At 44.5% G+C, this 288,358-nt stretch overlaps 2 protein-coding genes across 2 annotated transcripts; one reads left to right on the top strand and one right to left on the bottom strand.

Annotated features, from left to right (window-relative positions):
• Positions 1 to 47,879: 47,879 nt before the first annotated feature.
• Col6a6 (collagen type VI alpha 6 chain) lies at positions 47,880 to 150,757 on the top strand. The gene is made up of 36 exons (XM_075964792.1): positions 47,880 to 47,941; positions 50,338 to 50,934; positions 52,323 to 52,943; positions 54,000 to 54,560; positions 55,266 to 55,823; positions 58,071 to 58,646; positions 62,102 to 62,671; positions 69,279 to 69,622; positions 69,713 to 69,791; positions 74,236 to 74,390; positions 76,193 to 76,285; positions 77,519 to 77,572; positions 78,924 to 78,995; positions 79,081 to 79,107; positions 81,623 to 81,667; positions 81,759 to 81,812; positions 83,007 to 83,069; positions 86,324 to 86,389; positions 87,866 to 87,919; positions 95,453 to 95,488; positions 96,400 to 96,462; positions 98,191 to 98,253; positions 102,219 to 102,281; positions 106,150 to 106,212; positions 107,212 to 107,262; positions 111,803 to 111,838; positions 112,704 to 112,766; positions 121,785 to 121,847; positions 123,022 to 123,057; positions 123,169 to 123,205; positions 126,595 to 126,609; positions 129,385 to 129,878; positions 132,657 to 132,753; positions 135,606 to 136,277; positions 138,991 to 139,084; positions 147,767 to 150,757. Exons 1-36 carry the CDS (start codon positions 47,881 to 47,883, stop codon positions 147,960 to 147,962), a joined length of 6,792 nt encoding a protein of 2,263 aa, XP_075820907.1. The 5' UTR covers position 47,880; the 3' UTR covers positions 147,963 to 150,757.
• Positions 150,758 to 150,811: 54 nt separating this feature from the next.
• Pik3r4 (phosphoinositide-3-kinase regulatory subunit 4) lies at positions 150,812 to 212,625 on the bottom strand. Its single transcript, XM_075964791.1, has 20 exons — positions 212,208 to 212,625; positions 210,359 to 211,132; positions 205,944 to 206,077; positions 202,215 to 202,797; positions 199,248 to 199,382; positions 197,344 to 197,565; positions 191,779 to 191,952; positions 187,494 to 187,639; positions 185,727 to 185,930; positions 182,901 to 183,102; positions 181,679 to 181,866; positions 180,922 to 181,132; positions 170,229 to 170,394; positions 163,909 to 164,073; positions 160,600 to 160,811; positions 156,378 to 156,509; positions 153,468 to 153,568; positions 152,377 to 152,465; positions 152,037 to 152,145; positions 150,812 to 151,345 (listed from the first exon to the last, which is right to left on the bottom strand). The coding sequence occupies exons 2-20, from the start codon at positions 211,089 to 211,091 to the stop codon at positions 151,175 to 151,177; spliced, it is 4,077 nt and encodes a 1,358-aa protein (XP_075820906.1). The 5' UTR covers positions 211,092 to 211,132; positions 212,208 to 212,625; the 3' UTR covers positions 150,812 to 151,174.
• Between the last annotated feature and the right edge of the window lie 75,733 nt (positions 212,626 to 288,358).

Below are 288,358 nucleotides of genomic sequence, written 5' to 3' on the forward strand. Positions count from 1 at the left end.
AAAATGAGGAAACTGCAGTGGCGCACGCCTTTAATCTCAGCACTTGGGAGGCAGGGGCAGGTGGATCTCTGGGGTTTGAGACCACACTGGTCTACATAGGTAGCCAGGGCGATGCAGAGAAAGCTTGTTTAAAAAAAGAAAATGAGGTAGAAACTAAAATGGGCTCATCAGGATGAGGTCTAATCCAGCAGTCCCTTTAGAAGAGGAAATGGAGGCACCGGCAGGAGTGCAAAGGAAAGGCCTGTGAGCCCTGCAGAAAGGGAAGGCCACGTATAAACCAAGGTGCAAGAACCGCAAAGAGATAGGCACATGAGTTAACTTTGAAAAGTCAATTTCTTCCGTTTAAATGTTAGGAAAACTAGCCGGGCGGTGGTGGCGCACGCCTGTAATCCCAGCACTTGGGAGGCAGAGACAGGCGGATCTTTGTGAGTTCGAGGCCAGCCTGGTCTACCAAGGGAGTTCCAGGACAGGCTCCAAATCTACAGAGAAACCCTGTCTCGAAAAACCAAAAAAAAAAAAATGTTAGGAAAACTTGGAAAAATGCTGTCTACCAGATTAACCTGCCTCTTTCTTTGTGAAAAGAAAATATGTCCGACTAAAGCACTCACATTAGAGTTTAAACTTTTCTCATAGGTTTTATGTAACTCCTGAGTCAGAGGGACTTGTAATCAAGATATCAAATCATTGAAGATTTATCCAGAAAAACAGCACTTGTCAGATTAAGGTTAATCACATTCTAAACCAGCTTTTGATGTATTTTTTCAATACGTTTTAATTAAACTCATTGACAGCTCACGTTTGCTTTTTGTTTTAACACAATTAACTCTTTCCCAGCCCCACGCACATGGCTCAACTTCTCTGACCAGCAGAGAGATACTTCTGCCCACTTCCCTCAAATATAAGGGTGGGTAAATGTTGACCTACCTCCGCCATGAATACCGGAGGACCAGTAGGGTCACCACCACTGCGTGAGACACAGTTTGGGACAGGCCAAGACCCTGTGAGGAGAACAGCAGTGGGCCAAGCTCCAAGCTTTCCAGCACACAACCGCAGGAGGAGCTTGCATTCTGCGAGGTCCAGGTAACATAACCCTCAATTGGGTCATTATTTCCCGTGCTGCTTTGCTGTTCCATAGTCCCAGGGGCTTGCCCAGGCACACAGACTGAAACAACATCTCCAGCAGATGTTGTCACTGTGCCCCTTTCCCGCCTCTTCTCTCAGAACTGTGCTGCCGGCTCTCAGGGCTGGCTACACCGAGTGCCAGAGAGCGAGCGCAACCTTCCCAGCTCTCAGCCAACAACACACCAGGAGTTGGCAGAAAAGCGGAACTGAGGAGTGCGCTGCAGTTTCCCAGCATCCCCCAGGGGGACTGAGCTCCAGCTGTCCACTGGCCGGTGGTCTCTTGGTCACACATCCTGCGCTGGCTGCCCTGCCTTTACTATCTGACTTCTCTCCCCGAGGGGTACCGAATGCCTGCACACAAATCCTTGACTTGGGTTCTGCTTTTGGGTGGGAGTTAGGGGGAAATGAGACAGTCTCTGGCCGAGCACACGGGAAACAGTAAAATTGTTTAGTTGTACAAAACGAGAGAGACTGAGCGACCGCAACTCTTTGGAAGTACAACCCGCCCCGTATGCCTTACAAGCTTGGTTGTCTCTTACAGCCTTGTCCGCTTCCTGCTTCATTTTCTGAGTTTCAATTATGACTTCAAGTTAGTAGCTGTGTGGCAGCTTGGATGGCCTTCTCCCTGTAGGTTTGTGCACATGCGCACACATGTACACGCTCCTGCTTATTTTATTATTAAAATTTAGCTGCGTCATGGAGGCAACTCATTATTTTTCTATTATTATGCTGCGTCTTCTCACAGGGCTTTCTAGCACTTGGTTATGACTCAGAAATCAAGGGAAAGTTTTTGAGTCACCTCTTGAGGTCAAATGGTTAAGGTGATGTATCTGAGACCAAGAGCAGCATCCACAAGGGAAAGCTGCCATGAACGAATGAATCCAGGGGTCAGTGGTCAGATTCACAAAGTCCACTTCCCTCCCTTATCCATTCGTGGGAGTTAAAGTCTGGTTGACTACAGGGAGGTTCTGTGATGGAAGGTCTGAGAAAGCCTACCCTCTCCTGGGTTGTGTTTGCTGTCTGGTCCTTTGAGTGTGGAGTATTGGCCATTCAGCCTTAAGAAGGGAATTTAGAAATTTCCCATTGAACCTAATTACTCCCTAAAGGCCTATGAAAGCGAACTGACCACTCATATATTATACAAATGGAACAGATCACACACTGAGGGGATTTGGCTCAGCATCTCTAGCTTCTTGCCATTATGAGTGAACAGGGAAGCAACCCAGGGCTCCTCTTGTTTCCCAGTTGACCTTTGCAGCCTTCCTGCACCCAGTAGGAACTCGAGCCTGTGGGTGTTAGTTCCTCTTCCTGTTGCTGAGACGTCATATCTGACCAAAGCAGCCCAAGGGGGGGGGGGAGGTTGTTGTGGTTGGTGGTGACGGCATGGTGGCAGGGGGATGAGGTGGCTGGTCACATTGCATCCAGCCAGGAGTGGAGAGGAACAAAAAATTGGTTGGTGTTCAGCTTGCTTTCCCTTTTTTTCCAGTCTGGAACTTGAGTCTATTCAGGGTAGGTCTTCCTGCTCGGTTAAACCTTTCTGGGAACTCACTTTGGACATATCCACAGGTGTTTCCAGGGTGACCCTAAATCCGGTCAAGTGGAGAGCCATGAAGTATCATGCCGCCTCTAACCTAAATGAGGGTTGGTGGCAGGTGGCAGTCTGTCTCCTGTGGTGAGCGGTCCAAATCCACCTAACCTTGGGCTTTCCTGGACCACTTGAGCATCCCATGTGTAGTCAACATGAGACTACACGAGAACTCCCCGTTTCTGAAGCATTGCTGTAAGACTCTTCCTACAAGCATTGATGGCGGCCTCTGGGTTCTCTCTCCCTCCCTGGCCATTCCTTCACCAGCAGTAGTCACATGCTGCAGTCTTAAGTTCGAAGGTCATCCTTGAGATGACCTGTATTTGACCTCCACCAACCTCCCTACAGCCCTCTTCCTCTCTTAAATGTCACATATTCCTGGGACTCTGTTATCTTTGTCTTAAAAGCATCACCATCACCAGAGGTTACACCATGCCACTCTGTTTCCATTTCTTGCCTCAACCTACCTCCTCTCATCTGTCACCTGGGCGATGTCATGTCCTCCTATCTGCGTCATCACTCTCCTGCTTTAGCCACATTGGCCTTTTCTTTTTGCCCCAGTGCACAGAGATGTTCCTGCCACTCACAGGGTCTTTGCATGGACTGTTTTCCCTGCCTGCACCTCTTCTGCCGCCTCTGAAACTTACTTCCTATGTCTATTTAAGGCTCTCCAGAGCCATGGGGGCTCAATCCCTAGCTCTACAACAAAACAAAAGAAAAACAAAAACAAAAACCAGTCATGTCCCCTGCCTTCCAGTAAGGTATTACTAGTCCCTCCCCCAAGAACTCCCAAAGAGTGATTTTCTTTACTTTATTCTCAGGTGTGTATCATTAGGGTTTGGAGCAGTGTCTCCCACAGACTGGGTCTCAGTGTATTTCTTCAATGAACGACTGAATGCTGAGGGGACGAATGCTTCCTGTACCCCTGCACACACCTGTGACATTATTTACCCATTTCATCACAAACCCAATTCATGTCTCCAGTTCAGGACTTACACCAAGCCTGGACCTATTCCTGTCCACCTGACTGCTCAGTACGGTCACTTGAGCAGCTCCCAGACATGGGAGAGTCACAATGTCCTAGATAGAATTCCTGTCTCCCACCTTCTTCCTCAAACCTCTCCCTCCTCCCGTGTTCATTGTCCTACATAGAGCCATGACCTCTACCCCTCTAACCTCATTGGATATCATATCTGTTCTGTCACCACCAGCTTCTGTCATTGTGTCTCATTCTGTCTTATTGTCCCTTCCCTCTCTACTTTTCTCATTCAGCTCCAGGTCAAGTGTTTATTCCAAGCACCATGTTCTTACAAGCGCCTCCTATAATGATCTGTTCTGTCTCTTTAAGAGACAAGCCATGCCCACTCCCCCCCCCTCCACTGAGGCAGGCAGATCTTCCTTCCTACTTGCAGCCTGAGTCTCTTAACTTTTCTGCCTCCCTCTCAAAGAGCTTCTGCCTCTCTCCACTTCTCCCCTTCCCCCCCTCTACCTCTCTCCCCCTCTCTCTCTGCCTCTCTGCTCTTCTCCCCTTCTTCATTTTCCCTCTATAACCCACTGAATAAATATCCAACCTCACTCTGCATGGCATGCCTATTCATCTGTCTCTTGCCAGTTGCCTGGGGCCAGCCGCCTTCAGAGACCTGTGGCCTGGTCTCGTGCACATGGCCCTTTATTAAACTGAGGATTAGCTGGTTTATCCATCTCCAACACTAGCCCTTAGGTCCCAAAGACAGAATCTATGTCTGATTGTGTGCCTTTATCTTCCACATGGGATCCTAGTATTTACCACATCGTAGGCATTTAGCAAATCAATAGATTCTAAGAATCTAATAAGATAAACTACTTCAGTGTAGTATTTTTTTTAAGCTTTAAACTCACTATGCAGCTAAGTGTGACTTTGAACTTCTGTTCTTCCTGTTTCCTTTTCCTAAATGCTGAGATTACAGGCAAGTGCAATCTGTGGAGGTCCAAAATTATGAGCCTGTTTCCAGGTTGACCAAAGGTCTTAGAGTTTGTAACTTCCCTCCAATTCCTTCAAGGTTACTGTGCTTCACCCTCAAACAAAGGCCCCACCTAGGTGTGGAGCAGAGAGTTCTGCTCTCTCAAGGTTATTGTCAGCAGGTGTGGCTAATGGCCAGACCTTGTGCTCCAGGAATAGAGAAGATCTGTTCCTACCTCAAACAAAATTCTAAGGATCCAACTAAGCTCCCTTTATGGGGATAACTTGGGATTCCACCTAAGGAGTGGTTTGCCTACTGAATGTTTTGGTTTAGGGCGTGAGCACGACTTGGTGACTTTGTTTTGTTCTAGCAACAGAATGTTTGTTTAACTACAGCCTGCAACTTTCAATTGGTCTGTTCATTTCCTTGTATCCTGTTAAGGCAGTCTTTCGTCTTATTCCTACCTTTTGAGGTCAGGGGTATTTTAAGCAGTTGGAAATTAAATGTGGGCAAATTTTCAGTACTCACATAAATTCCCTCCCGATACTATCCTGTATGTTTCTCTGTTTTATTATTTTCATTTCATATTCTTTACTATTTTTCCAAATTCCCATGCTCTTAACCTGGCGAGAGGTATTTTTGTCAAGACTAGTCCCTGACATCAATCAAGTCTTGCTTTAGGTAAGTGTGTGTGTGTGTGTGTGTGTGTGTGTGTGTGTGTAAAGGATTCATTACCTCAGATTCAACAATGAATCATTACTCATAATATGAAAAGGATAAACAACAAATGAAAAAAGAGGTAATTGTTCCTCCTCAAATTGAAAACCTGCTGCAAAGGACACTATCGTGAAAGTAGAAGAGCACATAATGAGAGAAACACAGATGTACCATGAATGTAAAGGAGTGGAAACACGGATGTACCATGAATGTAAAGGAGTGGAGACACGGATGTAGCATGAATGTAAAGGAGTGGAGACTGTGGGAAGCACTAAGACCTTGATAATACAAAATCTCCTTCTCCCTTCCCTTCCATAACCACTAAATAAATATCCAACCCCACTCTGCATGGTGTGCCTCCATCTGTCTCTCACCTGCTGCCGCCACATGGCTCGCCACCAGGGACCAGCCACCTTCGGAGACCTTCCTGGGACTGGCTGCTCTCAGGACCCCCTGCCCACTGCCTGCTGCCATCACTGGGGATCTGCAGCAATTTTTATTAATCCATTACACCTAGAATAGGCAAATCTTGAAAGGACTGAAGGCAGGGAGGGTTCCCTTTGACAGGAGGTGTTGCAGTGTTTCTAATAGTCCCATGCTAAATGCATTGAAATTGGTGGATCCCATATGAATTATAGCTTATGAAGACCAATACATGTACATATGCAGACTGCAGGTAGATTATTACTGTAAAATGATTCCATTCGTCACATTGCTTGGCCTGTAGGAATTTTATATTTAATTTAATATACAACATTTAATGTACAAATAGTTTATGATGGTCAACCCAGCATTTTCTTTTGACTTGAACTTTGATATGCAAAATTTATGTTTGTTTGATAGATACTTTATTTTGAAATTTAGATTTAGGGTTTTCCTGGGCTATTAGTTCTGTCTTGCCATGCTAGGCAGTGGCAGTGAGCCACAGCTCACAGTTTAGATCATTAAAGCCAGCAGAGTGATTAATCAGGGGGATGGCTTATGAAGATGTTTGCCAGAATGAAGGATGACTTGGCAGGGTTTGCAAAGGATGAAGGGGATCCAGGAGAAGGTGAACTGGGTTTAAAGGGGCAGATCCAGCTGGGTTGAGGTTTGAAGACAGTTCAAAAGCCAGTATGGCTCTTCCCAGGCTAACAGTAGCTGACTTTCCCACAGCCTTGATTTATGAACCAACTGGGTGGTTCTTGAGTCCCACACTGTCAACAATAGAGCAGCTTGTCTTCTGATCTAATCTATCTCTAGTTGACTGAGGTTGTCAAAGACTTCAAAGGTGCCCCCAAACATGTATGGCACTCACACTTAGCCTTAAGTCACAGATGTTTCCGAAAAGGCCCGGATGCACAGCAGAGAAACACTGGCTATTGTCCCCTTGTGTCCAGAAATCATGAGCTGCATAATGATGAAAGCTTGGGGCCAGTTTAGGCAGCTTCTTCCCTCTCAAAACCCAAGAACCTCTTTTCTTCCTGTCATTTTCATCCGGGATGGGCACGAGGAAGCTCAGTTCTTTAGATGCTGGTCTCAGCTGACTCAGGTGTGAAATCAGTTTGGACAGCCCAAGACCCAAGGCATCAGCTCTGACATCAGGACACTTCAAAACAACACGCCGAAGAGCTCCACATGCCTTCCTGTGGAACAGGCAATGAGTTACAGGTTCTTGACTCCCATGAGCCCTCTTGTCAAACTGGACTTTTTATGAGGGAACTACAGAATGGTTGATGTTCTAGTGTGTAGAACACTTTTGCAAGTGACTTTGGGTGGGCTGGCGATTGGTGAGAAACCCTGCCCTGCCATTCAGAAACCTCGAACCTTCCTCTTTCAATACCAACCTTGGAGTCAGGGGAGCGTGCTCGGGTCCTAAGTGTGCTGTGACCAATAATAACTATAGAAGAATATGAAGACGGGGACTGCTTGATTTTAACTACGTAAGGCACAAGCAATCACTTGGGACCCACTAATGCTGACTCCCGTTGTGACTCTTGTGACCCCTGAAGTCCTCTCAGCTGCCCTCTCTCCAAACCATAGGAGGTAAAGAACCACCTGTCCTGATGAGGAGTCTCTGAAACAGAACTCAAAGCCTAAGGCCCAGGACACGCAGTGAGGGACATTAGTATATGTCTTTATGCTACATTAAGAAAAGGCCTAAGGGCATGGCCAAAGGGCACAGCGGATTAAGCCATGTGCTGTCAAGCCTGGCGAACTGAGTTCAATTTCCTGGGACCCATACATAAGTTGTGCCCCCATACATAAGTGCCCTATACATAACTTTAACTAAAAAAAGGGGGGGGGGAAGGAAGAAAAGAGAAAGAAAGAAAAAAAGAAAGAAAGAAGAAAGAAGGAAGGAAGAAGAAAGAAAAAAGGAAAAAAGGAAGGAAGGAAGAAAAAGAAAAAAAAGAAAAGAAAGAAAGAAAGTGAGGTGGAGGGTGTCGCCGAAGTGCAGCTGGTGACAGCTGGCAAATGGCCTGGCAGAGACTTAAGTTAATTCTCTGTGGCAAACCACTGCTGTCTTGAACTTGCCCTCTGCAAAGTTAAGGCTGTGCAGCAGGGAGATTAGCAGGTGGAACACAAAGCAGATTCCGGCTGTGTGTCTTCTGTTCCAGTTATCCCCCACACAAGCTTACCATCTCTTCATGCCGTTTTTTCTTCCCACATAAGATGACCACACAACACATTCCGAGAAGCAAATTTCTGGTCATCCCCAAAGCACCCTTTGTCCTTCCAGCTGCTGGTCAGGTGTTTGGAGCCCTCCCCCCCTAGCTTAGTCTTCAGAATTTGGCGGGGAGGGGGGATTGGAAGAGAGAGAGAGAGAGAGAAGAGAGAGGAGAGAGAGAGAGAGAGAGAGAGAGAGAGAGAGAGAGAGAGAGAGAGAGAGAGAGAGAGAGAGAGAGAGAGAATGTTCTGGTGCGCCCTGGCCCTGGCGCAGAGAATGAAGGCAAGCCCCAAGCACGCCCCAACTTCCCCCGCCCTCCCCTTTCCTCTAGGGTCTGCAGGCAAGGGGGGCGGGTCACATCCTAGAGAAGCGGGAGGGAAAGTGTCAGCCTCCAAGATCTCCCCCACTTGTACTTCTGTCAACTTCCCCAAGACTGGAGACCCACGCCGGACCCTGGGGGCCACCAGGGTGGGGAAAGCAACATTCATAAACAGAGCCAGGGACGTGGGAGCTACACCCTGCGGGACCCCGAGGCCAGAGGCTTCCCTGTCCCTGGAGAGTCACTTCCAGGTTCCAGCGGCTATCCTGCAGGGGACTGTGCGCTCTGGTTGTGCGCTCCGCAAATCTGCTTCAGGCTGGGTAGAAGTTTCCCCGAGGTAAGTCCAGGAGTCCTTTGGGAAAGCAAGAGACAGAACAGAGTTAACAAATGACCAGTGGTGGGAGGCAGGGGATCAGCCAGATGAGAGAGGTTGTGGAGGGCTGCGGTGAAGGAAAACCTTGTATTTAAACAAAGAAAACATTGCATTTAAACGACTTGTCACCTCCAGGCAGAGTGAGAGCAGACGCACTCTCTGGGCTCAGTTAGTTTTTTCTGCCTCAGGCTGTTGGAGACTCAGCAGCAGGCACAAGTCATTTATCTGCCTTGGGTTGGGAGTTCCCCACTACACACCCGAGGTTCTCCAGGGGTGAGAGGTGCCTCACCCAGTACTGTGTCCCCACAGCCAGCTCAGGGCCTGGCACGTGGCAGGCACATAGGGCCACTTAACTAGGGAAAGTCACTGCCAACCCAGCTTCTAAATGTCCCTGTCCCATGCATGTCACACAGATCTATTAAAGACAACACTGGGATTTTATTGTTGGTGTAGGGGCCGAGGCAGGCAGAAAAAGTGTGTCGTTTTTAAAACCAATTCAAAGTCACACAGACTGCTTGGCTCATAATCAACCTTGCAAGTAATTCTGACCGGAGGAGGCCAGAGGAAGAAGGGAAATCCTGGAACTAGGAATGTTCTTGTCTATGTGGCCTCTTGTGATGCAGCTTCTTGTGGCTCCTTTAAAGAAATCTCTAGTATGGAGATGTTTCAAGAGGACTTTTGAAAATGCCAGGAGTTAGTAGGGAGACCCCCACCCACCCACCCCGTAGTGTTGAAGAGTTGCTGAATACCTAAGACTCAGGGTAGATCTGTAGAAGGATTTTCTTAATGGTTTTTGTTGCTACAGAGTACAGAAGCCATACTGCCCATTTAATTTTTAAAGATTTATTTATTTTTAATTGTGTGTGCACGTGTGTGTGTACATGCGCGCGTGTGTGTGCATGTGTGTGCATGTATGTGCGTGTGTGTGCATGTGGTGTGTGTGCGTGTGCGTGTGTGTGTGTGTGTGTGTGAGTGCACTCTCGGGGGAATCTGCTGCCCCTAAGTAACAGTGCTGGTGACTGGGAACTCCAGAAGAGGGCTTCTAATCCCCTGCAGCAGGACAAGTGGTTGTGAACCACTCCAAGCAGGTCCTGGGGAACCTCCTCAGTCCTGAGGAAGAGCAGTGCACTCCCTTAGTGGCTGAGCCATCTCTCTGGCTGTGTGTTGCCCTCTTTAAGCTATCCGATGAGCATCACTTTTTGTTTTATTTCTTTCTTTCTTTGCATTTCTTCCCATGCTTAAGGTTTTGCCTCAGCAGTTTCTCCTGGAACATCTTTCCCTTCAACGCAGCCTCCTCTTCTGGTGTAGGCACAGTTTGTTCCCCAGGAGAGAGTCTCACCTCCACAGGGCAGGGCGCACTAAGGTGTGGGCTAGTTCTGCTCTTAGCTCTGTGGGTGTGACAGGGCCTCTCTGGTGCTCTGTTCACCTGGAGATGCTGCATGACCCAAGAGCCCACATCCAGCTCCTCAATTCTCAGACAATTCTCAATTTCAAGCAAGTTTGCCCACTTGTTGGGACACCTTGAATCTTGCCGTGCGGCTGGCATCTGCCTATTCGTGCGTTTGTTCTGTTAGAATGGAACACAGGCTCTTATTTTTCTTAAATTAATTGTGTATATACTTGTGTGTCTTTGGGTACTGAGGATGTGCCCTCAGGTCCTTGTCCAAAGATTTTACTCTTTGAGGCAGTTCTTCACAGTTTTAGGGCCATGCTCACAAAGATCCAGAGACTTAAAATAATGGTTTGAAATAGCCTTAAATGTTCTCATTGTTCTGAGAAAAACTGTTCTTTCCTTCCACCCTTCCATAATATTAGAAACGCAGAGGAGGAACCAGCGAGATGGCTCAGTGGGTAGACACTTGTCTCAAGCTCAGAGACTCGAGTCCCATCCCTGAGACCTACAAGACAGAAGAAAACCTACCTCTCAACTTGTCCTCTGACCTCTGCATTTGTATCTATATCATGGCATGTTCACATAGCACACAGACAGACACATGCATTTACGCACGCATGCGCGCGCGCACACACACACACACACACACACACACACACACACACACACACGGAATGTAAAAGGAAGGAGGAGGTGGATAACGGCTCCCTCCAACCCATAAGTTTGGTATACTTAATTGCTCTGTGGTAAGAAGTCAAATTTTATGATATTCACAAAGATTTGTTAAGCATTCTTTAGGAAATGAATTTTTACTTCAGGAACAAAATCCTTTGGTTTTTGCTAAGTTTCCTAGTGACACAAATTTGACAAGAATATTGTTGTTAAATGTACAATACCATTTGTCTCAGTCCCTTCAGAGAGTCTCAGTGTTATAAGTTTCAGTATTTTCAATATTCTGGTAGAGAATGTTTATTTATTCATGTAATCAGTACTGACGTGAGCTAATTAAGTCACTAAGTAAGGGCTGGGCTATAAGAGCTATGGCTAGCAATGGGTCTCGATCTATTCATCTGGATACACGCTTTGCTACATAGTCCTGCTAATATAAAGCTCCTAAAAATGACAGCTGAACCCTTCATAAATATGCCCTGCCTCAGAATTTCTCAAAAGCTAAAATTGATGTTGTTGGCGATATTCTAAGGTAAATAAATAGGATCCAGGCTCACGATTTTTGCATTTGAAAGCAATGATTGCTCACTCTGGCAGCCCCAAGAAACAAGTATGACGAATCGAACATTTTCCATGCTTTTACTTTTTTTTTCTTTTCAATTTGAATTTTTTTGTGGGGTTGGAGACAGTCTTACTGTAGCCCTGGCCTGGTTGCAGGGTGGTGGTGATGCATACCTTTAATCCCAGCACTCGGGAGACAGCACGGTCTACAAAGCTAGTTCTAGGACCACCAGAGCTGTTACACAGAGAAACCTTGTCTCAAAAAACCATAACCAAAACAAAAACCACGTAACCCTGGCTAATCCGAAACTTACTAAATAGACTGGGCTGGCCTTGAACTCATAGAAATCCTCCTGACTCTGAATCCTGGGCTGAAAGGTGTGTTCCACCACTTACTTATTCTTTTATATGTGACACGAATATGATTTTTCCTTGGTGATTTCATGTTGGATAAAGTACTTTTAAGTTTGTAATTACATTTTATTTCTTTTAGATGTTTGTGTGTGGGTGCGGGCAGTGGCCGGGGGAACAACACACAAGCCAGAGCATGTAGGTAGAGGTCAGAAGAGAACCACCTGAAGTGGGTCCTCTCCTTCCAGTGTCTGTCTGGGGACGGCACGCAGGTTGCCAGGCTTGCCTGGTGACTAAACCAGGTCTCTGGTTTCCAAAGTGTTTTTTTTCTCTCCTTCTCTGACTCTCGGTTCTTGTAGTAGGGGTGGCCTAAGTTTGCCCTTCAACAGGCTTAGTTTTGTGTGACAGATGAGCCTGATGAAGCCGTTTGACCTCTTGGAGCCTTGCTTTGCTCCCCTTGCCCACGGAACAGTGAGCGAGCGAGAAAACGGGAGAAAATGTGGAACACAGGTGCCCCTCCAGCAGGAGGGTGGCGGGAAGAGAACCAGGCAGACACAGCTGTTTGGGACAGCCCTGTCAATGTTGAACCCAATGTTGTTCAGTGTTGCCACCTCAGAGGATGGCTTGTTTCTGAGGAGTATTACACACGATGAGCGGGAACTTGTGGAGTGCAATCTTTCTTTTGTTCCTTGATGTGTTCTGGTTCATAAAGAAAAGGCCTGCCACTTAGGCCTGCAGATGTCCTGGAAGATGTTGCTCAGAGGGAGGGTGGGGGATGGGTGTCTGGGCTGAACTCATCATACATGTCCCCAGAGCTTAAGCTTTATGGTTTGAGGAAACTGCCCATAGGTAGGTGACTATAGAAAGCACACTTGAGAGGCGGGAGAGATGGCTCAGTGGTTAAGATCACAGGCTGCCCTACCAAAGGACCTGGGTTCAATTCTCAGCACCCACATTCTAGCTCACAACTGTCTGTCCCTCCAGTTTCAGAGGATCTGACACCTCGCGTGGCCTCTGCTGACACCAGGCAAACTTGTGGTGCACAGACTTCCACGCGTGTGAAACACCCATCCATATAAAAGGGTAAAACAATAAGGTATGTTTGTTGCTTTTGAGTCTATGGATCACGGTCTGTGATGCTGGAAACATCTTTTGAGTCCACCCCCTCCACTCCCGTGTAGTTTGATGTCAGGTATCTTCCCTCAACCCCTATATAGTTTTGAGACAAGTCTCTCACTGAACCTGAGTTCTGACTGACCAACAAGGCTCAGGGAGCCCCATCTCTGTCTCCCCAGCACTGAGACTACAGTCACATGTCCCAGCACCCAGCTTTTTAGACAAAGGCCAGGTGTCCAAACTGAGGTCTTCATGCTAGCCCTGCAGGCACATTAGCCCCTAAGACCCTTTCCCCAACCCCTGCTCCGACCGTCAGAAGAAGGTTATAAACCTCTGACTTGATGTGGTAATACATACCTGAAATCCCTTCCTTTGGAAGTCAGAGGCAGGAGGATCGGGAGTTCAAGGCTAACCTGAACTACATACTGAGGTTGAGGCCAACTAGGGCTACACTGGCTAGATAGATGATAGATAGATAGATAGATAGATAGATAGATAGATAGATAGATGATAGATAGATAGATAGATGATAGATAGATAGATGATAGATAGATGATAGATAGATGATAGATAGATAGATAGATGATAGATAGATAGATGATAGATAGATAGATGATAGATAGATGATAGATAGATGATAGATAGATAGATAGATAGATAGATAGATAGATAGATAGATAGATAGATAGATAAAATTCTCCCCTAAGTATGAAGTATAACAGCGACATTCAGAATATCTATTGAGGGGCAAAGTGTTAGAGTACATTAAAAAAAAATAACGTTCACCTGCCTTTTCAAGATTTTAAAGCACTCTTCCATGGGAACCTGAGCTTTTCAAGGGGAAGAGAACAGCGCTGCAGAGATCCTTTGCCACATAGTGGCTAGTTAAGAGGCTATCAAGAAATAATAGTCTCTGCCTCCCTCGGTCGCTCTCCTGATTCTCACCCTGCTTCCAAATCTGGTCTTGGAATGAGCTCACAGTCCTGGCATGGGAATTTGGAAGAGATACCCCAGGGCAGAAATGGACACTGTTTAGCCAACACGAACCATATGCCAAAGGAAAATATGTCCTGTGCTTTCCGTATCCCTAACTTTTCCCATGGGACCTGTCACTTAATAGGTAGCCAATAAATATGTAGTAAAGAAATGACTGTTAGGGTTTCAAAGTTCTGGCTGGGACGTGTGTTTCCTTGAAAGCTGGGACCGATGCTGTTAGACAATTCAGTAATGAGGCTCTGGAAATCTTTAAGCTGTACAATCGAAAAACCTATCAGCGTGACGAATCTTATGCAGGATAAAGGAAGCCATTTCAACACCATTCATAGCCCAAGCAAGCAGCAGCTGGTCTACCATACTCTGAACCCCACCTTTGCGTATTATCTTGATCAGCTAAGATGATGCTCAGAGTTAAGTTTCTTTCCCCCCGGTTCCAACTAATAAGTTTGTGGAAATTTTCTGCTTTATTTTTGGCACAGAGAACACAGTTTTTCTCCAAATGCCTGAATGGTAAAGGAAAGAGAAGAAAAATACAACATGAAAATGAATTTAGTGTAATGGACGCGGACCTCAAAATTCTCCTTGGTTTACGAGGTGTTAAATATACACTCAGTTATTTAACCATTTATGGCTAAGGTTCTGGATTCCGCTGTTAGTTAGTATTATATGCGCTCTAACTTTAGACGGGAGACAGTTTTGCCAGGATTAGTTGACAAAGCCATTTGTGTTGGCTTGAAGAATCATAAGCTAATCAAACAGCTTGATTAATGTTTGGCAAGCAATTCTGACCCAAAGTCTCCATCATGTGGATCCAAATACAACTGAACTTTGAAGCTCATAGCAAGCCATCATATCAGATCATTAATGCCTAGTGAGGACAAAAATCATTTGGAGCATCAAATGGTACACGAACAACTTTTCGTACTTCCGCCTCACCCCAAGCTAGCATGTACAAGTGAGCGTGTGATCCATTTCCTTCTGCATTCTCTCTGGGGCGGTTAGGATTTAAAATGCTAAGACAGAAAACTTTCAAGCAGGGTCCAGACCTCAGGGTCCATGGAACTCTGCTCTGCTGGCTAGCAGATGATATCAGAGTCCCAACCATGTTCTCTCTTCGTTCACGTCCAACACCTTCTGCAGCCTTCTTATCTGTAGCTCTGTGGTTCTGCCTGAGAGCTGTCTCAGTCTTGGGGATCTCTCTGACTCATATGGGGTACTGTTGGGGACTTAAGAGCCCTGGGAGTAAAGCAGTACTTACATCAGGTTAAAGTTGATGAGGAAATACCCCATCTTTATGAACAACTCCTGAGGTCTGACCTATCCATTTTTCTCAGGTGGCCAAGGAACAAGTTCCAGGTGCACAGTGGCAGATTACTTGTACATTAACATTGGTTTCCTTCTTCCTCTGTCTCTTTCCCAGCTTTCATGCTTCTAAGAGTCACTTTCCAAATAACCCAGTATCCTGGCTCATTTTTATTGTCAATGTGAACACAATCTAGAATGACCTCAGCTGAAGAATTGTCTTAATTGGATTGGCCTTAGGCTGTCTCTCTGAGAGATTATCTTGACTTATGAGTGATGTGGAAGGACCCAGTCCACTGGAGGCGTCCCAATCCCTAGGCAGGTGGGCTTGGACTGTATAAGGAAAGCTGTCTGAGCAAAAGTCAGGGACCGAACCAGTAAGCAGTGTTCCTCCGTGGTTCTTTCTATGGTGCCTTCCCTGACTTCCTTCAATGATGAACTGTGATGTGGAAGTGTAAACCAAATCAACCCCATCAGTCTCTAAGTTGCTTCTGATCAGAGTGTTTTATCACAGAAACAGAAAGCAAAGCTTTCTTGTCCAGGGTCTGCTTTTGAGGAAACTGTTGCTTCTATTTCAGTGCACAGAGCAGATGATGTAATTTAGCTAGCTTAAATATACTTATCTATGATCATAGTTTCAATGGCATTGGAGCCAAATATTAAGAATGGAACTCTTGCTTTTCACACTAGAGAACAGAATTCTGTGCCTAGCTAAAGCTCTTGTACTTGTGCCTGACATGGTTGGTTTCTGAGTTCTGATTTGCTCCTAAATTACCATCGGTGTTTCAGAAACTGTGTTTTGGAACATGGATGGAAGCAGTGAGGATTCAGCGTGATCTCAGAGCAGAGGGGTCTTTTCTGCAAGCCCATAGTCAGAGAAACAGCACAAAACACTGTACTGATTATGGAATGGCTTGGGGGTGCTCCTGAAGGCGAGGCTGGCCCTGCATGTGCTCCCAAGGTGTTCCAGGCACCTCTGTGGGTATTCGATGTTTGCTAAGCAACGACTTCCCAGTCTTCACCCTCAGGCCAGACTCCCCAGCACTCAGCTCCAGTTCCCTGACTGCCCACAAGGAGCTTGAACCACACACGCTACAAGCCCAACAAGCCCCATACAGTATCCAACTCCTTCCCCACTTCTATGAATGGCACAACCCAGGGGCCTCCCAGAAAGTCTCGGAGTAGCCTTGCAGCCCTGCCCTCTCCCCCAGCCCTCAAAAACCATCCCACTCGATCAGTTTCCAATCCCTAACAGTTTAATTTGATCCCAGTGATCTTTACAAGCCCTCCCTTGTCCCTTGTATAGTGGCTTCCAGTTCCAACAGCGCCCTCTGTCTTGCTTGCCTAAACCTGGTCAACCTCCCCACCATTCTCGACTCTGCTTCTCTAACTCCAGCCTCCGAATTTCAAGTCAGGGGATCTTCCTAAAATCACCTGCATACACTTCCTCTGCTTAGAATGTCCCAGTGGCTTTGGATAAAACCTGTCCCAGTTCTGGCTAAAATTCTTCCCACCATCTAACCCAGTGGTCAAACCTGTAGGTCCTTGACCCCTTTGGGGGCTGAACAACCCTTTCACAGGGGTCACCTAAGAGCATCGGAAAACACGGATATTTACATTATGCCTTAACAGTAGCAAGATTACAGCTATGAAGTATCAAGAAAAATAATTTTACAGTTTTGGGGTCACCACAACATGAGGCTCATGTTAAAGGGTCCCAGTGTTAGGAATGTTGAGAACCACTCAACTGACTTGAATTCACCCTTCCACCAGGTTTGTAGGGATACTTTACTCTCTCTAGCTTCCTGCATTTGCACCTGAAATGTCCTCTCCCTAGTACAGAGTTGTTCTCTAGGCTCTAAGGCCTGGCTAACTGCTTCCATCCATGTGGAGTCTAAGTACTAGCTATGCTCGTTCCTGGACTCCCTCTACTGGGAATCAGTACAGTGCTCTAGTCCTTCTTAATCAGATTGCTCTCCTATAAACGGATTTCTTTGACGTGTGTGTGTGTGTGTGTGTGTGTGTGTGTGTTTCCTCCAGGCCAGTGCCTGTCACTTAGTAAATGCTCAGCCAACATCTGTGGATAAATAAACAAGTTATATTTGGTTCTTTAAGAGATGACAAGTACTGGAGACTAAGAGATGCTCTTTGAACTTTGACTTTCCCATTGACGAATGGAAACAATACCCAAGCCAGGAAGACTGAGAGGATATGATGAAATTATGGGTTGTGGGTTCGGCACACATTTGGTGCTTAATAATAGTTCCTTTGGAGTCAGCAAGGTAGAAGTATGCTTGAGTTGGTCCTGTGACATTTTGAGATGGGGTGGGCCATGTTCCTGGAGGTGAAAGCTGAAGCCCCATGTTGATAGAGTTAGTACTTTTGGATGACGCCCAGAGACAGAAAGGCGTTGATAACCCAGCTAAAATACATGTTTTTTTCTGATGTCTTTTTGAGCCCAGCGTGGGCTTTTAGGAAAGCCAGGCCTCCCATAACTCTTCCCCAGTTTCCTCTAAATGAGCCTTCCCCTCAGCTGTCAGCTTCTGCGTTCCCTGACTCAGAGCCAGGAACAGAGCTTTTTCTGAGTTTTTGCCTCACTAAACTCCTCCCCCTGAGAACACTGCCTGGCCCTCCCCCTTCTCCCAGATTACTGTCAGCATCCTGAGGTGGGGCCATTAAGTATCTAACTGTTGGGCCTCCAGGGAACTGTTACCAGGGGGCTCCTACAATGTTAGGTATTTTTGCAGGTGATTTCACTGCCTGGGGACACATAGTGAATGGATTCCAAGACTTGTACCACTGGGCGAGGAAGGAAAAAAGAACACATCTCAGATCTGTGTAGTAGGCAGCCTAGTACATAATTGTGGAAATTGAGATAATGGCCCTGAAGGGAGGTGTCAGGCTCTGGGGACTTTTAGGTATATCCAGCAAGTTGCTGCCTTGGTTCACTTACGTAGGAGCCATAACAGGACTGTATTCAAACTGGACACACCAACTTTGCAAGTTCCCCATGGTCATATCCCAATAATTATGGGACACAAATCACTTGTAATGAACAGTTATTAAAATAGGTAAATTAGCTGGGTGGTGGTGGCACACGCCTTTAATCCCAGCACTCGGGAGGCAGAGGCAGGCGGATCTCTGTGAGTTCGAGGCCAGCCTGGTCTACAAGAGCTAGTTCCAGGACAGGAACCAAAAGCTACGGAGAAACCCTGCCTCGAAAAATCCAATAAATAAATAAATAAATAAATAAAATAGGTAAATTAATGATTAATGATGTTTATATTAGGTTCTCACACCATTTTCTCAGATAGACCTGACTAGATAAATCCACAAATATTCATTCTGTGGTACAAAATACTTTAAATGATTGCTCCCTCACTCCCCAAGCCTGAAGGCTCCATTTATCTGTTAACTGACTTCTTCCTTGGGGCTTCAACAGACCAGTCATTTTCCTTTTCTTTTTTTTTGCATGTGTATATGTGTGGTTGTGTATAGGTATGTGTGCTTGTGTGTATATAGACACATGGATGTATGAGTATACATGTACATGTGTGTAGAGGCCCGAAGTTGACATTGAGTGTCCTCCTCAATTTTTCTCCTCTTTATTTATTAAGATGGGGAGGGGGGAGGCTTCTTCTTAAACCAAAGCTCACCTCTTTGTCTAGTCTCAGCTAGCCAGTTTATATCAGGGATCCCTTGTCGTCTCTGTTCCCTGAGCTCTGGGGTTACAGCTATGCTATTGCCTGCTCGGCTTTTACATGGGTGCCAGGGGCTCTAAACCTCACTCCTGTTTGCATGGCGAGCATCTTCTCCACGGGCCCATCTTCTCAGTCGCTGTGCCTTTCCTAGGATAAAGCCGCTGTAGATGGAGTTGCTCTGCAGCCACGTTGGTCAGCTGAAGCAGCAGGGAGGGGCGCTGAGCTGGGCAGTGCACCAGGTAGGTGTGGAGAGGACACCTGTGCTGCTCCGGCCCCTGTACCTGCTGACCTCCCCACTAGAAAGACAGTTTGCTGAGATGTAGCGTTTCAGGGAGAGCGGTGACCCGGGCTGGCCCTAGGAGAGGAGGGTCTTTAGATCTTCACAAAGGGGATCTTGGAGTCTTTAACCCGTGGAGTTTCTGTCAGTGAACTCAGAGCCTATAAGGAAACTACATGTACCAACATTAGCCCTCGCTTCCAATTAAAAAAAACCAGGTTAACTGATGATTAATGACATGTATGTTAGGGTCTCAAGGAACATCTTTTCTCAAGAGCACAGCTGGTCATGGGGAAGATCTGAATTCAGGAGGCAGCCAGACACCAGCCTTGACCACTGCTTGTCTACCCTGAAGGGAACAAGCCTCAGAAGCCTGGAAGCTTTATGCTGACAGGAGTCACATTCTGGCACGAGCGAAAGAGTAGCTCAGACAGACCTCATTTTTTCATGGTAAGGGGAAGCTTTCAATCAGTGGGGTTTGTTGTTGTTGTTTCATTTTTAATTTGCTTGTTTTTTAGAAGAGGAAAGAAAGAGAGAATGATCGACTTAGTCAACCAGTTTAGAACTGGTTGGTGTTGAATGAGAAGCCACAGAACTCGGCAGCACAGGGCTGGGGATGTGGCTCAGTGGTAGAGCACTTGCTTAGAGTGTGCAAGGGCCTGGGTTTGATTCCCCAGCTCTGGGGGTGAAAGCCTTGGTGGCTTGAGTCTCTGCCACTGAAACTGACTATGGGTAATATTTTCTCATTTTACTGTATGGCTTAAAACAGGCACTTAACAAATCTTTTCGAATATTTTTAGTAAGTAAAAATGATTGGTTATTTCCCTAATGCTCCCAAGTTAAAATCCTTTCATAGCCTAGGAATAAAGACCCAAATCATGAATGGGTCCTGTACAGCCATGAGCAGTCTGGCCACTTCCTTGTATCCGGTTTCATTCAGGGCTGTGCTGGCCAATTTTGTGTCAACTTGACCCACATAGAGTCATTCTCGAAGAAGGAACCCCATGTGAGAAAATGCTGGCACCTGATTGGCCTGCAGTTTTTCTTGATTGCTGATTGATGGGTGGGGGGCATCTCAGTGAGTAGTGCCGCGGCTGGGCTAGTTGTCTGAGGGTCGTAAGAACGGCTGAGCAATCCATGAGGAGCAAGCCAGAGAAGAGCATCGCTCCAGAGTCCCTGCATCAGTTCCTGCCCTCAGGTTCCTGCCCTGACTTCTCTCAGTGATGGAGTATTAACTGGAAGTTAAAACAAAACAAAGCCTTTCTTCCCTACGTTGTTTTTGGTCATGGTGTTTCATCACAGCAATAAAAAGTCTGGCACCTTTCTCTATGTTCTGCTCATGTTGATGATCTTTTTAGACCCCCCACCCTCGTGTGTGTGTGTGTGTGTGTGTGTGTGTGTGTGTGTGTGTGTGTATGAATGTGTGTTCAGCTGTACCGAGGGTATGCATGTGTGTACGGAGGCCAATGGCATCCTTGAGTATTGCCTTAGGATCTATGCATCATTCTTTGTTTTTCTATGGAACCATCTATCTTTGGCTTACAGTTTGGCAAGAAGGCTAGACTGGCTGTCCAGCAAGCCCCAGGGATCTTCCCATCTTTTTCCTAGCCCTGCAATTACAAGTGCAGGCCACGCTGCCCAGGTCTTTTGTTTGTTTGTTTTATTTTTGCAAGGTCTCTGAGAATCGAACTCAGTTTCCAACGCTCACACAGAAACACTTTACCCACTGAGTAATCTCCCCTGCTCATCTTCCAACTTCTTGACTCTCCAACTTTCCTTCCCACTCCAGAGCCTTCATTTGAGCAATCTCTGCTTCCCAGCCAATACCACACTCCTCTTGGCCCTGGGAAGCTCCAACCATTGTGTTCTCCTCCAAGCAAGCCTTCCCAGATCTCCCTGGAATAAGTAATTCTTATCGTGTCAGGACTTACATCATCCCAGTTTAGAATAAACAGTAAATTAAACATTATTCAGCATCCTTTCATGTCCAATGTCCTTTAAAGATGTTTGAAAAGGATATGAACCAAGTCCCACTTCCAGATAAGAAACAAATGGCAGAGACGTCAATCACTAACTCCCAAGGGGAATTAAACACCCCCTTAGGTAAAGGATGAATTAAGGGGCCGGCAACTGATTGGGGTTGGGGGGGGTGATTCTAGGTGAGCAGGAAGGACTCTCTGGAAAGGTGACATTTGACAGAGATCAAAGTCTCTGGGTATCAATATCGCAACATCTCTGAGAGAATATGGGAGCAAATGAAGCTAGCTGGGGCCATACCCAGGTGCATTTGTGTGTGGGGGTCCCTTCAAGATCATGACTGGGAGGGAAATGATCTTGGTGAGGTAAGAATGAAACTTGGTTCAACCCAACTTAGTGCTGGGCCAAAATTCCGGAGTCTGACACCGGGTGGTTTACTTTAGCCATATTTAAGCACAGAACAATTTTGGAAAAAAAGTTTCCTCTTGGCAATTAACTTAGGCCAGTGTATACAACAAAGCTTAAGATGTGTTTACATTGAAACTTTACAAAGTGCATATGGCTTCTTCCATAAGAAGGGGTGTTTGGACTCAAAACCAGTGCTCAAGAGCAGGGGCTAGGGAGAATTACCGAGGCAAACATAACACCCGTGGGGGTCAGGACTGGCCTGGCCCTAAGATAGCTTAGACGTCAGGCTGCTGTAAGGTACAGGTGACATCTGTCATAAAGATGGGTTTATGGACTGAGAAGTGATGCTCAAAATTACGGGGAAGGGGGTCTGGGATTAAAAAGAAAACCACAATATTCTGGAAGATTCGGGTGAAGCCAGGCCCTACAGAAAGCAAAGGATTACCAGGTTATAAACTCCATCCTTTCCCGGCGTTCTGGTGGAAGATAGGCCAACATTTCCTTCCTGTGAAGAGACAAGCCTGTGTGTCTAACTTTCCTGGGTTCTCCAGTGCTTACCTGTGTGCACCAGGACCTCTGACTCACTACACATTGGCGCACTCAGGGAGCACGGAGGTCCGAGTGGCTAGAGTGGAGGGCTGGAAGGAAAGTTCCGGCAGATGGAATCAGGGCCCACGGGGCCTGCACCATGCAGATATCCTGAGCCTTCCGAAACTGTGCTTAGTCTAAGCGTGACGGAAAGTCACCAGAAACTTCTGCGTGGCACTTATGGATCTGATTTAGAGTCTTCAAGAATTGATGCCTCTGTGAAGAACAGATTAGGTCGGGGCAGAGCTGGTGCCGTAATCCAGCTAGAAGCATCGGTGGCATGGACGTAGTTGGGAACTGGCATTTGGAATGCATTTTGAAGATATGGATTACAAGACTTATTGATGAGTTAACTGGGGGATGTCAGAGGGACCCTTTCTCTATGGTATGACCATAACTGTACCGTCATATTTAGTGACCCTCTCCACAAGCACAAACACCTCGTTTCCTCAGTTGCTTGCTAGGCTTCATGAGGACAGAGTGCACGCATGATTTTGCCTTCATTGTATGTCTTCTGCCTAGCACCTTCCTGCCATTCAGTATGTAAATAACTCCCTTGAATGAGAGAGCAAATGCTAAGGGATTGGATAAAGATGTGAACTAACATTTATTTCACTTTACAGGTGGGGGAAAATGAGTCCCTGAGGGTTTAAGTGACAGTGGTAACTTAGGGCCTCTCGGCGTAGACTCTGGAGTGTAGACGGTGGAGACTCCACTCTGCAATCTCTCAGTGTAGACCGGAGCCTGAACCTCCACACTCTGCTTTCAGGTCTTTCTCTCCTCTCATTCGAGTTTTTTAAGGCTCATTCTCCTGTATCTGCAGGAGGGAGGGGTTTACTAAAATGCACACTGAAAATTCCCCTTGGATAATCAGTTTGTTTAGCATGAAGATAGCAACATTATTCCAATTACTTTGAAAAAAGCTTTCACTGTGTGTATGTGTGTGCATGTATGTGTGTGCGCATGTGTATGTGCATGTGAGTAAATGTGTGCAAGCACGTGTGCGCGCGTGCATGTGTGTGTGTGTGAATGCACATATCTGTGTTGTGTGTACGCATGTATGAAGGCCAGATGTCCGTATTGGGTTGTCTTCCTCAGTGACTCCCCCTTGCTTTTTGAGACATGGTCTCTTGTTGAACTAGACCCCACCCATTTGGACAGCCAGGTTGGCCAGGGAACTCCAGGGAACCTCCTGTCTCCACCTGCCCAGTGTTGAGATTGTAGCTGAGTCCAACTTCTCCGCTCCATGGTCCTGGGGTTCAGAACTTAGGTTCTCAACGCTTCTGTGTCAAGCACTTAACCTACCGATCCATCTCCCCAGCCGTATCTTCTCGAAGCTTGTTTTCTTCTGAGAAAAGGCCATCAGTGTTAGCTCTCCATGGGTAAATGTGAACCAAGGACCTCAGCTAAGTCAGCCGAAACCATCTGACATGAATCCTGTTTTGAAAGACACTACAGATCTCTTGCCAGGAGCTGCTGGTCCTTCATCTCCACATAATAAGTTAGTCATTCAAAATTGCCAGACCCACAAAGTCAGTTAGGAGGGCTCTCCTCAAGAGGGAGAGGAGCATAGAATTCAGTCAGGGCTCCCTCTGGTCTCTGGGGGACAAAGCAGCTGCCTGCAATGTAACTTTCTCAGGCAGGATCACATTCTGGGCTTTCTAATTAAATTCCTGCTATAGATGCTATTTCATGTAGCGAACAGCTGGTGAAATTGGATCCTTGCTCTGCAGAGGCTTCACAAAGCACTTGAAATTTTCTGTGTGATTGAATAGTAATGTTTAGCCCTAGAATGCAGAGGGAGGGGATTAAAGCTAACCTACCGGCTCATCATCCCACTTGGCTTCATCAGCTTCCCAAGGACTTTTCACAGCCCTGGAGACTTGGGCTGCTTTTCCCTATCACTGTGGAACCTTCTGGAAGGCAGGGGTGGCCTTGAAAGAGAAGGAAATCATTTGAGCTCAAATCCTGCTGCTTTTCTACTTTGACTCAGAGAGCGGAACCCTTTGTAAGTTTTGGTGTTCGCATCCCCAGGAGGGGTGTGGAGGGTGTGCTTTATAGGCCAGTACTGGGGTCAGGATGCAGAGCGTGGTCTTCCCATACAGACACTAGCCCCTGTGAGAGTGTGCGCTTATAGAAATGTCACCTTCAGAAATGTGCCAAATGAAAGAATTTACATGTTATATTTTGCCTTTACTTTGTTTGAATCACATTTGAAATAATGTGTAGACTCTTACCTGTGCCCTCCTGAGATTAACCCATGATTTACCCAATGGAACTGTGGCCAAGGCAAAGCAGTTTGCTTAGTTGTTGATTTCAAGTCAAGAACTCATAACTATCCTCCCTGTCCCCAGTTGTCTAGGTCTTTATTCCCTCATGAGCACCCGTGTTTGACACGACTCAGGCGCAACTATATCATGGAAATAGAATTCCTGCATCCTCCCCAGCTCTCCCTCTGAGGCAGTGCTTCTGAACCTTCCTAAGGCTGTCACCCATTAATACAGTTCCTTGTGCTGTGGTGACTCCTAACCTTAAAACTATTTTTGTTGCTATTTCATAATAATTTTGCTACTGTTATGAATCACAGTGTAAATATCTGAAATGCGACCCATAGGTTGAGAACCCGTTTTGAAGCATTGAGTCCCTTCAGTTCTGATCTACAGCTCCTCCCCACCCAGCTGCATCAAATCGTGCCAGGTCCACGTGCTTCACCTTGTGAGTTCCTTAGGTTCAGGGCTGTATTCACTGGGCTTGCGTTTTCAGGGGCTGGTGGACCAGAGCAGCCAATCACATTCATACAAACGATGGTGACTCACTAAATTCCAGTACTGCAGCTGCCTACTGCTTCTGGGATGCCTCAAAGAACCAGACTTGGGATTCTTCTCTGTGTACCAGTTACCTGCATTTATAGAACAATACATTTCAAAACCCAGTGACTCAAAGTATCAGGTCTTCCTTATGGTTTGGTGGCTGGGCTAGGTGCTGGCTAGAGTCTTGTGTGGGGTCTTGGTCAATTGTCAAGGCTGTAGCCATTGAGATCTTTTCCAGTTCTGAGCCCAGCCATTCCCAGTTTGGGGCAATGCCTCTCTCCTGAGCTCTCTACATGGAGTTGGCCTGTTTTTCTTCAGGATGCTGCACTCAGGAGCATCTTCCATGATAGCTAGCTCTGGCCAGCATAGGTGATCCTAGAGCCTGGTGTATTATAACACATATCTTCCATAACCGGTAAGGGTGGGACCTGTCCATGCCTACCAGCCATTTATATTACCCTCTCCTGTGAATTTTATGCTCATAACCACTGTCTGTTTGTCTATCCAGATTGGTGGTTTCTATGGGTTTGTCAAAATACTCCATATATTTCGCTTCTTCTGTTTGGTATATTTGTGACTGTTTCTTTGAGAATTTCTTCCAAAGATAAGATGGTTTTGGTTTGCTGTTTAGCATGTGGCCCTTGGAATTTCTCTCCTGTGACATGTACAGTTTAGTCTTAGCATCTAGACATCCCTTAAATAATACACAAATCCCAAAGCTGTTTTTTTCTATTGTTCCTACATTCCATTTTTTTTTCTGACTGGTTTTAATTTTCTTCTTACTCAAATACATCCTTTAGCAGTGTTTTAGGTAAGGATCTCTTTTTTTGTGTTTTTTTTCTGGTTTTTTTTTTATTTTTCCGTTTAAAAATTTCCACTTCCCCCCTCCTCCCATTCCCCTCGCACTCCCCCATTCACCCTTCTCCCTCCCTCTCCAGTCTTAAGAGAGGACAGGGTACCCTGCCCTGTGGGAAGTCCAAGGCCCTTCCCCCTCCATCCAGGCCTAGGAAGCTGTGCATCCAAATAGACTAGGGTCCCAAAAAGCCAGTACAAGCAGTAGAAACAAGTCCCAGTGCCTTTATCAATGGCTTCTCAGTCAGCCCCCATTGTCAGCCACATTCAGAGAGTCCAGTTTAATCACATGCTCGATCAGTCCCAGTCCAACTGGATTTGCTGATCTCCCATTAGATCAGGCACACTGTCTCAGTGGGTGGACCAACCCCTCATGGTCCTGACTTCCTTGCTCATCTTCTCCCTCCTTCTGCTCTTCAACTGGACCTTGGGAGCTCAGTCCAGTGCTCTGATGTGGGTCTCTATCTCCATCCATCGCTGGATGAAGATTCTATGGTGATATTTGAAATAATCATCAGTGTGATTATGGGGCAAGGACAGTTCAGGCACCCTCTCCTCTGCTGCCCAAGGACATCCCCGTGGACACCTGGGATCCCCTCTAGATCCAAGACTCTTGCCAACCCTAAAATGGCTCCCTTAATGTAGATATCTTCTTCCCTGCTCCTATATCCCCCAAGCTCTCAACAGTCTTTCCCTTCTCTCTCCCCCTCTCTCCTTTCCCCAATCTCACCCCACCCTTACTCCCTTCCCCATGCTCCCAACTTTTGTCTGGTGTTCTTGTCTGCTTCCAATTTCCAGGAGGATCTACATATGCTTTTCTTTGGGTTCACCTTGTTATTTGGTTTCTCCAGGCTTGTGAACTATAGGCTCAATGTCCTTTGTTTATGGCTAGAGTCCACTAATGAGTGAGTACATACCATATTCATCTTTTTGGGTCTGAGTTATCTCACTCAGGATAATGTTTTCTATTTCCATCCATTTGCATGCAAAATTCAAGATGTCATTGTTTTTTACCGCAGAGTAGTACTCTAATGTGTATATATTCCACACTTTCTTTATCCATTCTTCCATTGAGGGGCATCTAGATTGTTTCCAGGTTCTGGCTATTACACACAATGCTGCTATGAACATAGTTGAACAAATGTTTTTGTAGTATGATTGGGCATCTCTTGGGTATATGCCCAAGAGTGGTATTGCTGGATCCTGAGGTAGGTTGATTCCCAATTTCCTGAGAAACCACCACTCTGATTTCCAAAGTGGTTGCACAAGTTTGCATTCCCACCAGCAATGGATGAGTGTTCCCCTTACTCCACATCCTCTCCAGCATAGGCTATCATTGGTGTTTTTGATTTTAGCCATTCTGACAGGTGTAAGATCATATCTCAAAGTTGTTTTCATTTGCATTTCCCTGATCGCTAAAGAAGTTGGATGTGACCTTAAGTATTTTTTGGCCATTTGAACTTCTTCCATTGAGAATTCTCTGTTTAGCTTAGTACCCCATTTTTTAATCGGATTATTTAGAATTTTAATGTCTAGTTTCTTGAGTTCATTTCTTGATAGTGATTTTTTCTTTTATTATTAATTAAACTTTTTTGAGAGTTAATTAGATATTTTTCTTAATTAATTTATTTATTAAAGATTTCTGCCTCCTCCCCGCCACCACCTCCAATTTCCCTCCCCCTCCCCCAATCAAGTCCCTCTCCCTTATCAGCCCAAAGAGCAATCAGGGTTCCCTGCCCTGTGGGAAATCCAAGGACCACCCACCTCCATCCAGGTCTAGTAAGGTGAGCATCCAAACTGCCTAGGCTCCCACAAAGCCAGTACATGCAGTAGGATCAAAACCCAGTGCCATTGTTCTTGAGTTCTCAGTAGTCCTCATTGTCTGCTATGTTCAGCGAGTCCGGTTTTATCCCAGGCTTTTTCAGACCCAGGCCAGCTGGCCTTGGTGAGTTCCCGATAGAACATCCCCATTGTCTCAGTGTGTGGGTGCACCCCTTGAGGTCCTGAGTTCCTTGCTTGTGCTCTTTCTCCTTCTGCTCCTGATTTGGACCTTGGGATTTCAGTCCGGTGCTCCAATGTGGGACTCTGTCTCTGTCTCCTTTCATCGCCTGGTGAAGGTTAATATCCAGGAGGATGACTATATGTTTTTCTTTGGGTTCACCTTCTTATTTAGCTTCTCTAGGATCACGAATGATAGGCTCAATGTCCTTTATTTTATGGCTAAAAACCAATTATAAGTGAGTATATATCCCATGTTCCTCTTTTTGGGTCTGGCTTACCTCACTCAGGATAGTGTTTTCTATTTCCATCCATTTGCATGCAAAGTTCAAGAAGTCATTGTTTTTTACTGCTGAGTAGTACTCTAATATGTATATATTCCATACTTTCTTCATTCATTCTTCCGTTGAAGGGCATCTAGATTGTTTCCAGGTTCTGGCTATTACACAGAATGCTGCTATGAACATAGTTGAGCATATACTTTTGTTCTATGATAGGGCATCTCTTGGGTATATTCCCAAGAGTGGTATTGCTGAGTCCAGGGGTAGGTTGATCCCGAATTTCCTGAGAAACCGCCACACTGCTTTCCAAAGTGGTTGCACAAGTTTGCATTCCCACCAGCAATGGATGAGTGTCCCCCTTACTCCACAACCTCTCCAGCACAGGCTATCATTGGTGTTTCTGATTTTAGCCTTTCTGACAGGTGTAAGATGGTATCTTAAAGTTGTCTTGATTTGCATTTCCCTGATCACTAAGGAAATTGAGCATGACCTTAAGTGTCTTTTGGCCAATTGAACTTCTTCTGTTGAGAATTCTCTGTTCAGCTCAGTGCCCCATTTTATAATTGGGTTGATTAGCCTTTTACGGTCTAGTTTCTTGAGTTCTTTATATATTTTGGAGATCAGACCTTTGTCAGTTGCAGGGTTGGTGAAGATCTTCTCCCAGTCAGTGGGTTGCCTTTTTGTCTTAGTGACAGTGTCCTTTGCTTTACAGAAGCTTCTCAGTTTCAGGAGGTCCCATTTATTCATTGTTGCTCTCATTGTCTGTGCTACTGGGTTTATATATAGGAAGTGGTCTCCTGTGCTCATGTGTTGCAGTCTACTTCCCATTTTCTCTTCTATCAGGTTCAGTGTGGTAGAATTTATATTGAGGTCTTTAATCCATTTGCACTTGAGTTTTGTGCTTGGTGATAGATATAGATCTATGTTTATTCTTCTACAGGTTGACATCCAGTTATGCCAGCACCATTTGCTGAAGATGCTTGCTTTCTTCCATTGTATACTTTTAGCTCCTTTGTGGAAAATCAGGTGTTTATAGGTTTGTGGGTTAATATCTGGGTCTTCGGTTCGATTCCATTGGTTGGTGTCTTTGTTTTTATGCCAATACCAAGCTGTTTTTACTACTGTAGCTCTGTAAGAGTTTGAAGTCAGGGATGCCTCCGGAAGTTTCTTTATTGTTTAGGATTATTTTGGCAATCTTGGGTTTTTGGGTTTTTCCATATAAAGTTGATTATTGTTCTCTCTCAAGGTTTGTGAAGAATTTTGTTGGGATTTTAATGGGGATTGCATTGAATTTATAGATTGCCTTTGGTAGAATTGCCATTTTTACTATGTTGATCCTCTCAATCCAAGTACATGAGAGATCCTTCCATTTTGTGGTGTCCTCTTCAATTTCTTTCTTCAAAGACTTAAAGTTCTTGTCGAATAGATCTTTCACTTCTTTGGTTAGTGTTACCCCAAGATACTTTATGCTATTTGTGGCTATTGTGAAAGGTGAAGTTCCTCTGATTTCCTTCTCTGCTTCTTCATCCTTTGTGTATAGGAGGGCTACTCATTTTTTTGAGTTGATTTTCATATCCTGCCACATCACTGAAGGTAGCTATCAGCTGTAGGAGTTCTTTGGTAGAGTTTTTGGGGTCACTGATGTACATTATCATATCATCTGCAAATAACGAAAGGTTGACTTCTTCCTTTCCAATTCGAATCCCCTTGACCTCCTTATGTTGTCTTATTGCTATTGCTAGAACTTCAAGCACTATGTTGAAGAGATAATAGGAGAGGGGACAGCCTTGTCTTGTTCCTGATTTTAGTGGACTAGCTTTGAATTTCTCTCCATTTAATTTGATGTTAGCTGTTGGCTTGCTGTATATTGCTTTTGTTATATTTAGATATGATCCTTGTATCCCTAATCTCTCCAAAACCTTTATCATAAAGGGGTGTTGAATTTTGTCAAATGCTTTTTCAACATCTAATTAAATGATCATATGGTTTTTTCTTTCATTTTATTTTATGATGGATTACATTGATAGATTTTTGTATGTTGAACCAGCCCTGCATCTCTGGGATGAAGCCTACTTGATCATAATGAATGACTTTTTTTGATGTGTTCTTGGATTAGGTTTGTCAGTACTTTATTGAGAATTTTTGCATTGTTGTTCATGAGCGAGATTAGTCTATAATTCTCTTTCTTGGTTGGGTCTTTGTGTGTTTTTGGGATCAGAGTAACTGTAGCTTCATAAAAATAGTTTGGTAATGACTCTTCTGTTTCTATATGTGAAACACATTAAGGAATATAGGTATCAGCTCTTCTTGGAAGTTCTGGTAGAATTCTGCATTGAAACCATCTGGACCTGGGCTGTTTTTGGTAGGGAGGTTTTTGATAACAACTTCTAATTCTTCTATTTCCTCATGACTTATAGGTCTATTTAAATTGTTCACTTGGTCTTTATTTAATTTTGGTTTCTTTTACATTTTCCAACTTTGTGGCATAGAGGCTTTTGTAGTAAGACCTGATGATTCTCTGAGTTTCCTCTGTGTCTGTGGTTATGTCCCCCTTTTCATTTCTGATCTTATTTATTTGTGTGTTCTCTCTGTCATTTAATTAGTTTGGATAGGGTTTTGTCGATCTTGTTGATTTTCTCCAAGAACCAGCTCTTTGTTCCATTGATTCTTTGGATTGTTTTCTGTGTTTCTATTTTGTTGATTTCCGCCCTCAGTTTGATTATTTCCAGTGTTCTACTCTTCCTGAGTGAGTCTGCTTCTTTTTTTCTAGAGCTTTCAGCTGTGCTGTGAAGTCTCTAATGTGAGCTTTCTCCATTTTTTTTTTTTTAATGTGGCCACTTAGTGCTATCAACTTTTCTCTTAGCACTGATTTCATAGTGTTCCATAGATTTGGGTATGTTGTGTCTTTATTTTCATTGAATTCAAGGAAGACTTTGATTTCTTTATTTCTTCCCTGACCCAGGGGTGGTTCAGTAGTTGACTGTTCAGTTTCCATGAGTTTGTAGGCTTTCTGGGGGTAGAAGTGTTGATAAATTCTAACTTTATTCCATGGTGATCTAATAAGACACAGGTGGTTACTAAAATTTTTGTTGTATCTATGGATGTTTGCTTTGGTACCGAGTATGTGATCAATTTTCGAGAGGGTTCCATGAGGTGCTGAGAAGAAGGTATATTCTTTCCTGTTTGGGTGGAATGTTCTACATATGTCTGTTAAGTACATTTGATTCATTACCTCTGTTAGTTCCCTTAATTCTCTGTTAGGTTTCTGTCTGGTTGACCTGTCCATTGGTGAGAGAGGAGTGTTGAAATCTCCTATTAGTGTGTGAGGTTTGATGTGTGCTTTGAGTTCTAGTAATGTTTCTTTTACTTATGTGGGTGCTTTTATATTAGGGACATAGATATTCAGATTGAGACTTCATCCTGATGAATTATCTCTGTTATGAGTATAAAGTGTCCATCTCGATCTCTTCTGATTGATTTTAGTTTGAAGTCAATTTTGTTAGATATTAGTATAGCCACACCCACTTGTTTCTTAGGTCTGTTTGATTGAAAAACCTTTCCCAATCCTTTACTCTGAGATGTCTGTCTTTGTGGTTGAAGTGTGTTTCTTGTAAACAACAGAATGTTGGATCCTGTTTTCATATCCATTCTCTTAACCTGTACCTTTTTTATAGTTGAATTGAGTCCATTGATATTAAGTGATATTAATGACCAGTGGTAGTTAACTCAGGTTATTATTTTTTTTTCTTTGGTAGAGTTTGTGTATTTCCCTTCTTTGAGTTATGCTGTTGGAGGGTTATTAGATGTCTGTGTTATTATGGGTGTTGTTGGCTTCCTTTAGTTATGGTTTTCCTTCCAGTACTTTCTGTAAGGCTGGGTTTGTGGCTACTTATTGTTTAAATTTGTTTTTATCCTGGAATATCTTGTTTTCTCCATTGATGGTAAAAGAAAGGTTTGCTGGTTTTAGTAGTCTGGGATTGCATCCATAGTGTCTGCAGCACATCTACCCAAGACCTTCTGGCTTTTATGGTTTCCATAGAAAAGTCAGTGTAATTCTGATAGGTTTACCTTTATATGTTACTTGACCTTTTTCCTTTGCAGCTCTTAATATTCTTTCTTTATTCTGTATGCTTTGTGTTTTGATATATGGCAAGGGGATTTTTTTAATCCAGTCTATTTGGTGTTCTGTATGCTTCTTATACCTTCATAGGAATATCCTTCTTTAGGTTGGGAAAGTTTTTTTCTATAATTTTGTTGAATATATTTTCTGGGCCTTTGTGTAATTCTTCTCCTTTTTCTACCCCTATTATTCTTACGTTTGGTCTTTTCATGGTGTTCCAGATTTCCTGGATGTTTTGTGTTAAGAATTTTTTTGGATTTTCTGTTTTCTTTGATCAATGAGTTTATTTCCTTTATAGTATCTTCAGTGTCTGAGATTCTTTCTTCTATCTCTTGTATTCTGTTGGTTATACTTGTCACTGTAGTTCCTGTTCATTTACCCAGATTTTCCATCTCTAGCCATCCCTCAGTTTGTGTTTTCTTCATTGCCTTCATTTCAGTTTTCAAGTCTTGAACTATTTCCATTACCTGTTTGATTGCTTTTTCTTGGTTTTCTTGGGTATCTTTGAGGGATTTATTCATTTCTTCTAACTTTTTGTTAGTCTTCTCATCCATTTCTTTAAAGGAGTTTTTCTTTTTTTTTTTTTTTTTGGTTTTTTTTATTTTTTTTAAATGTTTTTTTATTGATAAAAGAATAAAGAAAGAAAAAAAATGAATTTCCACCTCCTCCCAGCCTCCCCTTTCCCTCCCCCTCCTCCCACTCTTCTCCCCCTCCTCCCACCCCTCTCCCCTTCCCCCCACTCCTCTCCCCCTCTCTCTCCAGACCAAAGAGCAGTCAGGGTTCCCTGCCCTGTGGTAAGTCCTAGGTCCTCCCCCCTCTGTCCATATCTAGGAAGGTGAACATCCAAACTGGCTAGGCTCCCACCAAGCCAACAGATTGCATAGGATCAAAACTGCGTGCCATTGTCCTTGGCGTCTCATCAGCCCTCATTGTTCGTCATGCTCAGAGAGTCCAGTTTTATCCCATGCTTTTTTGGTACTAGTTCAGCTGGCCTTGGTGAGCTCCCAGTAGATCAGCTCCACTGTCTCAGTGGGTGGGTGCACCCCTCGTGGTCCCGACTTCTTTGCTCATGTTCTCCCTCCTTCTGCTCCTCATTGGGACCTTGGGAGCTCAGTCCATTGCTCCAGTGTGGGTCTCTGTCTCTATCTCCATCCATCGCCAGATGAAAGTTTCGGTTTCTCAGGAAATTCGGGATCAACCTACCCCTGGACCCAGCAATACCACTCTTGGGAATTTACCCAAGAGATGCTCTATCACATGCCAAAAGCATTTGTTCAACTATGTTCATAGCAGTATTATTTGTAATAGCCAGAACCTGGAAACAACCTAGATGCCCTTCAATGGAAGAATGGATGAAGAAAGTATGGAATATATACACACTAGAGTACTACGCTGCGGTAAAAAACAATGACTTCTCGAATTTTGCATGCAAATGGATGGAAATAGAAAACACTATCCTGAGTGAGGTATCCCAGACCCAAAAAGAAGAACATGGGATGTACTCGCTCATAATTGGTTTCTAGCCATAAATAGGGGTCAAGAAGTCTACAATTGGCGAACCTAAAGAAGCTAAGTAAGAAGGGGAACACAAGGAAAAACATATAGTTATCCTCTTGGATAAGGGAAGTAGACAAAATTGCCGGGGAGAAAAGTGGGATCTGGGGGGTGGTGTGGGATGGGGGTAAGGGGAGATGGGGAGAGAAAAGGTAGAAGGGATGGAGGGGGGACGTGGGGAAACAGGAGGATCGGGATAAAGGAAGGTTGGATAGGGGAGCACGGAACCACAATTCGTAGTTAAGGGACCCACTTTAGGGTGGGCAGGAGAATTGACCGTAGAGGGGCTCCCAGGTGCCCAAGCTGAGGTCCCCAGTTAGTTCCTTGGGCAGCCGAGGATAGGGAACCTGAAATGACCCTATCCTAGCGCAATACAGACGAATATCTTGCATATCATCCTAAAGGAGTTTTTCATGTCCTGTTTAATGGTCTCTATCACTTTCATAATGTTACGTTAAAGTCTTCCTGTTGCATGATCGCTGGATTCTGCTGTTATCATGTTGCTTTTCAGGTTGTTGGAAGAATTCTTGCATTGGTGCCTGCCCATCTCTTCCTTCAAATGCAGTCAGGAGAGTCTCGATGGTTTGGTCCGATCTTTGCTGTGGCTTACTGTATACTCGGGTTTTTTTTCTTGTTCTGCCCTTTCTTAGATTCCCTCAGCACTGGAGTTGGCTCTCAGATTCCCTCCTCCCTGAAGTAGGCTATGGTGGTGGATCTAAAGACCTCGCAGATGGAAAAGTGTGCTTGGGGGCAAGTTGGGATAAGTAGAGAAAGCCAGTAGCCAGGGAGAAGCCCGCTGAATGGCCAGAAAGTTTAGGGGATTGGAGGGTCCCTGTACTTGGTTCCCAGGGTGTCCAGCTGGGCGGGCACACACTTACTCCTTGGATGGATGTCCTGATACTGGATCAGGACCACTTGCTGGCCAAGGACCTCACAGACAAAAGGGCGGGCTTGGTAGGTGCCAGCTCGGTGGAACAAAGAAACCCATGCAGCCATTGCACTCACCATTGTGTGCCCAGACCCTCAGCCTGGAAACAGGCTGAGTTGGGGGATCCTAGGACCCTGCAGATGGAAAGGGTGCTGGGGGCAAGCTGAGATGGGATAAGTAGAGAAAGCCAGTAGTCGGGGAGAAGCCCCACTGAATGGCCAGAAAGTTTAGGGGATTGGAGGGTGCCTGTACTTGGTTCCAGGGGTGTCCAACTGGGTGGGCACACACTTACCCCTCCAGATGGATCTCCTGGTCTTTTTTTATTTTGAGACAAGGTTTGCCCATGTAGCTTTGGAGCCTGTCTTGGAACTAGCTCTTGTAGACCAGGCTGGCCTCAAACTCATAGAGATTGGCCCTCCTCTGCCTCCTGAGTGCTGGGATTAAAGGTGTGTGCTTCCACCACCCAGCTAGGTGAGAATCTTGACATAGTTTCTGCTAGAAGTGAGGACAACAGTCAAACTCCAGCCTGGGGACTTCCTTAGCCTTTTAGGAACCCTGGCTCAGACCAGATATGGATTTGTGGCTTTGCCACAGGAAAGAATTTCAGGCCTAGCTGGTGAGAAGTAGAGCTATGATTTTATAGGAAGAAAGGAGCTCGTGAACAATAAAAGCATCATCGAGAACATGGGTGTGAGCTTCCCTAAGATGGAATTGTAGGAAGACACACCCCCGTGTGGGTTTGGGTTGCTCAAAAGAGCCACGATGACTGTCTTAGCACAATCCATAGACAGCATTTGGGGACTTTTAAGTTGTATTTTGAAACCTTGCTGCAGCACTGGCCCTGCTTCCTCTTTTCTTTTGCTTTAGGTGAGACTGCAGGGTGGTTCCACAGATGCCTTGTATGGATTATCTGATCACCTCGAACCAAGATCCAGGAGGGTTCCACATGAGTTTAATTCACATCCTTTCCCCGTAAATAAATGGACTTTCTGGGGTGATTCCTAGACAATGGCAGGTTTATGGCTCCAAAGAGAGAAAGGTTGGAAGCAGTATTTAATTTTCTGAAATTCTTCCTTCATTGCTGGCAAGAATTTGCACCAGGCTCCAGCGTGGGGAATCTGTTTCCTCTCCTGCCATCATCGGTTTCCCGCTCTTTCTGTCTATTCCGCCTCAGTGGAAACACTCTTCACATTTGTCTCTAATTATAAATGGTCTCAATATAAAAATTTGTCTATAACAGAGGTACTTACATTATTTTTCTGACATTTGTTGGCATGAATAAGAAGTCTGTACAGCATACCTCTTCACTGTTGATATATTGAGCACCATAGAACTATTTGTCTTTTCCTGACATTTTGGTTGTGAGCCTAGCCTTTAATGACTAAGCCAAATCTTCAGCCCCAGCAATTTGTATTTCCTATCCATAACCTCTTCACAAAACCACCCCCTCTTCCCCATTTCTTCCCCAGGGTCTCTATTAGACCTGTGCCAGCTCTCTCAGCATGGTGTTCACACCTCGCCATTCACACTGTGCCGTTCACACCATGCTGTTCACTCTTCGTTAGATAATTGTAAAAATCTCCTGTCGTTGCTCCACTCTGGAAACCCAGTTGTTTGCTTTCATCTCCCTATATAAGCAGGATGCTTACCAAACCCACTCTAGTTCCCATGGATACCCTTTGCATGAATGGCGTTTTGATGTTTCTTTCAATCTCTTTTATGCTCTTTGGGGTTCAGTAGCTCTATGTCCTGTGATGATTGTCGTGTGATCCTTGTGCTTTCCATGGTCTCTTTAAGCACCTTTCACATAGTTTACAGCTGCATTTGGATGGTCTTATTGCCTCATGCAAAGAGATAGAACATGGCATATAGCAATTACCTCCGTGTTGCTGCCTGGACGCAGTGCAGAAAGGCAGTCCTGGTCTGCTAGTGCTTGTGACTGTGACAAATTTAGCAGCTGACTGTTGCTGTATTTGCTACAGCTCAGCGTTTGATTGTGGCGTCCTGTTTCCCACCGCACAGGCAAGCAAGGCTGAAGACACTGCTCGCATTTGACCGACTGCCGAAAAATCACTGAGAGCAGCATGGCTTCTGCCAGGCTCCTTAACCTTTGGATTCAGTCTCATCTGTAATACAGTCTGGATGATTTTTAATATTCCACTAGATGGTTGGGAAAATTGTGTGGCCACCTGGAACAATGTCTGTCATATAAGTAAATATTGAGTATGAGCTGGTCTTTTATTTTCTTTGATCTTTTTTTTAGAGACAGGATCTCACACAGGCCAAGTTGGCCTAGAAATCACTAACCAAAAATGACCTTCCACCACTGATCCTCCTTTCTCTACCCCAGTCCCCAAGTTCTGAGATCACAGGTATAATGACACCTGGTTTTGTAGGATCCTGCGGATCACACTCAAGACTGTGCTTTCTAGGAAAACATTGTGCCAGCCTTGCTATCTCCCTAACCTTGTTCTTCCTCATCTCGGGAATGGCCCTTTGTCCCATCCATCAAGCCTCTCAAGTCAAAGATCTTAAACATCATTCCATGCTACTTTTGCTCAATGCAAGGTCAGAATGCATTTTTCTTAGTTCCCCTCTCCCATCTTATTATTGCTGATGTTATTCAGTGTCAACTGATGAAGAAAGCTCATACCAGCCTTGCGAGGCTTCTCTCTGTGTGGTTCTTTCTAGCAAAACCTTGCTTTTCTGAACTTGGGTCTTATGGAGTCAACCATCAGCAGATGTTTGGTGAATATCTATTTTGTGCCCGCTCTGGGCTGTAAATAGAACCAGTTAACCTTGACCGTACTTCCTACCATACTAACCCAGGCATGCTGTTGATTTAATTTTGCTTTAGCTACAGTTAATAAATTCCAGGGACCAATGTCTTTTATTACCTCTCTGGTTCTCCTGGGTTTCATTGGACAGATTTCACTAGCTTATGTCATTGTTGGCTTTTGTGAGTTGTATCGGTTTGGCTTTTGTCTCTTTTGTGAAATACAGAAGACAGTAAGTTGGAGAGAGGGCTCCTCTCTTCAGACTTAGTGGGATCAGCTGTAGTCAGAAGGGAGTGCCCGGACTGGTTTCCCTTCACTGCTGCAAAAGACAACTTCAAGAAATAATTTCAAGTACGATAAAATAATTGTGATTATAGATTATCTTGGGTTTTCAAACATATTAGGTAAGATTCCCTCATCCACGGAGAATGGGGCATTGAACTGAGCTTCGCCTTGAGGGCAGCAATGGCGCAGTGGAGGTCTCTGGAGCTGGAAACACTCAGCCTTGCCAGGCCTCAGACACTCCTCAGTGACAAGGGGAAGGGAATTACTATGAACTTCACACATACGCTATAAAGAGCCAGTGAAACAGTGACCATGGAAAGACCTGGAGAGGCACAAAAACACTGGACTCGGACAAGCCTGGACACGTGATGAGGTTAGGAAGCCTGCAGGGAAAACTCAGGGGGAATACGATTTCTTTCAGGGATGTTCCTCAGACGGTGCCTTTTCTAGATCACTTGCAAAAAGTCCCATTGTAAATAGAGCAATGACAAGAATAAAAACAATGCCATCCAGGGCTGGGGATATGGCTCAGTAAGAGGGCTGGCCACAAAAGCACAAGGACCCAAGTTCGTATCCTCAGCAACCACAGCTAACTTACTTTCTTTCTTTCTTTCTTTCTTTCTTTCTTTCTTTCTTTCTTTCTCTTTCTCTTTCTCTTTTTTTTAAAAAAGTCTTCATATAGTAATATGAGCCAGCCAGCCCAGCACCAAGGAGACAGAGGCCAGAGGATGCCCAGGGCTCACTGGCTAGCTATTCTAGCTGAATTAGTGAGCTCCAGGTTCAGTGAGCTCAAATGGGATGAAAACCAACATGGGAAGACACCCAGCCTCTATGTGTACACACACGCGCGCACACACACACACACACACACACACACACACACACACACACACACACACACACACTGCACACAGAAATAATGCCAACTAGCATTGACTTATAAAGTTAGGTATGTTATTTTCTAATCACAGAGTTAGGAGTTTGGCTAAGAAGCTTCTTGCCAGAACCTCTGGGATTTAACTGCTAAAGTAGCCACATAGCTTCACAGCCAATCTGAGTGCATCTGCAGCCTGACCTGAGCATGGGCTGCTGAAGACGTGTGTTCAGTGGGGCTCACTTCCCTTTCCTCCTACCACAGTAGATCAGGAATTTGTTCTACTCTTTGGACCAGCTCACAATTTCTCTATTTCATGTCATATTTACCGTCGTGGGTGCTGGAGGCTACTTTGGTTTGGGCAGCATTCATTGTACCACATAAGCTCCAAATGCAAGGGTGGTATTCATTGTACCAACTTTGGTGCTTGTGGGTATGTCCTTTCCAGGTTGGCAGAGGGAAAGAACTGGAAGGGAGCCCTATAGGAGACTCCTTTATTTCTGTGGGTGGCAGTTCCCACCCTGTGCCCACAATGGACTAGGACATGTAGTCCCACCTGGAAGCCACCTGTTACCTCACCATGTGCTGTGCTGTGCTGAATGGCTGGCAGTGCCCACACAGGGACCTGGGTTGCTCCTTGATAGTATTTTGTTGTAAAACTTCTCTTTCCTCAAGTTTCTTTAACTGGATCCTGCTTGATGCCATGAAGTACAGACTTCATGGAGAAAGTTGGTATTTTGTTTGGGTCACACTCTGCTCCTGGCATCACTGTTTCCTTTCCAGCTAACACTGCATGGATACACCACAAGTGACAGTCTTGGGGGGTCTTCAAACCCCTTTATGTGCATTTGGTGACCCAGTGGCTTCACTATTGGCCTTTCTCTTTGCTCTAATGGTATCTATTTTTTCAGTGTGTGTATCATATCTACACGTGTTTATTGAGTCTTGGGTATACAGAGAGGATTTATCCTCACTCCCATTCCGCCACCCAGCTCCCACCACCGGCTAGCTTTACCCAAAATAACAACACACAAATTGTATTCATTTAAACACTGCTTGGCCCATTAACTCTAGCCCTTACAGGCTAATTCTCATATCCCGATCAATCCATCTCTAATAATCTGTGTAGCATCAGTCTTACCGGGAAAGATTCAGCATGTCTGACCTGGCAGCTTGCTTCATGGCGTCTGCCCGGGAGAGGGGAGCATGGCCTCTGAGCTCACTTCCTCTTCCTCCCAGCATTCTGTTCTGTTTACTCCTCCCACCTATATTTTAACCTATGAGGGCCAAGCAGTTTCTTTATTATAATTAACCAATGACCTTCCTCCATCACACGGGATAGCACAGGAATCTGCAAAATTCACGCAGCTCGCAGGCTCTTTTCTCTCTCATGATATTGGTGATTCTTTGGACAGTTTTTAGTTTTATTTTGTCAGTCACACACACGTGCAACAGCTGTAATTTTCTCTGGAAATTCTGTTCTTTTCAAATATTTTCCCCTAGGAATCAACAAGGAGCTAATGATTCTCAGATCTCTTATCTGGAATTACTAACTGGTTAGGTCCATCTGAGAAAACAACACTTGGAATACTGACCATGGCTCCCAGGGCTGCAGACAGAGCAGGGCAAAGGCCTCAGGAACGGACATAGTGGCCACTGTTGAGAGTGCGTTCCCTGGACACCAAGCATACAGTCATTGGTAGGATCTGGGATGCTCCAGGAGGGTGGAGAGATCCAGCTTTACCCTACTCAGGAGCTTATATCAGTGGGAGAAGTTCGGTATGGTGAATGGGAAGAGAGCGCCTTATCAAAGTCTACCTTTCGGTCTATCAACCACACTCCAGAGCAGGACTCATGCCCACATGAAACAAACTCAATGGTATTTTTGTGGACTTTTAAATTTCATTTTACTTAATTTTGGCATTTTTTTGTCTTATTGGTCTCTTGCTTGATTGTTTCGATTTACATTTTTGTGTTTCTTGGTTGTTTTTTTTTTTTGAAAGAAAGAGAGAAAGAATATAAAGTTGGGTGGGTAGGGAGGTGGGAGGGATCTGGGAAGAGTTTGGGGAAGGGAAAAATTATCAAAATATACTGTATGAACTTTTTTTTCCAATAAAAAATTATAAAAAAAAAGAGAAAAAAAAAAACAAAGTCTGCCTTTACCGAGAGATGGAGACGCGGACCCTCTGTAGAAAAGGGAACATATAAAAATATATCTAGCAGACATGAAATAATTGTCTGGGTTTGAATACTGTTGTCCTTAGAGGGCTGTGTCCATGTCTATTACTTTTTAACTTTGTAACCGCAAGTAGCTGTCAGCTGACAAAAGCGCTGTGAGAGCAGGATGCGTCTGGCTCGATATTTAGTTAAATCTGCAAAAATGCTGAGCTCTAAGTCTAGAATAAGGTTATGCAGGGGGTGGGAAGGCGAACTGGGAACATATGAAGGGGAACAATGGGGGCTATCATAATGACCACTATGTATCCCTTAAATTGTGATGTATTTAAAGTCAAAACTAGAAACCAGTAGTAAAGGTGTTTATGTAACCCTGATAAGAGAAACTCAGTTTAAGTAGAAATAAAGACGGCCTGAGCTATTCAGGGCCACTTGAGTGTAACCCACTTGGTGGTCAGAAGTTTTCCTTGTGGCGATGCCCCTTCCCCACCTCAGGGCCTGAATGAACCCAAGCAGAAGCTGGACCCTGACACCCACCAACAATGTTTATGGTTTCTTTGATTATCCAACACTTATCTCTTGTTCTGGTAACAGCCACCCTAACAGGCATGAGGAGACATCTCTTTGAGTTTTGATTTACATTTCCCTGAAGATCAGTGATTCCCCCCCCCCCATACCTGATGGCCCTTTTTGTCATCTGGAAAAATTTCTACCCAGTACCTGGGTTCTTTTGACCTGGTTTTTAATCAGGTTGCCCATTCTGCTGTTAACCTCAGTCTTCAGGCTCTCCGAGAGTGCATTGTGAGTTCTTTATTTTTATATTAATCCCTGACAGATATATAGCTGACAGACGCTTCCTCCCCATCTGAAAGCTGCCTTTGTGCCCTGCCGGCTGCTGCTTCAGTTTGATGTACTGCAGTGAATCTGTTTTTGCTTCTGAAGGCTGAACTTTGATGTGACAGCCAAACACCAAGGCCAGGGCCACTGTCAGGATACCCCTGCCCATCCAGCTTTGTGGCTGCAGTTCTGCCAGTCAGATGCACCATTTTGAGTTGATTTCTGTGTGTAGCGTGAGTAAAAGGGCCAGTTTCCTTGTTTATGATGCAAATGCCCTATTTCCCCAAACCACTTATTAGAGAGTAGAACCTTTTCTTGTTCTGTCTTTTTGGTGCATTCTTCTTCACATTTGTGTAGCAAGAAAGGGTTTTAAAGAGATAAGAGTCTCATACTGGCTCAAGCTGGTCATGAAGTCACTGTGTATGTAACCCAGGCTGACCTCAAACTTGTGGCCATTTTTCCGCCTTACCTTCCCACAGTGATGGGATTATAGGTGTGAGCCATTATGCTCTGTTATTTCCTTCCTTTTTTGGTGTGGGGTATATAAATTGTCTGTCTGTCTGTCTGTATGTATGTATGTATGTATGTTCTTGAAAGAGCAATTTATGTGTGCATGGCATATGTACACATGTGTGTGAGGACGCAGCAGAGGCCAAATGAGGACATTGGGTACCCTACTCTCTTACCCTCCACCTAGTCCTTTGAGACAGGGTTTCTCACTGAGCCTGAAACTGTGGTGGTGACTAATAAGCCTCAATTTATCCCAATTCTTGTGTCTTTGCCCATATCTCATACCAGAATTGTAGACACATGGGTGCCATGACTGGCCAGGATAACAGTCATGTGTGTAGCCACAGGCGGCCATGTCCATTTGTTTTATTTGTTTGGTATTGGGGTTTAAACTCAGATCATCATGTTTGTGTGTCAAGAATGTTCAGTACACTGTGCCATCTCTCTGGTCCCCTTTGGTTTTGAAGGACAACTTTGTAGGATGGAGCATCTTCTCGAGATATTTTACTTTCTCTCTTCTTGCTTTAATGATGTTCTGGATATTTTATGTCAAACTGACACAAGCTAGAGTCATCTGAGAGGAGGGAGCTTCAGTTGAGAAAATGCTTCTGTAAGATCAGGCTGTAAGGCATTTTTTTAAAATTAGTGATTGATGGGGGCGGGCCTAGCCTGCTGTGGCTGGTACCACCACTAGGCTGGTGGCCCTGCGTTCTATAAATAAAGCAGGCTGAGAGAGTTAGGGGAAACAAGCCAGTAAGCAACACTCCTCCCTGGTCTCTGCTTCAGCTCCTGCCTCCAGGATCCTGCCTTGCTTGAGTTCCTGTCCTGACTTCCTTTGCTGATCGACTGTGATGGGGAAGCATAAGCTGAATAAAACCTTTTCTCTCCAAATTGTTTTGGTCATGGTGTTACATACATCCCAGCAATAGTAACCCTAACTAAGACCCATGGTTTGTAAGAAAGTTACATGAGTGTTTTAATCTTTCCTCCTCTATGGGTGAAAAAAAATTACCCCTTAGGTTTCTTTCAAGATATCGTCTTTATCTTTGATTTTCCAGATGTTTGAGAAATAACGTTCTAGTGTGCTGTGCGCATTCACTCTGCTTGCTGTCTTCCCTGTTCTTTCTGTGCCTCTTATTTAACATCTGTCACTAACCTGGGGACACCTAACCATTTCTTTAAATATTTTTCTGTTCTTCATTCTTTTGGTATCTTTGTTTCCCCTCTGTAGTCAGGCAGTTCTTGGACCTTCTCTTCTCCTCCTTCCTCCTCTTCCTCCTGTTCCTCCTCCTCTTCCTCTTCTTTATTTTGCTTTTTTCACTTTGGGAGGTTTCTGCTGAGATAACTGTATGTTTGGAGGTTCTTTCTTCTCTTGGGACTAGTCTAAAAAGCTGGTGCAAGGCAAGGCATTCTGTCTTTCTGTTACAGTGTGCTGTTTGCCAGCAGAGACACTTCTGGTCCTTCACTGGAAGTGTTTGACATGTCACTTGGCTTTTCTTGCCTACTGTCTATTCTTTCAAATTCCTGAGCTAACCCCATCATCTCAGTTGTATCTGAGTCTGGTTCAAATGCTTGTTGAGTCTCTTCGAATTGTGGTTTTGACCTGTAATGATCTTGATAGTTGGATATGATACGGGGGTAAAATGAATTTCCATATATAGTTGTTCAGTAACTTGGTGGTCGATGGGGAAGGAGGGATGTTCTGTAGTTCTGTGGTTAACTCTTAAACTTGTAGAGAGCCTGAGCCTCCATATGTCTAATTTACCCATAATCCTCAGACCTACCTCCACAGGGAGGGACTGACTAGCAGGAGTGGGCAAGAACCAGGCCCTTACAGTTTCCTGTGTGGACGGCTAAACACACTGAAGGCTAAAGGGGCTGTGGTTGGACCTGGTTAAATTGTTTCTCTTAAGAGAAGACCTTACAATGTTTTCATTGACTAGTCCTCTGAGATTTGTCTTTTCAAAGTCCAGCTAAATTTTAAAATAATTTTTTTTAGTTTACCTATTTCTGATCTGATCATTTTGTGTCCTTGTTTCTCTCAGACTGTGTCTGTGTTTCCAGGTTCTAAGTGGACAGTTCTAGCTAGTGGATTTGCATTCTGAAGATTCAGTCCCCTGTGCTTCATATAGTTGAGCCTTAAAGGATTTCCCTAAGTTTTTGTTATTACTGCTGTTGTCTGTCTGTGAGTTAGTTCATTGTAGTACTGGCATGTACTAGGCAAACATTCTGTCACAGAGCTAAATCCCTAACCTCCTGCTCTTTAATTTACTTTTTGTTTTTGAGACTTGTTTCTTGTTAAGTTACCCAGGCTGGCCTCAAACTTACCCGGTAGTCTAGGCAAGCTTTGAACTTGGGATCTTCCTGCTTCAGTGTTGAGATTATTGGCCTACACTACTAGGTCTGCCACTATTTTTGACTATATATTTGTTTTTTCTTTATTGGATTATAGGGGTTAGATAGAAGAACAGTAAACTGGGGGCCTTCTGGACATGAGACTACAATCTCTGTGCTTCCTATTAGGTACCTCTGAAAGTGGGGTGGCATTGTGTAGCATCAAGTAACCATTTAAATACGAGCAGAGCCTCAATCACAAAGCTTTGGTTTATATTCTTTCCTCTCTGCCAAACATCTTTTTTTTTTTATTTTTTTTTTCTGCCAAACATCTTAACCCAGAAAAGTGTTGATTTTACAAAGTGACAAGGTTACTTGATGACTTTGTTCAAGTATGATGAACTGATGAGCCTTTGAGAGATTCTGAAGTGTGTGACATTAACAGGTAACTTGTTTGTGTCTTTGCTTTATCATCATGGAGGCCATACTCATTCATATTGTCGCATGCCAAGGACTTGTCCTTCAGCGTCTTCACATAGACCTAAGACCCCCTTAGAGCATTTCCTTTTCTTCCCTTTGAGTTGGCCAGGGGTAGAAGATCCGCTTGAAGGAGGGAAGTGGTGGCACCTCTAAAGGGTTAAGGAGTAAACAGCCATTAACCTTTGACACTATGGCAAAGACCCAATGTTTACCCCAGTGAAGCAGCTGATAACACTTCTGAAGAAAAAGCCAGTGCTTAGAACTGCATTCTGCATGTCCCAATTAAACAGAAATGACATTTATCTTAATGCTGCCAATGTTGAGTCTACAGTCCCCTGGGCTCTAAACTATCTTATTTGGTAGATATGGCCTGGATTATGAGTTGGCTCGTGTAGGACAGAAGTCTCTCTGTGACTGCTGATTTCCAAAACCTCAAGAGAAGGCTTGATCATGTTCTGAACCCTCTGAGCTCAGAGCCAATGCTTGGGTGACCGAGCTAGCTTCTCAGCTGTAGTATAAATTTCTGCACTGCAGAAATTTTACAAAGACAAGATTTTTTTTAAAAAAACTATTTCATAACATGTAGCTTCCAGAAGAGCCACATTAACCTCTGCTTGCTTGATTCTGAATGGATGTAACACAGCAGAATACAGATTAAAGAGACCCGCACTTTGGTTTCTATAATGAGAAGCAATCAGCATTAAGATGATATCATGGTAGGAAGGTGAAGTATGCCGGGAATCCAAACTTTATGCTAATTACCTTAAGTCTCTCTCGTTTGTTCTTCATTTGCCTTTAAGGGATCAGATATTTCTGAAATACTCATGAGAAAATCTGATCATCTGTGGTAGCACACCAACCTTTAAATCATGGGCACTTGTCTATGCTTTGATACAATAAACATAATTTCTGCCTTTCAAGCCTTTTTACTTGGGACTGAAGATAGAGGTGAACCCTTCACCACTGAGCTCCAGCCCAGCGCAACCCTGCTGCCCAAGCTTAGGCTTAAAGATCTCCCTTGCTTGTTTTATTATAGCCCCCTCTTCCTCTCTCTCTTGCCACACACACACACACACACACACACACACACACACACACACACACACGGAGCATTTGTTTATTCTTACATACACTAGTAACTCATGTACTGATGATACTCTTACTGTGGGCATTCTCTTTTAAGGTATCCTTATCCATTTAAAATGAAAAGGTTGGCTTGAAATGACCTCTTAGGAGCCCAGCCCCAGCCCACTCATTTCCACTTGCCTGGAGCTTGATGCTTTGCATAGCTTCCAAAGTGTGAGGTGTCTAGACTCCTGCGAAGGATTGGAACCAAGTCTCAAAGAGGAGAAGGTCAAAGGGACGATGGGGCAGGCAGGGAAATAAGGATAGAGTTCCTCAGTCTAGAGTCCTTTCACTGAACATGTGAGCTGTTGAGCTGGAGGGGCACCCTGAAGTAGAGTGCGGTGACCATAGCTGGAATGGCGAATATACCTTTGGGTAGCAATTAAGCCGTACACTGTAATATTATTCAAGGCTCAGAAATGGATCAGCTCACTTTTTATTTACTGGGGAAATAATTGAAAACGTCCTCCGTGTGCTTATATTGATTTGTAATGTGTTCAATATTCTGTCTAACTCCACGACTGGCATTCCAGGGTGGCTGAAAATGCCTTTTAGGCCAAGCTGGGACTGTGAGCCCCTTGCTCTGTGTGGGTCTAGGCAAATGGGTACAAACTAAGAAGTGGGCCTTCTGTCTTCCATCAAAACACAGCTCGTGTTCCTTTTTCCTCTCTCAGATTTAAGAATAAAGCACAAATCAGTGGAATCCACCTAATTGTCCATCAATAGACAAATGGATAATGAAAATTAAATATATAAGCTACATTTACATATAGAAATGCTACTCAGGTCTACAGAAAAATGAAAGCACAAAATTCATAGGAAAATGGATGGACTTAGAATGTATAATATTAAGCAAGCTCCACAATCTTGGAATAACAACTTCATGCTCTCTTTGTGTACAGAACTAGCCGACGGTGTATGTGTTTGTGTAAACAAATGGACATGTGGGCGAAGTATACCATGAAGGAAACAAGAAAGGCAAATCTAAGGGCTTCAAGATGACTGAACGCAGGTTATGGACACCAGTTATGAGCGGATAGCAGGCTAATTGTTTGCTCAGTTCTAACTCGGTCATGACTTCAGAGTGTAGATAAGTGTTTAAAATGTGTTCAATAGTGAAAGAATAAGATCCATTATAAAGGTACAAAGCTTCTATTCCAAAATAGCTACCTGTCTTGGTTGTATAGTCTTTTGCGGTCTGGTTAATTTTCATACATGATATTTTTATTTATAACTTTTTAAATATATAAGAAAATCTAAAATTAAAAATGAATATAGGAGAGAAAAATAGCTGGGCACGGTGGTACATATAATCCCTGGAGCCAGAGAAAGGGAGAACTCTGAATTCAAGGACAGCCTGGTTTACATAGTAAGACGTTGTTTCAAAAATAAAAATATAAATAAATAAATGGCAATCATAACAGAACTAAGGAGGGAGTGGGGAAAACAGGGTTTTCAGCCCATACCTAGAATACAAACGGTTTAGCATGAAGCACCTACTACATGTTCATATTGGGAGACAACATTAGCCGTTTTAGACCACAGCACAGTGAACTCTGCACTCTCCTGGTGGTGAGCAGACAGGGTGCACTGAGCATGCGGGAGAGACTAACGGGAACACAGTGCGTCTGGCCACCTGCACTGTCTCTGTTCAGGGTCTCATGTTTCCTCCAGGAAGCACACCTCTCAGGGAGTTGCTTCGTTTTCCTTCAAGGCACCTCACAGGTTCGAAGGCCAGTGAACCTTAGCCACCCCTCACCCCTTTTCACACCGAGTTTATTATCTAATGTTGTCTGCTGTCATCTACGTGAGTCTTGATTCACAATAACAGTCAAATGATTTCCTGTATCTTTCTTTTTTAGCTTTAATGTTGGGGGTTGTCAGCCTGTAACACGAAAATGCTGCTGATTTTGATCCTTACAATGGCTTGTTTCCATGTTTGTGTGAGCCAAGATTCTGGTAAGAAGATATGGAATTGTTTCCTCGCATTATTTTGTATACACATATATACTCAATGTTAGTCAATGGGTGGAGGCCGTTTAAGTTATGGTATTAGCTTCACATTGCTTGATTTCAATGGCAGTAAGGATGTGGGGGCCAGGTTTTATCTTTTTTTGGTTCCTCATATCTGGAAATCCCAAGCTGCTGATAAAATATATGAAAGCTGTCATCTGTTCTTAATTCAGTCTACTCTAGATCTTTTTGGAAAACTCAGTCTTTAATTGTCTTGACTGCAAATGCTGCTTTGGCTGAAAGTGTAGATTCTGCAGCAGCTGCAGTGTCTTGGACTGACCGCTGCTTCTAAAGGCATCCATGTGTTTACCCTGGAGAGAGAGCTCCTAGCACTCGATGTCAGGGTTGTGGTCAGGAACTCACGTGAAACAGCCCTGCTTAAGTTGGTGCGTGGGGGCCAGCTCACATCCAGAACCACCTACACCGACTTTATAACTTTCTCTAGGATTGTGACCTTGAAATGAGCTTAGTGGAGATAAGCCAGACTTTGCCCCTTAAAATATCATCATTCGATGTCTCTCTGAGCCTTAAGCTTTGGAGGAAGAGTCCATCTCCACCCCCACCCCACAATTACGTGGCTTAGACATGAAGGACCTGGAACTGTCGCTTTGCTAATCAGCCAAATGCCTTTCCCACACAAAATAGAGGAGCTTCTGCATGAGTAGAAAGGCCACTGATGGTTATACAGCAAGCCACCCTCAACAGGGTTCTCTGGACTGGGTACCCAACCTTCCCTTGAAGAAGGTCCTGACTGGCCCCTCTGCTCATTTTCTCCCAAATGTTGCTGGCTGTGTGGTAAAGGGTAGAATCTCAGATTGCTGGGCGTGAGGTCACTTAAAGGACTAGAAAGGACCGATTGATTTGGTCAGATACTCACAGAGACCGAATGATGGAGGCCAGGGCTAGTTTCCTAGCAGTGGGGAAAAAAAAACAACTCAAAACCCAGGAACTATTATGACTTGTGATAGCCATTTATCTAGTAACCAATTGTGATGAGATCTTAAAGTGAGGAGATAGCCTGGCCATTTGCTAATCAAACCTCCTTATTTTAAAATAGAGGAGATTGCAGCTCCTGCATAGTGTCTGAGTTGATAATGCTCGTAGAAATAGCCGGCAATAGGCAGGCTTCCCTGCCACTCGATCCAACTGCACTGCATTTTCTCAGATAACGTGCACACAAATACGCATGGTTTCTCTATCTGCCTTCATGATAAAGTAGTGCAAGTTCAGGGACCAGACAAGCAGCCATGAGGAAATGAAGCAAGTATGGAATCTCTCATTTTCTGTAAAATAAATATTTAGTTCCAGAGACTATCACAGTGATAGATACATGCCTGTAACTCTTGGGAGGTGCTGGCAGGAAATCAAGATTTCAAAGCCAGTCTGGGATAATGATACTATGTCATTCATGCATATATATATATGTGTGTGTGTGTGTGTGTGTGTGTGTGTGTGTGTGTGTGTATAATATATATGATACACATAATCTACATGCTATTCATATGTATTTAATTATATATTATAATGACAGCACACGATATATATGTGTGTGTACTATATATATGTGCTAAGTTCTATACAACTAGCAAATTGTTAATGGTTCGAAAAGGTTTTTATATTCCAAGATAAGATATGTTTTTAATTGAAACCAAGATTATAGTCTCATTTCTTACCTCAAATTCTTTGCTGCCATTATATTTTGCATATGTGTAAATAAATGTATCAATCATAATGCTCATCCAATGACTTGCTGAATATATTATAGCTAACTTTTCCACAGAGTAAGTTAATCCTGTGTATTTGTGATGTCTTACACTTCATCAATTCAGCACTTTATAGTACAAAAATGTTTACAAATCAAGTAGGTAAGCTAAAGCATTGGTTAAATGCGAATTGGAATGTAAGACTTTAGGTTTCATCGCTCAAACCAATTTGGAGAAATCTGATTTGATGAAAACTTTCAGTGTGTGTGTGTGTCCCAATTCTGTAAAAAGAACAGGGGAAATTGCCCATTAAGACAACACCTCTGCCTTTTTATTTTGCTAAATTTACACATTCCCAATTTGCTAATTCTTTGCAAAATGATGTTTATTGTTGCAAAACTTTGCCATATGAAGTTGTACAAAGCACTCACACCATGAACTAAACCCCTCTTCTTCCTGAGAGATTGTGGGATGTTGATTTGTTCACAAAGGTACTGAAACAAAATTCAAAGATGAAACTAAGTTTCTGTTCACACACACACACACACACACACACACACACACACACACACACACACGAGTTGGCATTAAATATGGAAAACAATTTCTAAAATTTTTGCTGTGTTTCTGACTTTATAGATCCCGAGTATGCAGATGTGGTGTTTCTGGTGGACAGCTCAGATCACCTAGGGATGAAGTCCTTTCTTCTTGTGAGAACTTTCCTTACCAAGCTGATCAGCAGCCTCCCCATAGAGGCCGACAAGTACCGTGTGGCCCTGGCCCAGTACAGCGATGCTCTCCACAACGAGTTCCAGCTGGGCACCTTCAAGAACAGGAACCCCATGCTGAACCACCTGAAGAAGAACTTCCAGTTCATTGGTGGGTCCCTGAAGATAGGGAACGCCCTGCAAGAGGCTCACAGGACCTATTTCTCTGCCCCCACAAATGGAAGAGACAAGAAACTGTTCCCCCCGATCCTGGTGGTGCTGGCTTCATCCGAGTCTGAGGATGATGTGGAAGAGGCTTCAAAGGCCCTGAGGGAAGATGGGGTGAAGATCATCTCAGTGGGGGTGCAGAAGGCTTCTGAGGAAAACCTGAAGGCCATGGCCACATCCCAGTTCCATTTCAACCTCAGGACGGTCAGAGACCTCAGTGCGTTTGCCCCAAACATGACGCAGATCATCAAGGACGTAACTAAGTACAGGGAAGGAATGGCTGATGACATTACCGTAGAAGGTGGGTGTCCTGATTTGCTTTCCGTTGTTGTGATAAAACACTGACCAAAAGCAATGTGGGGAGAAGGGGCTTATTTTAGTTGACAGGCTTGGGGTCCATTGTGGAGGGATGCCAAGATGAATATTCAGTCAAGAACTGAAGCAGAGGCCATAGAGGGACGCTGCTTGCTAGGCCTGCTCTCTTATGTACTCCCACTTGCTTAGGGATGGTGCTGCCCGCAGTGGGTTGAGCCCTCCTACATCACTTATAAATCAAGAAAATGCTTCATAGGCATGCCAACAGGTCAATCTGATAGAGGCGGTTTTTCTTCTAAGTGTGTCAAATTGATAACAAAATTTAATCAAGACAGTGGGTTGAGGCTGTATGCATAGGACCAATGTCAAAATGATTTTTTAAAAAAATCAGTGTAGGAGAAGGATTAAAATTCTGTGAATACCCTTTTCCTCCAATAGGTGGTATTTTCAGGTATTGAATATCTCTGTATGTTCAAGAAGATCTAGTGATTGTGGCTATTTAAAAAAAAAACTAATAAATCTCACAGGGATTGGTTTTCTATGACTTATTTAGCCCCAGACTAGAATTTAAAATGTTTGCAGCACCCTCTCCTTGCCACCTAGATTCCCACTGAGACACCTTCCTAGCTTGTTCTTGCTGTGGTTTTATTGCTGGTTCACTAAAAACAAATTTGCTCCTGGAGAAACCTTCAGCTTCTGGGACCACATAATGAAAAAATGGCAAGGTGCTAAAGCCAGCCTCTGATGATCCAAATCTGTTCTGAAGCAAAGAACTAAAATGATATGGTCTGCCCCAGTGCCAGGCAGTCTGTGTAGCCAGAGCTGGATCAAGTCTCCTGGTTCCAGTCAGGTAGCACACACTCATGCCGCCTATTCTGTTTGATTCTGAATTAGCTTCTGAGCTCTTTACAGTCTGTCCTCTTGGTTAAGTCAGTTTGAGATGACCTATTGATGATCCAGGATGCTTTTTTGTTGGTGGTGACTTATAAAATATGAATCTTTACTACTAGTGCCTTTCCCAAATAATTGACAATGCAAGTGTACCCATTCTCATTTCTTAGACTTGAGCTGTTGAGTATAATGAAGGCGACATTTAAATGTTTTTTATTTAATAGCTAGTCTTCATTAAATGACTTTTCTGTGCCAGTCTCCATGCTGAATATATTATTTCATACCTCAGCCAACTCTCTAAGGTAAACCCTGTATCTCATTTTTAAAGCTGGGACCTGGCCCCTGTCATCTCAGCCTCGCCATCATGTCATGCCTTCTTTGAGTACACAGATGAGTTCTAGTGTATGTTCTGCCTGTCCTGTGATGCTCAGAAGTCCCAACCCTCCTGTATAACTGTACTCATTCATTCCTTTCCCCACACAGCTTGCCAAGGCCCTTCTGTGGCTGATGTCGTGTTCCTGTTGGATATGGCCATTAATGGCAGCCAGGAGAACCTTGACCATCTGAAAGCATTCCTGGAGGAAAGTGTCTCTGCCCTTGACATTAAGGAAAATTGCATGAGGGTAGGCCTGGTGGCCTACAGCAATGAGACGAGGGTGATCAATTCGCTGAGCAAGGGTATCAATAAGACAGAGATCTTGCAGCACATACAGGACCTGTCCCCCCGCACAGGGCAGGCCTACACTGGGAATGCCCTCAGAAAGACCAGGAAGGAAGTCTTCAGCACACAGAGGGGCAGTCGGAAGAACCAGGGGGTGCCTCAGATTGCCGTACTGGTGACCCACAGAGCGTCAGAGGACAACGTGACCAAGGCAGCTGTCAACCTCCGGCGTGAGGGAGTGACCATCTTTACCATGGGCATAGAAGGGGCCAGCCAAGATCAACTGGAGAAGATTGCATCCCACCCTGCAGAGCAGTTCGCCTCCAAACTGAGCAACTTCTCCGAGCTGGCCACCCACAACCAGACGTTCCTGAAGAAGCTGAGGAACCAAATCACACACACGGTCTCTGTCCTCTCAGAGCGGACTGAAACCCTCAAATCTGGTAAAGCCTCACTGAGACAAGGCCGTTCTAGAGGCTTCTTTATTCTCACCTTCTGTGTGTTGTCTGTACAGAAGGGACTTGGGGGCTCTGAGGTGGGTGGGCAAACGCATCTCTAATTTTAAGTTTAGTTGGGTTCTAGGAAGTCCAGCTTGGGGGACACTAAAATCTACTGCAGTGTGACTGTGGGGAAGGGAATGTCCTCTTTGGCATGGCTTTAACTGGGCTGGTTATTTCACTATGTCCTGGATCATCATTTTCTTCTCCATCCCCTTTGCTGATTTGCATTCTTGCCTGACCAGTTCCCTTATCTTTCCTGTACTGCGTTCTTATTTCCTTTCTCTTCCTTTAACCCCAAGGCCAAATTAGAGAATAAATGGTCAACATGACTTATGTGGAAGACAAATTAATAAGTAACAATCTATTGCCTGCAAATTAAGAGAGAGAAGGGACTGTATGTTTGCATGTACATGGTATTTGTTTTATACATATGTACATATGTACTCATGGGTGCTATATAAGTATTTTCATATCTGTGTATATGTAAACATATTTGTATATATTATGCAAGGATTATTTATAGCTTACTTACCGTATCACTGTGTCTCAGACTCAAGGTCATTGACAACATCCCTGTGGGTCTCAGGACTAGGAGAGTGTAGAAAGTAAATAGTTTCTTCTAGATTGTAGGAAAGAGAAGTCATACGCTCACAGTGCTGTGTTACACACCAGCTATTCCACAGTCGATCATTTTCCTGTGAGTGTGACTTACTAATGGGGAAAAGCAACTTGCAGAGAGCAGCTTCTAGTTTTCCTATAGCTATAGCTATCCTTATCCATGGCAGAGAATCAGGGTTATAGTCTCACTGTCTGAAGCAACTCATTTCACCCAAATGATGCTGAGCCCTATCCCAAGCTGGGAAAGCAGGTCTTTGATGCTGAGAAGCTACTCCCGTCTTTCTTCTGTAGGTGTTTATCCTTTCTTTCTGCACTCCTTTCTCTCCTTTCTCTTTTCCGTTTGCCCTGAATGCTACATTCAATGTTTTGGTTCTGTTTTAGCCTGTGTGGACACAGAAGAAGCGGATATCTATCTGCTCATTGATGGTTCAGGGAACACCCAGCCCACAGACTTCCACGAAATGAAGACCTTCCTGTCAGACGTGGTAGCCATGTTCAACATTGCTCCCCACAAGGTACGGGTCGGAGCCGTGCAGTATGCTGACACCTGGGACTTGGAATTTGAGATCAGTAAATACACCAGCAAGCCTGACTTGGGAAAAGCCATCGAGAACATCAGGCAGATGGGCGGGAACACCAACACAGGTGCAGCCCTGAACTTCACCCTGAAGCTGTTGCAGAAAGCCAAGAAGCAGCGAGGAAACAAAGTGCCATGTCACCTTGTCATTCTGACGAATGGCATGTCCCAGGATAGTGTCCTGGAACCTGCGCACAGGCTGAGAGAGGAAAACATCCGAGTCCATGCTATCGGAGTAAAGGAAGCCAACCAAACACAGCTGCGAGAAATAGCAGGAGAGGAAAAGCGAGTTTACTATGTGCATGAGTTCGATGCCCTGAGGGACATAAGGAACGAGGTGGTTCAAGAGATCTGTGCTGAAGAAGGTAGGAGATGATGTGGCTTGGCCTTCAGACAGCAGTTCACAAAGGGACACTGTTAGTCTGGGGCGACATGCATTTTTACGTTGAGATTATTGCCCTGTATGATTATATTTTCTCTCCAGAACAAAGCAAAACCCCATGGTAGTGTAAGTTGGTATCTGATGACTGACAGAGGTATTTGGAGGGATTCTTTCTAGTGAAGCCCTAGCAGGATGTACGAGTAGGTGCCATGTGTTGTATAATACAATCAAAGGCGTTCCGACGTAGAGGGGCACCGGCCGTCTGATTGACATCTCATTTTATAAACGAACTTGTATGAATTTCTTTGAAGCACTGTATCAGTGGCTTCCACTCAGGGTTTTTACTCTCTGAGGCTATTTGGTGACTTGTAGATACATTTTTTGTGTGTCCTAAGTAGGGAGCTTTCTTGGCATCCACAGAATGGATGAAGCAAAGGTATTTGCTAGCCATTTTATAGATCGATATTCAGAGCACTACTACAGCAAATATGACCTGGCCCCAGTGGTGCTGATGTTGAGATACTTCATTACTAAGGAACAGAATAGCCTTGTGATGCTTTGTTTTCCTGTCTTCATGAGGCACACACCAAGCTTAAACATAGAATTATTTGTGACTTGGGTTTTCCTATGCACTCTTAATTTTTTATGTTCAGTGATACAAATAAATATCCCAGTTTCTCCCACACAGCCTGCAGAGACATGAAAGCAGACATCATGTTTCTGGTGGACAGTTCTGGCAGCATAGGACCTGAAAACTTCAGCAAGATGAAGACGTTTATGAAGAACCTGGTGAGCAAATCCCAGATTGGGGCGGACCGGGTGCAAATTGGTGTGGTCCAGTTCAGCCACGAAAACAAGGAGGAGTTCCAGCTCAACACGTTCATGACCCAAAGTGACATTTCCAGTGCCATCGACCAAATGACTCACATTGGAGAAACAACCTTGACAGGCAGTGCCCTGAGCTTTGTGTCCCAGTACTTCAGCCCCAGCAAGGGGGCCCGGCCCAGTGTCAGAAAGTTCCTCATTCTCATCACAGACGGTGAGGCTCAGGACCTAGTAAGGGAACCAGCAGCAGCACTTCGGAGAGACGGCGTGATTATCTACTCAGTGGGTGTATTTGGCTCCAACGTCACCCAGCTCGAGGAGATCAGTGGGAAACAAGAGATGGTTTTCTATGTCGAGAACTTTGACATTCTGCAGCATATTGAAGATGACCTTGTTCTGGGAATCTGCAGTCCCCGTGAAGGTAAGCATGGGCACAGTCACAACAGGCGGGCTAAACAGAGTTGTATTCGAATGCTGTAAGTTTCTTAATTGAAATGTTTGATTTAGTGCCTTTGAGCTTTTGAGTTAAATGATAAAGGCTGGGTATGGTGGTTCATGCCTGTAATCCCAGTATACAAGCTGAGACAGGAAAATGGCCATGAGTTCAAGGCTAGTCTGGAATACAGGGTAAGACCTTGGCTCAATGCTCCACTGCCCCCCAAAGGAAAATAAATCCATAAAGGAATGGTTTTGGCCTACCTAGTTTTCCCATTTGCAGATAAATAATAGTCCTAATGTGACTTACTCCCTTAAGAAAAGTGATGTTACCAGGTCTTATATCAGGGTCCCTGGAAAGAGTGGGTTTGTCAAGAGCTCTTGTGGAAAGGGTCTACTGAGGAATACTTCCAGGACGGATAGAAGGAAAGCAAAAACAGAAGAGGTGGGACCTCTACAAGGCAGTCACTCCCGCTGAGCCTAGTTTCAGCACAAGCCCACGAACAATGTTAGAGCATGAATCCTGAAACAGTTGGCCCAGCTTTCCGATGAGGGGCCCAGTCTTATATGTCTTGTGCCATTAGACCACATGAAGGCTGCTGAGGCAGGGGTAGAGGAACATAACCTCCTGATTAGAAAGACATGTTTAGCTTAGCATCTGTTTGATCAAATGAAATGTTTTTTTAAACTCTCTATGAAACCTTACAAAACGTGGCTGTAGTTAGTGAACCTGAGCAATAGAATCTTCCAGAGAAGTAAATGACAGGCTGCCCACTCTTCTGCAACACTGGAGAATAATGGAAGCCGGCAAACCAAAGCTCCAGGGAAAAGATGCGCTCAGTGGTAGAGCTCTCTCAAGGTCATGGACTGAACCCCAGCCTCTCACCTTCCCCCCAAAACAAATTAACAGAAGACCAGCAAACATGGGCAGTCACATTGTTCTTGACCCCTGGATTTAATGATAGAAACATTCTGAAAATTCACTCTGAAAAATATGTATTTTCATACTTTTAAGGGAGAAAAGACATTGTCTTGTTATTCTAGCAATGGGTATGTTCAGCTCCCATTGTAGGGTTTGGTGGTAGTTATCTGTGTTTGGTAGAAGAGGGACTACATCTGGTTCCTGTTCCCTGGCAATGCCATCCATAATAAGTACAAGTTCTTTGAAGGGCTCCAATGCTGAGCAAACATCCTCCCGAGTTCCTGAGTAAGCCAAGCCATCTTCACAGCCAGCAGACAGCTGGAGGGACCCAGTTTTCCTCAGCGGGGTCAGCCTTTCCTGGGAATTTGATTTTTTGGCTCCGTACACATGGCTCCGGTCAGTGTTGAGTACACTGGCTTTTTTGTTTTCAACAGTCCACCACATGACCCACAAAAGATGGAAATGTGGAAGCCAGCCAGGCACTGGGGGAGTTCTTTCTCCCAGGTCTTTTTCTCGAGAACAGATGAGCTAACATGCGTTTGGACAGCACTTTATCTAAGATTCAGGGAGAACATGTACTCCCAACATAAAGACCAAATGACTGTCTCAGGACTCCACTTCTCCAGAAAGGAGATAACCACTAGAACTCACAGCTGGATGTGCTCCTTTAGATGAATTCGAAATTAAGGTCTTTCCTGATCATCTTTGCTGTAGTGCTGACCTCAGGCTTAACAAGTTCACCAGAGTGTCACGTTAGGACAACGTGCTTGAGCTAAATGAGAACTGGCCTCCTTTTTATGATGCGTCCTAATAGTAGAAATAAATATTTCAAGAAAGTCAAAAAGGAAGAAAATGTGGGCTTAGAAATCAGCCAACATAGAACCATGATAAAAAATGTAGCGCTGTTTAATTCTTTCTGTTGTTGTTTTGTCTTTTCCCCCACAGGATGCCAATAGCTTCTCAAGATCCTTATAACTTAAAAATAAGCTTGTATAAATAAAAGCATATGGGAAAGGGATCATTTATATGGGAAAATCTATACAGAGTTATAATTTTCCATTTTTTAGTCTAATGGTTAGATTCTACTCCTGATACTTTGGGATGGCCACTCGAGCTCCTCCTACTGTGGTATAGGCTTCACTCCACATTCTCCTTGTTCTGAAAGCTCACCTGAGTATCTTTGTTATCCAGAGAGTTGACCATCTGTGTGTTCCTGAAGACAACACCAGCCATGTAAATGGAAATTGGGGGACTTCCCATGGTGAATCTCAAATGGTTTTCTATCTTTCTTTCTTTTTTTTTTCTTTTCAGAATGCAAACGGATTGAAGTTTTGGATGTTGTGTTTGTCATCGATAGCTCTGGTAGCATTGACTATCAAGAATACAACATCATGAAGGACTTTATGATCGGCCTGGTAAAAAAAGCTGACGTGGGCAAAAATCAGGTCCGGTTTGGAGCTCTCAAGTACGCTGATGACCCGGAAGTGCTGTTTTATCTGGATGACCTAGGCACAAAGTTGGAGGTGATTTCAGCGCTCCAGAATGACCAGCCCATGGGGGGTAACACTTACACTGCTGAGGCCCTGGCCTTCTCTGATCACATGTTCACTGAAGCCCGGGGCAGCCGTCTGCACAAGGGGGTCCCCCAAGTCCTTATTGTGATCACCGATGGAGAATCTCATGATGCAGAGAAACTCAATGCCACCGCCAAGGCCCTGAGGGACAAAGGCATTCTCGTCCTGGCAGTGGGGATTGCTGGTGCCAATAGCTGGGAGCTGTTAGCCATGGCAGGCTCAAGTGACAAGTACTACTTCGTAGAGACGTTTGGAGGCCTAAAAGGGATATTTTCCGACGTATCAGCCAGTGTCTGTAACTCTTCAAAAGTCGGTAAGGCCTGTCAATTGAGTTTTTCCCAATTATTAAAAATAGGACCACATGAGTGAGACACCAACCCGTCACACTTGAGAACAAGTTTTCTAGGAGAGAAGGAACCGAAATTATGAAGTGGTTTTCCTACTTTACAGAATCTCAGAGTTTGACAGTGCTTCAAGGTATTTCATTTATCCTCTTCCTCAAGAGAAAACCATTTGAAAACACTGTTTCCTCCCACCTGGGCTCTTCTGACACTGGGAACTCTGCTGTTTTTGAAAAGATTCTCTTTATTAGAACGTAGGTTTACTTAGGTGTCTTTTTTCCCCCTTTAAAATTTTTTTTTTTAAAAAAAAGAAAACAAACTTTTTTCATTTTACATACCTATCCCAATTACCACTCCCTTTCCTCCTCCCATTTCCCACCTTTCCCCCCCAAACCCCACCCCCTGTCCACTCCTCAGAGAGGGTAAGACACATTGCTCTGAGGAAAGACTACTATATCTGGGCTGAGCAAGGTGTCCATCCAAAGAGAATAGGTTCCAACAAAAGCCAGTACAAGCTGTAGGGATAAATCCTGGGGCTTCTGCCAGTGGTCCCTCAGTCTGCCCCAACCATACAACTGTCACCCACATTCAGGGGTCTAGTTTGATTCTATGCTGGTTCCTTCCCTGTCTGACCAGAGGTGATGGGCTCCCATTAGCTGTTTCAGTGGGTGTCCCCATCTTGGTCTTGGCCTCTTTGCTCATATCCTCATTCTTCCCACTCTTCAGCTGGACTTTGGGAGCTCAGTCCAGTGCTCCAGTGTGGGTCTCTGCCTCTGTTTCCATCAGTTGCTGAATGAAGGTTCTATGGTGACATTTAAGGTAGTCATCAATCTGACTACAGGGCAAGGCCAGTTCAGGTACCCTTTAAACTATTGCTTAGGGTCTTAGCTGGGGTCATCCTTGTGGATTCCTGGGTATTTCTCTAGTGCCAGGTTTCTTGCTAGCCCCATAATGACTCCCTCAATCTCTTTTCTTGTTCTCTTCTCTGTCCTTCCCCCATCTTGACTATCCTTTTCCTCAAGGTATTCTCCCCCACCCCTTCTCCCTTCATCCTCCTCTTCTGCCCTCCCTTCTCCCCTGACCACCATACTCCCAATTTTGTCAGGAGTTCTTGTCTATTTTCCCTTCCCAGGGGAATCTATATGTGTTTCTTTTAGGGTTCACCTTGTTACTTAGCTTCTCTAGGGTCATGGACTATAGGCTCGTTATCCTTTGCTTTACAGCTAGTATCTACTTAAGAGTGAGTACATGCCATGTTCATCTTTCTGAGTCTGGGTTACCTCACTCAGGATGGTCTTTTTCTAGGCCAACTCTGCCCTCTTGTAAGGGCAATCATCCATTGCCTGATGTCATTTTTACCTCAGGCCAAATATCCTTGGTTTCTTTTTGGATTTGTTTATGGTCCAAGTTCATTGAAAAAACAGACTTGGGTATTAAACACTTCAGTCCAGGCTCTGAGGGCTCTATGACAGAGAACAGCCGGCTTCCCTTTGCCCATCTTTCCATTCTGGCAGCTAGAGGCCATGTGGCTGTGTGCATGTGTGTGGTGTGTGTATGTGTGTGTGTGCACGCTCATTCGTTGTTCATGCATTCAGCTGACATTTTGCATGTTTCATCTAACTAGACACGGTGCTGCATATCTTTAGTTCTAGTGTTTGGCAGGCCAAGGCAGTTTGAGGCCTTCCTAGGCTACACTCTTGAGTTCCAGGCTAGACCTGCTTTATCATGTAAGCTCATCTTTTCCTTCCCCCACCAAAAAAAAAAAGCGTGAAAGAGAGCCTTAGCCTTTTTTCTAAGGCCTTTCACAGGAAGAGACGGAATTTGCTTTTCACAAAGGAAGACTAGTAGGTGGGAAAACATAAAAGCAATTTTGTGCTCTAAAAAATAAATAATAAAGATGTTTTTATTAGAGGAATTTCTGTTGGTTCACAATTCCAACATGTGGGTACAGTTCTTTTTCAAAATTATTTAACTTTTCTGGTTTTGTTTGTTTGTTATGAGATTTGCCTCCTTAAAATGTAGCCTCTAGCTTTTTCTCTGGAAAACTAGCAATCTTTCTGTTTGTTACTAGAAACGAGGACAAATCTTTATTTCCTTGATAGCAAATGCCTAAAATTTGGTCTGCCCTTTTATTCTCTATGGAAGTTGACAACTGCAATTTCAGACTGAAATGTCCCCGTCAGGAAAGGAAAGGAGAAAGGTGAGAAAGGAGAAAGGAGATTCGAATCTGAAGCAGAATATAATGAGTTCATCCACTCCTGAAGGATCCGTATTCACCGTGCCTTCTTTTCTCTCATCTGTGGCAAAGCCGCCACCTTTTGCCTTTTCTGAGACCATACTGAGAGCTAGGTTGAGGCTGAGGAGAGGGCTGAGAGAACACTTGCTATACAAGCAGGAGAACATGGGTTCAACTCTCCAGCACCCATGTAAAAAGCTGGCTGTGCCTGTCAGCCTCGCTCCGTGGGGGAACTGAGACATGAGGGGGTCACTGGGGCTCACTGGCTGTCAGCCTAGCTCCAGCTTCCCTGAGACCTTGTCTTAACGGATAAAGGTGGGGAGGATAAACCATAACAACTGATTCCCATCTGGCCTTCATGCATGGCTGCACACACCCACATACCCTACACACACTTACACATAATTTAAAAAATTAAGTTGGGTCAGTGTTGATAACCCTGGAAATTCGAGGAAGTGACAGGGCTTAGCAGAAAGCTAGCAGATGCAGACGAGTGTGTGCTGGGCATAGCCTATCTATTAGCAATGGCCTCTCTTGTTCTTTATTTGTGTGTGTCACAATCGTGCAATGGGACAATCTCTGACTATATTACATTATGTGCTCAAAACCATTTTTTCTTAAGTTGATATTTTTGCCTACATACACCAGAGAGAGGAGGCTGATAGAAAAGTCAGACAGAGAGCAGAAAGCATGCTTTTTAAACAATTTGCCCTAATAAACCAGAAAAAAATTTATTGGATCAACTGGACCAGGGAGGCCAAGCTAATAATACTGACCATCTGCTTCTATTTGAATCTCTGTGCGAGCATGTGTTAGTGTTGTTTGCTGTGCTACTACTGTCCCTGGCCTTCTGGGAAAGTGAGGCTGAGATCGCAGATGCGGAGAGAAGTCTTTGTATAGCACTGCTGTCGGTTCTCTGGCATGTCAAAACAGAAAATGGCGCAAGACCAAGCAGACAGAGCCAAGAGAAACACGGAATGGATGGGTTAGCAGTACATGGCTCCTGCTGTCTTTATGAAAGGATCATTTGTATTTATTTATTCTCCAATTAATGTGACCACAGAGTAGCATGAGATAAGGAACCAATATGAAAATACTATTTCTGTAGAGCAGCAGATGTCCAGTTGACTCCTGGCAGGTTAAAGAAAGAAGAGTCTCCTGGTCTTAACTCATTTCCTTTCCTCTCTGTAGATTGTGAAATCGAAAAGGTTGACCTCGTTTTCCTCATGGATGGGTCAAACAGCATCCATCCAAATGACTTCCAGAAGATGAAGGAGTTTCTGGCATCAGTTGTTCAAGACTTTGATGTCAGCCTCAACCGAGTGCGCATAGGAGTGGCCCAGTTCAGCGACAGCTACAGATCGGAGTTTCTACTGGGGGCATTCACGGGGGAGAAGGAGATCTCCTCCCAGATTGAGAGCATTCAGCAGATCTTTGGATACACCCATATCGGAGACGCACTCAGGAAAGTGAAGCACTACTTCCGGCCAGATACGGGCAGCAGGATCAACGCAGGGACCCCTCAGGTGCTGCTGGTCCTCACAGATGGCCGGTCCCAAGACGAGGTGGCTGAGGCCGCTGAGGAGCTGAGACACAAAGGTGTGGACATCTACTCAGTGGGCATTGGTGACGTGGATGACCAGCAGCTGATCCAGATCACAGGGACAGCAGAGAAGAAACTGACGGTGCATAACTTCGACGAGCTGAGGAAGGTGAAGAAGAGGATCGTTCGCAACATCTGTACCTCAGGTGGTGAGAGCAGTAAGTATTGAGTTCTTCATTTTGATTTCCCCCGCAATCTTTGTTGACATTTTCCTCCAACTGTTTACCTCCCCTGGGCCTGCTGGGAGAATTTAGATTTGGGCCTCTGGATTTCAATTTGAACTTTTTCACAGCTATGAAGTATGTGTATTTTGTGAGCCGTGGAATGAGAAGCAGAGTGTTAGAGACCCTGAGTCTTCTATTCACAGTGTCTCCCAGAGGAAACATGACTCCTTTGTGAACAGAGATGCCTGGCTTCGGAAGGTGTGAGGGAGAGGCCATTGTTCACATTGTTCTGCTTTCGGAGGTTGCAGAATGTGTCACAGAGAAAATGAACTGCCTGATGGATTTTCGTTGCCTGGCAATAGGCCCACAGTGCCAGCAAAGCTCCCATGTAGAGAACATCTCTAGGTCTATACCTTTACTAGAAAAATTTACCACAGAGGTCAATAAATCTCTTCTTTGGAATAGTTACATTTGGGGGCTGGAGAGTTGAGTCAGGGGAGTGCTTCTATGCAATAATCATGAGTACTTGAATTTGATCCCCAAGACCCATATAAGACACCCAGATGTGGTGATATATATCTGTAATCCCAGACCTGGAGAGACGGTGACAGGGGGATCCCTGGGACTTGCTGGAAAGTCAACCTAACCTAGTAAATTAGTTCCAGGCATTGTGAGACTCTGTCCCAAAAATAAGTCTGTGGTACCCAAGGGGTTGACACATGAGGTTGACTTCTGGCCTCCAGGTACACATGTAATACACACTCAGGCACACATACAAGCACATGCATACACGCGCACACGCACGCACGCGCACACATACACACACACAGAGAACATTATGACATTTTTATGGTAGGTTGAGTGTCTTGAAAGAATCGCTCTTCTTTTTCTTATGAATGACACCCTATGGATTGGTGATTACTCCATCCCAGTACCCCTGGTGAACATTAACCACAGACTTCAATCAAGGAAAGAAAAGCTACAGGCTCATTTAGAGACAGACACGACTTCAGGTCCCTTCTCCATGCCATCTTTTCTTGGACAAGTTGCTTCATTTTTTAAATGAGTTGAATGTTTTCTTTGTAGAATGTGACTGAGCAACACCAAGCTCATCTCCGTGCGGCTTATGTGAGAAAATGCATATTCACACCTGCCTCTCAACAAGCCTGCCACCTACCATGGAATCATCAAGTTCCTCTATATCAGCCAGGGTTCCCTAGAGGAACAGAACTGCTAGAATGAATCTCTCTTTATATAGAAAGGGAATTCATTTGAGTGGTTTACAGGCTGGGGTCCAGCTAATCCAACAATGACTGTCTACTGGCAAATCCAAGAATCCAGCAGTTGTTCAGTCCACAGGCTGGGTGTCTCAGCTGGTCTCCAGGAGATGGCTTGGCTCCCAAAGAAAAAAGGCTCTAATGCCAGCGGAGGAATGGACTTGCTAGCAAGGGTGAGAACAAGGAGGCTAAGAAAGAGAGCTCCCTTCTTCCCTGTCCCAGAAAGAGGCTGGACCACAGAAGTGTGGCCCAGATTAAAGGTGGTTCTTCCCATCTCAAAAGACTTGGACTAAAAGTAGATCTACCCACTTCAAATGATTTAATTAAGAAATACTCACAGGTGTGTCTAGCAGCTTGGGTTTTAGTGAATTCCAGATGTAGTCACGTGGACAGCCAAGAATGGCCAAAGCACCCTCCATTTTTGCCTACCACTAACCCATTAAATGCATTCATAAGGGCTGGACATTCCCTTTAGTCACCTTATTAAAAGACTGAGTCTCCTCTTAGTGATTAATATGCCTGCCCCACTGTAACTATAGAAACTTTAAGTTCCGGTCAAGGTTTTACTTTTCCAGCATGCTACAGGCTGCTCACCTGACACAAAAGACCAGGCCACACGTGGGCGACATTTCTCCCATTGTTCCTTTCCTTACTTTCCATACCACCCCTTCTGTTAGGCTTTGCCCTGCTACTTCTGCTAGTGTTGGTCTCTGGCCATTCTAGAATGGACTGGAGAGAAAAGAGGAGTGGGAGAAACAGAAGCATTTTGCTCAGAGGCACTTGGCAGGTGGCAGCCACTGGTTTTCTGGCAGCCCACACCTGAAGCTGGGTCCTGGGGTAGGAGCATCCTTGAAGCTCTTCCTTCCTCCTATCACCTGTATCCTTACTAAAGCCCAAAAAAAGTTTAGGGGAATGTCTCAAATAGTGTTCCTTTGAGAAGATGTTGTGGAATAATCTTTTTGTACACTGTGAAGATTTGTCATTCGGACTAGGTTAATAAAAAGCTGAATGGCTAATAGCTAGACAGGATTTTTGGAGCAGGGAGGATTCTGGGAAGAAAAAAAGTAGAGTTACCAGCAGATGCAGAGGAAACAGACATGCAGGAAAAGAGTCATGCAGCAACACATAAATGAATTAAAATGGGTTAACTTAAGTTATAAGAGCTAGTTAGAAACAAGCCTAAGTGTAGGCAGAGACTGCTCATTCGTTTCCCAGTGGCCCGCACCCGAATAATAACATAGAAACTATACTAATTACAATACTGTTTGGCCAGTAGCTTAGGCATACTTCTATCTAACTCTTATATTTTAAATTAACCCATTTCTATTATTCTGTATATCGCCATGAGGCTGTGGCCTACCAGTAAAGTTCTGGCTGGTGACTGGTATCTTTCTCCTTTGGCAGCTACATGGCATCTCTCTGACTCTGCCTACTCTCTCTCTAAAGATCTCTGTTCAGATTTCCTGTCTGGCTTTACTCTACTAAGCCATTGGCCGAAGCCGCTTCTATTACACAAGGAGGTAGCCCTTTGTTTGTCCTTGCCTCCCGGCTAGCTTACACCCGAAATAACCACACAGAAACTATATTCATTAAAACACTGCTTGGCCATTAGCTCTAACTTCTTATTGACTAACTCTTGCATCTTAATTTAACCCATTTCTATTAATCTGTGTATTGCCATGTGACTGTGGCTTACCAGCAAGATTCTAACCAGTGTCTGTCTCAGGCAGGAGATCCATAGCGTCTCTCACTCTGTCCTCCTTCCCAGCATTCAGTTCTGTCTTCTATGCCTACCTAAGTTCTGCCCTATCAGGCCCAAAGCAGTTTCTTTATTCATTAACCAATGAAAGCAAGACATGAACAGAAGAACCTCCTACACCAAGCTTCTTTAATAACCATTGGAAATAAAGCATATTCATCTCATACAGAAGGGATTCCCACATCATCTAAGCTATTGGCTGAGCTTTTATAATTAGTAAGTCTCCATTTGGTCATTTGGGAGCTGGCAGGTAGGACAGAAAAATTTGCATGCATACAAGAAGAGAGAGGTATATCTGGATTCAAGATTGTCCATATCCCTTCCTTAGCCCCTGAACATCCTGAGATGATTCTGGCTCTTTTTTTTTTCTGAGCTCTCCCTGCCCCTCCTCTTGAGTGGAGGGTCTGGGGATCCTGAAACAGTTCCTTTTACTGCTTGCTTCTACCAGTTCCTGAGGCCACAGCAGCAGGTCCAGAATGCACAGTCCTGGAAATGACTGCTCCTTTTTTGCAGGAACCCTCGGGCTTGCTCTTTGAATTTCTAGGCTTAAGTTAATTTGAAACTACTTTTTTGAGCCCCATTCTCAAAATTGCTTCTCCTTGTGTGTGGGAGAAAGCTCAGAGTACATCAACAATTCTCTCCAAAAGTATTTTCCCAAGCCCCAGCCTCATACCTTTTACAAGAACCCAATGGGTAGGTCAAAGGTTGAAGGTCATGAAGTTGGTCAGGGGCCGCTGTCTTCCTGCATTTTGGTTTAGACACTGCTCTGACTTTGGAATGTGTCTGGTTATTTCAGCCAAGTCTTCTCCATTAATTTTCTATTTCACAAGAGATGCTCATTTTAAATTATTAGGTAGAAAATTATCTTCGAACACTCTAGTTTTTACTTGAGTGCATGAGAAAGTTTAAAAATGGGAATCTTAACTCCAAGTAGTGAGTTATTTTTAAAAGAAGCAGTTGCTATGCCAACGAGATGGCTCTGCCAGGAGAGGCACTTGCCCCTAAACTAGCAACCCGAGCTCCATTCTGGAACCCACATGGCTCAAGGAGGGAAATGAGCCCTGCAAGTTGCCCTCTGACCTCACCCCCATGCAGGGCCCCCATAAACAAATATCTTTAAAGTCTTTTTTTTTTTAAGTAAGGAAAAAAGCATGGATATGAAAAGACAAAGTGCTCTTAAGATAAACTTGAAGTCGTTAGCCCAGCAAACAAGAATGCAGGGCTTTGAAGTCATCCCATGAGCTGAGGGCTGATGAGGCTAGCATGGGCCCTGATAAGGCTTCAAAGGCATGTGCAAGGATGTTATGGGATGCCTGCTCTGAAGCTATAAAATCCTCCAACCATAGAGGTCAGTCAGTAGTTTGGTGTGTTTTAAAGTTACCCAGGCTTCAATCTGGACATTTGCTTGGCTTGTTTTGGGGGTTTCAGTTTGGTGCTGGGTGCAGGGGATTGGCTTCATCCATGCGAGGCAAGTACCACTGAGCTACACTCCAGCGTCATGGATCCTCTCCTCCATAAAACATGCTGAACATTGGGACACAATTACTATTTGAGTATTATTTTCCCCTTCATAAATCCTGGGCATGCTTAAGAGTCTCACAGTGCACAATGATTCAAAATGGAAAACAAGGAGCAGCTGGTGGAAATGCCCCACACAAGTAAAGTCTTTCCTCTTTCACCCAACAACTGAGCCCATTTTCTTTAGGACCACTGGTGCCTAATCTTATTAATGTACCTCAGCCTGCAACAGTGTCTTGATTTCCCCCCCCCTGCCAATTTATTTATTGTGTGCATTTGAGGGTGGGGCACGTGTGCCACAGGCATGTGGAGGTCAGAGGACAACTTGGCAGGAGTCAGTTCTCTCCTTCGGCTATGTGGGTTGTGGGAATTGAACTTGGATCATCAGGCTTGGCAGAAGTACCTTTCCCACCTCCTCACTGGCCCCAAAACAGGATTTTTTCATACTAAGAATATGCTACCATCAGCTCTAAATAAAGACCTTGACAAATAAAAGAATCAGATAATTAGAATCAGCTTTGGGGCCGGGCATGGCAGACAGGAGTATGACTATCCCATAAGATCTGCTCTTTTGTATTCTTAGTTGAAACATATAATCTCTTGTTTTTTGTGGTTAAGAAAAGTGACCCTAGTTTAATTCTTCATGACCTTTGAAAATCAACCTTATTCCTGCCTAGTTTACTTCTCAAACTATCTCTGCCTCCCGTGAGTCTAGGTCGCCACTGGCAGATTCCCTTTGAAGCAAGCCTCCTCATGGAAGACTCCAGTTCCCCAAATTTCTCAGGCACAGATCTTTCTGGGCCAATCCATGAAAATTTCCTTGCCAGCTTCTCCTCATTCCCCATTGCACTTAGTCATGTGGCTGCTTGGCCTGGACTTGTTCCGTGAGTTCTGTTCCATTGATTATGATATTATGGAATCATTTGCCAATTTTGATTAAACATGAGGGACTTAGACTGTGTTTTTGGCATACTAGATGCCAGACACACACACACACACACACACACACACACACACACACACACACACACACACAATCTAAAAACTGCTGATTTAAGCAATGTATATAAACATTTTTTTTAGCTTTTTAATTTGTTTTTAACACCAAGCTCCATGTGTTGAGAAGGCAGGAAAAGGTTGGAGCGAGTTAAGCAGCTCAGACATTCTTGAAAAAAAAGCACTTGTGCTGTTAGAATTTTATCCTTTTCAAACTATCTGCCTTTAGGGAGCTCAGCTTAAAATATCAAGCCCATCCAAATGTCTTCAATGCTGAAACTTCCCTGGAGTTAATGAGATAACAACAAGGACCTTTAAATGCAGTACCGCTCCAGGGCTCTAGAATCCCGAATGGCAGTGTCCTGGCTCCCCAGACGGCTGACTCCTAAAGGCATGGACAAGTTGAATAACTGAATTGCCAGGTCTCTTCACCTGGAGGACTTAAGAAAGATCTCAACAGTTTTTCCTTTCTTCCTCCTTCCCTCCTTCCCTCCCTTTTATATTGATTTCTTCTCTGGGTGGATGTTAAAGATGATCAAAATTGACTCAATGCTTCTAGAAAGATAAATGAGCCAAACTTCCCTGTGTGCTTTTTTTTTTTTTTTTGCTTCTGAATGACTTTCTCTGTTCAAATGTTTTTACTTTTCTCTCCCTCCTTTATAATTTAATATTTGTCAATGACCTCAGTTGTTAAGTAGTGCCTTCGGAATGTGTTTTAGATTACTGCCATTTCCACAAGATGCCTTAGAGTTACTTAAGGGATTGAATACATCACAATGTGTTTTTAATGGCTAGAATAGAATCATTTAGCATTTTGGTTGTCGAAGAATCATCCAGATTCAATTCCAACTGAAAAAAAAAGTAGTCTTATTATTCTACAAGTCGTTGAAGAATGAGTTTGTGGTTTTTCCCTGCTCCATGCTTTTCCTTGTTTTCCTACTTTCTACCTAGAATAGAAATTGGACGTCTTAGACCCTAGAATCAGACGTGCGTCAGAATCACATTAGTGTGGTGGTAATCCTAACAGGAGACGCTTCCCCTTGCATCCTAGATTGTTTTGTGGATGTGGTGGTTGGATTTGATATCTCAAGTCAGCAGAGGGGGCAGACTTTGCTCGAAGGTCAGCCTTGGATGGAGGCCTACCTCCAAGACATCTTACGTGCCATCAGCTCCCTCAACGGGGTGAGCTGCGAGGTAGGCACCGAGACTCAGGTGAGCATCGCTTTTCAAGTGACAAACGCTGTGGAAAGATACCCCTCCAAGTTTGAGATCTACAGCGACAACATACTGAGCAGCCTGCAAGGTGTGACAGTGAACGGGCCATCCCTCCTCAACACAAACCTGCTGAGCTCTCTGTGGGACACTTTCCAGAATAAGTCGGCTGCCCGAGGGAAGGTAAGATGGAGTTAGTTCGCATGTTGATCTGCGGTTTGTCAGTAAACATTTTGCTAATTTTTTCCCTCATTTTTCTAAAACCTTCCCTAGGTGGTCCTTCTGTTTTCAGACGGCATGGATGATGATACCGAAAAACTGGAGCAGAAATCCGATGAACTCAGAAAGGAAGGTACTGAACTGGGGGAGGGGTAGGAAAGGGGTGAACTATTTTTACTTATTTTAGATAGGCTTTTATTTTGTAGCCAAGGCTAGCCTGGAGCATCCCATGTAATCCAAGTCGATCTCAAACTCAGGGCAGTCCTCTTCTTAATCACTTGAGTGTTGGGATGACAGGTAAGAACCATTATGCCCGGCTGCTTATTCACTTTGACATTTCAGAACTCAACTCCATTGATTCCAGGTATGTTACTGACCCTGAATTTGGCAATCATGTCCCCTCGGAGCACTTGGATCTCTCATGCCTTTCATGGTCCATGTGTATAAAACAGCACACTGACCAGGGCTCTGCGCTTCACCTTCTTACTGTGTGTGTTCTTCGAGCCTTTCCTGGAGGCAGCTCCTTCCCATCTCCCTGCATGTTGTCGACTTTGCTACTTCTGTCGCATGGCAGTGAACAGGAACAAGTGGCCAAGGAACACAAGTGCTGGATGGCTTCCTCCCGACACTAACCATTTCCAGACTTGCAAGCATTTTTTTTTTTTGGATGAGTTTCCTTGTGTGCTGGGGTTTTGTAATTCTTTCCTTCGGACCGCAGAAGGACCAGCCATGATGGTCATGCAGCCTCAAAGCACAGGAGCCAAGCATTTAGCTTTTAGCACCAACAGCCCTCCTGACTTCTCCATTCAAGATATGGGGCAGTAGAGGCAAAAAGTAACCACATGTTCTGAATCAGGACCAGTTTCCCATAAGTGAGTGCTGCTCTCACACCCACATATTCTTTGTTGGCAGGATCACCCACCTGCCAATCACTCAGAGCTGTGTAGTCTCTGAAGAATTGCCATTGGCCCATGGGAGTTCCATCACCCAGAAAGCCACTTCCCTCTTTCTTGGGCAGTATAAGGAGCTGGGCCTTGGTGTGTGTCAAGTGACATGAAGGCTGTGATCTATGCTTTAGAACTCTCTGAGGTCAAGTCAAAGCTGGGGTATTACTTGGGTACTGCCCTGTCCTTCACATCCTTTCTTCTGGGGACTTTTTAACATATTGTATGTATCCAAACCATACATCAGGGTCTGCTTCCAGGGAGCCTGGTCTAGTACAGGGCCTGCCTATTGGGTTCACTAATGTGGGTTGGCCAGAAACTGTCTTTCTTGCTAAGTTCTCTCCTTAACTTAAATTTCAGAGTTCTCTGGATTTACAGCTATACAGTAAAGGATTTTATTTTACCCTTTATTTATATTTATAAAGCTTTCTTCTCTTTATTCTATCCAATCTTGGTCTTTGTTTCTGAGTTCTAAACAGATTTTAATTAGGATTAAGGATAAGACTTTGGGTCACCTAGTTTGAGAGGACAGTTTTGTTGTAGATGAAGAGAGACAAGTTAAGTTATAAGAGCCAGCTAGAAATGAGCATAGATAAAGCCAGACATTCATAACTAACAATGAGTCCCATCTGGGCAGTGGTGGCATACGCCTTTAATCCCAGCACTCGGGAGGCAGAGGCAGGTGGATCTCTGCGAGTTCGAGGCCAGCCTGGTCTACAAGAGCTAGTCCCAGGACAGGAACCAAAAGCTAAAGAGAAACCCTGTCTCAAAAATAAAAAAAAGAGTCCCCATGTCATGATTTGGGAGCTGATTGGTGGCCCCCCAAAAAGCCTGTTACATGCATCAACTTCAGAAGATATATATTCAGAAATATTTAGACTCTTTGATAAAGGAACAAAGGAATGGTGATGGTAGCATCCTCTTAAGAACATCATAAGGCTCTCAAAATGGGCAAGGAAGACCCTTGTCCCTGGCTTCCCAGATACTTCCACTGATGATACGCTGACCTAGGAGGCCGCTTTAGTTCAAGATCACATATCATACAGACTAGGCAGTCCTCATGCAACAGGAAGAGAGGAGAAAGTAATGACAGTGGGCGTGGCTCTGTAATTTATGCATGTAGACTGGGTTTGAGTTAGTTCATTACGATTTAAAAGTCAAATGCCCTAGAATTTCCTCAGGGGTTCTTTATTCTCACAATGTTTGGAGCTTTCTCTTTCTTGGCTCATAGAAGACGTTGTTAGGGAGGCTGTGGGACTCATTATTGAATGTGTCTGAAGGGAGGAGTACTGAACACTCCAGTTCTGAGAATGCTTGTAAATAATAGTTCTGTGCATATTTCTGACATGTCACTATCCCATGGATCTCGTAATGCTCACATTTTGCATTTCCTGAATGTATAAGGAAAAGCAGATGGGGAAAGACTTTCCTTTTCTGACTAGATCCAGAAGCATGCCCTCCCCTTCACTAATGCCCAGTGAGCTGCACAGCATCGCTGTCCCAGTCTGCCCCACAGACTCCCCCTCGTGCTTAGTCTCGAAGGGTGACCCGTTGCCCTAGTTTGTCTGGGACAGGTCAGGAATTTACAAGGCTGACACCAGAAAAGCCCCAGACAAACTGGAGCAAGCTGGACATCTGACTCGTGAACCTTTCTCCCTGTTACTAACCACTCTAGCTGCCTCTCCTTAAATCCGAGCCACCCCCGCAGGCCCTGGGAGGGCTCCCCTCATCCTCTTCATTCAAACCACAGAATATGGACTTCTCTAAGAAGGGCCCTTGACGCAATGAGGCCCTTGAATATTTCTCTATCTACTCTGGGGTTTCGGTCTCCACATCCCATCCAGATAGAGCCTCACACATCCATCTGCGAATGAGGAAGAGGAGTTACCCTCCACTCCGTGATTCTGTCTTTAGCACATTTTGGGTAAAATGTCCTTGAGTGTAAGGCTTAGGAGTTAGGCCTCATGGAAACCTGTAGTAATATGGAGAGGCGGGGCTGCGTCCCCAACACCCCAAGACGCCTGCTCGGCTAGCTTATGCCCTGAAATAATTACACACAAACTGTATTCATTTAAACACTGCTTTGGCCCATTTCTATGTAGCCTCTTCTAGGCTAATTCTCACATATTAATTTAGCCCATTTCTAATCATCTGTGTAGCGCCCCTAGGTGTGCTTACTGGGAAGATTCTAGCCTAAGTCCATCCTGGGTCGGAGCTTCATAGCGTGCGTCTTCTCTGGAGCAGGTAGCATGGCGTCTCTCTCTGAAGGCGTCTGCTCCCGAGAGGAGAGCTGTCGAGTCTGAGCTCACTTCCTCTTCCTCCCGGCATTCTGTTCTGTTTACTCCACCCACCTAAGGGTGGGCCTATCCAATGGGCCTAGCAGTTTCTTTATTGCTTAGCCAATGAAATCACAGATTGATATATGACACTCCCACATCAGAAACCTGAAGTGTGTAGTAAGTCAAGGATTTAACTTCTCTATGCCTCAGTTTCTTGTCTGTGAAATATGGTTACACTCATATCTGAACACCTACAGGGCATGAATAAGAAGGCATGTGGATCAAGTAACTGTCTTCCTGGTACAAGGCAGCTATTAAATACCACGAACGTAACCATCAGCCAGGATGACTGCCAGAGTTACTTAATTCTCAGTTTTCAAAACCAGTCAATGGCAACCCTACCCTCAACCCTAGAATTCTGTTTGAAATATTCTGATCTATAAAGTTCAAAGGCTTATGAGACCCTGCCTCAGTGATTGTCATTTGCTCCCACCTAAAGTTATAGTTGGAGCGTCAGTTCCTTATGAGGTCATTGGAAGCATCCATTTTACTATCTGTGTGTGTGTTAGTTTGTGTGTATCACATGTGTGCAGGGGTCTTCAGAGACCAGAAGAGGAGCCGGATTGATATGTGGTTTCAAGGCACCATGTGGGTTCCTGGAACCGAACCCAGATCCTCTGCAAGAGCAGCCAGTGATCTTAACTGCTGAGTTGTCTCTCCTGCCCATAAACACCCATTGTGTGTGTGTGTGTGTGTGTGTGTGTGTTTTGTTTTGCTTTTTTTTTAACAGAACTAAGGCTTGAACCTGGCCCATCACACATACTAAGCAAGTTCTCTGCCTGAAGGTTTTGTTTAAATATGGATTCGAGATCAGTAGATATGGATTAAGACCTAAAATCCTATATTTCTCTTTGGAATTGGTCATTTTCCTGTGCAATCTGTATTTTATTGAAAGATACTAGCCATTATGGGTATATATCTCAGGAAAGTCTGTATTTCTGAGATGCTCCTAGGCGATTCTGACATTGTGGCCTTAAGAATCTTATACATAGGATAAAAACTGTAGGGCATTCACTTTTTGGATGCATGATTTCCTCTGTACTGTAGCAAGCTGTGTGGGCCTTTGGCTTACTCAGCGGCTCACTTCAGTAACGTTGTTGTGAAATCCTGTACACCTGCCCCTTCATCTCCAGTTTGAGTCTCTCAACGGTTGTGCTATTATTTGCTGGCATTGTGTCGAGGGGTTGACGGGTGTGGACAACAGAAAGCAGCAGTTTGCCGAGGCTAGTCATTTAAATACGCTGAGTGATTTAAATGACCCCAGTCCACTTCACCTGGAGAATATGTTGAACAGGCCTGAATGCCCTCATAACCATTGCTGTGGACGGAGCTGCCGATACCAGTGACCTGGCTGACCTTCTCTACATTGAATTTGGGAAAGGATTTGAGTACAGAACCCAGTTCACAATTGGTATGAGGAACCTTGGGAGCCAGCTGTCAAAGCAACTAGTAAGTTAACAGAGCAAAAGCTGGAGGGTTTGAGCAAATGTCCCAGTTCTGGGCTGTAGTCTTACCCCTAATAGTTTAAGACTTCGGTTGTCAGTTTAATATTGATGGATAAGGGTGTGAACTAATACTGACCTTTTAAGTAAAGATGCGGTGGGCCTTTATGAATTCAGCCTAAATGAGAGCATGTTTGAAGTGTTCTATAATAGCGTAGCTCAAAGCATGTTCAGCAGATGCACTTGGAACAAAGGAGGTAGCAAGAGGAAGAGCAAAGAGAAAAATCAGGAAATACTTAACCAGCACTGGCCGTACTGGCTGGATCACAACCTACGCGTGCTAGGACACTAAGATGAGCTTGAGTTAAGAACAGGCCCGGGCTGTTCCCTCCACCAGCAGCTTCTCAGGTTCCATGCAGCTCTGAGTGTCACAGTGATGAGTTACGAGCAGACCCCCGGGCCGTTCCTTCCACCAGCAGCTCCTCGGGTTCCGTACAGCTCTGAACATCACAGTGTATGGTGACTCTAATGTTCAAGGTGCACTTTCCCTGCAGCCCAGCCTGTAAGTGACAGCCCACTGCATGTGGAGTTCAAGCAGAGCAAGAGCAGCCTGCGCTGAGTGTGGGGGAAGGGTGAGGGGTGCTGGGCCTCCCAGGTGGACTTTCTGGGTGAGCCATTTCCTTAGGTTGTCTCCACACTGCCAGACCCTTGTGCTCTGCTCAGTTTTTACAACCTCATACCCAGATACGATGCATCCTCGCCACGTTATTTCAGAAATATACAAAGAATCAAGCCCGAGTGTGAGCATTACCAAGTCCAAGTCCTGTAGGACATTGCTGATTTCACTTTAATGAGTGGTTAATGGTTTAGAATTAATTTGTTTATAATTTATGGAATCCTTACTAAGTATATCAGAAAACTTTCCAAAGAAGGGCTGTTCTCCCCCCCCCCCCATGAAAATGAAGTATAGCATTTACTGCAAACTGAATTTTCCTAAATGAATCTGCTGGGCCAATTGTAAAACAAATAAATAAATAAACATTGTGGTAGGTATTCAGGAGATGTCGAAGCAAGTCCAGGGTGAAGTTCCCTCACGTTTTAAATATACAATAAGTTTGCTTTGGCCGTCACACAAAGGGAGCGTTCTTGTACTCACACCCTCTGTAGCAAATGCTTCTAAAATGTTGGCAAGCAGTTGACATTTCCAAAGTCCCATCAAACTCTCCTGGATGTTTCCAAGGGACTCTGTTCCAAGCAGTGTTTCGGAGTACACTGTTCCGCTCCCTGACAAGCTGAGAGTTTACACATGGAGCCAGGAGAAAGCAGCACGCATTCATTTTGCTGATCAAAGCATGTGGGCCAGGATAGGCAGAGTAGTCAACAATGGGCAAAGCCTACGGGAAGGTAGCTGGGGCGATGGCTCAGTAGTTAAGGGCACTGGCTGCTCTTCAAGAGGACTCAAGTTCAATTCCCAGCACCCACATGGCAGCTCACAGTTGTCTATAACTCAAGTTCCAGGGGATCTGACACCCTCACACCAATGCACATAAAAAATTAAATAAATTATTTAAAAAGTTGGGGTAAGGTGTATTGACAAGAAGCAACCCCACTGATCATTTCATGTGCAGTGAACTGGCCAAGGCTGAAATGAGACCATCTGCAGAAGTCAAACACTTTTGAGTTGGTCAGGAATTCCTCACAGGGAAAAGATGTCAGGACTTGAAGAAAAGGTAGAATCAGCCGTCTTAGCCTTGACAAGGGATTGGGGAATTGATGACACTAAACATAATTATCCTTATGTTCCCCAAGATCAATGTTGCAGAAAGGACCTGCTGCTGTTTGCTCTGCAAGTGCACAGGAGGAGACGGCGCCATGGGGGATCCGGGCTCAGCAGGGAGAAAGGTGACTTTACCTCAGACTTGTGGTTCCCATCATTTGGACTGCAGCAACCCTTTCAGATATGAGTTGGGGTAGACACAGAAAGACGTTACCTGCCAGACCGAGCCCCTGGAGGAGGCAGACAATGATGCTACTCCTTCCCCATGTCAGATTAGATAGTTGCCATTTTCCTTGATCTTCTAAATTAGAGTTGTTTGGAAGTTCTTTGGGGGTTTTGGGGAGGCACAGTCGTCAGGATCCTGGACAGGCCCAGTGTTCAAGCAGCAATAGCCATTCAGAAGAACCGAGTCATCCTCAGGCCGAGTGACGAAAGGTTCACACCAGTAACTCACTTCCCTTTTTAACCTTGGCAGTGACATCCAAATCAAGTCTGCTGAAAGTCAAACTCGGGTCACTCTGCCATAGCAAAGGATGTGACAGTATTGACATCCCCAGATGTATATGCTTATGTATCCTTGCATGAACATACTACTTCAGACATTACGATGTGTTCAAATATGTACAAACACACATTTAATGATTTCCATACTGCTACCTTACATCTGGGTTGGATATCTGGCCACCCTGCATAACAGTATGGCTCCCCTATCACCAGAATCATGTTACTGAAGGAAGCTTTGGATTCATTATTTCTAGAATGCTTGGACTTCATAGAAGGAGAACGGCAGAATTTAAAAATGTATCAAAAAGCCAGAATAGAAGGAAATGTGTGTGGTCTGGTTTTCTATGTGGAGCAATAAGTCCTAAAAAGGAGAAAAAAGTTATTTTGCTTAAAAGGATAATTTTGGTCTGTCAAGAACAAGTATATTTGCCTAGAGAGGAAAGCCAGTTCTGTTGGTATTCCTGGAGACAGCGCGAGACAGTGTGCTGGCACAGGTACGCACATGTGACGTGCCCATGTACATACTCATGCATACACATGCGCAGCTACCACCCCGCATATATACATGCACATATTCATATACATGCATATATTCATGCACTTCCATCTACATCCACAGCTCCCCATGTATATATACATGCACAGATATGTACACATCCTTTTGAATATCTGGAGGCTTGTATGGTAATTCTCTTTTTGTTTGTGTAACCAGCACTAGCTTGAGGTGGAAGGCCAGGGACATTTTCAAGCTCTTGCATTGCACATGAAGTCTGCCCTCAGAGTGGTGGATCTGCTCTGATGTCTCCCTGCCCAGTCTGTGGAGTGCTCATGTTTTCTCCTTTCCTTTTTTCCAGGGACCCCCAGGTTTTAAAGGCAGTGATGGCTACCTGGGAGAAGAGGGCATTGCTGTAAGTCACGACCTTTTACAGCTTACGTATTCCTACAAACCTAAAAAGGGAAACAAAGACCAGTCTGAGGGTTCAGATGCAACATCTCGGTCTTTCCCGAGTCTCCTTGTGCTTGGGTGACAAGTCTCCTTGTCGGTTATGACCATACCTCCTTGCTTTGACTTACCCACTTACACTGCACAGTGAATTGGGTGTGACAGGTAACGTCTTCACCATAGGCACCGCATCCCTGCCATATGCCCAAGCCATTTTGTAAGAATTAAACCAACTCACCGCATCATTTATCAGGAGCCCTTCTCCCCTCGCTTCTCTCTCCCTTCTTTCCCTCTCTTTTCTTCCTTCCTTCTCCCCCTCTTTTCCTTCCATGTATCCAATCATTCATTCATCTGACAATACATATTGAAGCTTCTTACTATTTACTTCACTGTTTGCAAAAGACATTGATACACAAATACCTATATATGCGCACCCCATGCGAGCATCCCGGAAATGAGAAAACCCTAGAAAACAAGCACAGATGGTCCTACATTAGGGACCGTTCACATGGTGAGAAGACAAACAAGGTAACTGTCACACTGCTCTACACATGGCTGCGCAGAGGCAGGGGGAGGCAACAGTATTGAGCAAGACCAATAATTTAATGGCTTAAAGACCACCAAGGGGAGGAAAAGGCTTCAAATGGGGGGTAAAAGTTAGGCAGATACTTGAAGGGTGACAGTGAGTTTCTCTGGGTAAAGCATTTGGGAAATTGCATTTCACTGTGAAGGGGAAGGGAGAACCGTGAGTTCAAGGACAACATGGAGTCCAAGGACTGAGAGTGGGCAGACTGGCACCTGGTCAGCATGGCTGAACCCAGGACATGGCAGAAGTCCCCTGGAGAAGACGGACTTGTGTCCAGATGATGGACACTGATGGTAAACATACGAGTGTGAGTGATGGGGCTGGTCTGCTCAGGCAGCATCATCGGTGATGCTCAGACCGAGGTCATAGGTCAAAGTCTTAAAGTCACAGGGACCGGGCAAAGAGTCCTGGAATCTTGGCTGAGGGCAAAATGAACACACATGTGAAGGATGTTAAAAGGGAACAATGTGGTGGCCACCTGGGGAGAGGGAAGCTCCACCCAGGAAATAAGCAGGTGGCATCCAAAGCAAAGGGCTGTCATCATTGTGGTTCTGATTACTTCCATTCTCGAGGCCTGGCTGGAGTCCTGGAATGTAAGTCATGAAGAGCCAGATGTTTTCTTAAAAATAAAACAAAACAAAACAAAAAAATTTGTCAAGTATCCCAGACAGATCCCAGATCATAAAAAGTACACACTCATCTGGATTTGTGCTTTTCCACTTTTCCTCAGGGAGAGAGAGGAGCCTCTGGACCAATGGGAGAACAAGGTACTAAGGGATGCTTTGGCAGCAAGGGGCCTAAGGTGAGGATTCTATAAGATCTTGTGACGTCATCTTGGTGGTTGATTGCATTTCCCATACTTACACTGCTGTCCTTTCTGTTATCAGGGAGCCAGAGGACTCAGTGGAGAAGAGGTACAGTGCCAGGCCCATGTAGTTCCCTCCCTCCCTCCCTCCCTCCCTCCCTCCCTCCCTCCCTCCCTCCCTCCCTCCCTCCCTCCCTCCCTCCCTCCCTCCCTCCTCTCTTTCTTTCTTTCTTTCTTTCTTTCTTTCTTTCTTTCTTTCTTTTGGTACCAACCATTTCATTTAAGTTTTCTTTTTTTAATTTTTGAGATTATAATTCCAATATTTCTATCTTCCCTCTCCTTCCAAACCCTCTCATACCCCTCCTTTTTCCCTTTCAAATTCATGGCCACTTTTTTCCCCACTAACTGTTATTGCATGCATATATGTACATGCATATAAAAGCAACCTGCTCCGTCTATATAATGTTACTCGTACATACGTTTTCAGGCTGGCCATTTGGTGTTGGATAGCTGATCGATCGCTGTGCTCTTCCCTGGGGAAGACTCTTTCTCCTGCTCAGCATCCCTTAGTTGACTGCAGTTCTTTGTGTAGGATTTGGGCCTTTCCCATCCACCTTGACATTTTTATTGTTGCTGCCCTTGTTTAGTTCATGTTTAGGAAGTCATATTGGTGAGGTTTTAGGAGAGTAGCTTCTGGCACTATGAGGAGACAGTCTCACAGCAAACTCCCTGATCTCTTAGCTCTTACAATCTTTCTTCACCCTCTCCCACAATGTTCCCTGGGCCTTGAGGGCAGTGGTGTTTTGTAGATGTATCTATTAGGACTATGCTCAAAAACTCTGCATTTTGATTGATGTGGCTTTCTGTAGTGGCTTCTGTCTGCTGCAGGGAGAAGTTTCCTTGATGTGAGGGAAGGGTTAGGACTACACTTATCTGTGGTATAAGGACAAATGTTTAGATTGTTGTTAGGGAGTATGCTGTTGTAGGTTCCCTTCCAAGATCCATGACTTCACTAGCACTGAGTGGTTGGCTAGGTTTCGAGTACCATGTTTCGCTCTTGCTGAGCAGTTATTACCAGTTAGAGAGTGGTTCGTTACTGCCAAGGTGGACGTGACACACTGTGGTTATTGTGCCATGTTGGTCATTGTGGTTCATAGGCGTCCATAGCTGGGAAGGATGGCCTGCTGCCTCCCTTCTTTGGAAGCTTGCACGATGCCTTCTGATACCATGCACGCTGGTCTTCAGGGAGGAGGCATCCAGGTCAGTTCCGGTTCCGGGGGTCTGGGGTCTGGGTCTGAAGTGCATGGTGTCTTCAGCAATAGGGACTTACCCGCCACCTCTCTGGGGCAGGTAAGTGAACAGGATAAGAACAATAGGCTGTATGTTTTGGGAGTTGTTTAGACAGCCCTGGCCAACAATCCAAAGGAGGGCCTCTCGGGTCTGCTATTGGGTTTTTTTTTCAGGTGGTCTTTGGCTCTTAGAGGAAGCGTTGTCAGCCCAGATAAGAAAAGTTCATTAGAACTGTCTATATGTATTTATATGCTGAATTTACATATATTATAGGGTTTTAAGTAGATAATGACTCATTATAGATTTATCAGACATCCTTATTGCTATTTTACCCACTTCCCTCCTTCAGTCCTTCCTCCTGCCCCCTCCCTAAAGAGCCCCCCTTTTCCATTTCCCCCCTCAGATCACTTGAGTTCTGCTATTCCTCCTCACTCTCCTCCCACCTTCTTCCATATCTTCCTCCTTCTCCTCCCTCCCTCCCTCCCTCCTCCCCCTTTCCTCCTCCTTCCTCCCGTTCCCTGAGGAGCACTTTCCCATGTCCCTAATCAGATGGCTTGTACCTGGCTATCGCCCTCTCTATTGCTCCCCAACCTCCCTATCCTGGCAATGATTCTGTTTCACATTCCTGGTTTCTGCAGTTACTCCAGGCTGTGTGCTCACACGTGAAGATTTGGATGGAGGGCCTCCGGTGAGAGCAAACGCACAGCATTTGCTTTTCCTCACTCAGTGTGACCTCTTCTAGTCCCATCCATTTACCGGCACAGTTCATGACTTCCTTTTTCTTTACAGACAAATAGTATTCCGTAGCGCATCCGCACCACAGTTTCCTAACTAATCCATTGGCTGAGGACATTTAGGTTGCTTCCATTGCCTAGCTATTGTGAAAAGAGCAATCACAGACCTGAGCAAGTATCTGTGGAGGACGATGCTGAGTCCTTTGGGCATAGACTAGGGAGTGGTACAGCTGGGTTATATGGCGGGCTTATTTTTAGCTTTATGATAATTTTCCATGTGGATTTCCATAGTGACTGAACCAGGTTGCAATCCCTCTGGCAGTGGATGAGGCTTCTGTTTTCCCTGCACCCCTTCTAGCATTTGTCATCCACCATTTTGTTGGCATTTGCTGACCCAAGGTTGTCTTGATTTGTGTTTTGTTTCTTCCTTTCTTTGCAGGCTCTGTTTATTAGGACAGTTTTCTGTCACTAAAAGCCACCTTTGACAGTACCCGGCATCCCCTCTGGAGGAGGCCGATGCGTAGCACAGAACCCTTGAGGCTGCTTTTGCTTGGCATCTGACAGATGCACACTATATTCAAACCATATCTGTCTTCGCAGGGAGAAGTCGGGGAGAATGGCATTGCCGGACTGAACGGAGAACAGGTACCATGGTTGCCGTCCACCCCAGGTACCCTCCTCCGCAGGCTCCCGCGGAGAAAATGAGAATTTGAGCTTTTCCTTCTCCATCTTCTAGGGTGACAGTGGGATTCCTGGAAGAAGAGGAGAAAAGGGTGATGAGGGATCTCAGGTAGGGATCGAGACTCAGAAACTAGAACCCTGCACTCTAGGGGAAAGGAGGGTTTATAACGTAAAACTGCCCTAGGCATGTCTACTGGCTCTGGCTCCAGGCTTGTTTAGAGACAAGTAATCATGAAACCTGATCACATATGACAGTAAACATTGATTTCTCATGTGTCTGTTGGCTTTTGCTGTTCATGGTTGAAGGTGACTAACCTTGACTCAGGTCTATATGGCGTATATATGATTCTTAGCACATGGGCTATACCTTTTCTGCAGAGGGCAACAAGAAACAAACAAGGTCTCCTGTGGTGTCTTGAGGTCTTATGTCTCTTATGGCAACATGCCTTCCCTTGCCTTGATGCCTGTGGAGTGAGACAGCACTCACCACTGGGGAAGGGCCAGGCATGGTGGCATATACCTTTGGTCTCAGCACTCAGCACTGGGGAAGGGCCAGGCATGGTGGCATATACCTTTGGTCCCAGCATCCTCAGGAGGCAGAGTCAGGTAGCTGTTTGAGACAAACTTGATCTGCATAGTGAGTTCCAAGCCAGCCAAGGCTACGTAGTGAGCCCCTGTATAATCAATACAACCACCACCCCCAAACACACTGACAGAGAACCTTGCCCACTGTGATTGGATATTAATTCACAGTTATGTGAGAAAGAACCAGATTCAAGGAGGAAAAAAGTATTGGGGTCACGGAAGAAACACATTAAGAACATGGAGGAGATATTGACTGGGGTCTGTGGAGTGAGGCAGCTGAAGAGAGTCAACGGCACTCCTTTCCTTCTGGCACATGGGGACAGCCACCTCCCAGGCTCTGCTGAGTCTTCATGGTGTGAGCAGTTGATCTGAAAGCCCACTTTTCAGCTGGTGCGAGATATCCCTGGGCAACTGACGTGAACTTCGAGTCTCTGCTGCCTCATTAAAACAAAATATTTTTTAAAAATCCTTTGTAGAACAGTGACGAGCAAGGTATTGGGAGCACAGAGTTCACGAGTGCAGTAAATAACGGACGTCAACACTGAATTGCTCATTTGACGCCAAGTTGCTTATTTGTGGTCCGTTTTCCAGATTAAAAACAACCTCAGTGGAAAAATATTTAATTATCCAAACCAGAGAGGATCTAAGTCCTTTATGCTTATTAAGTTTATTAAAAAGCCTCCCATCTTGTTCTTGTTCTGGTCTGTATTAATTCCAGGGAAGTCCAGGCAAGAGAGGGGCTGCTGGTGACCGTGGAGCAAAGGGCCTGCGAGGAGATCCAGTAAGTGTTGGGGCTGTGAGATCTGTATGGGCTGTGAGGGTTGGGTGGGCTGCATGGGCTTCGTACCATAATTAGGGGTCCCTTCCATGAAGGGAAGGTGTTTCATTTTAAGGCACCGTGGACATACTCCTGAGCTTACAGCCTTGAAGTCTTAAGGGGAGATGTTAAATGTTTCTTTGCCTATGTCCTCTTTTTATTTATTTTTGTCCTTAAGAGTAAGGAAAGAGAGCTGGGCAGTGGTGGTGCACGCCTTTAATCCCAGCACTCAGGAGGCAGAGACAGGCGGATCTCTGTGAGTTCGAGGCCAGCCTGGTCTACAAGAGCGAGTTCCAGGACAGGCTCCAAAGCTACAGAGAAACCCTGTCTCAAAAAAAACAAAACAAAACAAACAAAACAAAACCCCAAACCAGAACAACAACAAAAAACAAAAAGAGGAAGGAATTCTAGTCCATCCAGTTATTTTCCTAAACTCCTCAAAATACAGTGCATGGGAGAAACAAAGTCCCCTCTTTTTGTCTACTCCCCAAGACTCTGTCTTTTGAGACTAGCAGCCTCACCTTCTCAATTCCAGGATTCTATCAGGCGATCCTCAGGATGGTAAGGTTTCTGCTCTTGCGAGGTTCCAACCCAGCAGAGCAGGCATACCCCATACCCATGTGTGAGCACACTGTGTCAGTGGAAGTTGGTACCATGGGTTTGCCCTCACCGTGCCCACAGTTTAGCGACTCTCCAGAACCTCCATGAACGAGGACTTTCTCAAGAAATGAAAATGTTTCTGGGGCTTTTTGACGAGCTGTAACATGCAGCCTTACAGTACCCAACTTTAAAAGTGTGGGCTCATTCATGGGAAGATGCTTGTGCAGTCATCACCCACATAAAGAAATAAAACACACCCGAATCCCAGAAGTCCCCTTGTGCATGCTCCAGTCGCCCCACACCCTCCCAGAGTCACCACTGTACTAGCTCAGGGTATCAGTCTGCACTGTCCTTGAGCTTAGCGTGACTAGGATCATTGTGTGTTCACTCTTCTGCATCTGGCTGCTTTAGCTCTGCTCTATGACCATGAGATGCGTTCACGTTGTCTGTAGTAGTGATCACTTGATTCACTACCATGCAGTATTGCGTTGAGTGTGTATCAGGTATTTATCCATATTGATAGATATATGGATCATTTATACTAATATAGTACTGATGTGAAGATTCTTCTGCATGTCCTTTGGTATACACATTATATCAAGTATATAGTTTAGGGACAGAATATCTGGATGGTGACATGTATTATGGATATGAGCATAATCTTTACAGTTCCCACACATTTATCAAAAATCTTATAGTGAGCTCCTCTCCCACCACATGAGCAAGGTCATTATACCATGTATTGATTAGAAAACCCATGGTTTATAAAAACCTGTTTTAAAAGATGCTGAAGAAGGGTATGGAAACCTGGGCATCGATGGGACATTTGCCGGATATCCTCTTGGCAATTTGGTGCACTATGTGTCAAAATTGAATGTGAGGCATGCATCAAAAATAACTATTTATGAAGCAGAAGGGCTGGTAGGAGATGGCTGAGTAGGTAAAGGCCCTTGTCATCAAGTCTGAGCCCCCAAGTTCAGTCCTGGGACACACTGGTAGATGGAGAGAGCTGACTCCAGGGAATTGTCCCCTGACTGCCACACATACGTTATGGCACACAAGTGCCCACAAAGTGTGCAATTCTTTATATGTTATCCTTCAAATTAAGGGCCTCGTGTGCTCAGTGGAATAAAGTTCTAGACTTGAGCAGGGCGTGTTTACATGCCCATTTATTCCCAGCACTGGGAAGGCAGAGGCAGGCAGACTTCAAGGCTATCCTGGTCTACGTAGAGAGTTTCCAGACCATCCAAGGTTATGCCAGAGGACTTGTCTCAAGACAAATAAGTGAATAGATAAATCTCGCCGTGATCTTCCTTCTCCTGATCTTCCTCCCCAGAACACCACTATCCAGTTGTTTGATTTAGGCATGTCCGTGTTTGGTGACTTAAGAGACACGTATTTCAGCTTGAGGAGGAAATGAAAATGTAGAAAGTGATCCTGTTTGGTAGGGTGGGGGATAAAACAAAATGTGCCTGCACATTTTAATAATAGCAATCATGCCATAAATCCAGAGTCCTCTCTTTCTCCCTATTAGCTTATAAGCTACTTACATCCCTGTCTAAACACTACTTTTTAATAGAGGCTTGCTAAGTGTCTGGAACAGTGCCTCATCCCTGTTGGTGATTGCAAATTACTTATTGATTGATTGGAGGTAATCTCGGGCGCAGTCAGCAGAGCAGCCCTGCAGCTGGCCCTCAGCAGGGCTGCATCGTTGCTGTTCCTTCTCGGCTTATTGGAGCATCGATTAACTTGACTGGCTCAATGGATGGTCTCAGCACCAAGCGCTTACAGTTCGACTGTGGTCCCTGCACCCCAAGTTAGAAAACTTTATGGTTTTTGCCTGCTAAGGATGGTGTCTCACAATGGTGCTGTTTCCAGCAAATTGATGCTGGGATGTTGGGATGAATATTGGGTGTTCTGAGACCTTTCCTGAAGCAACACCAACAAACATCTGTCCACCCAGATGACAGATCAAGGAAATGATTGCACCCAAGTCTAGCCTAGTGAGCCAGTGAGTTTATTGGAGTTTCTTATGGGAACATGAGAGGGGTTATTTACAGGAGCATGGGTGACTCGGGAGCAGCTGCATCACTGGAAGGCCACCCTAGCAAAAGAGGGAGACTCAACAAAATCCACATCTCTAGGGTTCCTTGCCAGCTCCTAGGCAGCTCCCCCAGTGTCTCCCTTCCCTGGCAACTGTTACTGCTTATCCAGTGTGGCAGGCGTGTGGTCCTCAGCATGGGTCAGAGTGTGTGTGTGATTGGGATGAACCCATCACAAGGATTTAACTCTCCCAAGAGAAGAAGGTAAGCCTACCAGTTCTCAAGTGCAGATTTGCTTAGGACTCACGGAAAAGCTAAGGGATGGGCTGGTTTCAGCCCTACAGTAGGACACAGCCCTGCCCCCTTGCTTCCCTTGGTCATGCCCTCTGTGCCCAGATCTTGCTTTCTCCCCATGTGTCCACCTTGGGTATCCACTCTGAGTCTGCTCATAGCAAGCCAAGGAGGCAAATCAAATGTTTATAAGCCACTTGTCACTTCTGCCCATTTCTGCTCTCTTCGATGAATTTGCAATTCATTAAAAATCTGTTCATTTTCTCTTTATTTTCTCCTTTGTAGGGGATTCCTGGACTTGATAATGACATACAAGGACCCAAGGGCTTGAAAGGAGACCGTGGAAGACAAGTAATTATGTGGGCATTTGGTAGTCAGCTTGCTGCATGAGGTTCTGCAGAGGCTGAGAGACTTAAGGCTTTAGTCGTAGAATAGAGAACACCTGGGGAGGAGTTGGGACTAAGAGAATATACTTAGTGCAGAAAAAATATTGTAGGAAGAAAAAAAAAACCTTTCACTCCTGCTTATTTCTTGCTGTGATACATTAAAAACATTGTTTGTCAACTTCTAAATTTGGGATGACTGGCCTTCATGAACACCAACATCTAAGCTCCGGCTTAATAGAAAGATTGTTGTTAAAGGTCGAGCAAGGTTGATGGCCTTCCCAGTGTCCACGGGACACACATGCTAGGAAGACTCGCCCCCTTAGCCTGTGATGAAAAGAGCTGGTATGGGTGGCCCCTCCCCAAGGCAAATCTCTAGGGATTATACTGCAGTCTCGCAGATCACAATTTAATCCCTTATCCTATTATTTAGGATTTAAAAAGCAATGTGGCTAATGGGTGTCTGGTTCCTCTTAATGAGCAGGCCCCCTTGAGGAGTCCTAGTAGGGAAGGAGCCTGGTGTGGTAGGAAGGAGTCGATGGTGCTGTCTTTTTTCTCGGGCTCTGTCCATGGTTCACTTTGTACACAGGGCTCCACTCTATGGAAACCTTGATATTTTTTTTTCCTTGCAGAATATAGTAAATATTTGTGTGTTCTTGGTTAACAAATTATTCCATACTTTTGCATGGAGTTGGCATAAGGAACTGTGTGTGTGTGTGGGGGGGGGTGCTTTTGAGGCTTTATTCATGGGAAGATGTTAATCTATTCAGGATAGGCAAAAAAGCAGCCCAAAGGTAGAAATCCCAACTGGGGTCTGGGAAGATGGCTCACTTGGCTAAGTGCTTCATGTGAAAGCAGGAGGACCTGAGTTCAAATCCTCAGCACCCACTTGAAAAGGTGGATGTTGTGGCATACACCTGTAATCCTAGCGCTGGGCAAGAAGATCCTGTGCACTTTGACCAGATGGTACTGCTGAATCTGTGAACTTCAGCTCCAGTTAGAGACCCTGCCTAAAAATAATAAGGTGGAAAGCAATTGAGAAAGACACTCTGTCAACATCTGGACCTCCACACACACCCGAATATATGTACGCACCCCGCATAAATGCACACACCCACACATGCACAAAGACACCAACAAGCAGTGCCTCCCAGCCATATTCATGCCATGCTAGGTGACTGAGTGGGGCGGTATGAGTTGTGTCTCAACATGAATTACTGTCAATGAGCAGTTGGAGCCTGAAACCATGGTGTTGGAGTTGCAGGGCTGTTCCCCATGACACACACAGAGATGAGACTGATGACCAATGGAAGATAGTTTCACACTTCAGGGAAAGATGACCCCGTCCCTGGAATGAGCCCTTCTTGTACATGAGCAGGTGTTAAGTCAGAACCCCATCAGTGATGGGATGCTGTGGTTACACATCCTTTTGTTCCTCTGACAGGGTAGAAGAGGCTGGCCAGGCTCTCCCGGGACACCAGGCTCCAGAAGAAGGACGGTAAGAGCTCCTCAAGGAAAGAAACTTCTAGACCTGGGGTCCCATAGCTTGAGTTGTGATGACAGTGGCTGACTGTGGGGAGTCAGTGGGATGGTCACTGGGTCAGGGATGCTATCTCAGGATGGGGCTGGCCTAGTAAAGTCCCTGAAGTTTGGATAAGAAAGTGCTGGCTACAGGGGAAATTATGCATAGGGAAAGACTGCCACACAAAGAAAACCAATGAGTGTGGCCAATCGGGGGAAAGTGGCCAATGTTTGGCCTACTTGATGAATAACCTGATGTTGCCAGTGATGTTACTTGATGTCCAAGCTCCAGTGTCTGCCAAATTTTATGTCTGTTAAGAAATCTGGGAAGAAAACCCATTCTTCCTTCCTCAGCAGCCATTGATTGACAGCCTGAAGTTCTTCATCTGCTTTGACGGGTCTACTGCTGTTGTCAACATGCAGGACTTGTTTAGACAACAGAATGTTGAGATTTGAAAGGGTGTAACATCCCTGTCATGTCTTGGGGTAAGGGGTGATGGAAGGGTAGGGATTATGTTAAATATAATGTACTCACATGGAATTCTCAAAAATTAAAAAGAATGGAAATAACAAAACAGTTAGCAAAAAAGAAATGAAGAGAGGGATTGGTAACCAAGAGTTAGAGACTAGGTTGTTGGACGGCTTAGGGATTCTGATGCTGAGATAGCACCCCCAAAGCAGCCTGGGGAGGGAGAGGGTGTGTTTCAGCTTGCAACTCTCAGGTCACACTCCATCACCAAGGCAAGTCAGCGCAGGTGCTCAAGGCAGGAATTGAAGCAGAAGTCATGGAGGCATGCAGCTTACTGGCTTGCTCCTCTTGGCTCGCTCAGCCTGCTTTCTTATACAACTGAATATCACCTGTCCAGCGGTAGCGCCACCCACAGTGAGCTGGGCCCTCCTACACCAATCACAAATCAAGACAAAACCCCACAAATGTGCCTGCAGGCCAGTCTTATAGAAGGATTTGCTCAATTAAAATTCCCTCTTCCTGGATTTGTCTAGATTAGTGTCAAGTTGACAAAAGCCAGCCAGCACACTGTGGAACCCTTTGCGGGGGTGGGGAGATATTAATTTGCTTTTAGTTTATTTTATTGGTTTTGTTTAAATCCGCGCTTTAAAATGCTCTATGTATGACTGCTTAGAAAAGTGCACAAAGATTCCAAACAGAAAGCCTCTATCCAATAAGAGATTATTTAATGGAATTCGCTTCCACACCTGCATTAGAGTCTAAATTAGACCAATTTTGTCTCATTTTGCAGCATTTTCTTTCTCATTCTTTGTTTAGCTATCCAGCCTCCTTTGAATTCCCTCACCTGACCCCTCGAAATACATAATGTCTTCAAATTGAGCACAAACAGAACACTGGTTGAGTGGATGGCGCTTATGATGCATTGTGTTTTCTGGGCAGATGCAGTTGATGAAACCAGCTCTTATCCCCCATCAGGAAAGGATTTTTGCCTCTGGAAGCACACCCATGTTCTTCACAAGGCTAGGAAATGAAAGGGCGCAGATTACATTCAGAACATACAGTGTGATTGCTAGCAACCCAATTTGCTAATGCATATGCAGATGAGGGGGTTGGTCCTCCCCGCTTGGCTTTCTGGAAGGGCATCCTTGAAGGTTTCCATCCCCCTGCAAACTATTTTCATTGCTAAGAATATCACCCAGGAAATCCTGGTGTGAGGGGATGTGTATTTACTGTTTTGTGGCCTCCAGAAGCCACACCAAACTGCACAGCTTCTGAGGAGGAGAGCCACCACTTTGGAGATAGATGTCTCTGTGACATGCAGGAGTCAAAGCAGGACTTTTGACAACTGACGAACCAAGGGTGCCTCAACTAGTCCTCTTTTGTGCAACTCAGCAAAATCAAAACACACAAACCGTGACCCCGCCTTCAAGCCAGAGACAAGGACTAATACTGCCCAGCTAGTTCTGCACCTGGACTGTAGGGAGGAAATCCATCCACAGCCACTCAGCTCTGAAGCCAGGGTCAGGTTTCTCTCAAGGTGACAGTCACCACCCAGAAAGAGCTGATGAACACAGCTCTGCAGATTTTCATTGTTGATTCTGAGAGGAGCAGGGAACAGCCCCATACATCCCAGGGAGCAGAGGAGGCAGAAGGGACAAGGAAACCAGAAGCTGAGGCCAGGACGGCTGCAAAGAGCGAGGAGACAGGAAGTCAGTAGAGATTATGACGCAGGCAAACTGCTACCTTTGGGGGCTTCATGTGAGTCTAAGATTTTCCTAAGTGCTTAAAGATAGAGGAAGATGTAAAAGCAAGAATTCCCTTAGCCCCAAAGTCAGTGTCTCCATGACCCACCACATCTCTCTAGGGGGCTTCAGTCCACAGGGGTCCTAAAGATGGCTAATGTTTGATGTCGATGAATCAGATGGCTAATGAAAGGGGGTCACGTCCAAAAGACAAATTAGCCCCTCCCCCATTCCCCTCCCCCATTTGAAGAGGAGTTACTCAAGGGGAAAGTGGAACTCTGGCAAATAGTTCAAGTCTGAAAGAAATGAAACCCACAGTTTTGTTCTGAATAAAAGCTTAAAGAATTGCCAGGAAAGCCAGGGCAGTGGTGGCACACGCCTTTAATTCCAGTACTCGCTTGAGTTCAAGGCCAACATGGTCTACAAAACAAGATCCAGGAGAGCCAGGGCTCTCAGAAAAACTATGTCTCAAAAAAACAAAATACAAAAACAACAAAAAAGAATTGCTAGGACAATAGAGCATGAAAGATGTCCCCTGGAAGAGCTTGGGGAACAAAGCAATAGCAAGAAGGAAGCGGCAAATCTACTGCATAGCAGAAATGTTGTCTTCAGGCTCCAAGTTCTTATTTTCACTTTTCCAGTTAAAGTAGATACAATACTTACATTTTTTTAGATTTATTTTATTGTTCTTGTTGGTTTATTTTTTATGTATACAAGTGTCTGTCTGTATGTGTGCCATTTCATGAAGTGCCTGTGGAGGGCCGCAGAGAGCAGCTAGAAGGAGAGCTGCCCTGTGGGTGCTGGGAACTGAACCTGAGGCCTCTGGGAGAGCAGCCAGTGCTGACTCAACTCTCCAGCTCAATACTGAAATTTTAAAATAGCATAATCACACTGTCCCCTTTTCAATAAAAGTGCCACTGTTGAAGAATTCTGTCAGAAAAATCAGGAATCATGGCTATCAAAAAGCTAATGATTATTTCTCTTCTCTAGGCATTTTAAAAAATGTTTAAAAGTTTTACCTGTAGGAATGTATGTGTACCTTGGCCTGCTGCCCTCAGCGGTGAGAAGAGCGGGTCAGATCATATCCCCTGGAACTGGAGTTATAGAGGGTGGTGAGCTACCATGTGGGTGCTGGGAACCGAATCTGGGTCTCTGTGTGAGCAGCAAATGCTCTCACCTCTGAGTCCTCTCTCTGACCCCTGCTGCATGGGGGATTTGGGGTGATTTTAACATTTTTATTTGATCAGCATTCATAAGGGCTTATTATTTTTATAATTGCAATGAAGTTATTCTTCTTTAAAGAAAAAATCTGTTTATAAAACAATAAAAATATAGGTAGAAACTGGGCGGAGGGTGAAACTCTGTGGCCAAGTGCCTGTCTAATATGGCCAAAGCTTGCAGTTTCATTACTAGTGCTTCATATACCCACAAAATGGGTCTAGATGCATCTAGATGAAGATGGAGAACATTGAAGAACCCTTAGTACAATAAAATCCTGCTGAATTGGCAAGTGATTGGAGGGTGGCCATTATTGGCAGGGGCAGGGTTTGACAAGTAAGTGATGGGCTAGTAGCCGGTAGTGGGGAACATGGCAAGTGATTGGAGGATGGCCAGCAGTGGAGGGTGGGGCAGTGATTGAAGGGTGGCCAGAGGTGGGAAATGCGGCAAGTAAGTGACTGGAGGGTGCCCAGTGATGGGGGTGGGGGTGGCATGCAGGGAAATGGAGGCCTGCTGCTCCAAGGCCATCTCTCTTCACTTGGCAAACATTGAACACCAACAATGAACCGGTAACTCGCTGAGTACTAGAGTTCTCTGCAGGAAATCAGAACCAGGGGGTAAACCATAGCAAAGTCTCTCCACTCCAGCATGCTGGCATTTATTTGAAGCATCGCTTGTGGTGAAGGGCTACATTATACATGGGAAGATGTAAATTTCTCCCTTGACCTGTGTTCCTGGGTGCCAGCAGCACACCCAACAAGAAATGTTCCCCAGACTTTGCTAACTGCTTCTTGGAAAGAAAGAGAGAGAAACCCCTCTTCTACTTGAAGGCCACTGATGGGAAAGGAGGCAGGCCTGTTGGGTGAACAAGATGATATCAGAGCAAGGCAGCCAAGATACTAGCCTGGTCCAAGGGCAGGGAGGGAGGACAGCAGCCAGGAAGCACAGCCCCGGGCACTGGTGGGAAATGGGAGGGGTGGCTGTGTCTGGACCAGACTGCTGAGGAAGAGAACAGATACTCTGCCAGGGGTAATGAGAAGCAACTGTGGCCTCCACCAAAGCAGCCTTTCATTCCAGTTTGGTCCAGATTGCTTTGGTTGTGCTTTCTCCATTCATCCTCCTGGGAACCTCTTTACAGGCCTCCCAGAGTGCTCCAGGGCAGCATCATTGGGGATGAGCCTGCCAGTAAGATTCAGAATTCGTGGGGTGTCTGCCATTAATATGTTGCTTGCTTCTTTGTCCAGACTCTTTGTCCAGAATCAGTCATGCCTATACAGAAAACGGGGTCCTCATAGGTACCCAGAAAGCCAGGCCAAAAGGAACGTAGAATTGGGGACTGTGTCTTGCATCATTTTCTTCTCCGCTGCCCCAAGGGGACTTTCCTCTCTTGATGTGCCCACTCACATTTGCTGTGAAATACAGTCTGGGTTGTGACTGGAACCCAGGCTGTCTTTGTGTGCAACCTTCTGATGGTCTGTGATTGTCTTTCCTATGCAAAGCACTTGAAAATGTAAGGGAAAAGCTGCAAGATCATTCGCCTCAATTCCTTGTCTGCTTTCTATATCTCCTGTTTGCCAAGGTCCCTCTCCCATGATTTTGTAGCTTAAATCAGCGACCATGCTAGGTGGCCATTTCCGGGTTTGTTCCCTTCTCTTTTATGGCTGTTAGATTAAAGTCTGTCTCCTCCATTAGGCCTAAACCCCCATGACCAGGGACAAGGGTCAGTTTTTACTTAGGAGGGACAGGGACACCAGAGAGGCATTTGTGGTATAGTAATTTATGTCACTGAGCCCTTTCAAAAATGAGGTCTTAAAGTCACAGAGGACCAGAGCTGAAGAGATGGCTTAGGGGGCGATGCGCTTGCAGGGAAGCCTGAGAACTGAGACAGAGTCCGCGTAACATAGCCAGGTATGGGGGTGCCCCGTAATCCCAGCACTGAGAAGCCAGGCTAGCAGACTCCTGATACTGGCTGGCTGGCCAGCCCAGCCTCATCAGTGAGCTCCAAGCCAATGGAGAGACCCTTTCTCAAAACACAAGGTAAATGACAGCTAAGGAATGCCACGGGAAGCTGGCCTCTGGCCTCCATGCTCATACTCACACATGTGCATCTACATACACAAGCAAATGAGCACACACAAAAGGCCAACAACTTACTACACAGGCGCAAATGTTGGCGTGTCACACACTGGCAGGAGAGGAACATTCTTCACGTGGAGGGCTGCTCTTAAAACCGACTGGTAACTTGCATTCTTCTCGACATTCTTCTCAGCTCCTCCGCTGCAGCCAGCTATGTTCCCATAAAACCTGCTCCAACCATGGATGATAAATAACTATGCCACACTGAGTAGTAGGGGACAAACCTCGGTCAGACCCCTAGCACGGCAGTCTGCCTCTCAATTTGTCCTTGGGCCTATATCTACCACCCCTCCTGTTTTCCGCCTTGAAGTTGTTACCCAGGCTGTGTACAAATCCCCTGAAACCAATCTTGGAGACATCTCTTCTTCCTCTAGGGAGATTTTCCTACGGGAGTGACTGGATGTGATCTCTGTCTTTGAAACTGTCTTCCCATCCTTAGGCATAAGCTGTATTCTGCCTTGTAAATGCTGATAGTGTCTGTCCCTCCTCCCCCAATACTCAGAGTGAGGGTTTCCTGCGGTCAGAGATTCAGGGCTTGTGTGTGTGCATTGGGGGGGGGGGGCGGAGGCCCAAGCTTGCACGCATGCTTATTCTCTCTTGCGTCCCATCAATTGACCTTCAAAGGGTGGCAGATATCTTCAGAATGAAGTGATCTACTGCTGGATATGTCTCTGAATGACATGGAATCGAATTGAATGGGGGCAATTCATTGTGCTAGAGGGAACAGGTTCTTTTTAAACTTTAAAAACTTTATATATATATATATATATGTGTGTGTGTGTGTGTGTGCGCGCGCGCGTGCCAGCATACATGTGTGCAACCACATGTGTGCAGTTGCTCATCAATGCCAGAGGAGGACTTTTGACCCCCTGGAACTGCCTGCTGTGGGTGCTGGGAACTGAACCAGGGTCCTCTACAAGAGCAACCAGTGCTCTTGAACCCTAGGCCATCATCCAGCCCTTTAAAAAACGACTTCTCTTTCTAATCTAGCAGAGAATTGGGGCCTTGAAGATGACTCATTCTTGTCCGAGAGAAATGGGACAGGTCCCTTTGCACACACCTCTGCCCCTTAGATGCCAGCCTAGTTTGAAACACACTTAGCAACACTGGCCTATCAGAACACGTCACATGAGTTTCCAGTGAGACAATGCTGTCTGGTGGCTGTTGAATTGTGTAACCCTAGATGTGAGTTTTGCTCAGACCTTACTATATGACCAAGTCAGACAGGAAAATGTGATTGTCTCTTGATTTTCCGAATTGTGCACTATGATTGGAAATGCACCTTGAACTTTGACCTTACACAGAGTAAAAATTCCCCTTCCCTTTTTAACAATGTTATTTGGATCGGTGTTTTATTGATACAATGAATCAAGTCACTTTTGAATATTTGAGATGCTTTCTGACAGCTAATCCCATTGCTTGGCTCTAAAAATCAAGCTAGTTTGGCTCTTTGAGTTCTGGTCTTAGAGTGATGTGAACTGCCTGGAGGCAATCCTCAGCTTTTCCTCTGGCGCCCTGCCCTTTGGCTGGTCCTTCCCTGATTCCAGCCTTACTTTGCAATTCTTGGGGGAAAATAAGAAAGAATTTAAAATTCAGGTCGTTGTCGCAGCTCGCAGCTACTGAGAGGCTCTGGTCAAGTTTAGTGGAGGTGGGATTCAGGTCAGTGTTGCAGCTACTAAGCAGCTCTGGTCAAGTTTAGTGGAGGTGGGTTGCTGGCTATGATCAGTTCTCCATGTATCTCTGGGTTCTGGCTGTCTATGATTTCAGTTACCTGCATCGAAATTCAGATTGGCTGTTTTCACAATGCGCCGGGTAATTGAATGAGTTAAGCACAATGTGGAAGTTATTTATGTCCATACCTTGGGGTAGCCACTGCTAATTTAAATCATATACGTGCAGCGTCTTTTCTAAACTAAGAGTATCTATCTTTCCCCTTTCATTTTAGGCAGTTCATGGCCGAAGGGGACATACAGGCCCACAGGTCAGTGATAATTTCTTTCTCTTAACTTCAGATGGTAAGCAACTCACTCACAAAATGGGAGCTAGAATAAAGATGGCAATATCTCCTCCCAACTTCAACTTTTGGTTTTTGATGACACTGGTTGTAGAATAAATTGTTGGAAAATATTAGCTACAATTTTAAGAATTCTAAATGAAAGGAAAATTGGGGTACTTTATTTAAAAATTTCAACAATTAAAAAATGTTTAAACATAAAAATGATCAAAGATGCCATTTAGTCCAATGGTTAAGCTTCATTTTGTTTGGCTTTTGAGCACAAACTCTAAGTAACCTTTCTTGGATTTGTAATAAGGGATCCTCTCCGACTTAGAATTTGTGTGAAAACCCCATAGACACCCAAAGAACACACTGAAAGCTGAATAAAAATGGGATATTCTGAGTGCCCTGGAAACACAAGTGCAGAGCTGTGGCCACCCCTCTGTGCACCCTGGCTGTACACCCTACACTGCTTCCTGAACGCTCACCCTTTAAGAAAGAGCAGCTGTGGCCATCCCTCTGTGCACCCTGGCGGTACACCCTACACTGCTTCCTGAACGCTCACCCTTTAAGAAAGAGCAGCTGTGGCCATCCCTCTGTGCACCCTGGCGGTACACCCTACACTGCTTCCTGAAAGCTCACTCTTTAAGAAAGAGCGGCTGTGGCCTAGAACCTTGCAGGGCACACATGCTCGGATTAAAAGCACAAGGAGGGTAAACAATAAACCCACCCTCCGTCCCATGGTCGCACCAGAAGGAAGCTCCACAATCTGAAGGATGAAAGAAACCTTCAGTGTTTGCAAAGACTCTTTGTTGCCACTGAAAAGAAGTTTCTAATCTTGCACATGAAGAGACAGCATTAATGGATTGATAGCTCAATTCTTTTTTTCACCACAGGGCAATCCAGGCATCACAGGCCCAGATGGACTTGAAGGTTCACCCGGACTTAAGGGCCCTCAGGTATGCATAGAGCAAAAAGAAGCATCTGTGTGTGGAGAACCTATAGCCTGGATCGACCCCTTCATGTAGCCTGCAGAATTACAGAGGCTTGGGAGTATGCTTAGGTCAATAAAACAAATAAGCAATGAGTCTTGATTTGTACAGAACTTTGTCTCTTTTATCCGAGTTCTGTCCCTGTCAAGAAGTGGAAAGAGATGAACATGCTGGGCAGGATCGTTAGGATAATCCAGGAGTCCTTGAGCCAAGGAAAATATTGAGCCTTGAATTTGAAGACTGTGGTCAGTTTAGCACTGTAAGAGCTCAGCGTTGTATCTGGGATAACCATGGTGTTGAAACATTGGCTCAGCTCAAGGAAAAATTTGTTCTAAGTGCAGCTGGAGGTTTCAGCGGGGTGATCTATAGCGTGGCACCCTGCCTGTCCTTTCCAGCTCGCTCCTCTGAGGAGCTATCTCCAGAACTTTCCTTTCTGAGGAGCAAGCCGTAGTTGGCGCTTTGCTTTGGTCGTATGAGCAGGGAGGCACATGTGCCAGAGAGGACAGAGCACGGCCCAAGTCAACAGTGAGACAGGAAGGGAGCACATGCGGAGAAGGAAGAAAGAAGCTGGGCTGGCATGTAACTCAGCGGTGGAACACATGTGTGGCATGCCTGTGTAGCATGTACAGGCCCTGGGTTAAGTCTCCAGCATGGAAGGAAAGAGGTGGGGAGGCAAAGGAGGAGGGAAGGGACCAGAAGTCAGACCATTAGAATAGTATTTTTCCTCTCTCAGCTTGGTTTTGAATGTATGAAAAACAGGTGCACTGTTAGGCAAGACAACCATTGGTTTGATTGTTTGAGGGTTTAAAGCAAGTACACAAAAATAAAGGAATTCTAGGTTGGCAGTTTGTGTGTGGAAGTTGGGCAGAACACATCAAAACATCAGAGAGACACTTTGTGACATGCCGCCATGATTTCGGCATGGTAAACAGCCTTCCCCTCAGACTGTCTCCCCCCCCCCCATTTGATTGCCTTTATTTGCCTTTACATGCCTGCCAAGGAACACTCAATTCTCTTCCTTTAAAGTGAGAAACATTTGCCGTTGGGCTCGCTGGAAAGCATCCCCATAAATTGACTGCCTTTATCTTGTGCTATGCGAGTCACAGCCAGCCTTCCTTCTTTCGGTTTATGAACCTTTTTTATTTACAGCACAATTTAAAATGGAGCAAAATACCAAACACACCATGAAGAAAGTTTCTCTTCAACCTACCGAAGCCATAATACTCAGGCAATAGAATCTTCCAGAAGTAGAAATATCTAAATTTCATCTTGCTATGGAATGTATCTTTTTATGACCCATCTTGGTTGTGGTTATTGAATATGAAATGGATTGAAAGGTTCTGGTTCCTGATTTACATGATTAAGAAAAACACTTTCCACATAAAAAGCATATGGCTTTCAGTTAATTTTGAAGGCCAAGGGCAATTGGCAGGACTAAAAATCTCAGTTTCGGGTGTTTCTTCCATGCCCTAGCTCCTTCAGCTATACAGGCTCCAGAACCTCAATTTCAGACTGTCCTGTGGTGCACCAACGCAGATGAGGAAGAACTCAAGACCCACGCAGTAGCCACAGCATGATTTGGCTTCCTGACCAGTTTCTATGTCACCTTGACTTAGTGTTTGATTTTTAACGTACAAGTTTTCTGTTCAAGTTCTCGCTAAGGGAGAAAATAACACTTTCTTTCTGTGCTTTTAGGGCCTGAGAGGAAAGGCTGGTGAGAAAGGAGAAAGAGGATTTCTGGGAATGAAAGGTCCCCAGGTAGGTAAGGAGGCAGCAGCTGCATCTGGTTTTGACTTTGGCTTTAAGGTGGATGCTTTTAGTAGGGTTCTTCTCTAACAGTGAAATCCACACTGCCTGCAGACCAAGTGTGTTAAGTTTGACCTGGGTGTGAGAAGTGGCAGATGCATCATACCCCGGTCTCTACTTGCCACACAGACTCTTAATAGAGGCAGAAAATCTCCTCTAGGTAGACATCCTTGCCTCTGGTCCTTGGCTGAGGTTAACAATTTCTCCTGGGTGCTATCACTTGCTCACAAGCCACTTGGAGTTCCCTACCCCACCTCCTGGGGGAGCTAGAGAGCTGTTTTGCTGGTTAAGAGGACTTGCTAATTCTTCCAGAGAACCCACATTCATAACCTTCTGTAACTCCAGCTTCAGAGGATCCCAAACCCTCTCCTGGTCCTCAAGGCACCCATACACATATAGCATACATGCACATACCCTCACATGCATACATATAAAAAAGTTTGGGGATTTTTTTTGAAAAATTATCATTTTCCAGGGAGACTAAACCATTTTACTACCTGGAGCTGTACTCAGAACCCTTAGAATTTCTGAAAGTGAAGACATGGCGTTGATAATTCTAAATTCTCCTCAGATAACACCAGAGTTGGGAATGACTACCCAGCACCCACACTTCTATTTCAGCATGCTCTCAGAATCCCCAGGGGAGTGTGTTAGGGTGCAGGTCCACAGAGGGTCTAGACTGAGGCTTGGAGTTCTGTATGTTCGGTGTGTCCCTAGTTGATACTGATGCTGCAGCTCTGGACCACACGTTGAGTAGCAAGGCCCTATGTGGTCGGCTCCTTGTCTATGGCTAGCATAGCATGTATCTATCTTTTGGTCTCTTTCAGCGGGTTGCAAGCTCCATCCATGTTGGTGTCTTGCTTATGCTGCATCCCCAGAGCTTAGGTCCACAGTGCCCGGCACAGCAGAGTTTAATACATTTGTGTAATGAATCAAGCAGGAAATGAATGAACGAGACCTAGTTGGGACCTCCACCCTCCGCTATTAGCAGTATCAAGGGAATGCATTACTTTGCATCCATTAAACTGGGCAGAGGCCCAACGTTTAAGTGACTGTGCTCATCATGAGAATATTTAAGGGGCTATTTGCATAGAGTTGTATGCCGTGACATAGTGGTGTAAAGTACATTAATAACCGCCTGTGACGAGGTTTGTTCCTGGTTTTGATGAAAGTGCTCTTTCCAAATGCATGAAAACTTCCTAATTGGATAGCAGAATTAAACTGGTGATAAAACTCTTCTGCATTCACTTCTTTAATTCATTTCCAACTGGCCAGCACCACAATGGAGATTTTTATTTAAGAAAATAGTAAGGACAAAGGAAGACATATCTCATCTGTTGATATCAAATACTGATGTGGATATGTAAATGAGTTGAAATCCAAAGGCCTTGGTCTTTCTTTTGCGCTAGGATCCAAAATGGTATCCAAGACTGTTAGTTGGAGTAATTCTTTCATTTGCCCCGTGAGACACCTTCATCCGTGGGTCCCTTTAATCTCGCTTTGGCAGGATGTGGCACAGTCATAAATCATCCAGCCTTTGGCACTGCCAGCTGGTCAAAGGCACGTCTCTCTAGTTCACTTCCATTTGTCTGGCTGGAAAACCTCCCTTTCTTCCCCGGCTTGGTTTTTGAGCAATATCCTGCTTGTCAGCCGGTTAAAAGGCAGTTTTGAAGACAAGTGGAATTTTCTGTGTTTGGGACATGATGAATGGGATCTCTAGATTGCTGTTTCCAAAGAAAATTCACAGAGACAAAAACAGTCAGGCGCAGAGGGGAGTGTTGTTCATTATCGGCTCTGCAAACCCATCGCCATAGGTCCCGTATTGTTTTATGGCACAGGAAGAACCCTCCAACAGAACAGTGTTTTCTAGCAGCAGGCTTGAAAGCTTTTCCTGGGACTTGCATCTTGAAAGGGATGTGATTTGGATGGATGGCGTACCGGAGGCTTATTGAGTTACTCAGAACTCGGTGTTCTACATAAGTGAGATGTGCTAGTCCAGCCAATATGTGTCTGCAATTAAGAAGCAAGCCCAAGTACTAAGCCCAGGAAGACATTTTTGAAAGGAATGAAAGAGTCCTTTGTACCTTTTTTGTGTCCCATCTTTTGTTTCTCTAAAATTTCCAAATGCTAGGAAATCCAGTGGGAAACCAGGTCAAAAATATTGATTGTACTTGGAGATGTAACTGTTCCTTGAATATGTGTTCTTAGCTAGTAGCATGCACACCAGCAAGGTTAGAAGTAACCAAGCATTGGGTTCTTCTCTGTAGGACCAGCACCTGAGCGGGAGGTAGGTCGAACCCACCAGGCTCAACTGGATAGTTTCATGTTCACGGTTCTTTTAATGGCCCTGGTTAAACTCAGAGGGTTACAAAACAAAAAGGGACTAAGGAAAAGGGGGCTTGTAAGGAAGAGGAGTTGACTGGGGGGAGGAAGAGGGGCAGGGATGATGAGACTAATCAGACTCTATTTTACACATGTCTGAAATTGTCAAAGACCAATATATGCAAATAAATGCTAGTTTGAAAAAAGCAGAGGCGGAAGGATTAGGAGTTCAAGCTTTAGCTACATGAAACTATATTTTAAAAAAAAAAAAGGTGTGGAGGGAAGGGGAAAAGAGTCTTAGGAGGAAGGATCAGAATTGTTCCATGCAAATGTGGGGAACAATGCGAGATTTCTGTTGTCTTCCCAGATTGTGCCATAGTAGTCACGGACATTGAATCTGGAGCCAGGTTGTCTGGGTCTGGTTCTGGGTTTATGCGTGTCTGTCTCATCTGTGTGACCTTGGATAATTTACTTAACCCTGGACATCTCCTGCAAAAGAATAGTAGTAGCAGTTACTTCATTGGATGTTGTGAAAATTAAATAGTTTGATAGATGTAAATGCTTGCAACCATTACTTGCATAGTAAAGACTGCATAAATATTTTTATTACTATAATATTGTATCTATATTGCTGAATTAAATAAGTGTAGCTTATACTTTTATTTGTTTGTGTGAGAGCGCACACATGTGTACACACCACAGTCCACATGGAAAAGCCAGAGAGCCAGTTGGAGGAACTGGTTCTCTCTTACCACGTGTGTTCCAGGAATTGGACTTGAGTCCTCAGGCTTGTGACAAACACCCTGGCCCACTGAATCACCTCTCCAAGCCAAAAAGAGGTGGGCTATGGCATAGAGTGTGCGTCATATTTTGAAGGAAACCCTGCCAGGCATAGAGCAATATGTAGTCCATGTCATAATAGTCGGGTTTCACCATCCTGCAAGATGTAGGCTGGATGGTCCATGCGCTCGATCCTTGTACCAGTTTGACAAGTGTTTATAGTAAGTGCTGCCTAGTGGTGGCCCTGCTTGAGGACCCCAAGATGGCACTGCTGTCTGCTAGCACTTTCTGAAACCGTTTCAGAAGCTTTAGCCTGTGCCCACAGACACAACTTTTGTCACAGTGCTCTTTGGTTTTAGTGAAACTTTCTGAGCTTTCTAAGGCACATTTCACGGTTTGCAAATGAAGATAAATATGCCTTTAAAAAACAACAAACAAAAATTAGTCCTTGCCTGTTGTAGAAAGCCTTCTTTAAAGACCAACCCTTTGGGAAGCTTTTTTTTTTTTAATGTTAGACACTTCAGCAACATCTGTTCCCTGAGCGAAACAGTGGGAACCTAGACTCTGCTTGGACGCAGACTCACAAGGAAGTGTAATCATTTAGGCCACATCTGGCTGGGGTTACTTATTAATTTTCCTTTATTTACTAGTCTTTATTTGACAGCCGCAATATATTTTTTTTTTTCCAGAGCAGGATCAGCTCAGCCTGTAAGTCTTCTCCCATCTGAACTTCATTTTCTGTAGATGTGTAAAAGTGTTGAGGGAAAGCTGCGCTTTGTCTCACTGTATCTGTATCAATCCTTGTTTCATTCCAGGGGCCTCCAGGACCCGGAGGACAAGCGGGGAATCAAGGCCACTTGGGAAGCCAAGGAAATAAAGTAGGTCACATTCTTTAATTCAACCCCTCCGATGTTCAAGTTTGTGCTACCCGAGAGAGCTGTGGCTGGCTGGCTGAGCCAGAGCCCTTTCAACACAAAGGAAAACACATCTTGTTGCCCCTAAGCTCTGGCTTGATGCTTGGAGAGCCAGAGATCTCTAAGGACCTGGGTGTGGACCAGGATGAGGTCAGGGACTCCAGTGGAGCATAACCGCACGAGGGGCTACACCCCATTCAACTGAGGGCTCTCAGGGGAAGAAGGCTGCTCTCCCGTCCTCTCCGTACCATCCCTTCCTTCCTACCTCTCTTGTTTCTCCCTTCTCATGTGAACCGTAGGCTCAGGCTTCTGTTGTGCTGGAAAACTGGGTACAGGCAAGCAGGGTCATCTGTGTATCTCTAGTGCTCAAAACACAGCCTGGCCTGGACCAAGAACTTAGTATTTATGAATGAATGCAAGTCTAGGAGCAAGATACATGGAGCATGAAATCAGGCCCAAAGAATTTAGAACATCTTGAGGGCAGCCGTCTCTGGCATATGGGAGATAAGGGGAAAGAGGTTGGAAATTGAGGTTTAAACAAAGTGGTTAGGAGTATTTCTGTGCTGGAGAAGGAGACATCAAAGAGGATTCGCGCTTCGAGAGGCCTTGGAAGACAAACACTTTGAAGAGCAGAGAAGGAAAATGGGGAGGGGTAGGAATGGGCAGGAAGACCTGGGGTTTAGAGCATCCTAGGAGAAATTATTTGAAGAAAAATATTTGCCTGAAATTTTTCCTGTCTGGCGGGCACATAAAGAGCAAGGTAGTCTGTGTTTGGATCCTCAGTCTCTGGTACAGGGCTGTCTACTTGTTTCGAAGCAGTTGTACAGACACAGCCCAACCCTTAGGAGATATGAAGTGGACAGCCCAGGGAAGATGGTTTTGGTTTTCTGAAGGGTGAGGGCCTGGAAACAAGGAGACTAGTTGGTCCCTCTCATTGTCCCCAAGAGCAGCAGTGACTGGAGGATTCGACAGGATGAAAACGTGAGGTGTGATGGCTCCATCCAGCTCTTCTCGGAGAGAACTGGTGCGGAGGGAAAGAGCTAGAAAACCTAGGGATCCCAGGGAACAGTGACCCCATCCCACAGGCAGAGGTTGTGAGGAAGAGAGAGAGAGAGAGAAGGAAGGGAATCTTTGGCCCTGGGGCTGGAGGCAGGGCTTAGGTCAGCTTGGAGATGCAGGCTTCTGAATCATACAGAGTAAAGGGACTTTTAAGGGTGCCTGTTTATAAGAAGGAAGAGAGAGAAAGGAAGATGATCTACCAGTACAGGAAACTGGAGGCAGGGAAGCAGGAAAGATACCATCTCATCTGGTGATGAACAGGCTTTGAAGGTTAAGCCCCCAAGCGCAGCCGTGGACAGGAGAGAGGGACGAGTCAGACTGCCAGGCAGTGAACACAGTGTCGATGCAGAGACAGGGATACGGAGCAGATGTCTATGCAGTCCAGGCTTCCTCTTTTAAAGGGGAGAAGAGGCTATCTCTGCTTGAGCCTGATGGTGTCCAGGAAAGCTTGGAGTGTGTTTTCAGTGGGAGGAAGAGAGCAGTGTGTTAATGGGGAGAAGAGAAAGGAGGGGAATGAACGCCTGAGACAGACTAGAGAAGCTTTTCAGAGAGTGGAGGAGTTTCTTGCTAGAGTGAATTTGAGGCACACACAGCTGCCTTTGTATTGGAGAAGTGCCAGGGAGGGCTTGTGACGGAGGAGAGTGGGAAGCAACGTGAAGACAGTTTGCTGGTCTGTGTAATAAGATACGAGGGTAACCAGGACAATCACCTTCGTAAGGAGGAGCTTTGGGGCACGTGGTGTGGCAAGAGTGGTCAGAAAGTGATAGTTTAGAAGAGGAGCCTGTACTGGCTTTGTGTCCTGTGGTGTGCTGCAAGGGAAGTGGTACCCCTGGTGAGAATAAAACTTCCTTTTGGATGAAGCAGTGAGTGTGTGTGTGTGCGCACACACGTGTGTGTACATGTGTGTGTGTGTGTGTGTGCACACATGTGTGTACATGTGTGTGTGTCTGATTTATCCTTGCATGTAGTTCACCATCTTAGCCACTCAGTGCCATGAAAATGTCCCCATCATGATCCAGGAAGGAATCTTACTACTGTTATAAAAAACTAGCAAAATTGTTTCCCAGGATGAGCTATGCAAATACTCAGCCGTGAGGCCAGCAGATGTATCAGCCTAGAGGTCTGAGTGCAAACAGTCAAGGAAGACCTCTGGCAAGCAGGTCATCTACCATGGCTTATAAACCAACCTCAGCCACTTGGGAAAATGTGAATGGGTCATGAAGGAAGATGAGCTTGCTGTCTAAGAAAATAAAACATTTAGTTTGGAACAGTTTTAGATGTGCAGAAAGGCAGCACAGAGAGACCGAGTCTCAGGAGTCCTCAGCACCCCACGCATTTACCCCCCCCACCTGTTAGCTGCGGTCACTCGTGCTGGGCACAAAGGACAACCAATACCGATGCGCTGTATTCACCCAAACCCATTCTTTAGTCCCTTGTTTCCCTAGTATTTGGTCTTGGTTCCAGGTCCCCAGGAGTTCCCCCAAAGTGATGTCTCCATAGATTTTTTCAGACTCTGTTTTTGAGTGACCTTGACGGCTTTGAGGAGCATCGGTCAGGTCCTTTGTGGGATGGCTCCCAATTAGAGTTTGCCTGATAGTTTTGATTAGACCAGGTCTGTGGGCTTTAAGGAAGGAGAACGTAGGGATACAGTGCTGTTCTTGCTGCATCTTATTAAGGCTAGAACACGCAGTGTGGCCTTATTTCTATGGCTGCTGATCCTCACCACCTGGTCGGTGTCGTATTGGTCGAGCTTCCTCTCTGTTAAGGTTGGTGCTTAACTCATCTTGAAGAACAGAAAGGTCACCCCATGGGTGTGAGAACTGTGAACGCAGGTTCTGAAATAGGGGGGTGATGCAGAATAGGAGGGGGCGATGGAGGTCGCCATCCCCAGGACTCGCTTTCTCAGAGTGTCCTCGGGGTCACCTGTGCTCCCACAAGCATCTAGGACGTCTGTGCAACAGCCAATCCCCACCCCCTTTGAATGAATCTCATGCTGGAGTCAACAATACGTGCTTCAAGACCTCCCACCTGACTCAAGTTCAAGAACATCCACTTTAAGGCAGGAAAGCAGGGAAGTCAGATGTCTTCCCCAGGGCCAAATAAATGGTTACTCAGTTACTGGTAGAGCCAGACACAGAGCGCAGGATCGCTGAGTTTAAACGCACTAGAGTATAGCCCAGATAGGAGTTCATCTCGGTCAGTAGTGACACAAGAAATCAGTCTTCTGGGGTTTTGGTTTGCACTGGAGTACTGGCCTTGCTCCTAATTTAGCCACCCGACCTTAAAGTTCCCATTTTTAATAACGATCTTGATGTGCCTGGCTTCCTTCACTCTCCCCTAGCTCTGAGTTCCATCCATTTCTGTGACCCTTTCTTGGTTCCTTTTATCCTACCCTACAGAGTAATTTCATTTCGTATGCATTATACCCACATCCGTGGAAATACACACACATGCACACATGTGATGGATGGAGGAGGCCTCTTTGGCCAGCTACAGCCATTCCTTACCTGTCATTCGTACAGTATGCAACCCTGAATACAAACCCGTTACTGCAGCACATGGGACTTAAACAGTGCCTGGTGCCATGATTTCTGATTTGCCTTTACACAAACAACCTAATGGAAGTTGGGTGTGGGGATTCCTACCTCGGTCCTAGCACTGATGGGCTGGGGTAGGACTGCCACAAATTCAAATCTGACCTGGGACTCAGAATGAGATCCTGTCTCTAACAAAACAACTGACTTAGGACCTGTTTCATTATTCTATTGGACAGGGAGAACCTGGGGACCCAGGGGACAAGGGAGCTGCTGGTTTTCCAGGTCCTCGGGGCCTACAGGTAGGTTGGCTTTCACTACTTTTAACCAGGTCTTTTTAACCTTTTATTTCAGTAGTGAATTAGTTAGTTTCCTAAGAAGGAACAGCAAAGTAAAAGTTTGTTTTGGCTTAGACGTCAAGGGGTCTAGATCCATCATGACTGGGAAGGAAAATAGGCAATGGCCTGGGACCCTGGCCACATGACTTCTGTAGTCAGGAAGCAGAGAGTGAACAGGAAGTGGACTATAAAACCTTGAGGTCTCCTAATGGCTGACTTCCTCCAAGGCTCCACCCATGAAGATTCCACCACCAGCTGAGGTCCAAGTGTTCAAACACAGGACCTCTAGAGGACAACATTCACTCACAGGACGAAGGTGCCTGTGCCATTTCTGAGGGACGCTCAGAGGAGCTTTAGAGACACTGTCTCGGTCTAGCCTTGGAGAGTCCTAGCTGTAACTGAGCTGGGCATCACAGTCATTTCGGATTGGCCAGCTTTTCCAAGGCAGCTTTTCTCAGGAGATGGTAAAGCAGAGTAAGCTTTCCATGTAGCATACTCTCATGACCCCTTCTGACCTTTTGTCTGCAGGACCTCTTTATCAGAAGCCATTCCATCCTCCCCACATGGCCCAGGGCTTCTACAAGCATCAGACAGTAGTCAGTGTGTGGGTGGTTTGCAGTGTTTGTTCTGTTCAGTGACCTGGAAATAGATTTGAGCTGAAGTGTTAAGGTACAGAACTCTCCAAAGAGTTGGCTAAGAAGACTGCCTGGCTTTCCTGGAAGATTCCGGGATGCCCAGAGTATTCTCTTGACATTCACAACTACACGAGTAGCTCTAATTGCTAAGTCTATGGTTCAGGAGCTGTTAGCACCATCTTTAGTGTCCCTGTCACCCACCAGCTAGAGGACCCTGCTGCCTAGTTGTCCCTGATTAAACCCAAAAATCTACCAGCCATGTCCTCCCGTAAGTAAGCCCGCCTCTATTTCTAGTCTGGGTGCGTTTGATTGGCTTCGTTGATTACAGGGTGATGATGGCAGCCCGGGATACGGGAGCATTGGCCGCAAAGGGACAAAGGTAAGTCACACCCACCGAAGCTGGACCTAGTCCATGCACTTGGGGATGCTTGTTTGGCTTGCCATGGTTAGGAGAAAGAAGGCCATCTGTAGTTAGTCTCATACCATAGAAAATCTATTTTGATAGTTCACTCTTGGACATCCTGTGGGCAGTATGGGAGAGAATCATGCCACGGTTCCAAGGGGCAGGTGAAAATTGAAAGTTGAAAATGAGTCTTCTGTGTTTTCCTGTGCTGTGTGGCTGTGGAACACGGCCTGGCATGTTCTGGCTCGAACTGCCTCTAGTCTCAGCAGTTCTGTGTGTGGTTTCACGCAGCAGCCAGTTCACATTTTGTCTTCCTACTGTTATGATTGCTTCAGCTATTAGCGAGAAATCTTGTAGCATTTTCTTAATGCATTTGCCCAAAACAGTAACTTAAAAATGATTATATTGTTAACTGGATATGGAAATACCTGAAAAGAAGGAAGTTGACTAAAGGCAGTGATTTTGATATGCTAATAATAACCTCTTTAAAATTATGATCATAAGTGGTTGGGAGGGTGGTTCACTAAGTAAAGCACGTGCCTTGCAAACATGAGTTCCTGACTTCAGTCCCTAGAACCCATGTAAACAGCTGATGTAGGGGACACCTGAAATCCCAGCGGTGATGGGAGCCAGAGACAGGTGGCCCCCTGGAGGTTGCTGGCCAGTTAGTCTTGCCTACTTGGTAAAGCTCAAGGCCAGCAAGAGACCCTACCTCAAAACAAAGGCATAAGGTACCTGAAGCCTACCCACCATCTGAGGGTCTTTCCCGTCCCTGTCTGCATGCACCTACACACACGTGCATGCACAGACCCCCATACTTATGTGTGTCCACATGTAATCTTCATGAAAAATACCCAATTATTATTACAAAACACTCAGGAAATATAAAGATACCTTTTCTGGAACAAAAAAGTTAGAGATCCATGATAAAGATCTTAGAGATATGAAGTCTAAAATAGTAGATAGGATTAGTGCGCTCCAAGTAAGTCCCAGGGGGATGATGCAATGATGTGGGATGTCCTTCTGAGTATGTGCTGCTGCTGCTGATGATGTGGGATGTCCTTCTGTGTATGTGCTGATGATGTGGGATGTCCTTCCTTCTGTGTGTGTGCTGATGATGATGATGTGGGATGTCCTTCTATGTATGTGCTGATGATGATGATGTGGGATGTCCTTCTGTGTATGTCTGATGATGATGTGGGATGTCCTTCTGTGTATGTGCTGATGATGTGGGATGTCCTCCTGTGTATGTGCTGATGATGTGGGATGTCCTTCCTTCTGTGTGTGTGCTGATGATGTGGGATGTCCTTCCTTCTGTGTGTGTGCTGCTGCTGATGATGTGGGATGTCCTTCTGTTTATGTGCTGCTGCTGATGATGTGGGATGTCCTTCTGTGTATGTGCTGATGATGATGATGTGGGATGTCCTTCTTTCTGTGTATGTGCTGATGATGTGGGATGTCCTTCTGTGTATGTCTGATGATGATGATGTGGGATGTCCTTCTGAGTATGTCTGATGATGATGTGGGATGTCCTTCTGCGTATGTCTGATGATGTGGGATGTCCTTCTGTGTATGTCTGATGATGATGATGTGGGATGTCCTTCTGAGTATGTCTGATGATGATGTGGGATGTCCTTCTGCGTATGTCTGATGATGTGGGATGTCCTTCTGTGTATGTCTGATGATGATGATGTGGGATGTCCTTCTGAGTATGTCTGATGATGTGGGATGTCCTTCCTTCTGTGTGTGTGCTGATGATGTGGGATGTCCTTCCTTCTGTGTGTGTGCTGATGATGTGGGATGTCCTTCCTTCTGTGTGTGCTGATGATGTGGAATGTCCTGTATATGTGGTGCTGATGATGTGGGATGTCCTTCTGTGTGTGTGCTGATGATGTGGGATGTCCTTCTGTGTATGTCTGATGATGATGTGGGATGTCCTTCTGCGTATGTCTGATGATGTGGGATGTCCTGTGTATGTGCTGATGATGATGTGGGATGTCCTTCTGTGTGTGTGCTGATGATGTGGGATGTCCTTCTGTGTATGTCTGATGATGATGATGTGGGATGTCCTTCTGTGTATGTGCTGATGCTGATGATGTGGGATGTCCTTCTGTTTATGTGCTGCTGATGATGATGTGGGATGTCCTTCTGTGTGTGTGCTGATGATGTGGGATGTCCTTCTGTGTGTGTGCTGATGATGTGGGATGTCCTTCTGTATATGTGCTGATGCTGATGATGTGGGATGTCCTTCTGTATATGTGCTGATGCTGATGATGTAGGATGTCCTTCTGTATATGTGCTGATGCTGATGATGTGGGATGTCCTTCTGTTTATATGCTGCTGATGCTGATGATGTGGGATGTCCTTCTGTGTATGTCTGATGATGATGATGTGGGATGTCCTTCTTTCTGTGTATGTGCTGATGATGTGGGATGTCCTTCTGTGTATGTGCTGATGATGATGATGTGGGATGTCCTTCTGTGTGTGTGCTGATGATGTGGGATGTCCTTCTGTGTATGTCTGATGATGATGATGTGGGATGTCCTTCTTTCTGTGTATGTGCTGATGATGTGGGATGTCCTTCTGTGTGTGTGCTGATGATGTGGGATGTCCTTCTGAGTATGTCTGATGATGTGGGATGTCCTTCTGTGTATGTCTGATGATGATGATGTGGGATGTCTTTCTGTGTGTGTGCTGATGATGTGGGATGTCCTTCTGTGTATGTGCTGCTCTTATTGGTTAATGAATAAAGCTGCTTTGACCTATGGCAGGGCAGAATATAGCAAGGCTGGCAGAGATATATAGAGACAATAAGCAAAGTCAGAGAAATGCCATGCAGCTGCCAAAGGAGAAACAAAAGAGGGATCTCCACCCACAATCCAACATGGTGTTGGGAGGAGAAGCCACACTGCTAAAGATTTTTGAAAATTAAAACTCAAAAATGAGAGATTTTAATAATGTTTGTTAGAATATAGAATAACTGAAAACAGTATCCCACAGAAAGGGAAACACTTAATCGCCTGTGACATTGAACATTAGACTCTATAAAATTAATACATATGAAGTTTATTATAAAAATGTGTGGACTTGGGAGAGACAACATGGCCCGCATATGTGAATGTGCAGACCAGAGGTCAGCAGGCGGTGGGGCTGGGTGGATCTTCCTATATACTATACCACCTTATTTTTTGAGACAGGGTCTCTCACTAAACATGGAGCTGTCTGATGGGCTGGACTGACCATTAATTCCCCCAGGATTATCCTGTCTTTATCCACCAGTGCCAGGGTGCCAGAGTGCCAGGGATCAGATTCCCCTTCTTGCAGACTGAGCACTTTACCCACTGAGCCATCTTCCCAGACCTCTATTTAAAATTTGTACATAGAAACTTCAAATAAAGGGTCACAGTATACTGAAAAGAACCCTCATGCTGAAAATGCATTTTTAAAAGCCAGAAGGAGCTAGAACAGGGATATATAACAACTCTGGGTAGGAAGACTCAGGTAGTTTTTCTTCTTTTTGCCTTTTGAATTTTACATGTGTAAGGATTTCTTTTACATCAGAATAAAAGGTTTATGTTTTTGTACATTAGTGATAATTAGAAGTTGGAAGTGGGGAAGAAGATGGGAGGGGCGTTGATGTGTAAACTCCAGCCACTCTGGTACCACTGGCCATAACAGATTTGTCAACAGTTTTAAAGGGCTAAAATAAAATTTAGAGGGTGAGAGATAGCCTTGCGTGTAAGAATGATTTCCATGGAAGCAAGAAGACCTAAGCTCAAATTTCTAGTACCCATGGAAGTGCTGGCCATGGTTGTGATGCTTTTAACCCCAGCATGGCGGGGTGGGGTAGAGATAGCCAGAATCTGGAAGTTTTCTGGCCAGCCTAGCCAGGTTCAGTGAGGGACCCTGTCTCCAAATTCAGATGGCGAGAGTGACAGAGGAAGACACAGGGTAACCTCCTCTGACTCTCCTGGCACACCCATGAGTGTATACCCCTTCACACACACATGGACGTACAAAAGAGAAGCAACTTTATTTTAGGTAAAATACACAAATGAGGGCAGGAAGGCTTTTCAATGAGTCTTTGGTCAAAGTAAGGTAAGTGGGGGACCCCAAGCTGAATGGCATGTTTGGACTCCATTGACTTCCTAAACCTTTCCATTGAAACCCACTTGAGAGAGGTTACTCATCACTTGGAGACATGTGGCCAAGTGACCCCCTCTCCTGTCACATGCCCTTGGAGAAGACTCAGGCTGTTTGTAATTCCCCAGATCACTCTCTCCTCAAATACTTTCTGCCTTTCCTCTTAGCCTTCCATCTTGCTTATGTGCCCATGAGTAGCCGGGTTTGGAAACTGGAACTGGTTTCTCCGATAGTGCTTCCTGGTTCCAGGAGGTCCAGCCCTTCCTTAGCGCACAGACATGTGAACAAAGAAGGTGGCAGAACTAAAGTCAATATAAACAAATCTACTTGGGCCAAGTGTGTATGTATTGACTTCCTCTGTTGTTGATTGCAGGGGCAAGAAGGATTCCCTGGAGAAATTGGACCGAAGGTACGTGTACTTCACAGTCCAAGCCAGGGACTGTGTCTCAGGACAGTTAGTGAGAAATAATATTCTACCACAGGGTGAGGTAGCATAGGAAAGAGACAGGTTGCCCCCGTCAAGTTATAATATGAACTATTTGTTTAGGAACATAAGAACTTTTAAAATATTCCACTTCAAGTTTTTAAATGTATAGGTAAAGGGAGAAAGATGGCCCTTTTGAAAGTTTTCTCAGATATTCTCCTTCCCTAATTTTCTTATTGCTTAAGCAGTGGTTCTCAACCTTTAAAACAGTTCCTCATGTCATACTGAATGACCCCAACCATAAAATGATTTTCATTGTTATTCATAACTGTTAAGGATTGTAAATATACCGAGTTTTCTAATGGTCTTAGGCCATCCCTGTGAAAGGGTCATTCAGTCTCCATAGGGTCAGGACACACAGGTTGAGAACCGCTGGCTTAAGGGGAAGTAAAATGTAGAGAAATAAACCAGATGATGAGATGTTGCCTGGCTTGAGTTTCCCCAGTGTGTTTATAAAAACTGCTGTCACGTGACGAGCCACCTTGATGTTTCCAGTGTCTCTGGAAAGTTGTACTGAACTCTGTAAATGTCAGGCCCTGTGTGCGGTAAGGTCAATAAGGTCAGAAGACCAACAAAAGAAGCCCTTGCTTCTCCAAGGAGCCCGAGTTTGGGTCTGGAAGACTGAACTGTGAGCCAGTGATCAGACGGTGTGCTGTGGAGAGATCACACAAGGCAAAATGTATATATATGGCTTTACATCTGAGTCAGTTTACAAATGTAGATGTGCCCCTGGGACCTTTGTGTTTGATTTCAATGTAATTCTTATTTTCATTTTGATATATTTATTCAGGGTGAGACTGGGGATCCTGGGGATCCAGGACAGGCTGGTCCCAAGGGAGCCAGAGGTAGAATGGTAAGCAATCCATTCAGAGGATAACATCAGATACTGTGTGTGGATGTTTGGGGCAGGGGGAGAGAGAGAGAGATTATGTTCATATGTATGATGAGAGTGTGTATATGCATACATGCCAGGTGCATATTCATGTATGTGTGCATATAGAGACCAGATATCAATCTTAGGTGTCTTTTTCAATTGTTTTTCATGTTTCTTTTAATATTTAAAAAATTATTCTAAGTATATGAGTGTTTGCTTGCATGTATGTAAGCATACTCGTGCATGCCTGTTACCCACAGAGACCAGAAGTGGGCATCAGATCTCCTGGAACTAGAATTACGTGCGGTTATGAGCTGCCAGGTGGGAGCTCAGGAGCCAATTCCAGGACTTAAGCAAGTGCTCTTCACTGCTGGGCCATCTCTCCATCCCCTCCATCTTATTGTTTAAGACGGGGTCTCTCACTGAACCTGATACGTACCAGTTCAGCTACACTTGTTGTATGACGAACGGGCTGCGTCCTGCCACCCGGCTAGCTTAACTCTGAAGTAATCACATGGAAATTGTATTAATTAAATTATTGCCTGGCCCATAGTTCTAGCCTCTTAATGGCTAACTCTAACATATTAATTCAACCCATTTCTAATAATCTGTATGTTACCACGAGGTCGTGGCTTACCTGGAAAGATTCAGCATGTCTGACTCTGGCGACTCCATAGTGGCTCTCTCTGCCTGCCTTCTTTCTCCCAGCATCCAGTTCTGTCTTTCCCGCCTACCTAAGTTTCTGCCCTATCTAAAGGCAATGAAAGCAATACAAATACATAAGGGCCTCCTACACCATACACTGATTGGTCAGCAAGGCCCAGGGAAGGGAGCTTGCCTCTGCCTCCTGATTCTGGGGTTATAGGTACGTACCACTGTGGACGGCTCATATATGGTGTTAGGAGTTAAGTCAGGTCCTCATCTTGGACAGTGAGCACTTCATCAACTGAGCCATCTCTTCAGCCCTCAACTCCCGCTACTTTGGCAGATTCTCTTTCATGTTAATAGTCGTTAGCATTGCTATTCTTAAAACAAAAACAAAACAAATTTGAAAATGTGTGCAATTTTGGCTAAGGTCTACATGTGTAATAAAAAATAGGCCTGGTACTTCTCTCCCAATGCCACCAGGAAGGCAACGAACTGTTTTAGTGAACAAATTTGTCCAGTCTCTGGTCCGTGTATCATTCTTAACCACGGAAAATAAGACGTTTCAAAGGAGTTTCTGTGATCCAAAGGCAGGTTCTTGTACTGAAAAAAATATCAGTTTAATCCAGTCTTCCTGGAAGACCTGATGAAGACTAATACCCATTAACATCTTGCTTTTATTATCAAAGCTTTTGCTGAACTGCTTTTAATACGGTGTCTATTAAAAGGTCCTCTCCTCGCTTCCCGGGTGTTTTCTGAGTTTTGCGATATTTCTGGGTGTCAAACCAAACATGTCTTTATAAGTTTATGGGAGAGTTGAATATTACCTAATACTCTGACAGTAAACACAACTCTCTGGCATGTGCCACAGGAAGTCAGTCTCCTCAGGTTATAGATGGTTAGAAATGGAGGTGGTAGCACGTGCCTTTTATCAGTATTAGGAAGACGCAGACAGAAGGATCTCAAGCTCAAGGCTCTCCTGGGCTAGATAAAAGTGAGACCCCAGCCCTCTGACACCCCTATATCCAAACAGGCTGGAAAGTAATATTGAGTTGGAAGTGTCACCCCAGCCTGGCAAGCACTTGGACTCCAACTCCCAGCCTGCCAAGTGGTGACCCCTCCCCAGGGATGGTCAGGATCATTCCCACAGGGTATTTAAGCTTGCGCTGAAAAAAAGGAACACATGATTTGGGGTTTGCGTGTGCAGCTCCCTCTGTCTTCCCCTGCCATGCTTCAGGCCACCTGGGAATATGCCATTTATTAAACACGAGCATTTAATTTGGTCTAATCTGATTTAATTGGAGTTCTTTGTGTTGGCGGAGCGCCTCGTATTAATATTTTTGTTAACTCCCATGTCTCCAGAGAACAGAAGAAGGGGATATAAAAGAGGATGGAACACTTGCATTCATTGGTTTTAGATCTGTTTAACTGAGATTTTATTGTCATGAGCCACTCTTAGGTCAACTGTTCCTGCGACTTAAATAAAACTCAGGAGTTAAATATCAGGGAAGACAGAGAAATGATCACCTGCTCATTTTCCACATCGCCTGATCAAAAAGGCCCATACATCTCCCTCGCCTCTCCTTATTCCTTCTGTGTGTCCCTCTAGCTACCTCTGAGTCATCCAGAAAACTCTATGGTCCACTCTGGCCAGCTGAATGTGGACTCCACACTCTGAACCAAGGTCAGACTCCAATGGCAGTCTCAGAGCCGAGTAGCTACACAAACAAATTCTCCCCGACAACAAAACTGTCTCTCAAAGTCTTTGCTTCAGCTGGATAGTGGTGGTGCACGCCTTTAGTCCCAGCATTGAGGAGTTCCAGGACAGCCAGGGCTATACAGAGAAAACCTGTCTCAAAAAAGTCTTTGCCTCTTTTCTTTCTGAAGAACCTTGATTGGGAAAAAAAACTTGTCTATGACCCTGTCCATGAGCAAGGTCTTAGAAAAACCCTGATACCAAAACACATACTTGAGATGGTTTTCCAGTTTGTCTTCATGGTCAGTTTTACTGTTGATCTAGTCTTTCTCTACACACTGTAATAGGAACTTTTATGTATAGGGGTCCTGTTTGGAGGCTTTAACGCTTCAAAACAAGGAACTTCCTCTTCCCCCTGCTGCTCCCCAGGGGTGGGGCTGCCTCCAGCTGTAATTCTTTTCCTCCTCTGTTGTTTTCGGATGGCAATCCTTTATCACTTTGCCCTCAGTAATGATGAAGATAATTAGGAAAATAATTAGAAAAGGCTTTCAAATTAAGCCAGATGTCATGTGCATTGAAACATCTCTGGATCATTTCCTTTGGCTTATTAACGGGGTGCTTTAGCCTTGGACACCAGCAGCATGCTAACAAGCTCAGCCATTTGTTGGGGCCCCTCCCTGTGATGGTGCATTCATGGGTTTTTAGTGTGCTTAACCAATGTTAGCCATGCAGGCTCGGTGTCTGGGCCTCTGCAGACACATTTTTGGTTCCTTCCTTGTTCTCCATGTTGAACTGTTGGAACTTACTAGTTTTTCCCTCTCCAGCTGCCTCATCCCTCACCCCTTGACATGAGTAATATTTGGATTTGGAAATTGGAGTTTAAACATTGAAAATGTCCAGGTTTTTCTCCTGGAAGAGCAAATGTTTTCTCTGGAAAGATTTAGCCTTAAATTATGAAAGTCTTTCAGGTCTCTTGGAATTATTCTAAGTTGGAGTTCACAGAATCTTCACCTTGATATTTTTCTTAAAAAAAAAGTCTAAAACCCTGTTTCAGCCAAGTATGTTTGTATGTTTGCATGTGCATTGAAATAAAAAACAAAAGCAAAAAAAAAAAAATCTTCAAGCAGGTTTCAAGCAGGGATCTTGGACCTGGGCACTATCACCAGCTGGGGTTGGATCGCCTTCACTGGGGAGACTGCCCCTGGGCAGTGTGGGCTGTTCAATTGTATCCTTGGAGCCTTCCACTGGACTCCAACCATCATCACCTGACTTCCCTAGTGAGAGCAAGCTGCTATGTCTCCAGAAACTCATCCTCTGAGGTGGCAAAACCTCTCCTGATGGATGTTCCTGCTTAAAGAGTCAGGCAACATCTTAAGTTTCCTAACTTTAAAATGGCTTCCCTCTATCACCTTAAAAAATCAATTTAAAGAGAGGTGGTCCCAGACTGTGACCATGGCTCTCAGGTAGAGTGATTGTCTGCTGTACCCAAGGCCCTAACCTCACCCCTCTCCCCTTAGCACCAGAGAAAATAGCAGTCCCACCCTCTCTCCACCTCCTTCTAGTTCCTGGTCTCCAAAAAATGGTTTTCATCATGAGTGATTGTTTTAGAATTGGCAGTCTGTTTGCATTCCTGCTTTTTGATGTTTGAGTATTAAGGTGAAGGTATTTTCTACTATAAAGTTGGGGGTCCCCTCTGTTAACCTCACATTGATCTTCATACTCTCTGAAGATGTTTGCATGTGCAGAAGGCCTGGTGTCCACTGCTCTGCAGGGGCCCTGCACCAGGTTCTGAGATCCCCTCCACCCCACCCATGTCCGGTCTCTCCCTCTCATTCCCACTGTCACACCCTCCTGGACTTCCACCACAGAAACCTCTGCCAGGAACCTTATCACTGTTCTGGTTCCCAGTATCAGAGGATTCAGTCTGCAGTCATTTGGTTCATGTTTGGCGGCTCATGGGTGGGGAAGAGAGGAAAACAGAGGACTGAGGTCCCAATCTAAGCTTTAAGGCACACTTTTGCCCTTTGCGTGACTTACTGATTTACTTCCTCAGGCGTACCTTTGTGTGACTTACTTCCTCCAGCTAAGCTCTACTTCCCAAATCTTCCAAAACCTCCCCGAATAGGGCCAGCATCTGGACACCAAGAGGTCAGAACATAAGCTGGGGGAGAGGTCATTTCACGTGCAAACATGACACGCTGCTAACAGGAGATGACCGGCAGGAACAGTTGATGATACTACCAGCATCTGAAAATGATTTTTGTTACCTCCAGATGTGTCAATATTTTGGCTAGTGCACAGCTCTGAGCTGGACATACTTCCTTGGAATTTTGAAAACAGTTATGTTTTCTGTTATTTCTGGGCTCTTTTGTTGCTTTGGGAAGTCCAAGGCCATACAGATTCCTATTAGTCAGTGTTTTTTCTCCATAAGATGGCCTCTCGGTCACTAGCGTTTCAATCTGCCATGGGTTTTGCAATCTGGCACATGGCCCATTTTTATCCATTTTTCCTGAGTATTAAATAGGCCCCTTGGCCCTAGAAATGTGTGCCCTTTTTTTCTAGAAAATGCTTGTTCTTTTGTTGGTTTGTATTCACTGGCTCTAGTGTTCTCTATTTTATATTTTTAAATACCTATCATTCAGTGTAATAATATAGTCCTTTAGTTTATTTCTTATTGTATTTATTTTATTTTTTAACATCTCTTTGATGTTTTTCTCTCCTTTCTGAGATGGTTTCTTGATTTTTATTTTTAATATATATCCTATACTTTTACCTTTGTTGCTAAAATCTGTCCCTTTTCGGTATTATACTATTCTTGTTTAATGATTAAGCATTTTTCTCTAATCTCTCTGAGGTTATAAATGAGTATTTTTGGCCTTCTTTGCTCAACACAGTTTGTTTCCTTCAGTTTTTTTCTTCTGTTTTGACTTTTATCTCTCATATGTCTCAAGAATGAGCTGTGCATTCACATTGAGAACTGAGTACAGCAAGTCTGATTGGGAACCTGGAAGACACGATTGGAGTTTGTCAGATATGCATTCACTGTACAATGATCTGATGGACCTCTCTGCTTAGCAACCCTTCAACTTCCTCTACCCCTTTCTGGGGAGCTCGCATCTGGATGCCAGTTTTCTAGAAGACACAAGGGCAATGAGAGGCTCTTTCTCACTCAGTGTGCATATTTTCATTGGTCTCCTGGTTCAGAGTGGTATAACACTGGTTCTCAGCTCTACTGAGAGTCTCACTTCTGTTTTCTTTGGTTTTTGCTGATGGAGAAAGGTGTATCCAACTACCTGTTGAAAACACAGAGTGGAGAATTCATAGAGTGATTTCCCCACTAATCCTCCTTATTTAGCCTCTTCCCCTCTGCTTCTGGAGGCTCCTGCCCCTCCCCCCATGGCTCCCGAAGCTGGGCCTTCTGGGAATGTGGGAAACCAAACATGCTGGTTCTTGACTTCTCTGCTGCCTGCTCAGGATTCACATTCCTCAGGTCTGCCACGCCATCTCAAACACACTTGATTGCTTTCCAGGCTCCCAAACACTAAGGCTTCCTCTTTTTCCTTATCCTGTTGATTTTTACTTAAAATCTATTGTTAAAATATTAGAAATGGACAAAAGTATTCAACTTGCCTCCCTTTTCTCTTGAAGCTAAACATCCCTTTTAAATAAAATGAAGTCACTAAGTTCTGTTTTTTTAATACTGTCAATATTATTTGGACACTGTAGAGACATTAATGATTCTTCTCCACAGGCCATGCTTTTATAAGTTAATTTTTAGATAAATTCACTTATTACTGTAAAGAATATAAATCCTGTAGCAGTAAAATCCTTGTGTGTATGTGTCTACCTGTGGATATGTGCATCTGAGTACAGCCGCATGTAGAGGCCAGAGGCAAGCATTGGGTCCCCTGAAGCTGGAATTACAGGTGTGTGGACCACGACATGGGTGCTGGGAACCAAAGTTGGATCCTCTGGAAAAGTGAGAGGTGATTTTAACCTCTGAGAAGTCTCTGTAGCCTCCTCTCCAGTGGCATTCTGAATGAAGAAAACAATGTTGTTTCTTCTTAAACAAAATCTATTGTTCTTATTAATTTTCCCCTTCACTTTATCCCCTGCCTCCAGTTTACCCAGAAGATCTTATCAATTTCCCCTTCCTAGGGCTATCCATGTGTTCCTCTTAGGGTCTTTCATGTTCCCTAGCTTCTCTGGGACTGTGGATTGTAGCCTGGTTATCCTTTGCTTTGCATCTCATATCCTCGTATGAGTGAATAATACCATGTTTGTCTTTCTTGGTCTGGGTTACCTCACTCAGGATGATGTTTTCTAGTTCCATCCATTTGCCTGCAAGTTTCATGATGTGATTGTTTTTTACAACCGAGTAATACTCCATTGTGTAAATGTACCACATTTTCTCTATCCATTCTTCAGTTGCGGGGCAGCTAGGTTGTTTCCAGGTTCTGACTATTATGAATAATGCTGCTGTGAACATAGTTGAGCACATGTCCTTGTGGTATGATTGAGCATCCTTTGAGTTATTGCCCAAGAGTAGTATTACTGGGTCTTGAGGTAGAGTGATTCCCAGTTTTATGAGAAACCGCCATACTGATTTCCAAAGTGGCTGGATAAGTTTGCATTCCCACCAGCAGTTGGAAGAGTGTTCCCCTTACTCTACATCCTCTCCAACATAAGCTGTCATCAGTGTTTTTTATCTTAGCCATTCTGACATCCCAGAGTCATTTTGAGTTGCATTTCCCTAATGCCTAAGGATATTGAGCAATTCCTTAATTGTCTTTTGGCTATTTGGGATTCTTCTGTTGAGAATTCATTTAGAGAGAGCAATGAAAGAGATATCTTGATAGAGGGAGCCATTATGGGGTTAGAAAGAAACCTGGTGCTAGGGAAACTTCAAGAAATCCACAAGGATGACCCCCAGCTAAGACTCCTAGCAATAGAGGAGAGAGTGCCTAAATGCTCCCATCTTCTCCTGTAATCAGATTGATAACTACCCTAATTGTCATCAAAAGACCTTCATCCCCATGGGATACCAAAAAGAATGGGGCAGAGAAGTGTGCCCTGGTTGTACAGGTGAGGCTCGGGTGTATAAATGGGACACAAGAGCAGATAAAACCAGATTTTAGTTGATAGGTTTCCTTGAGTCAGGAGAGTTGATACCAATGGTGAAGTGCCAGGGGCTGGTGCGGGTGTTGGTGTTGTCTGGAGATCGCTTTGTAAGTTGGTCTTGGCTCAGACAGCAGGAGTGACCTGTAAAATATGCTTGAAAATGGATGGAGTTAAAATAGCCTTTGGAGACTGTTAGTTTTTACCAGACCTGATTTTTGATACAGCAGCAGAACTTTTTCCCAGGAACCTGTAGGTATCTGTAAGACAACTGGAACAGATTTACATCTTGGTGTCATAGCAAAAGGCTATGGCTTTGGGTTAAAAGGTAGGAACATTTTAGAAGATAATTAAAGGGAATTGGAAACTCTGAACCTCTGAAGATAAATTTGAAACCTGTTAGTCCTGGACTATGAAGCCTGTTAAAGAGGCACACCTGTATTTTAGCAGGAAACTTAACAAATGAAGTATTGAGCTACCAGTACCTTAAGTCATCAAATGCTATCAGACAGATCTAAGGGGCATAAATGAGCAGAAACGAAAAAGCGTTTTTAGCTTTGCAGACAGTCCCAAGTCTCTCCATAATCTTTGGAGAACACCAGCCTAGAAGTAGTGTTTGCTGTTGAGTACAAGAGGCTTAAAGATTTTTCTGTAGTTTGACCTTCCCTGGTGAGGGATTACCGTTTGGTGGGCTTTCTCTGAGGTGGAGTTTGGACTGAGGCAACTCCCAGGGGAGAAAGCTTATGCCAGGAGCAGGGGTGAAGCCCCCAGCCAAACACTAGCAAGTGATCACAATTGTGTGTGCATGTATATATCTGTGTGTATGTGTATGTGTGTGTGTTTCAATTTAGTTACCTTCTTATTCTTAAGAAAACCACTTTCTCTTGATCCAACAATTCTAGTCTTAGAAATCTTAACTAATCATCAGAATTGTGTATATAACTTCATAATCATATGCTTATTAACAACATAAAAATTAAATGCCAACAGCAAGGAACCAATTAATTAAATCATGCCTTCTCCACATAATAAAATACATGAAGCCATGAGACCTGATTTTGTGTATAAGAATATTTAGTGACGGAAATATGTATATATGTATGTATGTAAATTTAAAAGGTAGCTGAGAGCCAGGCATGGTAATACATCGCTGTCATTCCAGAGTGCGGGAGACAGAGGCAAGATTAGTAAATTGAAGGCCAGTCTGCTCTATACAGGAAGACCTTATGTCAGAAACAAAGCCAAAATAGAGGCTTTGGGAAAGAGTATGATACAAAACAGACTTTAAAAAGACATCTTAATACCAATAGAACAAGAAAAGTAGCAATGGATTAATAAACTGTGTGAAGAACAGGCTGTTGCTGGGGGTCCCCTTCTGTGTGTTTTAGAAATCTGTCCATTTTCTAAGATGAAAATGGATGGATGTTGTTGCTTTCAGAGTTCTACTTTTAAAATAGTGTCAGGATTTTAAGTTTGCATTTAAACCGTTCACATGTTGTCTAGAACACAATTGTAAAGTGAACCCATTCTGCTTCGAGGTTCCTGCTGGGCGGCCGGGAGATCCAGGATCCCCTGGGGAGCCAGGACCCCCTGGACGGAAGGTGAGTGGGACTACTTCCTGTGAGCTCTTTGTGCCTTAGCGGTCAGAGCATGGGCACACCCCTCTCCAGGTGCACACAGCCTCTTCCTCCACTGTTTGGCCACAACTTCCACTACTTTGTGTAAGGGAGAAAATGGGGTCAATAAGTATATCTCTTGGGAGGGAGGGAGGGAATGGAGGGAGAGCATGAAAAATCAGTCTAAAATGGGGCAAAGTATTTTCTTTTGCATTTATAGATTTATTTAGTTGGGAGGTGGGGCACATGTCATGGCACACTTGTGGAGGTCAGAGAACAACTTTGGGTCGTGGTGATTGAACTCAAGTCATCGGGCATGGCTGCAAGTGCCTTTACCCACTGGGCCATCTCGGTAACCTGAGATTTGTATTCTTCTCAGTGAGCTGGGTTAAGGTCCAGCCACGGCCTCCCTCCTAGATGAGCAAGTGATGAATGAATAAGGCCGGGAGTGTGTGAAAGGACGAGCGGTGAGCAGCGCACGTGGTTAAAGCTGCTGCGGTCCTTCCTGGGGAGCATACCTGGGAGTCTGGGTGGGGCACCCCGCATCTCCCTTTGATGTTTCTGTTTGAGAGAAGTCAGATTCTTCCCGTCCCAGGAAGGGGTTGCAATAAGAAGTTCAGCCAGCTTTGCTCTTCCCACCCTCCACCCGGACATTCACGTGTCTCTCTTCATTTGGGGAAGAAGCTGAGATTAGCTCTTCAGGTGTTTGAAGCTAGCCCCTTTGTGCCTCAGCCGTGGATAGGAATGAGCTCAGCTAGGCTTTGACCACTACTCCACTATTTACGGTGGAGATCCAACATCGGGTAGAAGACTCCAAGACTTGGGCACAGGAGAGGCAGCTGGGAGCAGGTGGCTCGGTCTTTCTGAGTTGTGAGCTGAAACACCCGCTCCGTAGATCTGTGGGCCACCGTTAGGTGGGCAGCTCTGTCAGGTTCTGGGCATCTCTGCCAGGATTTGGGGAACTTAACCTTGGAAGTGTGTGTGTGCTCAGTGTTGTCTTCACGGGGCGGTGAGTGCCCTACCTGTGTTCTCTGCTCCCTTTAACTCCACAGGAGGAAACCCTTTCCTAAGGGCTCCTCGGGGCCGCGTTGGGGCATGGCCTGGCTACTGAGGCATTAGTCTGCAGCCCTAAAACAAGTTTGCTTGTTTCTTTTCCTAGGGTATAAAAGGGGCCCGAGGAATGGCTTCATTTTCTGTAAGTATCTCCTATTCCAACACGGTAACCTGAGCATGCCTTTGGCTTCATGTATACACTTTGTGACCCAGGGACATGGTTAATTCTCCGTGTTTTCTCTTTGAACTACAGACATGCGACCTCATTCAGTACGTGAGGGACCACAGTCGTAAGTACCCTGCTTAAAATGACCCCAGCCCCACCCCCATTCTCGCAGTTCTCTCAGAAGTTAGGAACTGGGTTCTCAGAACAGATGCGGTTGGTCAACCAGTCTCTTCTCATGAGAGATGGCTTGAGTAAATTTTGAGTCCACAGGGAGGGGGTGGAACCTATTATACTAACCCCCTGTCTGGCTGCCAGCCTGTGTGCTGTGTAGTTATGTACACTGGGGGCTTTAAACCCGTAGAAGATGGAGGTCAGAACTTTCCCAATGGTCAAATAAGTCAGGGAGAAGAAGAGTCATACCGAGCTGAGTTTAAGACGATTGATTGTTAGTGTCAGATAGTAATTGACGAGATTGGGTTCGGCAGTATGAAGAGGCAGCTGTGCTGTATCCTGGTGAGAGGGTGGGTGGGGAGAGTGGGTGGGTGAGAGGGTGGGTGAGAGAGTGGGTAGGTAGAGTGGGTGGGTGAGAGGGTGGGTGGGTGAGAGAGTGGGTGGGTGAGAGGGTGGGTGGGTGAGAGAGTGGGTAGGTAGAGTGGGTGGGTGAGAGAGTGGGTGGGTGAGAGAGTGGGTGGGTGAGAGAGTGGGTGGGTGAGAGAGTGGGTGGGTGAGAGAGTGGGTGGGTAGAGTGGGTGGGTGAGAGAGTGGGTGGGTGGGTAGAGTGGGTGGGTGAGAGAGTGGGTGGGTGAGAGGGTGGGTGGGTGAGAGGGTGGGTGGGTAGAGTGGGTGGGTGAGAGGGTGGGTGGGTGAGAGGGTGGGTGGGTGAGAGGGTGGGTGGGTAGAGTGGGTGGGTGAGAGAGTGGGTGGGTGAGAGGGTGGGTGGGTGAGAGGGTGGGTGAGAGAGTGGGTGGGTGAGAGAGTGGGTGGGTGAGAGGGTGGGTGGGGAGAGTGGGTGGGTGAGAGAGTGGGTGGGTGAGAGGGTGGGTGGGTGAGAGAGTGGGTGGGTAGAGTGGGTGGGTGAGAGGGTGGGTGGGTGAGAGGGTGGGTGGGTGAGAGGGTGGGTGGGTAGAGTGGGTGGGTGAGAGGGTGGGTGGGTGAGAGGGTGGGTGGGTAGAGTGGGTGGGTGAGAGGGTGGGTGGGTGAGAGGGTGGGTGGGTGAGAGGGTGGGTAGAGTGGGTGGGTAGTGTGGGTGAGTGGGTGGGTGGGTCGGAGGGTGGAAGCCCCACTTTTGGTTTATGCTCTATTTCTCCTTTCTTGGAAAGGTGAGATTGACTGAAATGATTGATTGGCTTATAAAACTCACAATAATGCTTATTCTGCCAATAATTTTCTCTCTCAAAATTATAAAAAGCAAAAAGGCATTCAGATTTGGCAAAAAGCTCTTTGAATTTGAGGCCCTTGTAACAGGGTATATTCTTATGATTATAAATATCAACTAATGTTATAATTCTGTATTCACACACACCTTCATTGTGTCAGCTGCTCATTGGATTATACATAGTACTTCTTGAGTAAACATGGCAAATGCAAGGAAGAGTTAAAAGTTTCTTCGAGGCCTTTTTTTTTAAAAAAAACACAGATGACGCATAGCCCATTTCTATATAGGGCATTATTCCAAGACACACAGATTTTAAAAAGCAAACATTTGTTTTGTATGTTCATATGTGTGTGTGAGCCCCTGAGTGTCTGCGCAACACATGCATGCAGTGCCCGTGGAAGCCAGAAGAGGGCATCGGATCCCCTAGACTGGAGTTACAGATCAGTCCTCTGCTAGAGCAGCAAGTGCTCTTAACCACTGAGCCATCTCCCCAGGCCCAGAGCCACAGAACTTTAATGGTTCTAGAAGCCGTTCAGTCAAGCTTCTCAGGACTCTGCCTTTCCGAAGCAGAAAGGAACGCTGGTGGGAATCAAAGCTTGTACCCGAGTCCACAAAAATAGGTCATTTTGAGGTTGAATTAGCGCAGTAGGTTTTTTCCTAGCATGGGAACCAAGCGGACAGTAGTCATGAGTGGCAGAGCCAAGAGTAGGGCCTGATCTTTCAAAGTGTGAGAATTCCATCTAGCACATCTGGTCCAAAATTACATCTGGCACACACAATTACTTCAGGAGTATGACTTAGAACATAAAAGCACATGGCCCTGTGGACATAGTCAGGACTCCTTCCAGACTGGGTCTTGCAGAGGAGGAAACCTCTGCAAATGAGTGTCCCGAAGCAGCACTGCCCAGTAGAACAACCTGACGTGGTGGAGGTGCCCCCTGCACCATTCAGCAGCCTCGCTGCCAGTCGCATGTGGCTTTGGACACCAAAATGTAAAGAATGTCACCTAGAAGCTAAATTTTTCACTTGATTATTTGAAATTTAAACAACTATGCATGACTTGTGACCAGACACTGCAGGTCCAGCCAATATTTATTTCTTTCAGAGTATTTGTATTACTTTTAATTGCATGATACCAAACACATCCCTATACAGGGTGACCCTCCCAAACCCCCAAACATTTTGAGTTCTGACACAATGTCACAAGTGGAAAGTTCACACCTGCCCTCGTGTGACAAGCTGTAGTCAAAACATAGCACCCTAAATACAGTGTATAAGGTCACCTTCGTTTTACACAATGTCAGTGTTTATAAAACAGAAGGACTTTTGTCTTGAGACTTGAGTCTGCCTCTAAGAGATCTTACTGGGTTTATGTAAAAATATCCAAAACTGAAAAAAAATCTGAAATCAGTAACACTAGTGGTCCTAGCCTTTCAGATAGAGAAACTCAACTCATGCAGACATATACTATGTGTGCATAGAGACATCAAATTTATATGTACACACATAATTGCATGACATGCATATATGTGTATATATTTGATCTCGGGGTGTAGGTTATTAGTGGAACACTTGCCTAGCTTGGGCAAGAGCCTGGTTCAGTCCCCAGCACTGCAGAAGACACAGTGGTAGAGTCCTTAGCTGGTCATGAGAAAGTGAGAGAAGTCCTGAGCTTTGTCCCCATTATTCCTACACCTCCTTAAAAAAAATAAGAAAGCCCAACAAAAGACACATACATGTATGTGTGTATTCGTGTATTGAATACACACATGCATGTATGCACATATATAGTTGACATCTACAGATTTGTACATGCGAAATTATAAAGAGAGGTTGGGTCCCTCTCACTTCCCAAGTTGAGTTCAGCTCCGTAACATCATGTTCTCACAGGCATGGTTTCCATCTCCGGCATCTGGCTGCAGGGGCTGATTTATGGCTGTGCGTTGTCCTACTTCCCCTAGCTCCTCCCCTCTGGAGGGGATCCTGCTCTACCAGGATCTCTCTAGACTGTCTGCGGCCTTGAGTTTTGAGTTCTATATGCAAGCAGGCAGGACTTCACTGCTCTGGTTTCCCTGCGCACTCTAGAACCCTGTTTGTCCACCGAGGAATAACCTCTCCCTTTTGTTCTTCCTCCCCAGCCGGCGGCGGACGTGGTGAGTGATCGTCATTTACCTTACCGCATGCACTGCTCCAGCTCTAAGGTGCCCCCCCCCCCCCGTCTGGAAGGATGAGGTCAAGCATGGTGCTGCCTGCCAGTTGGTAGAACTTGGACCCAGGCTTCCTTTCCTCAGACTCACAGCAGACCCTTGCCTCTATGACTCATCAGCTGTGCTGAACTTCACCGCTGGGAGGCCCTTTCATTGTCAATAACTTTCTAATGGCATACATCACCATTCACCTCACTATCTGATTTTTTAAAAATTATCTTTCCTCCCTCCTCCCCTCTCTGTCTCATCTTCTCTCTCCCATCCTCTCTTCGTCTCTCTTCCCACTCCACCTCTCCCTTTCCCTTCCCCCTCTCTGTCATGTAGTCTCTGTAGTTCAGTGATTAAGAGGCAGAGGGCAGAAGGAAATCAGGATCAGATAACAAGTGAGCAAGCCATGCGGTGGAGATGACGCCGAGACTTCCCTAGCTCAGGCTTAATGTTAATTGCCAACCTGGCTTGGTATCTTTTAGTCTCATTTTAATGCCAAGGCTTAGTGCACGATATATTTGTGTAACCCCATTATCAGCCTGATATAAATACACAAATATATACATACACGTGAATGTATGTATACATATGTATATATGCATATATATCCCCTTATATAAATTCACCAGCCTTTACCCTCTGCCGATTCATTCCTTCAACATGGATTTATTGAAAGCCTCCTGTAATCTAGTCTCCTGTTTTCTGCTGGGGACAGAGTTGACAGCAGACAAGATTCCCAACCTCACACATTTCCATTCTCAAGGGGAGTCCAGATAAAAAAAACAAAAGAATTCAGAATCTGAGATAAAGCACAGGCTTCACTGCAGCTAAATCATGTCTGGGGGATGGGTATGCTTTGGACCAGTGTTCCTCTCTGAAGCAGTGAACTTGAAGTCAGGACTAAAGGAGCCACAGTTTTCTAAGCTCAGGGCTGGGGAATTCAAATACCAACTCCTTAGAACAAGGCAGACCTAGACATCCCCGGGGAAGCAGCAGAGCCCACTAACCCTGTGGCTCAGTGATGGGGAGGACCAGCACGTTAAATGGAGGCGGAGCCTAGAGGCTACGGCAGGCTGGTTGTCGCCGGCTAATATATGGGGTGGACTAAAAGTCCGCTCTGAAGGAAAATCAGTTTGCAGAAAACAGATGGACTTGCGATGCACGATGTTAAATGAGGTCACATAATCTCGGAAAATCATGTTCTCCCTCATAGCCTGTCATACGTGGGGGTACTGTATGACATGCAGAAAGGAGAACAAGAAATGGCAAGTAGGCGGTGAGAAGGACCGGATGCAGGTAAAGACACGGTTATGGAAGAGGATATAAAGCTAGCTGCTTTTTTAGTTTGAACTGTGTTGTGGATCTTTTAGGTTCTCTTGTGCATAAGTGGATACAAACAGAATCGACCGTGGAAGTGTAAAATCCAATGTGAAGTTCTCGGCTTCAGAGCGGCTAGTCTAACGTATAGAAGCTCACTGGGATGTATAGACTTCGGGTCTGGCTAATCTGTTTATTATAAGGAAGTTTCAAATAAACAGTTTTAATTATTGACAGGGCTAGAGGATGAGTTGGTAGGGTAGTGGGTGTGTAGGCAGAGATGTCGCCTGCTTTGTGGTGGCAGAAGCCATCAGAGCGTGCTCTCCAGAGTCCTTGGGGCTCCTGGAAGCAGTATGTTGGCTTCAAGGCTAGACTTTGAATTAGCCCTTAAGTAATTTTTTTTTTTTTTTTGCCTAGAAAAAGAAAATTTTTTCTGTGCTTTCAGAGGGTGCTGTTAACCTTTACTTCCCTGTACCTCTAAATTATTCCGGCATCATTGCTGGGTTTTGTACCCTGTACAAAACAACCCAAACACAAAGCTAGAAGCACCAAATTCACACTTAGTTAGCATTCACCTTTTAATTGTAAAATTAACATCACTTCGATTTTGAAAAACATGCTCATCCCAGTAATTAGAGTCAGAGGCTAATACATTGTCCCATCTCCCCGAGATGGATTAGTTTGTCCCATCTCCCCCGAGATGGATTAGTTTGGCTTTCAACAGGTGCTATAACTGGTCCTGGAATCATTCCTTTTGTCTGTGAAGCTCTGGAGTTCAGGATGACCTTAAACTTCTGACCCTCCTGGCTCTACCACCCAGGTGTGGGATTACAGGCATAAACTGCTGTATCTGTGTGATGTGGTGTTGGGTCTCAAGCCCAGGGCTATGTACCTGTCAGGTGACACCATACTGACTAAGCTACACCCTAGACCCTTATCCTCCAGGGTTTTTAAAAATTATAGAAGGAGTTTACATAGTTATTTCCTTTAAAATCCTTTTTACCTTGTTTTTACTTTCTCATTAAGTGAAAACAGTTTGTGGTTTCCCATGATTAAAGTGCAGACACAAAAGTCTACGCCTCTGAGCCAGCTCCTGGAGGGTTAAAGGATATTATTTAGAAGGAACTGGAAATGAACTTACAAATTTTATCCCTAATCGTGCTGACTTTAGACTGTTTTTTTTTTCATGTTCATCTCAGGAGAGCAGAGCCAGCTTTTAGAACAGCGATTTTAATGATTCAGGATGTAAAGTTTTAATATTTTATATGTTTTAATATTTGGGTTATTAATTATTTAATGTTTAAATATTTGAATAGTTAGCATTTAAATGATTTTGTTTTCCATGTATTGCTTTTAGGCAAGCGTTCTACATGATAAGAGGCATTTTGTATGTGTGTGTATGTGTGTATCTTTCAGAAAAACCTGAGTGCCCGGTGCATCCAACTGAGTTGGTGTTTGTCCTGGACCAGTCCCGGGATGTCACGGAGCAGGACTTTGAACGGATGAAGGGGATGATGGTTTCCCTAGTTAGGGATGTCAAGGTCAGGGAGACCAGCTGCCCTGTGGGTGCACGTGTTGCCATCCTCTCCTATAACTCCCACACCAGGCACGTCATCCGCTTCTCAGACACCTACAGGAAGGACCAGCTGATCAGGGAAATTGAAGCTCTTCCTTATGAGAGATCCTCTGACAGCAGGGATATTGGCAAAGCCATGAGGTTCATCTCCAGGAATGTCTTCAAGCGAACCCTGCCAGGGGCTCACGTGAGGAAAATCGCCACGTTTTTCAGCAGCGGTCAGTCGGCCGATGCCCAGTCCATCACCACGGCTGCCATGGAGTTCAGTGCCCTGGACATTGTGCCAGTGGTGATTGCATTCAGCAACGTGCCCTCCATCAAGCGTGCCTTTTCGGTAAGCATTGCATAAAACACTGTTCATGGACTTCACCAATATTCAGAAACCTCCTAAGGAAGTGTATGGCTACATTGTCTTGCCTTCAGAACAAGGTCTACTTTCTTATAGAAGCCAGGTCTACCTACCCAGGGGTGGCACCACTCCCTGTGGGATGGAGCCTTCCACATCAGCCATTAATCAAGACAATACCTCACAGGCTCACCGACAGGCCAGTCTTACGCTGCAATTTTTCAAATGCAGTTCGTACTTCTCAGATAACTCTAGCTTGGGTCAAGTTGACATAAAACTAGCTAACACGCTGGCTCCCCGCAACCCTCTCTGTGCATTCTAAAGAATGAAAACTTTTTCATTTCTTTCTCCTGTGCCATCTTACGGGGTTCTGTGGCGCCTGTGAAGGAGAAGCAGTCCAGAACCATCCAGAGAGCGCCTGCACTGTCATCTGCACGCAGTCAGCTGTGCTCTCAGCCGTGCGGCTGAGGCGTTGCGTTTCCCAGGAAAATAAGCAATAAGAGAAAACAAACACAGAAACTTTCATTTTAAACCCCCAGCTCAGTTTAGGGAAGTTTTCTGCCACCACAGTCACTGTCATGGTAAGCAGTGGGATCAGTGGTTCCAAAACCACATCTTCCAGACTTTCTCAAGAGTCTTGCTGGGGTGTTGGGAGCATGCAGGTTACCTGTGGGCCCTCCCTAATAGAACAATTGATCAGCATCTTTGAGGACGACCTGTATTTAGCTTTCTATCATCGGGCAGATGCATGACTAAATGTGAGCATCCATTGTTCAGCGGGGCAGGGCCAGAAACGTGCAAGTTGTTACATTGTAGATACACAGAACAAAGCTAGTTAGCAGATGGCGGTGTTCCCTGGACAATACCCTGAGAAACGTCGTTCTCAATTAAGATCCACGGCTAGGACTCTGAAACGGCTGGAGCGTGGAAGCTGGTTCTTGTTGGGAAAGAGCAGACCTGGCGCTGAAGCCTTCAGGTCCCCACTCCTACCCTGGGCTCACTTTTGTCTGTAAAGCCATGAGGCTGGCTACATGGTTTCTAATTTTTCTTCTGGCTTATTCTGATTAGTCCTTGCAGCCCACTCCTACCCCAGATGGCTGACCCCTACTCCCTGAGCTGACACAACATGGCTTGGTGTCTAGTCATTGTTTACTGACAGCGCTTTCCCCTAAGAATCCATTTGCACAGCCCGCAAGCAAGCGAGGCTGACTTTACTGAAGATAGCAAGAGGAAGCAGAGTATTGCATTCCACTACGCGAGGTCCCCGTTCACGGCATGACAGCTCCTGTCCCCTTCACTGTCCAACCTCCATGCCCACCCCTGTATGACACATCATGCTTGCTTTTGTTGTTTTCTGTTTCTTTGTCTTTCTCTGGTACACTCTGAGCCTTTCTCCATGGATTTGTGTCTAACAGTGTAGCCCAAGTCTCCAGTTCTCACAAGATCTCAGTCTTCCACTCCATCCCAGGAAGAATATCAAGGCAAAGTCCTGGATAGCCAAAGAGGCATCTGGTGAGCACCGGTTCCTCCATCTATGGTGCACAGGACAGAAAATGGGCAGAAACAGCTAAACCTTGGGAAGAGCCCCTTCTTCCTCTCTTCTCCTTCCTCCCCTTCCTCAGCCCACACATGGAATATGCCCCCAGTCCCACGTCTCTGCAGACTCTTGTCTCTAGAACAGCCAAGCAGCCCCCAGGACTCCAGATCTCGGCTCCTGAAAGAACAGTTCAGTCTGGTTCACGTCCTGCTCTGGTCCAGGTGGCTCTGCTCAGAGAAATGGTGTAACCCTGAGTAACCAGGACCTCCATGGTCGCACCTCCATGGATTAAAGGTGGGAGTGAGACTTGCCAAAGAGAGGAGAGCTATTAAGAGTCTAAGAGTTCACTGAGAACATCATCTGACCCATCTCAGTCTCAGGATGGGGCCACTATACTGTCCCTTCATCTACTAATCATCTCACAGCTGACAGGCAAGTCCGTGGTCAGTTGGAGCATCCTTATCCATGCTCTCTGAGCTGGCCCTGGCTCAGACTTCAGTCACTCATCACTGTTCAGGTGGAGCAAAGGTGTGGTTCACCTGAGACACTGTAGCTGTCTCTCAAAAGCACCAACGGTGTGGTATAGGGCCGCTCGTGCCGGGGCACTAGTCAAGACTGCGCCCTCGCGCTCCCGAGGTGGGCTGCTAACGGTACTGCTGCCACGAAAGGGTTGAGATTGTTCAGGGAGGACACCCACCTGGGCCTGGGTCTGAGCATCTCTGCTTCAGTGCCTAGTTTACTAGAAAGGGAAAACAATGGCATGGTTAATTTTGGTTGTCAACTTGAGTACATCGTAAAGAGCATCTCTCAACTTCTTGGTTCTCTGGGACTTTCGGTGAGGCCAGGGGAGGCGGGGTGGGAATGGGAGTTTCATTCTTTTCCATAATGAACTTGAGTGTAGACTGCCTCCTTTGATCAGCTGGTCATTTCTCTGCGCTTCAGTCCCTCTAGATGAAGAATGGAGATGGGGCTATGCCCTGGCTAGCTGGGTGATGGATATTTTGTGCTCCCGGCTGAGCCACAAGGCACCCATTGTGTGCCAGTAACTGCTTCGTAATGGTGAGCTCTCCTGTTTGGCAGCTCAAGGGGAGAGGTTAAAACCAGCTGGGCCACCTCCCAGCAGCCTCGTGGGGTTGCCCTCCCCTGACCTCAGCTCTTGAGCCGCGCTGGAAGGTTCCTACAAGCCCAACCCACTCAGCAATTCTTTCCCTTGCTTCTGCTTCTTCTAGATTGATGACACTGGCACATTCCAAGTCGTCGTGGTTCCCTCCGGGACTGACGCAGCGCCAGCGCTAGAGCAACTCCAGCGGTGTACTTTCTGCTATGGTGAGACCCACGGGAACAAGCGAATTTGATCAGGCCTGCTGAGTGTGTTGAGTCACCCTTGGCAGAAGCAGCTGGAGCTCCGCCAGAGGGAGATGCAGGGCCCGGGGCAGGCCTCGTCGGGCTTGGGGTGCACACTGCATCTTCCACAGATGCAACCTCTCAGTTCAGCCTGCAGGGCCTCTACAATGGATCCCAGGACAAGGGTTACTCTCCTGCCCCCTCTACTTGAGCATAGCTTCCAGGAAACAGCGATAATTTAAAACAATAGCAACAGCAAAACATTAGTCTGTTCCCTTGCCAAGTTTTTCATGCTATTGAGTATTTTATATGTGTTTTCTAAATCTCAAGTGTTCACAACTCCCAAGAAAGGGCTTTAGGGCAACCTGGCAGTTTCCTTTCTGGGTGGTAATTTGGTTTTCAGTGCCGTAGGCGTGGAAGACAGAAAGTCCTACATCCTCACCCAGGAGTCTTCATAGACTCCCCGAGTTAGGCATCAGAGAGGTGTGGAGTACCGGTTGTGGTGTTTTACCCAGCCTGTCGGTCTAGCTGGAAACAGTCTCCCCCTCCTCCATTTGATGCTCCAGTCACCATGTTGAAACCATGGAGTTCCAGGTGGTTGTGACAGCAGGCCGTTCCCACTGTGCTGCTCTAGGCTGGGCACTGTTCTAAGGACGCTGCATGATGCCAGCTACGATGGCGACAGTTGTGACTTAAGCTATTGGGTTTCTTATGCTCCAAGCATGGTTTTAATTGGTTCACATAAATTGCGTCTCTCTAGGCTCGCAGCCACACTGAAATGCTTTAACTATTATTAGTGCCACTGTACAGGTGGGAGAAATCAAACGGAGGGATGCGATATTTTTCTCAGGGCCACACACGCAGATCAAGTCCAGGAAAGCTGGCCCTGAAGGACCTTTCATTTTTGCAGACAGCAAGCCTCACTCTGTGCCCTGAAACTCTCCCTTTGGACCTGGAGAGGATGTCTGAAGCCTTCTCCGTGTGTGTCAGTGGGATGCTGGGGTTTGCTGTGTAGATAAACTTACACAGAGAGTGGAATTCTGCGACGAGGGGGACAGTGTCCAGGTTCCTTCTCTATCTCCCTCTGCAGCCCTGGAATCAAACTCTCTGCTCACATAGCCAGTTCTGTGGATTGCACTGGGATTTTTGGGTCCTGTCGCCCACCCCCACCCCACACCGCTGAAGCACTAAGATTCATCTGCCCTATCCATTCTTCATTGCACCCCTGAACAAGTCAATTCCAGCTGTGTGCTGATGTGCCGCACAGTCAGTAACTGCACACGTGTGACTGGGGAGAGATTTTTGGCTCTATGCCTTGGCTTAAACCCTTGTTTGGTCTCCTACGCATATAATGGAAGATATCTGGCTATCATTTCCTGCAATTAAAAACCCCACAAAGCAGAGAAAATGGGCAGCCTGCTGTCCCTAATTTTAGAAACTGCTCTGCACACAGGTGACGATTCTGTCATCTGACCATTATGCAGAGTCATAAAATTTCACTAAACTTCAGGAAGGGACATAGGCAAAGCTAACGTTATTGAGTCCATGAGCAAGCATGAAATTAGGACGATTGTTACACCCACAGAATCTTCACGTTAGTCACTAAGTTTTCCACTTAATAGCTGATGCTTGTGGTCCATGCTGGTATCTAAGTTCCATCTGCATGCTTGCTATCCCATTTGTCCATTGTCCCTGTGGATTTTCAAGAATGCGTTCTCCCCTCAGACATCACATTTACTGTCAGCCTTGCAAGGGTGTCTGGGTCAGCCTGATCCCAGTCAGGTATAGCTACCTCCTCAGTTGTGCAGAGGAACTGTGCTCAACTGTGGCTTGGCCAAGATGATGCCATGTTTGTCATGTGATAAGAACCTAGGTATCCCAGCTCTCAGGCGAAGGGGCCATCCTGCTACCTCATGTGTCCTGCTTCAGTCAGTTCTGTTAAACTAAATTAAGTGGCTTCTGAAACCATCTAACAATAAAACACTGACTCATGCGGCCTACACGGTAGCTCAGCAGGTAAAGGTGCTTGTCCCCAATTGCTTTCAATCCCCAGAAGCCAGGTGGAAGGAGGGGGCTGACCCCTGAAGGTCGTCCTCTGCCTCCACACATGTGTACACAAATAAGTAAACGTTGACAAGAAACTGCCATAGACTCCATATACGGAAACTTCTAGAAATACGGTGCATCCTTCGTAATGACTTCTCTCCTGCTTCAGCTGGTTCTATGAAAATAGATTAAGTGACTTCTAGAATTCTCCCACTTCCCATTTATCATATTCCTCTGAGCATTCTTTGTGGTCACATTCAATAAAACCGACTCTCTGCTTTTCTCCTGCTATGCATGCATAATGAGAGAGGCGTATATATGAAAATGACTTCACTTTATGGAAGAGCTTTTTTAGAAGGGGCATGAAGTTGTGAACTCTTAGTTAAATTGAAATAAGAGATCCATTGCCTTTTAAAGCTTAATTTTCAAAGCAGAGGAGTTTTTCACAGCTAGTGTAGTGATTAAGGCCTTTGGCTTAGCCTGCATACTGTCAACAGCTAAGGAGTGTGTTCTTACAGTATGTTCTAGAATGTAGGAGATGAATTGCTCACTTAAAACGTTATAGACGGAATACAACTTAAAACAATTGGTGGTATGGAACAGAGTCAGGGGCTCCTGGGCTGGTATCAGATCTGGACCTTTTGGTGGTAAACGCTTACTCTTGGTGTTAAAGACAATTATTTTATGTGCTAAGACTATGTAGTTCCTAGATGCTCAAATAGCCAGAGTGGAATCTTTCCACTTTTTGTCCGTATCTGTTTATTAACTCTAAACGACTTGGTTTGCAGACCCATGCAAGCCGGATGCTGCTTGTGACCAAGGCAAACCACCCCCGGCACAGTCCTACCTGGATGCTGCCATCATGCTGGACGGCTCCCGGCACGTGGGGAGCGCAGAATTCGAAGACATGAGAGACTTCCTGGAAGCACTGCTAGATCACTTCGAGGTCACTCCCGAGCCAGAGACATCTGTCACTGGAGACAGGGTGGCCCTACTGAGCCATGCTCCCCCCAACTTCCTACCCCACAGCCAGAGGAGTCCAGTTAGAAGTGAGTTCAACCTAACCACCTACAGCAGCAAGCGCCTCATGAAGAGGCACGTGGAGCAAGCAGTGCAGCAGCTGAACGGAGACACTTTCCTTGGCCATGCCCTCGGGTGGGCTCTGGACAATGTCTTTTTAAACACACCCAACCTGAGGAGAAACAAAGTCATATTTGTGATATCGGCTGGGGAAACCAGCCACCTGGACGGGGACACCTTAAAGAAAGAGTCCCTACGAGCCAAATGCCAGGGCTATGCCCTCTTTGTGCTTTCCTTGGGCCCTGACTGGAATGACAAGGAACTGGAGGACCTGGCCAGCCACCCTGTGGACCAGCACTTGATTCAGCTTGGCCGGATTCATAAACCTGACCATGGATATGGTGTGAAGTTTGTGAAATCCTTTATAAACTCCGTCAGGCGTAAGTCATTCATACAAAACTCTTCCTGTATATTAGCACTTGCTTAGTATCCTCCAGAAGGGCAATGACCTGGCGCATGCCCTTGGTTTGACACCTCTGGTTTGTCTTCAAGGGCACTGCAGATGAGAGAGGGAAATGTGTGACAATGGAGGGCGGGAGGGATGGCCCTGGTTTCTAAGCATTTAATTTTCTGGCTCATCTTTTTTATGCCGCTGGTTCCTATGGAGAAGCAATCAAAACAAGCAGCTGTCCACACATCTGTCTGCATGGAGAGGTGGAGTCTGGGGATGTGAAGTCACAGCCTGGATTCTGGCTCCAGAGCAGAACCCTTGTCACATGACACTAGCATGCTGCCCTTAGTGAGAGGTTTCCACAGTTAACACAAAGAAGCCAAAGAAAGAATGAAACAATTCTTGGCTTCGCTTTGGCAAGTTCCAGAGTCAGAGCTGGGAGTGGATGCCATTTTGTCGGTTAGAACGAAGGGCGTGGCTTTGCACAACTGTCTCCCAGCCTCATGGCCTCTTAGGCTCCAGTGGTGAGAACCAGTGGCTCCCATAAGGAAACAAACGTGGGCATTCTGAAAACTACGCAATCCATTTTGGATGCAGCAGGATGGCTAAGGAGGAGCCATGGCCGGATACAAGACTGAAGGTGGAAACGCAATGGGCTGATGTCTCAGTCCAGATAGAGAAAAGGGAAAACACAGGCTAAAGGGTGATTGAGTCCCTGCCTGCTAGTTCCCAAACTTGTATTAAACCGCGAAGTGGGAGAGTGCAGGTCAAGAGAGACTATTGATGAGGATGATGCCACATCCTGTCCCGTGTGAATCCAGGATGAGAATGAACAGTCAGAGCTGGTTAGGGATGCGGGGTTCAGGCTCCACCCAGATGTTCTGAACCAGAATGTGCATCTTATCCGAGCTCCCAGGAAATTCACATATATGAGATGGTTTCAGAGACACAGGTATGGGGAGAGTGAGACCCCAGAGTGAAGTTTATTTTGAAATGTTCTGGAACAGAAATTCCCAAAATGAGCTAAGGGCAAGGTGTCACCTTGAAGGGAGCCTTTTACAAGGGATGAGCAAAAGACCACTTGGTAAAAAGAAGTATATTTGATGGCCCATGGAGATTGGAAGACCTGGGAGCTCCTTCCTGGGATCCCTTAATCCTTCCTGATGTTTCATGCTAATGCACCCAATCACATGACCAGATAAGGCAGCACCTTGCCCTGCCCAGGGAAAGGGCAGATAGCTCTCCTGGAAACTACAGAAAGCACTCTCAAACTCTGGCTACAATGTAGCTAGCTATTCTATTTCCAGAGCTTTCTAGACATCTAGAAGGCACCATCTCTAAAAGACAGCTGCAGAACTGCAGGAAGCCACTTCCGCCACAGCCCCCATGGTCACACCCTTTCAGCACAACTGAATTACTGGCCACCTACTTTGAGCCACTATTCAGGTGTCAGGCTTAAGGAGCAGTGTAGTCTGCTTCCCTTCTGAAGTTCTGGAAGCTGTGGGAGTGTTTGATTCATTTGGCACATTGCCATAAAGCAGACAGCAAAGCAGGGGCCACATCAGGGCAGTACATTTCCTTAGGGAAGCAGCTTAACAACTCTCTCCTTAGAGTTCACAGGAGACATGAAAACCCAAAGCCAGACCTGGTGGGTACAGTGCACACAGGTAATTCTTGTTCTTGAGAGGTAGAGGCAGGAGGATTGTTGTAAGCCCAAGGCCAGGCCAAGCCACTCAGAAAGACCCTCCTCAAAAAAAACAACACAACACAACAAAACAAAAAAATACCCTAAAGGTTAGGTACAGTACAGTATTGGGTCATATCACCACATACTGCCTTTCTTGTAATAGCAATTTTGAGGGCAGGCTCTGTTACAGCCCAGGACACGGCTGTTAGCTGGAAGACCTGCGCAGTACCAGGAAGAGGTGTGAGTGAGGAGTGGAGGGAGGGAGACAATGTGCGTGTGAGCCAGAGGACAGCCTCAGTTGTCGTCCTCAGGCAATGTCTACCATGATTTTTGAGACAGGGTTTCTCGGTGGCCTGGAACTTGTCAAGTAGGCTGGCTGGCTAGCCAGTGAGTCCTGAGGATCTAGCTACCTCTAAGGTTGCCTCTCCAGGGCCTGCGTTGTAAGTGCTCAACGCTGGGCCTGGCTTTTCCAGAAAGATATTTGTTTAACAAATCTTTTTTTACTTCATGCCTTCAGGGCATGTATAACACATTTTAAAAATTTTTTCCTGTAAAAAAATAGCTTTTGCATTTTTAAGTGGATTAAGGCATGCTTTAGTGTTATGAAAAATTAATACTCTTCCAAATGAAGTGAGGCGATGAATTAAACCCAAAGGCACTTAGTTTGCTGCTAACATAAAGGCCATAAAGGGACTACCCGGTTCCCTTTGCATTTTCATACTCCACAAAAACAAATAAAATACTCTAATTAGTTCCTATCAGAGACAAGAGGATTATTTGGACTGACTGGCTCATGACGGCTAAATGACTTTAGGAGCGACAGGCATCTCCGTAAAAAGCTGTTTGCCTTTGCCTATATATTCACTAGAGACCTCTCTCTCCAAACTTAGCTTGGGGATGTCCCTGAGACGGTTCTCACGCCTGGTGACCATCTTGATGGACGCTGGGAAATGAAGTGCTACTGCAGGGGACAGACATGGTGACAGCCTTACCCAGGCCTGTTTTCTCTCTCTAGGTGGGATGAACAAGTACCCGCCTGTCAACTTCAAAGCCAAATGCAGCAGACTCAGCCCTCCAGATTCGAAGCTACGCTCACACCAGTTTCAAAGGTACCGTGTGCTTGGTGTGATTTCACAGGTGGATGTGTACCCCTCCTTAGTCTTTATTTTTATCCTCCTTTTCTCCCTCTCCCCTCGCCCATTCTAGCCAGACAGAAATCTGTTCTACATATTATGATTTAAGGGAGCAAGAGATGTTTTTTAAATCCATCAAGTTGATCTGGAAATAACAAAATAGTATTTTTATTATTTTAAATGACAAGTTTAATTATTGAAACAAAGCATTCAGTGGGACATCCCAGTGGCAATGAGCATACCCAGAGGCCAGATCTTGGTTTCCAAACAGCATTGTGCATTCAAGGGAACCAGGGTTTCTTGGTGCCTGAGACATGTCCAGGATCTGGTGAGGAAACTCCAATTCCAGCCTGAGACATTCCAGAGTTATTCCAGAAAGCAAAAACATAGTAAGATAAAAACAAAACAAAACTAACAGTGTCATGTCAAAAGGTTAAGTGAGTTGGTTTGACATGATTCCCATGGGCCTAATCTTGGACAGCTGCATCTTTCTGCAACTCCAGAAAGAATGAAGGCGATGGATTAGAATGCACTGAGTGGCTCAGTTAATGCATTACTGTATGCACGGCATGTGCATGATCAAGGTGCGCGCGCGCGCGCGCGCGCGTGTGTGTGTGTGTGTGTGTGTGTGTGTGTGTGTGTGTGGCGGTCAGAGGACAACTTTGGGGAGCTGTTCTCTAGCATCCACTCTGGGATCCAGCAGTCTAACTTTGGGGAGCTGTTCTCTAGCGTTCACTGTGGGATCCAGCAGTCTAACCTGAGTTATCAGGTTGCACAGCAAGTACTCTCTATCTGCTGAGCCATCTTGCTGGGCCAACACTGCATGGTTTAAATTTATAAATCTATATACATTCTCAAAAAGAAGGATAGAGAAAAACCTTTTCTTTATATAATACTAGATAATCTAGAAAGTTGGATAAGAAAAAAGTCACCAATTTGTAATCATAACGCTACTTACAAGTATGATGACTGGTTATCAGGATACAACAATCATTAGTGGACAGGTGCTGGTGCCGCGTGGTCCCCGCAGTGCTGGTGCCGGGTGGCCCCCGAGGTGCTGGTGCCGGGTGGCCCCCGCAGTGCTGGTGCCGGGTGGCCCCCGCAGTGCTGGTGCCGAGTGGCCCCCGAGGTGCTGGTGTTATGTACATTCTGAGGTGATGGATTGGAACATGCAGTGCATCACCCGCGTGAAGTTCTTGCTGGAAATGTTTGACCTGGGGCTAATGAGGAGGAAATCACTGGGCAACCCCAGGACGTGGAGTTATTAGATCATAGGTCTTATGAATAAAGGGATAAGGATGAAGGGTTCTGGAATGAGAGAACTAAAGCGAGGGCAGCCAACTGTAATTCTGTGAACTTTAATTGGATCCTAGATCAGAGGGAAGAAAAAAAAAGCCTATATAAAAGTGATTTGGAGAACATCAGGGGAAATTTGAGTGTGGACAATTGAAGTGATTGAAACGTTTGGGCGTCCTGGTGTGCAGGAAAGAATGTCTTTACGAGAAGCTTGCTAGAGAACCTGAAAATAACATGTATGACAGTTGCAAACCCAGACTTAGATGCGTCTTTGCTTGTGTGTGTGTTGTATGTGTGTGTGCATGGATGTGTACATGTGCGTATGTATAGAGGCCTGATGTCGACCTCAAATGTCTTCCTTGATCAGCCTGCTTCATTCATATATATGAATATATATAGGCAAATTCCCTCCATGAGGTAGCTTGATATTTTTATTCCCTGTCTTTATCCCCTGCCATGATGGAATTACAGGCAGACTGTTAAACACACCTTCATGGGTTCTGGGGATCTGAATTCCAGTCCTCAAGCTTGTGTAGCAAGGTCTTAACCCACTGAGCCATCAGAGAGATAGCAGCAGTTCTGCGGTAAGCCACAGTGAACCAATACACAATAATACACTGGCCACAATCAAACACCATCACCTGACTCACACTTAGACAGACATCGCTGGCAGTGTGCCTCCCCTGAAGTGTGTGCATTCTAGTCTGTGTGGCTGCCAATCATTCCAGTCTAGGTGCTAAGAATCCCCCGGAAACCCCTGCCTGGAGGCTCCGGCTCCCCTACAGCAGTAAGAGATCCAGGGGAACTGTCCAGCAGCAAAAACTTCCTGAAGTCCAGCCAGAAGCAACCTATGAAGTCCGTACAAGAGTAGGGCTCCCCCTACTGCAAGTGCTTGGAACTGAGGAAGAGGGATCAGCTATGACTGAGGGGTGAGCAGACTGATTTTGGTGTGGAGGAGGAAACCTTATGGCTGGGGTAAAGGGGCTGAGGAAGGAATGGCAGGTGCGAAAGCAGCCTCAAGGCATTCTGGGGGGCTGTGTAAGCGTTGTTCTCTGCAACTGCTCTTAGTTTTGAAATTGGGTTTTCTAAGCGATGGAAAGATGAAGCCCTCGGGATTTAGCCTGTGCTCACTTGCAATCTCCCTACTGCTGCCTCCCCTGGACCAGCCACTGTGGCATCTTCTGGTTTGCTCGGTCTTTCTTCTCCACTCTCTTCATAGGAGGCTTGTGGCCAGGCACTCTGTACTGGGAACCAGTCTGAGCTGGTGACATCCCTACATTTGTCTTTGTTCCTCTCCAATCAGCATTCCTGGCAAGAAGGTGGTGATATTCACGGGCACTGTGTATCCAGGGGCTAGGATAGCGGAGGAAAGGGGCTCGGTTTCTGGCCATCTGTCTAGAGGATGGCAGGCCAAGACGTGGGATGGGGTCACCAGAAGGGTTGTGCTTCCCCGTGCCAGAGCTCATTGTTAAATGACAAATGAAAAATTGCCATGGGCAGGGAGAGGGGACATCCATAGAAGAAAAAGTTTTTATTCTGCCTTTTGACTCAGGCTTGAATTTTTGTTCTTCACTGGGCTTCACAAATATGTAGCCAGCTTAGACCACAAAGGCAGGTGTCAGAGCCAACCTACTACACAGTCAAGAGGCAATTCTAGAAACTGCTTTGTTGGAAGAGCAAGATGAGTGGGGAGAAGAGGATCCACAGGGCTTTTGGACAGGTAATTTCTCCTTCTCCAGTGTCCTAGATACACAAGAGGCTCAGCTTCTCCCCTGAATATAAAATAGTCAAGTGGCTGGGGCATCAAGGAATAGGGATGTGAAATTTATACCAGTCTGTGAACTCCCTGATGGTGTAACCACCCAGAACTCCCCAGGCCTTCTCTAAGTAACCAAAAATTGTGATGAAAGCAGCCATACAGGTGCCTCTGAAGCTCCGTGCCTCGACCTTTCCAGAGGAGGGAGGCAGAAAAAAACACAGGATTGAGGAGGATAGAATGCCTGGGAGACACAAGGGAGACAGCCAGCTGGATGCCCTGACAGTGACCTGCACTGGAGATACCCGCCATCCTGAGAGGGACCCGCACTGGAGATACCCGCCATCCTGAGAGGAACCAGCACTGGAGATACCCGCCATCCTGAGAGGAACCCGCACTGGAGATACCCGCCATCCTGGAGGTGACCCGCACTGGAGATACCCGCCATCCTGAGAGGGACCAGCACTGGAGATACCCGCCATCCTGAGAGGAACCAGCACTGGAGATACCCGCCATCCTGAGAGGAACCCGCACTGGAGATACCCGCCATCCTGAAGGTGACCCGCACTGGAGATACCCGCCATCCTGAGAGGGACCAGCACTGGAGATACCTGCCATCCTGAGGGTGGCCCGCACTGGAACCGTTAGATCAGTCTGCAGCAGAGGTTTTGGGAAAGACACACAGAAGCTGTTCCATAACAGATGGAAAAGAAGGGCCCCTACACTCACCACCAGCAACCACGAAGACAGATGGCCAGAGGGCGAGACTGCAGGACAGCTTTGTGTAAGCACTTAGCTCTGCTCCAAGATAGTAAAAGATACAATGCCACCTACATACTGTGTCAGACTCCCAAACAGGGGCAAGCAGAGCCTGGAGGGGTGGATGGTAAAAATGGACAGCCACCACTGCCGCATGTTTGCCTTCCAAAGTGCACGATTATTACCATCAAAAGAGTTCTAAATAGAAACGGCCTTATCTGCGTCATTCAGCTTGGTGCCTCCAGTCATCAAGTATAGCATAGCTGTCTCCTGTTTATCTGCACAGATGGGGAATCTGTGACCACAGAGAATGGAGATCTACAGTTAGTCCCCGCCTGTCCCCGTTTTTATCTAGAACATGCCACATCTTGCTGTCTACAAGCTTTACTAGGGCTCAAGTTGAAAAATTGAATAATTTCATCCTTATTTCTGCCCAGAACGCCTGTGGTTGGAGTTACCAATCAGCAAAGAATTCCCTTCAACAAGACATAACAGGAAAGACGGAAACAACACTAGGGAGTCAAGTGATCCTTTTCAAATGCTTTAGCAAATATCTACAACATCTATAACATAGTAGAAAAAGGAGACTCGAAGAGAAGGCATGAGCTCAGTATGCAAACACTTGCCTTGTAAACACTGAGGGTCTGAGTTTGAATCTCCAGAACCCACATGAGAGGCAGGTGCAACAGGACCTGGACACCCATAGGCCACTTACTACCAGTCAGTGAGAGACCTTGTCTCAAACAGAAGATAGACGCTGCCTGGGGACCAATTCCAGAGGGTGTGCTCTGACCTGCACATGTGCATCCATGGGTGCACATACACATGCAGGGACACACATACAAATCCACACGTGCATCCACGGGTGCACATACACACATACAAATCCACACGTGCATCCACGGGTGCACATACACACATATAAATCCACACGTGCATCCATGGGTGCACATACATACAAATCCACATGTGCATCCATGGGTGCACATACACAGGAACACACATAAAAATCCACACGTGCATCCGCGGGTGCACATACAGATGCAGGAACACACATATAAATCCACATGTGCGTCCACGGGTGCACATACACACGCTGGAACACACATATAAATCCACACGTGCATCCACGGGTGCACATACACACACAGGAACACACATACAAATCCACACGTGCATCCACGGGTGCACATACACACACAGGGACACACATATAAATCCACATGTGTATCCATGGGTGCACATACACATGCAGGAACACACATACAAATCTACATGTGCATCCATGGTGCACATGCACACGCAGGAACACACATACAAATCCATCAACAACAAAAAGGCTTTTTAATGTGTTTGACCCTTTAGAGAAAAAGGTACCAGGGTCCGGCTTAAAAGTATTGCCAAGCTAATGATTTTTTTAAAAAAAGATTTTTTAATATATGCATACATAGCCAGTGGGTGCCCTCAGAGGCCAAAGGTGTTGGAGCTGGAGTAAGACAGGTGAGCTGCCCTAAGCGGGTGCTTGGGAACAAACTCACTCTAGCTGTTGTTTCTTTAACAAAGCTAAGAGAGGTAAAATAATAAAGGAGGTGGGAGAGGAGGGAGAATGACATACACAGAGAGAACCAAGCCTTGAGAGAACAGTGCACTTGAGACTCAAAAGAAATCCCTTGCAGGGAGGGAGTCACTCTTCCTTAGGGAAGTGACACTGGATGGTGGGGTGCACAGGTCCCATGCAGGGATGGCTACATACCCATGTGCATATAGGCGGTACTATTTGGGCTAAGGATTATTAATAAAAAGGACATTAAGTTGGGAACAAAATGGGATGGGGGTAGTAAAGGAAATTGGAGGGTAGTGGTGGATGAACATGATAAAAACGCATGGTGTAAATACATGGAAAATTTTAAGTCTTTAGAGAATCTCATTCACAAGTACTGCATCTAATGCATCTACATTGCTTCACGCCTCCAACTCCTTCCAAATCCTCCCTCCCAAATCCACGACTTCTTGTTACACAAATTTACACACTGTAGGCATACATACATAAGCAACCTCTGGGTCCACTTAACATTGGCCATATGTATGTGTGCAGGGTAGATCACTCAGGATTGGAGCACCTCTGTGGGAGCTTGTCCCTGGAGGAAGCTCTTTCTCCCACTCTCAGAAGCCATCGGCCCCTGCAGCTCTTCACCCAAGGACGGGAGCTTGTGTAGTTTGCCCATGCACGTGGACATTCAGCTGTTGTCAGAATGCTGGACTTGTTGCTGCAAGCATACTGTTGAGAGATCATAGGTGCATTTCCACTGCCATGTCTAGGGGGCGCTATGTAGGAGCAGGCACCCTGGTCCTCTGGCTCTTAAAATCTCCCCACCCTCTCTTTCACAGTGTTCCCTGAGAGGTACAGGGATTGCATTGCAGATGGATCTGTTGGGGTTGGGTACCCCATTGACTTATTCTCTGCACTTGAAGCATTGTGGATCTTTATAGCAGTCTCTGCTGCAGAAAGCAGCTTCTTTGGTGAGGCTGAGCGATACACTCTTCAATCAGCATAAAAATAAACATTTAGGTTAGGAATTGTATTAGTTTAAGGAAATTTCAGTAGAACATTTTCCTCTGGAATCTATGACCTCTCCAGCCATGGGTAGGTGGCCTGGTCTACAGTAATAAGCGTGAATTCTCTCCCACTGAGCAGGCCTTAAGTTCAGTTAGATAGCTGTTGGTCATCCAACAAAGGGGGCCATTACTGCACCATCCGGGATAGCTTGGTGGCCCAGTCACCGTGGCTCACAGGCAGTGGGTAGGACTGCTCCTCTCTCTCGGTAGCTTGCATAGCACCTTTTACTACTGAGAGCTGTTCTTGAGGAAGGCTTCCAGATCAGTTCCAGCCAAATTCCTCCAAGTCTCGTGTCCAAAGTGCATGGCATCTCGGCAATAGGCTCTAAACTTCAGTTTCCATAGGCAACCAAGAACATCGGCAATAGCTCATATTGTTAGGGAAACTTGTATTCTCCTGACCAACAACTCGAAAGGGGATTCCCTTAGCCTGGGACTGCGTTTTTTGCTAGATGGGGCATAGCTCTTGGGGATAGCACCATCACCCCGTGTTGTAAGCCCATTAAAATATACACACAAAACATGTATATTTACACACACACACATATATGTACACTTATGAAATGTTCCTGTATGTTTTTTCAAAACTTTTTTCTCTCGCCTTCCTCCCCCCTCGCATTATCACATACCCCCAGTTAAAAATCCACCCCCATTTTCCCATCCCCTTCACAGCACCTATCTCCAACTATCCTCCTCTTCAGAGCTATTTAAAAGAATTCCTGTTCCATGATCAATAATCATGTTCTATGCATATAGATAATTGTGACCTGGGAAAATCCAGTTTGTAATATTTAGTGTGGAAATGGGCAGGTGCGAGGAGACGGCAGGCTGCTGCTGAGCCATGGCTGCTGTTCCTACTCCTGGATGCTCGGTCAACTTTGTCCCCGGAAGCATAGGTGGGAAGGACTGAGGGACACCATGAGCCATGTCAGAAGCTCAGGCAGAGCTAGTCTGTGGATGGCATGGTCTTCTTTGTTTCTGCCTCCTCACTCTTTCTAGACGAAAGAAAAGGAAGCCATGTGAGGTGGGCCTCTGGCAGGGAGTGCATGCACTCAAGACACGGAAAATCCACATCTTTCCCGTATTTTCCCGCTGTGCTTGTTCTCTGCACACTGGTGTTTGTGAGAGGCTGGGTGCATCTCACAGCTAGCAGGGTGGCCGTAAAGCAGACCAGAATGGATTCCACAGTTCTGATCTTGACTTTTCCTGACCACAATTCCAAGAATTTTGAATTTGCAATAATGTCTTAAGTAAAAGTCTAATTCAGGGCACGCTCACCCTGGCCTTAGACTTAGGGATGGTGGGGTACAGCTGTAGCTCCGCCACTGTCACCTCTTTATACTTCATTCTCTTTGTACCCAAATGAGAACCATGGCAACAAGACTTGAGGACAGCAGCTGTTGCTTCAGCTGCTTGTTTTGGGGGGTACTCCTAAACCCAGGACTTGTTATGCACCCGCCAAACAGTTCTGTTGAGATCTGTGTCGTCCATAACACACCTACCTGCCTTCTGCAGGGCAGATGGTGGACAGGTGGGAGGGAGAGAGGCATCCACACAGCCCGACACTAGACAAACACTGAGGATGACTGTGGGAGGTGGTGCTGTCCCCTGAAACCTGGGTAGTAGAAGTGTGGACTGCAGGTCATGAAGCTGTCTACAAGACGTGGAAGACTCTGACCATGCTAAGAGTTATGAGGAAGATAAAAGTGTCTACTGAGAGGTGGGGAGGGCGAGAGGAACTGGGAAATAGGTGAGGCACTGTCTGACCCTAAGTGTCAGTAATTAGCAAGACCAACCACGTGGAAATCTGGAATGGAATGTGCTCTACGAAGGAGAAATTCTGACACTGGAATTACACTTCTGCATACTTTAAGACATTAAATTTGTTAGTTTCTGATAGGCCAGTGGTTCTCAACCTGTGAGTTGTGACCCCCTTGGGGTCACACATCAGATATCCTGCATATCAAATATTTACATTATGTTTCATAATAGTAGCAAAATTACAGTTATGCAGTAGCAATGGAATTGGCGGGGGGGGGGGAGATCATCACAGCAAGAGGAACTGTATTAAAGGGTTGCAGCATTGGGTAGGTTGAGAAGCACTATGGTAGACCAATGTAAACCTCTACTTTAGAGAGTCTTACAAGTTACCCTGGAGGGGGTGCAGTGAGGAAGAAAGGGAAATGGGGAGCCGGGAGGGCTTCCTCACACTCTTCTCTTCTGCTGTGCAGCTATGTCTCAGAACCACAGAGAGCTATCCTCAAAGAGCACGCGTCGGAGGCAGCAAAGCTCTTTCAAGATAAAAAACGTCTTTCAAGTGCACTGAGACGGGGCCGAGATGCTATTTCAAGTCTTTCCAGGAGCAGATTCTATACCTTTAAACACGGGAAAGGGGTGACCAAAGCTACGTTTGCACATGGCAAATGAAGTGATCGAACAGCCTTGGGCATTTAGCCATGGTCTGACTCTGAACCAAACCCACTCCTGAACTCTGAGGTACTCACCAGCATCTGGATGGCTGCTCCAGAGGAAAAACAAGTCCGTGGCTGGAGACAATCAGGTACCTCGACCCCTACACTCACGGTATTAAGGTGAATCTTGTAGGTTTACTTGACGACTCCTGACAGACAATCCCAGCACTCTGAGAATGATAGTTGGAACTATTACCATTAGGAGATGGAAGATTGAAAGATGTGTTTTGAAATGTTGGAGACCTAATTTTGAAGTTGATATTTTAGCAATGTATGCATGTAAACTTTAAATTGCAACCCTCTTCTCTTTTCCAAGCTGCCCCTTTAATGTTCATCTGTTTTATCAGACATTTAATGTCGTGGAGTTCTCAAACATTCACCCGAGAAACTGATGCTGTTTGTATGTCCTGGTTTTGGAAATCTCACCTTCCTGACTTCCATTTCAGCATTGTCTTGGCAGACTGGCTGGCCTGGGGCAGGCTTGTGCCTCTGGCCTCCTCGAGTTGTCTGCCTGGTCTGGTAGGAAGCAGAGAGTGGCTCTCTCCAGCTATCGCTCTTCCTAAACTCTGAGAAACTCACCGGTTCTCCGGGAACCCGAGTCATGCTCCTGGGCTCCGCGTTCTGTTCGGGACTTCCTGGCAAGCTGTCTCAGGGCTCTCTGCTAAGGTCATTTATTAACCTTTACCAGTCCATTGGTTCCCCAGACAGGAAGACTGACAACACGCAGTGCCATGATTTGGGCTCTGAGTTGCTTTACCCACTGGGTAGCAAGCATTTGAGCCACAGTGAGCAGCACCAAGCAGGACTGGCAGAGCTCAGAATGACACTTAGATGGCACTGAGCTTGGGGTGTAAGAAAACCCCTGAAACTTGATCAAACCCCAGAGGCTAGAGTAAGTCAGCAGGACGTCTTAGAGTCCAGCCTCTGAGTACTCCATCATGGCTTCGTCGCCCATCCCCACCCATTCCTTTATCCTTAGGATGAGGCTATTTCAACAACGAAACATCAAAGCGGCACTATGTTTACTGTTCAAACCTCACCTCGGTTCACAGCTGGCTCTCCAGCTGGCAGTGATGGCGCCACCAGGCGGAATGTCGGTCTTCAGAAAGGAAGTTGTGTGCGGATGTGTGGGAAGTAGTTACTGACACCAGAGGCCAGCAGAATGTGTTCAGATTTTCTTTCGGTACCTCTGTTCAGAGAATCTGGAAGCACGAACCATGGGCAGTATTTTTTCCTTTAGAACCTTTGTGCCACCACTCCCAGGCAACTGCATGCGGACAGCTCCCAGAACCTTCTGAGGAGCATGAGGCCTGGGAGTGACAGCCAGTCTGTACTCAGGTGCACGTCGGCTTCATGTATCCTAAAGGTGCTTCGAGGCTCAGGAAGATTCTGTGTCATCACGGGAAATTGCTGAGCAATATTTAAGAGGGCTTTTAAAAGCAGGGCTTTTCTAAGTAACTTTGAACAGATACTTATTGTTGGAGATACTTTGAAAATGCCTATTTTTTCTGTGTTGGTAAGTAACAGTACATTTAAAAAATTACTTGGTGATTAAAATTATTTTAGCATTTTGGGCCATATTTTTAATCCTTAGCAGATTAAAGGTCTGAAGACTGCTGAAATCATTCATTTTTTGAAAAGTCAGTCCCTGGCATTAGAGATGGGTTGGCAGTTAAGAGGCTGTTCCTTCCAAGAGCAGGAGTTAAGTTCCCAGCCCTCCAGGCTCACAGCTGCCTGTAACTCTTGCTCCAGGAGATCAGACGCCCTTATCTGGATTTCCAGGGCACCACACATACACACGTACAGACAAATTAAAACTTTTAAGACCTCAAATCCCTAGACTTATGACTTCTGTCTCCAAAAAGTAGAAATGGGAAAAAACTAAGTTGACTAAATGTAGTAAGGCTGAACTTAAATCGGGAAACAGCACCATTGGTGCACTTGGCTCCTAAATACCCGTAACTGACCGCAGTGGGTCTGCCGCCCATTAGCACGAGACCACGCGTCAGAACCAATTCAGGGAAATACTTCTTTCAAAGAGGGTGACTTGTAGGACACGCGTGGGAGCAATGGGGAGTAAATGGAGGATGAGGCCAGGTCTCTGCCAAACACTCCGTTATCCAACTGCTCCATGCTTGAGGCCCATTCGCCATGGGACACTTATATATCAACCCCCCGCGCACCCCCTACGACTCTTTGGTCTTAGCACACAAGATGTACAACTGAGCAGTGACCATGTCAAGTCCCCAAAGTCTACAACTCCAGTCAGAGCCAACACTGCCAACTTTGACCTTCTGAATGACTGACATCTCCTCACACCTCTGCAGTCTAAGCCATCCAGAAATGGGACATGCCAACTGTCGGGAACCAAGCGGGTCTGTATAGAACAGAGGGTTATGAAAATGTGCATGGTATTTACTACTCAGCTGCATTTGTCCTCAAACTAACTTCAAATTAGAATATTCTGAACACCATAAGCCCTTTTTAAGGTGAAGAGAATTGGGTTGTCTGGAAAGTTCTGACTGGAAAAGCAGCTATGGACCTTAGAAAGTCTGACATGTTTTTAACTGGCGCATTCTCTTTTTTGTGCATTAATTAAGTAATTTCTATTGGAAAACACATTGATGGGATTTTGGTAGAGCCTAGAACAATGATGGTCAGGCAGGGCCACACTGCTCTCGAGCTGATGCACAGGAACAACTCAGGGCCGCTGTCCACTACACTTGTAGGAGAGGAGCAACAGCCCCTGTCACAGTTCATCCCTGCTTCTGTTTACTACTATAATGTTGCCCCAACACACCCCAATTCTCAGGATGCTTGAATAGATTTACTTGCAGTTTGAATAGCATTTATAATAACAAAAGTATGTTTATATAATAGCTTACAATCATTTTCCATACAAAATAAACTGACATCATATTCATCTTCATTTTTTACATTCCTCACCTGTTCCATATACAGTGAGAACTTCCAGACTGTGCTATCTGGCCAACTCTTCAGAGATGCACATGACTAAGTGTGCCCTGTCAGCCTTACCCACTGTGGCTGAGATTTGTTTAGCCATGAAACAGTAGTCCAGACACTTCAAAAACCATGTTCTCCAGAAATCCTTTTCTTGAATTATGGTACATTTATAATTTTTACAACATTTTCTACAAGTCCGCAGGATTATTTCCACACCTTCACAATCCCGTCTCTAGAAGCAGTCACGATGAAGCCCTGAGTTGTCTGGAAGGTGGCAATATCTGTGATGATGTCATGATGTCCCACGGGAAGAGACTCTGGGCCCCTTCGAGGGGTGTCATCGCTTGGTCCTACCTTCTGCTTATTCTGAATTTCCTGTTAGAAATCCGAAGTCAAAACAAAGGCTTGAAGTTAAACCTGTGCGGCTTCTACCTCCTGACGCACTCCTGTGGCTAGGAAGTTAGCACCTGTTTAAAGTCGTCATGCAGCAGAGAGAAAATCCAGAGTGACCTTTGAGGTCCCCAATCATTAGATTGTATAAATGGGTCAGCAAAGTCTGTGTGCACATTAACATGGAAGGAATAGAGATATATACTTGATATTCTGGTGTTTTTAAACACTCTTATAGAATGCCTACTTGGCCAGCATATCCCATATCCTCTAGGTGCTTTTGGAGGTGGGGAGTCAATGGCCATGCTGGGGTCTCAATTTCCTGTTAACTGTGTAATCTGGGACAAAAGCTAACCTTCCTAGTAACCTGTTACTAACCTTCTCGCTTGTAAAAGGAAAGCAGTATTTCTTAATGTATTTCCTGGTCCTTTTTATACCGTGATAAAATTCATCTTTAAACGTGAGAAAGCGAGTGAGGTGTGATGGTGTCCACGTACGACCCCATCACTGAGGACCGAGAAGCAAGAACAGCGAACAGCTGCATGGCCAGACCCTGGCTCCTGGCCCATTCTTCCCACCACAGAAAGAAAGACAGTCTTTAAAAAAACCTTCAATTATCAATCCTAGTCAAAGCCATCTTTGGGCCCACAGTGTTAGAGGAAACCAAGTCCCATACCTGGACGACTTCTGTGCCTTCTATTATCTTCTTGTAGTAGGACACAGACGGAGGACTCGCGCTTCCAGCTACAACATAGGACCTTTCTGGGGAAACCAAGTCCCAGAACCTAGGGGAGAGGAAATAAACGGTGGTAAGAGCTGCAGTTAATATTATTGGCTTACACAAAAACAATTAATGTATCAGGAAAAGATTTTGCTAGAATCAGTAGCATGGCATCAATAGCTGTCTGGCAAGGTCCTGATGAGTTTAACATCACACAACCAATACCGAGGACCTCTTTTATAAACCGAAGCATCCTTTCATGTTTAAACCTGGAGCAGTCTTTGAGACACGGCACCTTATTTTCATGTCTGAGCCAGCTGTCAACAGGATAGGATTTCCATCTGCAGGACTGCAGTAGATGCCATGGACGCTATGAGGGGAAGGCTTGAAAGGAAGAAACATGAGGTCAAATAAAAGACATCAGCATATTCCATAAATGACAAAGTCATCTTAGTAGAAATGAATTAACTGTCAATAGCTGTACAGGCAGCTCATACTTCAAGACATGTGACCTGTGTAAATGGTCTCTCATCCTTCTCTCCGGGGGGGGGGGAACTGCAGGCCCTAACTAACTGCTTTGAAGGGCTGCAGGCATAGCTCAGGGTAGAACATTCACACAGCAGTGCAAGGCTCTGTGTCCAATCCCCAATGTCCACTCCCAAAAGACCCCCAGGCCGAGCACGGTGGTGTGCACCAGTAGTTCCAGTGCTCTGGGAGGAAGAGTCAGAATCACCAGCTCAAGGCCAGCCTGGGCTACACACTCAGACCCTGTAAGATGGTAACTTCAGAACACTTTCCAAGAGACTTAAGTAAGCGGGGATCAAACCTTTCCTACGCTTAGCTAGGTTGTCAAGACACTCCTGGAAATAAGACCAATAGCCAAATCTATCCCAAGAACCACTCCTACAAGGTACAGATGCTCAATCTGTGTTGGGAATCTAGCCCAGTGCTGTTTCTAATCTAGAAAACTGGCTGTTCACCTTTATGGCCTGACTAGGAGCTAAAGCTCACTGCCACACTCAGCATCACAAGAGGACCAGAGCACAGGCCACTAGCATGGGAAAAGATCAAAATTCAAAGCTTATACTAGTGAATGCATATTCCTTTTACACCACCATGTAGAGAGAAACCCTAAGCCAGGGGACCCTCTGCATTCTCTAGTAAATAGGCTTTGCTTGATCTGTATCTACAGGAGCTCTAGTGCGGAGTCCCAAACATCCAATGGAGCAGGCCCAGCAAGCTAAAAGAATGAGAAAACAGGCACAATGGTCACATGGTAGTTCGTGTTATTAAAAACACAAATTAGATATAAAATTCATAAGAGCATGCTGGCTAAAATGCCTAAAGATGCTTAGGATGGAGGTGCAGTAAACACGGGTGACAAACCTGTAATTCAGACAGTGGCGGCGCACTGCTGGCCCAGAGCGTCAGTCTCCTGTCACCGGTCTCCATGTCCCACATGGAGACTTCATTGTTGCCCTGCACAGCTGAGAGACAAAGACAAGAACTGTTAGCTCTTCTTTCACATCCGGGCACCAAATGCAATGCAGGCTGCACCTATTCCCACTTGTTTCCATCCTGCAAAAATCCCAGCACAGCTTCTCAGACTGGATGGGTGAGAAAACTGTTCTTGATGCTGACAGTGAATATGTACTGCACTCCAGCCAGATCGTGAGGAGACTACGGAGTGGAAAGACAAATGACATAGATTTTCCCTCAAGAATCTACAGTATAAACAGAAAGGAAAAAGAAAAGACACATGGAAACAGCCTGTCTCGTGGGCTGAGGCAAAACGCCCTACCCAGGCTCAGAAAGGCTGGACAGATGGAATAGCAGGTGGCCCATTTCAGGCAGAATGAACCAAGTAGGCACAAGTTCACGGCGTTTTGATCTAACTAAAGGACCTGTATGACAGGGATAGATGCGGCTAGGAAAGTAGAACCTATGGACCAGACGGAGAATCTGTCCCTTAGGTACTGTGCTGGAGGGAGTGACAATATACCAGAATTCATCCTGTCCTGGTCACTGAGGGGAAGATGGCAAATAGCAGAGAATCTGCTATTGCAGGGAGCTTCCACTCTTGTGGGGACTAAAGAAGCAGGAGAGAATGGACTAATCAGTGAGGCTAGAGCAAACAAAGGGGATGACGGGAGAAAGCACAGGGTGAGTGTGCACTGCACTCTCTGAGGTCTGGCCTGTATGAATCACATACTAGGCTCCTGTACCATCTGGCTTCTAGATAAGCTTGATCTGTAGCAATCTAAAGAGAAAAAGGCTACCAAAAAGGTTCAGGTCCTACTCCAGTGAACCTGTAAATGTTGCCTTAAATGACAAAGTGATTTCAAAGATGTAACTAAGGCTTGAAAGGGGTGAATTATTCAGGATTATTCAGTGGGCCCTAAATACAATTGTAAGCATGTCTGTAAGAGGGAGGCAGACTCATGATCAACACTAATTAGTCTATTAGTGCTCTGTTTCCGCTCTGAAGAGGGAACATTAGCCAAACCACATAGGAAGAGCAAGCAGTGGAGTCTCCACAGCCTCCAATGTGGCCTGACCGTACACTGACTCCGCCCACAGAACGCTCACAGCTCAGACTTCAAATCATTGTCTGTGTTGATTCAGCAAGTGTGAAGAGCACCGACAGTAGACCAGCAGCAGAGGACAAAGATGGGTTGGCCTGATGGGGAGATGGCTCAGAGGGTCAAAGTGCTTGCTGCACAGCTTTATGGCCCATGTTTGATCCCTAAATCCAAGTAAAGCCCCAGAAGCAGTGGTGCACATCTGCAATCCCAGCATTCTAGAGGCCAGATGGCAGGTGGAGACAGGAGACTGGCCTGGAAGCATGTAAGGCAACTAGTCTAGAGAATGGAACTCAGCGACAGAAACAGGAGGGAGCCTGCCTCGAAGACAAGCAGGAGAGAAGGGACTAGAAATTTTTCCCTGACCTCCACATGTGGTGCTCGGGTGTGTGGGAGCCTGCTCATGCTCCCCTCTCCTCCCCACCCACATAAGTAAATCACTGTTCCTCTTAAGGTGGCCCTTCTAGTCAACATCTTTGTAAACTCCAATAACCAGATCCCCACAGCACCTCTGGCCTCTCTACCCCTACCTGTGTACAGGAGCCTTTAGAAAGAAGCCCACCTTGTTGGGATCCTAACTGGATGGAAAAGCCCACATAAAGCATTTGAACCATGGTAGAGTTTGGCTGTTTCTTGGTGTATTTGTCTATTTATCCATTGCTATGACCTGAGCAAAATGACTCCGGGTTATTTTGGCTCACCAATAGTCCATCATGGCAAGGAGGCAGAACGGAGCAGCTCATGTCACAGTGCCCAGGGAATAGCTGTGCTAGCTGGCGTTCTCCTTTCCCCACGTTTACTCCAGAGTGTGGACCGTATATATAAGAGAACAGATGAGAAACCTAAAACTACCAGGAGCTGTACCTGTCAAGCACAGGTGTGCTGCCTAGACTGATTTCACCTCGATTCTTTTGTTTTTTGAGACAGGGTTTCTCTCTTTAACAGCCCTAGCTGTCCTGGAACTAGCTCTAATAGACTAAGCTGGCTCAAATTCAGAGATCCACCTGCTTCTGCCTCCCAAGTGCTATCACTTCCTGGCTTCACCTCAATTCTTACAGGGTGTTTTCAAGCATTCCTTACAGATAAGGAAAATTAATTTCAAAGATATATCTAAGCAAGGCTGGAGAAATGGCTCTACAATTAAGAGCACTGGCTGCTTTTCCAGAGACCCAGGTTTGATTCCTAGACTTACAACCTACCTCCAGTCCCTGGTGATATGACATCTTTTTCCAGCCTCCAAGGGTGGTGCATAACAGGCATGCAGGCAACACACCCATACACATTAAAAAGGCAGCTCAAGAGCCAGGAGGTGGCACATGCCTTTAACCGCAGCACTTGGGAGGCAGAGACAGAGGCTTTTTGGAACCCATTTCCTATGGCGAGATGCCTGGCTTAGCCTTGATGTAGGAAGTAGGAGCTTGGTCCTGCCTCAACTTGATATGCCAGGCTTTGTTGACTCCCCATGGGAGGCCTTATCTTTTCTGAGGAGTGGATGTAAAATAAATTAAAAATTAAGATGAGAGATGGTGGAAGAAAGGAGAATAGTGGTAACGGTTGACGGTGTCAGTTCTGACTTAAAAATAATGGTGCGCAGCTTCCATATGAAAAGAATCAAGCACTTGGTTCATATGTGAACTAAAAACTCTAAGAGCAAGAATCTCAGCAACAACACACAATGTAATTTCCCAGTCCGAGCGTGAGCCCTGCACCTTACCTGCAATTACCCAGGACTGGTACAAGGGGTGCATGGAGAGGCGCCGGATGCGAGCTCTGGAGGGATGGCAGTGGCTGGAAATCGGCAACTGGAACCTCATGTCCCAACACGCCATGGTACCGCTGCTCGTGCCTCAAGTTTAAAAGGCACAAACCATTAAAATCTAAGCAAAGCACACAACACCACATTTACAACAATGGCAAACGTGTTGCCTTTGGATGAATATATTTTTAGATTTTTGATCTATGTCTTGCTGGCTGGCCTGGAACTTGCTATGTATTTTGAGGCTGGCTTCAAAGAGATAAGCCGGCTTCTACCTCCCTAGTACCAGGATTAAAGGCATGTACAACCATACCCAAGCCTGGATAAGGCGTTTTAGAACTGCTCTGGTCACTGAGATAGTCTTTGTTGCCAGGCCTGGTATCACAGGCCTACTATCTCAGCTACTCTGGAGGCTGAGGCCTGCCCGAGCTACAGAGAAAATTCAAGACCAGCCTGAGCAACTTGGTGAAAACAGGACTGTGGCTATAGCTCAGCAGGGCAGTGCCTGCCTAGTGTGCATAAGGCCCTGGAATCAACTCCCAGTACTGCCAAGAAGGGAAGAGAAGAGGCTTTGCCCCCATGAAGTTGTTTCTCCAGTTTCAAATAGCAGCCATGGTTATCAAATAACAGCCATAAAGCACTTATCATAATGCAATTACAGTACAGTCTAATGAAAGTAAATTCAAAATGAATAATTCATTAAATACTGGTGCTGTTATTAACTGCCAAGGCACACACAGAACCAGAGGCCATAGAGAAGACAAAGCGGAACTTGGCAGTCTCCAATTCCACAAGCGAGATGGACAGAAGGACAGGGGGTCCCGCCACGGCTCTCTGCCACACTCCATGACAATGATGGAAACAGCCAGGGTGGCACCAGTGCCTCCTAGAGCTGCTCGGGACGCCTACGACACTGCTTTCCTCCAGGAACTTGCTGGCTATGCGCTCTTATCTTCTGCACTGCTCTCGATGGTACCATCTTCCAGAGTTACATAAAATGAATACAGGAAAGGGCAGATAATAAGGAGAGTGCAAGCTAAGGAATCCAGAACCTAAACTCAGGCCCAGACACCTTAACTTGTCTGGGTATGAGAGACAGACGAAAACACGGTACTTTCAAGGAGCATATTCAAAGCAGTCTGCAGGGGTGGGGTCTGGGGACACGTGTCAACTGGCAGAGTGCTTGCCTAGCATACGAAGTCCTGGCTCCACGCCCAGTACCACACGAGTCAGATGTCGTGTTGCCCAGTACTTGGGAGACAGAGGCAGGAAGATCAGAAGTTCAAGGTCATTCTTAGGGATCATCAACCAGCCTGGTTACATTAGGACCCTGTCTCAAATACAAAAGAAATACACACCACACCATGGGAGAAATGTGACTCTTGAAAACAGAGGGAAAGGGGGAGAAGGTGGTGAGAAACAGCGCAAAGGCCAAGCAATATAAGGTGATTAGAGGCATACAGAATTGTCATTATAATTAGTGACATACAGAACTGTCACTATAATTAATGGCAATGCATAGTATTTTCCAAATACTGAAGGTTTTAAATAATTTTATCACAAAATATGTGGTGACAGATTTCCTTCCTACCTGATTTAATCATTTATCAATATAAACATGTGTTGAAATATCACATTGTATCCCCTAGATATACAGTAGCTTTACTGCAATTAAAACTAGAAATTTATTTTTTTTTTAAATCAGCAATCCCATTCATGGATATATACCTTACAAAAACCTACTTGCAAATTTACTCAAAAAAGCCCCAAATTAGAAACAATTCAGTCATCCAACTGGAGCATAGGTGGTCAGCACTCAACTGTTCATAAATAAAATGAAAAATAACTTAAAACTCCTCATACATGAAAACAATGGAGGAACCTTACAGAGTTTGTTTGATAAAAAGAGATAACACGCACACCACATGATTCCACTCCTGTGACATTCTGAAAAGGGCAAGAAACAGTGGGGACAGAAAACGGAAGAAGGGTTTTACATTGGTTAAGAAAAGGACAACAGATACTGGTGAGGGTGGGGAGAAAGGAGCCTCGCTCGGGGCTGGTGAGGGTGGGGAGAAAGGAGCCTCACTCAGGGCTGGTGAGGATGTGGGAGAAAGGAGCCTCGCTCAGGGCTGGTGAGGGTGTGGGAGAAAGGAGCCTCGCTCAGGGCTGGTGAGGGTATGGGAGAAAGGAGCCTCGCTCGGGGCTGGTGAGGATGTGGGAGAAGCAGGGAGCCCTTTCTCAGGGCTGGTGAGGGTGTGGGAGAAGCGGGGAGCCCTTACTCAGGGCTGCTGGGAGTACAAACAGGCACAGCCTCTCTGGAAGTCAGTGTGAAGCTTCCGGAAAAGGCTAGAAACAGATCTACCGTGTGATTCAGTTATACTGATCTTGGGCAAACACCCAAAGGACTCTGTACCATCCTGGAGAGACATCTGCTAATCCATGTTCATTACTGCTCTATTCCCAATAGTTAGGAAATGGAACAACTCAGATGTCCATGGACTGTTGAATGGATAATGAAAATGTGGTACCTATACTCAATGAAATTTTACTCAGCTGTAAAGAACACTGAAATTAGGAAATTTTAGGGTAAATAGATGGGACTAGAAACATCACACTTACATAATAAAGATCCAGAAAGACAATATCACATGTTCTCACTCCTACAGAGCCAAGCATCAGATCCTTAGAACTGTGTTACACTTGGAGCACTTCTGAATCCAGGAAACTAGAAAGGAGCCATGGGGTGGGGAGGGACATCTTAAGAGAGGGAAGACAGGGAAAAGAGGGATGAATGGAGGGTAAAGCAAAGGAAGGATGGGGAGGATAACGCACACACTCTCAGAAGTGTTCAGTTGGAGTTGCCCTACACAGCCCCCCACAGAAGCCACAGTGTCGGGAAGACCGGAAGCAGTCATGGAGGACCTGGGTAGCACAGTGTCATGAACTCACATAGCTGCGGATGTCTACACAAGAGAGGCCAGTCCACAGTCTAGCACGGAAAGGAGGGGCTCATGATCCTTACCAACAGAGAAGACGGCAGCAGTGGATGGGGCTAGCAGAAGGAGAGGCGGTGTGATTGAAGCATGCTGCCTCGGGTTACCAGTGATCTGGTGTGTGCCCTCTACCAAGGCATATGGGCAAAGCACATTAGACTCAATTTTTCTTTCTTTTAAAGGAACATGACATTGGGAAGGGGTGTGGGAGTGCACAGGGAGAGGTGAGAAGTGAATATGATCAAAATACAATGTACACATGTATGAAATTATCAAAGACTAAACAATATAGTTTTCAAATAATTTTAAAAACTGGTTAAAGGCAATTTTCAGAAGTCATGTGTATTCCGTTTGTGGTAAGGGTCACAGTAGAGTGTATGATTTTCCGAACTTAGAAACACTTCAAAAACAAAATATAGATGAAAGATAGCATGCATCTTCAGTCGAGGGGAAAGGGAGAGGAAGATGACAAACAGAAACCCACTGTTCTGCTTTTCCTGGGCCCTGTGATGGATGCTGCCGCTCACTGCATCTTCAAAGCAGCCTTTGAAGGAATTAGTCCCATTAGAAAGAAGATGAAGATGCTACGACTCAGAATTAAGTAGCTTGCCTGAGGTCAAAGGAATTTCAAGTGTTGGCTCAATCTCAAATGCTGCCCTTCTTAAATTGGAGCTTCTCCAACAGCCCAGAGAAGTCCAGCAGCTCTTACCTGCTGCGAGCACAAGACAAACGCTGGCTGAGAACGAGAAGCTGCTCTGTTTCAGGATGCTGACTTCACCCTTTCACATGATGACAGTCTCACCTAACCCAAGCTGGCCTTGAACTCACTGTGTAGGTGCGGTAACCTGAACTCCTGATCCTCCTGCCATTACGGGCCAAGCACCGTGACCCCAAGGGTCCATACTCTACTCAACCACCATGACTGCAAGGCCGTGCTACCATAACCTGCAAACCATACTCTTTCTCCTACTCCATGTACGGTGATAGAGAAAATGGCCAGGGCCTTAGGCATACCAGGCAAGCACTCTCGCAGAGCTACACGTCCAGCCTCATACAAGTCTCCTGATGGAAAAATAAACTGTAACACATTATTAAACATAGTAGTTATAAAAACAACGGGGATGGAAAAATCACCAGTAAAGCAACAGGAGAAGCTGACTGTCCCAGCACAGCTGCTGGCTTACCTATGCAGAGCCAGCACTGGTGGATGTCCACAGCGAAGGAAGTGATGAGACCCGACTTTAAGTCATGCTTCAGAGTCCATGCATTGCTTGAAGACCTAAGGTCCCAGCCAACCAGAGAGCCATTCACAGTGGCGTAGGCAAGGACAGACTGGGCTCCAGAGTTGAAATGCTGCATGTCCACCACACATCCATCTTCCTTCTGATCCAGAACCCTGCAGAAACACAGAGGTACATACACAGGCTTTTCCAGTCACTGAAAATGAAGCACGGCTTTCCACTGGAGATAAACCAACAGCCTATCCATGGGCAAAAAAGAAAAACTGGGCAGTTGGAGTGATGCAGCTTGAGAGGCAGAAAGGGCAGGAGAAGTATGAGTCTGAGGTGGACCTGACCGATGGAATCAAGGTCCAGGACAGCCAGAGCTGACACCCTGTCTAAAAAGAATAGAAATAAAATAAAAATTATGTGACCTCAACGAGACAAGTATAGATGAATATTTTTTAAAAATTTCAGTCTCAGAAGAGTGTGAAAAATTTCTGAACATTTTTCCTCAGTTTCTCCTCATATTGCCATCTTATATAACCAGAATATTTATCAAAACTAAGAAACCAACCTTGTTTTAACAGTAATAAAATTAGCTCCGTGTGTGAAATACAAAGACTATTATAGATACATAGATCTGTAATACATACAACCTCCCCCGCATAACCACACAGAGCCGTCTGGCACCCTCTAAAGTACCCTGCGCAGCCTGGCTGTAATCTAACTCCATCCGTCCTCTCAACTTGTGGCAAAGACCAATTTTGTTCCTTCCCAGAATGTCATATAATTGGAAACATGGGACAGATAGTCTTTTGAATCTGACATATTAATTAGAAAAAGTTATTTCAGATTCGTCAATGCTGATGCCGTGACCTAATAACTCACTTCTTCATATTGCAGAGTTCTATTCTATTTCATGGCTATGCCAGACTGGTTTTTGGGTTTGTTTGGTTTTTTTTTTTGTTTGTCTGTGTGAAGCTGAGGTTCTTCTAAACCTAAAAAGAATGCCACATGGCTGAGGGCACAGCTCAGCAGCCGAACACTTGTGTTTGGTTCCAGTATCACAAATAAGGAAGAGGGAGGAAATATGGGGAAGATAAAAAGGGACAAGATTTTAAAAAATCAGCTGGTAACTTATTTTAATATTGAGTTATATGTACCTCTGCTGCATATTCTTTATTCTTAAAAATGCCAAAAAATCATTCCTACTTTCTGAACATAATATAGGCTACAGTTTGCTGACCTTTTCTTAGACAAACATTTATAGATATTCTGACTATATTGATTTTTAAAATATCAAAACATTAAGTAAGTTGTTAATGGTTTGTTCCATCATGTTTTTTAATTCTGTGTGCGCATGCCAGATAAGGCCATCAGATCCCCGGAAATTGGAGGTACAGGCAGTTATGAGTGTCTTGACATGCGTGCTGGGAACTGAACTTGGATCCTCTGTACTGAACTGACAAGCCATCGCTCCAGGCCATGGTCATAGTTAACAAATGAGTAACTTATGATGGCCAGGTTACTTTGGAGCACACTACAGTGAGGCACGGTAAAATCTAAACCATCGAGCAAGGTCTCCTGACCGAGGCAGTAAACGTTCATCTGTGTAACGAGCAACGTGTGCAATGCAAAGTGTCTGCTGAGAGAACCGTGCAGAGTGTGTCCTTTCCTGTCCGTCTGCGCCCCAGGGGCACAATCCTCACACAGGACACTCTCCAGTAGTGTAAATGAACAGTGAGAACAAACAGTCGTCCTCTGCTGAGACAATTTTAAGGAAAACCGGCAGCTATTTGCTGTTAGAGTCATTAATACGTCCTGGCTAAAGCCACTCAAAAATATTTAGTGATTGTGATGAAAATATACCCTTTTTTATAAATGCAAAAGCAAAGCAAAACAAACCAACAAAGATGTCCCCAACAGATATTCCTTTCTACCTTAAGCTACACAAGGACCTCAAAGCAGCATTTTACTAAATTAAAGTCTTGTTCTGCTTTTTCTGTGGGGCGCACTCCCTCTTCCCAGCATGCTCTTCTCAACCACCCTGCTTTCACAGACTCGCTCGCCTCTAGTAGCCCCTTTCACTGCCTGTGTGCACGTGCGCATGCACTTGGTCATGCGTGTGTGTGAGCATGTGAGAACACAGTGCACACTCACGGGTCACAAGATAACCTCGGGTGTTCGTGCTCAGGCACCCTCCACATTTTATTTGAGACAGGGTCTCTCTGGCCTGGAACTTTGGTACATAGGCAGGCTAGCCGGCCAGCAAGCCTCCAGGGATCTTCCTGTCTCCCTCCATCTCGCTGTACTAGGGTTACAGGCATGTATCACCTTTATTTGGGTTCTAGAGGCCTGAACTCAGGTCCCCCTCATGCTTGCAAGGCAAGGACTGCACCAACTGAGCCTTCTGCTCAGTCGTCGTCCATTGCAACTTGGTACGTGCCTTCCAGGGGAACATTACCACACTGCGCTCCCACTGTCTGTGAACTTGCCTTTATCTCCCAGTAGACTAGATTCTCAGAGACCACAATGTAGGACTGTCAAGTTGGCTCAGTGGGTAAAAACACTTGTCACCCAAGCCTGACAACCTGAGTCTGATTTCCAGAACCCATAGTAAAGAACTGACGCCTCAAAGCTGACCTCTGACCTCTACAAATTCCCTGTGGGACCCATGCACCCACACACATAATTTTTTTTAAACAGAGAGAGAACACAATGTATCTATATCTGGAATCTTTAATGCCTAACAATGATGGGGGAGAGGTTGTCTTTCGCTTCTTTTACGTTTAATCTTTGACTATTAATTTACAAAGAAATGAAATTTGTAAACAAAAACCAATCAACTTTTTATTTTAGAGTGATAAGCAAATCTTTGTCTAAAATATTATCAAATTCAGGTATTTTAGTGCCAAGCAACAGAACCTGAGCTTTCTTAAATGATGAATACTCATTACTCGCTGGGAGTTAGACAATCTTTCTAATCCCTGTGTCATTTAGGAAGATTCCAGACTACAGTGATGGAGTCCAGGCTGCCCCTGTCTGTGCACTTCTGACAAAGTGCAGAAATTAAGATGCCAAGGCTCTGCCCTCTAAAGCCAAGCACATTCAGGTATTCTGGGTCAAGAGCAGCTCCCTGCACTGCAGGGCTCACGCGGATTCTACAGCGGAGGATGCCAGTTGATCCACACCAAACTAACTGCAGGCTGGGAGGTGGAAGCTACCACACAGTACACACACATGCACGGTTAAAGAGACAGCAGACGGTACCTGCTTTGGAGAGGGTGGATTTTAGGAGACTTGGGTAACTTAGAAGCCTCAATTCCAAGGAGCTGAACGGCACCATTATCAGATGCTATGGCCAAGTAGTGGGAACCTTGACAAAATGTTAGTGTCTTGACTCGCCCTCCAATTCGGCTGTACGTAAGAATAGACCTGAGTGAAAGAAACAGAAGACCATTTCTGAAACAGTCACAGGCATTATGGCTACATTAATTCACACCGTTATTAACAAAGTTATTACCCTGAGGTCCATTTCACCCTCATGATTTCTAGGAGATAAACGCACAAACCTCCTTTTCTTCACCGTCCCTCTTCAAGCACTCTGTACTGTTACAGAGACTGCCCCTGCCCCCCAAGTTCCACACCAGCTCTCCAACTGTGCAACACTTTAACTCCCATATTCTTCAGCTCTTCTTTAGCCCTGAACACAGACTGTCACTGTCGGGAAAGCTCTGACTTCAGAAGCGAAATTCTGTCAGCAGCTACCTGTATGACCCCTGTCATGATCTGTACCTGGGTTTCCTCATCCACAAGGTACCTGATCTAACAGGATGGGAGCAGAGGCCCACTAAACCGCTCACACATGTGGACTTCATACAATATCAGCCTCAACACACACTGGCCTCTCAAGCTGCCCCATCCTTCCTTGCTTGCTGGCAGGGTTTCTGAATGTCGGACAACAGGACGCTACCTACCATCAGCACCACCTAACCAGTCACTCCCCAGAGTCTGTAAGCACTTACACTTTTAAACAACACCAGATGACTTGTTATTTTTATATGTCATTCCTCTCTGATTCACTTTCCTTACTAACAGCTTTACTGTACTACAGAGTACCTTTAGAGTGGTCTATTTACTGCTACTGTGGGAAAATGAGATTGATCTTTGTGTAAAGATCCTGCATTCTGTCTTCTCATTTGTTTTTTTCTCATATACTAGATCATGCCGATCGCTAACAAAAATAGTTTTACATCTTTTTCTCATTTGTAAACATGTTACATAAAAATGTGTGCAGGTATGTATGCGTGTGCACACGCGTGTATTCATTATCTAAATACCCTGGCTAGACCTTCCAGTGCAATGCTCAGTGGAACTGGCAAAAACACACATTCTTCTCTTATTCCTCATTAGAATGCCTGCACAGTAATGCTTCACAGGAAGTCCAGTGTCGGCTGTAGTTTATGGCGGTGGCTGTGATTGTTTCTCCGTTACTAATTCACCAAGTTGGTTTTAACTACCAAAGGGTGGACTTTGTCAAATGCATTCCCGGGGTCTGCAGGGACACTGTGGTTTCTGCTCTTTACTCTCCTCCTATGCTGCATGTTGATTTCTGTACACTGAACTAGCCTTGCCCCCCCCCCCCCCGCCACCACCCGGGACAATCTGTCCTTGTTCAGGGTATATAACCCTTCCCACTAGTCACTCTACAGGGTGCTGACTGACTGTGGCACAAGTCGCTAAGTTCCAGGTGATGGACCCTGACTACACTGCCACAGGCCGAGTTCAGAAGAGTTCCCTTATTTCTCAGGAGCCCTTCTGAAATAGACTGTAATTCTTTAAATGCTGAGTAGAGTTCACCAGGAAGCCCTCGGCCTGGGCCTTTCTTTGTGAGGAGACTTTCTCTAACAGAATCTCTTAATTTTATGTTGTTTGTGTGTTCTATTTCTTCTTCAGTCACTTTAAGCAGCTGTGGCTTTCTCTGAATTTGCCCATTTCATCCTAATTTTTGGCATACAATTATTTACAGTAGTCTTTTTTACTTCCGACCATAATATCCCTCAGCTAAAATTCTGATTGAGTAATGAGTCTATTTTCATTTCTTTAAAACAAAATGCTTACTCTCCTAAAAATTGTTCAGTTTTGCTGATCTTTACAAAGAACATTTTCTGCTTTTACTTTTATTATGCTTTTCTAGTCTCTATTTCATCTTTCCTTGTTAGTCTTCTTCCTCCCACTTCCTCTGGACTGCACCGGCTCTCCTTTTGTTAATTTGTTACAGCTAAATTGCCGATTTGACATTTTTTTGAAATATAAATTAATATTTACAGGTATACATTTCCTCAACTCTCCTTTAGCCATGCCCCATCTTCTGGTCTGCTGTGTCTTCATCTTCACTAACTCAAAGGACCTTCTCTGAACCGCCATCAGCCATATGTAGCTTCCTCTCCATATATAAGTGAATTTCTCAAATTCCTCTCTACTGTCAAACCCGATTTTACTCCACTATAGCTGAAAAATAAACCTTATCCACTTCAGTGCTTTTACATTTATCGACACTTCTTTTATGAACTAACCCACAGTAAAGTCTGGAAAATACCCCACATACACCTCAGAAAAAAATTATATTCCAGTGTGGTAGAGCTCCTTCCCTCTCTGTCAGATGTGACCACAGGCAGCGCTGTTCAAGGCCTCTGTTTCTACCCACACTGAAAATGGGGTGTGAAAGTCGCCTGCTATCGTGGTTAAACTCTCACTTTTTGCTTCACCTATGCTGTCAGGTGCCTGTGTTTGTAACTGGTATGCTTCCTGATGGGCTGTGTTTGTAACTGGTATGCTTCCTGATGGGCTGTGTTTGTAACTGGCATGCTTCCTCATGGGCTGTGTTTGTAACTGGTATGCTTCCTCATGGGCCTGTGTTTGTAACTGGTATGCTTCCTCATGGGCCTGTGTTTGTAACTGGCATGCTTCCTCATGGGCTGTGTTTGTAACTGGTATGCTTCCTCACAGGCTGTGTTTGTAACTGGCATGCTTCCTCATGGCCTTTGTTTGTAACTGGTATGCTTCCTCATGGCCTGTGTTTGTAACTGGTATGCTTCCTCATGGGCCTGTGTTTGTAACTGGTATGCTTCCTCATGGGCTGAGTTTGTAACTGGTATGCTTCCTCATGGGCTGAGCTTTCACCCTGGAGAATGTCTGTGTCCTAGGAGCCGTTTCTCTGAGGATTTATCTTCCTCACCATTCGCTGGGGTGTGTGGTTTATCTTTCTGGTCCTTTCAACCCATTCATGCCTTTGAATTTAGATGTCTTTTTCCATAGAGCATAAAGCTGGTCCCAACTGTGTCCTCCTTTTTGCCTCTTTCACCTCCTCATTAGTCATCATGGTTACTAATCAGGATGGTGTGTATCTGACATTTTTCTACTTCTTCCTGGTTTTAACTGGGTTTCCTCCACTGCTGTCTTTTTTATTAAATATTTTTCAATAGCATTTTAATTTCCTTGGTTTTGAGTTTTACTACAAGTTTCTAAGCTTTTAAGAAGTTACTAATACAATTAACATCTTTTTAAAAACTAAATAATAGCAACTTAATTTAAACACACAAAACTCTGTTTAAATACTATATTCCTCTCTCTTTCTGGTCAACTATTGTCATGAAGTATATTAATACACTGTGTTATAAACCAAGGGTGAGTATTGCTGAGGATAAAAACAACTTGCTTGGAGGTTTGAAATTTCTACAATAAAAGGTTGGTTTAAAAAAAAATCTATACAATGGAGAAAAGAAAGCATCTTCAACAAATGATGCTGGTACAACTGGATGTCTGCATGTAGAAGAATGCAAATGGATCCGTATCTAACACCCTGCACAAAACTCAAGTCCAAGTGAATCAAAGACCTTAACACAAATCCAGAGAAACTGAACCTGACTGAAGAAAGTGGGGAACAGCCTTGAACTCATTAGCACAGGAGATAATTTCCTGTACACCAGTAGCACAAACACTAAGATCAACAATAAATAAGTGGGACCTCATGAAACTGAGAAGCTTCTGTAAGGCAAAGGATACCATCAATAAGACAAACAGCAACCTTCAGATGGGAAAAGATCGTTTAACAGAAGGCTGATCTCTAAAATACATTAAAAAACAATCAAGACACTAGACACCAAAAAAATAATAATCCAATTAAAAAAATAGGGTACGGACCTAAAGAGAATTCTCAGAAGAATCTCAAACAGCTGAGAAACACTTAAAGATATGTTCATCATCTGTGGAGGCCAAAAATTAAGCCTACGCCCACCAAAAGTCAGAGAGTTTCTTCAAGGTTATTGTGCTTCCACCACAAACAAAGGTCCCACCTAGACCAAGACAGCTCTGCTCTCTCAAGGTTATAGTCAGCAGGAGTGGCTAACAGAGAAGTAGATGTGTTCTACCTCAAACAAGTCTACAGAGCCAACTAAGTTCCAGTTCCCTTAAGGCGACAACATTGGATGTCACCCAAGGAGTGGTTTGCCTACAGAATGGTTTGGTCTAGGGTGTAAATGTGAATTGTTTTGTTCTAGCAACAGAATGTTTAACTACAGATACAGCCCCCCACCCTCAAGTGGTCTGTTCATTTCCTTGTATCATGTTAATGCAGTCTTATGTCTCACGCCTCCTTTTGGGTGTGTGGAGGGAGACAGTGCGAGAGAGATGACTGGAAAGGGCGGCTCTAGAGTTGGACAGAAGCCTGGTGCAAGGGAAACTTCCAACCATCTAGGAGAATGGTCCCAGCTAAGACTCCTGGCAGCAGTGGATGCACAGACTGAACTGGCCATCCTGGGACTGGTTTGTTCCAGTGACTGAAAGAGGCAGATTCAGAGACTGAAGGCCAAACATTGGAGGCCTACTGAGGAAGCAGAGAGGTCAGGAACATCACAGGAAAACCCACAGAAATTACTAGCCTGGCTCATGGGAACTCAGAGTGTAAACCAACAAGGGAGCATGCAAGGGACCAACCTAGGCCCTCTGCATATATGTGACAGTTGTGTAACTTGGTCTATTTGTGGGACTCCCAGCAATGGGAGCAGGGGCTGTACCCAGTGATTTGACTGGTTCTTCAGAACCTAATCCTCATGATGGATTGCCTTGCCCTGCCTGAATAATGCAGGGGGAGGTGCTTGGTCTTATGGCAGCTTGATATGCCATGCTTTGCTGAATCCCAGGGAAGGCCTGCCTCCCTTCTGAGCGATTATTGAGGAGGGTAAATTAAGGGGGGAGGGGCAGAAAGCGGGAGGGGAGGGAGGAGGGGAGACTATGGTCGGGATAAAAAATAAATTAATAAAATAACTACACAAAACAAAAATAAAATTGCTACGTACACCTATGATTCTTTTACTGATTTTTCATTTATATTCTATTCAATACATTGCCAAGAGAGAATAAACACAGAAATAATAAGTATAGTGTAAAAATCATAGTGCCCTTTAAACAAAATACACAGCCAACCCCCACCTTACCAGGCTGGGAAACAAGAAGCTACTTTTAAGTTACTTTAGCTGTCAAGGGTTTGATCTGATAGCATTTTAGCTAATTATGCTCTATGAACTAACAGGAAAGGCTGCAGAGAGCTGCCCACATCCTTCCAGAGTAGATGAGACTCCTTCTCATGTACAGCAGCTCTTCTGGCAGAACCAATTAGGCAAAGAGCAAATGGGAAAATGGCAGGATTAAATGCGAGCGGCACAGAGACTGAGCAGAGGCAGGGTGGGGGAAGATGTGTATCATGTTGCCCACATCTAAAGTCCTTATAATATTCACGTTTATCAAATTCATAACCTGGGCATTTAAAGTCTCAAAGACACTGCTCATAAAAGACCAGGTTCCAGGGACTGGGGTCTCGCTTTCCCGATGCAGCCGTCCACCCCACTGTACCGTTACTTCCGTTCATTCCCTTTTGATCTATTCAGTGAACCAGTTTGCTCAGAAATCACAACAGAGGCAGAATCTGGTCACTGCCACTGTCTACACCACATCTCCTGGCATCACCAGAGCGAATATTCCTCCAGCTGCCGCCGCCTTACCCTTTCCATCCTGCTCTCCACACGGCCAGGGTCATCGGGATCAGGACTTCTCCTCGGGCCCCAGTCTCCAAAGACACCTCCCCCCTTACTCAAAGTCCCGAGAAGAGCCCTCCAAATCCTACATAACTGGGCCCTCCTACTTTTTTCCCTCTGCCTGTTCTGCTCAGGAGACAGAAAACTTCCTGCAAGGAACAACTGACCAGGTCCCTACCCACACCCAGGGCCTCAGAAATCCCTAGTTCCTCTGCCCCGAACACTCAACATACCTATGTGGGTCTTTCTCCCTTCTTTCAATTTTTTCCTTGGATTCATTTTACTCAGTGAGGAATTCCAGATGGCAACAATCCCCAGTTCCCTGGTCACCTAACATAGCTTTCCAACACTTTATTTACACATTACATTCCCTGCTCTCATTTCCCACCAGATGACCAGAGGCACAGGACTTTAGTTCACATAGCCCTAGGAATCCCTTGCTCCTGCGCAGCCCTGCTGCAGAGAAAGCCCTCCATAAGCACTAACGTGATGCGTTACCTCGTCGTGGTGGTCTTCCCCTCCATCTTCTGACTGTTCCAGATTTTCACAGTGCCATCATTCGAACATGTAGCGAAAAGTAAGTGCTCATCAGAGACTCTGATTCGATTCACAGCAGATCTGTGCTCATGAAGATGTGCTACTAGCAGCCCTTTAGGACGCCACCCTGAGAGAAAGCAAAAGTGTATCTTAAAACTGAGAGACACGGTTACGCATCAGCCTTTAGCTACAATTACCAACAATGAACTTAAAGCAATTGTAACAACTAACCAAGTAAGAGGCCCCCAGCTAGGCCACCTAGAGGAGTCTCCTGGACTGTGACATATTACTAAGATACGAAGGTAGAGGTTAAGTACAGCTACGGAAAGACTCCACCACAAGGCCTTTCAGTGCTGGAGGGACGCAGCAGTCAGTGACCCCTTAGAAAAACACTGACTGCTGATTTAGAGCATGACTCTTCTAGCCTAGACAAACAGCTCGGAGGTCAACTTCGAAGCCAGAAATGTACAAAACCCTGTTGTGGGAGGTCCTTCTGCTCCTCCAGCCAATAGCCGCTGAGATACCAGCCCACTGGGGTGTGGTCTCTCTCTTTGCTTCCTGCTCTGCTTCCGTCGACTAGACTCCTTCCTGATTGCGCAGAGAGCTGTTGTCTGGGACAGTGATCTATAAGGATTTCCCCTTTAAATAAAGACCACCCTATTAATCATAATTCCAAACTGGTGTGGGATTGTTTGTGATTTATGCCTTCATCATCTGGCGCCCTAATGTTTGGTTTTAGGACCCCTCCTTCCCCCGCTCCGCTGCCTGCCGCCAGTTTGGCTTGGCGCGAGCCCTCCCTCCCTTAGCCACCGCGGCCTGTGCCTTGCGATCTGTGCCTTGTGCGTGGAGCCATCAGTTTAATATAAATTATCACGCACTGGCTTTTCTTGCTGCAGTTCTATATATTTTTCTTTTAGACACCTCAGACTGACTTCAAGTCCCCACGCACCCTATCGTTTGCCTCCCCATGTGGATTTAAACTCCACAGGCCTGCGTAGTCTCTGCCCGCATGGTTTGCTCTTTTCTGAGTTGTTTTCAAATCTCCCTTGCAAGCGCAGCTCTTAAGCGGGGCGAACCAGAGCACACGGTTGCTGGTTGCCAAAAGCTGCAACCCCTCAGGGTGACTCTGTCACGTGGAGGGTTACTCTTCTCTACCCTTGGATTCTGGGTTTATGGTTCCGTGAACGGAGTTGATTTAATTACATTTACTTTGTTGAGCAACTTGCATTTCCCAGTTTTTAACAAATACTAGGCGGACACTGAAACAGGACCCCGTTTTCGTCGTGACTTGGCAACAGTGCCACCTGATGGATAATAGGTAATATGGCAGTTTTCGTTTCCAACACAAATTTTACTGTTTTGTTTACTAATACAATGGGTTATATCATGCAAGGTTTATATGACTATGGGGATAACTTAATTTACTGGTTACTAGGTTTCAGTATTCTTTTGAATATTCTATCATTTCGTAAGATTATGGCACTCCTAAGAACCATACAATCTTTACTAGAAACTCATGCAGGTCAGGAGATTCAGGATTCAAAAGAGACAATAATAAAAAGACTTGAAATGATTGAAGAAATTATTGGAGCTGGTGAACAGAGTAAGAAGGCACAAGGACAGGATACAATGCCACCACCAGCTAATAGAACTGGCTTACCGAGGGTTTTAGCGACATACCCTGTAATTTATTCTGACAAAGTGTCAACTTCTAAAGGCTCAAAGGGAGTCGGAGAAGCTAGATGGATGACAATAGCAATGAATGATCTAAAAGAAATTAAGCAAGTTACTGTTAATTATGGCTTGCACTCTGCATATGCTAAGGAAATGATAAGGACTTGCGCTTCTAATGCTAGAGCTACCCCCTATGATTTCGATCAGGTAGTGTCTGCAGATTTAGATGACGGACTTTCCTTGATGTTTGGAATCTATTTCAGAGAAGAATCCAAACATATGGAACAGCAAAAAAAGAGCAAATGTGTGGAGGTTTCCCAAGATCAAATTCTTGGTGCAAAAGAATATGCTGATCCACAGTTCCAAGCTCTTTATGACGATGAAGTACTGTCTCTATGTCACCAAGCAGCTTTAAATGCTTGGAATAGGATACGAGATCCAGCAAAAAGGGTTGAATCATATACCAGGATTAGGCAGGGACAGAGAGAACGCTTTATTGACTTTTTGCAAAGATTAATTAAGGCTCTGGATATAGTGGTAACAGACCCAGAAGCTAGACGAATACTTCTTGAATCTCTAGCTTTCGAAAATGCAAACATAGAATGCAAAAAGATAATTGGGCCTTTAAGGTCGAGATCAGCACCTATGGATGAATGGATTCAGCATATGATGAATGTTGAGACGTTTAGCTATAATGATGAATCTTGGGTAGGAGAAGCGATTTCCAAAGCAATGAGGAGACATCAAACTGCCAAGTGTTTTAATTGTGGAAATCAGGACATCTGAAAAGGGATTGCAGGCAAAGAATTTCTAGGAATAATATCTCCTCTGGGAATGACAAAAATAGGAGACCTCGGCCTTCAGGTATATGTAGGAGATGCGGTAAAGGCCGACATTGGTCCAACGAATGCAGGTCAACAACAGACAGACAAGGCAACCCGATACCATCGAGAAACTCCTTGAGGGGCCTTTCGCAGGCTCCCAAGCCAACAGTGGCCCAGTCATTCCCAGTCACAGTGGAGAACGTGCCTCACCAAGAAAATTAAAAGCTCCAATTTCTGCTGAAAAAAGTAATACTGGTCTAAATGATGAATTACGCATGGAGGATGAGTCAAAAAACCCAGTAAGACAGAATAAACATATATTTTGGCAGACTTCTATTAACGATCAAAGACCAAAGTAATAGTTTGTATAAATGGCACTTTTATTGAAGGCTTATTAGACACAGGTGCGGATGTAAGTATCATTACTCCAGAATCTTGGCATCCGAATTGGCCTCTTCAAGAGGTAGATGTTCAGTTCCTGGGAATTGGAACCCTATCTCGTGTAAAACAAAGCACAAGATGGGTTGAATGTATAGGGCCCGAAGGGCAAATAGGAAGACTAAGGCCATATATAGCCAATATTGCAATAAGTTTATGGGGCCGTGACCTGCTACAGCAATGGAATACCCAGATTAACATTCCTGTAGTTCCAGGAACTCATAATTCTGGGAAGGATATGATGAGGTATTATGGAAAAAGGTCACCAGCCATTCAGGCTGTGCAAGAACATACAGCAAATACCAAACCTTTAGAGGTACCAACAGCCCTACCTTTAAAATGGCTAACTGAGAAGCCAATATGGATCAAACAGTGGCCTCTAGCTGAAGATAAATTACAGGCATTGGAACAGCTGGTGCAAGAGCGACTAGATGCTCACCATATTGAAGAATCAACTAGCCCTTGGAATTCTCCTGTGTTTGTTGTAAAAAAGAAATCTGGTAAATGGAGAATGGTGACAGATTTAAGAGCTGTCAACAAGGTAATTCAACCTATGGGCCCACTACAATCTGGAATCCTTTGCCTTCTCTATTACCAAAAGGATGGCCTCTTATACTTATTGATTTGAAAGATTGTTTTTTCACTATACTATTACAAGAGAAGGGCAGAGAAAAATTTGCCTTCACAGTGCCTACTTATAATAATTCTCAGCCTAATAGGAGATATCAATGGACTATCATCCCACAGGGTATGCTCAATAGTCCTACATTGTGCCACTATTTTGTAAGTAAGCCATTGGAAATAATTCGTAAACAATTCCCCAAGTCCATAATTTATCATTACATGGATGACATCTTGTTTTCTGATTCAAATAAAGATACTTTAGAAAGGATGTTTGAAGAAGTAAAGAAAGTCTTGCCTAGGTGGGGATTACAAATTGCCCCTGAAAAGATTCAAAAAGGAAATTCTATTAATTACCTAGGTTACAGAATAGGGTTAGAGAAAATTAAAACGCAAAAGGCACGAATTAGGAGAGACCGCTTAAAGACTCTTAAATGACTTCCAAAGATTGTTAGGAGACATTTCCAGTCTACAACCAGCTGTTGGGATAACACCTAATCTAATAGTTCATTTAAACAAAACCCTAGATGGTGATAAAGATTTGAATAGTCCAAGAAAACTGACAGCTGAAGCAGAAAAGGAACTGACAATAATTGAGGAAAAATTACAGGAGGCACATGTGGATAGGGGGAACCCAAATCTTAGCTGCATCCTAGTCATATTGCCATCCAGAATTTCTCCTACAGGGATTCTAATGCAGAGGGAAGATATTATTTTAGAGTGGATATTTATACCTAATAAACCAAGTAAAAAATTAAAAACTTATGTAGAAAAAGTCTCTGAATTAATTATAAAAGGTAAGCTGAGACTTCGTCAACTAGCAGGTATAGACCCAGCAGAAATTATAGTGCCTTTTACTACTGAAGAAATAAAAAAGTTATGGGAAGACAATGAACTGTGGCAAAGAGCTTGTGCTAATTTTTTGGGAGAAATTAATAGCAACTATGCCAAAAGTGGTAGACTTAACCTCATAAAGAGAACTTCTTGGATTCTTCCTAGAATTGTACGTGATGCTCCAATAACTGGAGCCAGTACGTTCTATACTGATGCAAATAAATCAGGGAAAGCAGGTTACAAGTCAGATGAATTGAGTAAGGTGGAACAAAGCCCTTATAATTCTGTCCAGAAGGCAGAATTATATGCCATTCTTATGGTGCTAAGGGATTTTAAAGAACCTCTTAATATAGTTACAGATTCACAATATGCAGAAAGAGTTATCTTGCATATTGAAACCGCTGAATTTATACCAGATGGCACAGAGTTGACTTCATTGTTTATCCAGGTACAAGACATAATCAGGAATAGGCTTTGTCCGATGTACATAACACACATCCGGTCCCATACAGGTCTGCCTGGTCCTCTAGCACAAGGTAACGCTGAGATTGATCAATTATTAATTGGAAGCATGTTGCAGGTCTCAGAATTTCATAAAAAGCATCAGTCAGTAGTAAAGGCCTAAAGAAAGAATTTCCCATTATATGGCAACAAGCTAAGGACATTATAAAGAGATGTCCTACTTGTTCTTTCTATAATCAAACACCGTTGCCTGCAGGGAGTAACCCAAAGGGTACTAAGAGAAATGAAATCTGGCAGATGGATGTGTTCCACTTTATGGAATTTGGTAAATTAAAATATGTACACCACACCATAGACACGTATTCAGGTTTTCAATGGGCTACTGCCCTGAGCTCAGAAAAGGCAGATTCAGTAATCACACATTTATTGGAAGTTATGGCCATCATGGGTATACCTGCACAAATAAAGACAGATAATGGTCCAGCATATGTATCTAAGAAAATGAAACGCTTTTTTGGTTATTATAATATAAAACACATTACAGGTATACCAAATAATCCTACAGGTCAGGCAGTTATAGAAAGATCAAATCGTACTATAAAGAATATGCTGAAAAAACAGAAAGGGACCGAAGAAAATACCCCCAGAAAGAGATTACATAATGCTTTATTAACCTTGAATTTTCTTAATGCTAATGAGAAAGGAACGACAGCAGCAGAAAGACATTGGATAATGGAAAAGTCTGCTGAACTAAATCAACCGATTTATTTCAAAGATGTGCTGACCTCTCAATGGAAGCCAGGAGATGTGCTACGTTGGGGAAGGGGTTTTGCTCCTATTTCCACAGGGGAAGAAAAATTGTGGATACCATCAAAATTAATAAAGTTTCAATTTAAAGAGGAGAAACCTCTTTGGAAAGGAGAAATGACAGCTCATCCACAATGATGATATTCATACAGGTGGTAAGAAAAACATATAGTACGGGGGCAGGGTTCTCTTCTTATCTCTGCAGGAAAACAGTCATCTTCAAAAAATTCGAGGGACCAGGATGTTTGAATACTGACAGATGGAAACTATTTACAACCCAATAAGAATTGGCAAGAAAATCAAACAGGTCTCGTAAGTAAAATTATTCTACTCTTATATTTAAATATGTATTAAGGTGCATTTATTTATAAATATATAGAGCTGGTTTTGAAGTTGGACTCTGGCTCAGTCCCTCTCCAATTCCAAGCCTGTTGGTAAGAGAAAAACCCAGAGTTTCTGGAGTTTCTATCTCATGTCAAGAGCCATGATATGGGACCAGAAAGAAATATGAGTTTAGAAAACATCTTTGCTTTTCTTCATATCTATTATACTTTTCATTGAATATATCTATGACTTTCATTATATATATATATATATATATATATATATATATATATATATATATATATGATTAATGTTTAAGTTTTTCACAATGAACAATGAGTTTTTCCTGAAGTGACATTTGAAGTTTCCAGGAAGAAGATGGGGCCCCATAACAACAACTCCACCTGGTTGATATGACGTCATGATACTGATAGCGCTACTACAAGACCCGTTTTGGGTACCAGCTGCAGAAGACGATCCTAACTTGGTTAGCTGAAATGGTGCACATCTTATACAACATTCTGGCCAGACCTGCACAAAATACTCAGAGACTATTTGCAATTTTAAAAGACATTGATCTTGAAATTTAACCACCATTTTACTTTCACTGAATCCCCCAGAAAGAACGTCGCCCCCATGACAGCTGGAAGTAATTCTAGAGGATGACATCCCCTCTCCCAGGAAAGTTTGCCCTTGGATTTAGGGACATCATTTAGGGGTTGATTATAATTAGTATACGGTTGAGGGTTGGGAGGTTGGGGGAGGAATTTTATAAGCTCAGGGATCTTTTGAAAAAAAACAAGGGATAATTGGATGATGGGATAATAAATTTATAATTGTGAGTTACTGTTTTTAGACAAATACATTGGTATCAATTCTTGTATATTGATATAAAGTTAAATTATATTGACTATTGTATGCATGCATGTTTCTACCTGTTTAAGACATTTTTTATGTATTGACATATATTGTATTGATATATATATTGTATATATTTACCATATTGCAGTGTACATTTCTACCTCTGATTAAGATACTTATATATTGTTTGTGTATTGATATATATTTACCATATTGCAATGTATATTTGTACATTGTTTATATTTGGAGGTCATTATCCTCATTTGTTACACAGTTGTTTATTGTCTTAGTCTTTAAGTTAGATAGATATTGAGAATTATATAGATCAATAGTCATCTAAGTTTGTCATCTATAATTAGACTATTCAGGTTCTTTGGATACATAAAGATTATACTCAGTATAGATAGAAAATCTTCAACCTCTTCAAAGAGCTGTAGAAAATGGCCTTTAATTTAACTCAGAGTTTCGTGATGGTGAGACACAATTGCTCCTGGCAGCACTGATCTATTCCCGAGAGAATGTTGAGCACCAAAGACACTCCACCTGGAGCCTTTCTTTTTGCCCATACCTCAACCACTGACAGAGACACAGAGCATGCATCAATGGATAAAACAGGACTGTCATATCCTGCCAAGATATGGTAAGACAGTTTTGAAAAGTTGCTTGCCTTTGAAAATGGTATGTCAGTTATATTAGGCCTTGGCCAAAGTTGGTTGCTTCAACGCTGCTAATGTGACTTTGGGTGATTGCCTAGGTAGCTAGTTGTCTCTGTGATTTGTTGCATGTTTTGGAAGTTGTTTTACTGAACTTCCTAATTACCCAGGTAACATTATTTTCCTTCTCAGATCTTCGACGGGGTTGAAGACTATATAAATGTAGTTACTTTTCTCTCATGACTTGGCCAAGTTATTTATTATACAAGACCTAACTAAGCTAGTTAGAATAGGATTTTGTACTTATTGTATATAATTTCGTAGTAGGTTTAGAACTCTCTTACTTAAACAAAAGGGGGAGGTGTTGCGGGAGGTCCTTCCACTCCTCCAGCCAATAGCTGCTGAGATACCAGGCCATTGGGGCATGGTCTCTCTCTTTAAAAGAGCGGCCACTTCCCTCCTTGCTCTCTCTTTGCTTCCTGCTCCACTTCCGGCGACTAGACTCCTTCCTGATTGAGCAGAGGGCTGTTGTCTGGGATGGTGATCTGTAAGGTTTTTCCCCTTTAAATAAATACCACCCTATTAATCATAATTCCAAACTGGTGTGGGATTGTTTGTGATTTACGCCTTCATCAAAACCCCAGCTTGGGACACTAGGGTGACCCCGACTATTGGTGAGGTTCAGTGAGCTTTCATCCTCTCACTGTGACTCGGGACATATGACTGATCAAGGGGGTGGGTATGCACATAAATAATGTGTGGGCCCAACACTGCCCAGGTCACATGACCACCCAGATGTCAGTTGGGTACAGTGGCACAGGCCATTAGTGCCAGCACTTGGGAGGCTGAAAAAATGAGTTCAAGCCTGGTCTTCATAGCAAGCTCCAAAAGACCTAGGGCTACTTAAACCTGTATAAAAACGAAACAAAATGAACAAAAGAAGCAAAATACCCAGACTTTTACTTCCTTCTTTGCCTGCAATCACTTCTTCTGTGGTATAAACACACCAGAATTAGAAATTACAGCCTTAGACTCTACATGGATTGGATTTCCAAGTACTTTTTAAATGGTGTCTAGAATTTTCTGTATTTTATTATGCATATTCTTTTCCAAATAATTAATTTCCCCAAATTTACAAATTCTGAGACCAAAAATCATTATCTCAAATGACCTCAGCACCCAGCATAGGTCCCTGCATATAACTGTCTCTTAACTTTATACAAAACTTAAATTAAATATAACATCATATGCATTTAATATTACTTAATTTAAAAATAAACCAAAAAGTTTTACTGAAAATCAGACCTACAATGGATGTCAACACTGTGCCCGAGTGGCAGCAATGTCACTTTTGAATGACTTTTTTTCTTCCCAAAAAGTAAAAGCGAAACCAAGATTCCCCACAAATGTGACTTACTCAACGCTGAAAGCGTAGTTCCCCCGGACTGCTAAGTTACCCAAGTGGGAAAACAATGGCTAAGGATACACTCACTCTGAGGGACCAGGGAGTCTACAAGATCTGCAGGGTAGAATGAATATTTTACAACCTCTTGAGTGTGGAAAGAAGAAAAAAAATAAGAATTTAGCAGTCACTGCACGTTCCTGTGGTTACTGCATAAAATGTGTAACTCCATTTATGTATAAAATGCTACCTACAAAGAGAGAGGATCATAAACAAGACTGTGTATTGTCACCTTTTTATGTTCTTAAGCAGATCTGGTAAGTGGCATTAGCTTACATCATAGAAACAGCTTGAAGATTCCAGGTATTTATTTTGATAAAATCACCTGACTAGACTCTGCTTGGCACTTCAATATTTTCTAAATCTTCAAGTGTTCTCCATGAATACTTCCTGAGACTAATCAAAGCTCACAGGAATTTCTGTGAGCTTTTCAAAGTCGAAACATATAAACATATTATGCATTTCTTCTTAGTTTTAAAGTAAGCTTCTATTACAGTTGAAATATTGAAATTCATTCGTTTTATTTTTTCTTTCTTTCTTTCCTTTTTTTTTTTTGTTGTTGTTGTTGTTTTTTGAGACGGGGTTTCTCTGTAGCTTTGACGCCTGTCCTCTTATAGACCAGGCTGGGTTCACAGAGATCCACCTGCCTCTCAACTGCTGGGATTAAAGGCGTGTGCCACCAGCGCCCAGCCTTCATTAATTTTTTTTTTTTAAATCTACAAACACAGACTCAGAGAGCAGCCGCCATTGCACAAAGCAGGCTGCCACACAAGTAGACCACACTCTAATGCCAACGACCTCCCCTTTCGAGTCAAACCTCTCAGAATACAGGAGCATTTTTTACTAAATTCTTTAGAAGTTTTGTGGAGTTTTTCTGTTGCTTTTTTTTATGTGCATGGGTGCCTCAGCTGCATGTCTGTGTACCAAAAACATGCCTGGTGCCCAAGGAGGCCAGAACAGTGAGCCAGATCCTCTGGAACTCAAGTTATAGTTGATTGGAAGCTACCATGTGGGCGCTGGGAATCAAGGCCAGGTCCTCTGCAAGAGCAGCCAGTGTTTTTAACTGCTGAGCTGTCTCTTTAGATCATTTTGCCAGATTCTTAATGTTGGTAATTAGCAAATGCTGGCACTCTAAGCTATTCTGTCTGTTCCACAGTCTCCATATTTTCAGAATGGCCTACCTTTCTTTAGTAATAACTAATCAGAGGGTAGAGTCACAGCAGGGGTTTACCCCTAGAAACCTGATGTTCTTGAAGAGGCAACATGGAAGTGGGGAGAGGCTTGATACCAAGACAACACACCACACCTGGCAACAGCCAGGAAGAAGGAAGCGCAGACAGGCTAATAAGTGACTGGCCTGGATGCGACGCAGCAAGTGGCTCAAAGCTGAAGGAAGATCCCAAGTCCACACTCTGACTCAGGTTTCTCACCTATTGCTTCTTGTCTGAGTGGTTCTCACTCCTCTATTATCGTAGGTGTTGCCCGGTGCAGGCTGAGGGGCCCTTTCCAAGGCTCTCGAGAGCAGAAGTGTTTCAGGTGTCAGAAGCTTTCATGTGCCTGCCTAACCATAGCTTGTCATCAGAAATGCTAAAGCTCCTAAACCCTTTTGGATTAGGGGTGCTTCATTTGGCTCAGTTCCTACATTAGACCCCAATCTTGGGCTCAAGGCCAGGGTGCAGGAACACGACTCTCACCAGGTGGAGGCGGTTTGCTCTCCCACTCGGCGTTCTCCATCATCTGCTTGGCGATGCGCTCCGCATTGCATTGTTCCCGCTTCTGCTGTATGAGCTGCTGGAGCTCGGTCTTGCAAGTCGTGATCCGGATCTGGTAAGTGGACGGCAGGACTGTGCTACTTAAAACCTGGATCACTGGCTTCTTACTGGGGGCGTGTGCTACTTCTGAGACCTGAAAACAGTATAGATCTGTGTCTCAGCAAGGTACGGTTAAGAGAAAAGTGTTCCCATGGTGCATCGATACATCACACCAGATTCTGTTCCTTAACAAAACACTAGTAACTAAGGTGAAAAGAGCAAGTGACATTTCACCTGGTCTGAGCTGGTTTCTTCACATAAAACCATACTGGTTGGGGCAGTCACAGACTCACTCCAAATACATCACGGCCATCGTAATATTTAACGTGCACAGACAATCTGGAAATCCACCCCCGAAATATTTTTGGGTTTCGTTACATTAAAGGAAGAATAAAAAGATTTAAAAGTTTTAAAATGTTCTCTGTAGCCTAATTATGATCTCAGCTCAGTCTTTAACCCCATTTCAGTTTGCTTTATTGGCACATATTTCAAATGGGTGGCCTTCTCCATGCTTAAGGAACGGGTTCCTCTTGGCTATACAACTGAAGCAATCTGAGGAACCATCTTGGCTGTTCTACCGCACACAGCCTTTCAACACACAGAACTAGACATGAGGTGACCACCGCCTACATGACAGTACCTGCGGAGAGGTTGACAAAGGGACACCAAGAGCAGCAGAGGACTCAGAGCGAGGCGGCTTCCCAGTCTGAACCACCTCGTGATCACTGGTTTTAGGCAGGGCCTGCGGTATATTCGGTGGTTCCAGGGAGCCGAACATGCTTTTCCATTCTTCATTTACATTGGAGTCTTGTTTTACATGTTTTCTAGCTATGAAATACATGTGGAATAGTTAGTCTGAAAGGTAAAACCACTGTGACTTGATTGTCTGTTTACAAGAGAAGACAATGGACCTTACTTCCTGTGTGTTCCTGTGGGACATTTTTCTTAAGCTCTATGTCCTTGTATGCACGTGTGCAGATGCGAGTATGTTCAACTTATGATCTCAGCATATAGAAATATTTATTCACCTCCAATTTTGCTAGCACTAAGAACTGTCCATCTGTATTGATCCAGGTGGAAAATGGATCGTTAATTTGCATTTATTTAATTATTTACATTTCATTTATATGTATTCTGTTCTACCAATTATTTGCTTAAATCTTTCACTTTTTTCCTCTGGAGGGCTTGCATTTTTCTTATTGATCTGTATGGGTACTTTATATATAATGCGTGTAAACCATTAGCAATTAAGTGCAAACACTTATCCCAAAGCTTACTTCAATGTAATTCATTTGCTGCCCTAAAATATGATATAGACACGGGGAATTTCAAAGGCACATACTTGACAGTGAACTAATGCTGCAGAAAGGCTATGCACAAGACCTCACGAGCCTCACAGAACCGACGTCAGTGTCACAGGAGACGAGAGCCCCAAATATCTAGTGCTCAGTAGAGGCTAAGGATTCTTTGGCCTCTACTCTTTTTAATTCCACTGTTTGTTTCAAATTCATCGGGTATTGCCTACTAATACTACAGAAACTTGTATCTGATTTTATACAGGCTGGCTTTGAGTTATCAAGTTAAAGGGTTAGAAAACCGAGCTTGAATCATGCCTTCATGAATCAAGCAAGGTCTTCCAGGGGGAGAGTTCTGGAAACTGACCTTCTTTTGACAGAGCTGTGACTCCACTGCCAGACTCTTCCTCTCCCACGTCTACTTAATAAGTACCTAGTCACTGCACTTCAAAGTTCTCTATCTGGGAAACGGGGGTGGCGGTGTGGGGGCTGGAGGTGTATTTACTCCTTATTAACTAATACCAGCCTACAATATAACTAACAAGATGAGCACATGGATGTACTAACCCCGTTTCTCGTCTGGTTCTTGTTTCGTTTTAACAAGATCAACTTGTCTCCCAGTGATGCCTAAGGCTGCCAGGTCGATCACACCTTTCTGGCTGCTGTCGTGCAGATGGCTCTGGTCCACTGCATTCGCTTTCGCTCTGTTTGATTTCATCATGAAGTCCTTCAGTGCCAGAAGCTTATCTTCCTCTTCTTCCGTCATCCCCTAAAACCAAATTCAACCATGTATTTTGGGTTAATTTCAAAAGCAGAAACAACAGGTCACAGGATGACTAATAAATGAAGGTTCAACTTCCAATTCAAACTGAAAAAACGACAAAGTGAAGCAAGAAAGCAAAGAGGAAGCGATCCCTATGGCTCCTCTAGAGCACTCGGCTATGGCCACCTTCTCCACAGACTACCTTTATCTTTACATCCATGGCCATCTTCTCCATCAGACTCTTTTTACACCTCTGTTGACAACACTGTATTGCAGGTTCTCTAACTTCAGTAGGACAAGGAAAACAGATGCTCATTATGAGATAAAAATGAGTGAGACACCTGTTATTCAACAACTATTTCACACAGTATTCAAAGGGAATTACAAAACATCAAAAGAAACACACAAGCAAATTATTAGAACTAAAATGTTTTATCAAGTTTTTAAAAAGTATTTTTTAGTTTATTTTATGAGTGTTTTGCCTGCATCTGTGTGTGAGTGCATAGTGATATTTTATTATGTTTTAATAAATAAAGCTTGCCTAAAGATCAGAAGAGCAAAGCTAAGCCACTAGAGAGGTCAGGCAGTGGTGGCACACACCTTTAATCCTGGGATTTGGGAGACAGAGGCAGGTAAATCTCTATGAGTTCAAGGCCATCCTGGGCTACACAAGATCACTGCAGAAACAAATCCAGGTGGTGGTGGCTCGCACCTTTAATCCCAGCACTAGAGGGAATATAAAATGAGAGGAGAGAAAAGGCTTTGTCCGCTTAGGCTGCTTAGCATATGATTGCCCAGCCTTGGTCGCCCAGACTTCTCTAGTGGCTTGGCTGCTTTGCTTTTCTGGTTTGCAGGTTGACCCCCAATATCTGTCTCTGGGTTTTAATTATTCATGCTACCACATACAAGCCTGAGTGTCTGGAAGTCAGAAGAGGACATCTCTTGGAACTGGAGTTATAGATACTGAGTTACCACGTGGGAGCTGGGAACTGAATTAGAATCTTCTACAGGAACAACAGTCTTAACTTGCTCAGCCATCTCTCTAGCCCGTTAGGAAGTTTTATAATGTCCATATGAAAATTATCCACATAAGATATGAGATTTAATATAGAATTGTATTTTTTAAAAGCAAACACAGGACTGGAGAGATGGCTTGGTGGTGAAGAACATTTGCTGCTCTCCCAGAGAACCCAACACCTATGGCTGATGGCGCACAACTGGTTCTAACTTCAGGGAACCCAGTGCCCTCTTTGGGCCCTCACAGGCACTTGCACACACATGGTATACACTTACAACAGACAGAAGCACATACGTGTAAATGAAAAATGTATTTAAATAGATACAATTTACAAATCAAATGTCCACGCTAGTCATGGGGTCCACCCCTGCAATCCCAGCACTTGGGAGGCTGAGGCCCAAAGACTATAAATTCAATCCAGCCTAGGGTACAAAGACATACTGACTCAAACCAAACAAAACCACCTAATTATAAACAAACACCCAGAATATCCACAATAAACGAGGGACAAAGCTCTGCAGCATAACCCCGAAGACATCACTGAGTAAAGATGACTGTATGATGGAATACACACCACGCCCTAGTGACCAGCAGAGGTAACACTGCTGGACTTCAGTTCTTTCTTCCAGGCTCACGGCAGTATCAACAAACACCAACAGTGATTTCATTTTATGAAGTGACAAGCTGATTTTGGAAATTCATAAAGAAATGTGCTGTCTTGGTTATGCTTGGCCCTTTCTGTGCACGTGAGGTCAAGCCAGCCAGGGTTAGAGTGAGACCCTGTCTTAAAAGACGATCTCGAAAACAGTGCATTATTTTCCAGGTGAGACACGGCTGGTAAGCATTCTCTCTATGAAAACATTCTACAGAGCTAATGGTGGTTGTCCCTAGTATATGCTCTATGTCCACGGAGTACCAGCAATTAGAGACTTCATTTAGAAGCAGCTTTATTCCAATTCTGATTCTAGGTCCCATACATTCCATATAAAACAGAAAAATGAATCTAATTTAGTATTTCAAAAAGGCCCTACTAATGCCAGATAAAGAGGGTTTTTACTAAAAATTTTTTAGCTTTTACGTAATTTGTTAATTGATTCAAATTCAGACTTAAACACAACAGTGAACCACTGGCTTCTGCAACTGAAGCCACCGTGGAGCTGAGCTGATGCAGCTCTTTGCACACAGTAAGAAGCAGCGTCTGGACTGAGACGAGAGGGACTGTGTCACACCTGCATTCTGAAATACCTCTTCTAGCTGAACTTCATTATATTTCGGCAAAGTATAGAACTGAACTACAAATAGGACTTAAACCCAAGGCTCTTCCTGTTTTCCCAGAAATCACAAAAGGAAGTTTATAGGTCTCCCTAGACTCCTTATTTAGCCTAGCGCAGTGTTTTAGATGAATCCTATTGCCTTTGCGTAGATACCATAGAGCACGCGCACACGCACGCACACACACACGCGCACACACACACACACACACACACGATATTGACAGATTTACTTTCATTTGTCATGACATGCCCTAATCAAAAACATCTTAACATCTAAATAGGTGCTTCAGCACTGTCATGAGACCCATTCACAGGAAAGGCCTGAGGAAGGCGCACACCTGCGAGAGCAGTTTCTTCAGAAGTTGAGCTATGGCGGGGTCCTCGGGAGGAGGGCAGTCGAGAAGAGAGCCATTCCGCTTCTTCTGACGCATGTGCAGATGTCTGAACAAGCTGGTGATGTCTTTAGACCTCAGAGCATAATCAAATATAGAGCGGCTCACGGGCTCTTTCAGAACACTGAGCAGAACAAGCTTCCTCTCAATCTATAGTAAAAAAGCAAAAACAGCTAGTTAAAACTACAGTACATAGAACAATCTGTGTAAAGTTAACCAAAGTATTTATTATCTGAGAAAATAATGTTTGTTTCTTTTTCTCCTAGGAGACAAACAGGACACTAGCCAACTTTAAAGGCCTAAGTGTCCACCCCACCAAAGACTAAGAGTAAATACCCAAAGACGAAGGTTTCAGGGAGTCAGAGCAAGTCATTCCTGACCCGGAGGTCAGAGTACTTCCCAGGTCTACAAGCCACCCACGGTTCACAAGCCTAAGACACGGGCGCTGGCCGAGACCTGAGTAACCACTGCACAGGGCCTTCCTTTCGGTTTCCACATTTCCCCAACAAACCCAAAGCCTTCAAAACATTCTCTCCAGAGATCAAGACTTCTTCCTCTTAGTAGGCTAGGAACACTTAAGGACGGATATTACCATCAGTGAGCAAAAGAACAACTCTTCCTTTTCTTCCCAGTGGTGGGAGACAGAAGCCAGGTCCTTGCACAGACAGGCAAATGCTCCAACACTGAGCTATATCCCAGCAGTGGCTTTGTGAGACAGGGTCTTACTATGTAATTAGCCCAGGCTGGCCCTGAACTCACAACCCTCCTCTCGCCTTGGTCTCTTGGGAACTGACACTGTAAGCGAGCACCTCCACACCCAGATCTAAAGAACATTCTTCGAACAGAATTAACTACTGCAGCTGAAACTTGGGCTACCTTTGTCTAATCAAAGGAAGAAACAAGGCCTGGAGAGACAGTCAGCAGTGCTGACTATTCTTCTGAGGACCTGAGCTGGGAGGCTCAAAGTCGCAGTAACTCTAGCCCCAGGGGATCCAAGCCCCCCCCCCCCCAGAGCACTGCATTCACGTGTACAAACTCATGCTGGGACACACACATAAACGCAAAATTAGAACTTTAAAAAAAGTTTACAATTTAAAATGAAGAAGGGTAAGACTCATGAAACATGAATAATTAGTCCCTCAATTTTTGATCCTGGCTTTGAAAATATAAATCAATGATAACACAAAGAATAAACTAAAACTAGAGCACGTAGTCAAGGGCTAGAGTGACGTCTTAGGGCTAAGAGCATTGGATGTCTTCCAGAGGACCAGGGTTCCATTCCCAGCACACACATGGAACTTCACAACTGGCTATAACTCCGTTTCTAGGGATCCAGTACCTTCTTCTGACCTCCCTGCACACCAGGCACACATATGGTATACAATACACAACAAACATTCATGTAATATATCCACACACATAAAATCTTAAAAAATTATAAAACTTTAAAAATAAATAAATAAACAAAGAGCAGCTACATTATACGATACACAAAGAAAACGGAGCCTGAACTTCTGTATGCCACACTACACGTGACTACATGTGACATAACAGACTCCTGGTAGTGTCCCTCCTACAAGGGAGGTCGTTTATCAACAGTACTAGCTTGAAAGGTGTATGAGAATGTTCCAGATCAACTTAGGGACTCTTCTGATATAAAGGACTCTAGAGGCAAAATTGGAAAGGACGGGTCACAAGCGGGAACATGTCTACCTGTATTACTGGCTGGGTAATGTATGGGTCAAGATAAGGCATCAACTTGCAGTAGACATCAGCAGTACTGATTTGATGAGCTACCACTGTGATGAATCCCACTGCTCCATAGCGTATCCACAGATTAGGGTGGCACAGGAACGGAGCTAAAAGGGGAAGAAAGAAAGATACCAGATCAAACCAGATTCACAAAGCAAAACTTTAAATTTTAAGATCATTCAAATCCTTACATTATAACAATCTGATAAAAACATCAAGGCTGAATGTTACCTAAAAGTTCTTACACATATTGGCCTGAAATAGAAACTCAATAAAATGAAGTTATAACACTCCCTTATCATACTTACCAGCCATACCATAAAACTAACCTTTGTAAAACTTCTAAATTTCTATTTTTCAGAGTTGAAAATGTGTTAGCACACACTCATTTGTAGTGCTGAATTAAAATCTACTGGACAGAGACATAAAAAAATCCCAACACCACCCAGGAAGTGATCCACTTTACCCCACGGGTTCAAGACGGCAGCTGCCACACAAGAGGCAGAGACATGGGGTGGGGGTGTTTCTTCTCCATGTCATAGCATTGAGAAAACAATCTGACCCCTCTGACATCCTTTTTAATGCGGGGTTTGCTCAAATCTACACATAACTCATAAGTTTGCATGTCGTGGGGAGTCACAGAGTAGAAAAGTAGCACACATTGAGTCCATTTTTCAGCGTTCAAACTGTAAGATTAACACAGGAAGCGAGAATGCCTTCCTTCTTTTTAACATTTATTCAACTAATCAAAGTCACAATAACACGATTTAGAGTCAAATTCAAACTTCTAAAACATGACAGTTGCATGAGCTCTAAGTATGCAAAGATATACTCAGAGTTGTTTACCAGAAGCCCAAGGGAGCCGGACGGTGGTGGCGCACGCCTTTAATCCCAGCACTCGGGAGGCAGAGGCAGGTGAATCTCTGTAAGTTCGAGGCCAGCCTAGTCTACTAGTGCCAGGACAGGCTCCAAAACTACAGAGAAACCCTGTCTCGAAAAAAAAAAAAAAAAAAAAAAAGAAGTCCAAGGGAGCGATGATGTAACCCGTCATCATGTACTAGTGATGCTTACGTGAAAACAGAAAAAAACACGCTCAAAGTCCCCTCTTCAGGGTCCCCAACCCTAACACCTGAGTCAGAGCCCTGGGACCCAGGTAAAGTGAAAGGAGAGAACCAACTCCACAGAGTTGTCCTCTGACCTCCACAGGCATCCAATAGCATGTGCACATATGCACACATGCATGTGCTGGAGCGCACACACAGACACCCACACAAAGTAAAATAAAATCTCTCCTCAAAGTTCTCACATGGTCTTCTCATTACTCATGAACGTTTTTGTTATTTCACAATCCATGCACAGCCCCGATCCATGTGACAAGGAAGAACTGGGGCTCTTCCCTTTGATGTAAAGAAGGAAATTAGGGTGCTACATCTAACATGCACAAAGCCCCAGAGTTCAACCCCAACAATCCAGAACAGCAGGAACTGGCAAAGCACCTAGAACCTCTAGAAAGCACAGAGCCGCAATGGCATGGCAGGGGCTGGGTGCTGCGCAAGATTACTGACCCCAAACTTCCCATATGTATGTTTCCTGTGCACTTGTTGTACATAGGCATACCTCCAGCAGCCCCTTAGTCTATGGATGTTAGCAAAGGGGAGCATGCTGCACGGCTCGGCTTGCTCTCCTGTGCTTTGGTCACCCTATGAGAACAGCTGGGACAGCCTCAAATACGACAGCCATGGCCCCACAATGAGATGGATGAATCATGCTCTAAGACAAAGGAGATGCACAGCCCAAAGCAGAGCCACCCACACAGCCCATAGATGGAAGACAAGAAACACAGTGCAGGGTTTACTAGGACCCTGTGACTCACTGACACACTGCAGGATCGCAGCAGGAAATAGAAAACACTATCCTGAGTGAGGTAAGCCAGACCCAAAAAGAGGAACATGGGATGTACTCACTCATATTTGGTTTCTAGCCATAAATAAAGGACATTGAGCTTATAATTCATGTTCCTAGAGAAGCTAAATAAGAAGGTGAATCCAAAGACAAACACATAGGCATCCTCCTGAATATTAACCTTCATCAGGCGATGAAAAGAGACAGAGACCCACATTGGAGCACCGGACAGAAATCTCAAGGTCCAAATCAGGAGCAGAAGGAGACGAAGCATGAGCAAGGAACTCAGGACCGCGAGGGGTGCACCCACACACTGAGACAATGGGGATGTTCTATCGGGAACTCACCAAGGCCAGCTGGCCTGGGTCTGAAAAAGCATGGGATAAATTTGGACTAGCTGAACATAGCGGACAATGAGGAAAAATGGGAACTCAAGAACAATCGCAGTGGGTTTTTGATCCTACTGCACGTACTGGCTTTGGGGGAGCCTAGGCAGTTTGGATGCTCACCTTAGGAGACCTGGATAGAGGTGGGCGGTCCTTGGGCTTCCCACAGGTCAGGGAACCCTGATTGCTCTTCGAGCAGATGAGGGAGGGTGACTTGATCGGGGGAGGAGGAGGGAAATGGGAGGCGGTGGCGGGGAGGAGGCAGAAATCCTTAATAAATAAATAAATTTAAAAAAAAAGAAACACAGTTCAGAGTTTACTAGAACTCTGGCTCACTGACACACTGCAGGATCAAAGCAGTGATTAGAAACAGTGCAGGGTTTACTAGGACCCCATGGCTCACTGACACACTGCATGATCATAGCAGTCATTAGCCAACAAAGTACATCAAATCCTTAAGCCTGAGCTGAAAGAATTTCTCAGAAAATACAGCATCCAATCTTTTCTCTTGACTATGCTCCAGTTCTCTGGTGACAAGCACAAGGAAAGCAGAAGACTGAGAATTATCTAACTAGGAATAACAGTTCTTAAAAACACCTCCAAGGAAATCATGATAATCAACCGTTCTCACATCAGAATTGCTATGCTAAGTCAGTGTGGGGGGCTCATGCCTGGCATGCTCACACTGGGAGAACTGAAACCAAGGCAAGAGTCAAGAGTTCAAGGCCAGCCTGGAACTTTAGTGCTAATAATTAGATACACAACATATAAAGTACACATTGTATCAACAACATAAAATACAGGAGGGAAAATAAATGTGTAGGGGTTTTGGGTTTTTGTTTGTTTGGTTTCTTTTTTTTTTTAAATTTTCGAGACAGGGTTTCTCCGTAGCTTTTGGTTCCTGTCCTGGAACTAGCTCTTGCAGACCAGGCTGGCCTCGAACTCAGAGATCCGCCTGCCTCTTCCTCCTGAGTGCTGGGATTAAAGGAGTGTGCCACCACCGCCCGGCTGTGTAGGAGTTTTGTGCAGGTGAAAATTAAATTTGTGTGGCTTTAAAGAATCATAGCACTTTAAAAAATTATCAAATCACAAAGCAAGATGACAAGAGTAAGAACAGTATAGAGGATTACAAAACCATCAGAACCAGTAACAGAATACTAATGCGTCCCTATTGAGTACTTAGTTCAAATAAAGATGGGTTTAGCTTTACAATCAAAGGACAAAGAAGCTGAAGAAACAAAAAAGAAAAAAAAATGCAAAGACATGACAATACTGAAAGCCTGTGTATCTTGAAGAACAGACACACTGCAGGCATAGTGTCGGAAAATATCATCACCAGTTAACTCCTGTGATAGAGGGCATCTAGAATATATTTAAATATTTTAAAAAAAAACTAAAATACCAGACACCAAGAAAACAAAAACCCCAATTAAGAGCGGGAACAGAACTAAACAGGGTTCTCAAAAGATGAAACACAAGCAGCTGAGAAATAAAGAAATTCCTACTACAGAGACACCTGTTCATCCATGGTCATTGCTACTCTATTTGTATGAGCCAGAAACTGGAAACTGCGTAGGTTCTCTTAACTTAAGACTGGATAATGAAATGTACATTTACACAGTGGAGTATCATTCAGCTGTTAAGAAGAATGAAAATATAAAGGATTCAGGTAAATGGACGGAGCCAGGAAAAAAAATAATAATCATGAGTGAGGTAACAGACTCCAAAAGACAAATATTGGAGTATCATTCAGCTGTTAAGAAGAATGAAAATATAAAGGATTCAGGTAAATGGATGGAGCCAGGAAAAAAAATAATAATCATGAGTGAGGTAACAGACTCCAAAAGACAAATATTATGTTTCCTTTTCTATGTATTCCTACTCTATCAGAATAAAATTATATGAAATTATTCCCACATTCAAATTTCCCATCCTAAGTCTCAAAACCAGAAACTTACCAATATCACTGGCGAATTCATAGACGTGGGGTTTCTGCAGCAGCCCCAACTGGCACATGCAGGTCAGGGCATTGAGAGCTTTCACAATGACAAACTCCTCAGCATCACTGAGGCCTTGCTGGAGCAGGGGTTTGAGGATGGAGGAGCTCTGCCACCCAACATAGGCAGCAACACCTGAAAGGGAAGGCAGTGTTACTGTCACTCAACCCCTGGAAACGCACGCCACCACCAGGCAGCGTGGTACAGTGAACACAACACCTGGAAACACACGCCACCACCAGGCAGCGTGGTACAGTGAACACACCTGGAAACACACGCCACCACCAGGCAGTGTGATACAGTGAACACAGCACCTGGAAACACACGCCACCACCAGGCAGCGTGGTACAGTGAACACAACACCTGGAAACACACGCCACCACCAGGCAGTGTGGTACAGTGAACACAGCACCTGGAAACACACGCCACCACCAGGCAGCGTGGTACAGTGAACACACCTGGAAACACACGCCACCACCAGGCAGCGTGGTACAGTGAACACAACACCTGGAAACACACGCCACCACCAGGCAGTGTGATACAGTGAACACAGCACCTGGAAACACACGCCACCACCAGGCAGTGTGATACAGTGAACACAGCACCTGGAAACACACGCCACCACCAGGCAGTGTGGTACAGTGAACACAGCACCTGGAAACACACGCCACCACCAGGCAGCGTGGTACAGTGAACACACCTGGAAACACACGCCACCACCAGGCAGTGTGGTACAGTGAACACAGCACCTGGAAACACACGCCACCACCAGGCAGCGTGGTACAGTGAACACACCTGGAAACACACGCCACCACCAGGCAGTGTGATACAGTGAACACAGTGCCTGGAAAATGCACGCCACCACCAGGCAGCGTGGTACAGTGAACACAGTGCCTGGAAAATGCACGCCACCACCAGGCAGTGTGGTACAGTGAACACAGCACCTGGAAACACACGCCACCACCAGGCAGTGTGGTACAGTGAACACAGCACCTGGAAACACACGCCACCACCAGGCAGCGTGGTACAGTGAACACAGTGCCTGGAAAATGCACGCCACCACCAGGCAGCGTGGTACAGTGAACACAGCACCTGGAAACACACATCACCACCAGGCAGCGTGGTACAGTGAACACAGCACCTGGAAACACACGCCACCACCAGGCAGCGTGGTACAGTGAACACAGCACCTGGAAACACACGCCACCACCAGGCAGTGTGGTACAGTGAACACAGCACCTGGAAACACACGCCACCACCAGGCAGCGTGGTACAGTGAACACAGTGCCTGGAAAATGCACGCCACCACCAGGCAGTGTGGTACAGTGAACACAGCACCTGGAAACACACATCACCACCAGGCAGCGTGGTACAGTGAACACAGCACCTGGAAACACACACCACCACCAGGCAGCATGTTACAATAAACACAACACCTGGAAACACATGCCACCACTGAGCAATGTGTTATATAACAGACACAGTAAGACACTAATCAGAATCGCACTTCCTTCCCAGCACAATAAACAAAAAAACCCCAATCAAGACAATCGTCCAGAAATTTGGGGACACCAGAACTTACAAAAGAGAAAATACAGGTCTCCCCAAACTGTCAATAATAATAATAATAAAACAAAGTTAAGTCACTTTAAGACATGCAAGGACTATAGCAGTTTACCTCCTAGACAGTTCTTACTCAGAAGTTTCCTGAAAACAGAACTCAGGCAAAATAAACAGGAGGTGATAAATAGGAGGGGGAGGGAGAATCTACAAAACAGCAGACTTAGCCCTAGGGATTCAAGGAGGAAAACCTGCCTCGACCTCCGGTCCAGTTTGACACAAAGTACTTCAGGGCCATGTGGGGCGAGAGAGGCGGCTCAGCTGGTAAAGGACCCAGGCTTGTCTCTCCAGTCCACAACCCGCACTGCAAGGAAGCCATGCAGCTCACTCCTGAGCAGCTTGGAGGACTGGAAGGGCTCCAGCTTCAGGGACCTCATCCCAGAGCAGTAGGGGGGAGGAAACACAGGAGACAACTGAACCTGACCTGAGCTGCCACACACGCACACGTATACTAGTGTGCACACAAAACCACATGTGAAATGATTCAAGAACACGTATACATACGACATGCAGAAACACATGAAATGACCCACACAGACATGTACACACACATGCGCGCACACCCACACCCTGCAGTCAATTTCAACAATAACACAAGGAGGAAGTGGGATAGACTGTAAGCAACAAATAACCCTGGGAAGAAAGCAGAATACTGAAGACAAGGAAAGCAAATCTAGAACTCCAGAGTGAGTAACAGGTCACATCCAAACATGAATACATTACAATGCTCGATGACTCTAGTCCCTGTGAGACAAAAGCAGCCTCTGCTGCAGCAGCCGCACTTGCAGCAGGGAGGGAGCAAACCGGAGTGACTGTCTGACACTTGTTCTAATGTCAATGTTATCCCGATCCTTACAGTAAGTCTATGAAAACACTTCAGTGTTAATTATAGAACAGAAAGTAAATGTTTGCTGTGGCGGTGAAATGATTAGGAATTCACCTAAGCAAAGGAAGGGTGCAAATGTGCAGACAGGAGAGGCTAGAATCTCCTTCTACTACAAATAATAATTTAAAATAAAAGGGCAATAATAATAAAGTAGATGTCTAAAGCCTGGGTGAGCACACTAAGACAGAGTAGCACGGTGTGAACAAGGAAGTCAGGTGTGACTGCAAGTCGGCTGAGGCTTCACCCTGAGCCGTGTGTGGTGGCGCACACATGACCATCATCACCCTGAGCCGTGTGTGGTGGCGCACACATGACCATCATCACCCTGAGCCGTGTGTGGTGGCGCACACATGACCATCATCACCCTGAGCCGTGTGTGGTGGCGCACACATGACCATCAGTATCCTGGGCCGTGTGTGGTGGCGCACACATGACCATCAGTATCCTGGGCCGTGTGTGGTGGCGCACACATGACCATCAGTATCCTGAGCCGTGTGTGGTGGCGCACACATGACCATCATCACCCTGAGCCATGTGTGGTGGCGCACACATGATCATCAGTATCCTGAGCCGTGTGTGGTGGCGCACACATGATCATCAGTATCCTGAGCCGTGTGTGGTGGCGCACACATGACCATCAGTATCCTGAGCCGTGTGTGGTGGCGCACACATGACCATCATCACCCTGAGCCATGTGTGGTGGCGCACACATGATCATCAGTATCCTGAGCCGTGTGTGGTGGCGCACACATGACCATCATCCCAGATTCTGTATTGGGCTTCAGGATAAGTTAAGGCCAATCTAAACTACACAGTGAGACCTTACTTCAAAAAAACAAAACTTGACAATTATTTTTTAAATACATTTAAAAAAATCAAATTAAAACAGAGAAAAGGATTTGCCTTAAAAATGAGAGTTAATGCCCATAAAAATACCCACAAGCATAAATGTAAATTCATGCAAGACAAAGAACCAAAATAATAAAAGATAATGTAAAAAACAAACATAGAAACATCAGAAAAAGGTTTTGTAGCTTGACTAGCAAGCAAAAAGCATACATGAAAACCTGTTGCTTTAACAAGTAAAGACCACTCTTGGCCGGGAGTGTGTTGGATGTAATCATCTAAAGTTGATGGAGTAAAAATTAACATAAAATGTCAACAACTTTAAAAACATGTTCATATTCTTTGTTTATAAAAAGAATACTTTGTTGATTGAATAGTAACTAGAATGCTTCCTATGAAAGCTATGTTCATATTCCTTAACTCAGTAATTGAAATAAACTAAAATGTGTATATATGTATGTATGAACATGTCTGTGCAGCAGGACCATGCCCGTTAATTTTTTGTTTTGTTTTGTTTTTCAAAATAACAAAAGGTAAGGTCACCAGGGAAAAGGGACCCTTAATGATGAACAGCCTCCTTCAGACTGGCCAATAGGTAAGTGTATAAGTCATCTTCTTGATTAATAGTTTCTGTGGGAATGCCTAGCCACTGTGGGCAGTGCCACCCTGGACAGGTGGTTCAGTAAGCAGCATTCCTCCGTGGCCTCTGCTTCAGTACTCACCTCTAGTTTCCTGCCCTGCATTCCCACCCTGACTTCCCTCAGCGACGGGGTGTCGGCTGGACATGGTCTTTATCACAGCAGCAGCAAGCTAACTATAAAAATCTCTCTGTGCACCCAAGCAGAACCCAAACTTTATGACAAATTTTATACTTCTAGGGCTGGAGAGATGGCTCAGTGGTTAAGAGCATGGCTGCTTTTCCAGAGGACCTGGGTTCAATTCCCAGTTCACATATGGCAGCTCACAACTATCTGTGGCTCCAGTTATAGGGGACCTGACACCCTCATACAGACATTCATGCAGGCAAGACATCAATAACATAAAATAAAAATAATTTTTAAAAAAATGTATACTTCTAGCTACAAAGACTAACAAGATCTAAGTAGGTCACATACTGGCAGTTGGTGGCCACTAATCCATACTATGACATAGTGAAGTTGTAGACTTCACTCACCTGAGTGACAGTGACAATGGCTAGCATCGTGTCTCAGAACAAAGTCCACGAGACAGCACATGATCATACCCATATACGTAATCACGCTAGTCACTTACATAAGCATGTAAGATTCCCTGTGTAATATGATTCAAAATGAAAACTAATGGGTGATTTCAGCACCTGGGAGGTGGAAGCAAAGCATACAGAATTCCAGGCCAGCCTGGGCTACATAGTAAGACTTTCTCAAAATACAAAAACCAAAAACAAATACAAAAGCTAAATATTCAAAATATTCAATTAAAAGTTCAAATGAATTTTGGTAAAATTATTTATTGGAATAAAAATATTAAGAATCTATTGGAGTATAGTTTCAAAGCTCAATTAGAAATGTTAGGAAATACTTAGATTTTTTTTTAAAATGTAAAACAAATTATCCTAATTTGTACTATTATATACAGTACCTAATGTCAGACCTGAAGACCTGAGTTCAATCCCCAAGTCCCACCTAGTAGAAAAAGAAGACCAGCTCCCTGTTACCTACCCCTTGATCTCCACATACACATCATGGTACATGCACCCCATCCCCAACAAAACAAACAAAATACATTTAACTTAAAAAAAAAAACCAACTTCTCAAAAGAAAATTACAATATGTCTGCTGCAGAAAATTTGACAACCATGGAAACCATAAAGCAAACAATCAGCTACTATCCCGGCCGAGCAGATGCCAGGAATCACGTGAGTGCAGCCTCTGCCCTAACAGAGTAGCTTTTGTGCCTGCCCCATATAGCAGTGGGATCACACCGAGGTCTGAACGCCCTCAGTCACCTCTGCGTACTTTATCACCTTCTCAGGCCACTGTGCCTAATGACCGTCACTACAATGCAAGTAATTAAACTGCTCCTTGATCAGTTACATTAAATAGAACTTGATCATATCATTACCTATCTTCCAAACCAACGGAAAGATCGAGAGGGTAATTTATAATCGTAAGGATGAGCACCAACAACCAACATACCGACTATACTGTCAAAGAAGGCGCCACGCAGGTGCCAGTCATTCTTATCGTTCAGGAAAGTGATCATGTGGGACAACAGCACGTCATTGGCTTTCTGACGCCCGAAGAAGACGCACAGACGTGTGATCCCGTTCTCCATTAATGTCTGTTTCACGATATTTTCAGGGTCGCTTAACAAAGTGACCACTTTCTGCTGGACCATTTCATGTAAGGCTTGGAGCTCTGAAAAACAGAAAGGAGGATTGATTTTCTCCCACACATGGAGACCAAGCATTTTCTATTTTGTCATTTTGGTTGAGACGCGGTCTTGCTATGTAGCTGTTGCGCCCACACTGGCCTTGAACTCATAATTCTCCAATATGGCCTCCAGAGTGATGAAATTACAGGCATGCCCCCCCCCCCCGCACCTGTCTTCTTTCTGTCTAATGGAGTAATGGAATGACTGCGGAAGCTTCCACATAAACCCTGTGTGTGCCGAGCCTTCTCACTGGTCACAGGTCTGTAGGTGGGATGCCGTGAGCTCACTGTGTGCTGAGCTTTCCCACTGGTCACAGGTCAGTAGGTGGGATGCTGTGAGCTCAGTCGCCATCCCACAAAGCACCTCTTCATTTATGAGCTCAAGAGGAAATGTAGGAAGAAGCCTCAGGAAGCAGCACTTGTTACCTCCCTCAAAGATCAACTCACGCAAGGCCACTAACATGCCACACTGACCCAGCATGTAACTTCTAAAGTTGATTTCATGTATGTATGTATTTTATGTATATATGTATTTCGTATGTATGTATATGTATATATGTACATGTTATTTCATGTATATCATAAGTTCTTTATAAGGTCTGAGCAGTCTCCCTCTCTGACCACATCTCCTGCTCCTCCTCATTTGTCTATTTGACCCTTGCTAAAGTCCACTCTGAGAACACTGGTCACAGTTCTTGCCATTTCCCTATTGTTCCCTCGCTACAAAACACATACTTGGCCACCTCTCGGCTTTATGAAAAGGGGCAAAGCAATCCTACGCTGCCCAGTGCTACTCAGGAAAAGCTGACATCTGGTACAGAAAACTACATGCTCACTGAGGTGAAGGAAGCTCCAGCTCCTCCAAAGCGGACAGCTAAATTCATTGTCTGAAAAGGTTCCGTCTCCTTTCCAACGCCCACAGCATACAAATGTATAAACCAGACTTCTCTAGTCCTTTGCAACTTAAACCAGCACAAAGCTGATTTAATTCTACTTCTGAATCTTTGGCTAAAAATCTGTCCAAAGTTTTTTTTTTATTATTATTATTTATTATGTATACAATATTCTTTCTCTGTGTATGCTTGCAGGCCAGAAGAGGGCACCAGACCTCATTACAGATGGTTGTGAGCCACCATGTGGTTGCTGGGAATTGAACTCAGGATCTTTGGAAGAGCAGGCAATGCTCTTAACCTCTGAGCCATCTCTCCAGCCCCCAAAGTTTTTATAGATACAAAGAAACCTAAGCCACCGGCCTCTGTGAGTTTAATTATCACAGGTGATTTAATCATCACAGAGAACTTTGATATGTAAACCAGAGACATTAATTACTGAATCAGAAGCGCTCCTAACTAAGATACTCAATACTATCAAGAAAGGGCTTAGGTTCTTTAGCGAGGATGTTTCCATTTTTAACGAGAATCACACAATTTGGCAGCTTACTGCTCACACGACTCCGGCTGAAGCAAGTGTGGAATCTACAGGGCCAAGTGGATCACCTCTAGTTAACAGTGTGTAAGGACAAACAGACAGGATAATGTGCTGGGCCCTTCAGACCCTACTGCCCGCTGCTCCTTCCCTTTACAAGAGGAACAAACGACAGCTTTTGCAAGTTACCATCAGCAACCCAGTGTAAACGATGGGAACTCTAAGAGGAGAAATAACACCACCTGTGTCGTAGTCTCCGTTTGGATGTGTGGCTTCATCTGCCTCTTCGCTATCCGGGTCGTTCTCCATGTTGAGAGTTTTTAGCTGCACTAGCTCCAGGAACCGCAGAGCTGTTTCAGCCAGTAGAGCGATGTTTTCTAGAAGATGCCACCAGAACAGTTACAACCATGACCTCCAATCTTCAAGCTGCTCATCACTTTTCCTCCCAGAGTCCTTTAGCTTTTCTGAGACAGGGTCCTGTGCACCCCAGGTGGCCTCAACTGGAGCTTCACCTACTTCTGCCTCCAGAGTGTTGATGACTGCAGGTCACCATAAGACCCGGGATCCCCAAGTCCTTATGCATCTAAATATCACTCAAGAAATCCACAGGAAAAGCAGAATTTTGCAAGTTAGCACTTAATCAGTCTCTGTGACTGATCACACAATCTATGACAATCTCTAAACAAAAAAAAAAAACAAGAAAAAATTCTTCATTTGCAGAACCTGTCTAAAATAAAGTATGCAGTTCTAATGAGAGAAAAAGAGAACATGCTTCATTCTTTCACAGAGCCAGCCTTTAAAGGTAACCTGACTAACACAGAAACATTAGCACCAAAGTAACATCACATGGGGCCTTGGGATCTGCCAGACCAGGCCTCAGCCCTCAAGCCTGACACCTACCAGCTTTCTGTTTCAACAGCCTGTGTTTCTGTTTCTTCAGATAAATGAGGAGTCACGAGTGCCTTAAAAAGCCATTACTAAACTGAATGGGCCATCATTAGACGCTGTCCAAGTACATCCTCAAGTCTCAGTGGACAAAAGGTGAGACTGCTGGTCACACCTCGGCATCACTGTCTTTGCTCTGACACTCTTCACCACTCAACAGGTCCCATCCTTGGGGTGCTGTCACCTGTACCCCCATTTACATCTGTTCCTCACTGTTCTGTCTCCGTCCCTACTCTATTCTCTCGTCTTCTGCATCTGTGCTTCACCTATGACACCAAGCAGGAAAGACTGCGCTCTTCTTCCTTAGCAGTGAATAACACTCAACATACAGTAACTACCTTAAACTGGAACTAAGTGCTAGAGATCAAATCCACAGCTTTACACATTTTCTTACTTTGTAACGTCTATGAAACCAAACCCACCCTACTGTAGTTGAGTCTATTAGATACAGCAATTCTGTTCATGTTAGGGTACCCACCATGGCCAGGTTTAACAATGCTCAAAATAAAACAAAAGCTTGGGCTGGGAATATGGCTCAGTCAGTGGTGCTTACCATGCAAGCATGACGACCTGTGTTCAGATCCCAGCACCCATGTGGAGAGGTGGATGTGGGAGCACAGGCCTATAATCCCAGTGCTGGGAAAACCAGAGACGGGGGATCCCTAGGGCTTGCTGGCCAGCCAGCCTGGCCAGATTAGGGAATTTCAGGCTAACTGTGAGACCGTCTCAAAAATGAAGGTACAGAAATAAAAAGACACCCATCATCCACCCCTGCCCTTATATGCACATAGACCGTTCCAGAGAGAGAGAGAGAGAGAGAGAACCGCATAAACATGATGTTATCCCATAACACCCTAACAGGAGAAACTAGGGGCTACGGTGTAGCTCAGCAGAATACTTGTGTACCAGGCAGCACAAAGGCCTTGGGCTTGATCCCTAACACCAAACAAACAAGACACAGGAGACTTCTAGGTCATACCTGATAAAAGCCAAACTCTAAACAAACATATCCACATCCCGACTACCTGTGCACTGTCCTCAGTATCCTCTGCAGAAGCCCACGTCCTCTGCAGAAAGTGCCATCGCTCGTACACACTCTAACACGTCTTCCCACTCCTTCAAATCACCTCCAGACTCCGTTTCAAACTACTTATAGCACCTAACACAGCACCATGTAAACAGCTGCTGTACAATATTGCTGTTCTACAGGGGATGACCAAAACAGCTATATATTTTTAATAAAAACTTTTCTCAAATATTTTCAATCTTCGGTTTGCTGAGTCCACAGATACAGAAGCCACAGACACAGGGGCCTGGCCATATACCTTTATGATCAGGAAAGACTTTTTCCTGGGCCCCTTAAGTATGGGCAGTTTAACTCCCCATTAAGTCCCACTTTTCAATCCACTTTATACAGAATATGTCTGTGCCAGCACCACTGGAGATGAAAAGAAATCCTTTGGGCTTGTGCCTAAATATAAAATACTATATATATACTGTCTAAAACCCGGCTTTCATGTATTCTATTAACGCCGACAAGCAAATGCTAAACTAATAAGCACACGGCTTTTAAAGTACGGCAATATCATCGCCACATGCGTGTTATACATATGTACAAAGATTTCCAAACAGAAGGTCCATTTCCATTAGCTCATGGATATAAATTATGGATTATGTAAATGTCTCAGTGATATTTCCCATGGTGAAGTAAGCATTCAGAATTAGCTCAAGGAGCTAAAACCATGAATTTTTGCTGTTGGGCTTTGTGAGGAAGAATTCTAAGCAGAACAAGTAGGTGTGTGTGACATACCCATCTCATCAAGATGTCACACATTCTGAAAACTAAAGTAAGGAGATGGGGACTTAACTCAAACCTCCCTTCAACACCACGGTCTTTCTCAATAGAAACACAACATTCTGCTCTGAAATAATCATGTTTGCTCAGAGAAACTTTGAAAGATCAGAAGAGGTACTTGTAAACATGAGTCCTCCTCCAGCTAAGTGTACTATTCCAGGTCAAACTGTGAGAGTTCACACTGTACACTTCTGCAGCTGGTAATTCTAATCCTTTTAAATGTACACGTATACACAAAAGTTGAGCCCCAGGAATAGATTAGCTATAAATATTAACATGGATATGTGTATTCATAATTCAAGAGCAAAATTCACACAAGGAATTCCCAAAGAGATCAAAAAGTCAAGAGATATGAAAGTCAGTACTCGAAAAATATGCGCAAGGCCATAATTAGGACAATAACTCTTACCAGCATAGGCAAGTCTGACGATAGTAGCATCGTCTTGGGCCAGGTGGGCTATGCCTGGGAGAATGTACTCTGGATAGATGTTGACGTCATTACGAGGAACCTCTTGGACAAGGGCAAGAACTTTGGTGAGCGTCCTCAGGGCCTCAGCCCTCACCCTGGGAACAGAGTCGTTGCTGAAATGTAACAAGTATGGAGTGATCCGGTCCAGCAGGATCTCCACACTCAGCCTAGGGGCCAAATGCAGAATGAGCTCCAAGGCGGCCAATTTGGAGTCACAGGACTTCAGGGTCTGCAGGCAGGACGTTATGACAGACACCAGGACAACTAGCCCGCTCTCCTTGGGCTCCCCTTCTGCTTTTTCTGGCAAATCATGTCCACAGAGATTGTTAATAATGTTGCCCAAGTCTTTCCGTATGACCAAAATCCGCTCATCGGCAGAGAGAAAGGTTTCCTTGGCAAACTGAGCCATATAAGGCTGAAGGAAAGTGTAAAATATCTCGGGGAAGGCATTGCCACGCTGCTGCTTCAAGTAATCCTCGGCCTCCAAACGCTTCTCTGGCTCACGGTGGATCATCTGAGTTACCTACGTGAAAGGAGAAAGAGAACAGGGTCCATTTTAGAACAGGAAATGAAAGCCAGTTGGGATGGCTCACACCTGTAACACCCACACTCTGCAGACTTGGGCAAGGCCAACAACGTGGGCTGTGTGACAAGTTCAAGGCCAGCCTCCTGAGCTGTGGTAATAAGTTCAAGACCAGCTTGGACTACAGAAGATCTCACATATACCTACCTACACACACACACACACACACACACAATTAAAAGTTAGAAGACAATTACATGTGATTTAAAGGATTTCTGAAGTAATTCTGATATTTGACCATGTAGCCCCGGCTGGCCTGGAACTCACTATGGAGACCAGTAAGTTCTTTCTCAGTAGAAACAGAACGTTCTGCCCTGAAATAAGAATGTTTGCTCAGGGAAACTTTGAAAGATCAGAAGCAGGTACTTGTAAACAGAGATCCATGCCCTTCGCCTCTCCTGAGCACTGGGATCAAAGGCATGCACCACCATTTTCAGCTGTTTTTTTTTTTTTAGAACTACAAAATAATTTTGTCTCTCCCAGAAGGCAACAGAACTCTACACACTAAGGTGCAGAGAGTCCGGTACATAAGAGGTCACACCCTGTTTGACATTTGTTATTAAAAAAGCAACAAGCCTTCAGAAAAAAACAAAATAACACACGAATCTGGAAGAAATTATAGGACTCCTGATATCATTTCAGAGCCACAACTAGGAGTCCTGGTTTAAACTATACTACCACAAATTCAAAAGATTAGCACATGGTTTAAGTGTAGTTTAGTCCAGAGGAGAATCAAAGGGCTAGTAGTAACGTAGCTCAAGGATGGAGCACGGCATCAGTGTGTGAGGTCCTGTGTGAGGTCCCAGCACTTCAAAGACATAAATAATAGGATACAGATATGGCTCAGCACCTAGGAGCACCTCCTCAGCCCCCTGCACCCACAGCCAAGTGGCTCACAACTATTTCTAACTCCAGGCGGATAGAGGGGATTGAACACCTGAACTCTGCACTGGCACACTCTTCACACACACACACACACACAGACATAGACACACACACCTCTGAACTCTGCACTCACATGCTCTTGAGTGAGCACACACGCACACACACGTGCACACACACGCACACGCACACACACACACACAAGCTTAAAAGGAAATAAAATACTTAAAAATGTGTGATGTGGGAGTCCCCTCTGTGTGCTGTGGTTACCATTAATGAATAAAGAAACTGCTTTGGACCTATAGCAAGGCAGAACTTAGGTAGGCAGAGAAAGCTAGGCTGAATGCTAGGAGGAAGAAGGGCAAAGTCAGAGAGAAGCTATGGAGCCGCCACCAGAGTCGGACATGCCAAAACTTTGCTGGTAAGCCACTGCCACGTGGCAATACACAGATTAATGGAGATGGGTTAAATTAAGAAGTAAGAGTTAGCCAATAAGAAGCTAGAGCTAATGGACCAAGCAGTGATTTAATTAATATAGTTTCTGTGTGATTATTTTGGGGCTGAGCAGCCAGGAATGATCAAGTGGCCTCCTTGGAACAAATGTAAACATTGGAAATAATATACTTGATATAAGAACATAAACTCTTTTAATATATAAAAAACAGTTCAATGTTTCCACGTATCTGCAATTTTGGCTTTCTTTAAGGATTCTAACCCGGAAACTAGTATTTGACTTAGGGGAATCAAATGTACCATGTGGTAAAATGACCTAAGAATAACTTTCATATTTGCATTAACGCCTCAAAGATTAATAAACAAACTGTCAAATCAAGAAAATGTAGCTCCAAAGACACAAAGCTGCTCAATTAAATGGCCTGGCAAGAGTCAACCACACCGGGGAGCAGCAAGTGCGCTTCTATTTCTTACCACAAGCTACACTGGCTTCCTCCAGAGCACCCTGTTTCCAGTATTTCCCTTTTTACTTTGTTTTTTTTTTTTTGTTTTTTTTTTTTTTGGTTTTTCAAGACAGGGTTTCTCTGTAGCTTTGGAGCCTGTCCTGGAAGTAGCTCTTTTAGACCAGGCTGGCCTCAAACTCACACAGATCCCCCTGCCTCTGAATACCGAGTGCTGGGACTAAAGGCGTGTGCCACCACGACCCAGCTTTTACTTTGCCCTAGAAACTGTGTTCAAGCAGTCCAGGCTGGCTAGGACCTTACACATTCCAAGCCAGGCGGTGGTGTTGCACGCCTTTAATCCCAGCACTCGGGAGGCAGAGGCAGGCGGATCTCTGTGAGTTCGAGGCCAGCCTGAACTACAAGAGCTAGTTCCAGGACAGGAACCAAAAGCTACAGAGAAACCCTGTCTCGAAAAAAACAAACAAAAACAAAAAACAAAAAACAAAACAAAAAAAAAAGCAAACACATTCCAGGCCAGTGCTGGCCCTGGAGCTACAGCCCAGCCCTCCTAAAAGCTTTATTTATTTTGAGATAGGGATTTGCTGAATTCACCAAACTGTCCTAGAACACAGTCTGAACCCTCAGGCAGGCCTGGAATTTGAGCTTCCCTTTCCTCAGACTCCTAAATAACTGGGCTTGCAGGCCTATGCCACCAGATTGCGTATTTCCCCACTCAGAATACTGCAGAGTACTCTACACACACTGCAGTCCTTAGCACAGTGTCAGTTACTCTAAAAAGACGCCTCCTACAGCGATCCAGACATCCGACCAGATGGCCTTACACACCATAACCCAGTGACTGTGTAGCTCCCTTCCAGGAGGACCACACCTGCCTCCCCAGGAGAGGCCCACTGCTGCGCTCTGCCTGCAGATGTCTGCCTTCTTCCTGCCTCAGTGGCAAGCTCTCTCTCAGGAGCTAGGCCCACCTCCAAATCCGCCCAAAGCAGAGTCAAGATTACCATGGAATAATGGATTCATTTTTCTGTATTTTTCTTTTAATGTAAAATGTGCTTTTTGAAAACAGTATATTTCTTTCTAATAAGGTATCAAAAGTATGTTTATTAGTACTAGGTTTTGTCCCAACTTTGTTGTGGAGGAGGGACTGGGCGTGGTGGCTCATGCCTGTATTCCGGCACTCCTGAGGCTATGGCAGAAGGCCTGCCCTGAGTGAACTGAAACAGTGAGTTCCAGGACAGCGAGGATACATTCCCATTAAAACTGTACAGCAAATATTTGCAACATACTTACCAATTCTCTGATACTGCGATCTTCGATCTTATTTAGCACTTGTTCAGGGAAAAAATGCCCATTCCTATATGCCAGCAGCTGAGAGAGATCGAACAATGGTACACCTTCCGTGAAAAGCTCAGCTATCACACAGCCTGGAAAACCGGACATAATTCATTAGAACATGAAGAGATCACGTAATACAGAGCAGAATTCAGAAAAATCACAACACTCAAAATGCAAAAATCAACTAAATTTAAATGTTTAATGCAATATTAAACATATTGTCTAATTGCTTGTGGCCAGGGTATAAAAATAATGACAATCATTCACTTTTTCTTTTTACAAAAACATATACACAAAGGAGTTTAAAAGTCACAAGGAACCCTTTAGTACAGAAACACAGCACTAAGTTCACAAGAACTACAAAGTAGTAGGTGCTGCCTCTAACAGGCGCTACTAGCACTGTGTGGTAAAATCCTGTCTTCACAAGCTCCCCTCCTAGAAAGGCAGACAGAACACAACCAACAAGTGAATTTGATTTCTAGTGCTAAATATTACAAACATACACCAAGTCTTTAAAACATGGGAGCAAATCAGAAGAAAAGGGAAATAATAATTCAACCACTTTTTTAAGTACCTACATTCTCAAAAGCACAAAGCAATTTTGATTTTTTTTTGTACACAGCAATTTTATTGAGTCATTAAATGACATGCATTTACCAAGTCTTTTAGACCTTAAAAAAACTACCGTACAGCCTTGGACCTGCTGGGGCCTCTGGCAAGAATACTCGTCCTAAGTACTAGTTGATCTGATCTCCACCTCCTTCAGCTCCCGGTCAGTCGGCAGTAAATCCTTTCTTAATTATCTGTTTAAGATTTCAGGAACCACTGGGTGTGGTGATACACGCCCGTAGTCCAAGCACTTTGAAGGCAGAAGGATTTCAGTAAATTCAATGTCAGCCTGATCAACAAAGTGAGTTCCATAAGAGTCAGGGCTACAGAGACCTGTCTCAGAAAAAAACACACAAAAACGAAAACAGATTGCAAAAACCACTACAGCTCCTCCATATTCTTTCCTTTCACTAGTACTTTTCCAAACAGTACCCACTGTGGACTATTTTATGTTGCCTGTTTCTGTGCCCACTAAAATACAAACTCCATAGGATGTTTTTCCCCAATTTTTGTCCATTGAAAAATCTGTCTGATGTGAGATTTCCCTATGTATGCTGTGAATATGTGTTATTACCATTGATTAATAAAGAAGCTGCTTTGGGCTATGGCAGTACAGAAAAGAGCAAGGCAGGAATTCCAAACAGAGGTAGGAGAAAAGAAAGTGCCAAAGGAGACAGATGCCAGAGAACCTTACCAGTAAACCACGAGCCTCATGGTGATACATAGAATAATAGAAATGGGTTAATTCAAGATGTAAGAGTTAGCTGGAAACATGCATGAGCTAACTGGCCAAGCTTTGTTGTAATTAATATAGTCTTTGTATAATTATTTCAGGTCTGGGATGCCGGGAAACAAACGAGCAACCTCCGCCTACACCTGTCAACTAACATAATTCTAATAACTAATAAACATTCAGTAAATTTGCTAATTCCTATTTATACAATGTCAATTTCAGAATAAAGGACTTCCAACAACAGCTATTTTTAAGGAAAAAAATCAAGTTCTGAGGCCAGCAGAATGCTCAAGGAGTAAAGACCAGGTCTGATGACTAAGCTCAGTCTCTTAAATCCACATGTTGGAAGGACAGAACCATTCCCATGAGCTCTCACCAACCTCCAACATGCACCAGGTATGTGCTCGCCTGCACCCCTTGCAGCTTCTCCTGCATGGTGCGTGGGGGGTGGGGCAAAACCAAGACATAAAGTCATTTAAAAATACTTAATTCATCATATGTAGGCAGGAAATAGAAAATCTGACCCACGCTATAAACTAAGTAGATCTAACAAACGTCAGTACAATATCCTACCATGACAGCAGAATACCTATAGAACATACACTGTCTAGATGAGACCTCAGCCCTGTGGTTTAGACACACTTCTGGTGTACTCCAAGGCTTCCTGTGTTCAAATCAGATCCCCATTGTGAGGTAATGTGGAGAAACCTTAGTCTGACAATGGTGTCAGAGTTGAGGCCTCTGGGAAGGAATCAGAATTAAATCATTAGGGAAACCTCTTTGACTGAATCCAGGAAGCTGCACAAGAAGAGAAACCAACACAGAGAGACATGTGTACACACTCTAACCCTCTGAAATTAAAAGCCAAATTAAACACTGTTCTTTTTTAAAATTGACTTGGTCAGGGTGTTTTACCTCAGAATAGAAAAGTAAGCAAGACAACTCCTAGACAACTAATGGATCAAGGGAACCCACGAAGAGCAGAGTGGTGCGGCATTCCTGTAAGGCCTGCTACATGGGAGGCCACACATGTGACCCCAGCTACATGGGAGGCCACACATGTGACCCCAGCTACATGGGAGGCCACACATGTGACCCCAGCTACATGGGAGGCCACACATGTGACCCCAGTTACATGGGAGGCTACACATGTGACCCTAGTTACATGGAAGACCACACATGTGATCCCAGCTACATGGAAGTCCACACATGTAATCTCAGCTACATGGAAGTCCACACCTGTAATTCCAGAGTGAAGTGAGAGCCTGTGTTCCATTCCCAGTGTTTGAGAGGAAAATCAAAAGAAAATTACAAAAGTCTTTGGGATAAAAACAAACAAAAACACACAACATAAAAAAAACAAACAGAAGCAGGTGGGTCTCTAAGAGTTCGAGGCCAGCCTGGTCGGTCTACAGAGTGAGTTCCAGGACAGGCCTCAAAGTTACATACAGAGAAACCCTGTCTCAAAACAAAAACAAAAACCAAACAACAAAAAGAGAAGAAAAAAAACTTTAGGAAGACCCGTTCTAAGTCAGGCCTGGCAGAACAGCTCCTGCAAACAAAGGGGAAAAGAAAAGAAAGGGCCATTCTGCCATCAGCGAAGTGGTGACCCCAGAGTCTACTGTCAACACTCCTAAGTGTGTCTGTGGAGTGGGCTGCGAAAATGTGCCCCTCAGGCACTTGGAGACGTCCAGAACTATGCCATGCAGGACATGGGAACTCCAGATGTGCACACTGATGGCAGCAGAGCCTTCGGGGTCAAAGGAATAAATAAGGAATGTTCCGCATCATAGGTGCGAGCATTAGTCCGGGGCACATAATGAGGAGTTGCCAGACAAGCTCTACGCCGTGGAAATATGGGATCCTGCTACCTGGCTCAAAAATCTACAGTCAATTAAGATGTGGTCTGATAAGTGTCAGAGAGTTATAAAACTTCTTTTAAAAAAATATAACGACTGGGCAGAGGTGGCACACGCCTTTAATCCCAGCACTAGGCAGGCAGAGACAGGTGGATCTCTGGGAGTTCAAGGCCAGCCTAGTCTACAAGTTCCAGGACTGCCAGGGCCACACAGAGAAACCTCGCCTCAAAACAATCTAATAAGTAAATGAGTAACACTCACATGGGCCCAGGGAACAGCTCGGTGAGAAAAGCACTTGCTTTGCAACTATTAGGCCCTGAATCAAACCCCAGGATCCACATAAAAAGAAAGCTGGGCAGGGTGGTACATGCTTGTACTTCCAGAGCTGAAGACACAGACACAGAAAAGATCTCTGGGGTTCACTGACCAACAAAGCCTACATGGTAAGCTCCCCGCCCAGTTAGAGACCTTGCCTCAAAAATAATAGAGTTGACAGGGAACTTAGCACAGTATGAAGGCCAGAGACAACCTTAGGTGTAGTTCCTCCGGTATTGTCCGTTGTACACGTGTGTCTGCGTACATACATACACACGTACACGTGTGTCTGCGTACATACATACACACACGCACCCCTGCACACACATGAATATACAAAGACAACAAAACAAAACTCAAAACCACCGAAGGACTCAACTAGCACTCTGAGGAAATGCACAGCTATAAATGTCAACATTGAAGGAACATCACACACTGCCCGACACCAACTACCGAAGCTAACTCCCAGTCACTGGGAGGCCTCAGCTGGAATGCCATCGCCCTACTGGAGGCCTTTCCGGCACTGCCTCCCTACCTATCGCTCCCACTTCCTTACTCTGAGTTTCCGTGAGAGCATCTTATGCTTATCACCGCCAGAGCAAACACAAGGTGAGATGTACTTTCATGCCGCCAGCATGGCACAGCGTGTGTTTTGAATGTTTAGATGAATGAAAAGCACTCTGCATTTTTCTCATCACTTAAGCACGGCCACGGAGGAAATCATGTATCTATCTGAAAACAGTGTAAGAAGGAAAGCTAAGGAATGTCTGGAAATCTGGCAACTTACAAAAAGCTAGATTTCTGTGTCTGACAGTTAAAATACGCAAATTAGCTAAACTGACCGACTCAGATACCTGCTGAAAAGATGTCCATGGCTCTCTTCAGCTCTCCCCGTGTCCTCTGATTGCTGTTTAGGTCCACGAGCGGAGTTGACGGATCTCTCATATATTCCAGCTCGGTGGCAAACATCCCACCATCGACAAACCGCTCAGGAGCAATATAGCAAGTCCTCCTGCGCGAGGTGTCAAAGAAATAGTTGAAATCTGCTGGATTGTCCTCTGGAAGATAAGTGGGCTTAAAACTGGCAAAATCCGTTAGAAGAACCCAGTTCCAACTGGTGACCATCACATTCTCGGTCTTGATGTCGCCATGTCGGACTCCAGACTTGTGCGCCTGGTCCACGGCTGTCAGGATCTGGAAGGCGATCCAGCGCTTCTCGATGTTGTTTAAGAACGGACGGGTACTGATGCGGTCATAGAGGTTGTCTCTCACATACTGCCTAAACAGCATGGCTGCCTTCTCGGACGCTTTTTCTGCTGCTTTCTGGAAAGGTAGGCAGTTCTGTGCAGAATGAAGTCTGATTTTCAGTTCCTCCAGCTCTTGTTTATAGCTCGTTAAAGGCAATGTGGGATCCTGAATTGCAAAGACCTTCACTACCACCAGGCCTTCCCGGTGCTTTGCTCGGGCAACTTTAAAAAAACGAGTACTTCCCAGGCTCTTATCATATTCAAAGTCGTGGATATCTGAGAAATAACTCTCTACGGAGAGAATCTGGGAAGGAGCAATGCCCGCGAGTTGATTTCCCATAATGACCAGCACCTCTGGGTCAGCAAGTTAAGATGTAATACCTATTTTAAAAGATGGGAAAAGGGAGAGGCAGATGCATATTAAAATGGAAACAAGGAAGCAATGGACTTGCCACTATTTGGCCTTTTCCAAAAAGATAAGCACAACATTTTCTACTGAGTGTATGAATGAGCATCCCAGAGCAGTATTGAATTCAGGAAAATGTACCTAAATAGAGTCTAAATTTTAGATGTTTTTAATCTAAAAAGGTGGCGCTATTTTGTGCCATCCCTTCCAGGAGCTGAACTGTGTTTTAGAAGTTCTGGGGTTTTGTTGGTTGGCTGGTTCGGGTTGGGTTTTTGAAACAGGGTTTCACTGTGTAGCCCTGGCTGTCCTGGAACTCACTCTGTAGACTAGGTTGGTCTCAAACTCACAAGAAATCCGGCTGCCTCCGCCTCCCAAGTGCTGGGATTAAAGGCGTGTGCCACCACCACCTATCTTGAGTTATGCTCAAATAGATGCCTTTGACGTTTTCTATTTTTATTTTTTGTCTTGCAATAAGGTCTTGCATAGCCCAGGCTAGGCATAAAACCCCCTACATAGCCGACTGACTTTAAACTTCAGATCCCCTTGCCTCCACTTCCCAAGTGCTGGTGCTCCATTATGCCCAGTGTGACCCCTTCAACATTAAGCTAAAGAGGTTAGAGCGTATCCACTGATACGCAGATTCTAAAACATGGCTGCACCTTTACTGCGTTCAGCACTGTGTTTGGGGCTATGAAAGTCGCAAAAGTGCTGTATGACTCAGTCCTTGTCTAAGAAAACTTCAGCTTACTTGCAGATAGAAAACACATTTACACGTATAAAAGAATCAGCTGATACAAATGGGCCACTTAATCCCTGCGAGGGTCAGACTAAAATCTACAAAATTAGCATCACCTGGGCCCCTCCAGCCTCATCGCTATGTGGCTTCCCACCACCTAAACCAAGGCAAACTCCTCTGATTTGAAACAAGAAACCCCGCCAGAGCCATTCAATAAAAGTAAGCCAAAATGCAAACTTCCCCAAGTTACCTAATCCCATATTTTGCAGGAACTGCCTCCCTACCCCAGGTTTAGCACTCAGGGAAACATTTACCCCCAGGCCTCTGGCAACTCAAAAGTCGCTGACAGATCCCAGAGAAGTCTTGGCAGAGCTCTGAGGGACTTGGGCGTGAACGGTTGTCGGCAGGAGAATGTTTTCTGTGAGGGGTCTTCCTTCAAACGCAGGACCTGGGTAGTTGCGGGAGGAGAGCAGAATTGTCCAAGACCTAGAGCTTGGGGAGAGCAACTCGGAGAACAGGCACACTCGGGACCCCGGACACCCAGCAGAGTCACCGCCGGCTCCTCCCCTGCCGCCCTTGGCCCGCGCGTGTTCGAGTCCCGCGATCCCCGGGCCTTTGCACCAGCCCAGGGCCGGAGCGGTGCCAGCACCCGTCCAGGAAGACTACTTCACCCGCTGCGAACGCTGAACTCCCGGGAAAGCCGCCGAGTTGACCTCACTTCCTGTTGAGAACGGAAGTGACGAAGGGAAGTTTGAGGAAGTGTACAGTAGGAAGCTGGTTGCTAGGAAACGAGGGAAGGGGTGCGGCCTCGCTGTCCCAGGCAGAAGGCGCTTTTCTCTAGTAAACTCTGGGGCCACTGGCTCTCAGAAAACTTAACCTCGTACTTAGGAAAACTAGTGCCCCAACCAAATTGGATTTCAACTTTATTGAGAAGAAATTTATGTGTCACAAAGTTCATCGGTTTAAAAAGTGTACAATTGGCGACCGGCACCTTTAGTCCCATTACTCAGGAGACAGAGACAGCAGATTTCTTGTTTGCTTGAGGCTAGCCAGGGCTACAATGAGATATCTTTTCTCCAAAAACAGCATGTATGTATGTATGTATGTATGTATGTATGTATGTATGTATGTATGTATGTACACGCACTTTTTTATTATTTTAACGGCAGAACCAAATACAGTTTTGACCCCACAGCCGTAGTAACTGCTTGCAACGAACAACACTGGGCATTTTGACTGGGATTGGGGAGGAATCCATGCTCTGCCTCTGCATGGTGAAGTATTAGCTTCTAATGTATTCTAGGAGAGAAACACTCATTTTCTTTAGTGGGGTACCCATTGAGTACCCGCCGTGCTCCATGGGTAGTTGAACACTCATTACCACATAGATGATCCTGCCTAAACTCAGTGAGTCTTGGAAAAAGAAAAGAAAAGGAAAACAATGTTTGAAAGTGCATTAGGAGGTTGTTTAATAAGAGTGGGGGATTGCATTAATTAGAATGTACTTTATACATGTGTGAGATTGCCGAATAAAAAAATCAAGTTAAAAACACTTTTCAAAGTGCCAAGAGTCACTATTTTAAATTTTTTTAGTCATCTTATTTTTAAAGGTAAAGTCTCATTCTGTATTCCAGGCTGGCGTGAAACTGGTGTCCTCCTGCCTCAACCTCCTGAGTGCTGCAATTATAGCTGTTCATCGTGGTAAGTAGGGATGGATTTTAGCTGGGGCTGTGTTCTAATTTTCTTTCTATTGCCATTGTGGAGGATGTTGAATGAGAATGCCCCCCCCCCAAAGTTCATATATTTGAATGTCTAATCCCTAGTTGGTGGACTGCTTAGGGAAGGCACGGAGGTGTGGCCAGCTTGGAAGAGGTGTGTCACCGGGAGTAGGCTTTGAGGTTTAAAATGCCTGTGCCAGGCCCGTGTTTCTCTCTTCCTACTGACCAGGATGTAGCTCTCAGCTATTTGCCTCAGTATTATGCCTCCTGTTGCTGTCAGGCTCCATGCCATGGTGACAATGAATCTGTAAGCAAGCACTAGTTAAATGGTTTTTGTTGTTGTTGTTAAGAGTTGCCACCTCAGCACTGTGTGTGGGGGGGGACAGTGGTTTTTAATATATTTTATAGAAGTACAATTGCTATAATCTGTTTCAGAACTTTTTTATTACATCAAAACCGAAAGCCTGAAGCTGTGAGCGACCTGCCCTCACTTCTCCTTCCCTTTCGCAGTAGACAATCATTGCTTTATATTTCTGAAGGATTTCGCTTATTCTAGACATTTCATATGTGGAGAATAAAGCATACACTCTGATTTCTTTCAATTTGCCCAGACTGTCGCCGTGGCTCTGGTTTGTCGGCACTCAGTTCATGCCAAGTGTCCCTTTGCGTGGTGGATATGCCACCTTTTGCCATCCTATTTGCCAGCTGGTAGGGATGGGTTTCCACGTCTTGGTTATTGTGAGTAATGCTTCTTAGGAACATTTGTGTGCTGGTCTTTACATTGTGATGTGTTTCCAATGAAAATGCCAAGGAGAGGAAATGTAAACTCATATTAGAACCCTGAGTTTTCCAAGGTGTACCCTGCCTTTACTTCCCACCAGCACAGTCTGAGGATGCTGATTCCACCATGTCCTTTCTGACAGAGATATTCATCTTGTATTACTATAGCATCCTAGTAGGAGCAAAGTGACGTCTCCTTGTGGTTTGATCTGCATTTCTCCAAAGACTAGTGGTGTTGAGCATCTATTCATGTACTGTTGGCCATTCATTTATCTTCTTTAGGAAAAAAATGTCTGATAAATTCTATGTCAAACTTTGGGGATGTAGCTTGGTGGTTGATTGCTTTGCATTCTTGGGGCTCTAAATTCAACCCCTTGGAATCTCAAAGTCATCATAAATACTTTTTTATTTCATTGGTTTTCTTCTTTTAAATTTTTAAAACCTTTTTTAGATTTCTTTTGTTATATGGATGTTTTGCCTACATGTTTGTATGTGCGCCACTTTCATACGTGGTGCCTACAATCAGAAGGCATCAGATTCCTTGGAACTGGAATTAAAAGTTAGATATGATTGTGAGCCACCATGTGGGTGCTGGGACTCAAACCCAGGTCCTCTGCAAGAACAAACACACTAAGTCTCTGAGCCAGCTGTGTGTAACTGTACATGCTTTTGACTCAGCAAGCATGTGGGAGGCAGATATGGGTGGATCTCTGAGTTGGAGGACATCATGGCCTACAAAGTGAGACCCTGTCTCAAAAGACTAATAAGAGGCCAGGTGGTGATGGCACAAGTCTTTAATCCCAGTACTCTGGAGGCAGAGGCAGGTGAATCTCTGTGAGTTCGAGGTCAGCCTGGTCTACAAGAACTAGTTCCAGGACAGGCTCCAAAGCTACAGTGAAACCATGTCTTGAAAAAAATAAAAAAAACTAACAAGAGTAGAAATATAAGACAGCTATGTTTATAGCACTCCGGAAGTACATCTTCACCTTTAGGCTAAAGTTCAAAATCCTCAACTTATTGACAGCTGATGACTTCTGGAAGAGGGAGAGTCTGTTTTCTTTAAGGGCATGGCCCCCGGACTGTTGCTCAAGCTCCAATCGATAGCAAGGAGATATTTTAACATTGTATCTAGATTTCTGATTTATATTGCTTTAAATATCTAATAGAGAAACCATATTATGAAAAACTGTACTGGCAACACAAATTGGACTCTGTGGGTTACGAAAGGAAGGAAGGAAAGAAGGAAGGAAGGAAGGAAGGAAGGAAGGAAGGAAGGAAGGAAGGAAGGAGAGAGGGAAAGAGAGAGAGGATGCTGGGAGCAGGTGTAGAGGTAGGGGTGGGTCTGGGAGAGGAGAAGGGGTGTTAATGTGATTCTTAAAGAAGCCTCAAAGAATTAATAATTTTTTTTAATTCTCAACTTGGCCTAAAGGCTCTGCATGACTTGACCCTTACTTCCCCCACCACAGTTGACATCACCCACGTCCCTCTCAGTCCCCAACACTGGCCTTCTCCTTTTGTATAACCAAGCACAAAGCCTCCATATTCATTCTTCCTTCACCTTCTGACACTCTTTCTGCTTATCCAGAAGCTGCCCATAGTTTAAGTACCAAACCAATGTAAACACCCCGGGAATGTCCTTCCCGATGCCCCCATATTAGTCTAGAGGAACAGAACTTATAGAACACACACACACACATATTTGTATGGGGGTTATTAGAATGACTTACGAGTTGACCAGCTAGTCCAACGATGGCTGTATACCAACAGAAGGTCCAAGAGTCACCTTCACGACTCAGTTCAAGAGACTGGATGTCTCAGGTGATCTTCAGTATATCCTGGAACCCCAGAGAAGTTGACTCTAATGTTAGTGCAGGAATGGACTTGCTAGTGAGATTGAGAACAAGCAGGCAAAGAGAGAGGCTTCCTTTTCCCGTGTCCTTTATGTAGGCTGCCAGCAGAAGACACAGCCCAGATTAGAGCTGGGGCTTTCCACCTCAAAAGATCTGGATTAAAGATGTGCCTTTCCAGCTCAGAAATCCAGATTAGAAGTGCATCTTCCGCTTCAAATAATTATTAAAAAATAATCAAAAATTCCTCATGGATATGCCCATTCATTTGAGAGGTTTCATTAGTTCCAGGTTTAGTCAAGTTGACAAGCAAGAGTAGCTGTCACACCCCTGTGACATTCGAGACAGGCTTTCTCTGTGTAGCTTTGGAGCCTGTCCTGGAACTCACTCTGTAGAGCAGGCTGACCTCGAACTCACAGAGATCCACCAGCCTCTGCCTCCCAAGTGCTGGGATTAAAGGCATGTGCCACCACCACCTGGCCCCTATTACGTTCTTAGGGCCATGCATTTTCTCAGGACCTCCTCTCTGTGAAATCACTGGATTGGGGAAGTAGCTATTTGCATTTCATATCCTTTCCCTACAGACGTGGGTGGCTCCTGTTCGGGACCTCTTCACACCTAGAACAGTGCTTGACATTAAAAATAATGTTGAATTAATAAACACGGGCTTTATCGAGTTATGACCACTAAAGATAAAAGCATGCGTTCCAAGACTAAGGATGTCTGCCATAACTACACGAATTAATACAAGCACACAGATCACCAGGGAGATTTTAATATCATATGTACATTTCCAATTTATAGCATGTTTGTGAATGCTCTGAGCATCATTCTAAACAGTGCTATGAAATCCAGCATGTTTGTCTTGGTGAAGATGATTCCCCCTTTTCTCCATTTGCCCTTCCCCACTATTTCATTTTGTGAAATAACTCATGAAATATTTTTTGATCCTTTGTGTGTGTGTGTGTGTGTGTGTGTGTGTGTGTGTGTGTGTGTGTATGGTGTGTTTTGGGTTTTTCTTTGTGTTGGTTTTGGTTTGGTTGGAGTTATGGGATTTTGTTTGTTTTAGTTTTAGGGTTTGTTATTTTTGTTTTGTTTTTCTCTTTTTTATTTTTGAGACAGAGATCACCATGTAACTCTGATCATTCTGGAATTCAGAATGATCAGAATTGATTCTGTAGACCAGGCTGGCCTCAAACTCACAGAGATCCCCTTGCCTCTGCTTCTGAAGAACACCAGCATACCCGGTTTTGGTATTTTTTGGGGGGGAGTGAATTCACTGGTAGTATTTTCTTTTATTTCCTCTCTTTTCTATTCTCTTTTCTCTTTCTACCTTTCAGCACTCCTTCCCCAGTTTTGTTTTGTGGTACTGAAGATCAACCCTAAGGTTTTGTGGAACCGAAGATTGGCACCAGGGTTTTGTGGTACTCAAGATCAGCCTGGGGTTTTGTGGTACTCAAGATTGGCCCGGGGTTTTGTGATACTGAAGGTCGGCCTGGGGTTTTACACATGCTTTATAAATAAACTATATATAATAACATTGAACTATATCCACAGCTTCTCACTGTTTCTAAACATTAATTATGGCTTCCCATGGGAGATTTTCTCAAGGAAATTTATTTAATAGTGTTTAGAATAATTTTTTAAAAATTACATTTTCTTGTTGTTCACGTTGTTGCTAAAATTCCCTACTTGGGGGAGGCACAAACGATGTGTACCTCTCTTCCTAGGGTCCCAACAACAAACTGAGGTATGGCTCCATCAGAGTCCCCCAGAGGAATCAATGAGTTTATTAGACTTATTTAGAAAGCAATGGATAAGGGATTACAGGCAGGAGCATAGGTGACCTTAAAGCCACCACACTGGAAGTCTGCACACTGCAGGGATGGTGGCTTTCTCGTGGCTGTGTGGATGGAAACCCTTGCCCTCATCTTTTGCTACCCATATCCTTTGGCCCCTCCCACAATCCCACACGCAGTAAAGGTTGGGAGGAGCAGGTGAATACTTGGGTCGGGTTCCCGTGGCCCACCCTGCCCCTTCCTTCTGTGAGAGAACATTGACAGTCACCATGTCCAGCTATGGTGGTCTTTTCCTCACAGGCTCAGGAGAAATTCTAAAAATGGTGGCAGTTTGGCTTCTAGAAGGGACCTATACAACACTTATGAATAAAAATTCGTAAGCATAGGAACCAGCAAGACTAGGTCCATTCTTTTGTGTTTGGTTGTTTGTTTGTTTGGTTGGTTGGTTGGTTTGATTTGGTTTGATTTTTTGAGACAGAGTTTCTCTGTGTAACAGACCTAACTGTCCTGGAACTAATTCTGTAGACCAGGCTGGTCTTAAACTCACAGAGATCTGCCTGCCTCGGCCTCCTGAGTGCTGGAATTACAGGCGTGCACCACCACCACCCAGCACACAGGTCCATTCTTTAGCTAGTAGCCACACACACTCCTTTAGATAATACACCCTAAATGTCCCCTTCTGCAGAAAAGAGATTTTTTTTGAGAGTTGCTGTTCTTTGAGGACTATATCTCCCATTCTTTGCTTCCAAGTAGGCCCATTTGACTGGTTTTTTTTTTTATTACATGAAGTTCAAGTAGAAATTATACATTTAACTTTGAGGTCAATGTTATTAACAAGTGAATGGCCTCCACTTTCCCCTGCAGCTGAGATGCAGTGAAGCCTCAAAGCCCCCTAAAGAGGCACTGCAAGATGACAGGAGCCTGTGTTCTTGAATTACAGCCTGGAAAAAGACTGTTAAACAGGCAAAATTATGCGAGATTTTTACATAAGCAAGAGTAAATTATTAAGTCAAGGATCTGAAATCTTGGAGTGAATCTTCTTCAGCAGTTAGCCTTGCCTCCCAAGTACAACCATCAGGTTCCTCTCTATCCCTTCCTACATCTTCCTGACCGCTACCCCACCAGGGCTCTCCTGGGAGGTACCCACATGGACTCTCTGCTCTCTTTGAATCCTAAGAAAAAGGAGGTTGTAAACACCACATGTAAACAGTCGCACATGTAAAATGACATGTATCATGATTACCGTGTAGCCTGTAGCGTAGCGATCGGTGCCCACGAGGATGGTCGGGAGAGTCTAAAATCCTTGGTTGAGAAGTTATGGAGTAACAGAAGTCGCATCTCATACAACCATGGAAATAATTAGAGATTACTTTTTATGTTCAAACTGGGGGTATGAGTAAAAGTTTTTTTATACTGGAAAACTACTAAACATCTATATAAAAGGCCAAATAACATCACTTAGAATGGTGCACAAATATCAATTCAAGGTGCAAGTTTCCCTCTTTGAATCTGTTATAAAAGACATTAGTTAAGAGCCAGGCATGAATGCGCATGCCTTGATGACCCCAGCTACCCAGACGGCTGAGGCAGGAAAACTGCAAGTTCAAGGCATGTTTGACTATGTAGCAAATACAAGACCAGCTGGGCAGCTTAGGGAGACCCTGTCTCAAAATGAAAACTAAGATTTACTGTGATTTATTCACTAGTGGTTTGAAAAGACACGCTTGCAGCAACTGTAGGATGACACCAGGTGTCTCCCCTCTGTCACTCTCCATCTCTCACTGAACCTCACCCTTTTCCCCCCAGCTAGGCTGGCTGGCAGCAAACCCCATTGACCTTCCTGTGTCAGCTCTAGACAGTGCTGGGTTACAGGTGTCTGCAGCCACAGCTGGCTTTTCACTCGGGTGCTGTGGATCCAACTCAGATGGTCCTTCTCTGCGTGGTTCTATGTAAATAGCATGCCATTTTGTAGAAGACCCTGAGCAGCCACAGACTTTGTCATCTAAGAGCAACTCTGAAACTAGTCCCCACGGTTGGAGAAGAACAACTGAATATTTATTCATATATATATATATGTACATACACACACACACACACACACACACACACACACACACACATATATATATATATATATATATATATATATATATATATATATATATACTGTTTCAGGCCTGTAGATGCTGCATAACGGGAGGATACATGTAACATCGGAAATGGGATGTGCATGTTAAATAGGCATAGTTAGGTGGTGGAGGCTATGGGTACACAGAAGGCCTTTGTATAGATAATGTGCATTTATTGATTGGTGTGTTTGTAAATATTTGACTGGAACAAATGGTCATTTCTGCCATGTCGGCTACTACACACAACACCCAATCCCGACTAGAAATTCCTTTGTCTCCTTTGATAGAGTCTGAGTAAGATGACTATAACACACCCACTTTAGATTGATTAGACTCTGGGTACGATGATGACTTATAACACACACACACTTTTGATTGATTCAAGTCTGAGAATGATGACTATAGCACACACACATATGCATGCACACATGCATGCATGCACACACATATGCATCACACACGCATGCACATACCCTTTTGAAAAAAGTGCTTGGCTCACACTGCAGTTGCAGTCAGCCTGGCCAGGAACTCTGTGTGTCCAGGCTAGTCGTTAGTGCTCCGTGATTCTCCTGCCTCAGTCTCCCAAGTATGAAGACTGCAGGCATGAGTCACCAAACGGAGCTTCTCATGCTTCCTCTCACGGCCACACAGCATCACACAAAGAGCAATGAGGAGAAATTGGCCAATCACCCGTTTTTACCTTTGGGCTTCCGCCAGTCTTGCATATAGTGCAAAGCCTGGAGATACGGTGTGATAGACTTAAAAGTCACGAGGCAAGGTAAATATAGTAACAGAAATGATGGCCTAGAAGCAAATTGTGATGGCTATTCTTGGTTGTCAACTTGACTATATCTGGAATGGAGACACACTTCTGATCCAGACCTGGAGGCAGGAAGACAACAAGCCTTTGATCCAGGTGAGGCTGGAAGGCACACCTGTAATCTGGGCCACACCTTCTGCTGGAAGGACAATGGAAGAAGGAGGAGGGGTGTTCACTCTTTGCCTGATTGCCCGGGCCTCGTCAGCACATCCATTCCTGCACTAGCACTGGAGCCTGCTTCTTCGTGATTCCAGGAGATACAGACCCACTGAGACACATAGCCTCTTGGGACTGAGCAATTACTGGAATCTTGAACTTTTATTCACAGCTAGCCATTGTTGAACAGCACCCTATAAGTCATTCCAATAAATTCAACATATATATATATATATATATATATATATATATATATATATGCACACACACACACATACACACATGATGGCCATAGCACATGCACACATGCACACACATACACACACCCTTTTTTGTTTGTTTGTTTTTTCTTTTTTGTTTTTTGTTTTTCGAGACAGGATTTCTCTGTGGTTTTGGAGCCTGTCCTGGAACTAGCTCTTGTAGACCAGGCTGGTCTCAAACTCACAGAGATCTGCCTGCCTCTGCCTCCCAAGTGCTGGGATTTTTGATTGATAGAATCTGAGTATGATGATGACTATAGCGCATGCGTGCACACACACACACACACACACACACACACAAACACACACACACACATATATATATGAGAAAGAGAGAGAGAGAAATTCATTCTATAAGTTCTGTGACTCTAGAGAACCCTGACCAACAAAAAAGCTTTGAATAGCCAACAGTCCTGACCGCTGCACTGTTGCCTGGTTTCTGTGATTTGTACCCACAGATCTCCCTTTGCTGACACAGTGCCGTTTAAAAAAAATAGTGAGCTCATTTATCTTGTTCTAGAACTGCTAAAGTCATTTAATTCCAGGGGACGTCATTGTGCGGAGTCTGCAATTATACTGGAGACGGTTTTTAGATTACAGTCTGACCTTTACAGTTCTCTTGTTTGTAGCAGGTGGTTGTACCCATGTGGCTTGAAAAATAGAACTAAACCCATGGCCTTTAGTTCATGTGTCTCTAGCAACTGAAAGTGGTTTGCTGGTGAGAATGAAAATGGCCCGGAAATGTTAATTGATTCAGTTTGACAGTGCCTGCCATGTCGTAAATCAACAGCATGATGTCTGTGGGAGCAAGTGAGGAAGATGGTGGCATGGAGGAAGAGCTTGGGACTTCAGGGCTGGGGTAGTGGGTTTTAATAATTCTGTTTTGTTTCTGATATAGCTCAGGAGGGTTGAGGTTCTTTATCCTTATGGATACGTGTCTGTGGTGGGAAAGCGTGGTATGGCATCAGTATCATAAACTAATCCTAATTCCAATAAATACCAGGGTTTTTTTAAGTTTAGTGCGCGCACACACACGCATGTGCGCGCGCACACACACATGCATATTTGTAGTCTGAGACTGCTCATTTGTTTCCTGGCTGCCAAGACCCAAATAATCAGACAGAAACTGTATTAATTACAACACTGCTTGGCCAACAGCTCAGGCATATTTCTAGCCAGCTCTTACATCTTAAATTAACCCATTTCTATTACTGTGTATTACCACAAGGCTGTGTCCTACAAGTAAAGTTCCAGTGTCTGTCTCCTTTGGTAGCCATGATACATATAAAAAACCTATGATACATGCCTTTCAGGATAGCTAGGCCATGCCAACTCCATGGTTCCCTGCAAGAAAGAGCCTGTGGATGACACCCAAGACCAACTTCTACCCTCCTCATGCACATACAGGTACATGCACTCACATCCCATAAACATGTATGAATGCTTATACACATGCATATACTTACACATGAACATGCATACATAAATGTGCACGTGCGCGCTCACACGCACACACACTCTATTCTCTCTTTCTGAATCTGGCAGTCCTACCAGGGATAGGTTGTCTCTGCTCCTTGATGTTTGTATCTTTAGGCAGAGGCTCACAGACTGAGGTTGAAACCATCTGATAAAGGGCTTTCTCACAGGTTTGGAGGTAGGTGCTGGGTGCAGAAGAACCCCCCATAGGCACAATTGTCAGCCACAGTGCCCACACATAAACTTCCCATGGGCTTCCTCAATGTGGAAGATGGGTTGTGAGGGTAATCCCCCAGAAATCAGAAACTAGGTAGATGCTGTATTGTTTTCTAGAATCTGACTTTGGTGACATGATGTATAATCGACTGTCATATAGTAGGGAAAACATTTTTAAAACATATACCGGGGCTCACAGGAAAGGAATGTGGACCCTCCTTCTCCAACACACACACACACACACACACACACACACACACACACACACACACATACATATATACATGTTTGTGTGTGTTGGGTATCTCCAGCCAGGTGTTGTAGTACACACTTTTAATCCCAGCACTCAGGAGGCAGATACTAGGAATTTGAGGAAAGTCTGCTCTAGATTGTGGAGTCTAGCAAATGAGGCCTACAAAATGAGACTTTGTCTCAAAAGAAAAGAAAAGAAAAGAAAAAGAAAAACATACATACAACACACATACACGCACAGCTATCTTTGAAAAGAGCTAACTCTCCCACTATCATCTTACCCTACTTTGGTAATGAACAGCCATGCCATATACATAGGTGGTTTGTTTGTATTGGTACTATCCATAGACAGGAAGGTAGAAATTGTTTGCTACTGGCATCTAGTCCTTAGAGATCAGAGATGCTGCTAAAATATCCTGCAATGTATAGAATATTAGCTCCAGGGAGAAAAAGGAGGGAAGAAGGGAAAGAAAGGGAAGGGAAAACTTACCCGTAATTCAGACTGAGAAGTCCTGCCTTAGAATGTCAGCCACTATACCAGTTCAGAATGGACATCAGGCAGAGAAGTCTATAGAAAACATAAAAACCCGAAGGGGTTGGGGAGATGGCTCAGCCATTGAAGTGCTTCTTGAGGAAACATAAAGACCTGAGTCAATTCCCTGGAGTCACTGAGGCAGGCTATCTGTGGTAGTTTAAATGTAATGGCCCCATAAGCTCATAGGAAGTGGCACTATTAGGGAGTATGGATTTTTTGGAGTAGGTATAGCCTTGTTGGAGGAAGTGTGTCACTGTGGAGGTGCGCTTGGAGGTTTCCTATGCTCGCCATAGCACCCACTGTCTGAGTACACTTCCGGTTGCCTGCAAGATGTAGGTCTCTCTGATGCGTCTCTAGCACCATGCCTCCTGCACGCCACCATGTCCCACCATGATGATAATGGACTAAACCTCTGAGCTGTAAGCCAGCCCCAGTGAAATGTTCTCCTTTATAAGAGCTGCCATGGTCATGGTGTCTCTTCGTAGCAATAGAAACCTAACTAAGACACTATCCCACCCAGCTTTTTCCTAGTGCAGAAGAGGCAGCGACAGGGGGATCCCTGGGGTTTGCTGGCCAGCCAGTCTATCTGAATCTGTGAGCTTCAGCTTCAGGTTTAGCAAGAGACCTTTCTCAAAAAATTAGATGAAAAAGCAATAGAGGGAGGCATTTGAGGTTGACTGCTGACCACTACACGCGTGAATACACACACACACACACACACACCTGTACCTATATGATCACACAAACAACATGCATACACAAACACATTGAAAGCCTCCCAACTGAAATACCTAATTGGATATTTGGTGTTTGCAATTAGCAGAGCTAATGTGGTCTACAATTAGCAGAGCTTATGTAACGTGCTGAGCGCCGTGACAGCTGTCTGTGAGCTAGGAGAGCTTCCTAAATGCACAGCCTGTGATTTATACCTCGAATAGTCTTACACTGAAGAGGCACTTCGGTCACTGCATTGTTCTGCGCTCAGTGCCGTGGATTCACAAGCTGCTTAAAAGAGTATTTGTCTCAGAAATTGCTTTCTGTGAGGCTGACCATTTTCTTCCATATCCTGAAATCTAAGCACTGGGAGAAGTAAACAGTCTCAAGGTAGGGCACGAAGAGAGGGCATGTTCTTAGGAAGCTTTGCACAGCTCTCACTGAAGATGGCACACAACCCTGATTTTGCCATTTATCCCTTATCATGGTGGTCATTCCCTGCAAATAGAAAGATACCTAATTTTTAAGTGCTGGCTCCCTTATAAAGATGAAAGCCCAGGTTTTCCTGTCCTCCTCAGCATGGTCCACTGGCTGCACACAAAGCAATTATAACTCTCCAGTCAGCCCTTTTCCATTTGATAGCATCAGCATTTTTTGCCCGGGGCTGCTGCTTCTCCCTCTTTTGATGAACAATAGCTGAAATAATGGGCTAATTCACTTTTAAAAAAATCTATTCCTGTTGCTTTCTGCAGTCCGATCCAATGTACACTCAAGTCTTTCCTAATTAAACCGAGGTCATTCAATTATGCATGTTAATACGTGATGATTTCTCACAGTACCAGAGTGAAAGAGATTCATTAGAAAATTTCTGAAAGCAAAGGCGTTAAAGTAAGCTCCGAGGCAGACAAATTCAGATCTATTTCAATACCTGTCTTAAATGTATTTCCAATCTCTTTAGGGAGTCCAGGAGCATCGGCGAAGTTTCTCAGAGTCATCCTAACATAATCCTATGTATCTCGAGCCTGTAAATATGATTTGGGGCAAGATGCTGGAGCTACACCACGAGCCGCAGAGAACAGTGAAGCCATGTTGAAATCAACACTAGAACAATGAATTCTTGTTCTCAGAGTGTGTTCGAAACCTCTCTAGGGTTTTTTAGCTGTTCTCTCAGAAATAATCGTGTCTTTCCACACTAGAAGAGCTGGAACAGAAAACAGCTTGAATGTGTTTAAATGTTTAAGATGAAGCAGTTACAACAAATAATTGAGCAATAGAAAATAATGCCTTTTCTTCCTGGTTGGGGGATGGGAATGGGCAAAATGAGCAGAATTCCACTAGGGGGCAGGGCATCCCTACGGAGGGTCAGAGCTGAGGGTGACCGGATTCCACTTGACAAAGGTGACATCCCGATCAGAGCTGATTTGCCTAACGTACACGAAGCCAGGAAGCTTTGGGGTTAAGTTCCTGTATCCCACAAACTATTTGAGGCTGTATATGACTGCAATCCCGTCACTACCCATGAGGCAGGGGCAGGAGAGGTTCAAGACCATCCTCGACTACATATTAAGTTTGATACCAACATGGGCTACATGAGATCTTGCCTCAAAAAAAAATATAGGAAAACAAAATAATGTTCGTTATTAGACTGGGTTGTACTTAGGCCTACTGTTCCAATTTATTTTATTGAATTTACATTAAAATTTATGGTATAATTTATCTTGAACTATTTTAATGAGCCCATTTCCCTCTAAGAGCTTTAAGTTCCAAGGAGAATTTTTTCCTGTAGGAAAAAAGACTCTTTTAGCCACTTTAATGTCTAGAACATCATTATCGTATTTTTATTATTTACTTTTATTTCCTAACTGAATGATCTGCTGACATACCAATGAAAAATGGAGTACAGAGATAACTTGTCTCTCTAATGCTTTAAACATTTTTCCCTCCCTAGAGGATGGTCTAGCATAACTCTGTAATGTTCACTGAAAGAAAATTTCATCTGATGAAAAACGGGACTATTTAATGCATTTTCAGGCACAGCAATTACTTTTTATGAAATGATTACTTAAGTGTAAATTCCAGTAACCCTTAGGAGTTCTTTTACAAAATAACCATGTGCTCCAGATGCAACAGGGCGGTGCTTAACTGAAGGCTAAAATAGCCCATCTCTGACAATGAAAGGTCATTCAAATAAAGATTTAATGCCTCCTAAATTATAGTGTGAGTCAAATGGAAATATTTAATTTATAAAACCTTGATTTATATATGTTCACTTTGTTCTTAGCCTTTTGAAAGTAGCCGACTCTCACACCTGTCAAGCGAGGAAGATCAATGACAGAGCTGTCCCAGGCATTCCCTGCTACCGCAGACACTCAACTTGATTCCAGATGCTATTCCCGCATCCATAGCCATCACCAGCATCTCTGAGATGATCACCATCCCTACCTCTAACACCACCACTACATCCCTTGCCCCGGGGGAACTCAGTGTTCCTTTTTAGAAACCAACAACCCTGCCTACTTATTTGATCCTACCTGGCCAGGTAATAGAGAGAACTGGCTAAGGTAGTAAAGCACGATCTTTTCTTATGAAACTAGAAGGGCCATGCACCCACCCCTTGATATACTCCTGGAACACAAAGCTTATTATGATTCCTAGAATATAATCAGAGCAGGAAGTCAAGAAGCTGTGTTTCTACCACCCACCTGTCACAGGTGTGCTCTGGAAGACCCCAGGGAAGCTCTCATCACGAATGGACTCCAAAAACCAAGCGCCTCTATAAGATTCTGATGCTGTAATTCTGCTGGTTCTTCATGCTTGAGAACTACAGGCTATAGATGAGCCCCTCAACACATCTCCTGTTCTGGCGTCACAATGCTCCCAGACCTAAGTATTCTTTGATTGATAGCATGATGGCCAGAATGTTGAGTCCTTGTGAGGCTGAACTGTAACACCTGGTTCCTCTCTGCCCAGGGAAATCTCAATCTGAATTAGGTGTCAACGGGTGAGCCTGGAACATGATTGGCACAAGAGCTCTGTGACCGTCCAGTCTCCATTTCTGTTGATGGAGAAGACCTGGCAGTTCTTTCATGAGCTCCAGGATGTGAAGGGGGCGGGGGGTCCAGGGCTGGAAGGCAGTACAGGTTTCTAAAGGAGTAACATGATCCACTGTCACCTAAGACTATCCTGGATGACTCCGTTCAAAGCTTTGACATAATCATCAGGGACTCTGAAAGTCAGATTCGCACCATGGTGATATAAGGCTTGCATAGATTCTTCCTCAGCTCTGTATCTAAATAGGGTACGGAAGCAACAACCCATTTCAGAGTGCTCCTCTTCCTATAGCAGGACACTATTTGCAAATACCTTTTAAAAATAGATATGTTGAGGTGAGGTCTGAAAAAAAAATGCTTTAAAAAGACAGTCTGAAAAGTGCTTGCCCTGGGAGCACAAAAACCACAGGGATTTTGAGCTCCTGCACACAAGGAAAAGCAGGTATGGTAGCATACACTTGTAATCTCAGTGTCTGAGAGGCAGAAAAAGGTGGGTCCCTGCGGATCACAGGTCAGCCAGCGTCGCCTGCCTGATAAGTTCCAGGCCAGTGAAAAGACCCTGTCTCCAAAAATTTGTACATGATACCTAAGTCTCCTTTTACAACACTTCAGGGTCAACCTGCACCAAGATGAGATGCGTGCAGTAAAAGAGCCACAAGCTGAAGGACAGGCCAACAGACTCACAGAAACTCAAGTGATGAAGCACAGTTAATAAAAGTTCAGGGTTAGAAATTGGGGTTCAACCTGAAGACCCGAAAAGCACAATAGCAGTTACTGGCTCTTTCCTCAGCCTCAGTCTGAAATGGCAATCCTGCCTCCAGGAATCTCAGAAAGAGACTGCATCTGAGAGCTCTCTCGCCCTGTCTTATATTCCTCTCTAGGGCTGGGATTAAAGGTATGTGTCATTGTGGCTACTAGGATTAAAGGTGTGTGTTACCATAACCTGGTCTGTAAGGCTGACCAGTGGGACTGTTTTACTCTCAGATCTTCAGGGAGTCTTTATTTATTAAAATACAGTTAAAATGCTACAAAGTGGTAGCATCCATCCAACCCTCCTCTGTAGTGATAAGAGCGACGGGCTACGTCCCCGGCACCCGGCCGCCCACATGGCTAGGAGCTGCGGTGGGCTGCGTTCCCACCCAGCTCCGCATGGCTAGCTTTACCAAAAATAATTACATGGACACTGTATTCTTTTAAACACTGCTTGGCCCATTTCTGTCTAGCCTCTTCTAGGCTAATTCTCACATATTAATTTAGCCCATCTCTAATCATCTGTGTTGCACCCCAAGGTGCACTTACCGGGAAGATTCTAGCCTATATCCATCCTGGGTCGGAGCTGAATCGCCTCTGCCCAGGAGAGCGGAGCATGGCGTCTCTGTCTGAGGTGTCTTACCTCATTTCCTCTTTCTCCCAGCATTCTGTTCTGTTTACTCCACCCACCTATGTTCTAAGCTATGAGCCCAAGCAGTTTGTTTATTACTTAACCAATGAAATCAACAGATTGATATATGACACTCCCACATCACTCCTCTAATTGTTAACCCCCTTCCCCATGACAAAGGCCACTTCCGGTCTGCTCACCCATCACCTCTTCTCCTAGCCACTTTCTGTGTGCCTCCTAGAAAGTTCCTCTATTTGGCTACCAAGATCCTCTCCTCTGCCTCACCCCTTGATGCCAAGCCCCGCTGAACCAAGATAGAAAAGACGTAGTGGGCTCCTGAGTACATCTGTGCTCACTGCAGGGTTTGGTTCACTGAATACTGGTTAGCTGGAGTGACAGTCATGGGATTCTGCCTTGCATCTTGCAGACAGAATATACCAGAAAATGTAAAGTTAAATGAACGAAGAAGGTAACAACAAATACCTCCTGTGTCAGTCACCTGAAATGGCTCAGACTTACCTGTGCATTGTCCCAGAGACACAAAGGAAAGGTAAGCAGCTGGTGACACTTTCCAGATTGGCTCACAGTACCCTCTCACACGCCATGACATTGACTTATAGATAGCTCTTTGTTTCACAGTTCCTACTGAGCCGTACTGAGGACCATGCCACACCCTCTTTTGTTTTCCACGACAGCTCCACCTCTTGTCCTCACCTGTCAGGTTGAGTGGCCTCTCTGTTCTGGCCTTAGTTTCCCAGTGATAGGAGAAAACAGAATGTATGGTTTTAAAACGAGACAAAACTAGTGACCAAGATCCTTCCTCCCCGGCTCAGAAGCTTAGATTCAGGGTAAGCTGTGTAACACAGCTGACAATGGATCCCAGCAAATACCTAACCCATAAAAAAACCAATTTCCCCATTCCAAGAAGGCTAAGCTCACTGATGGCAGCAATTAATATCCATCTGTGTTCTTTTACTAATGTAGATCCCATGTGTAGGTAAGGACTTGGCAGGGTGACAGAGGATAACTTTGTCTAGGGGCGAAAGTAATTTATTAGGGGGTTGTGAAGAGAGATGGCAAGTGTTCCTTGAATTATGATAAGACATTGCTCAGGGAGTTTTATGAGTAGCAGTGTTTTCGGTGTGGCTGGTTGTGATGGTCTCTGACTTTTCAGAGGGTGACCTTTGAATTCCCCACTCAAATCCTGAAGCGGGAGGTAACGTTGTGGGATGCTTTCAAAGACTTCAGTACTTCATGCCTTGCTTTAATTAGCTCTCCCCGGTTGTGAACTTGGGCAAAGATACAAAATGCTGTTGCCCTGCCAGTGAGCTGGTCACTCCTGTGGAGATGGATAAATCATTCTTGGACCAGCCAGAATCCTCAGCACATGGTAGAGTTGCTGGTGCGTGGGATGCAAATTAGTGGCCCAACCAGGAAAGCAAGGCAGAGGATGTGGACTGTGTGCCAAGTGGGCCAAAGTTCTGGCGCGCATTTGGTGATAAATATCAGCCCTGGGCATGCTTTCAGCGTTTAAGTCAGGACTATTAATACAGTAGCTGGGACAAGTGAGTCTCTCACTTTTAGTACACCCCGGCAGTTGAATCATCAGGCCTAGGTCACCTTTCCTGGAGTCTCTCATTAAGGCTTTGTGATGGTTCCTCTTGAATGTCAGCTTGATTGGCTCCAGCGATGCCTAGATTAATCAAGTGTACCTCTGGGCAAGTCTGCAAGGAAGCTTCCAGATTAGACTGACGAAGAAAGAAGCACCCACTGTGGGTGACACCATCCCCTAAACTGCAGCCTAGGTGGAATGAAAAGGGAAAATGGCGGAATAGCGGGAGTTTGCAAATGCAGATATTTTCTCTCCTTATCCTTTTCTCCCCCTCCCCTGCCCCTACTTCCTGGGTGCCCCAGGTGAGCTATTCTGCTCCCCTACATTCTGCAAAGCTCTGTAACCAGGAATGAATGTAATTCTTCTTCCACTAAGTTGTTTCACTCAGATGTTTTGTTATAGAGGCAAAAAAAAAAAAGAGGCTACCACAGTTGTTTTACAGGATGACATAATTTTACATCTACTCAAGTGCCCTGGTTGGTTTTATTGTCAACCAAGAGTCACATGAGAAGGGGGGGAGTCTCAGCTGAGAGATTGCTCAGATCAGATTGACCTGTGGCCGTGACTGTGCAGGGTGTTCCTGGTTGTTGGTGTGGGTGGTGCCGCCCCTGAGCAGTTGATATCAAGCTGTCTGAGAAAGCAGACTGAGCATGACCAGGAGAGAATAAGCCGCAAGCAGTGTTCTTCCCTGGCCCCTGCCTCGGCTCCCATTTGGGTTCCTGCCCTAACTGCCCCCAGTGATGGCCTGGAACCTCTGAGCTGAAATAAACTCTTTCCTCCCCAGGATGCATTTGGTCTGTGCTTTATCACAGCAAAACAAAAGGATACTAGGGCACCGAGTGAACATAATTTCTATAGAATCCATTCCAGATAGTACAGATAAATCATATATTTTTACTGCTTGAATGTGGCTCAGTGGAAATGGTCTCCTTTCAAGAAGGATTAAAAACAATTAGGGCACATTAGCAAAACCCATACTGAAGAGCAGAGTGCCCACGTGAATCAGGATAGAGAGCAAAACCAGCCAAAAAGCCAGACTTATGAGCTGGCAAATTAGGCAGCATCTGTGCAGCTTGGCAGAATTATTTAAAACAACTTCATGTTGCTCCAGATGAACAAGCCGCACAGTCAGAGAGGCTCCTTGACTCAGACGGGCAGACAGACAGGCTTGACTGAGACAGGACCAGCGACCTCTTGTCTCTCTGGCTTGAACCTCCAGCTTCACTGATTACTATTGGGATAGTGGGTGGGAGAGTGTGAGGTGGAGGAGGGGTGGTGGTGGTGTGTGTGTGTAAGGATGTGCAAAATGCTCACCCTGCCTGACCATGTTCCTAGGCCTCTCCTCTCCATGTCTACTCATACCCATGGGTCAACTTCCTGGCGTGGTCCAACAACAACTTCCTGTTAGCCTTGAAAGCAGTGGTCCTCAACCTGGGAATCAGGACCCTTCTGGGGGTTGAGCAGCCTTTTCATGGGGTAGCCTAAGACCATTGGAAAACATGGATATTTACATTACAACTCATATCAGAGGCAAACTTACAGTTATGAAGTAGTAATGAAAATGATTTTATGGTCGGGGTCCCCACAACATGAGGAACACTGTATTAAAGGCTAGCAGCATTAGGAAGGTTGAGGACACTGCTTTAAAGGAAACTGGTAGCAAATAAGGGCCCTTGCTGTGTTGCCTAGAGACCCGAGTCTAACACCTTGACCCATGTAAAGGTACAAAGAGAGAATGTATTCTAAAGTTGTCCTTTGACCTTCACACATACCCATACACATCCACATGTGTACACACACACACACACACACACACACACACACACATACACACATACACACACGTTAAAATAAAATTTTGAAAAATTTGAGGGAAGTGGAAAGCTGGAGAGATGGTCAAGGTTAAGAGCACTAGTTGCTCTTCCAGAGGACCTGGGTTCAATCCCCACCACTCACACGGTGGCTCACAAGCATCAGTAACTCCAATCCCAGGTCATGTAACACCTTCTTCTGGCCTCTTTGGGCACAGTATGCACAGATGCATAGACATATATGCAGGCAAAACACTCATGTGCATAAAATAAAGATATGGGAAATTCAAAAAATAAAAAGAACTTAAAAGAACTAAAAATATTATTTTTTTTCTCATCACCTACCAGCTTCCTTCCTTCCCTTCTTTGTGCTTGTACTTGGAAACCTCATTGAATTAATTTGTTATGTAGCTTCTCTGCTCTCCTTAATGACAGACACTCAAAACCATTGAAGTTTTTTAACTTCTCCATTGTCTCCTGCAGAGTATTCATGGCACGTGTAGGTCTTCAATAGGTTGACGAATGTATGCATCCTAGATGAATGAATGAATGGATGGATGAACAAGTGAGCTGCTTTTAAAGTTGAAGATGTGTTGGTCTTGGGGGCGCCCTCCTGTAGTCTCAGCACTGAGGAGGGAGGCAGAAGCCGGAGGATCAGGAGTTCAGAGAAGGCTTGAGTAGAGCAAACAGGAGGCCAGCCTAGGTCACTTGAGACCTTGTATCAAAAACATAACAAAGTGAAGACGTAGGATAACCTGTGTCCTCGAAATTCTGATTATGCGTTGATTCCTAGACAAAGTCTCCCAGATGCATATTTAAAGATGTTACTGGAAGCACTATGCTATAAAAGCGAAGATTAGAAGCATATATATTCATTATCAAGGGATTGGACGAATAAATTAAGGTTCATTCCCATTCCAGTGACGGACTACATGCCAATGAACACTTGTAAACTTGGTTATCAATGTAGTGTCCCCAAACAAGATGTTCAGTGAGAAAAGCCAGTTGGTGAACGAGACTCCATGTGGTATGATATTCATATAAACCTTGAAAACACAATTCTAAGTGCTTTTCACATATAGATAACTACCGGGGCCAAGCACAACATGTGACTAAGAAAGACTCTTGTCCACATCTGGATTACAGCTGCTTCCGCAGTGAAAGAGGTATGAAGACTGACAGAGTAAAAAATGAAACTGTGTTCAGTCTTTAAATAATTGTAGGATTGGGGCTCTAGCTCCGTGATAGGATGCCTGCCTAGCAGCTGTGGGGCTCTGGGTTCAACCCCTTGCAGTGGGGGAAAAGAATCTGTTTACACTTTTAAGCCGTGTATAACTCCTAGCACTCGGGAGGCAAAGGGTCTCAAGTCCAAGACTGGCTCTGGTTACCTAGCAAGATGCTTCCACAGGCAAAATACTAAAAAGCTAAACTGGTGTGAAGGGAATGTGACAAGATAATAGGCTCTGTGGGCTCCACCCAGTCTCCAGGTCCCTATGATACTGCCCATTTTCCATATTTAAAATGACTTATTAAGGAACAGGAATAGGACTCAGCTGTCAAGAGTGTTTGCTGTATAATCGTGAGGACTGGAGTTCAAATCTCAGCTCCCATAAAGCATGCCCGGCAAATGCCTGTAATTCCAGCTTGGAGAGATCCAATGCCGTCTTCTGGTCTCCTTGTGTGTGTTCAGGCGCATGCACCTGCTTGCACGGACACAGGCGTATAAGCAAATGAATAAAAAAAATAAATGCTAAGACACAAGATAATTATCTAAATAAATAATTAATTAACAATGGAGCTCATTGCTAGTAATGAAATTACCGGTCCTTCTCCAATCTAAGTTCTTTCAACAGTCTGGGAAGGGAAACTGCAGGAAAGGACAGAAGGTAAGGGCGTACACGAAGCAGACACTCCAGTGCTCCAGAGAATGAGCTCCCGTTGAGGCCCAGCTACCTGAGCGTCATCTAGAATGGAAGGCAGTTCCTCTTCAAGGTCACCAGTGGCCATAAGACAGTGAGCATGGTGGGGCAGACATGTCAGTCTAGATTTTTGCTAGTGTCACAGACACCTTCTGTGGCTCACATTCTAACACTGCCTGTCTTTGGTGGGTCATGTCACCCGTGTATCAGGGACTAGCAATATTAATGCACAATTGGATTTTTAGGAAAAAATAAGCCACCCAAATCCTGCCTGATCTTTTCTTACATTCATATTCTTGTTGAAAAGGTTTTAAAGCTGGGCATGGTGCCTCACACCCATAATTCCTGCACTCAGGAGGCTAAGATGGTTGCCATGAGTTCGAGGTCAGCACAGTCTACAAAGTCAGTCCCTGACTTTAAAAAGTCTTCTGAGGAGTGGGAGCTATCTCAAAGAGTCCCACGGATGAGATAGCTTCATCATGAATGAGGGTAGCATTTCCTGGGGTCTTACATCAAGTATCTTTAAACCCATATATTCATTATTGTCGATTGCCTTGGCGGGCCACTTAGTCTAGGGTTAGTAGCCCGCCTGGCAGTTCAGTTATTCCAGGGTCACGGAGAGGCACTACCTGGAAGATATGGGCTAGGAAAGAGGAAGAAGGCCATGCAAAGTTTGTCAGAGCCTCCGTTTATTAGGGACGAGATACAACCTTTTATAGGGTAAGGAGTTGGGGGGATGGGCACAGGGTTCTGGGCTCTTGCCGCGTGGTTCACGTTGGTCACATGGTCCTCGTTGGTCACGTAGGCAGCAGGTTATCTTCAGTCAGGTCGCTGTAGGCCTGGAAGTTGACACACCTAGCTCTCTAGATAGTTTAGAATGCGGGGTGGGTTCCGCTAACAGATAGCTCTCATTAACAACCAATTTGGGTGTGGGGTAGGCTCTGTCAATAGAACCATTCTTAACACAATTAGGGGTGTGGGGTTCTCTGCAGACTCCCCAGGGTGATGGTTCCTGTAATGATTTTAGGAGGAAATTGGCTCCTGACACATTATCACACACACATACATTCATTTTGGAGAGACTATATTGAATCAATCACTTGTCTTAAAAATTAAAAAAGAAAAGAAAAATTCACCTTATTTTTTCTATATGACTTTTTTTTTGAGACAGGGTTTCTCTGTATAATCACCCTGTCTGTCTCTCCTGGAACTCATTCTGTTGACCAGGCTGGCCTCAAACTCACAGAGATCCTCTTGTCTCTGCCTGCCAAATGCGAGGGTTTAAGATGTGCACCACCATCATCTGGCTTCTATATGACTTTAATCACTGAGGTGGTTTGAAAGAGAATGGACCCATAGGCTCATATATCTGAATGCTTGCTCCCCAGTTGGTGAAACTATTTGGGAAGGATTATGAGGTATGGCCTTGTTGGAGGAAGTGTGGTCACTGAAGGAGGTGTATTACTGAAGAAGGGCTTTGAGGTTACAAAAAAACTCCCGATATTCCCAGTAGTGGATAAAGATATGAGCTCTCAGCTATCCCTTCACTCTGCCATTATAGATTCTAACCCTCTGAAGCTGAAACTCAAATTACACGTTTTCTTTTCTAGATTGCCTAGGCTATATCATTTTATCACAGGAACAACAAACCAACCAAGACAATCACTCTAAAAGCCATGTATAGAAGGGATGAAGATTCTAAAAATAGAGGAAAGGGTGTGAAGACAATTGTTACATTGCAGTCCTTGGAGATTGTATGGTCGTTGAACATCCATACCTGTTTGGGGAATAGGAAGAGAGAAACATGCAGCAGGCTTCCTGATGAAACACACCACCAATGAAACAGGATTGCTAAATCTTGAAACCAAAGAGGCCTTTATATCTAAATACTGATGAGGGCAGATAGAATGTGATAAATATAATTGATAAACACACCCCACCATGAAAAAAAACTATAGGAGAAATTATCTAGAGTGTGTATGAGTCTATAATGAAGTAGCTTCAGGAGCTGGGCATGGAGGTATATGACTATATACAAGCATTCAGGAAGTGAATGCAGGAGGGTCAGGAGTTCAAGGTCAGCCTAAGCTACAGAAGACCCTGTCTCAAAGCGACTAAACCAAATCAACAAATAGAAAACAAGTAACTGCAAAGAAGAAGAGAAAAAGAAACCTGTAAATTAAACCAGGACTGTGACTATGGGATGTCCAGAATAACTGGAGAATGTCTTTTGACATGAAGGGTGAACTCAGAGACACTCATGTTAAATAATTTGTTAAGCCGCTCCAGCCATGGTTGAAGACAGAAAGTCTGCTGAACACAAGCATTGAAATTTAACAAGCCAAGGAATAGAAAAACATAATGCTTCTATTCATTTGTTCCACGCTGAACTTCAATAGGCCTGTAAATTACATGATTCTTATCAAAAGCTTTGAGAGCGCATGAAGCAATTATGGAGAGATTGTTAAAAAAAAAAACCACGACAGGAGTGCAGCTCCGTGGGAGAGCCATGAGCGCGATGCTCTTTTGATTTCTGATGCTGGGAGGAGGAGGTATATGGTGATGATTATATTGATTTGGCTCTTAATTTCTTGGACATAAACGCCATGTGCTGTTTGCCAAGAGAATTTTGAGGCCATATTTCCCATTTCCTATCATGTCATCAAGAAGCAAAACATGAAAAGATAAACACAAACTTGTTACCCCGAGTGTAACGATGCAAGAAGTCCAAATATCAAGCCATGGACACAATTAATTTGAAGTCTTTAGATGTTGTAGGACAAAATGAAAATTTCCTTCCTACATTTTAAGAGTACATGTTCTAGCTTGCTTCTCTGTCGCTGTAATAAATTAGCTCTGACCAAAAATCACTCAGGGAGGAAAGGGTGTGTTCCATCTTCCTCTTCCAAGTTACAGTCCCTCATCATGGGAGGTCAAGGCAGGAATCTGGAGAGAGGAACTGGAAGAGAGAACATACCAAGGACTGTTGTTTTCTGGCTTGCTCCCAGGCTTGTGTTCAGTTACCTTTCTTCTACATTCCAATGCCCCTCTGCCCGTAATTTTTATCACCCATGGCGAGCTGAGCCCTTGTACATCAAGAAAATGCCACACAGACATGCCCACAGGTTATACTGATGGAGGCTATCCCCCACTTGAGACTCTTTCTGATAACCCTATGTGTGTCAAGTTGACAGGTGAAGCGAACCAGGAGAGTAAATACTCTCCTCAAAGCCAAAACACAGTGCAATATATTATGATATATTTTTTTTTTGGTTTTTCGAGACAGGGTTTCTCTGTGGTTTTGGAGCCTGTCCTGGAACTAGCTCTTGTAGACCAGGCTGGTCTCGAACTCACAGAGATCCGCCTGCCTCTGCCTCCCTAGTGTATATTATGATATATTATATCCTATCTTAATGTATTTCCTGAAGATCACACCTAGTGTAGAGCTTAAGTAGAAGCTGACCAGCATGCACTCATGCTAGAATATTGGCAACAGTTACCTCGATTTTCATTTATTTAGGAAGTATATTTAAAAAAATAAAGATTTGTTGGCCTTTTGTTTGTTTTGTTTGGTTTGGTTTTTTGTTTTGTTTTGCTTTTTGTTTGTTTGGCTTTTTTTTTTCAGGACAAAGTTTCTTCGAGGAACCCTGGCTGTTCTGGAGCTCGCTCTGTAGACCATGCTGGCCTCAGACTCACAGAGATCTGCCTTCCTCTGTCTCCTGAGTGCTGAGATTAAAGATGTGCACCACCACCACGTGGCTTAAATAAGTTTTATAATAATTATCTAATTTTGCTCTAATTCACTCAATTATTAGATACATAAAAATGGTGTTAGAAATCCAAAAGGAGAGATGGCTCAGTAGTTAAAAGCACTGATTGCTCTTCCAGAGGACCTGGGTTCAGTTCCCAGCACCCACAGTTGGCAAATCACAACTGTTGTGGGCACAGAGGTCCTTGTACTCACAGAGAATCACTAAGAGAACCAGGAATGTTAGTCTTGCAGGAGTGTCTCTTCCACGGAGAAGATAAAAATCAAATGCCTGAATTCCATCCAGAAAGCTGGGAGCCGAGCTTGTTTAACGCCCTGGTGACCTTTTTGCTATCTGTGGAGGCAGACCTCACCCACTTTTAGCTATAGAAGCAGACCTCACCCAGATTCCCCAGAACGGCTATCCCAGACTCTTCTCTCCCTAGCCTGTTACCCATCCTTAGGGAAGATGTCACAAGTGTATTACGACCTGCTGATCTCTGTGCTGTTGGTCAGAGACCGCACAGCGTTCTAGGCCTTTTTGCTATAGAACCCACCCTCATGGTCACACTACTGTGTAAAAGAGTCTTATGTAGACACACCTTAAGCTTTATTGTGCACCTGGAACTGGACTGATTGTTGCCTAGAAACCTTTCCCTAAATTGCAATGTTTTAAATATGCGACAATGGACTGCCTGCTATTAGACTCGAGTCTGATCCGGGTTGACAAAGTCAATCTGCACCAGGTTTTCATTGTTATCTCATCCTGAGGTTTGCTTCCCTTCCTGGATACCTGCAGGGACCCCTTCACACAACCACCTGTAACTCTGGTTCAAGGAGATCCAAAGCCCTTTCTGACCTACATGGTAACAGTAATGCATGTGATACTCATACAATATGTGCAGGTAAAATAATTTATGTTTAACTTAATAAATTATTTTTAAAAATAAATTAAATATTTTAGTACATAAAACATAAATAAATGATTGTTTAAAGGGGCGAATGGAGAAGTGGCTCAGTAGATGCCTGTCTATTGCACCATATCACCCTAGCTCAGCTTCTGTACGTGACCCTCTAACATGACCCCGTCCACCATCCAGCTTCTTCCTCCTGCTTGTGGCATATGAAAGTAAGTTCAAAATGATTAGTGCACAGGAGACGCAAATGAAACCACAAGAAGACATCACGATGCGTTCAAGAGAGCAGCAAAAATAAAATGTCTGAGAATGCAAACGCTGACGAGGATGTGGAACAACACTGCACAGCTGGTGGGGACTGAACAGGGCACAGCCGCCTTGAAAGACAGTTCCATGGTTTGCTTATGAACACACATCTGTCCCTGTGTGTGTGTGCGCGTGTGAATACTCACACATATATACAGTACCTACATGGAGGAATAAAATCATATGTCTTTGGAGTCTTTAAAAATGTTTAAAACAAAACAAAACAAAAATGTTTAAAACATTCGACCTCTAGGAGGCAACCGAAAGCAACAACAATAGGCTATATTGTTTTGGGAGTCACCCAGACTACTCTGATCAATGACTCAAATGGAGGTTCTTCGTGTGTGTGTGTGTGTGTGTATTTATGCGTTATATACACATATATGTATATACATATATATGTGTGTATGTGCATATCATATAATAATATGATCATTTTATTTTTAGGTAAAGTTTAGGTAAATATAAATTAATATGATTCCATGAGGGTTTATTGAACATCCTTAGAGTTATTTGTCCTTTCTCCCTCCTCTCCTTCTGTATTGACTTCCCTTCCCCGTCTCAACTAAACGTCCCTCCCCACTTCCCATTTTCCACACCACCTGTATGCATCCCGCTTTCCCGTCTTCTAGTACCAACCCTATGGTCCCTTTTACCTCCCTGGTTGTACACTCGCGTCCGAAGATTCAGCTAGGAATCCCTGATGAAAGAGAATACCCAGCTTCTGTCTTTCTGGGTTTGGGTTGCCTCCACCACAGAATATTTTCTAGTCCTTTCTGTTTACTTGTCCACTTCGTGATTTCATTTTTCTTTGCAGCTGAATATTATCCCATTGTGTACATGTACCGCGTTTCAATAGTGACGCTCACATCTTAGCAGCAACTGGCAGATGTCTAATTGAACTTAAGGCCGTTCAACTTGCTTGGTATTGTAAACCTAGCCAGCCACATCGGGCTAGTGAGACCATGGATCTTAGAGGAGAGCCCACGACCCTAACTTTGCTAGACCAGCAGGATTTCTGGCTGCATTCTAAAATGTATCCTTACATCTACAGATAAATGTGTAACTCTCATCCCTCATCAAAGAAGCGTCTTTGCAACAAACGGAGACCATCAGAGAAAATCACTACTGGTCATAATGCAGACATCAACCAGCCATGGGATGTCCAGCCCCAACAGACACAACAACTACATCACAGCTCCTGAATATTCAGGAGAGGGGAGTGGCAAGACTGTGAGAGCCAGAGGACCAGGACATCAGCTGGGAGCTTGTGTCACCTAGAATGACAGGGACACGCACCTACGATGCCCAGCAACATGGCTACCTAACCAAGACCTGCACCATGAGCAATAGCAATAGACACGCTAATGTGGAGGGGGAAAGGCACAGGATTCTATGCCTAGATAAAGAACTTCTCGCCATGACTGCTGAGAGAGGGAGAATTAGCCTGTCCTGGGGGTGGGAGCTCTAATTATCCAATACAAAATGGTTAGCTCTGAAGTCATATAGATATGAGCACCCCTAAACAGACTTGTTTAGCAGGTTGTATTTATGTTTATATGTATGGATGTTTATAAATATGGATACACCAAATGTGTATATACATCAATCAAAAGTACAGGCCATCAACTGGAAAAGGAGTGAGGGAACACTCTTCTCTCAACAATGGGAAGTGTTGGAGAGGAAACAGGGAAGGTGCAAGTGATATAATTTTTTTTCTTTGGTTTTTCAAGACAGGGTTTCTCTGTGTAACAACAGCCCTGACTGTACTGGAACTTGCTTTGTAGACTAGGTTGGCCTTGAACTCACAGAGATCTGCCTGCCTCTGGCTCTTGAGTGCTGGGATTAAAGGTGTGCACCACCACCACCTGGTCCAGCTATAATATCTTAATTAAAAATTAAAAGAAGAAACACGACAGATCCCACCTAAACACAAACCTCAGGAATGTGAGGAATGTTGACAGGCCTTTCCTTCTTCATACTTAAAAATTTCTGTGAGTCAAATGGAGAGAAATAAATGTTCGGAATGTGGGAAAGTTCTGATGCCCTCACCCTTGGGGTAAATGTCAGGGGTCACATGGGAAAGTTCAACAGACACATGAATAGAGAATGTGGGAAAACCTTCAACCATTCTTCATGTGCTAGGCCAGAGGGCCCCACCTCTTTTTAAATGGTGTTTGCCTAGGGTCTAAACACTTTTAATTATTGTTAAGAATGTTAATCTCCTAGATCTTTATTCTAAGGTCCCGTTTATATTTTTATTTGTTTTATGAATGAGCAAACTGTCCAGAGTGGGTGCTGGACCCTTGAGTGACAGCTGGCAGACTTCTTTCTGGCAGCTGTCAGTCAAGGAGCCCCTGCTTTGGCAACCAGCCAGTCTGTCACCTGCCTCGACAACCCTCTCCTCACTCCTAAGGAAGTCCTCTCCACCTTTTTTTTTAAGATTTATTTATTTATTGTGTACACAGTGTTCAGCTGTTCAACCTCCTTGTATGCCTGCATGCCAGAAGAGGGCATCAGATCTCATTACAGATGGTTGTGAGCCACCATGTGGTTGCTGGGAATTGAACTCAGGACCTCCGGAAGATCAGCCAGTGCTCTTAACCTCTGAGCCATCTTTCCAGCCCCCTCTCCAGCTTTAAGAAACATTTCAGCCGTGCTGCTTTGCAAGTTCTTCCTTCTGCCTCAGGAGGCCTTGCTCCCATTGCCACCCAGGACAAACTGCCCAGCTTCTGTTAGACTATCCCTCAGCCACGACAAATCCTGTGGCTTCTTGATGACCACACCCATCCTGCAGCTATTCTTGCTGTGGAAAGGGGTACCTCTCTTCAAGGACACAACAAAAACCTTACCATCAGTGCATCTCCGTAGTATCCAGTTGGTGCACGTGTTAGACGGGCGACTGGTGATGGGATTATCACAGAAGCCATGTGCAAGCACGCCATGCCCCTCCTGGGACTGCTTTCAATTTCCCTTCTCTGGTCAGTCTGGAATACTTCTTCCAGGTGTTGTAATATTAGGTCTCAATAAAGGCTTCTCCTGGATAGTTTATATTTTGGGGGTGAGTGGGGGTGGAGGAGGGGGTGGAAGTTCAATACAGAAACAGAAGTTACAAGAGTGATGATCACGGACAAGGAGTGGGAGGAAATGGCAGCTGCCAGTCGTCAAAGGATACAAACATAATTGTGTGGGCTGGATCAGTCTAGACATTGAATTGAGGAGTGAAGGTCACTGTTAAAAGTGTTATATTGTATACTGAAAAATTGCTGTAAGCTGGGTGCTTTTACCAGGCACACACAAAGGAAGCCAACTGCACAGGATGACAGATCTGCAATTTGCTTCACAGCAGCAACCTTTCTGCCATATACAAACACATCAACATATGTGCCTTTATTTTAGACACATCTTAAATATAACATTACATTTTTAAATTTTATTTTATGCGTATGAGTGTTTTGCCTACAAGTATGTAAGTACATCACATGAGTGCCTGGTGCCTGTGGTCAGAAGAGAGTGCTGGATCCCCTGAAACTGGAGTTACAGATGTTGGTGAACCACTAACTAGATGCTGGGAACTGAATTCCAGTCCACCATAAGAACAAGTGCCTTAACAATTGAAATATCTCTCTAGCCTGAATTGGTTTATAAAAGAAATTATGTATCCTCACAAGAAATGGTCACAAAATTGTTGCGGGAGGTCCTCCCACTCCTCCAGCCTATAGCCGCTAAGATACCAGCCCATTGGGGCGTGGTCTCTCTCCCTTTAAAAAAGCGGCCACTTCCCTCTCCTCTCTCTCTTCACTTCTTGGCGACTAGACTCCCTTCCTGGTTGCATAGAGGGCTGTTGTCTGGGATGGCGATCTGTAAGTTTTTTTCCCCTTTAAATAAATACCACCCTATTAATCATAATTCCAAACTGGTGTGGCATTGTTTGTGACTTACGCCTTCAGTTGGTGCCCAACGTCAATAGTAAAGGCCTAAAGAAAGAATTTTCCATTACTTGGCAACTAGCTAAGGACATTATAAAGAGATGTCCTACTTGTTCTTTCTATAATCAAACACCGTTGCCTGCAGGGAGTAACCCAAAGGGTACTAAGAGAAATGAAATCTGGCAGATGGATGTGTTCCACTTTATGGAATTTGGTAAATTAAAATATGTACACCACACCATAGACACGTATTCAGGTTTTCAATGGGCTACTGCCCTGAGCTCAGAAAAGGCAGATTCAGTAATCACACATTTATTGGAAGTTATGGCCATCATGGGTATACCTGCACAAATAAAGACAGATAATGGTCCAGCATATGTATCTAAGAAAATGAAACGCTTTTTTGATTATTATAATATAAAACACATTACAGGTATACCAAATAATCCTACAGGTCAGGCAGTTATAAAAAGATCAAATCGTACTATAAAGAATATGCTGAACAAACAGAAAAGGACCGAAAATAGCCCCAGAAAGAGATTACATAATGCTTTATTAACCTTGAATTTTCTTAATGCTAATGAGAAAGGAACGACAGCAGCAGAAAGACATTGGATAAGGAAAAGTCTGCTGAACTAAATCAACCGATTTATTTCAAAGATGTGCTGACCTCTCAATGGAAGCCAGGAGATGTGCTACGTTGGGGAAGGGGTTTTGCTCCTATTTCCACAGGGGAAGAAAAATTGTGGATACCATCAAAATTAATAAAGTTTCAATTTAAAGAGGAGAAATCTCTTGGAAAGGAGAAATGACAGCTCATCCACAATGATGATATTCATACAGGTGGTAAGAAAAACATATAGTACGGGGGCAGGGTTCTCTTCTTATCTCTGCAGGAAAGCAGTCATCTTCAAAAAATTCGAGGGACCAGGATGTTTGAATACTGACAGATGGAAACTATTTACAACCCAATAAGAATTGGCAAGAAAATCAAACAGGTCTCGTAAGTAAAATTATTCTACTCTTATATTTAAATATGTATGAAGGTGCATTTATTTATAAATATATAGAGCTGGTTTTGAAGTTGGACTCTGGCTCAGTCCCTCTCCAATTCCAAGCCTGTTGGTAAGAGAAAAACCCAGAGTTTCTGGAGTTTCTGTCTCATGTCAAGAGCCATGATATGGGACCAGAAAGAAATATGAGTTTAGAAAACATCTTTGCTTTTCTTCATATCTATTATACTTTTCATTGAATATATCTATGACTTTCATTGAAAATATATATATGGTTAATGTTTAAGTTTTTCACAATAAACAATGAGTTTTTCCTGAAGTGACATTTGAAGTTTCCAGGAAGAAGATGGGGCCCCATAACAACAACTCCACCTGGTTGATCTGACGTCATGATACTGATAGCGCTACTACAAGACCCGTTTTGGGTACCAGCTGAACAAAACGATCCTAACTTGGTTAGCTGAAATGGTGCACATCTTTTTTTTAAAAAAAAATATTTTTTATGTATTTATTTATTTATTATGTATACAATATTCTGTTTGTATGCCTGAAGGCCAGAAGAGGGCGCCAGACCTCCCTACAGATGGTTGTGAGCCACCATTTGGTTGTGGGAATTAAAAACTCAGGACCTTTGGAAGAGCAGGCAATGCTCTTAGCCACTGAGCCATCTCTACAGCCCCCAATGGTGCACATCTTATACAACATTCTGGCCAGACCTGTACAAAATACTCAGAGACTATTTGCAATTTTAAAAGACATTGATCTTGAAATTTAACCATCATTTTACTTTCACTGGATCCCCCAGAAAGAACGTTGCCCCCATGACAGCTGGAAGTAATTCTAGAGGACAACATCCCCTTTCCCAGTAAAGTTTGCCCTTGGATTTAGGGACATCATTTAGGGGTTGATTATAATTAGTATACGGTTGAGGGTTGGGAGGTTGGGGGAGGAATTTTATAAGCTCAGGGATCTTTTGAAAAAAAAAAAACAAGGGATAATTGGATGATGGGATAATAGATTTATAATTGTGAGTTACTGTTTTTAGACAAATATATTGGTATCAATTCTTGTATATTGATACAAAGTTAAATTATATTGACTATTGTATGCATGCATGTTTCTACCTCTGTTTAAAACATTTTTTATGTATTGACATATATTGTATTTATATATATATATATATATTGTATATATTTACCATATTGCAATGTACATTTCTACCTCTGATTAAGATACTTATATAATGTTTGTGTATTGATATATATTTACCTACTGCAATGTATATTTGTACATTGTTTATATTTGGAGGTCATTGTCCTCATTTGTTTCACAGTCGTTTATTTTCTTAGTCTTTAAGTTAGATAGATATTGAGAATTATATAGATTAATAGTCATCTAAGTTTGTCATTTATAATTAGACTAATCAGGTTCTTTAGATATATAGAGATTATACTCAGTATGGATAGATAATCTTCAACTTCTTCAAAGAGCTGTAGAAAATGGCCATTAATCTAACTCAGAGTTTTGTGGTAGTGAGACACAATTGCTCCTGGCAACACCACTCTATTCCCGAGAGAATGTTGAGCACCAAAGACACTCCACCTGAAGCCTTTCTTTTTGGCAGAACTGGCCTTTGGGCAAAGAAATGCCCATACCTCAACCACTGACAGAGATACAGAGCATGCATCAATGGATAAAACAGGACTGTCATATCCTGCCAAGATAGGGTTAGATAGTTTTGAAAAGTTGCTTGCCTTTGAAAATGGTATGTCAGTTATGTTAGGCCTTAGCCAAAGTTGGTTGCTTCAATGCTGCTAACGTGACTTTGGGTGATTGCCCAGGTAGCTAGTTGTCTCTGTGATTTGTTGCATGTTTTGGAAGTTGTTTTACTGAACTTCCTAATTACCCAGGTAACATTATTTCCCTTCTCAAATCTTCGATGGGGTTGAAGACTATATAAATGTAGTTACTTTCTCTCATGACTTGGCCAAGTTATGTATTATACAAGACCTAAGCTAGTTAGAATAGGATATTTGTACTTATTGTATATAATTTTATAGTAGGTTTAGAACTCTCTTATTTAAACAAAAGGGGGAGGTGTTGCGGGAGGTCCTCCCACTCCTCCAGCCTATAGCTGCTGAGATACCAGCCCCTTGGGGCGTGGTCTCTCTCCCTTTAAAAAAGCGGCCATTTCCCTCTCCTCTCTCTCTTAACTTCCTGCTCCGCAGGCGACTAGACTCCCTTTTTGGTTGCATAGAGGGCTGTTGTCTGGGATGGCGATCTGTAAGTTTTTATCCCTTTAAATAAATCCACCCTATTAATCATAATTCCAAACTGGAGTGGCATTGTTTGTGATTTACGCCTTCACAAAATGTTCATATTAATTTTGTGATAATAAATAGTGGAAACATCCAAAATTTCTAACATAAAGTCCATGGGTCAACTAATTGAAGTGTATTATAGTAAGAGGTCACTTGTTTGTTCCCAGCTGCTCAGCCCCAAAATAATCACACGGAAACTGTATTAATTAAATCACTGCTTGGCCTATTAGTTCTAACTTCTTATTGGCTAGCTTTTACATCTTAATTTAACCCATTTTCATTATTTTATATTTTACCATAAGGTTCATGGCCTACAGGCAAGGTTCTAGCATGTCTGTCTCCAGCGGGTGGCTCCATGGATTCTCTCTGACTCCGCCTCCTTTCTTCCAGCATTCAGTTTAGTTTTCCTTGCCTAGCTCTACTCTACCCTATCATACCAAGCCAGTTTCTTTATTCACTAACCAATAAAAGCAACACATAGACAGAAGGACCTCCCATACCATTTCCCCTTTTCTATTTAAACAAAAAGGAAGGCTTTAACTTTAACATAGTAAAATTATATATAACAAAACAGTTATCAAACAAGAATTATAGTTACAATATTTATATCTACTTTATCTTTTATTATAACTAAGGAAAACTATAACTATCAGTTCTTCAACTCCATCGAAGACTCCAGAAGGATATAATATTATCTAAGTAAACAGGAAGTGCATTGTAAGCAACTTCCAAAACTCTAGAATTGACAGAGGCATCTTGCTGCCTGGAAGCCAAAGTTCTTCTGTGTCATTGGGATATCCATCTTTAGCCTACAGGCCCATAGTGTCTGGCAGACTTTTCCATGAAGCAGGGAATTTCAAAGACAGTTCTGCCTATATTGGCAGTTTGTTTGTCAGTCACTTTCTTCTGTATCTAGCAGAATGTCTGGCAGACTCTTTCATGAAGCAGGAACCCTGAAGGATCATCTCACCTTTATGAAAGTTCAGCAGTCATTTTTTTTCTGTGGGTCTTGCATGTCCAGTTTATAAAGCATAACATCAAGCATTCCAGGCAAGAGCAGTTTCTTACCCAAATGGCTAGCAAACTCCATGAGGAGCCTCTTTGATGTCCATCTTTCTCTTGAAGTAATTTGTGCTACCAAAATCAGATGTGTCTCATTGTCATAAAAAGTCCTAAATTCTTAAAACATTTTAAATGCCATATTCTGAAGGTCTCTGAAAGATTTGAAGAATACCTATCTAACTTAAATCTATCTTTATATATCTAGAAAACAAAACTAACATGACTACAACCTTGATTATTATATATGATCATTTATTAACCTATATTTCTTAATTATACATTACACTTTTAAATAAGCTGCACAAACACAATACCTTAGTCAAGAGCAGAAATATACATATAACAAAATTAACTGTAAATTTGTATCAATAAATGAAGATCCATTGGTACAAATATCCAAGTCTCTATAGCATATCCCCTTTAAACATAAATAAACATTTATAAACAATATTTGGGAATTTGAGCGTAGTTCTCTCCAAACTTCTTCCTGCTTTTTGTTGGGTCAAGTAATTTTTTGAGGGGTGTTCAAGGTAACCTTTCAGGGGGTCTTGGTCCATCAAACCACATTAGTCTGGAAAGATTCTAAAGTTTCTCATCCTCTGTGGAAACAAAAGAAGAACCTTAGACATATCCTTAGACCAAAAGCAACATATCCTTAGACCCATATTTTGAATTCAAGATACCTTTAAAATATATATGTTGGTTTACATATATGAAATGCCTCTCTGTACTTAGCTCCTCCCCAGTCAAAAAATTCAAAGAAAACACAATAATATACATAATCCAGACTCTCTGTGTATATTCCATCTTTATGTGGCTTATTTTTTACTCTATTACTTTTTAATATTTATTTTATTATCTTTACTCCTTTAATCTATGACTTTCTGTACTCTGTCTCTTTAAAGACTTTGTTTAATTTTTAAAAACCATTTATTTTGATTTATAATTCTCTATACTCTTTTTTTTTCTCTTTCCCAAGCCTACATACATTTATCTATCATTGTGACCCGTTTGGAGTTTTTTTCCATCTGAATTTGTCTTTATTGTGTATCTGTAATCCTTTTCTGACCAGATGGCTTCTTAAAATGCTAAGCACTTCTTAAAAACTTAAGCAACGGCATTACTAGGGGAAATATGGCCCTGCCTCCTTGCTCCACCCAGTCCAACATGGAAGGGCAAAGGTCTGTTTAGCACAAGCCATGCTTACAGCCCCATTTTCAGACACACAATGCATCTATGCTGCATTTAAGCAAGTTGTAGCACTCTGCTCATAGACCCCATTTAAATGTTCCATAGCTGGACCTTATCAGAGTTCATACTGGCAGCATGGCCCAGGAAGCTGCTGTCTCAAAACCATGCACTGTTTTTCTGCTGCTGCTGAATCAGGAAGACCTCTCTTAAAGAAGCTGCAGCATGCTGCCAGCAAGCAGAACCCATCCAGAAAAAAAAAATGTGGTTAAACTTTGTTTTTTGTGTGTCTAGAGTTCCTTTTCAAGCTTTCTCAGGTTTTATGTGGATATAGTCTACTACGTTGGAGTGCCAATTTGTACCCACACCATATTAGTAAAATGAAATATAATCTAGCAACAAGAAATAATATAAATTGCTACATACAATGTCAAAGATGATCTCTTCCTTTTCTTCCTTTTTTTTTTTTAAAGACAGGATCTCACTTTGTAACCTTGGTAGGCCTGGAACTCACTATATAGATCAGGCTGGCCTCAAACTCATACAAATTCTCCTGTCTCTGCCTCCAGAGTATTGGGACTAAAGTCATAGACTACCATGCCAAGAAACAGCAGAGATAATTCCCAAAGGACTGTGCCAAGCCAAATAAGATGGATATTGAGTATGTAGTATTCCCCTGAAGAAAGTCTATATTAGATCACACTAATCCAAACTGACAGAAAAACTAAAGTGGGTTGGGTGGCTGAGGGAAGAGTGAGTGTTTAGCATTTCTGAGGCCCTGGATTTGATCCCCAGTGTCAGGGAGAAAAAAAAGACCAAAAGCGTGGCAGGTGGGGAATCAGCTATTAAGTATATGGTGAAACATTTGGGAGAGACAGAAATAATCCATTCCTAAACAAAGATGGTGATTGTAGGATCTAAACATCTTCTAAGGCCCATAAAAATGTAAATTTGAGTCACTTTTATTATACTCAATTTCTAGTTAATAAACTAGATCTAAATAATTTCTAGAAGAAACTATACATTAAAAGTGCTAAAAAATAATGGACCCATAAGATCACTCAGAGGGTAGAGATGCTTGCTGCCAAGCCTGACAGTCTGAGTGGGTCCTGGACCCTACATGGTGGAAAGAGAGAATTGACTCCTGAACGTTGTCCTCTGACCTCCAAATGCACACCCTGGAAAATATTTATGCACATATGTACTCATACACACAGAGACACAACAAATAAATGTAATAAAATTTTTAAGAAACTAGAGAGTGGGTCAGTGGTTAAAAGTTCTTTCTTTTGCAAATATCTGGGGTTTGCTTCCCAGCACCAACATGGTGGCTCACAACTGTTCACAACTCCGGGTCTAGGAGATCTAACACCCTCTTCTGACCTTCACGGGAACCAAGCACACATGTGGAGCACAAACATGCATGCAAGCACATAAAATGAGATAAATCTTTTTTTTAAAAAGCCACCAAGAAAGCAAGGTCCTCTAAATCAACATGAGGAAACCTCATAAGAACCCACAAAATGGAAGCAGCATGGGCAAGTCCTGTACATGTCTGCACCAGGTCCTCTTCATTTATATCATGGCTTCCAGGTAAGTGTTTTCATAGGATTCCCGAGTGTACAGATGAGGTCTCTGATTCTTGTGCCTTCTCTTGGGCTCTTTTTCTTCTGTTGATTTGTCTTGTCCAACTTCAAGGTAATAGTTTAGACTTTACCTTATTATATTTTATTTTATTATATTTTTGAGTGAATGAATTAAAACCTAGCCATTAGTGTAAAGTTTAACAATCAAACTGTCATTTCTATCTGGTAGGATGTGGAAAAATTAGTTTTCTCCAATGGAGTGACACTGGGCATATCAACCTCTCCAGTGTAGGCCCCATGTTCAGGCAGAGTTGATCAATATATAATGGACTCCAGACTTTTTGAAAAAGTGCTTTTATTTGGTTATAGCTTGATGTATTTTCCCCTTGGGTGTTATTCTCTTGTCTTGCGTGTGTAGGGGGATTTGCTGTACTGGTTTTGTTCTTATGAGAGAGAGCTTCAATTTGGGTGAGTTAGGGAGTCGGGGAGAGGATCTGGAAGGACTTGGGGGAGGGGTAGAACATGATCAAAATATATTTAAACTTAAAATTTGTTTTAAGTAATAAAAATAAGAAAATTTAAGTTCTAAAAATATTCAGAGTAGAGAAGAAATTCAGTAGGTTACAGTCCCATGACAGAGTTTCCTGGAAGGAGAATCTTGAAGACACAAATCATCCTGAGGAGGAGGCAGAAATAAAAGATGAAAATGGAAATTCACACAGCAGGCTTACAAAATAATGACAATGATCATGTTTGCATAGTTTGGGATTGGGGTTGGATTTTTGTTTTTGTTGTATTTCTTTTGACAAAATAATGTTTTTGAGAAGTAAGTCTTTATTATTTTTCCAACATCATTTAGCAGTAATAAATCACCTTTAAAAACTCACCAGTGATGAAATATTACAGATTTTAAATAATGTTTCTCAGTATTTTGTCTGCTGGATTTGCAGGGATCTGAATGGCTGTGTCTGGTCCTTGCCCTACACAGTTTAATTATCCTTATCTACTGACTCCTGGCGATCTCTCATGTGCAGGGTGTGCTGTAAATGAATCTGTGTGCCTTTTGTGAAATCCAGAGTTCTCTGCCCTTCCTCTTGGCTGGTGACCAAGAACTCAGTTGTATCTTCTCTCCCTACCTGAGAGAAAAACCTCACAAGACAAACGACCAGAGAATCGCATCTTGATATGCTGGTGGAAGTCCACACAAGTGACTCTTTATGAGCCACTTTTGTTACACAATGAAACATGATGTCATAAGCAGAGCTAGCCATATGAGCAGAAGAAGAGTTGATGGAGATGCCATGTCCAGACATTAGGAGGACTGGACTGTCTCTCAAAATTGATCATCCCTTGCAGACCAGTATTCAGGACTTATTCCTATAGCTCAAGCTATATTTGCAAAATAGATGACATTTGAGAACCCCTTCCACACCAACATTTTAGCATTCTTGAAAATGGCATCATTGGCAATCTGGTCTAAAAGCAAGTTCTAGGACAGCCAGGCATACATACAGAAACCCTGTCTTGAAAACAAAACAACAACAACAAAAATGTGGCTTCCTTGGGCTATACCAGGCCCACACACGTTCCCACACAACCTGCCTAGAGTTAGTTTATGAATGTGTGTACATGTATGTACTCAGAAAACATATACGCAGACTTTGAATGATGGGAATGCTTTCTAGTTCTCTCATCCAAGTTGTCCCTGCTTCTCGTTGTCTTTGAACTTGTTTTTCTACATTTATTGTTGACTTCTTGGTCTGTCTCTTGAAGCAGAATCTCATCTGTAATCCAGGCTATGTTGGAACCCAATATGTAACCCAAACTGGCTTAGGATCCTTGATGATCTTACAGCCTCCGTCCCCCAAGGACTGGGATTACATGAGTGAACCACCGTACCCAGCTTTGACTTTTTTACATTCTGTAAGAAGTTTTTTTGTTAATTTTCACTTTATTAATCCTCCTATAAAATAAACTATTTTTATATTTAATAGAAGGAAAGTTATTTTTACCCTTTGTTTATTTTTTTTAGCTTTGAACTTTTAATAATTCCACTAGTTGTAGAAAATTAGTAAGGGATTCTTGCATAGAGAGACGGACAGTGTCTTAGTTAGGGTTTTAATTACTGCAAAGAGACACCATGACCATGGCAACTTTTATAAAAGAAAGCATTTAATTTGGGTGGCTTACAGTTTCAGAGGTTTAGTCCTTTATCACGATGGCGGGAAACATGGTGGCGTATATTTTCACCATTTTTAGGTGATAAGGATCAAAGCTGTGACCTTGCACATGTTAAACTTCTGTTTCCCCAGAAAGCTGTTAGCTGAAACTGATGGACAGGACACTTTGAAGCTGTGCTAATATGGGAGCCATCCCTGAAGGGCACCTGCCTCATTTAGCTGCTAACAAAACCACTTTATTATCCAGGCCAAGAAGACCTTTAGTAGAAATTGTCAAGCAATAAATTGCTTCGATAGTCTTTTTAAGACACTAGTCATTCTTTGCTGTGGCCATCAGGACTCATGTATCACATTATATTCTTTATTTAATGTTCTTTTTAAAGATGTGTGTGTGTGTGTGTGTGTGTGTGTGTGTGTGTGTGTGTGTGTGCATGTATACACCCACACACAGGCAAGGGAAAACATGCGATAATTCTGATCCTCTGAATGAGCAGCAAACGCTCTTAACCACCAAACCATCTCTCTAACCCATCTATCACTTCCTTTTTAAAAACTAAAAAGAAATCAATTTTATTTCATTTGTACAAGTGTTTGCTGCATGCCTGGTGCCTGTGAAAGCCGGAAGGGAGTGTCTGATCCCTTGGAACTTGAGTTATATTCAATTGCGAGCTGCCATGTGGGTGTTAGGAACCAAACTGGTCCACTGAAGAGCAACCAATGTTCTGAACTGCTCAGCCATCTCTTCAGTACCTCTGTTGCCATCTTCTTACTCAGCCTCAGCCCAGGCATGGGCTTCCCCTGAACCGGTAGCATCAAGCAAACACTGGAATCTCAATAAATGTTACAATTCACACTGTCAATTGAAGACACTACAGGTCTAGACTGTTGGGGAGTTAGTTCTCCTTGTTGGCCAACCGGAGGTTTTGGTGGTAATATGGGGAGCCAGCATTCAAACAAGGGCTATTTATTTCTAGTTTTGGCTTTTAGAAATAAAACTGCTGCAGACATTTTGTACATGTTTGCTTCTTTGATTTGTTGATGTTTTTGTCTGGTTCAAGGAACTCTTTTTCAGGAAGATGAAAGGCACAAACACAATGAGCCCCTGGTGAGTGCGAAGCCAAGGGAGGCTGGTAGAGAGATCTATGTCACCAGAAGAACAGTCCATCTGGCGTGTGCCTGACAAAGTCAAAGCGAGCACAGCTATGGTTCCTGCACTAATACTTACAATAGCCGAGCAGAAAAACCACCCATCACTGGATGGACGGATAAAGAAAACACGTGCTAACGGAATCTTACTCAGACACAGAGGAGAAGAAAATGCTGTTTGCAGGAAAATGGGTGGGACTGGGATCATGGTGCTAAGTAAAACCGACCACATTCCAAGACAAATGTACATTTTCTCCCATGTGAGGAATTCAGATAAAAATAAAAAGGACATAGACATAAAAGGGGGATTATTTAGGAAGAAGAAGCAGATAAGTAGGAGAGGGAAGGGGGGCATAAGAAGGAAACAGGTGCGAATATGAACAATGTTTATCATATTCATATAAATGCTGTGTGGAAACCTCTTCCGTCCTGTACGTCTTCCTTTCTCCTCTTCCTCTCTCTTTCTTTTCCTCCATCCATTCCTCCTTTTTTTTCCTTTTCAAGACAGGCTCTCACTATGTAGCTTAGGTTGGCCTTGAAATTGTACTCCCCCTACCCCTGGTTCTTAGTGCTGAAATCACAGGCATCCCCCAGCAAACCTGACTTAAGAAGCAGCACTGGTTAGGACAGCTATCAACTCGCGACTCTGCTTCCCCCACGTACCCACCATTTCTAAGTCACCTGACTGCTCCTGTGGGAATGTAGGTAGGAGTCCCTCTGCCAGCCAGGCATAGGGAAGAGCCATCGCAGAGAGCCAAGAGTGAGTTTTCCGGGAGAGGACTTTGCCCACTAGAGTCTAAGGGATGAGGCCCCTTGCTATGCACGGAGGCCAGCAAGCACAGATAGCAGAGATGAGTTAGGACGTCTTGACCTACTTTGAAAGTTAACTGTGACCCAGTGCTCTGCGGAAAGAGACTGGCAGTGGAGAGGCACAAAGGAACGAATATCCCAGGGCCTCACTCGGTGTCTCTTGCTCATCCTTGTTAGAAGTAACGTTATGAAACATTTACAGTTGGAGTGCTGCAGATGCAGAGAGCAGTTAAAAACAGCTGCCCATTGCTAAACTGAAAGAGTTCAATGCAATCCGGAGTCTTTTATGCTATGAAAAAGAAATTAGTCATTAAAGACCATTACAGCCTTTATTCTGGGAGATGTGGGAGCAGAACAGAACGGAAATCAAACACAATTCCACACAATCAATGGGGATCCACGGACCCCAGAAGTCAAGACTCTATGTTCATTGAAGAAATCTTTTTATTTGATTGTTTTAGTGTGTGTGTGTGTGTGTGTGTGTGTGTGTGTGTGTGTGTGTGTTTTCCACAGACTTGGAAGAATGTGTTTGGAAGGCCTGTATGTGCTCGGTCATAATGGGTCCATTAACAGAAGGAAGTGGTCTGCCTGTGCCTCCTGCCAGGAATTATAAAGAGGAAGGCACTCCTTCCCACCACCATGTGGGGGAGGGAGAAATTGGCTCTTCACATCCCTTCCTATACATTTCTGCTAAAACTGTTTAACCATTCCATAACTGGTATATCTCTATCTACTTGGCCTCAGGTCACAGTTTGGGGGAAACTGAATTGTCACTAGGGCAGAACAAAAGGGTTAGGGTCTTGAACACTGCCCTTACCCTTGCTCCTTTGTCCTGAACCTCAGACACACCAGCTGCTGGATGTGATGCTTCTTCCTGGAATCCCAGCATCTAGGAGGCTGCTGCAGAAGGACCTGCTGTGAATCCAATGCAACTCTGGGCCCGGCTACAGAATGAAGCCCTGTTTTAAAAGCAAACTAAAAAGCCCAGGGAGTTGGCTCAGTGTGTGACCTGTTTGCCTTGCCAGCATAAGAATTTGAGTTTGAGCCTCAGAACCCAGGTTAAAAATGCCTGGTGAGGTAGGGTGTGCCTGCCATGGCTGCACTGGGGAGGTGGAGTCACACAGACCCTCAAAGTTCACTGCAAGTCAGATTAGTCTATTTAGTGAGCATCATGGACTTGCCAGAAAGGGAGAGACACACAAGTGCGCCAGCACACACGTGTACACATACACACACACTAAACAACACATAAATAAATGAGAGTGTTGGGGATAGAAGAAGGCAGGCCAGCAGAAGGAGTGGGTTGTGTCTGAGGGTTTCTATTGCTGCGAAAAGACACCATGACCACAGCAACTCTTATAAAGGAAAACATCTAATTCAGGCTGGCTTACAGTTCAGAGGTTTAGTCCATTATTGTCATAGTGGGTAGCAAGGGGAGCATGCAGGCAGACATGGTGCTGGAGAAGGAGCTGCGAGTTCTACATTCTGATCCACAGGCAGCGGAAGCAACTGTGTGTCACGCTGAGCACAGCTTGAGCAAAGGAGATCTCAAAGCCCACCCTCACAATGACACACTTTCTACTCCAACAAGGCCACAGCTCCTAATCGTACTACTCCCTTTGGGAGTCATTGTCTTTCAAACCACCACTGGTGGCTTATGGAAAAGGACAGGAGGAAAACTCTCAGGATACTTAGGGACAGTCTTAGTAGCATGCAATCTTCCACATCCCCTGTCGCTAAAAGAATACTGGTTTCTACAGGGGGAGGGAGGGAGACCGTGTGTCTGTGCTACATTTATACTGTTTAGGAACCAAAGAATGCAGACCAGCCATCGTTTGTCACAGAGTCTGATGTGAATCCAATGACTCCATCAGATGTCAACCGTGAAGACAGATGGGAGAACAGAACTCGACTTCCTGGCAGTTTGAATGTGGCTCTCTTGTTTATTCCAGACCAGAAGCTGCTGCTCTCAGCCTGTCCCCAGACCAGGGCAGGTTTGTCAAAATGGAGTCTTTGCTCTGCCTATTTGCCTGTGGTGCCTTCCCAGGTTCCCACTCTGGCTTTGGCCCTAACCATCTATAGTTTCAGCCTGTCCGACAACCTGAACCTTCATAGTTTAACCCATGGATTTCACTCTTAGTTCATTCCCAGGCTCTGCCTATACCTCTAAAGTACAGCTATGTGCACCACATTGGGCTAATAGATGCTATTTCCAATGCTATCTCTCATCCATTAGATGATGGTCTCTACACTGCCCACTCTGGTGCCTGCTCATGTTCACTCCTTGGCGAGTGACAAGTCAGCAACCAGATCTCTCATCTTGATCCCAGGAACAATCTGGCCTTCTGGTCTACCCACAGCTGTTCTTGAGCAAGTTTGGAGCAAAAGGTGGAGGCCAGCCTGCCAGCTTGTTGTGACTTTCATGGAAGGGACCAATTCTTAACTGATAAGGACAGAGAATTCTAGTCCCCCAGATCTCCATCGCCAGAGCCACTGAGTGAGTCACACAATGCTAGGTTCAGATTTTAAGGATAACCCTTTGACAGACTGGCATTTCTTGGTCTGCTCTTGAGAATACATTCAATACACAGCAAGGTCACTTTTCTTGCTTCCATTTTTGAAAACTATTAAAACGAGAAGCATCTCAAGATATTCCTCTAGCCTAAATCAGAATATCTCAGTCCTTCACATCATTTTGTTGTTGTTGCTTTAAAACTTTCAGACTTTTGTTCTGCTCAGAACAATGCTGTACTTAGGTTTGGTCACTGTCTCATTGGCTTTGTATTTTCATGTTTGTAGGGATGCATGCACACCAAAATGATGGCCGGGACAGTTCCAAAGGTTATCATTAAGGAACCATTTATAGTTTTTAAATGTGAGGTACAAACCAGTTTCCTTGGTTACATCAGTTGTCGGCTCCAATGGACAAAAACCAAGCTAGACCTTTCGCAGTGAGTCTGTGGAAAATGTTAAGGATATAAAACGCATTTAGGAGATATTAGAGAGCATCCTAGAGAGAATTAGGTTTAATGCCCTCCATTTTCTGTGTAATAACCTGTGGCTGCCATCCCTCCGAGCTCATCAGTTTCAGTAGTACAAGGTATTTCTGGAGGTTATAACCACAATTAAGCATATACATTGGGAGCTCACTGTAATAAGTTCACCTAACTGTCTCTCTCTCTGCGGAGCCAACTTTGTAGCGACCCCTGTGCTGAAGCATTGGAGAACACATGGCACTAAGCTAAGCAGCTCCACTGGGTCAGGAGCATCCCTCACAAGACAGCTCCATGATCATGATTATCGCAATGCACTTACGAGGCTCCCAGCTTCTTGGAACCTTTTTTTCACAGTGCATAAGGACAGGGAAAGGGTCCAATGGTCTCAATCTTTTCAGATCTAACATCACATCATCTCATTAATCTTCTATTCCACAAATTATGCCTTTATCAGTCAGGCCAAATAAATGATTAGCTGACAGGAAAGATGAAGGGAATCTCGGAGAGGGAGAGTTTCAGCACAAAGCCCCACAACCCTCACCACACTCTCCATTCTCAGATGTGGACAGTGGATTTTTAGGTAAAGTACAATTCAATCATCAGAGAGACAGCCCCTGCCCCCAAAGGACAGTACCATACCCAAGCCCTCCTTTAGGGAATCCCTAGAACTGCAATCGATCAAGGGTTTATAGAACCTGGAGTAGTGTGAGTCTATATCATAGCTGGGGTTTCTATTGCAGTGACAAAAACACCATGACCAAAAGCAACTGGAAGAGGGAAAGGTTTGTTTGGTTTATAGGTCACAGTCCATTATCCTTGTAAGGCAAGGCAGGAACCTGGAGGCAAGAACAGATGCAGAGGCCGTGGAGGAATGCTGCTTACTCGATTTTCCTTGTGGCCTGTTCAGTTTGCTTTCTTATATCATCCAGGACCACCTATCCAGAGGTGGAACCTTCTACAGCAGGCTGGGCACATCAATCATTAATCAAGAAAATGCCCCATAGACCTTCCTACAAGCCAATCAGGTGGCGGGGGCAATTTTTCAATTGAGGTTCCCTCTTCCCAAATGACTCAGGCTTATGTCAAGTTGACAAAAACAAACAAACCACACAATAACTGGCACTGGTAGTATTAGGAATAGAGGCTGTGGTGGACCTGATTGGTTCCCAACTGGACCCTCAGTCTGCCAAATCTTTGCACAATTCTCCAGTTCCCACATACTTTGACACTAACATTTCACCCCAATGACCTTCTAGAAGTGTGTTCTTGGGTCTTGGGGTTAAACACCGGTCAGGGAAGGGGAAAATCCAGAACTGAAGCTCTCCTTTCTCTCTGGATGCTAAGACACACTCCATTAATCCCAGGCATGCACAATACCTTCTGAGCTATCTATGACACTTCCATCGTCCCTGTGGCATCAGACTGAGTCTGGGACTTTCCCGGAATCTGTACTCTTTCTGGGCTTCTCTGCCTGTTTACTCTGTTTCCTGACACCCTTAGAAACTTCTTTTGGAAGCAATTTGCTTATGACAGTGCCTGGTGTAGTCCAGGCAAGCCTTGAATTCACTCTAGAGTCTAGGATGACTCGTGATCTGCCTGCCTCCTCCTCCCAAGTACAGGGATTACAGGATTACATGCCTGGCTTGAGAGTACTTTCTTAATAAACCATTGTACCCAAATCCTTGGCTCAGTCTGATTCTGGAAGAGCTTGACCCCCCAACACCGTCTAAATGCCACTATTTAAAGGTCACGTACTATCTGCTAAATGATGTGTGTCAGAGAGCCACATTCAGCCAGTAGGCTACTAGTTTGTAATATCTCCCTTAACTGAAGAAAACATTCCCAGGCGATTGAAGAAAGCAGAGAACTTGATAAGGGGGGTGGGTATTGAAATGTTTGACATAGATACTGAGTCTCCACAGGCGTGTATCGAACGCCTGTGTCTGTCATGAGCTCTAGTTTCCAAATGTCATCTGTTCCTTCTGCTCTACATATCAGCACTTGCTGCTGTAAATGTTGGAGAACAGGAACAGAGTGAGGTAGTTCCTGGACTGGTTTATGATGCAGAGTAGAAATCACTTCCAATTCCGTATTTTAGAGACGCCGCCGTGCTCTTTGTGCTAATAATGCCTGACGTTTGTTTAGTGTGTTATTGTTTTCGGAGTGCTCTGCAGTGTGGTATTCTGTGCAGCTCCTATGACGTCTCTAGGGTGGATGTTATGATCCTCATTTCACAGATGAGGGCTGTACTCTGAAAGCTGCAAATCAGATAAATGGGGCCATAAAATGTGGATGTTTTTCTAGCATATAGAGAAATGGGGGAATGACCCACTGTCTTTGAAACCTGGCAGTTGCAAACCAGAGAGAAGTAGGAGAAAAGTTTGTGCGAACTGGGCTGAACAGAGAGAATTCAAAGCTAACATGAAAAGGGCAAGGAAACAGAAGAAAACAAAGCAAAGAAGGTGACATAATGGAGAGCTGGACAAGTGGCCAAACTGACAGGGAGGTCGGGCAGTTACAAAATTAGGTCTAAAGAATTCTGCCTAAGTTACATATTCCAAAGTATTAGCTACACCGAGCAGGGACTATGGCTTAGCAGAGCAAAAGCTGAAATCCAGACCTGAGCGGTGTTACGGGAGGTCCTCCCACTCCTCCAGCCTATCGCCGCTGAGATACCAGCCCCTTGGGGCGTGGTCTCTCTCCCTTTAAAAAAGCGGCCACTTCCCTCTCCTCTCTCTCTTCACTTCCTGCTCCGCCGGTGACTTGACTTCCTTCCTGGTTACGCAGAGGGCTGACAGTGATCTGTAAGTTTTTTCCCCTTTAAATAAATACCACCCTATTAATCATAATTCCAAACTGGTGTGGCATTGTTTATGACTTACGTCTTCAATTGGCGCCCAACGTGGGGCACGAACCCACGACCCTGAGATTAAGAGTCTCATGTTCGAGCCCCACGTTGGGCACCATCTGTAGTATTAGGGGCGGCGGCGGGGCTATGTCCCCAAAACCCCAGCCGCCTGCCCGGCTAGCTTATGCCCTGAAATAATTACACAGACACTGTATTCTTTTAAACACTGCTTTGGCTCATTTCTACCTAGCATCTTCTAGGCTAACTCTCCTACCTGGACTAGCCCATTTCTTATCATCTGTGTAGCACCAGTCTTACCGGGAAGATTCTAGCCTAAGTCCATCCTGGGTCGGAGCTTCATAGTGTGCGTCTTCCCTGGAGCAGGTAGCATGGCGTCTCTCTCTGAGGTGTCTGCTCCAGAGAGGAGAGCTGCGGAGTCTGACCTCACTTCCTCTTCCTCCCAGCGTTCTGTTCTGTTTACTCCACCCACCTAAGGGTGGGCCTATCCAATGGGCCTAGCAGTTTCTTTATTGCTTAGCCAATGAAATCAACAGATTGATATATGACACTCCCACATCAGAGCTGGGTACCTCTCTGCTGGTACAGAGATTATCTAGTATGCACGAAGCCCTGAGGACTGTATGAAACACAAACACCCCATGAAACCAGGCATGGGGTGGAGAAGGGATGAAATTATGATTTCAAGTGGAATGCCATGGTTGGATGTGGTAATGTGTGCCTATCACCCCAGCACTCAGGAGGTAGAGGCAAAAGGATCCCAAGTTCAAGATCAGCCTCTAGTATACAGTGAGTTCAAGGCCATCCTGAGATACGTGAGACCCTGTTTCAAAAACAAAACCAGAGACCCCCATCACAGAAACTGAGGTCAGTTTGGGTTTATAGACCAACATATTGATGATCTGGAGTTACAATTTTTTTTCTGTCTGCTGGTCAGTTTGACTCCAGAATGTCAGCTGTGAGACTATGGAGAATAGTCATTCAAAGTAGAGACTCCTAAAACACAAATAAATAAAATAGACTCCTAGAGATCACCTGTATATTGAAGCCCCAACTCTGCCACTCGGGAGCTATATGACCATGGATATATTGCTTAGCACGTACTATGGTTATTGGCAATTACTTGGTGGAGATTGTAGCTGGTACAAAGAAAGGACTGGGGGCAAAGAAACCAAGCAAATTATTACAACTGGGGAGTAAGGAAAGTAATTAAGGAAGCATCTAAGAGAGAGTTTTATCAAAGGCCCCTGGATGTCTTTGGAAAGGGCGGTAGGCACTGTGGTAAGAAATCACTGTCCACATTTAACGGTTCCATTTTCCTCTACAGCCTGTAATCCTCACTAGGTTGAGAACATGTAGCCGTCTTTGGAAGTCTCTTAAGGCTGGGAACTTGGCAATGAAACTGCATTTTGTCAGCCTTTGTTCCTTTTTTTTTTAACTATGCAAACACAGAAAAATTTAATTCAATTTTACATGAATCCTACAAATGAGAACATTTTCTAGAAACTGTCCTGACTCTTACAGCCTTCTGTTGGAGAGAATTCGCACCTTGCAGTTGGGGAAAGGATAATGTTGTTTGAAATGGATGTTTTAGCTGGAGGTTTGTGACATAGGAGGCAAAGGCAGGCGGATGACAAATGTAACACTAGTCTGGGCTACACAGAGAGGCCCTGCCTCGACAGACCCACCTTAGGGCCTGGGGATGACTCAGTGAGTGAAGTACTTGCTTTGCGAGCATGGGAGCCTGAGCTGGGGTTTTCAGCATCCACACCTCCAGGCTTAAGAGGATGGAGACAGGTGGATCCTGGGAGCTCATTGTCCAACCAATCTAGCCAAACTAGTGAGCTCCGGGCACAGTGAGAAACTCGGCTTTACAAAGTAACACAGAGGGGCTGGAGACATGGGCCAATGGTTAAGACACTGGCTGCTCTTCCAGGGGACCTAGGTTCAATTCCCAGCACCTACAGATCAGCTCACAACCCTCCGTAACTACAGTCCCAGGAGTTCTGACACCTTACTCTGGCCTCACTGGGCATGAGGCACACACATAGTACACAGGCACATGCAGGCAAAACATCCATATACATAAAATACAGTGATTTTTTTAAAATGGAGATACAGGGAAGATACCTGACATCAACCTCTGGCCTCCACATACGCACACACACAAGCAACACACACATATGGCACATATACACCACACACATAAAAGAATCCACAAATAAAATAAAATAAGTAGTGATGTGGGATCCCCCTCTGTATGCTGTGAATTTGGGGGCCTGTGGTTGGGCAGAACTTATATAGGTGGGGAAAACTAAACTGAATGCTGGAAGAAAGGAGGCAGAGTCAGAGAGAAGCCATAGAGCTGCCTCCGGAGACAGACACACTGAAACTTTGCTGGTAGGCCACGACCTCATGGTGATGCACAGATTAATGGAGATGGATTAAATAGAGATGTAAGAGTTAGCCAATAAGAAGCCAGAGATAACGGGCCAAGCAGTGATTTAAATAATATAATTTCTGTGTGATTATTTCGGGGCTGGGCAGCCAGGAACCAACAAGTGGCCTCCTCCTTCAATACCAGTGATGGAGATAGTTTTTATAATGTTAATGTGGATTCAGAAAGACTCAGAGTTCATTTAATTATTGCCTGTGGGAGCTATAGAGATGGTTCAGTGGGTAAGTGCACTGACTGCTCTTTCAGAGGACCCAGGTTCATTTTCCAGGACCCTTTTGATACCCCCAACCATCTGTAACTCCAATCCCAAAATATTAGTCACCCAATTCTGGCATCCATGGGCCCCAGACACACACATGTTCACAGCTATACACACAGGCAAAACACTCATATACATAAAATAAAACATAATTAAAAAAATTTATTGCATGTGCATAGATTATTTATACAAGCTTTGCGTCACAAGAATTTGCTTGGGTAAGAGGAAGGCCACGGCCTCACCCTTATTAGAAGGCTGGTTTGAAGGCGCATAGCAATGAGAGCGATACACAAGTGAGCAGGAACTGAAGGACACTCAGACTCCACAGAGGATCTGGACTTGACATTCCCCCACACTAATTTTTGAAGCCCAGAGCATATGATTGACCATGCTAATTACATTTATCCCACGCATGACTTTCACCCCCCATACACCTGCTTCAAATGATGTCACAGCTATTTGAAGGAAGATCAGCGAATCGTCCATCTTTTCTATTATATATGACATCGCACTAGCAACCCATCCATAAAGATGAGTTAAAATATTAACTTTCCAAGAGCTCTGGGAATTGCAATTTCTACGGCTATTTAGTGCCTCCTAAACGTGAGCTATGGCTGCTGTGATAGTTTCAGGAGAACACCCCTAAACCCTTTCCTTTTTTCCTTCCAGACAGTGTAGGCTCTGCTTAGCGCTGGACTGGCAGACGGCTGGATGAAGTGCAGCAAACTCATTTGCTGAAACCATTTCTGCAATCTGAGAGATAATGAGAGTGAGAGCCAAGCGTGAAAGGGGCTTGAAGATAACCTAAAAGTCACTCCAAGCCCCTGCTGAGCAACATTGATACAGGGGCTTGGTGATCTGAAAATGGACCAGTGGGCATGGTCCTCTCTAAAGTACCATTTATGAGTCTCCTGTTAGACTTGGTGGGAAAGCCCAAATAAACAAAACTTTGGAACACCGTTCTTGAGGATGTGTGTAGCCTATATAGGAGGAAAGAAACATAAACATACATGAAAATCGGCCATAAAAATGAACCAGATTGGATGGCCTCTGCATTTCCACTGCAAATTTCTCAGTAAGAGAAATCAATTTATGCAGTGAAAAGCATTTAGGCTTGTACAGCTGTAAAATCCTAAGATCTGAAGGGCTACAACTGGACCAGTCACCAGCGTCCTAAGGACTTCTATTTGTTTCAACTCATCTTGCTTAGACTACTCTCCCTCATAAATCCAGAAAGATGGTCACTATCCAGGCTACTATAGTTCGACCTTGCAATGTCCCCAATGGGCTTGTGATTTGGACACTTGCTTCCTAGCTGGTGATGTCACTTTTCCAGGCCAGGGTATCTTCAAAAGAGGTAGCTTTGAACTTTGACCCATCTGGTCTCTGTGATTCCTGGTCTGCTTATGTAAGGAATGTACCATAAATAATAAAAACACAGAGACATAAATAATAAAAAAAATATTGGGGTTCAACCTGAAGATCAGAAAAGCAAAGCAGCCAGCCACTGGCTCTAATCTCTACCTCAGACTGAAATGGTGATTCTGCCCCCACAAATCCTCAGGATGATACTGAGCTGAGAGCTGTCTCCCCCCATTTTATATTTCTCTCTAGTGCTGGGATTAAAGGCATGCACCACCATTGCCCAGTTTCTTTTTTCTTTCCTTTCCTTTTCTTTCTTTCTTCCTTCCTTCCTTCCTTCCTTCCTTCCTTCCTTCCTTCCTTCCTTCCTTCCTTTCTTCCTTCCTTTCCTTCCTTCCTTCTTTCCTTCCTTCCTTCCTTTTTTTTTGTTATTCAAGACAGGGTTTATCTGTAGTTTTGGAGCCTCGTCCTGGAACTTGCTCTGTAGACCAGGCTGGGCTCGACCTCACAGAGCTCTACCTGTCTCTGCCTACCTCTGTCACGGCCTGGTTTCTATGGCTAACTAGTATGGCTGCTAGAATTAAATGTATGTGCCACCACTGCCTCATCAGTGTAGCTGTTTTACTCTCTGATCTTCAGGCAAGCTTTATTTATTAAAATGCAAATGAAATATCACTAGGAAGGCAAATATGTTCCTGCTGCCCCGGATTCCACTATGCCTTCCCCTCCACAATGAACTGAGATCTTCTAAAACTGAGTCAGGGTAGATCTTTCTTTCCATGCCTTGTTTCTATCCAGTATTTTGTTATGTAGACTCCAAAGGAAAGAGACACACAGTGCACATTTGAACTTGATGTGTCAAGCAAATCATCTGAAGAAAACAGTTTCCAGTAGTCTAAACAAAAGTTGTAAAATTCATTGTGATTTCTAAAGCCAATAGCGACCTGGTGACAGGTGTAACCGTCACTATGAGGCAACGGGGACACTAGAGAGAAGGCTCAGCAGTTTAGAGCACTCCTTGCTCTTGCAGAGGACCCTGGGTTCAATTCCCAAGGGCCACCTGGTGTCTCACAACCATCTCTAGATGCAGTTCCAAGGGATCAGAGGTCCTCTTCTTACCTGGAAGGACATCAGACACGCGGATGGTACACAGACACACATGCAAGCAAAATATTCATACACCTAAAAAATAAATTGAAAATATATGTGCATAAAGCAACTGGGACATAGATTTGGAACTAGAATCAGGATGAGCTTCCTTTGCCCAAGTCCCTGGGCTGCATGAAGGAGGAATCAGTAAGCAAGGGTGATGAGCTGTTAAGAATGGGGAAGGGAAGATGAACATTGTACGGGTAGTCACCTAGGCCAATTCAAGAACGTCTCAAATCTTCCCTAGGCTTGGGCTAGGGATTCATAATTTAAAACATTGGCTATTTCAGTGAAATCTTTGTTGCACATGTTGCAATTTAAGCACATGCGTTTTTCTTCTCTGAAAAGGCACAAATTCCCTTAGGCCCCCTAACACCTGCTTGCGTATTCGAAGAGGGAGTGCTTATACTTGTGGTAGATTTAAGACTTCTCTAATTCCTTCTACTTCTCCAATTTGCTGAAGTGATATGTTAATGAGGAATGAGTTGTAGCTAGTCTTTCTCTGTCGTGCCTGCCAGCACCCCAAATCATGACACAGAGACTTATTCATTATGGAAGCTCGGTCTTAACCTAGGCTTGTTCCTAAATGGTTCTTATAAAGTAAGCCATATTTTAAATCTATGTTCCTTTACATGGCTTTATCCTGTACTGCCGCCCTGCTTCCTCTGCATCTGGCTGGAGACCCTCTCTTTCTTTCTCTCACAGCCCTCTCTGCCCCCAGAAGTTCTTCCTAACCTTTTCCTGCCTAACTAACGGCCATTCAACTCTTTATCAAACCAGTCACAGTGACACATTTTCGTCCAGTGTAAAGAAATATTCTGCAACAAGGATCTAATTCAGGGTGTAGGTGTGGCGACCCTCTCGACCGGCGAGGAAGAACGACCACCACATCAGGATTCTACTCAGAACACGCTTTACTGGAGTACCCTTGATTGATGGGGAGCAGGAAACGAGAGGGGCAGGAAAACGAGGGGCAGGAAGGGAAGGGCAGGAAGCTAAGGGGAGAGACAGCATGAAGCGAAGGGGAAAGGCAAGAGAGAGCATAAAGCGAAGGGGTGAAGGGCACTTAGGCAGCTGCTTAAATAGGGAATTGGCACACGGGTCGCCCTGTGATTGGCTGCCACCAACAGCTGACACCAGACAGCATGGGGATAGGCTCAAGGATCCTCATCCACCGGGCATGCATGGATGCGGGAAGCGCAGCTCTCAAAGGCATGGCCAAATATGAAGTTGTTTATTTCCAACAAGACAGGATGTCGGCGTCATCTTGTAATGGTGATCCTGTCCGGCTCACTACATGTAGGCACACTGAGAGTGGGGGACTGTCTTCATTATTAATCGATGTAGGAGGATCCAGCCCACTGTGGGCAGCACCATTCCCTTGTTTGGAGCCATGAGCTGCGTGAGTCGAGAGGGTTAGCTCAGAACTGAGCAGCAAGCAAGGAAGCAGGGATCCAGTCCTTCCTCTGATCTAGGCTGTAGACGTGATGTGACTGGCTGTTTGAGTTCCTGCCTTGACTTCCCCTCAGTGATGGACTGAACCTTTTCCTCCTCTAAACTGCTTTTGATTCGGGCATTTTGTCATCGCAACAGAGATGAAACTTGGACAACTCTTGAGAAAAAACTATCCCCTCATATTATGTAAATTACAAGGAAAGAATAAGTGTCAGCACCTGCAAGTTTGTCACTTAAAAACTACCCCAAGGTTAATATATTAAAATAAACTATCCCTCAGTATTCAAACGGTGGCCCCAATCACTTAGTTCTCCTCTAAAGCCAGGCTTACGAAGTGGTGTGGGTCAAATGCAATTACAATATAGAAATGATTAATGATTTGCATATGCTAATAACATTTTTATAGCTCTATTTCAAGTGTCGCTGATTAACTGATTTTAAACAAGGTTACTCAGGCTCCACAATGTAGGCAAAATGGACCTTTTGCTGTCAATGTCAGGAGAAATTCCCTGACTAAAACAATTGGAAAGGTTAAAAAAAAAAAACCCACAATTATATAATGTTGAGTTTAAGTAAGGGAGAAAGGGACTCGATTAGAGCCAGGCCAAAAAAAGTAATTAGGCTGCCCACCCTTGTCGGCATGAACTGGAGCAGGAGAAGTGAAACTCTGGGCAGGAAATGGGAGGAAAGCGTCAGGGTTCTGTCACCTACATTAGTTCGCACAAAGGCACGCTTTTGGTGACATTCCTTGTTCTCAGTCCTGCGAGAACAGCTACTCTGCTCTCACAAGTCTCCAAATGTTCCTGGGAGTCTTAAGCCAGGCTTCTCTCTAACAGTTGCATCATTACAATTCCAACTGCCTTTCACGTTCTTTTTCTTTTTTTTTTTTTTTTTTTTTTTGTCTTTTAAAAACCAAATGTTCTTCTCAGGGTCACAGAAGCTGGGATATATAGGAAGCAGGATGCTCACGGGGTTGCAGGACCTTGAGAAGAAGATGTGGAAGCAAAGGAACTTGTATTATTCAAGAGAACACTTTGGCTTGTTGGGGATATTTCCAAGGACAAGAAGAAGTTGCTGGAGCTAGTGAGGTAGCTCTGGTGGCAAAGTGCTCATTCCGCAAGCGGGAGGATCCTGGCTTTGATCCCCAGCAGCCTTGTAAGATGCTGAGCATGCCTGCAATCTCAGTGCTGCGAGGATGGAGACAGCAAGGATCCTTGGTGAGCTAAGGAGCTCCAAATTCAGTGAGAGACCCCAACTCAAAAGACATGACAGAGAACAAGACACCCTACATCAACATCTGCCTTCCACATGCACCCCCACACATGTATATGCACACACACACCCCTTTTCCTGCTCACCCTAACATGCTTTTCTGATATAGTATATGCTTATTTATTATTAAGCATTATTTTAAATTAACATGCTTTTAATAATTATGTTTGTTATATAATAATCATACAAAACATTTCTGTTTGACAAAGAAACATACATGCATGTTGACAAGTTCTCACAAATCAACTGCTTTTTCTTCCCCATTTCTGTTTCCGGGTCACGTGTATGTGTTTATATAATTTAAAATTTTAACACTCAACAACTTTACTTTCTACTTTATTTATTTAACCTTGAGTGATCATCACTTTCCAACATGTTACCACGAGCCATAAGTTGTGTGTGTGCACGCGTGTGTATGTGTGTGTACATGTGAGTGCTCGTGGACAGAGGACGACCTTCACGTGTAGGTCCTTGCCTTTCTACCTTCTTTGAGACAGAGTCTCTTTGCCACCATGTAAGGCACATTAGCTGCCCCAGACCGTCTAGGGATTGTCCTGTCTCCACTTCCCATCTCTCCAGAGGCGGACTCTGACGACAGGTGTCTGCACTCCTGCAGCCCAGCCATGGTGTGAGCTCTAGGAACCTGAACTGTTTGTCAAACCCTCACCCACTGAGTCCTCTCTCCAACCTGGTATTCTAAATAATATCATGATGATTAAGATAATAGACCACAATTTATTCAACCATTTTTTCTGGTTGAATATGAATTTTTTAAATTCATTTTTAAATTTTTCATTGTGAATGCAGTTACTATGAATTTCATCTTGCACAAGACTTTGTTTTTTGTTTCCTTAGGACAAACTCAAATATCTCTCTGTATTTGTGTGTGTGTGTGTGTGTGTGTGCAAGCGCGTGCACACTTGTGTGTACACAGATGCACACGAACAATTTCTTTCCTCTTTTTGGTCTGTTGTGTTGTTGAAGATTTGAGATTGATTTTCTGTCTGGATGGCCTATCTGTATTACTGCCAGTTTCTCCTTTCAGGTCTGGCAGCAAGTGCCTTATGCACTTGGTGTTCGCATACCTAGTGCATACTCCACACAGCTGTTAAGCTCTCCTGTGGAATCGTCCCACTCGTCAATGGGTAAAGACCACCTGGGCCTGTAGCGGAGCATTTTGGAGTCAGCCTTCCGGAGGTGCAGCCCCTTCCGCTTTCTTCCAGCTACCATTTACATAAGAAGGCTTCAGCCTTCTGCAGTCAGTGCGCCCTAGAATCTAAAGCGAGTTTCTTGCAAGTCCTGCAAATGGTTGAATGTTCTCATTTGATTTTGTTTTTCACACCCATCCAGCCACTCCGTGCCTCTTCACTGGGCGGTTTAGTTTCCCTAGATTACAGCTGTTATTGATAGTTGATAGGGGAGAGGCTTACTGCCATGCTGGTAACTGTTTCATTTGCCCAAGGTTTTGGTTTTTGTTTCTTTTTCTCCATCTGTCCTTCATTTGCTGTCTTTGTGTTTTCTTGCTTTCTTGCATTGCTTAATTTTGATTCATCTCTTTCTCTTTTGTGGCACCAGCACAGATGTTTCCACTGTGATCACCGAGAGGCTCAAATAAAACACCTAATGGTCATAACAGGCGATTTTAAACTTTTAACAATTTCTCTTGCATGAAAGAGCTCAATGCCCCCTCCATATTCTATACCATTAATGCCACAATTTACAATTACACATTATATACCATTAATATAATTTAGATGTTATTGCTTGTAACACTCATTCCTTATAGCTTTTTAGTAATTACAATAAATTTATCCACCCACAAAATAGTAACACAATATTCTTTTCTGTCTATATATTTACTAGCAATATTTTAATGCTTCCATGTTGCTGTTTAGATTTCTCTCACTGTGGAATTCTCTTTAGCATTTCTTATGCAGAAGAACTATAAGAAAATCCTTCATTTTTATTTATCAAAAAAGTATAATCTTATTGGGTGGTTGTTGTTCCTTTGCCGAACTACAGTTCCCAGCATTCTCCTGGATACGGACATTTCCCAGAAGCCTTTGCATTCCCCGTTAAAAGCGAAGGTCTTTACGAGTTCGCCCCTTTCCCTTCCCCCTTTTGCTCTCCTAGTGTATTACACACCTGTCCCTGCCTGTTGCCCCTCCCCCCACTAAAGTGCACCCACGTGGGACCGCCGCGTGTCTGTGTCTTTTCCTCGCGTAACCGCCTTCGCTTTTACCTTACAGCCAAGCCAGAATTAATTAACAACAATTGGTGCCGCCGTTTGACTCATCTGAACCGACTGCCTGCACTCACTTCCAACTGTTTACCACGGCCATTCACCTCATCCTCATCCGTGAGTTTACCTAGGTTGGCTTCCCTTCCCCCGGGGCGCTCGGAGACTGTCCGGCCGGCTTTCTTTGGTGCATCCTGGACTAGGTCGCCAACCTCCCTCCCCCTTCCCCCCGGATTGTTGCCCTTGGCTAAAACCTGCCTAAGTCCGCACCGGGAGTTCGGTGCTCCCGGCCCTTTTCTCCTTTTTTCTACTCTTTCCTGTCTCCGGCCCCACTTCGGTGCGGAGCCTCTTGGGCCGTACGCAGGCCCTAAAGAGCTTAATTGTCTCCTCCCAGCCGGGGTTTCTTTCTCCCCCGTACGGTTGTTGGGTTCGGGTCAATTAAGCCTTAGCACGCCCCAAGAACCCCGGGGACGCCCAGGTTCTTGGCCTTGCCGTGTTCGTGGTACCTTTTGGGTACCTTTTTGCTGGCAGGCTTCAGTTTTAAGTCATGGGCTCTGTAACCAACCCCTGCACCTGGAAGGCTGGTGCAATGCCATCCCTCCAGGGACCCTCTGCTCCAGCCGCCATGGATCCCGGACAAACCTCAAACTCCATACCCCCCCCACCGCTCCTGGAGGGGCCACTCACTCTCGCTCCGCCCAGTCGAGCGATAGCGATTGGCTCACACATTCCTCCTCCTCCCAAGGTTTACTCGCCTGCACCTTTCCCCCATGTCGCCTGCACCTTTCCCCCTTGTCGCCTCTGGGCGCGTTGCTCCTGGAGAAGCCCGGTCCCGCTCGGCTGCGGCTCGCAAGCCGCCGGCCGTGGCCCTCCCCCTGCTCCCGCAATAGACCCTGCTCGCCTTCCCCTGTCGGGTCGCACCATCGCGAGCAGGGGGGGGACAGGGGCGGAGCGTCTGGGTACGCGTGTTCCCGGGATCGCAGGTGCAACGCGATCCTCTCCGCCGGCCGCTAGCTGACATTGCAGCATCTTAATGACGATCCAGCTACTCAGGAGAGCCAGACAGATTTCTTCAACCAGCTACCTCAGATGACAGCCGATCTCTTCAATCAGCTACGTTAGACACCAGCGATCTCAAACACCAGCAGCTACGTCAAACACCAGCGACCTCAAACACCACCAATCAGCGACTTCAAATGCCAATGGGACATTCCCTGGACCCCTCAACGCCCAAAGCCAGCAGGAAGCAGCTATGAGAGACCGGACTACGCCCCTATTCCCTACCCTTCAAGGTCCCCCAATTTTTTTTTCTTTTTTAATCAAACCAAAAGGGTGTAATGTTGTTCCTTTGCCGAACTACAGTTCCCAGCATTCTCCTGGATACGGACATTTCCCAGAAGCCTTTGCATTCCCCGTTAAAAGCGAAGGTCTTTACGAGTTCGCCCCTTTCCCTTCCCCCTTTTGCTCTCCTAGTGTATTACACACCTGTCCCTGCCTGTTGCCCCTCCCCCCACTAAAGTGCACCCACGTGGGACCGCCGCGTGTCTGTGTCTTTTCCTCGCGTAACCGCCTTCGCTTTTACCTTACAGCCAAGCCAGAATTAATTAACAACAGTGGTGGCGGCTCACATCTTTAATCCCAGCACTTGGAAAGCAGAGGCAGGTGGATATCTATGAGTTCAAGACCAGCCTGGTCTACAGAACAAGTTCCAGGACAATCAGGGCGACACAGAGAAACTTTGTCTCAAAAAAACAAATATATATATAATCTCTTCATTTTTGAAGGATAGGTTTTCTAAGCATAAAATTCTGGGCTGGTATGGTTTTCTTCCAGCATTTAGAACACATAATTGCTTTTCTTTCTGGAATATAAAACCATAATAAAAGTCTACCTCACAGCTGTTAGAATAGCAAGTATCCATTAGACAAGAGTGTAGCATGAATAATAAAAACCCAGAGACAGATACTGGGCTTCAAGCTGAAGATCAGAAAAGTTAAACAGCCAAGCCACTAGAGAAGTCTTACTTCTACCAAGGCTGGGCGATTGCAGACTGAACCCTGAGTCTCTGTCTCCTCTCATTTTATATTTCCTTTTAGTGCTGGGATTAAAGGCATGTGACTCCCTAGTACTGGGATTAAAGGTGTGAGCCACCAATACCTGGATCTGTGTCTGTATTGGTCTTGTGTAACCCAGGTTGGCCTTGAACTCACAGACATCTATTTGCCCCTGTCTCCCAAATCCTGGCAATAAAGTTGTGTGATACCACTGTCTGGCCTCTAGTGGCTAAGTTTTATCCTCTGACCTTCAGGGAAGCTTTATTTATTAAAACATAAATAAAAATCACTATAAAAGAGATAAGAAGTATGGCTGTGATGTAAAGAAGGGAGAATGCTCATACACTGTGGGTGGAAGAACAAATAGTATAGCCACTCTGGAAAACAACGTGGAAGGTTCTCTAAACCCTAGAAACAGATCTATCACATGACCCAGGAATCCCAAAGGCAATGAAGTCAGTGCCTGAGAGAGACATCTGTCCTGCCATGGTCATCCCTAGAGCCCATCAGTGTAACTGAATCTGTGAATACTAGGTTCAGCGAGTGACCGCCTCAAAACATAAGGACAGAGCAATAGAGGAAGCCATCTATCTAGTGTCAACCCTTGGTTGCCACAGGAATGTGCACACATACACACATATACACAGATACAAACACACAAAAAGAAAAACCATCTTACCTCACTTTAATGTAAACTCCAAAACCTCAAACATATAGCAAATAGTTACTTTTCTTGTTGCTATGACCACGAGAAGTAACTCGAAAGAGGAAGCAACTATTTCAACTTCCAGTTTAAGAAAGGATCCATGCACTGTGGCAGGGAAGGCGTGACAACAGAAGCATGAGGTGGATGGTCACGCATGTCCACAGGCAGGAAGCAGAGAGCCGACAGGAAATGGAGAAGAGCTACCAAACCTGGAGACTTGTCCCTGGTGACCCACTTCTCCAGCAAGGCTCAACTTCCTAAAGATTCCAAAACCTTCTAAAACAGACCATAGCTGTGGGCATACGTGGGCAAACATGAGCTTATGGGGGGTGGGCTGCATTTCACATCCAAACCACTACACTTAGAAACAGTGGGATGGTAGTTAGCTATTGTAGAATATTCCTTTATACCATGTGAAGATGTACCACTGTGACTGGTTCAATAAAAAACTAAATGGCCAATAGCTAGCCAGGAGGTATAGGTGGGGCTTCTGGACAGAGAGAACTCTGGGAAGAAGAAAGGAGACAACCAGCCAGATGTACAATAACTAGGATGGGCATAATGGAGATGAGGTAACCAATGCTTGGGAGAATGTAGATTAAAAAATATGGGTTAATTTAAATCAGAAGAGCTAGTTAGAAACAAGCATAAGCCAAGGCCGAGCTTTCATAATTAACAACAAGTCTCCATGTCATTTTTTTTTTTTTTGTGAACCGGCAGCACCAGAAGAAAAGTTCATCTATGGTTATCAGAGGGGAAAGGGTTTGAATGGGAGAAATACAGGTCAGAAGGTGTGACAATCGAACTATTTGGCACAGCCTGAGGACCACAGTTAACAATACTGTGTTGTTTACCAAGAGTTTTTGAGAGAGGGAGTGTATGTGCTTTTTTTTTAACCATAACTAAAAGGAGAGCATTGTTCTAAGTTAATTTGTTTGACAAGGTACTGTGGGAGCACATTCTGCTCTGTTGGCCTTTAAGATACCAGCCCACTTGGGCGTGGTCTTTTATACTGTAAATGCAGCTGTAAAGCCTGCACTTACTCTCTTGCTTCCAGCTCTCGTTTCCACTGCTATTCCTGTTCGTGCAGAAGACTGTTATCTAGGATAGTGATCTGTAAGTTTCCCTTAAATAAATAACCCTTTATTATTCATAATTCTGAAATAGTGTGGGATTATTTTGTGACTTCCGTCATCATCAAGTCATCATTTTACTACATGCACACCAATGCATCATGGTAAATACTTTACATATACACAACTTCCAAGAAATAAACACCTTCTAAGAAGGGGAATAGAAGATCGAGTACAGTGACTCACACCTGGACTTGGTAGGAGGATTGCTGTAAGCTTGAGGTCAGCCTGGAATACACAAGGAGTTTCAGGACATCCAGAACTCCAGAGTTTGATCCTATCTACATCATAATAAAAAATAATCAATGTTTTATGGCTACTATTGCTGTGATGAAACACCATAACCAAAGAAACTCGGGAGAAAAGAGTTTATTTGGCTTACATTTCTACATCACAGTTCACCATCAAAGGAAGTCAGGACAGGAGCGCAAGCAGGGGAAGAACCTGGAGGCCGGAGCTGATGCAGAGGCTATGGAGGGTGCTACTCAGCCTGCTTCCTTATAGAACTCAGGACCACCAGTCCAGGGATAGCACCATCCACAATTAATCACTAATTAAGAAAAGTGCCCTACAGGCTTAAGTACTGCCCAATCTTCTGGAGTTATTTTCTTGACTGAGGATCCCTCCTTTCAGATGACTTTAGCTTATGTCAAGTTGACATAAAACTATCAAGAACAAATAATAAAAATAGTAATATAATAAAAACAATAATAATAATATAAAGAATGCTGAGAAAGAAAAGGGAAATTGTAGTATTTTATTTGTGTTTTAATAAAAAAAAAAGCTGGCCCAAGGATCAGAGTGCAGAGCTAAGCCAGGGAATGGTGGCACGTACCTTTAATCTCAAGACTCAAGGCCACCCTGGGCTACAGAGATTGAATAGTCTAAAAAGAAAAATTGAACACACACAAAAGCACTCCAAACACTTGGAACTCACAGGCCTTTAATCCCAGCACTAGGGAGGTGCCCCATGGAGGTCTCTCACCCACCACACTGCCTGGGACTCATGGCCCACTGGGGGAACTGCACCAGTCCCTGCCTGGAATTGTCTGCTCTCGGACCTGCTGCCTGCCATTGCTATGGGACTTGTGGCATGGTTTTGGGACCCGCTGACCACTGCCACCACTAAGGGATCTGCAGCATTTTTACTTAAACCATAACAGAGAAAGGGGGGGGGGGGGAGAGATCACCAGGCAACTTGAAGGAATTAGTTCTCCTTCCACCACGTGGTTTCCAGAGATCAAACTCAGGTCACCAGATTTGGTGGCAAAGGTGCCACCACCTCACCAGCCATTCATCCACCTTTTAAAAAATCATTTGCCTTTCTGTCTTGCAAGAAAAATCGTTCGCTAGTCACTTATATGTATTCTCATCAGAATGGCACATGGGTGGGAACCCAGAAGTTTGGAACACCAGGCTCTTCTTAAAGCCTTGAATGCTAGAAGGAGATTTTTTGAGGGTAGAATTTCCGAGTGCGGAAGAGAATGGGGTCTTTGAGAAGCATTCTCTGAGAGAAGTGGAAAAAAATCCAATTAACTGCTTTCATAGCAGCAGCTGGTTCCTTGGAGTCGGGAAGAAATAACACGTCCCAGGAGCGAGCATTTAGTTCACTTCAGTTAGAAGGGCAGTCACCTGCCTCCCTGGGCCACTGCACTATCTGCTAACAACATTGATGGTAATTAGGACCACAAACAACAGCAAATGCGAAGGGCACCAATTCCCACACTCCTGGCTCTCCTCTGATCTTTATTTAATTTGTCTCTGTGGTTTTAGTGCTGATGAGATTCTAAAGTCTATTTCAAGTTCAGACTCACTTTCCTGTTGTACAAACATGGCATTCATGATAGACAGTTCCACGATGCTAAAAGTAATGACATCTCATTCTGAGAATTTCCGTTTCCGAGTGTTTAGTGTACAAGAGGAACCATCAGGAGCATTCAATGGTGTATTAGCATATTAATGAAAACAAAACAGCTCATTAAGTACTTACAACTGCTGGATGGAGAAACTTGTGCAAAGCCCAGAGGCTGTGGCTTTCATAGACACCACCGTAGATGGGGCATTTGTTGGTGAATTCTGTTATTTATCCCCGACTTCTTCCCACGAGTGCTACTCCTTCCTCCTTTCGCCCCACCCCCTTCCTCCTTTTGTATTTTTCCTCCTTTACTATTTCATACTATTCTGGCCTCTGCGACCGGACCCGACGCTTTTAAACGACAAACCAGCCTCAGTTCCCCTTCTGCCATTCTCCTCTCTGCATTTTGAAGACATGCCTCACATAGCTTTTTCTCCCCACTTTGTTACACTCCTCGACAGTAATTCCTGCTGTGTTCTTCTCCGCCCACCTGCCTTCTGTATTGATTAACAGACAGGTAACTCCGTCTCTCCAGGAAGAGCAGTGAATTAAAGGTATGGCTCTCAAGAATTTTCTTTGTTCATATACAATTCTTAATGAATTCATATATGTGTATGGTTTTTCACAATAGCCCTTAGTCATATTCCTTGTTTACCAATACTAATTACCTGGGAGACCTCAATGTTGTGTGATATTTTGATCACATTCTGGCAAAGTTTGCTTTGAATCAGAAGGCGGAGCTAGCTATTAGCCAATCAAAATTAACCATAGAGGTTTTGGAGGACTTGGGATAGAGAGACAGGAAGTAGTAGGGTGGGGCTTAGAGAGGGACTTGGAACTTTTGAATGGAGGAATGCCAGAGATAAAGGGGCACTGTTGACTTCTCTGCCACTTCTCTGATCATTCAGGTTCTTACTCCAGACTCCCGAGTTTTTATTGATAAAGAAAGAATACTTAGAAACGCACCACCTTGACACATCTCCTGCCTTAAATATATCTTCAACTCACTCTCCACTTCAGTCAGATGTAAAACTCGGACACTCACTCAGCTGTCTTCTGGGTGTCTCTACCAGGATTCCCCTCCTAAAATATCTCAACACAGCCCCAACAGCAGTCCTAGAAATCAAATTGGCCTGTTTTAACAACAATCTTTTGGGTATGAGTAGACAAAGCATATTCATAATAAGTAGGTTTGAAAAGCTTAAGTTTGATCTCTAGTACACAGACACATAAAAATCCATGTAACTTGGCCAGGACTGGTGGCCAAGGTCTGGAATTCCAGCAACTCTGGAGGCTGAGGCAGGAAGATAGCAAACTCAACCTGCCACCCCCTGAGGAATTTTGTTAGACCCTGTTTCACTGAAAAAAAGAAATAGGTCCAAACACAAAATGTATGAGTGTATAGCATTATGATTAAGAACTGTTTGCATTCAGCTGTAACCATATGAAAACTTATTATGATATAAAGCTCCCTAATAACCCTTGTAGGTTCCCTGTGTGGTCAGTTGCTTTCCAGAACATATCTGGGAACTGGGGGAAGTGGTGGATCCAGTCTGAACTGGTTGGTATCACACCCAGTAAGGGAAATTGTCCTCAGTGTGAACTTTCAGATAAATCCATTTCTTATATTTTAAGCATCTGAATGACTGGATATATATACATGATTAAATTTAGAAGCATCATGGGAAAGAATACACAATTCATGTGAACAAAAGCTTACATAACCCAAGTCTGCCAATCCTAGTAACCAACCTCTCCTGGACGGAAAGAGAGAAACTCCAGGTAGTACCCAGTGTGGGGCCCAGGGCAGCCTGGCCACACATAATGGTGCCAGGCCATGTGGGGCCTAGGGTGTAAACCGCCTTGGCGGGTCACTCAGTCTAGGGTTGTAACCCGCCTGGCAGGTCAGTAATTCCAGGGTCCCAAAGAGGCGCTATCTGAAAGACATGGGCGGGAGAGAGAAAGAAGGCCATGCTAGGTTTGTCAGAGCCTCCGTTTATTTGAGTCATGGTTACAGCTTATATAGCCCCTGGATGAGGAATTTGGGGGGGGGGCGGTGCAGGGGCATGACCAGAGCAGGAAGGGGTCCAAGCCGGTCACAAGGTCGTTGGCCAGGAGGTTACAATCGGTCAGGTCACGATTCCTCGGTCAGGTCACGATTCCTCGGTCAGGAAGTCGCAAGTTGACACACCTAGTTCTCTGGATAGTTAGAATGTGGGGCGGGTTCCACTAACAGATAGCTCTCTATTAACAGATAATTGGGTGTGGAATAGGCTCTGCCAATTTTGGGGGAAAATGGCTCCTGACACTAGGGCACACAACTGCCATGACAGGAAGTACCAGGTTCCAGGGAAAGCCATAAGCTGACACCACCCAGGGAGGGCTAGCATCTAAAGGGAAGTACCTGACAGTCCAACCATCAGATAAAATTAGATAAGATCACCAGATGTCCCTGAGCCCAGTCAACTGAACCCTGGAAATCCCCTCACCCCAACCTCTACTATGATAAAAAAACAAAAAACAAAAAACAAAAAACAAAAAAAAAAAACCCTATTCTGACTGGGCTTGGCACTCTCTGCTCTCAACCGCTGCGTTGGACAGATGAGAGTCCAAGCTTAAGCTTGAATAAAGGCTCTTTGCTTTTACTTACGAGTACAGACTCTGTGGTGGTTTTGGGGGAACCCCACAATCTGGGCATAACACCCAGAGTGTATGTCACTCAGAAGGGGATGTCTTCTTGCAGTGTAGCTGGCCTGTACTGTAGTAGTATGCTATTAAGCTCTTTGTACTCTTTTGGGGGGCCGCCATCCAGCCCCCAAATGAGTCACACATGGAGGCATATTCTTAGTAATAAACGTCCGGCCTGAGCTCGGCTTGTTGCTTGTCTGCTTTTCTTCATTTATCTTAGCTCGTCTACCCTATGGCCCCTGTGTTTTTCCCTTTCTCTTACTTCTGTAAAACTCACTCTTACTCTGTGGATTGCTGTGTAGCTGGGTGGCTGGCCCCTGATGTCCTCCTCCTCCTCTTCTCCTTCTATATATTCTCTCTGTCTTCCAGCCCCTCCCTATCCTTTCTCCTGCCTCACTATTAGCCATGCAGATCTTTATTAGACCTGCAGGTGGTCCGGACAGAACAAAGTATCACAGCTTCACAGAGTTAAACAAATACAACATAAACAAAAGTAACATAGCTTAACATAATATTCCCCAACATTGTACTTTTACTTTGCTATTTGTGCATAGTCTTAGTTAGGGTTTCTATTGCTGTGAAGAGACACCATCACCATGGCAACTCTTACAAAGGAAATTAATTTAATTGGGGTGGCTCATTTACCGTTTCAGAGGTTCAGTCCATTGCCATCATGGCAGGGAGCATGGTGGCATGGAGACAGACAGGTGCTGGAGGAGCAGCTGAGAGTCCTACATCTTGCAGGCAACAGGAAATAGTCTCTAAAACTGGGAGTAACTTGAGTATAGGAGACCTCAAAGCCCACTCCCACAGTGACACTCTTCCTCCACAAGGCCACATCTCCTAAAAGAGCCACTTCCTTTAAGGTCTATTTTCTTTTGAACCGCCACATCCATGCTTCTTTAGTTCTTTGAGCAGGATACCAACATCCAGGAAACACCTGATCCAGAAAGAGACCCCTGACAGCAGTCACCAAATCATCAAAAGAACAAATACCACAGCAAATATTATCTAGTACAAACAGTGTTCTTTGTTTACTACGACACATCAACAAAACAACACCTGCAATATTCATGCACTGTGACCAGGTACTTTTGTGGACTCAACTCAAAAATTGTATAAAGCAAATCAGAAGTCTTCACGCAATTACACAATTTATTCCTCCATATGGGTTTATGGAGTCTTTTTTATTTGTTTGTTTGTATTTGTTTTTATTTTTTCTAGACATCCCTGGCTATCCTGGAACTTTTTTTTTAGACCAGGCTGGCCTCACACTCACAGATATCCACCTGCATCTGCCTCCCAATCTGCTGGGATTAAAGACAGGTGCTCCCACCACCTGACTAGGGCCATTTTCATTCAAACTACCACAAGGACATGCAGGATTAGATCTCTAGCGATTATTATTATTGTAACTGCTTCTTAGACGATCCAGCTCTAGTCAAGCCACCAAAATGACTACAGCTGCAGGCACAGTACCGGGGGAGACGTGGAGAACCAAGCATCCAAGGCCAGTCAGAGCTGCCAGTGTGAGCAAAAATGTTCATTTCAGCTTTTGATGAAGCTTCTGAGGCATCAATAGCTATCTGATGATGAGACACACTGTGGGGGAGAGAGCAGAAGATAGCCATGTGATGCACGGGACTCTGCACAGCGCGGGGACTGTCAGCAGACTGTCGAGAGGGAGACGTGATTTCTAAATCACAAACAAGCATTACTCCCCTTTCAAGCCAGCTATGAAAGTAAACATGGAATTTGCTTGTCCTGTATATAAAGAATGGAAGCTTCTAATGATGTAACAACAACAAAAAGCATCTGCGACCCTCAGGAACATACTTGTCAAGAACCCGTGTACTGTTGCTCTCTGTCAGATGTTGGAAGGAGGGCATGTGTTGGTTCCCGGCTGCTCGGCCCCAAAATAATCGCACAGAAACTATGTTATTTAAATTACTGCTTGGCCAATTACTTAAGTGTATTGCTAGTTAGCTCTTACATCTAGAATTAACCCATTTCCATTATTTTATATTTTACCATGAGGCTCATGGCCTACCGGCAAGGTTCCAACATCCTACATAGCTTTTCTCCTTGACTCTGCCTTCTTCCTCCCAGCATTCAGTTTAGTTTTCCCTGCCTAGCTCTGTTCTACAGTATCAGGCCAAGCTAATTTTCTTTATTCATTACTGGTATTCACAGCATACAGAGGGGCATCCCACATCAGTTAGAGCTCTCTCTGTGCAGGATAAAGAAGACAGAGCTAGAAAGCAGTTAGTACCAGGGACCACTCTTCTAAGGACTTTCTATTAGTATGTTATTGCAACAAATATCCCCTAAACTTCTACTATCCACTAGGCACTAGTTTATATACTTAGTGTGCACCAGTCAAAACAGCAGCAGAATAAAACAGAATAAAAGGTCTGGTAAGCATATATTTTAGCAAAGGAACATGGGGGTGGGGAGGGTATTCATTGGCATATCAGGAAATGGTCACAGCAGGCAGAAGCAGTTTATACACGAAGCAGTGTGGTCCATAGAGAGCAAGATTTCAGTAGAATAAGGCAATATCCGTTGGCGAAAGAGCACTGAGAGAACCAGCAGCAGAAAAGAACTTCCTCAATCCCATAAAGGCCATCTGTTAAAACTTACATCATACTTGATCATGAGAGAACAAATGTTTTCCTTCGAAGATCAGTGTGGTGGTTGGAAAGAAAATGGTGCCCAAAGGCTCATCTATTTGGATGCTTAGTCACTAGGGAGTGGAAATGCTGAGAAGGGTTCTGAGGGGTTAGAGGAGAGGGTCACTGCAGCTGGGCTTTGAAGTATCAAAAGCCTGTGCTGGACCTAGTATCTCTCTCCCTGCCTGCTGCCTGTATCAGGATATAGTTCCCTGCTACTGCTCAAACACCGCCTGTCTGCGTTCTGCCATGGTGATTATGGACTACTCCTCAGAAACTGTAAGAAGCCCTAACTAAATGCTTTCTTTTATAAGAGTTGCTGTGGTCACGGTGCTTTTCCATGGCAACAGAACCCTGACTAAGACAATCAGAGTAAAGCAAGGTGTTCACCATCATGATTTCTATTTAACGTTGTATGGAGGTTCCAGTCAGAACAATTAAACAAGGAAAGGAAACCCAAGGCATCCGTATTAGAAATGAAGCCCAATATGGTGGTGGATGCTTGCAATCTTAGGACTCAAGAAGCTGAGGCAGGAGGGTTGCCATGAGTTCAAGGCCAGCCTGAAGACCTTGTCTCAAAAATCCTGAAAAGAAAAGAAAAGAAGTAAAGAAAAAAATTAAGAAAACGTGTGTAGGTGATATATCTGGTATATATAAAATTCGATGAAGTCCAATTAACAGTGACTAGAACTAAAAGCGATTCCGCAGCTTTTCAGGATATGGAGATCAAAACAACAAAAACCAAAACAACAAAAATATCAACTAAACTGCTCAGGTGCATTTCCATGTACTAGCAATTAATAGTCCAAAAATGAAGAAATCAATCAATTCCATTGATCATTATGCAAAAAATAAAAGAAATGCTTAGGAATAATGTTAACTATAAAAACACAAGGCTGGCTGGGCAGTGGTGGAGCACGTCTTTAATCCCAGCACTTGGGAGGCAGAGGTAGGTGGATCTCTGTGAGTTTGAGGCCAGCCTGGTCTACAAGAGCTAGTTCCAGGACAGGCTCCAAAGCCACAGAGAAACCTTGTCTCAAAACAAACAAACAAACAAACAAACAAACAAACAAAAAGGCTGAAACATTGCAAAATTACCAAAATGTTGATGTAAGAACTCAAAGAAAACTGAAATCAACAGGAAGATGTCCCCATGTTGTTGTAGTTTGGATGGTCGGTTTCCACAGAAGTTCCTTGTGATCAAGGCTTGGTCCCCGGCCTGGGAGGACTATGAGTTGGTAGAGCTTTTGAGAGACTAGGCCTAGTGACAGTCCTTAGGTCAATGGGGAAGTTCCTTTAAAGTGGATGGTGGGACTCTGGTCTCTGCCCATTTCTCTCTTGTTTCCTGACTGGTGAAGTAATAAGTTTTGATGTATCATATCCTCTGGTCATGATATGCACACACGGCACAATGCAGCATGCCCAATTGATCCTGCACTAGAACTCCCCAAACTAGGAGTCAAAACAACCCTCTTTATGTTAACTAGCTCAGATATTTGTTGCAGGAAAATCAAACAGACTGTCTTAGTTAGGATTTCATTGCTGTGAAGAGATGCCACGACCACAGCAACTCTTATAAGGAAAACATTTAATTGAGGTGGTGACTTACAGATTCAGAGGTTCAGTCCACTATTGTCATGGAGGGAAGCATGGAGACAGACATGGTGCTGGAGCAGTAGCTGAGCATCCTATACCTTGAAAATAACAGGAAGTCGACCGAGACACTGGGTGATATCCTGAGCATAGGAAACCTCAAAGCCTGGCCCTACAGCGACACATTTCCTACAAGGCCATACCCATTCCAAAAAAGCCACACTCCCTATGAAATTATGGCAGCAATTGCATTCAAACTACCACACAGACTAACACACACACACCTGTATCGCAAAACTTAGTCGAAATTCTTATTCTTAAGAATATCACACTTTCCAGACTAAACAGAGTCACCAAAATCTCTGTCAGAATCATAGCTGGCTTTTTCCTGGAAAGCATTGGTAGGGAAGTGCTTAAATTTGTATGGCAATGCAAAAACAACCAAGAATAAAACAGAACATTAACAAAAAATATTTTTTATAAAAGAAGGAAAGAGAGAAAAGAAGCCAGAAAAAGGACAGAGCTGGGGAGCTTCCTGTCAAGTTGTGAGGATGGACGCTGCATCACAAGGGCAGGCGTCTGCACCAAGAGTTCAGAATAAATTCTTAGAGTTAAGGCCAATTTGGGGGAAATGTTAAAATAATTGCATGGGGGGGATAATCTTTAATTAAAAAAATTACCTGTATGAATGTTTTTGCCTACATGTATGTCTATGCACCAGGCATGCCTGGTTCCCGAAGAAGCAGAAGGTAGTGTTAAGATTGCCCAGAACTAGGTTACAGATGGTTGTGGGCCGCCCTTCATGTGCTGGGAATTGAACCTAAGTTCTTTAGAAGAGCAGCCAGTTCTCTTAACCACGGAGCCACCTCCAGCCCCCACCAAATGGTCTTTTAGGGACTGTCAGTACTGAATATTCTTATGCAGAAAGATAGAGCTAGACTTAAGCCTCATACCAAACCCAAAAATTAACTAAAAAAAGAGACAGCTTAAAATGTAAAATTGCTGGACAGTGGTGGCGCACGCCTTTAATTCCAGCACTTGGGAGGCAGAGGCAGGCGGATCTCTGAGAGTTTGAGACCAGCCTGGTCTACGAGAGCTGGTTCCAGAACAGGCTCCAAAGCTACAGAGAAACCCTGTCTCTAACCCCCCACAAAACAACAACAACAACAAAACAACCAAACTCACAAATGTAAAAACTAAGTAAATTATTACAATAAAACATAAGTAGACATACTCATGAATGGGGGTTGGTCAATGATATCTTAGATACAATATCAAAAGCGCTAGCAGTAAGATAAAATATTAATAACTGTACCTTCATCAAAGATTATTATTTTTTCCATTTTAAAGTAAACCATCATGAAAGCAAAAAATGGGATGTGGTCTAACAGCAGAGGTCTTGCCCAGCATGTACTATGGTTTGATCCCCAGCAACAGTAGAAAACAAATAAACCAAGGGGTGAAAGATCACACATAGATTCAAAGACAATATTTTCAAATTTCATGTCTTATTTTTATGCCTCCAAGGGACTTGTTTCCAGAGTACATTATAACTTCTTTTTAAAAAGATATTTTAAAAACACATTTTTTTATTAAAACAGAATTATATCACTTCCTCTTTTTCTTTGTTCCCTTCAGCCCCTTCTATGCCCCCACTCTCAAATTGATAGCCTTTTTCTTTTCATTATTATTGTTACAAACATGTATGTGTGTATACATGCATGCATAAGTATGCACAAATATATAAACATAACTTGCTGAGTCTATTTTCATTGTTTGTGTATCTTCAGGACTGACTGCTTTGTATTAAGACTGCTTTGTAATAAGCCGATAAGGAGGCTCATCCCTGGGAGAGACTAATTCTCACTTTCTTAGCAGTCATTGGTTGCCGATAGTGCTTTGTCTAGGGGTGGGACTAAGAAGGAAAAATAGTGGACTTAAAAACTCGCATGAACTAGGATTTGAACAGACATGTTCCCAAATAAAGCGTACACACCAGCAAGCACGTGAAAGGTAACTCAACCTCATTAGTCATTAGGGAGATGCAGACCAAAACCACAGGCAAGGGCTGGGGACGTAGCTAGTGGTAGAACCCTGGCCATGCACACAAGGCCCTGGCACTATGGCAATAAATAAAGAAAAGATATTTGGGCATAGCAGTGCACACTTTTAATCCCAGCACCTGGAAGGCAGAGGCAGGCAGATCTCTATGAATTCAAGGACAGCCAGGGCTATATAATGAGACCCTGTCTTGCAACAAACAAACAAAAATGAGAAAATAAAATAAAACAGAGAACTTCATAGGGCCCTGTAATTCTATGCCTATACGTATTCCCAGTACAGATGGAAGCCTATGTTCACACCAGGCCCTTTATGTGAATGTTTGTAGCAGTACAGCTCATAATCACAAGAGTCCAAAGCCAGAACTGCTGACATGCCAAGTGGTACATGACAATGAATAGCAGGCATCTGTTCAGTGGACTATTATTCAGTGACAACAGGAAATGAAGTCCCATACGGGGTACAACATTAGACCTGGAAACATGTTAGCCTTTGACCCAGGGAGACTGAAGAATGACAATTAAAATTTATAGTGACAGGGTCTCACTGTGTAGCTCTGGCTGGCCCTGAAATCGTTAGGTAGACCAGGCTGTACCCAGCTACTTTTTGAGGTGGTGGGGATGATCTGAAGTTGAATATGTTAATAGTTACACAACCCTGCAAATACCGGAAACCACTAACGCAGATGCGGTGGTTTGGATGACAATGGCTCCCAAAGGCTGTGACGTTTGCATGTTTAGTCCCAGTTGGTGAATTATTTGGGAATAAGTAGGAGGTGTGGCCTTGTTGGAAGAGGTGTGTCACTAGGAGCAGGCTTTGAGGTTTTAAAGGACTTGTGAGTTTCCCAGTATGCCTCTCTCTATTTCTCCTCCCCCTTTCTCTCTCTCTCTCTGTTTCCTACTTACGGTCAAGGAGTTACCTTGCAGCTGATCCTTCACTATGCCACCATGGACCCTAATCCTCTGAAACCAAAACCCAGACCAAACCCTGTCTTCTCTACGTCGCCTTGGTCGTGATGGATTATCATGGCAATAAGACAGTAACTAAGACAGTGTGTATTTAAAATGGATGCATTTGATGGCATGTAAATATCATCTCAATAAAGCTGTCCAAAAGCAGAGGAAGGTTGATGGAGTCAGCAGGGAGAATCTGAAAGAAGAACGCTCTGGCCAAGTGGGAACAGTGAGAGCAAAGCCCTCAGACAGAGCAAGCCTTCATGAGAACAGCCAGGGTATCCAAGGGACAGCACAGAGACCAGCGTGGCTGGGACAGAGTGAGAGAAGAAAGAGATGGATCACATGGAAGGAGAGCAGAGAGGGCAGGAGAGGATGGGCCATGCAGGGTGACGAGGGCCTCTGGGAGGGCTTGTGTTTGCCAGTGGCTCAGTCTTTAGGATGGCGTGCAGGAGAGTGGCATCTCTGACTCTGTGTTATAAAAAGATGTCCGGCTGCTGCATGGAGGGCAAAAGTAAAGGCAGACTAGCCATGTAGCTGTGTCCACGTGGATGCTGTGGCTTAGACATCAATGGTGAATAGTTATTGGGATGGCCGGTCACTAGAGTACTAGAGAATTTTTTGTTTTGTTTTTCGAGACAGGGTTTGAGTTTCTCTGTATAGAACAGGCTGGCCTTGAACTCAGAGATCCTCCTGACTCTGCCTCCCAAGCGCTGGGATCAAAGGTGTGCACCACTGCATCTGGCTGAAGAGAGATTTTTAATTCATTTACTCCCCAGGACACTCTATAAGGAAACTGATCGTATCATTCTTACTTGACAGGTGACAAAACTGAAGCCTTGTATCATTCCTTGTCCTCTGAGACCTCCATGGCACGGGCAGGAAAGCTGGGCAGTAACACTGGGCTGCCTGAGCCCAGAAGCTGGCTCTCAAGGCCTTGCTCATCCGAAAGGTCAGCATTGCCGGTCACGGCTGCCTTGGGAACATGTAAGGACTTTGAAGAGTTTGCAAGTCACAGCTGCATGCTGGGATTCTTTTCCTCTGACTGACTTTTTCCTGGGAATTGGCCTAACAACTACTTATTCATCGTGAAACAGTTTATTTCCCAGAGAACAGAGTCAACATCAGCACAGAGTTAGACAGGAAAAAAATGGAGGCCTAAAATGAGATTGGGGGGAAAAGAAGTTAAAATGTAAGGCGTTGCCCTAACAAGGGATCTGAGGCAGTGTCGGCAGAAAAGCGACTCTGACAGGGTGGCAGACGGGAATTATCCCGGGAGGCTGTGTGCAATTGAAATGTGCCTTCTCCTAAAAGCTTTATAATGAGAGTGGAATCCTCTCTCCTTTTTAAAGTGTTCAAGCGGAGCCACGGTGTCACTTTTACTCATAGCTCTGAGGACAGCCCTAACTGAAACCCTGTCAAGCTTAGTCTGGCCCCTGCCTGGCCCATCTAGGAGCTTCCTATACAACCAAAGTTTTGAATTGGAAGGGAATTGCATGTGATTGGTTTTCTTTTGGCTTCCTGGAAATCATGGCTTCTATCAGGGGGAGTGATTAGAACGCTTTGCTTCCATTTCTAGGCGTCTCCTCCACTTCTCTGTTTCCAGTTCGGCGATGCTTCAGCAACTCATGATCCTGTGGGACTCACCCCACCCCCACCCCCCATCCCCCCACCCCTGTCCCGTACCACAGGAGGACATGACTAGGGGAACAGCAGCTTCCTTCCATCTTGCAGCTAATGGGGGACGCCAAGGGAACTGCAGAATGCCAGCTCATGGTGCGTTGTCAAGCACAGCCTGGAATCTGCTTCCTCCAGATTACTTGTTTCATGGCCGACGCGGATGATATTGTCTCAGCTAGGGTTCCAGTAAGGCAGATGGTGTCCTGATGGGTCAAGCAGTCACAGATGCCACATTCTTTTGGTTTACTCCTGGCTTCCACAGTCTTACCAGCATCGGACTGCGGAAGATGAGGAAGAGGGATGGAGGGTGGCGTCTTCCCTGCCTGTCCTTTA

The sequence above is a fragment of the Microtus pennsylvanicus genome, chromosome 3 (assembly GCF_037038515.1).
Source record: "Microtus pennsylvanicus isolate mMicPen1 chromosome 3, mMicPen1.hap1, whole genome shotgun sequence".
Classification (NCBI taxonomy): domain Eukaryota; kingdom Metazoa; phylum Chordata; class Mammalia; order Rodentia; family Cricetidae; genus Microtus; species Microtus pennsylvanicus.

Coding starts and splice junctions, on each gene's coding strand:
- Col6a6 (XM_075964792.1), top strand. CDS start 47,881: ATGCTGCTGATTTTGATCCTTACAATGGCTTGTTTCCATGTTTGTGTG. Junction 69,792..74,235: donor CGATGAACTCAGAAAGGAAG/GTACTGAACTGG, acceptor TATGTTGAACAG/GCCTGAATGCCCTCATAACC. Junction 132,754..135,605: donor GCGGTGTACTTTCTGCTATG/GTGAGACCCACG, acceptor CTTGGTTTGCAG/ACCCATGCAAGCCGGATGCT.
- Pik3r4 (XM_075964791.1), bottom strand. CDS start 211,091: ATGGGAAATCAACTCGCGGGCATTGCTCCTTCCCAGATTCTCTCCGTA. Junction 164,074..170,228: donor GGGAAGACCACCACGACGAG/GTAACGCATCAC, acceptor TCTTTCACTCAG/GTCTATTCTTACGTACAGCC. Junction 151,346..152,036: donor AAGGCACAGAAGTCGTCCAG/GTATGGGACTTG, acceptor GATTTCTAACAG/GAAATTCAGAATAAGCAGAA.